Below are 249688 nucleotides of genomic sequence, written 5' to 3' on the forward strand. Positions count from 1 at the left end.
CTGTGTGCAGTGAACCACTAGGCAGAGACATCCAGCGCAGCCCCGCAGCGGCCAGCCCCGCGGCCCCACCGCCAGTGAGAACTTCACGCGTTTTCTAAGGAGCTTCTGTGTCAGCAGCAGCCTCCCAGGAGCAGCTCCAGGTTCTTCCTTTCTCCAGGCTCTTCGCAGGGCCGGACGGCTGACCTGTGCCTCCTAGACCGGCCCTGTCCCTCATGGGGCTCTACAACGTCCTTGCAGGCCACCCAGCTGCAACGTCAGCCAGGGCCCAGGCCTCCCCCCACGCACAGCAGAAACAGCAGCTGCCAAGGGGAAAGGGGCAGAGGCTTCACAGTACAGCTGGTCAAGCATACTGTAATTAGCATTAATGGCAAACAGTGCTGGAGGCCGAGGCAGGACAGACCTCGGGGGCGAAGGCACGCGCAGTCGCGTCCAGGCTGCCGGCTGCCTTACGGCCTTGCTGGTTTTGCCGTGGTCAAATCTCGTTTTGTTTCTGTTTCAGGTTAAAGCTGTCAGAAGAAACCTACAGCCCTCTTTTATTAGGCAGTTTTCCTAGCAGCACGATAGGCTCACCGGCTGGGCAGCCTAACGCGTTCGTCTGCAGCGCCGGCGCTGCTCTTACACCTACGCGAAACTGTTAGATCTTCCTCTGACACAGGCTGGAAATTATCTGCACGACCTCCGCAGGCCGTCGTGAACGCTGAGCCAGGCGGGCGAAGCGTGACATCCAGCGGTGGAACAGCCGCCGCCGCCGCGCCGCCGCCCCGGCCCAGCGTAACCTCTCCGTTATCCGAACTTCTGCAAAGTGAAACCCGTCCGGACAGCCCGTCAGGATTTGCCTCGCTCAGTGGAGCTGAGGCCGTTAAACAGAATAAACGTTACATTCATCATCATTAATGGAAGAAATTCCCAGTCACGTTTGTGACAATCTGTAGCCTCTTGAAATTATTTTCAAAACAAAGAGAATGAGCGTCTGGAATTCTCCCGGTGTGACTCGTTAAGGAAACAAATAGCCAATACTCTTCGAAACACAGAAAAAAATCTGTGTGAAAGCACGGACTGCGGCAAGGAGAAAGAGGCAATAGAGGTGGTATGAGAAGACAGCAAGGACTTCAAAAGCAAGGCAGTAAGAAACAAACCCGCACTGGTCTTGGAAATGTACTCCTTTCAACGTTTTAGAAAATACATTCATTTGTTCACCTTCATTCTGTTCCCTAGAAATCTTCCTCACAGCCATTTTCCTTCAAGATATTCTTACAGGTCACTGCTGTTTCTCAAGCAGTTCAGTCCCTGCCTCCTCCACCCTTCCAAGCAACATATTCCTAATGGAATCTATCCCCTGAACTTCATTTTTCTGTCTCCTTCCACCTATGTTGCAAGAAAAAAACAAACTCTTCTTTGTATGAAAACAGTGCAACCTTTTTCTACGCTAATTTACAAAAAGCGCGGGCTGTCGTATTTTCCGTACAGCCATACGTACCTGTTGACAAAGGTATCTCCTCAGTCTAAGCTACGGTACGCAGTCTGCGTCACTGCAGGCGCATCCTGCCCACGTCCGGGAGGCCGCAAGAGCTCTGCCACTGCAACGAAACAGCAAACATCGATACGTGCTGATGTTCAAAACCCTGCATATTTTCAATTACTTAGCATATCCAACAAACTGCCCACGTTCTGAAATGCATTAAAGACTCATGGGATAGACACTGAAGAATAATTTTGCAGTCCCCGCAGTTAAATGCATGATTTAAGGTGAAGGCTTAGTTCTTGAATTAGTGTATCATAGGTCCTAGGTGCTGTGTATATACACTAGGTTAAGCTAAATAGCTGGAAGTATCATTCCTGGAATATACTGAATGCTTTTCAGGACCATTTAAAAGAAAGGCTTTTCCAATGCTTTTAGGCATCTTGACAGAAGTTTGAAATCATTTTAACCATAATAGAAAACAATTTCCATAGTTCTCCATAATTCCTGAATTACTCATGGAATAACAAAGCTTTCCTATGACAACCAGCTACTGTTAACCCCCTGCCCCACTTCAAATTCTCTGTGCTTGACTTGTAAAGATCAGTTATTAGTGTTGAGTGAATATGGTTTTCTAACCTAAGGGTTATGATTTTCTCACCTTTTCCCAGGCACAAACTCTGGGTGCCACTACAAGAATCATTTATGTTTTTTACATTAAAATGGTCAAAGCTTGAAAGTACATTCCATTACTGGCTGAATAGCTTCAGTTCTAAAGCAAAGTTACATCAATGGACTCTGAACACTAAGACTCAGGAAATCAGTTCTTCAGCGTAGATATTAGCTGAACTGGGAAAAGAAACCACAGGGAGGGAACGTGCACTTTCTGCTCCAGAGAGCAGAAGCTGGAGGACAGACCCAGCTCATCCTCACTGCATGCAACAGTCACACACTGACATGCAGCAAGCACTGACCCCTCTCCTGTAAGGAGCATTAATCGAGTTCCTCTGGCCACAGCCTGAAAAAGGCTATACTTACAAACTATAGCAAAAGCCAACGTACTGTAGCTCCATGTGCATGGCTACTCTTATCTCTGCATAGTAATAGTAGGATACGTTAGATAAGACAATTGTAAACTGCCTTCACTGTTCTAATAAGGCCAAAAGCAGAGATTTAAATCATTTCATATAGCTTGCCCTGGTAACTGGGTAACTTTGCTGCAGTCCCATTTATAATGCAGTTATAGTGGCTTTGAGAAAGTAGCCTCAGAAAAATCACACATTCCCTTGTATAATTTTCCCTGTTCTAACATCATGCATGTCAAATGAATCATAAATAAATACATTTGTGTAGCAGCAGATCCCTCTGCCCCGATCCCAAGCCTATCACACTATAGGCTCTACTTCTGGCCATAGCTCGAGTGACAGAGCACCGTGTTGGTTAAGTGACCTGCCCCCAGGCAGCAGCCAGCTGTCAGAGCTGCCCCCGGGGCAAACCCGCCTGCTCGGAGCTGCCCCCGGGGCAAACCCGCCTGCTCGATGTTTGTCCAAACGCTCCACAGACTCCTCCTTCCCAGCAGAAGAGCCAGATGCCCAGACAGGATCTGAAGTCTCCAATTCATTGATTTTCGTCATAGTAGTAGACCAAACTATAAGTAAAGACACAGATACACACTGCGCACAAGACATTGCTTGGCTAAGTATTGACTTGGACCACCATAAGCTTTCAGAGCGCTCCCGTGCCAGGCTGAAAAAAGCTTTTCTTCCTGCCTGGATCCAGCAGCAGATGCGGGGAAATGGAGTACTCTGGATGACAGAATATCATTATATAGCCCTACCTTTTCTTAGCTATTGGCTATTCACATTTCACAGTTAGGCTTCACTTTTGCAGACTTCTGAAGACTTTATTTTTTGTGTGCAGCAGCTTTTAAAACCTCAGCAGGAGCCGAAGAGACTGAGGCTCAGCACTGAGACTGTAACTCCATCCTCACGTTGCTTTCCGCATTACAGGAATCACACGACTAAGACCAGCTTCAATGTTGCATTTCCTGTTGTTTGTCAGCTAAATGAGAGGCTTTACGTTAGATTTTAAAAAGACTTCCACACTTGGAAACAATAAACTTCATAAAATTCCAATCTCATACCAGTACATTACAAAACATATTTTAGACGGAGTAAAATGATTTTTTAAAAAATTAATTACATAAAAGCTTATTTGCAAATAAATATTATATTAATACAGGTTACATACAGGATACCTCAATCATTTAGAAGAAAGAAAGAGTCACATGTAGCTCAGGAGCTTAAATTTTCCTTGGGAAAAAACAAGTACTTTAGGAACCACTAACGTAACACAACTTTTCTTGTCTAGTTTTGTTGAGCTGACGCTTCCCACCCCACGGAGCCCTGCGAAGGGGCGCACGCACGCACCCCGGGTCACCCCACGGCCCCAGCCGGCCAGGGCCGCTACCGCCGTACCAGCCGGTCTCGTTCGGCGATGGGCCCCGGGTGCCGTGCCGGCCGCCCACCGCCTCCCGCTCCGGAGGGGACTCTCCTTAACAGGGCCTGGGGTGAAGGCGAAGGGGGGAGTTTTTTTAGGGGAAAAAACACCAGTCTGGAGAACATCAGCCACTCGCAGAGTGATCACACGTAAAAAAAGGTGACAAAACCCCTCCCGCTCTTCTCAGTTCTCAGCTGAACAGCGACCGACGCTTTTTCTTCCAACTCTGCCTTACGACTCTGGATTTGACGGCGGAGGGAGCCGGCGTTGGCGGGAGGCGCGCTGTACACCTCCGCCCTGACCCTCCTCGCCCTCGCGGGAGGAAGGAGACAAGCGACGCTCAGCCTGCTTCGCAAAAGTTTATTAGCAAATCAAAACAACAAATATATTTATCATTTCTGACAGTCGGTAGCATTGCCAGACACAAAACATTGGAATATTTCTCTTAATAGAAGTATAGGCATACGGATTTAAAAACACTATCACTAAAATAACAATAAAATTATTAATTTATTTCAATAAAAATATTTACTTTTTTCAGACTATCACTTCACTTATCTCCAGATTCCTTACTGGTCGAGAACAGCATACATAGATTTTTCTGCCCCACGACAGCAAATTCTCTGACGTACCGCTATTTCATTGAAGCGCGTTAGATCTCCTCTCCAACTTTCTCCCCCCCACCACCTTTAATTAATAAAAAGGGGCCTCTAGGCCGTTCTTCAGAGAGAGCTAATGAGGAGGAAGGAAAAGGCATCGCCCGGTTCTGTAAACAGTTTGATGAGCCTGTGCCCCCGGCCCGGCTCGTTCATCGGCGACCGAGTCGGCACGGCTGTCCTCGCCTGCCCGGGGCGAAACGAAGTCTACCCAAAGCATTGCGAGCCCGCACCGTCCTTGTTAAACGCCACCTCTGCGCCTTCTATTAGCAAAAAATACAAAAACGTGGGAACAAGTTTCTTACGGTTTCTACCCGGAGCTTACGGCTTCATCCTGGCTTGCACCCCCGTGTCTCCGCTTTTTTAATGCGTCCTGCTGTGCTCGATAATTGCTACGATTTTGCATAAGAAGAAAACACCTCTTCTCAGTGCCTGCACAATTCTGATGCAACAACCGCACAGCTACCTAACCGGGGCTGAATCTGCAGAAATGCTGTTTATGTACAGTGCTCTCAGTCTCCAATCTGGAGCTGCTGCTGCTTCAAAACTCCAGGAATTCTGCAAAATTTCACAGGCCCTAAACTTGTTCGGTTTTCCATAGCTTTGGGAATGGATGACATTGGGGCAAGGAAAGTAGAAATCAAAATTTGGTAGGTAAGCTGGGGAGCCAGTGATTATCCAAATATATTACTTTTAGCATTCTATTTATGAAAGATGCCCTCCAGACACTGAAAAATAGTTTTTCTCATTACTGTTCCCTCTTAGCATATATATTACTACAGCACTCTGTGTGAATTTAAGATTAAGAAAATAATTTTTCTTTTTTTACTACACTGTTTTAATACATATACAAAAAGCAGTTAGGTGAACAACATACTGAAAATTTGTTCTCTTGTCAACAGGAGAATGGTAAAAGCAATTCAAACTCGAATTATAACACAGAAAATTCTCATAATGTTAATTAAAAGATAAAGTAAAATATGAATATAGTGAAAAATATAAAGTGTATCAAATTCAAAATACATCCTGAATATGAGGGACAGCACTACTTAAAACCTGTAATAAGGCTGTATATAATTTATGAAAACCAAGGTTTAAACATCAGAATTGTTCCACTGAAGAAAGGGGAAATTCTATTTCCCTTGCCCTTCATAGTTAATTAAAGTATAATACACTACATGGAAGCCAAACAGATAATTCAGTTGGTCCCTGTGGTATGGATGCACAGTGCAAAAGGACCCCAATGTTCAGCAGTTCATGTCCAACTACCTCAACTGGAGAAGAAATTCAGGCCAGAATTTCAGAAAATGTGAAGAATCCCGTAACTCATAATGCTGTTCAAACAGTATAGTGCGGTTACACATAATTTTAAGCACATATGACCAGGTGCTTTGCGTTTGTAAAATATCCGTTATAGAAGAGAATGCAAAATCAGATTCCCAACACACTAAAATAAATACTAACACTTAGCAATTTAAATAAATCATAATCACTCACATACTTCCATTAACTTCAAAGCTTATTTAACCTTGTGGGAAGAGAGAACTGCATCGAGAGCAAGCAATTAAAAATGGCAGAAACATTGTTCCGTAAACACTTGGCCTGCTCTTGCTCTTTGACATTTGCTAAAGCGTTGTTTCTGCAAAGAAACGTCGCCGCCTAAGCCAAACACAGCGCTCTGCGACGCCACGCTGGTGCTGAGCCCGGGCAGCCGCTGCCACCGCTGCCGCACCCGGTGGTGCTAAAAGAGGAGCTGACCTCACCAATAAACCCTCGTATTGCTTAATGCTTCGCTAACAGTTGATCCAGGGAACGGGAAAGGGGCAAAAGAGAACTACCAAGAAAACGTCCGTTTGACAAAGATGCAAGGATATGTAGTTACTAAAAGCACGAAGCCTTTAAGCCTGGGAGCCGGGAAGGTTCAAGCCAGAGTCTCAGCCTGCTCGGAGGTGGGAAGAGCCAGTCTTAAATTGTCACAGCATCCCTGACTTAAAATGGACTTGAAAGAAAGGTAGGCTGGCTGATGATTCATCCCAAAGTCAGTATCCAGCTGCCTGTAGTGAGGTAAGGTTTACTAGAAGAACAAAAGCTATTAGTAAATTTAGATGGAGGATAAAATCTGCAGCTGTGTGGTTCGGACAACTCTCTGGTCAACCAAAATTACCTCATCATCATTAGGGAGAAAAAAAACAAGCTAACAAAATCTCCCACATTGTTAACCTAAGCAGCAGATTTGAATTAAAATCCTAATAAACAAAGGCTGTTTCTTGTTTTAATATAAATTAGTGAATGACAATAAACCTTAAACTAATCCATAATACTTAGCTAATCTGCTAATACCTACTACTCTCTTGGCCTCACTTGGATTCTTCCTCATACAAATTACACAGAAAGCTCAGAAATCACCTTTTAATTGAAAGTGAAGAGAAGTTCAGGCACCCCTTACCCCTTGACCAGGCACGTTTCATAGGCCATAGCAGCACAAGACACAGAATAAAAGGAAATTAAAGAAATAGTATCAAAATGCAGCGTCATATTTGCTGAAATATTCATTCTCTTGCTTCCGTAATTGCTATATCTAAATTCTCTCCTTCCTTCAACCTTTCAAGACCTCATTCACTCCCACTCCCCTACATGTCCTCTTCTCTTCTTTCCTCCTCACTGCTTTTCTTCTCACCTCCTTCCTTTTATGTCTCTTCCCTCAAATCCTGCTTTCTGCCTCTCAAATCCTACTTTCTGCCTCTCTCCTTCATTGCTACTTGCACATTTCCTTCCTTTTGTAGAAATACTCTCTCTTCAACTACATTTTTATCTCTGCCAAGCAAGGATACAAAGCTATAAATAAAAGTAGCTTATTTTAAGTTCTTTCTCAGTGAAGCTGGAAGCCAGGCAAATTTAACCTGGTGTTAATTTTCAGCACCAGTTCACACCTTCAGCTCTAAAATCAAAACCTTTTAAGGATCACCATGCAGCCAAACAAAATCGGTTCCTTTGTCAATGTATAGTTGTTTCTAGCAGGCTGCTTTGTGATATTTAATTTCTTAAATGGCAAAATAAATACAACCTTTTAACAACTAGAATATTATATCCCAAAGCAATAGCATAGCCTATACAATTTTTTTGTACCAGTTGAACAATACTGGTTTAGAAACTAATATAGTTAAAATGATGCAACTTCCTAGCACAAAGAAGTTTTATCAGTATCGAAGTGCTTATTTCCTCAATTTTGTTTGCAATCCCCTTGAATAAAACACAGATGTTTGCTGTTTAGGTTATATGTAAACAGCACCTGTTTGGGTTATGTGTAAACAGGGGTTAATGAGTCTTCAGTTTACTGACAATAGGTTAAATAATAACAAAGTCTAATAAAGACTGTTTCTTGATTGTGTGTGTGCGCTTGTGCCTCCATCTGTCCATCCATCCTGCTTTTGTAAAGCATCCCACTGTCACTCTAACAACGTTGTAGATGGGTGCAGGACAACCTCTGTAAGTCAATACAGAGTTTTCCTCTTTTTTTATTAAAAAAAAATACCCTGTGCCAACCCCATCCTCTCAGTTGCAAGAATCAGCTGTTCTCAAAATGGCAATGGCAGCTATGTCAGCTAGCCAACGATGATGGCCAGAGCAGAATTCTTACCAGAACAGAGAACAGCATGCTGTTAGGTCCATGAAATCAAGGTCATGACATGTAATGGCCCGGTGATTTTCTCTTAGATGACAGCAATAATAATTACTGCATAGAGCTAACAATACCTGTCAGATATCTGCCACCAAATATTTTATACTATTAACAAAAATAAAAATTGCATACCAAATTTCCTCAAGACTCGATAACAATTTCCTTGCCTGCAGTAATAATGCACACAGTCTTGATCATTGTGTGGAATCTGAGCTACGCTGCAGGAAAAGATCATCAGTAGGAACCCTATGTCCTGAGTGCAGTTGGTAAGTCAAATAAGTTGAAGCATGAGCAAAAAGCACAACATATAAAAGCACTCCAGTGCTGTCTGTGCTGTGGCATTTCCCCGGGAATTCAGATCCCCAATTTTATAAAATACTCAGTGGACATTTAATAATAATCTCCAGCTGTTGGTGTAGTTTGAGAAGTGAGAAGCATCATACCAAGGATTCAGACAGTAAGTCAAGGTCTGCTGTCAGGCAGCTTTTTTCAGCAAGGATGAAAGTTTCCTCTGCCTCTCGCCTGTGGAATTCCAATTACACTATGATATGCTGCTTCTCCTCTGGTGAGTGGTGTTTCTTTGTGAAAGATCCTCACCGTCACTTTCACAATGTCTCTGAAATAGAAAGGCCACAATGTTTCAGTCGCATAAATGAGACACCATGCTCCTAAATATGATGTTCAACTATTCTTAGTAAAATTAACAAAAATATCACAGTGATTCTTTGCAGAAGGCCACTCGCACTGCAGGGCTCCCCATCCTTCATCTCTCCGTCAGCCACAAGAGCAGTACAGACACTCTCCAAGACTGATGATTTCTCAGTGAGACAGCATGGTCACTGCTATGGTACCCAAAAACCATCTCCAGCCTCCATGCTGCTCCTTTTTATAACAACTGTGGCCAGCACCTCTATGGTTTACAGAATCACTTGCCTAACACTTCTGTTGCAATAGCACAACTCAAAATGCAGCATCCACAGCAAATGAGGGATGCTCTGGTTTTCCAGACAGCTGATCTCTGCTCAAAACCACTGCCGCCCTGTTAGTTTGTGTGCCTGTATGAGGACAGCAAAATTCACTCCCCAGTAAACTAGGTCCTTCCCTTCTCCTCAGTTGTGAAAAGTACCTACCAAACTTTCATCCTGTATTAGGACCTTTTTCACCAGCGAACGAGATAAGCGGTTGCAAAACGAGACAATACTGTAAGAAAGCTATGGAGAGAGGGAAGAATGAGAATTTGATAACACACTTGCAGTGCAGACATACCCAAACACATTTATCTACTGCATCTTACAATTTTACAGCACCTTGCCCTAGCTTGCCCCTGATCCCATCAGGCTAGGGAAGCCTAACGTGACTGCGATTAAAGGCCTGCTGTCATACCTTCCATCGCCTTCTGGCAAATTGTCTTTTGAAGTTTTCCAAGTTAACAACAGATTCTTGACGTACCAAAGCCTGTTGCTTGTCCACTGGCTGGAAGATAAGAAATGGCAAGTTTATTGCTTGGCTCCTTTTGGCACATAAAATACATTAGGTTCTTTTCTTTGTTGTTGTAGAGCTGACTGAAAATGATGCTGGAAAGGCTGTAGATTCATACACGTAAAAGCAGAAGGAAAAATTAAATCACTAATTTTAATCAAACTTCCCAAAATTGTCCGCAGTAAACATCTCCAGTTTGTCCATTCATCACACTTGGCCCCGTGTGCAGAACTGTTCTGAGGGCTCCACTGCTGCTCCTTTCTAGCTGTCTGTCCTGGCGCACTAAGGCACGTCCTGTGGCACAGACTTGACTCCAACCTCCACTTCTACGTACCCTTTCCATAACGATCCACACAGAAGCCAAAAAAAAAAAAAAAAAAAAAAAAAAAAGAAAAAAAAGCCTAGGAACAGCTTTTCCAGCCAAAGGACAGAATGAAGGACAGCCAAACAAAAGAGGGAGTTAACTAAGGAGATGCTAGAAGACATAAAGTGATGCTTCCACTTTGCAAAGTCATCGAAGTGCACATCTGCACCATTTTCTCTGGATTAAGATGTTGTCAGCTGGCATTTATTTATGTCTGTCTTTTTGAAAGGCCCTAGGAGAGCCGGGAAAAGGTTCCTCAGGGTTCTGACAGAAATGAGACGAGATGGAGTTGTTGTCAGCACATCAACACCTTTGCAGCCCACTGCTTCTCAGGGGGTTTACACATGTTGGTTAGAAATAAAGACAGAACAGAAACAAACCCAGTATCGTCACACTGCTAACGTCCCACACTACCTTCTAATTGCTCACAGACAGATTTCCACATTTTGTCCTTTATAAAGGTACTTCAGAATGAAGGATACATTAGAGCCCTTTCCTATATTCCAGTCTGAGGTTATTCATTTTACTCTAACATGTCTTTTCTGAATTGTTCTTTCATACCTTTTTCTATCAGTCTGATTTAATCATTATGGAAGGAAAGAAAAAAAAATGGTTCTGTGGTCAGAGACTTCAAAGATGCATAGATGAGCCTGAGGCATTCATTAGTTCAGATCTGACATGGAAAGCATGGAACACTAACGTGAATGTGAAAAACAGAATAACAGAGAGCCCTAGATGTACTCTACAACCAAAACAAGAAACTGTTATCAAACAGTAGCCCTCTTCCTGTGTCCCACAAGTTGGCAAGTAAAACCTTGAATGGTTATCCAAATCACAGGAAGGCTCAGGCAACCTGCAGCTGGGAGGAATCTGCTGCAGTCTAAGACTGACAGATGGCAAACAAAAGTAAAAGGTGGCCCAAGAAAAGTAGAACTGTAACCAGCTTTGGTCAGCACTGGATGTGCCAGGAAATATTACATTTTCATGGAACAGAATCAAGCAATGAATAAAAGCTTTTCTCAGAATTACTGAATGGTGAGGTTGGAAGGGACCTCTGCAGATTGCCTGGTCCAAATCCCCTGCTCAGGGCATCATCAGCTAGAGAAGGTTGTCCAAGACCATGCCCACTTTGAATATATCCAAGGATAAAAACTGCAGCAGGCAACCTGTTCCAGTGTTTGACCATCCTTAGAGTAAACAAGTTTTTTCTTATGCTTAATCTGAATTCTTGTTTTTCAATTTGTGCCCATTGCTTCTCATCCTGAGCATGGCTAAGGAGAGTCTGGCTCTGCCTTCTTTATTCCCTCCCATCAGGTATTCACACACATGGATAAGATCCCCCCCGGAAGGCCCTCTTTTCTCCAGGCTGAACAGTCCAGTGCTCTCAGCCTCTCCTTGTTATGTCAGATGCTCCAGTCTCTTAATCATGCTAGTGGCCCTTCCTCAGACCTGTCCCAGTATGTTTTGGTGAAGTCATCATAACAAAATAGGGGAATGTTAGCTGTGATTTAACATCAGTAATCAGGATACATGCCACATCATACTTAAAAAGACTCACCCAGGCTTTCTCCTTTAGCCATACCCAGAGTATGAGAGCACAAGATACTGATTCTCTGTCAGTAAATATAAGAGGAAAGAACTGCAATATTTGAGTACTAAGAAATGGAAAGAAAGAAAGATAGACCAGAATTCAGACACACGCCTAACAATTTTGGGTGCAAGTCTGGTGTCAAGGAGCAGATGTCCTGAAAGTCATGAAACACAGTCCTTCCCAAAATGAAGCACCTTTGAATTCCAAAACCACATCAAAATTTGCACAGATGAAACAACTGTATCTGACTAGTAATGAGATAAAAAACAAATGTGCTAATACAGATCTAGAAGAAGTGAGAAAAGAAAGGCTGAAAATCAGCCTTTCAAAGATTATGGAGTTTATGGGATTACAACTATCCCAGCAGTTCTGATTTGCTTATGTAGGTGGTGAATAATGCATAAATGTTTACACTGGACTGAAAAAGAACGCAAACAAGGCAGCCAATTAAAGAAGGAGTACCAAAGCAGAATGAAAAACACACCAGTGAGGATTAAACATCTTCTCAGAAAAATCATTGATAATGTTCATGAGACGACAAACTCACTCTTCTCCTCCAATGCTATGCTGGCCAACAGCCAGCACTGTTTGTTGGAAACCAACAGTGTAGAAAAAGTGCACAGTTGTGGAACATAACTTGTCAGAGGCCCTGCAGCATAGGTGTAGTACTCCTGTTGATGCACTCTATATATTTTACTTTAAGAAAAAAGTGAGAACACAGCAACGCACTGTGTTTTAAACAGGAGGTGCAGATTGAGATTCACCAAATACCTGATCAGTAGTAGCTAAGACCTCACATCTTTCCATTGTAGATTTTTAGAAAATGCTTTCGTTGCAAGAGCCAGATATACGTAGCTTGAAGATCTGTCATTAGCCAGTTACAGCCTGATTAACAGAGAGACAGCTCCACTCCAAATGGAAGTTCTTGGTTTTGAAATCCACATCACCACCGTGAAGATCCTTGAAATTTGGTGTATTACAAAGGAGGAATATTTCTCTAGCAGCATTTTACACCAAATCCAGCATGCTTACGTCATCAGAGGGCAAGAAAACAATTTAAATATGACAAATTGTGGGTGAGTATGATAAAAAGACCATAACTGTAGGAGAACATAGAATTGCCAATTCCAGTAATATTTTTCTTGGGAAATTAGGGGCAAATGCTGTCTTCGAATAAAGATGTGTGCAAATCCCTGAGGATGAAAAAGAAACAGGATCTCTTGCATTGCTTTGCTTCATATTATTTTCTAAAGATGGCCCAGCCTTGGAATTTCTGTAAGTGAATATCGAAAGTGAAATTCCATCTACAATAAAAAAAAACCCTGCATACATCTCAGTGAGTAGCAATTAAAGGAGTTACCAGTTACAAGCTGCCAGCCAGGTCTTTTTCTCATTTTGATGTATACATCATTTGTGCAAAACAGAACCTGGTATTTAGACATTAAATATCATTTTCTCATGCTGCAAACAGCTATCATGGTACAACAAAAAACACTAGTAGAAATCAATTCAAAGTGGAAAAAAATGGCACTGGTTAAATGTTAGCCATAAAATCATCACGAAAAATTTCTGAGTGCCCTTTCAGCAGCAGAGCCATCACTGAATCAAAATAGCTTGCTTTACAGCACTCTAGACTGCTAAAGACTGCCTCTCAATTTCTAAGTAGCTTGCAAAGCACTGACCTTGTGGTTTTTCTCGATCATCAGAACATCTTCTCAAAGCATCAGGTCCTTGGACTGAGTCACAGCAACACTAACCTCACCAGATACCCTCAGGAACAGACTGGGCTCATTTAATGTTCCTTCTCTATGTGTCAGTACATTTGTACACAAAGAAAATCTACATGAACAGAGGATGTGGGATCACAGCTGAGGGAAGGCAGAATTTCTTTCTTGAAAGGTTTTTGTACAGACATTGTCTCTTACCAAGCTTTAAATTACTTTTTAAGAACTGACCCCCCCCCCCACTAAAAACCTTGTGTTCTGGTTCCCCTGAACAGGAACCTGCATGACTTCTAGCTCAAAGGAACCTCCAGAAATGACAAATGAAGCATCTTAGGAGAATTCAAAATGGACATGAGTAAGATTGTCAAAATAATCCAAGTTACACTGGAGCCCAATTCTCCCCAAACGTCAACATCAGGTTGCTAGGGACATCTCGTGGCTAAGTTGCTTTGCCGCTTTTGAAACTTCACTTCTTGCGCAAGGTAAGATACCGCAGAGAGCACATCCAGCTTCCATCCCCCACCAAGCCCAATGACATGATTAACACCCACCACTGTTAAATAATTGTTTTCAGGACCCTGAATTTTCACTAGTCTCTGTGCCATTGTGAGGACGCAGCTGTTTTGGATCCACTGTACTCTACAAACTGGATGAGAGCGTGCTGTCATCTTTTATCTCAGAGTAGGAACCATTATTCTTATTGTAACAAACAACAATTCAATCTAGTTAGATGATTAATTTTCTGGAAAAGAAGAGTGGGCTCTTTCTGATGTATATCCAGAGCCCCTCCGGATGGCTTTGAGCACCAGTGCAGGGATGTCTGCCTTGTGGCTCATCGATTCTTGTAGCTGGTAACAGTCACCTTGCAGCACATGTACACAGTTAAGCAAAGGGGCTGTAAACCAGCTACAAAGCCTGGCCCAACATCTCTTTCCAGCACATAGATGCTTAATATCTCTTTTTTCATTCACTGCTTACACTGTCAGGGAGCCATTGCATCCTGCAAGAAGAACTATTTGAGTCCAAAAATGAGACAGGTACATCTAGGAATATAAATGCAGTATAATCAGGTGACTTCTTTGAAATACAAGACAGCAGGACATGATTCAGTTTTGGGCCAACTCTTTTACTTTCTAACACTTAAAAATCTTCACAACAAAAACACTGGTCTCAAATCCCACATGGTAGATTAAGTTAGTTGTTTGCTTTGTCGTCTTCATCATAGACCTCCAGTTTGCTTTCTATGATATTGCTTATCATCACTGACAAATTAATATTTGCACAGTGAAATTACATACACAGTTATTTGATGAGTTCATTACAAATTCAGTTTTGTCTTTTAAATAGAATTTCTTTGGTACAGGATAGGAAACATAATTGGATTTTAAACAAAAGGATTAATCAGTAGCTAACACCTGTTGATAGTAAAAGACTGACCCCTGCCTAACTGGCCTAAAAAGATCATCTTAACATTTTTTTTTTTTTTCATCAGCAGTTATTTTCATGGAGATTTTTTACAGTACTAAATGTTAAATTACTGCTTCATTTACCCTGTTTTACAGGACAGATTTAACCTTTGTAAGAAATTCTCTCATCTGCTCCGTAGAACTATCTGCAGCAGGTCTACATGGCTGTTTTCTTCACCCAGCCAAAGATGCTACCATGAGATTTTTACAGGTTTCCAGGCACATGATCTCCAGTCAGAATGGACTGGACTACTCTTCATTCCAATTTAATTACCTAGTAATCTCCAGCAGCTGCATATATGATGAAGTCAGTGCATATGCCTGTAAGGTTAAAAGTGCTCCATACCATCGTGATAATCTAGTTCCCTGTAAGTTCATACACGGAACATGGGAAAACAGCACTACAAACCACTAAGTTTATGGCTTGGTCAGTGGTTTGTGCCATGTATCAGAATTGCTATTTCAGTAGTAAGTGATGTTTTTATGTAGAAATTATGCACTGAGAATTTATTGCTGTACAATAAGGCAGACAGCAAAAACATGCAAACTCTGCACCTAATCTGATCTACCAACATTAATGATTTGATTCTGCCACATCAAGATTCATCCCTGCAAGGAATTCTTCACAGCAAGATCTATTTAACAGCTCCATTACCGATTCATTAATATCTTTGTTGAACACAGAGTCAAAGTTTCCATTCACACAGGTCTCATTTCCATTTTCCATTCGAAAACTACTCATTAAGTCCTGGATCCACTTCAGTTCCTCAGAAAGTTCTCGACTTAGAGACTCGTACTGACACTGCAGATCAGTGTATTTCCCAGTTATGCCTGTAAGACTGGTGCCTACAGTCTTGATATCATCTTGCAGATGTCTTTTCAGGGATTCAATTTTACGGTATTCATACTTCAGCTGAGACAGCTTGTGCCTCACACTTTCATTCTCCTCTTTATACCAAGCTTCCTTCTCATCATAAATGGAAACCAGAGCATTGATGTCCTCTTGTAAGGAATCATGGGACACAGCCAAAGCGCTGAAACCCCGTTCCATAAGTGAAATGTCTTCTACTACTTGGGCAAAGCGCTCAAAGTTGACATAGGTATTATTGGGAGGCATACTTGAATGACATTTTATGGTGTACTCCCTTAGCCGTTTAGTCTTCAACTGCGTGTTCTCAACTTTCTTGTTTTCTTGGACTTTTGTTTCTTCTTTCAGCTTCAGATAGAGGAACCAATATTACTGAACATTTACAAGACAGGGCAGTAATTCAAACTCTACACATCAAAGGATGCAGCCTGAATTTCCACAACACTGGGAGATTCTTTGCTCCCACAGATTTTTCTTCATGCATTAGATTAAAAGAAAATAAAAAACTAATGTGATGAGCAATGTGCAGTCATTCCAATGTGCTAAGTGTGAATAAAAGGTTCCAGTTCATTTTTATGTTATTTTTTTAGCAGTTAAAAGGCTCAAAACTATCAATCTTGAAAACACTCCACTTAATGCTTTCTGCAATGCAGAGCAAAAACTGGATTTCAAACATCCTCATTAGTCATGCTGAGATTAGCCAAATCTGTTTTCAGTAAGAGATTTATCCACAAAAGCAAGCAATGTTTAGGATGAAAAAAACCCATACACACACATAAATGCAAGCAAATCAACACACTTGGTACAACAACTGTATTTTTCCGCATTGGCTGCGGTCAACTTTCAAATCAAGAAAAGCACTACACCAAAGATGTGGTATATGTCCATGCAAATAGTGAAGGAGGATGGAAAAATGCAAAGCTCAATCTAATTTAGGATCCTGTATGTGCAACAAATGGCAAAGCTTTTCCCCCCTCTTTTTGAGAATTATGGTAGTAAAAGAAGTCATGATTAAGGTTTGTACAAATCCAAAGATTTAGTCAGACTCGACTGCTTTATTTTAAGTGAATTTTTCTGAGACTCCTAGAGGCTCTAAACATCTAGAGATCAATTTTCCATTTAACACACCAATAACAATGGGAACACTATCTTTGCTTTGCTCATGGATAAAAGCAAGATCTGCTTCTCTATTTGGTCTTACCGTTATCCATGGGTGAGACAGAGCTTCCTGAATTGTAAGCCGTTTCCTACAAAAAAATACAGATTTGAGTAAGAAATACCTTGTACACACGTCCACTGACCCAGACTTCTTCCAGGCTTTGTATGAACAATAAAGCATTCATCAAGATAATGCCAGAACTAGTTCTCAAAATCCAGAGTTACGTCTCTTGATAAGGCATGTTATTTGTGTGCAGTTCAGTAAAAACCTATCCTCCCTCTACTCAATTTTAATTCCTAAAGGCAGAGTCAAAATCTGCCTATTTTTGCATACCTCTCTATAAAAAAATGATAAAACATTGCTTTGTTTTATTTATTCTGCAAGCTTTGAGAATAAATACTTTCTATGCACCCTTAATCTCACCGTCTCTGAATCAAGGCATACAGTATTAATTACATCAAGTGTCTTTCAGAGTATGTTATTATATCAACCCTGGAGCTACCATATCCTGAAAGCAACATTTCTGAGTAGTTCAAACCTAATCCTCATGAACTGCTGCAGTTTGTGAACAGCACTCTCTATTAGCATTGACAATCAAAGGCAGAAGCCCAGCATTGTGCAGGGACTAGCTTTGAATATAGGAAAAATATCAATATTCCTGACATGACACTTCTGAAAAGGAGGTTGCTGGACCTGTGCAAACTTCTCATCAAACCCCCTCCTACTCCAACCTACTCTAAGGCTTGAGGCTTGCAGGCATCTTGGCTGAACAGCTTGCCTGTTTCTTCCTGACACTCCTAATATCTATTTTCTTCTCTAATGAAGCCATTAGAATGAACTACAATGGCCTCACTACCCTTCAGGAACAACAGGGCATGGGGAATGAGATGTTATTTCTGCATGCACTTTATTAAAAGCAAGAAAGAAACTTAATAAGATCTGTGATTCTCAGGAACTGGGAATAAAGTTCTACATACCTATCACACACGTTCTAGATGATCTTAGCAGAAGCAAACATAGTCCCCTATGAGGGCACACACAGACTTTTCCACCCTTGCAGTACTGGGGCCATATTTTGTAACCTCCTTGCAAGTAGTCCATGATAAGCTGTGAAGTACTGGAGTGACAGTTACCCAGAACTTGATATTTTGCACACTAGAGATTTTGTACACCATTTTCAGTCCTCCATCTACCCACTGTTATACTGGTTTGAGTCAGGGGAGAATTGAGTCCTGAAACTGAAATTTAACTGAGCAGATTTTGGTTGCAAGAGCTAGAAGTTGCTTCTCATTCTTCTATCTATTCTGACTGCAGTTCCAAAAGGAGAAAAAAAAAAACATTTCTCAGCAGCTCTACTCTCCAGCAAGCCTGGCTGCAGGGCTCTGCTCTGTGGAGCTTCACTTATGATGATGACCTGCAGCTCAGCAGTAACATAGTGGAGACGGGGAGAGAGTACACACACATGTGCATGCATGAATGTACACAGAGAGAGAGATCTCAACAAGCATCTAAGACTAACAGGGTTAGTCTTGGCCTGTATATTCTTAGTCACACATTTTAGCTGATACCTTCATAGGAGTTGTTAGAGAAGTGGAAAACAAACAAACAAATAAATAAAGCTTCTCAGTGTGAAAAACATGCAACCAGTTGAAAATACAGGTTATTATATACTTGCCATCATAGGCGGTATTACAGTATATTCAATATAACATATTCTTTCAGGAGTAACATGATCCAGACATGCTCCTCAGTAATGATCTACCTCTTTCAGCACCTCTCCTGCCCTCCCTTTCTGTCTGTTTAGAGCATAAACTTTCTGGGGATAGGGACTGAGTCTTCTTGCAGGGCCAAGTTTGAATGGGGTCTCTGTTTTGGTTAGGGCCTACATCTATCAAAAAATCACCAGAAATCAAATAGAAAAACAACAAGGACAGGAACCAAACCACAAATGCATAGCACAAATAGAAAGAAAAATAAAACAGAGGAAATATCCTGTGCATAGTAGCAGCTTGAGAACCACCAGCTGTGAGTGGTTTTTTTTTTTTTTTAAGATTTTTTTTAGTTCAATATTTATCTTTCTTCCTCCTACACTTGATTTCTTACCACGGACACATTAACTCCAAGATGGCAGAGCTTGGCTTCTAAGAAACAGCAAATAGCAACTATTTAAGCTTCAAATAGAAAGTCCACTGCAAAGGTGAGTGTCAGGTTTTGGCATACTCAGAGAATGCTGGCACAGAGCTATTTTTAGGGCTTCTGGATGCAGCAGTTCCCTAGGGGCGCAGCAGAACTTTGTCTCCTATCTTGATCTTGAATGACAATACACACCACAGTGAAAGCTTTGCAGATTACTCAGCAGGCTCCATTTCAGAGAGTTACATAAGAGGCAGAGGACTCTGAGTTTTCCCTTACCGTGTATCTTTCACCAGGAGTTTCCGGATAAAATCTTTTGCTAGGTCACTGGTATTGCTGAAAAATTCTTCATCAAATTCATAATTCACAGCTGTGATGTTGGCAAGCGTTTCCTGTTTAGTTTCTCCAAGGAAAGGCGATGCACCACTAAGCCTAAATAAGCCATAAAAAAAAGAATCAATGGGAAAAATAAACAGCAGAGGTCCTCTAATGCAACTACTACGGCTGCGTAATGTTCTCTCTGGACATTTGTGGATCTCTGTGATGGAGCAGCGAAGCCACTCGGGAAAAAAACAGGCCCAGTTTTGGCTCATTATACTTGTGCTTATGAGTCAGACTCATCCTGAAAGTCTCCAGTGCAGCAGTGATGTGTGCCCACACAGAGAGAAATGCAGAGGTTCTCCCACCCTCAGTGTCTCATGGAAGCCATCACCAATCAAAGTAGCAAAAGCTTCAGCTGAGGAGAGGCTCTGTCGCTGTGACCCACAAGCACTGCCAGATAAAAGCTTCTACCAAGTCAAGCAGATGAAATGGTGTATCTATAGATTTTCCTTGGGTAGGAGAAATCCTACTGCTTTTCTCCCTACAGATTTACTGACTTCTGGGCACAGTGGGTTCAGCCCAAAAGAGCTCCTCAGATGGAACCACAATGCAATATGCGATGGGGAAATCAGACGTGTGGCCTTGCCTCAAATGCTGTGGGAGAGGTAGGGGGAAACTTGGTTAAAATGAGCCCACAAACTAAGAAAGGGACTTCGGCTACAGTAAGCTCCAGCCGTTCCTGAACATTGCAAAATTTCATTCAACTGACACTCTGCTCCAGCTGCAAGGGTATAATGCAGACATCATCATAACAAAATGGCATTCAGCAGTCTTTATTTAGACAGATAAAGCTTTCATCCTGCTTTGCTTATCTCTCAACTGTGACTGATGTCCTTCATCTTGGATGACTATTTACCTTTGCTCCATAAAACTCCAGTTTCAGTGCAGACTCCTCCTGCCCTGCCATCCCTTTCCTCCCTCCCTCAGCCCACAGGAATGCTGACTTGCAAAGTCTGCTTTACAGGAAATGTTATTTTTACCACGGAAATTGATCTCATCCTTCTTTAAAACCTTCAGGTCTGCTATTATTCTTATCTACTGTGTCTAAGCTTTGATAACATAGCTTCAAGATGCAGCAGGCTCAAACTCTTGGGATGTAAACTGAGGGTTCAAATACTAAACTGCTTGCTTACGTGATCCTGATCAAAAGACCTTTTACCCTGTCTGTATTGCCATGTTGACTGGATATTTGGGGCTAAGCATAAAATTGGATGGGAGCCCCTTGGCCATTCAGCCCAGTCTCCAGCTGCCACAAGTGGGTCTTATCCACAGAACCACCACCTGAGTGCAGAAGCTGTTTCCTCTCCCCCCAGTCACACAAGGATGCAAGCTGCAGGCACAGCAAGGCACTGCGTAAGGTGCTTTCGGCTGTCTTTGACAAAGTAAATTCACCCCATAAGCCACAGTCAATCTCATTGCTTAACAGGTTTTACTTACTCTCCCTTGAGTGTTTGCTCCATTTCTGTTAACCACAGAGAAGTTCTGAGAACTGTCAAATGGAGGAGTCTCAAATCCTAACGTCTGACCTAAGCGGCTTTTGGCCTACCCTGACTCTGTGCCTGTAAACCTGTCTCTGCCCAACAGCAGGCCTCCGTGATAAAGGCTTCGTGCTCACAGTCCAACCCAGTGAATCACTCTTCCAGCTACTGGTTTAAGGACTTGTAAGCACTTTGATCTCTACACCTGATGATGGCATCCACTTGAACGCTACCATGTTTCCTGAAATATATATCTTTATACACACCCCAGTTATTCAGAATTCAGGATTCTTTGAAAAGCAATAAAATTAACAGGCAGTACTACTTAAGGCATAAAAATTTCTATTACATGCCATACCACCTAAGCAGACCCCGCCTCTCACAAAGAGCATGCTTTTTTTTTTCATGTTCTTTTTAGAGAGGATTACTTTTAAGCTTACTTACCATAATAATCTTTACTAGCCAACTAGGTAAAATAGATCTACGGTACTGGCTACAGTACAGATCCGTTCACTTCATTACTGTGCCTCCGGAACAGAACTCTACTGCAACAGAAAAAAACTCTTGAAAGTGCTTGGACATCCATGCCTCACTGTAATCACAGGGTAAGAACTCCAACCTGCTGTTCTTCAACTCCCAAGTGTTCTTCCCATCATTTATGAACATCCATAAATAGCAATTTACAGAGTTTAATGTTCTGTCAAGTACATGTGTCACTGATGACACAGACTGCTGATGTCTTTACCTGAGGTTGGGCTCATCCAGTATCTCCTGTATTTTTTCTGCACCACACAACAGAAGGGACTTCACTGCACTGAGACTGTTGGGCTCTAAGCTGTGGGCACTGCCTGAGGGTGGATGTAATTGCACTCTGTTTATTTTCCACACTGGGAAAGCAATCCCTCCCCTTTAAACCCCTTTACTTGTACTGAGCCCAGTGCTGCGTAATGCAAAATTCCCTCTAATAGTAGTGGGCACCTTCTCTAAGGTTGGCAGCATGTTAGCCCTGAGCAGCAGCAGAGCCCCGGGGCAGGAGCACCAGGGTGAGCCACTTCGTGGACCACCTTGGCCGCCCTTCTCTGATCCCATTTCTGCTTAAATTCCCCTTTTTGAATATGAGTGACCAGATTTATACCTAATCATCTAGACTGCTGCCTTCTACAAGCAAATTGCAACTTCCCTGCTTTCACCAGAAATACCTCACCTGGTAAATGTTAATACTACATTTTCTATTTCTACTGTCTCAACACAAAGGTGGCTTATAACCATCCTATGACCAACTAACAAATACTGCTGGGCTTTTCATTCTCTGTCATTTCTAGCTGATGAGCTCCCTAAGAAGCAGACATGCCCAGTGATGCCAGTGAGATTTGCTTTTTGACTGTCCATAATGCCCTCAGCTTCATTTACCTCTTTTCATTTAAATTTGAAAAGGCTGTAGAAGGTAATTTGCCCACTAGACAAGCCACCATCCACACCTTGTGTGCATCTCCTTTCTTACATGACTGAAGGGAAAGGCTGTGTTTTATAAACGCAATAGAGCTTTAGGAGCACTTCTACAGGAGAGAATCTACTATTGTACTTACAGTATGTAGGTGATGACTCCTATACTCCTAAAAAACAAAGGAGGAGACTAATTACAGGTGTTTTATATCACAGGTATTCTTTTTATGCATGCAACATGAAAAAGACAATAGCAACTGCTAGACTGGCAGAAGGGCCATGATTTTAGATGACTGCTAATATCTTTTTTGAAAAAAAGAATGGTGTTTCAGTGGAAAAAAATGTGACTTTTACATATAAATTCAAGTGATATGGATATTTGGGGTCAAATGTATAAAAATGTATTTTTATACATTTCTACTAAGGCAAGTTATTAGCTTTAGTCATTGTGCACAACAGAAATACAAATAATAGAAGAAAAGATATTTTATTTGGGGTGACCTCCTTCAGCTGCCTTCTCTGCAGATTAGATTAGTACGCAGGTCTGCTCTGCATGCAGTGTAAGGCTGTCACAGGCGTTGCAGGAACATGTTGTCTTTTAAGAGTGCTCAACTGCAGTGGGCAGTGGCACATTGTTAACTCTTTAATTGCCATCATTAATGGTTTTCACTGTAATTTGGCAAAAGTTAAATACTTATCTTTTTCTCATAAAGAATGCATAAAAACAGAAAGAACTGACAACTAACTACTGCATTTAAGGTGCTTTTTTCTTAATTCTTTGTGATAGAATATATTTTACTCAGAGTAAACTGGGAAAAACTAACAGTAGAGCCACATGCAAAAAGAAGCTAAAAACTTACCACATATCTGCAGCTAATCCAAGTGGTTCATAGTTTACTATTTCTGGAGCTGAAAGAGATATTTAATCAAACATCAGCAACTAAAGAAAAAAATAACTGTAGCAGGCTGAATGAGTGGCAGGTCAAGAATTACCTCTGTTGAGAGAGAGAGAGGGAGAGAGAAAGAGAGAGAGAAATAGGTATAGGAGCACTTGCTGTTTATAATTCTGATAGGAATCAAGTTCCAGGTGTCCGCAAGAGATCACACAGAGTAACATGGAGCATAATGCAACTCAAGAATAATTGTCAGGCAGCTATACGCTAACTACAGTACAAATCATGCCTGCAATAACAAATGACTTCACCTAACAAGGATACCATTATTCCTAAGAATCTAAGCTTTGTCCTGTTTTTTGTTTTGTTTTCAGAATGACATTTAACTGGTGCCACTAAAGCTAGTTTCTACCAGCCAGTTAGAAACAGCCCTCAGGCAAGAGATTGAAGTTACATGCCAACCTAGGTTGCTATCCACATTAAACCCTATTATCTTTAGGGAAACACCTTCTGGTTGAGAAACATCCCCATGTAAGTCTGCATGTAGGAGAAACGACCAAGGCGAGGTACTGCGATGAGAAAATGTGTCTGTGGCAGCGCTGAAACAGTATGAGTTCATGTAACAGTGTGCTTCACTGGAATATGATTTACAAAAAACAATCAAAAAAAACCCCAAACCCTCAAACTCCTAACTAAAAGGATAAAAAGGAGCAGGATTAACCAAAATCCAATCTAGGCAGACTAGAATTATGATCAGGAAGCAGCAAAGAGAGAACCAGGTGGAAAAATATAAGGGGTGTTGAAGGTTTTGTACTCAGCAGGTATGCAGTGGGAAGCAGTTTTATCTAGAAAGCAGTAACAGTGATATTCATGTAATTATGAACCCATGTACTCCAATGCAGAGAACTTACTGGCCTCAGACAACAGGTAGAAAATTAGAATTTATTCTGAAATTATGTGTCTCAATATTTATTTGGCAGCAAGCTACTCTCACAAGACCATCAGGTCTTGTTTATAGAAAGCATCTTTCTCCTGTTCCAGAAAAAGAATGTGACCCTCTAGATTTAGGTCACATTAATAAATAGGAGATAGAAACAGCTACTTCAGGAGATGAAAACTACTCCTATGCCTGGCTTCTTGATTTGGGAAAGGTGTCTCACCTTTCTCATGGAACTTGCAATACAAACCAAAGGAGCAGATCGCTCACTCACCTACAAATTCTGGAGTCCCAAAAATGTTTTTAAATTCAACACCATCTTCTATTTTGTGAGCCAGGCCAAAGTCAATAAGTTTGATGTGTGGAATAGGGATATTCTTGTCTAGAAGCATAATGTTTTCAGGCTAAAAAATAATAAAACATAGGTATTTGTTATTATAGTATCTTGGGAAAGTAACAGATCTAGGCCTAGAGTTCTCAGATCTTTCTTTCCTCACGTATACAACACTGTAAAACAAGAACATGCCTGTGCCTAACCATATACAATTCACTGTTTTGATGAAGGGATGACAGTTGTGAAAGGTGATGTTACTGAAAGGACAAGAACTGGAGAGCAGCAAAACAAATCTGTAAGCTTCAGGCCTAACAAAAGTAATACTTTCCTCTCATTATTGTCTTTATTATTATCCCATATAAAATCTCCCTCTCTCTATCTTCCCGTTAGCACTTCTAGGCTTATTTTGTTAGTGATAGCTGTTGCCAGGTTGCAGCCAAGATAACCTTGTTTTCACAGTGAGACAGAAGTTATTCACACAACTGTATGTACTTGCTTGACTTGACAGAATATGTCACTAGACCATTTGCTCAGCAGCATGGTGATATAACATGAAGTGAAAGCTTAGTATATCTTGTCCCCCCCCCTAAAACAGAAAATACACCCCTGTCCTGAAGGGTCTTCTTGGAAGGAGATGTCACACCCTGACACCTGCATTTGCCTGATTTCAGGATTTGCACCCCAGTAGGGGCAATCCTACCAACAGCTGATGGGCACTGGAAACAGAGCAAATACCTGGTGCAGAGACAGACTGCCACTGCTTGATCCCAGGGAGAGTTGCACCACTGAATATTTTGGCTGACAACAATCTTGCTGATGTATTCATAGAATTTATACCGAGAAACCTCACTATTTCTGCTCAGCTGCTCCTACTATGTTATCATTCTATTGGAAAATATCTCAGATATTAAAAAAAATATCTAGGGGATATATAGGGAAAAGCACTGAGCCGAAGTGCTTATTTGACCATGAGCCAGCAACGTGCCCTTGCGGCCAAGAAAGCCAATGGTCTCCTGGGGTGCATTAGGAAGAGTGTTGCCAGCAGGTCGAGGGAGGTGATCCTGCCCCTCTGCTCAGCCCTGGGGAGGCCTCATCTCAAGTACTGTGTTCAGTTCTGGGCTCCCCAGTACAAGAGAGACATGGAGCTACTGGAGAGAGTCCAGCGCAGGGCTACGAGGATGATCAGAGGGCTGGAGCACCTGCCCCGTGAGGAACGGCTGCGAGAGCTGGGCCTCTTCAGCCTGGAGGAGAGAAGACTGAGGGGGGATCTGATCGATGTGTAAAACACCTGAAGGGAGGGTGTCAGGGGGACGGGGACAAACTCTTTTCAGTTGTCCCGTGTGACAGGACAAGAGGCAACGGGCAGAAACTGAAGCACAGGAAGTTCCGCCTGACCGTGAGGGGGAATTTCTTCCCCGTGAGAGTGACAGAGCACTGGAGCAGGTTGCCCAGAGAGGTTGTGGAGTCTCCTTCTCTGGAGATCTTCAAGGCCTGCCTGGATGCAACCCTGTCTAACATGCTCTAGGTGACCCTGCTGAGCAGGGGGGGTTGGACTAAATGATCTCCAGAGGTCCCTTCCAACCTGACTGATCCTATGATTCTATGAAAGCCAGAGGAACTGTGAAATGAAAGCTAGCTTTTTTTTTTTTTTTTTTTTTTTTTTTATCACCACAGACTTTGACTCCACATTCTTTACCAGATATAACCTCCACTTCATAAACTTGGTTTTCCAACTAAATTTCTTAGACCTAGTTACCCCCTGCTGCTCCTCTGTTTCACAGATTTCAGAGTAATCTGTGGGTTCAATTTATCCCTTATGAAGAGCTTCAGTGCATTAATTTTTCATAGGTTAATCATAAGTCCAAGAGCAACAGTGAGAGATTTTAATTTGCTGCTGGCAGCTGCCTGGCCTCTTCGCAGCAGATCCTAATGTGCGAGCAGCTCCTGCTAATACACATGCTCATTCAGGCCTACACTGGGAAAGAGAGCATGTGAATAATTTATTGTCATAGCCATTGGACCAAGAATATTTCAGACTCAGACTAACAAGTCTGGTGTTCCTTCAGGGACCTAGGGCATACATGTTCACTCTAGATATATGATGTAAGCTTGTTTGGAGCAGATAGAATGGACTGAAATGGCAAAAAGTCATAGTCACTGCCTCTTGGACTGCTTTATTCCTCAAGTGTTATAGGTCAGTATAGCTCCACTGCAACCAATGGAGCCCTATCAAATGATGAGGTAATTATAAATCACCTCTCATCATCATCTCTCTACTGCTTAAAAATACATGCCTAGTTTAACATCAGGCTTCAAAATCAGTCAGATAAAATCAAGGAGAGTTATTTTGTGAACATGTTATAGAGTATTTGTCTTTCACTATCAAAGAAATGATTCTCTACTCCTCCTTTCTCATTTCTGATTTGTATTTTCTGTAACATCTTTATTGACCACCTGACATTATTGGCATTAATTATCAAAATTAGTAGCTAGAGATCACAGGCCGCTTTTCTAATACACAGTGAATAGCATTGGTCTTGAACTTCCAGATTCATATGGTAATTATAAAATCAAGTGTATATATCCTTGTACACATTCATATATTTTACATGCTTTTTCACATGCACCCCAAAGTGAATATTTGAAGGGTAGTTTGCTAGTCAGTTTGTTAGGTTAGATGCATTTTGTAACATTTGTAACAACTACATATATGACATTAATGTTGATTCAGCAAGAAGCCCTTTAAGACTATATTCAGCACACCTTTAGCACAAGGAATTAACATATATACCATGAAAATCTGGAAATAGTCTATCCACAGCAATTAATAATAAACTATCCTGGATTTAAAGTTAGGACAAGGAACATATGATATAGCACTACAGCTTCTTCCTTTTTCCTACAGTTTAAAACCTTCAAAAACTCTCTCCTCTGTTTTTATTCTGCTTTCTTTCTCCGAGGGCATGAGTGCATGTTAAACTTAATCCTGAAAGCAGTAATGTTTGAGGCAGCCATTCTGTAGCTGTGAGTCTGCTACTGAGAAAGTGCTTTCTTCTAGTCTCAAGAGTTTCATCCCCAAGAGTGACAGACTCCCAGCTTCAGAGAAGCATCTTCACCTAGGCAGGCCACAACCAAAAGCAGAGAGAGAGTCTCTTCTGTAGTATTTAGGCCAGTTCTACCGACACCAAAGACAAGGACGCAAGCTAGAGACATCACCTGATGAGATAGCAAGAGAGCTCTCTCATGCTTTCAAGGGCCTAAGTTGCTAAGAAAGCCAGAAGTCTTTCTGCTAATCAAGCTGCTGCGGCTGACACATGCCTCTCGTGTAATTCTCAACACTGTGGGGACTGGAAGGAGCTTGTAGCTGGCCCTGGCCCTCCACTCCCTTTCCCAGAAATGCACTGCTGTACATCAGCCTGAAAAAACAGTCTGCTTTGGATGATACCCTAAATGCAAACAATACTGTTATAAGCTGAAGGATGAAGACAAATTTCTTGTTCTTAGTAAATATGTAAGCCTATCCTAAAATTACACAGGCCTGATGAAGGAAATTGTCCTCCTCAGCTCTCAGAGCTGTCAAGTGCATTTAAAATGCTTTTTAACCATACCTATTGTTTTAGGTATGTTATCCCATGCAACTATTCAACAGACTGTAGAAGGTGTAGTCATTAAACAACGACAACAAAAACTCTAAGTCAGCATCTTTACCTTTAAATCAAAGTGAGCAATTTTATTGGAGTGAAGGTAATTCACACCATCCAAAATCTGCTTGATGAATCTGGTTGCTTCTTCTTCACTCAAAGACTCCTTCTGTGCCAAGAAGTCAAAAAGTTCTCCTCCAGACACCCTGCAAAACACACCAGGAAACTTCCGGTTACCTACTGCATTGTAAGGCATAAAACAAACATAAGCACAAAAACTGAAGTGGAAAAGAACCTCCAAACAGTTAGAAAAAGGCCACTCTTGCAGACAACCCAAGAGTTTTTTTGTTCTGGTCCTAGCTTTGCCAAAACTTCATTTTAACTTCAGTTTCCTTCCCTGTAAATTGAGAACTATCTTTCCCTAACTCAATGATGCTGCAAGGTTTGAATAATCAAGGATTATAATGGACCAAAAAGAGGTGTGGGGTCTGATGAATCCACAGACATACGTGTATTTCTCTATATATACTTTGATATTAACAACAAATTCAAATGTGATTCAACCGTTTAATTTCAAATTAGACAGAGGAAACAAAACAAGTTGTATTAACGTACTATTGTTAAAGAATTGCTTCTCTTCTTGGTTGCCATCAGTAACATGAGGCAATGAGATCTTCCAGCAGAATCTGGTTCCTTTCTAGAACAACCATTACAGTCTTCTACTGCAGACTCTTCCTGATATGTCTGACAGGAAAGCATTTATTTTGTGCTGAATTTTTATAAAAAGAGCAGATTACAGCAGCTTGGAAAGTAACTTAATATTGCCTTCCCAAATCAAGCAAGTGGAGGATTACTGTGTAAGTTACTATGCGTATTCACATAAAAGTTGAAAATCATTCCATATATATTCAGTGCTTTTCACTGCATTACACTTCTGTCGCCATTTTTATCTGTCTTATTGAGAGCTTCAGTGCTATTTCTTCTACTTATCCTGAAACAGGATGATCCAGATACTAAATTGGCCATCACTTGCAGTTTTGTTTTAACACTCACTTTTGTTGTTACCAGCTCCCCATTCAACTTTACTGTTGGGAGCACCCACAAAGCAGTTGTGTCAGGAAGGTCTCAGGGCTTCGATGTACCTTCATCTGGGCTCACCATTCACAGCACAAGGAGGATTTGTGGCATCCAAAGCTATTTTAGAAAACAAGTTTTTAGCCCTGTTGTCTGACAACACACCCAGCAAAAGAACTAGTAGGTTCAAATGCTTTAAGTTCACTGAATACTGACTCTGAGACAAGTCAGATCATGCCGTTCGGGCACTACAGTGGTCTTGTATGCAATGCCTCCTCTGAGCTCGGGCTCCTACACAACACTGCTGGTGACAAGACAGCGATTCCTTATTCTGCCTCTTTCAGAACAAACTTGTTATTAACAGCTACAAAAATTGCAAAGAGAAGTCATCTGCAAACAAGAAGCCAGAGATAAAAGCCACAGAGGCCTTGGACTCGTCTCCTGGCTTGCGCTGCTGCTGTGGGTGACAGTACACCTTGCTGTTCCAACGGCAGAGTGTTACCCAACACCTGCTGGTGTGGGCGTCATTTACCAGAGGCTTTTCACAGCACCTACACAGGCAGAAACTTTTAGGCAACATGAGGCAGGACACAAAGAATTTTCACCTGGGCAGAAGTCACCCAATACTTTAATTGTTATGATTAAATGGCCAGCAAACAAAAACAAACTTCACACGAATCAGGAATACAGCACAACTGCTGTCTCTGCCTTTGCTTTTCCTTCCTACTGCTCTCAGTTCCTCAGTCCCAGAGGTTCCTATTTGGTCTCCGATAAGGTTTTTAGGTGATACCAAGGGTCGCAGCAATGCCATCTCCCCTGCTAGACAGTTTTACTCTGGGCATTTCAGGAGGTGGGGACACACTCTCTTTTGATTTGGTTGATTTGAAAATGCTTGCATTTCAATGCTGCAATTCTTGCAGTTGACTGTAGCAAGCAGATAAGAAACCCGTGAGGAGAATTTGGTATTTCTTGGTGAAATCTGTGTACAAAGTGCAGGCAAGTCCCATTTCCCTGACGATCTCTATTCAAATTGCACTTAAGCAATCACTCCTGGCGAGGATATTGCCATGTCATCAGGAAGCCAGCCGCACTGGGATACTTTCTTGTACTCTTTCTGGAACTTAACCATATAGGAGCACTACTCGCTCTTTTCCTTTTGCCCTGTCAGACCTCCTCCTCCTTTGCTCACAGTTACTCACTGTAGACTCTTTGACCAGGACTAAGAACAAAAAAGTGCTCTCGTGGGCTAGACAGATGTCCTCCTGCCTGGAAGAGGCAGGCAATTTTCCCAAGGAGCACACTTTGCTGCACAAAGGAATCACAGAAAACTGTTTGCCTGCCCAGGCTGGAGGTGCTTACTCCTCCTTCCCTCTTGCCGCCCCTGCTAGTGGCCACCCTGACCAGCCAGGCTGGCTGCCCAGAGTACACTGGCACTGGCCACAGCTGCACCATCAGCAACATCCTGTGCAACCAGCTAAGCCTGAGGCAGCACTGAAGGAACTGTACAGCCTGCAAGCATGAAGATCACAGGTGCTTTACACACTAGCTCCTTTTTTGCCTCTTCACTCTAGTTCAAACTCCACTTGAATTGGGCTAGGCAGAAGGGACTTCCAAGGTACCGAATGCAACACAAGGAAACAAAGAAAAACAAGAAAAGACTAAGGGAGGCTGAAGTCTCTCCGTTACTTCATTAGCCAAGGACTCCCTCTCTTAGGGCATATGAGCACCTTATTCTCTGAAGGTCAGAGCTCAGCATACATTACAACCAACATGTTACTCCCAGGTCTCTTGTGGTGGAACCTAAGACATTCGCCTTTGCTGCAGAGATCTGAAAAGACTAATCTAAAGGAAAATTCAATGGCAGAAATGCAATGAGGTCACATCAACAAAGACTCAACTTTTAAAAATAGGTTTCAGTAAATTGTACTAAGAGCAGTAAACAGTTTAGTGCGGGATCATTATTATCCATGTTATGTTCCTGAACCCAGGGAAATCCCCAGGCAGAAGAGATTTAGCAATCCCAAAAGCCAATCCCAAAAGCCCACAAAAACACAGTTCAGCACTAACTCCTTTGCAATAAAACACTCACTACTTCACTACAGGTTACAGCATTTAAATATCCAGGCAAGTATGTTTTTTAAATCAGCACTACATGCAAAAGTGCATACATTTCTTTCTAGAAGGAATCTAGCCTAGGAAAAGGTCCCTCCCTGATTCCATCTCTTTCCCCTTTACCAGGTCATTTACTCCCACAGCAAAGGAAGAAGCAAGCAGACGAACGATGCCTTTGCTCTTCCTGCAGAGACCAGTAAGAGACAAAAGGCGTCGCTGCCCTACGTCCTGCAAACAGCTCTCTCTTACGTACATGAACCTGATGCCTATCAGCAGAGGCACCCGCGTCAATCAAATCCGCCTGGAGGCTGCTTTTGCTCAGGCAAAACAGCCTCAGGGCAGATCCCAAGACACAGAACAACAGCAAGGTCACAGAAGGCTGCTGGGAGCCCATCCCTGCACAAGGCGGACCAGGAAGGCCACGGACCTGCCAGACTGCACCTAAGAGCAATGGATTTGGCAATGCTCTTCCTGCTTTTGAATAGGAGAAACACACCTGTGGCTAAAGGGGAGGCAGTCTTGCCTGTATCAGCATAGTTTGGGTTTGGGAGAGGGTCAACGTTGTAGCCAGAGACTCTTTTAAACACCAGGGCAGCTTCTTCAACCGATCAAGAACACTAGCAATAGTCTTTTGATGCCAAAGTCCACTGTAGCTAATGATAAGATTAATTGGCAAGGTACCGTAATGCTCATTTTGACAAACGGCAGGGAGTATGAGACTCTGGTATCAGTCTCATCTTTTTACAGAGCGAATTTAATTATCTTTATTAGCAATTAACATCTTCCTCAATTCTTGTACTGCAGCAGCCTTAATCAGGTCAAAGCTCCATTGCACCCAGCCCTCTGTAAGGGCAAGAAGCTACAGCCAGCCCCCTTGCCCCCAACCCCCCCAAAAAAGCAGACAGTAGTGACACAGGAGGTTCTTTTAGCCCCATATAGCTGCTAGTCAGAAGTAGCAAGCTCCTTCCTGTCCTCCAGAGCCTGACTATGGAGAACAGCATTTGGCCATAAACATATACTTAAAAATTAACAGATGCTCATCATCACTCATATGCTATCAGCCAGCAGTCACAGTAAGCTCCAGGAATGCTCCCTGGCCTAAATGTTGGCTCCCCTGGAAAGCCAGTGGTTACCTAATCTCACTCAGGGATCAAAGCCTCATTGTCTGGACTCCCTACAGAAGGCTGGAGCAGGTGCCCTAGGGAACATATGGCGAATATAAATTCAGTTGAGGCACGTCTACATTTCCTGTTCTATAAACTCAGAAAAATGCACTATTTACTATGTATCTAAAAATTGCTAGTAAGTAAAAGACCTCATGGTGTCTCCTTGTTCACAGCCATGTAAACCCATGCCATGGATTCAGTGCCATGGACTGACAGGTAAAACATGTCATGTTCTGCAGAGCCTCTCTAAAACTCAGGCGTTTGAAATCAGGTGATATTGACTCTGCAAAAGAGCGGGACATAGCCCCCAAAAAGTCTAATGTGATGTCTCTCTTCTGTCACTATGTGGCAAACTTCACCCTACCTATGCCAGGATCATGCACCCTGACCAGCAAGGTTTGGTTTGTTGTAAGAATCACTTCCATTTCTGACTCTGTATGAACCAGAAATTCTGTATGAGTACGAGTATATGATTTTTCTCACTGCTTTGCACGACAGTGTTCAGGTTTCTCCTGGCTTTCAGATGTCAGTAGAAGACAGGACCCCACCATCCATGTTACCTTAGGAAAGCTGAGCCACACAAACACACATAGATATATACTTGAACATGGGCTAAAATAATTCTCATTCATTTCAACTCCTTTAGTTAGATCAACAGCACACTAGCACACACTGTGAACTGGGCAGAAAGAGATGTTTTGGACTTAAGTCCATAGGATCATCTATGCACACTGAGTCACTCATTTCTGCTGTAGTCCTGATCCTCAGCCAGGAAACACCTGGAATGGAAACAAGTCAAGTTCCAAGTCTCATACAAATTCATTATCTCAGGATGAGTTTGGATATAGCAAACCCAGTCACCTTGTGCTTTCATCTCATTTTCTTAAAAATTAAATAAATTTTTATCAAGAGATTTTTTTTTTAATTCAGTAATTGACAGTAGTCAGCTGCAAAGTTTTCTTGACATGACTCCAAAATTTACACATTGACAGTGATGCTATTAGATTGGGGGACATACAATGTTATGCAGCTCCAGATGCAATGCAGAGCAGAAAGTGATCTTTCTGTGGCCTCCTGGCGTGCTATGGGTCAAACCTAGTAGCCATCAGAAAGGCTGGCAAATAGAACTGAGAACAGAAAGCACAAACAGCAGCACCAAGCTGCTTACTTCTCCTCCAGCCTTCACGCTATGAAGAATTTTGCATCCCTGGGTGAGCAGGGGAGGCTGACGGAGATCACATGGCATAGCTAGAATGATGACAATTTTCTGTAGCATCTAACCTTTCAACTTACTGAGTCCATCCAACAGTCAGATCAGCTACTTATTCTAGTATCTTCCCCTTGGCCCTGAACACTGTAATAATCCTGAAGACTGCTGCGGCTGCTTTGTGTCCCCCTCTAGCCCAGCAAAAGCAGCTCCTCCGTGATCTCACGAAATCTCTATCTCTCCACTAGAAGCTAAAGTCGCAAAAACAGCAATAACTCCAAGTCGTTTTGAATGACATTGGGTTTCCAGGCCAGGAGGCAAAAATACTGTTTACACAGCATAGCTCTTTTGGTCAGGCTGGAGGGAGGTATTTCTTCTTTAAAAATTCACCTCCCCTCTTCACTCTCAGGGCTCTTCTACATCACATAATATCCTACTAAAATGAAGAAACCTCAACACACATACGTTAGTATTAGCACTGACTTTACCCACACATACCTTCAGACTAACATCATACCCCCTCTGGTTTTAAATTTCTTTAAACGGCACAAGGTGATCTGCATTACATAGCCAAATAAGCATGATGGTCATCCTGATCCAGCAGTCAGGCAGTGCAAGGGGTCACAAAGCCGGCACCAAGCTACAGCACTCCGCAGACCCCCTGGCAGGGAGATTCGCCTGTCAGCAGGACCCACAGAGTAAGGCTCTCCCCCGTGGTGCGGTGGAGCATGAGTGCAGTGAGCAGCGCACAGCTTACACTCCATAGCCCTTCCCTCCCACCTCGCTGCTGCTCATCCTCAATAGTCAAAGTTTGGGTGTTCAGACACCCCCCCCCCCAATCTCCTCTAAAAAGGAGATCAGTGAGATCTAATCAGTGAGAATGGCTGCAAATGTTTTAAGGGGCTTGAGGGCTGTACATGTGCTGGAAAGGAGGAAGAAAAAAAGGAATGGGGTTTTGGTAGACATTAGTGATTCCTCCACTGCAGCATGAGGAAGACTTGAGGTAATCTCTCCGCTCAGTAAACTTTACTTTCAAGCTAAGGACTGGCTCAGTAACAAAAGCCTCAGCTGATGCTAAGGGGCACTGTATCACTCAATTCTCCTGCCAAGGGCTGCGAGACCGGACAACGCAACTGTCCCATTTTCACAGCGCCTCCATGCTCCAGCAGCCTCAACTGCCCTTTCCTGTTCATTTATCTCATCCTGCCCCAGAGGCAGGAAGTCCCCTTACTCACAGCTCAAGGATGAGGACCACATCTGTCTTGTTCTCATAGATGTCGTGCAACTTGATGATGTTGGCATGCAGGACCTGCTGCAGAATAGTCACCTCCCGTTCAATTTCCTCACGTCTCACTCCGCGACGGCTGGCCCGACTCTGACGCTTTTTAATGAACTTTGCAGCATACTCCACACCAGTGCTTCTGTCTCGGCATTTCTTCACTATAGCAAACTGGCCACTGCAAGGACAAGATAATGATTTTCCCTTAGATCTTCCAAAACCAACTCAAAACTGAACAGGTGTGAACAAAAGAGAAGCTAGAGTTAAAACACGTAAACCACTGATGACAGTTCTTTCAAACAAAACTGATACAGACTTGCTGCTGTCCTAATTCAAGCACTTCCAGCTCAAGCAACAGTGAGGACTAAGAACATTTGGGTTATGTCTTAACATTTGCTTCAGTCAGTTCAAACACAAATGAGCTCACAGTCTACTCCAGTCAGAGTGAGTTTCATTCACTGCTCTCACATATTCCTTCCTCAATAGGAAGACCAGTATTTTCACCAGTATTCAATAAACTGTTATATACAAGAAATAAAGTACACAAAACTAATTTTTAATAATGTAGGCCATCTCAGAACCTTCTCCTACCTAATGGTTCCTTCAGGATTATTATTTATTATTTTATTTGCACGTCCACAACCAACAGCTTGTTAGTGCAGACCTGCACACAATGATGCACAGAGCACATAATCAGACAGGAGGTTGAATGTGAGCAAGTGGAGAAGCGTTACAGCAGCAAGAACAGTTGTGAAGAGAAACGACTCTATCAGCAGCCTGCTGAGGTGGGTGCTGAGTCTGATGGCAGGCTGCTGTTGACAGAAGCCCTGCAGCCGTAACTCTGCAATACGGCCTAGGAGAGTCTGAATGGAAGGAAAACTTGACCACTTTTGCTTGGACTCTAGTTCAAGGAGCTCATAGCCCACCTGAGGACATCTATAATCTCAAGCAGTAGGAACAGTCTGTTACCGCACTGAGGCTCCTCTGCTAGAAATCTAAGCTTATGGAGACTTACTGTCATTTATTTTTACTCTGCTAGATTTCAGGGGGAACTTGTCAAACTCTCTTTTGGCAGAGGGAAAGAAAAAGAAACGAGCCCAGAATTCACCTTGCAAATAGGCAGTGTATGTACTGTTATAAACATTACCATGGTGGTGAAGCACACCCTGTAACTGGAAACTTTAATTTATGGCTAATATCATGGGCTTCAGTTTGCCTTGCTTAAGGGTAAAATGCATCTTGTGATCACAAAGAGGTAAAAATCTGACAAGGCATATAGACAGAACAGGCCTGAGTATTTTTGGTTAAACAAAGTTTTACTAAAACTATTGCTTCACAAAAGTTGCTTTTGTTTCAGTATATTAATGAGAAACATGGAAACTTCAAGTCTACATATTCCCCATATCCTACCGAGCATTCTCCAGTCAGAAAAGGCTCAGATTATCAGTGAATATTTGACGGAACTGTACTTTTACAAAAACATGCAAAATCTTTCATTCTGTTTCCACTACAAAGCAGAAATAAAATTTGAATTTCTAGGAAGTTAGCTTGTTAGGAAGCCACAGATAACTCTAATAAATAGGGTGGGAAACATAACTCTGTTAGAAGAGCAGCATAGTCAAACAGCTACTCCTGCCTGGCAGCTGCAAAGTCGAAAACCATGTACCTAAGATCCTGTCAGCCAAAGGACAGTCTTAACTGCACCCTTGTCTCCTCAGACCTGTGATGACTCTCTGCTGATGTCCAACCACTTTTCAAATTGAAAAAATGAGGCAAAACATGCAGCCTTGCTTTCTGCTCTGAGATCTCACTCTGCAAGAACTGGCAGGCCTCCAAGCCCAGTATATATTCAAAGTTATTTCCTTACTCAGTGCATTATAGCCAGCTTGCAAGGAAAGGACTCATCTTACAGATAACTTTAACTACTGTGATTTTATCAGACAAGACCTCTTCATAAAAATCATAAACACATTAATTAGCACAATCACCCAGGACTACACTATAGATGCACTGAGCTACTATTGTTTTCGGTATTATGATATCCTTCACTGGCTTGGTGAGAGACACAAGTACAGCTGGAAGTTAAATTATGCAGCATACACAGCAATGATTCTCAGAACCTTAATAATATATAATGTACTTAGTGCTTCATGAATGCACATGGCTGGTTGGAGCCTGTCTTAAACCTGCAAAGGCAAAGAAATTCAAAATTAAGGCTATCACTTGGCACTTGCTAGCTCTCAAAAGCTGACACTCTACAACAGAGGTAATCTCTCATTTCAGACAGCTCTAACGATGCCAGACAGCTCAAAGGACTTCTTTTTGTTTTTCATTCTTAAAAACTTCTCAGGGAAGAGGAGGGAACGGATGGACCAAGTTTACTTATCCTTTTAGGAAGCTTTTAATTCATTAATCACACATGGAATCCAGACTGCAACCATTTGTCAAATCCATTAGTTCCTTAAGAGGCTATATTTCTGCTTCCCAATTTTGTCATTACATGCAAACCCCCAGAGAACTTAAAAGAGAATGAAATGCCTGCTACAAAACCCCCAAACTTGCCTTAAGCATCCTGCTAGAAGAGTTCAACCTGTAATGCTGACAGCAGTTTCTGTAAAACATCGTGGGCTTCTACTAGACACTCCAGTAATCTTTAAGGTTTTTTGTTTTTTAAGAAGCACAGCTTGCTTGATCCAGAGTTTCTAAAGAGGCCTGATAGTAGTGTTGCTGTATTTACTTCCTTGACTTCACTCTAGGGACATAAATTTTGCCAAAAAAGCTCCAGAAAATACTATCATTATTTCATGACTGTAGGTTACGGGAGCAAGCACACAGCTACTTTTGCATTTATTCTTAAAGATCAACAGTGCTCAAGATTCTGGAGATTTCTGTTTATTTAAGAACTTACAAAACCAGCAATGACACAGTATAGGAATTCCCTTCTTCCCCTTTGACATATTTACAGTCCGGACAGTTGCCCATCATGCTACCCTGTCCCTTATATTTTACTATTTCCCCTGCATGCGTGCCCACAAGCACACTCTGCCTGCTCCTGTCCTGGTCTTCATGCCATTCACTTTATCCCTTAAAACTGGCTTTTGCAGACAGTCTTTAATAAGCACAAGGAAAGACAGTTTGTGACTGAATAGAAGAGGGTGAAAGCCTCAAGGAAAACAACAGGTAAATGCACAATTTAGAGTTCTGAGGTAATTGTGCTACTTCCCATAACCCACTCTCACCCTTTTCTCCACTTCCCGGTGCAGAGCATGCCCATTTTGCCTGTGCTTATCCCCTAATTCCCAGGGTCTTTAATAAAGTATTGCAGGGGAATGCTAAGATACTTTCAAACAACCCTTTAAGACTGTCTTTTCACATGAGCAGCCCAAGGCTTTGCAAGGCACAGATGTATTGAAGAACACCAAGAAAAGGCTTAAAAATTCAGGAAGGGACAAGCAGGGAGAAAAGGCTTTGAACAAAAGTTAAAGTGACAGAATATTGCTCTGCTGTTCCATCAGACACGTGCACCCAAACGAAAAGCTCCTGCAGAGACCCATGCAACTATAGAGGATTCCACTGGTAATTTACAGTCAGACACTTCAGATCTTTTGTTAGCAACAATATTGCCTACAGACAAGAATCAAGTAACTGCATTTCTGAGCTTCCTAATGCAGATGCATTCAGGGCATAAGAATCAAACAGTGCCAGCTTCACAGAATTTACCATCCAGGCACAGCAGGAGGTAGGAGAGAGGAAAGCATGTCTCTGCCAGCTGAGACAACAGTAGTACGAAATTAAGCCATTTACTTAATTTCACATAAGGAGTCTGTGGCTGACTATAGACTTGAAACCAAATTTCACAGCTCAGATGTCCAAATTTCAGTTAAGTGTCTCTGCCAAAATTCATGTTTTCTAGTACATCAGTGAAACAAAGATGACTCGTACCCCAAATGGCAGTATTTACAGCACACATGAGACAAGCTCAGAGGCAGACACATCTTACCACTTTTTTTTTTCTTTTTTTAAAATTGAAGTTGTTCCCTTTCAAAATATTTTGGACAGCTGTACTACAGCCTCATCATAGATCAAAAATAGGCTGTCCTCAACTGTGGTAAAAGCTTAAGAGTATAAACAGCAGCAGCTGCAACCAGTCAGTTACTATATGATTATGTACATCACATTCATCCACCATTAATAATGAAAATCATCCTAGCAATGAAGACGACATTATTTGCATTGCTAATATCATCTAGGAGATCTGTCACTGAACAAGAACACAAAGAGACATAATGCTGGGTGGTTTTAGAGTCCATTTTTAGAAACATGCTTTAGATGAGCACAAGTTCAGCTTATTTTATCGTTGCGCAGTTCAGGAGAGGAGGCGGAAAGGATGCGGAGAAGTGAGAAACTGGGTATTCCAGAATAACCGGATAATTTCTCACTCTTTTTCAAAGTTTGTTTTTAATCTTGGTGCTGGGGGGTAACGCTCTGGGGCAGAATTTGACGCGAGTGAAGGGCAGAAGCGCAGACTGCCTGTTCGGGAGGCCTCGGTGCAGAACAGTGGCATTGTTATGGTGCACCAGAATGAAAAGAGCCTTTAAGGAGATCTAAGCACATGTCTGGCTTTATATCTATCCTCCTCTGATATTCCAGAAACATCACATTGCTGGCAGCTGTCGTGAAGTGCTGAAAATATGTAAACAAAAGGCTGAGATGACGGCGCCAGGTTGCCTGGCTCCAGCCAGGTTGCCAGCTGAGGAAGCAGAGTCTGTCATTTGAGAAGGGCAAACCATTTCTTCCCCGAACCCCAAACATATGTTCAGTTTGGGCTTATTCGGTTTGTGTTCTGTATTTATTTCATTCATTTAAAAAATTCTGTAAGAGGAAGAATTAAAGATTTTTTTTTTGTAGTTGCTAAACTTGAAATTTCCATAAGATAAATAGATATGTCAGAACATGTTGACTGGTACACTTGACCCTGAAATACAGTTTCGAGGAGTTCTTCGAAAAGTGAGTGAACTTGAAAAAGGAGGATAAAGCTGTGGCATTCTGCCAGGCAAGAGGCTACACTCAATTCCCCAGATGAACGTGGCCAATTTACTTTGGAAACAATTTGCAAGGGATTCTAGGCAGCTACCTCCAACTGATTTTACTGCTAATTAGGATCCTACACATACTTGATCTCAGTCTTTCTCTATATAATTTCCCAAGGTCTGTAAAATGCAGGTAGTACCACTGATAAAAGGAAATAAAATTACAAGTGGTAAGCATACAGCTGGATCTACATTTCATTTTTTGTCTCTAATCATCACTATAATTGTAATGATAATCACTCACATTTTTACTCACTAGGTGGTTTGGAAGAAGAATACATTACCAAGAGGAAAACTAAAATACAACCTAACTGCATCTCAGCCACTCTTTTAACTGTCTACCTGCACATGCAGATGACCACAAATGCAAAACAGTTTAACCCTCCCTTTGACAGGGCACCTGCAACTTCACTTGTGAACCTGCATATTTAGCTAGATTTCCTTTGATTTCCAGTTTGGGAGGAGATCGCAACTAGAGGCTGCTCAGCAACGCCAGCAGTATATAGCCAGGCCATAGGCAAGGAGCACCTGCACTCTACTGCACAGAGCAAAATATCAAAACAATGCAAAATTTCTCTTCTTTCTTTCTTTCTCTTTCTTTCTTTCTTTTTTTTTTTTTTTTTTTTTTTTAAGCTTGAATGATGCCATAAACGCCTATTAATCTTTTGGGGTTTTCTTCTTGATCTGCACAAGGTGCAGAAAGACGAAAGTCTCACCTTCCTCCTTCCATTGAAGAGGAACAGCAAACGGCCCTCCAAGGTATGCTAAGCCACAGCAACATGAACACGGTAATACTGCTGTGACACATTTGGTATTGCTGCATCAGAGTGAAAAGTTGGCTAATTCACAGTGAACACAAACAAGCTCTTTTAATGCAAATGGAGATGACCTTCCATGCTGCTGCTCCTCCCTCACATGTTTTGTTATTGCTTAGTATGTTTTAAGCAAGGTTACACTCAACCTCCTAGCGCTGTTCAGTTCTCGCTCCAACGTGCACCTCTCTAAAGATAGAAGCTGAGTTAAAGTAACTATGGCTGGTATGCCAGCCAGCTGGTTTCAACACAGTATAATCACATTCCAGACAAAGGGCCTTGAAGGAAACCTCACAAACCACAAGTCTTAAAGCCATACAAAACACAAAGGAAGACGACAAAAACTGGATATGATTGTGTAAAAACATGGATTTTTATGCTGAACTTCTTTATAAATTGATTTTCCAACAGAACATCCCCAAAAGAAAAAGAATCAGTAGCGTAATACAAGAACTTACATCACTTGATCATCAGAAACTGAAGACGGCCCCTTTCTTACAGATGTCAGTAAAAGTACAAGAAAACATCTGTTTAAATTAACTGATTTGCTCACTTTCCTTTTGAAAGCAAAGAACTAGGCTATACAGACAACAGCAAAACACTCAAGGCTTTCTACACAAGAACCCAGACAGTAGCAAGATAGACATACAATATTTATTCTTTCTTGAGAATTTAGGGATTGATGTGGATCAACAGGCAGGCATCATATAAATTTTGTTTAGTCCTAAAAAAATATAAACTACTTAGGATTTTCTACTTTTAGTAACTTCACTCCTGGAATTTTAGAGCAAGTGTTAAAATGCTTCTATCAGTTGTGAAATGCTTCAGATGCTCATCAGCTTTAAAATACTTCTGTCAGTTGCAGGACACAAATACTGTAGAGCTAGGCGAATAATATTTTAAAGGCAAAGTCTCAGTAACATAAGTATGGTTTCTCAGCCCCCACTAAGACTGGATCAAAACTCAGGCCTGCCTGTGATTCAGAACAGTATTCATTCCTGGCAAGGTCAAACACACAACGGAAAACTCAGGTTTATGAGTGATCCTGTTTAAACTGCTTCCTCTCCATATACTGAGGAAAAGCAGAAACATCGAGGTACCGAGCTCTACTTGCTCAGAAAGCTGGGATTGCCTCAGGCAGGTTATTTTATCTATCTGCCTTATAGTGACACTCTGTAAAAAGCCAGTCATATCCACATGACAGGGCTAGGAGGGTCTGACTTCTGTTTATATAAAATTCTGAACACGTACCTCTGACTAAAGGTTGTTTTCTTTAAAAGAGTAGGGTGAATGTCTTGCTCTCACAGCAGCCTTCCCTGCTGCCCTAAGTAGGGTCTATAAAGCTAAAAGCAAGATTAGAGCATAACAAGATACACAAGGTACCTTACCATAAAAACAACAGTCTACTGTGGGGAGGAGCTGTCGGGGAAACTCTGAAAAGCTCACTTTTTCAATGTAAGAAGTTTAAAATTTGAATAAAAACATGAAATTCACATTTGTATTTTTTCCTTATGTTTCAGACATCCAGTTGTGGGAATGCCAGCATATGAGCTTGCAGTAGTCTTAATAACATAAGCGTGGTCTGTCAGCCCTCACTATGACAAGATCAAACCTCAAGCCGGATTGTGATTCAGAACAGTATTACTGGCAATTTGCTATTACAAGCCCTACCCCGACATGGGCAAACTGATGTAATTCACACATGTGGTTGCCTGCGCCTACGAAGCCAAAGCATAACTTGCAGGGCTAATTTTAGGTTTTACTAGACATTGCAGAGTTTGCCAGGTGTTGGCTCTCTTTCTCTAATTGGGTGATAAAGTATGTTTGGTCCCTTGACAGCAAGAGAAAAAAGACACCCTATCCAGTGCCATATCTTCTCCACGCAAAGAGACAATATGATATCTTTAACCCTGAAAATAATGGTATCCATTTATCTTTACTGACAGTAACGATCGGTTAACTGTAAATACTGTACCTCATGGGCCAAGTCAGCTTCACCTTCTTTCAGTATCACACTGTCCATCCTCTGGTGAATAAGCATACAGCATCTTTTACTTTGCTTTTTGAGTAATCTAGAGGTATATCAACAGGAGAGTAAAAATCCTAAAAACGTATTATGAGATTGTCACATGTGCTTAGCATTCTCCTTGTGCAATTCCGAGTCAGTACGCACAAACGTAACCATAGAAAATAGCATCAGGCTGACCTGGGTGCAGAACTTCTTTTCTAGACACGAGAGGCTGCCTTTAGAGCCCAGACTTCACGGTTTATGTAGTTTCAGCAATCAAAGATCATTGATTATCAACTATAGCAGTTGTTTCTATGTAAACAGTTTTGTTAATTGTGACTTTTTTCCACTACTTGATTTAATTGGAGACTGAAAGCTTAGAAATTCTGCATCTTATTACTATTTCTTCTGGTCTTGATTTTTTTCTCTCTTTTTTCTTGAAAAAAGTAGGTTCCAATAATTTTATCCTTTAACAGTTATATTTGTTAGCTTTCACAGCAAAGCCCTTAGGAATTCTTGTTCAATACCTTTTTTAAAAAACCTCAAGCCTCTTAAGCTGTTGTCCTCCCAGATTTAAGTCTTTAGAGCAGGTTTTCCACTCACTCCATGGATTTCATTATGCTCACTCTTCTCTCCATTTCCTGATATTTTAGCAGACAGCTCAGCTCGCTGTCATTGAGCTGGTATGCTCTTTCGAAAGGAGAGGCAATAGATTCTGTTGATAACTCCCTCCACGAGCCATTTGTATGCTTTTGGAGCTCATTATGAAACAGCTCAACCAAAGGCCATGAAAGTATTTTCCTGGAAGCTTTTTGTATGAAGTCTGTGGTCACCGTCATAAAGAACTGAGAGCTTTCTGTAAATGGACTACAGCAATACTTTCTAGTATGTTTTATTCTTCATGAGTATAGACAGTATAGATTCAAACTAACTAGTGATTCCTGGCAATTCATAGTAAACTAAACCAGTATTTGCTATGGCAGAAGTTTACTCTAAGCAGTGAATACATGGTATGTCCAACTGCATAGCATTTACTAAGGAACTAGAGTATGATAGCTGAAACAGTGAAAAAGAAATCCTAGCATGGAAGAGTCACTGATGGAAAAGTATCTTCCTGTTCCTGTAAGGCTTTTTGGAACAAAACTCTCGCAGAAAAATCACAAACTTCAGTGTGTTTAATACAACTTCATAAGCAGCTTTAAAAATGAAATTCTCACAAATGTCACTATTTCCTGTGTTTGAGCTGCAAATAAAAAGTGAAAAAAAAGTAACAAAAGACAAACAAAACTGACTACCTCTCCTAGAGCAACTGTACAGAACCTAAACTGCAGCAGATGCTGGATTATGACAGAATGCTTTAAACCTTTTCTTGATAGAGTATTTTACAGGAATTTTGCCTGGTTACTAAAAAGTAGGTAAATCCTTCGTGTGTGTGAAAGATATACAAGTAAATCCAGCTCACAAAATACTATCGTTGTCTTTTGAACCCTTCAAGCAAGGTTATCACAGAAGTATCACTGGTTCTTACCACAGCCCTGTGAGGCAGATGGGAAGAAAACATTTATGTTACGACAAGTGACTGACGATTTCATTTTGGGTTTACTAAAGGCCTAGGCGACGTCAAGGTTGCATCTAACCAAGTCAGTTAATGTGACCGTGAGATGCGTCACCACACTACTAGTCTAACAATATGCAAGTTGTTAATCCTAACAGGATGCATTACTCTACACAGGGAAGGGGAAAAAAAATCAGCTGCCACTTTTAAATATACTGTGGCATTTTCACTAATAAGCCATGCTTTGACTAATCACTTGTATAATACCCCAGAATACAGTGACTTTTTTACATGTTAAGTTTTAATACTTAAGACAGGGAAGTGATGAGCACTTCTGGACATACGCTGCATCTGACAGCATCAGTGTCTCTAGCACTCCGAACCCACATCTCTTTACAGCTCATGCAAAGGAAACCCACGCTGGGCAGAACAGACTCAGTGTCCACTGCCAAAAGGGAGTCCCCAGCAGTGAAGAAATATGACCCAGGTAGAAGGATTTAGTTTACTGGAATGAGTACAGAGTAAGTAAAACCGCTTGAGATTCAAATCCAGATTTAATAGATCTCCTGTTTCTGAAAAACACTCTGACTTATTCGCAGCTATCGATCAAGTGTTATCTGCATTACAGCCAATTAATGCCTTAATCACCATTTGGGGTTATTAGCCCTGATTTACAAGAAACTATGCCACCTGCTGAATCACTACCAGCACTTTCTGAAGCTGTTACGTGATTTTCTGGAAGCCTCCCAGTCAGGCAGTGACAAGCAACGTGGTGCAGATCAGCTCCTGAGGCTGGAGGAGTAGAAAGGCCACAGTGATACAGCACTAGCCCAGCAATTCTGGCAAGTCCCTGACAGCCTGGCATGTTTTCTCTAATCTGAAGCACAAACAATAAAATGCGCATGATAAAAATTCTTCCGACTTATCGCACGTAGGTTTTAGATTGAATATCACTCTTGTAGTGGTAATGAACAGAGTCCAGAGACCTAGGGAAGGTCAAAGCTGACTCAAGCTTAGCAGGAACAGCCTATTTGATAAGCTGCTCCTGCTGCTGTGTAGAGCAACGCCCAGGCATACGTAACATATATGCAAAAGGTTAGCATCTTGTACCTTTGAGTTTAAAGGTACAAAGGTGTTTAAACTGCATTTGGAAAAAAGGCTTCTGGTTGCTCCTCAGACAGGCCAGTAACTCTAAACACACCAGCACTGCACAGAACAAGTCTCGCTGTTTGAATGATTTTATAGGTCTCTCCTCACCAAAGTGTCGCTGTATGTTATGCTCAGCTATTACACCAGGTTCCTAGTTCAAATGCACAGCTGTAGAGTTTTAAAAGTGGTTAACAGATGTTACCTGAGCTAGATTAATCCTCACCATCAGACAAGCATCTACAAGCCCAATTCCACATAAGACGCTAATAATTTGTCCAACGATTTATCCTTCCCAGCCCAGTGGTGAGCTACAGTATTTTCATTTTACTCACAGCTAACGTTTTTCATTCAAAAGCCTGGAGGGAATACCACACAGAGTGTATTTCCTCAGTAGTCCAAATTTCCATCAGCTTTCCTCTGCAATGGAAACTAAGAATTAGTTTTTCCTTTTCTTTTTTGGTGGGGAGGGGGAAAGGAAAAGAAACAGCAAAGCAAGGATTAGAATCAGGCTTGATCTTCAGTGGTTAAAGACATTCCTCTAAAGAATCTGAGCTTTCTGAACACTTCCACTGGGGCTGCTTAGCCTCAGTCATACTTTAAAGACAAACGTGGACTGAGCAGATACACTGAGATCATTTCCATCACTGAGCTGGGTTCTGCTAATAAGGAACTCGCTCAAAAAAGAAAGTGTGACTTTGTTATTAAGTACAAACCAAGGCTAGTTCTTCTCATTTACTGTAGCAGAGCAGTTTCATTACTTAAAAGAAAAAAGCCATAATTTTCTCTGTATTTTCTATAATAAAACACTAATTTCAGAAATAATTGAGAGAACACTGACAACTAGCAGGAGAATCTATTTAAAAAGGAAAAAAATGAGGATCAGTTTGCTGGAATGAGTATAAAAATCCAAAAGTAGTGACTGTATCAGATGGCTGATGAAAATCAGAGTTATGCTGACCAAGTACTAGATGCCAAAAATGTTTCAAGAGAAGATCCAATATATATCAAACATTTGACATATAATGTTATAGTAACAATAAATATTAACAGAGGTACTGGGTAGAAATCAATAAAGTTACATTTTGCATTGAAAGATCTGCTTTAAATACCTCTGTATGCGTTCCAGGAAAAAAAAATCTGAAGTTGTTCTTCCAATTTGAGAGAACTAACTCAAAGTACAAATGAAGAACAGAGCTAAAGCCTGATGTCTGGGAAAGCCCAGCACTAAATGATTTTTACAGTAAAAGAAAAAAAAAAACCCTCATGTGAAGATGTTACATGATATGTGTGAAGGGTAAACTTGCCAGCTGTAATCACACCCCTGTTTGCCACAGAGAGTCTGTCTAGCTGGACGACATTACTTTTTATCATAGATTTCCAAGTTCCTTCTCTATGAAGGATAGCTCACTTATCTCTGCTTTTTGTTTTCATTATGTAAGTAAATATTTATTAGTTACATTGTTAAAACAGTGATTATGTGCCAGGCCTCAAGGTCCCATTACCGATGGTAAAACGTTACTTTTGCTGTTGTTCTAAATTTCACCCAGAAAAAAGCTTTCCGTTATCTCAGTGAGCTCCTCTGATCCTCCACGCACGAGGAAGGGAGCAGGAACACGTAGCTGAAGATGGGGGCTCCAGGAGGCATGGTAGGCCACTGATGAAGGACTTTGCTTGCTTTAAACTAACCATGAAACCACACTCCAGATCAGAAGGGGCTAAGAAACTGGCTGCTGGATTATACCCGGAAAAAACAATAAACATCAAAATGATTAGCTTTTGCATTAAGACATTGTCTAAATCATCTGGAATTTCTTCCTGGCTTGGTTACATAGAATGCAAAAGGAAACAATTTCAACTGAAGTAAATGTTGAATTTATTTTCAGAACATGCATCTGTTTTGCTGTTCTTCAGTAGACTAGATATGTACAACATAACTTTCAGCCAGGATTGCAGGTCCCACTACAATGAAAGGACAGTAATGAAGGAAAGGCAGAGACTTCCTTGCCCAGAAACCTCTCTCTCTCGGGTTTTTCTCAGTTGAGCATGACACCGCAGAGCGCTGAGCTGTGCTGGGCAGGACATCGTCTCCAGATGCTGCAGTGCTGTCTAGCAGCACCCCGCAGGAGGACAGCTTTCTCAACAGGCATCATCACGAAACACTACCTTACAGGCTCAGTGATACTTCCTGCTCCAAGCCTGGACTCGGCATGCAACAGCGACAGTGCCCAGAAGGCACAAATGTCAACAGCTCTCTCTAGGCTGGTTGATGACACATTTCAGGGACAGATTAGTGACTCCATAGTACAAATTTTTATGAATTACACTGCACATCTCTGAAATGCCACTGCTTTTTCTGCACCTACCAAACAGTGTTTGCTAGTTCAATTAAGAAAGGCTCCTGCAAGGTTGCATGATAAATGCTTTTGTCCAGCCAGACAGAACAATCCATCCGAATCACAGCCAAATCCTGCGATGTTTTGTTTAAAGGCTATCCAGCAAGCTCTGCTGCTGCCAAGTGGTAGCAATTCTCCCTAGGAACTATACTACTGGCTCAGGGGACAGATCTTCCTTCTCTTGGCCCATTTTGGCTTCAGTCTAGGAGTTCCCATTCCTGGTTTCCTCTCCCTGTCAATTGCCTTGGCTCAAGAACAAGTGGTTATTTGACTTTCTGTGTACTCCCAAGGAAGTCTAGCTAGCCTTTGCTTCCTCATGTTTTTCAAGGAGTATCTCATCTTTTTGACATGTAGGTAGAGTGATTTGCTGCAAATATTCCTGCAATTGGCTTGCCCCAGGGTTTCTCTCAAAACAGGCGAAAATACGTTAGCAATTTCTTGTACTGAATTTTATCAAAATGAGTAATAGTTATATAAGAAACGATTTGCCATTACTTGAATAAAAGTGACATATAACAACATAAAATGACATTTGAGGATATCTGAAAACATTCTATGGAAAATAATTTTTGAAATTTCCATTTTTGATCAAGAACTTACAGAAGAAAGCTGAGTCTGCCAGAAAGCACAGTCTGATGTCTCCAAACAGTGATAGCATTAAATGCCTGGGAGGACTGTATAAAGTCCTCCCAAATTGTGTAATCTGCTATCTTTGGGAGAAAGGGAAGAAGGTCACGATCTTCTCCTAAGATGACCTCTGCAAGCCACAGTTACTTTACGCTGCATTGCATTCTAGCTGTTGCAAACTTCTAGTCTAACTAGTATACCTGAGGACTTTAAAAATTAATATTCATGAAACATATTCACCTTTTCTATTACTCTTCACAATAAGGACAAAAGGGCAAAGCCCATTAATAATCCACTCTCTCCCAGGACTGCAGAGCTATGAGAGCAAGCCCTCTTCTTTCCAAATCACAGCCAGCAGTGCCCTTGAGAACAGCAAATCAGTCAAGCAACTCAGAGCACATAAAGCACACATCTGACCCTACATCCTTTTCTCCTCTTTGGAAAGCAAAATGATCACCAGCATTTGTCCCACAACAAATGTAATGAAAACCACACAGATTTTCTGTTGTGGTCACATCTGTGTCTCCACATGCCTTTTTGCCATTGCAGTAAGGATCAGCAGTAACTCTTGGCTACAGATACAGTGGGAGATTAAACGAGAAACTCACATTAGCAAATGCAAGAGAAAGCAAACAATCAAACTGTATATCTAGCTTATGAGCTAAATCTCTGTATGTATACTCTTTGAAGGTGACATAGCTCTAACTTATATCATTTTTTTCCTAGGACGATAACACCCTGAAAAATTCAGAGCTGAGTTTTCAACTAGTACATACTAATTTACATTCTTAGGTCAGTTATGTTACTAAACTTACCCTTCTCCCCTCATAAATTTTGAAAAAGAAAATAATAATATTTCAACATTCTAACGGTAAGTTGTACTGAAGATCTCAAAAGAGTTAATTTTTTTTAAACACTGAAGTTTGCTGACTTGACCCAAGAGTCTCCTCTTCTTCTTAGGCCCCCTTTTAGCTATTGCTAAAGAACCTCAGTCCCCACAGACTTCAGATAAACAAACCGATTATATCTTGCAGGAAGTAACTTTAAAAGTACATACATCCTGGTAATATATTACCCTCTTTTGAGCAGAGACCATGCTAAATTCCCAAGTGTAGCTGCCAGAACAAGTACATAAGCAAATTCTTTTGTCTAATGCCACACACCTGGCTTGTTGTTCCCTGTATGTACTCTTTGGAGAAGTTAGGCAACAGAGGTGAAGCCTTGGAATAATTTGCAAAAGATTAAGGGAATGTGATGGAAGGTGCACGCAGGTTGGAGCAAGGCAGCTAGTTGGAGCACACAACTGCAGCTATGGAAACCTGCTCCCCTCTTCTGCAGGGTATTTTCTCATACTACTGACACAGGAATTTCCAGCATCCCTCTGAGTTGCTTCTAGTTCAGCAGTGATGCTGAGAATGATCTCATCGAAGAGTTTCCAAATGTGCCCTTGCTTCATATGATACAGCTGGATCTGAACAGCTTTCGCTCAGCTTGATTGCTGCACAGTGACAGGAGAGGTCTAACTTCATCACCAGACCCAGGCACATCTAAGCCTCACACAGGAGCACCTACAATACAAAAAAGGACCCCCCCCCCTTTCCGAAGCGCTGTGCAAAGACATTCAAATAAACTGGTGCTGCAACTGTATGGTGAAGTTCTGCATTTTATCTTCTGACTGAACCTCAGCTGGAACATGTATCAGCCCTGTATTAATGAAGAATCACAGACTCAGAAGTACGTGAACAGGACAGACATTTCACAGATACTGTTTAAAAATCTCCTTGTTTTGTGACTTATATTGCCAGAGTCACAATAAATGAGTCTTTTAATCTACCTGTTCCTGTCATCACTAACAATTTGTTGAAAACATACTGACAGTAATGAAAGGCACCTACAGGCTTCAAGGGTGTCAGTTAGCACTAGAAAAATTTCTTGTGTTCAAGTCACCACAACCTATCTAGCATGTAACATTACTTCCAACAAAGCAAGCAATCACTTGTCACAGGCCTTAAAGCAGTAGTTACTGCTCAGAGATACAAAGACATGATAACCTCATTTAACATGCAGTTGAAAAAGAGAGGTCTACAAAGCTCCTCACAAAATCTGAAAGTGAAAATAAAGCCAGCAAAGAAAGACAGTATGATATCATGCACATGGACATCCATAAAGTATTAACCCAAATGCGTGCACAACAAAGGAGCTATTCCAATCTTGCTGTCCACTTCTGAAATAATTACAGCGACTTTCTTGAAAAAATGTAACAAGCAGTAGAGGCCTCACAATTTACCTACTTCCTTCAGATCTTTCAGGGAATAGTTTTGCCTACAGATCTCAATAATAGATAGACTTGGATTTCTCATCTAATAGAAGTGTTATATGTAAAACGCTAGGAACTAGAATATGACTTTGTGGAGGAGTTTAATATCCCTTTCTCACGCAGGATATTATCTGCTCACACACACATCCATTGCTTTTACTGACTGACTAGAAATGCCTCTTCTGCTGAGAGTATGGCCATTTAGAAGGGCTGCATTTTCAGATTCCATGTCTGGGTGTAGCACAGGAGGTTAGTTGACAATCACAGTGCTACTGAGCAGAAGGCAAAAGATTTCTATACAACAAAGCAACAGACCTTTACTCACTTGTTTTCACTCATTTCTCACAGTATAATCTTTCCTCTTGCATATCTGCCCATCAAGAGCTCTGAACCACCTCCTGAGTTTAGAAAACACAGGCAGCTTTCAGACTGCTTCTAACCTTGCTCTGCTGTTGACCAACACAAGTTTGTAGAAGTAAATGTAACCCATGCTACTCCTCACTTCCACCTGACGTGGTGCTTTTCGCTCTCCTTCATCATTCCTGCAGGGAATCTACCAAAACCCTTTGTGGTGTAATCCAGTCTGAGGCTTTATTTTCATTCACACTGCAAAACAGTACTCTAAACATGATATCTATTTTGTTAATCCTTAAAAGCCCAGGCACAATACATCGCTGCAGCTAGCCCAGCTCCAGAATCATCTGACAGTTCAGTACCTTTCCTTCAGTCCACTTTGCTGGCAAGTCAGCTCCAGATTCTGCACCTGAAAACGGCCTCTTATTTCTCCAGCCTGGTTTGCAGACAAGCCATTTAGTGGCTCCCCTGGGCCACCTCATTCCTTTTTTCAGCTTGCCTCTTCACTGATCCTCTGGCTCCCAGACCCCTCTAGCACTATGATTACAACTCCATGGCTTAGAAGACACCCATAGGCAAAGTGTTCTGCTGGCATCTCCCTAGATATGTTTTCTTCCAGGACTTGAACGTCCACAGGTAATCTCCTCTCTAGTTCTTCATCTTCCCAGGGAAACGTCTGCAATTTGCTGTCAAAAATCTCGCTCAGAGCCCAGGTAACTGCCTCTTCCATGGAACTGCTGGACACCTTCAAACCATCTTTCCTAGTCCTTTCACCTCTAAACCCAGCCCATCAAATCTGGCACACATAGGGAGCAGCAGCCCCACTGCACAATGCTTGGGACCAGCCGTTCTCTGACACTGCTGTATGACAGGGAGCCAGGACGAGAGCGCTGCTGCAACCCCGCGAGCCTTTACCAGCCTGAGGCCCCTGAGTCAGATCCAAACAGCATGGGCCAGGCTTCCTCAGCTTGGTCCAGCTACATTTCTGCATTCAACCATCAGCTTGAAGAGGACAGAAGGGCTCATCATCTCAAAAGACACTGGATTTCCAAATGCAATTCAGGAACCAAAACAAAAACACACTACTCGCTATACAGTTTCTTATTTTAGCAATTTGATAGTTACAGTACATACTAGAGCCTCACTGTTTCAGTGAGGCACAGATATTAAAAAAAAAGAAAAGAAAAGAAAAAAGAAAAAAAAAGAAAGGAAAAAGAAAAAAGGGTACATTTTTCTTTTCCTGTTCTAGAGAGCTAGATGTACCACTTGGCCTCAATAACATCAATAGCTACAGTCTTGGTATCTTCATTCACACAACTTCCCTCCTCCATCCCCACATGCATGCAGTGCATTCATACACACATCCCACACAGTATTTCTTTAGTGTTCATTGCTGTCACATTGTCAGATTTTTACTTTCAGGCTGATATTCTCAGGACTGGAAGTTACTGGTTACCTGAAAGTAACCAGTTACGGAAAATTTAACAACAGAGCCTTTCCTGAGAGGGAAAAGAATGAAAAAATATAAACATTCCCCTTTATAAAGAAACAGTCTTGACAAATCTAGTGATGAAACAGCTGGGGGTGAAAAAGAAGATTTGGCAGGGAAACAGTTTCAATTGAAGTGTTTTAATGTAACCAAATTATCAGTCCTTGAAAAAGGGTAATTGCACATATACAGCCATTTATTAGAAGCAACTGCCAGATATTTGGTGAGAAGCCAGCATGTGTATAACCCTAATTTAGTGATTTACATATTAAAAAGAAAACCATCAGAGGGTTGAACACTGAATGGGAACAGTCTATCCTCACTCTGAGCACTGTGTGCTGCAAAGCAACTGGGGGAGGGCTGCCTTTTCCAGGCCATCAATCCAGCAGAGTGCTTAAGCAGGTGCTTATGGTTAAGCATGGTAATCGCCCACCAACTTCAACTACAATTAATATTTGTAGGTAAGCATTTATGAATTAAAAGCTATACACAGGCATTAACCAGTTCAGTGGAAATTTTGATCTGTGAATCTGCTCAGAAATACACACACAGTGTTTTGCAGGCAGATATGAACATGTCCATACTCCAAGCAGCTGGGCAGCACTGTCCAAAAAAACCAAGCCCAGCCAAAGAGCCATGTCTATGATCACGGCCATGGTACCACGACTTCCTGCTTCCTAGCTGCTTCAGAGAACAGACAGGTAAACTCAGTATAGTGCGTAGACACAGCTGATTTTTATCTACAAAAGACCACATAAATACACCTTTTGTTGTCCCAGTTGTAAGATGGGAAGCAGGAAAAACAGTTACTACAGTTAACCTAAAACAAAAATTTGGAAATGCATTTTTTGTAAAGCAATGTGTTTCTATTGTTTTATATTAATTTAGGTTATAATGCAGAGCATAGATAAGTCACTGTCATAAGATGCTGCAAACATCCCTACACACATCAGCTTTTAGAACAGTGCTGCTGTCATCTATACAAACCTACCTTCCTAGCTCTTCCCCAATCTCATAAACGTCCTCCACCTTCTGTTGCTTGAACGAAGCCATATTTGGATTCTTCATTGATGCACAAAGATGATGCAACTGGAATAGTAAGAAAGAATGACATTCATCACGACCTTCCAATTGACAAAGAATCAGTAAAACGTTTCTGATGTAACCACTTTGGCTCCTTTGCAGCTCATTCACAGCCAAAGCTACCACTGACCAAAGCATATATGGAATTGATTCAGTAGTCTCAGCTGAACAGTGATGGTCCAAACATGGAAAAAGGTGTGCGCCTTTAACCGCAGAGGGCTCCTGCTTCTCTCACCAAAGTACTTGGTCGCATAACACAGAACATATCTTTAAGCCTAAAAGTAAGGCATATGATTAAACAGGCTTAGGAACCTGAAGCATCTGCACTACAGCAAAAGAGAGCTACCAAGAGAATCAGCATTACAGGCTTCCTCATCAGAGTGTCAGCAGGCAGACCAAGAACCCGAAAGACCACAACACAGAACTTCCTCTTTCTCACTTGAGGCTCCATGTATGAAACACAGTGGTGAGACTGCAAAAGGAAGTTTGGACTACTGCTACAAAAAAAAACCACTGTGATTCTATCTCTAGGGTTTTCAGTGCAACATTTTTCATCACCCCTAGACATTTCAGATGAGAAAAACAGCAGCAGCATTTATTTATTGCACGATTTATTTACTTTCTGAGCATAATCATTGAAGGTGATAAAGTCTGTGAGGTCTGGAAGGACTAGCCTCATACTGGTGCACTTTAGGCTCAGGGAGCGCTTTATAGTGGTGCATAGTGACCACCAACAACTAAATGTGTCTTGAAGAGTGCTTTCTCCACAAAGCAGGTTATCCTATAAAACAGAGAGCCTTGCAAGATTTGCAAAGCAGAGAATGAGGCGGCTAGGGAAGAGGAGAGAGAACTTGCTTTTCTTACCAGAATCAGTGGATTCAATCCTAGAGATGTTCTGGCAGCAAGGATCATTTCTGGCTCCCAAAATGATGAGGCGGAAAGAGACTGAGAAAGAATTCACCATGACGTATACTTGTTCTCACACTTACTGTGCTTCCTGAACACTCATACTACCATGATATAGAAAGCAAGAAACAGTCAGGAGTAACAGCAGCCTTGTTCCAGATTTAGACTGCTGGCAGAAGACATAATAGAAATGAAGCAGCCTTCAATGCAGACCATCTAGCAAAATCCAGTGGATGTAACTCCTTTTCGAGACAGCAGAAAAATTCAGACCTGACATATGAGCTTAGTTACATGAAAAACTAGTTTTTGATTTTGTTTGTTTGCTTTTTTTTTAATTATGCCCAAGTTTAACACCCTCCATACCAATGAACCTCAAGTTTTCCACTCAGTATTTTTTTCCAGTTTTGGACAGCTGGTCCAGAAACTGCTGCTCTTGGAAAGGAAGATTGAAGGAATTATTCCTTGAGATACACCCCCACAGCAATGCACATTATGCTGAGTGCATTTTAACACAATAACCTGCTGACCAGTTTACAACACGTTTGGCGTTTCCTGTGCAGATAAGCACTAGAATTATCCCCAATGGCCCAAACAACAGACACTCTTGTAGATCAGAATGTGTAAAGTAGCTATAAAGCCTCTAACCTCCTAATAAAACCTAACTACATTAAGCCATATCGTTACTCCCAGGTACCTCAGAGCTACAGCAGCATTTCCACATTTTTCCGTATGATGCTTATTTCCTTATGAATCTTAGTCCCAATGGCTGCCTGCTGCAGACACACAGGGGATTTCCAAATTCTGTATCTCCAGAGAGCTCCTGCAATTTTTTAAATAGCAGCCTTTGACTTCTGACTTTGACACACCAGGGAAGTATATTTTAACAGCAAATAAAGCTCTATTTTGATCCTTTAGAAATAAGCTCAATTTAAACATTGCAAGAAAATACAGTTCTTTTGACAAATTAGCAGACTTGTTATAAAAAAGGATGAAGTACCAAAGAGCAATTGCAGGGCTTCTGCCAAGCTGAAATGCATGTACTTTTAAAGATTTTTCCATTCTCTAACATAACTATAAATCATAACTGGCAAGTAAATTGTACAAATCTAATTGACTTGTCAAAATGCACTCTATTTTTGTTATTGTATTCACTTCAGAAAATAGACTTGCTGATTTATTTTCCTCTTTTTTTTTTTTTTTTTTTTTTTTTTTTTTTTTTTTTAAGAAAAACATTGGCTTCTAACACATGGGAGACATGTTGCATATCAACGTAACTTCTTTCCAAATATGTTCCTTCCATTGCTGCAAAGGAAGATAAATAGTCTTCTAGTTCTTCTATATACAAATTTATAGCAAAACCTACATATTGTGACAGAAATGATTGGACTACTTCATCTCAAGCTGAAAGTCTACTGCATTAATACTCAGCCCGGTGTTAATTCTTTCATTCTTTCAAAAAGCAATGAGTGAAAGGGTATCAACAAAAAAATCAAACATCCTTCTGTTAAGTATTCAACACCAGTTACGTAATACAAGATGAAAAGCAGTGCCTGCTTCCATCTTCTAGTGACCTAATTTAGTGTCATTTAGTTATAGTTCTCACTCACCATACAAGTAACATCTCTTTGCAGCACATCCTTTTGGAATGCCATTTCCAAAGCACAGGGAGATAAGAGGGACTTTTAGATATTCATTTCCCTTCATGATGTACTCAAAAGGTAGGGAACTTCTGGTCCACGATGCAGATCCAGCCCACAGACTGTACTGCTCTGTACTCTTTCTCTCAAGATGGGAAAGACACGAGGCAGAAGAATTATTCTGGCAAGCCCTGTTCCTTCCCAAGGGATCTAGCGCCCCACTCCTGTCGGATGATGGGAAGTATTTGAGCTATGCATCTAAAACTGTGTCCTCTCCTACACAAAGGGTGTGCATCTGTACACCTCTCATGAGACAGGATGGTTCCTGTGACAGATGCATGTCATCATGTCGCATCACATGACCAAAACATATCTATTCCTGTCACATGTCAGAAGTTACTACTTGCACTTCATGACAGACATATTTCCAGTCACCTCACTGAGGAGAGGTAGGTACCACGTGCCCCTTGCAGCAGCTTTGGGGTCTCCTGTGGCATCTATCCAGTCTTCACCCGAGGTGTCCACAGCAGTTACCTGGCCAGAGGTGATGGTGTGTTAAGGGCTCTGGAAACTTTAGCAAAGGGTCTATTGCATTTTCATGAACAGATCTGTTCAAATCCTAGGTCTGAAATTTTGCAACGAGACAAATTTGCTTCCCCTTACCTCCCTTAACTGTGTTCCAGCTATGATCTCTTCTCATCCAGCTTCCTATGGAAAATAATGGAAACTGCAAAGATTGTGATGTTCAAGACTGGAATAACCGTAGCATTATAAGAACATACAGAAGGAATGAATACTCACATTGCTGTGGCTGGACTAGACTAATGACAGCAGCTTTTGTCCCTTCCGCTTTGTATCTCCATGCTTTGTCAGACATGTTCTAGATGATCCTTGCCTTTCCTACATTTTCAGATTTTTGCAACAGGGAGCTGGTAACTGTTCAGCTACTTCATTCATTATTTCCCCTTCTCCAAGCCTGGGATAAAAATGTCTCTCTTTTCCTCTCAGTGAAGAAAAACAACTCAAATTCTGCTTTGTAAGCAAATTGTTGTATCCCTCAATCAATCTTTCATAACTTCAAAAAAAGCTTATTGACCAGCTCTGGACAAGGCTTGCAACTACAGGCAATAAATGCCTTAGTATCATTAGCAAGAATTAGGATCTCTCTGAGAGCTTCTGACACTGTATTAAAACGATACAATTTTGTTTGCAGTTATTCAGAGCAGGGTTTTCCAAAGAGATGATGCAGACCCTGCTCAACACCTGCAGTCTTCAGAAAAAGCAAACTAAGGACAATACCAAGCCTTTCCAAAAAGCCAAAACCTTGCACTTATTCTGATTTGCAAAATTAAGTTTGGAGCCCATGCAAAAGTCAAAAAAAAAAAAAAAAATAAAAAGAAGGAAAATGTCCACATATTAAGAGACACTGCTGAGACTTGCCCAAAGACAGTAATTCCTCAAATTGACTGCTCCCTTCATCAGAATTCAAGGTACATGGCTATAAATAACATTAATGCAAACCACACCTAACAGAAAACCATTGTCCTAAGAGAGAGATGGACTGCCATTCAGAGGAGCGAGTTAAAAATAAATTGAGAATGGGGAACCACCCAAAGTATCTCTGAGAATAGAGCCAGTTTGCATTGGATTGACAAGTCTACTTGCCTCCCACCATCCTCCAAAGAACATGCCTATTTCTGTAGGTTCATAGAATCCACGTAATATTTTCTAAAAAATAACCAGACTAGCCCCCAAATCTTTTGCTAATCTTTCAACATTTTGTCCACAAAGGTCAAACAAGAAAGCCTACCCACGACACTGAGGAGCCATCCCGGCAATCCAAGCGCAGAGCCTCACGTCTGAGGACAAAACACAAACTGCTCCAAAGCGTTCAGACCCTCCTGTCAGATCTCTGCTGTGCTGGTATTTCCCATGTCTATCACTCCATATTATCTTACACTACCTTTCACTCTCATTACTTCTGCAGATATTTCTTCCTGGCTGTCACCCAGCAGCCACTCTAGCAGATGCCCAAAATAGATCACACACTTGATGATTCAAGACAATTGTCGTTAGCAAATACACAGCGTAAGGGAGATAAGATAACCAAAGATGACCTTCACGCTGTTAAAATTCATCTGAAATGAAAATGTCATTCACAGGCATAAACACAATGCTCCCCAGACACTATATACTGGTCTTAGAAAACCAAAATTACTTCACTTTGAAAGATTTGAACTGTGATGTTTTTGTTGGACTCCATTTGCAAGTATGGAGTACAACTATATCAAAGGAAGAATGAGCTTTAATTTTTTTCTTTAATCAGATGGTGATTTCCCTAAGCTGATCAGTGAAAGACGACTGAATTAGGGATTTGACTCATTCAGAAAAACAAGTTGCACATTCATGATCTGCAAAAATAGCAACAATCAACTTTTTTGATAAGCTATTTTTATATTAACACTTCTGGAGCACGTAACCAAACAATATTCCAATACAGTGATTTAGGACCACATAGGTCCTAGATTTAGGATCACATAAGGTCTGCACCAGAATTCATTAAAACAGGAAGATGGGGCAAATCAGCTTCACTGACTGTTTGATCAGACTAGAAATTTAAAATCAAAATAGTTACTGGTATCAGAAAGGCTTTTACAGTGAGTCAGAAGTTACATAGCTCCCTCAACAGCTACCAGGACCCCACAGCAAGCTTGGGGGAGGACGTAACCTTCTGAGTTCTCTCATAAAACATCCCAGGTCTTTCCCTCAGCTGTCACACACTGGGATCATCTCTTCTATCCCAGTCTCTTTGCTCTAGGATTCCTAGTGTTTAGTATTTAAATACGAAGGTCAGTATATTCATACTGACCATACTCAGCACTCATGCTACTTTGTTTTCATAAACCTACTTCACAGTGTAGCTCCATCTTTTGGCCCCCATATCTAAACTCCCTTTACCTAACATCCCAAATATCCTGAGATGGCAAAGTACCACTACTCCTATGCAAATAATTTATCTAAAGTCAAGTGACGAAGCTGTAGCAAAACCGAAACTGAATGCTAAACTCCCAGATTCCAGGTTTAGGCACTAGAAACATTTCCTGCCTAACCACTTCACATTCTTAAATTCGGTCATACCATCCATCAGCCCTATGAAATCTGTGTTTCCCAATATGATTTAATGCATGAATTTAAACAGACATATTTATGCCACCACAAACCCTGGGTGTAGAGGTTCCTATTCCATTACTGAAGTGCCTTTCTTAGTGCAGCTCGTGCTGTGTGGAAAGGAGATTAATCCAAGAAACCCACTCTGCGGAAGAGGCTCACAGAAGCCATCCTAAGGGGAGCAGAAAGTTAGGATTTCTCTCTTTAAGAAAAGGTTTCCCTATGTAGTTATTAGTCTGTCATCATCAAATTATTTGATGAGCAATGACCAGTCTGCACACACTGAATCCACGATAAATATCCACCCACCACCGAATGACAGAAGGATTATAGAAACTAGAGACGGGAGCAAAACTGTTGGATCATTTACCTCATCACCAGCTCAGGGTATTTTTTCCTTAGTGTATCTGCTCCAGCTGTTCAGCCAACCAGTTTCAAGTGACTGAGGTAACAGCTGAATAATCCCACTTTCTCAAGTACCTCTGATATGAGATCAGTCGCTGAACTCTGCCAACCCAGAAGCACTCCCTTAGGCACGTTTTTACGTTATAAAGCAACGGCTATGCTAAAGTAATGACCAAAACATACCTCAGAACTGACCAAAGTAATATAACTTCCCCTATGAACTGCTTTTCAGTATAAGAGAATAGCTACTACTTCGAATCGAATAGTTTTAGATTAATCTCTTGAAAGAAAGCAATTTTTATCCTCTGCTCGTAAATGAAAATAAAAAGAAACATTAAAGTACAGTTAGAAAGTTACATTAATTCCAGCAAGCCCTTAGTTTAACGTGAGGTTTTTCCTGTCAGAAAACAGCAGCAGAGTAACGCTTTTCCCGCCAGGAGACCGGGGCGGCCATCGGCTGGACGCCCGTCAGTGACACAAAACGCGCCGCCCGTCTCGGGAACCCAGTTCAACCTCGCGCTCGCGCCACGGAGCTGCCAGCCCGGCCCGGCTCCCACGGCACGCCGCTAGCTCCCGCGCTTACCCTGCGGCGGTCGCCTCCGCCTCGGGGGTCCCCGCGAGCTCGGCAGCTCACCGCCGCCGCCGCCGTAACCGATCCCCGGGCGAGGAGCTCAGCGCCAGCGCCTGGCAGGCGGCGAGGGGGAGCCCTGGCGCGGCCGCCCGCCGCCCCCGAGGCGCCGCCGAGGATTAGCGAGCCTGCCCAGAGCCAAGGCTGGCCCGGCAGCCCCCGGGCTTCTTTCGCACAGGTGGATCCCAGCTGTGCTGGAAGCTCGCCGACGCCTCAGAGCCGGTCCCCGCGGCAGAGGGCTGGAGCAAAGCTTTCCCCCGCACCGCGCGGCCACGCGCTCCGCGCCTGTCGCACCTCCGATCCCAGCGGCGCGGGCGTCGAGACGCCCGCCGAGCCCGAGGCGGGAGGCGGGAAGGAGCCCTCGGAGCACGCCGAGGCCACGCGGATCTGCAGGGCGACGCCGGTCCGCCGAGGGGACGCGAACCCGGGAGCTCGGGGCTGAAACGGCACCGCAACGCCGAGGGGGCAGCCGCGGGCCGCGGGACCGGCCGCGCTCGACCCTCCGCGCGGCCGGGAAGCGCGGGGGAGGGCGCGCACGGCGCCGCCGCCCGGCCCGGCCCGGCCCGGGGAGGAGCCGCCCCCGCCGCCGCCGCGCTCCGCGCGTTACCCGCCCCCCCCCCCCCCCTTCCCCGCCTTTTTGGGTGACAACTAGCCCAGGTGAAGCAAACAACGCACCTTGCCGCCTGCGCAACCGCAGCCCCACGGCCAGCCCGAAGCACCAGCTCCGCCCGGCAGGCAGCAGGGCCCCGAGCGGGCGCTGAGGCGGCCGCGCCGCGGGGAGCCGCCGAGCCGAGCCGAGCCGAGCCCCGCTGCGAGGGGCGCGCAGCGCTCCGCCGCGGCCGCGGGCAGGGCAGCGGCTGCCGTACGCGGCTCAAAGCAGACGGCGCGGACAGCAGTGCTCGTTTTTCCCTTCCGGGCAGCCCGCAGGGCAAACAACGCTCGCGCTTGGCCCGAGCCCCGCGGCGGCCGCACCGCGCGGAGACGGCGTCGCAGCCCTCCCCGGCCGAGGGAGCGAGCGCCTCGCACGCAGGGCTCGGCTTCCTCTGCTCCGGCACGGTCACGAGAGGAGAACCCTGCTGAAGAACGGCCAGGCAGAGACACTCGTCAGCTCCGCTATCCTTCACGAAAATGTCCATTTGGCTTATTCTGCGTTCGACACAGCGCAATACTGCGTGGTCTGAAACCTAGCATTAGCTAGGGGAAATCCCCCGCTTTCAAGAAACCACCATCATGGCAAAGTGGCACTGCTTTTCAGTCCCCAACGGCAATCCCAGAGCCCATTAATATTTACTGCCACAGCAAACACTTGCAATACTGTTTTTCAGGTTGCCCAAGACTGCGCCCTGCATCAGCTACCAGCAATTTTAAGTCCTTCGTTAGTTCACTCTCCTCTCAAAGACATACTCAAAACCTGTAAAGCTAGATTTTCTCCAACTTCATATGGCAGACTAATTGCAATAAATACTGTCCAGTCTCCTTAAACTTCTCCTGGGCTGGTTAATAACCAGCATTTGCTAATGAGGATGATGTGGGATCGTCCACATCTTAGAAATGGCATATAAATAGCAGGCTGCCTTCCCTTCCGGTTCTGTATACGCTTAAGGTAAAGCAAAGCTATGGCAAACTATCATACTTCTACAGACAGGCTGTTCCCATTGCAAAAACTTGCACAGGTGCAACAAATTTCAAAAAGTTTTATGTTGGGCAGGAGCCTAAAGGCAGTGCTTTTTATTATCATAGCTGAATCAGACTTGCTCCAAGCCAACAGGAGTGAACTGTGCCCTGCTAGCCTGGCCCAGCAGCGGTGTTCACAGCCCCGTCCCACCCACCTCTCCCGAGTCAGAGGAAAGCAGCTGCATCTGACATTGCACAGGGTGGAGGGCAGGAAATGGGAGCAATACTAAAGGTTTCAAAAGGCCAGTGGAAGAATTCAGAACTCATTAAAAGGGAAATAAAGATTTCATTCTTCACCTTTACTGCTACAATGTCATACGATCATATGACAGCCACACCAATGCTCCTCCTAGATTATCAGGGAGAGGTACACACAAGGAAGGCCACCTCTTGTGTTTGCTCCTAGCTACAGCGAAGGGGACAAAGTAGCATGGTTTATCCTGACAGACCACAACCACTTTTCAAATCAGAACAAGCTCACTACACCCCGAGTGGCACTGCTTTGAGTTTGATTTCTGCTGGTTCACCTTACAAAGTCTCCAGAACAAAACAAGGTTAAACTAAATCTTATTCCTGATATCTGTAAGCCAAAATACAGGTTCTATTTAAATAAGAGAAAATAAGACAAATTGCTCTTATATGATTAAGTCATTTAGAGGCCCTGAAAATATTTTAATGATCAGACTTCTCATGTTACTAGAACTGTATCTACTGTTTGACTGTTATGGATTGTATAAAAGCATGTAATTTTAACATCTTTGGCAATCAAGGCAAAACCTTTATGTGCATACAGTACACAAATAGGAAGGAAAACTTAAAGTTGGGTAGCTTTCAGAGCAGTCAGGGCAGCACAAGCAACCTGGTAACTCACTGAACTCTGAGAGCAAACATTGCTACTAGTGTGGCTAGCAGACACTGCAGTCTCCTTTAGGAAGTGATAAAGGAGGAAGCACATACCTTACGTTCCTAAGGGAAGTCTTAGGCTTAAATACTTACCAGAAAAATACCACCTGCATTTACAGAAATAGGTAAATCACCTGTTTCACAGTTCAATCACCAATCATGGTGCCTGAAGACATCACTTTAAGAGTCAGTTCATGAGTCCAAACCTGAAGTCTCATAGACAGCTCACTGTACAATGATGTAATTGTTTCATTCACACAAAACACATTTATAATGAAGGCAAGATGTAGTTAAAATTAAGAAATACTTGAACTAAGGCTACCAAACTCATGTTAACTATCCCAAGTATATGCATTAATTACTTTTTCACTTCTCTATAGTACCCCAGACTCACTAAGAGCAGAGAACAGATATTCTCTGCATATTCACAACCAGGGTATAGTCCTGAGGTCTGCTTTTTAACCTAATCTTGCTCAGTTTTGACAGGGCAGAGCTGCCCTTCAGTCAGATGAGCAACTGCATTGAAGCAAGGCTTCTGCAACATAGTATCATGACAAAGTATCACTAACTTCTCATCTTACCCCAAAAAAGAAAAGTTCAACCTCCAAGTCAGAGTACCTCCTTCCTCCGCATTATCCAAGTGAATATACTTCATGGCCTTCATCTGTGGAAATTCCTAAAGCCTCAACACTACTCAGATTCTGCTTCCAGTGAGGGCAAGGAGCTGCCCATACGGAAGCTATGTTTAGCACTTGAAAAAATCCCACAAAGTGAACACATGATGTACAGTAACAGCGCCAGTATAGGCTTCAGTGTGGACTCTACACCTCTCCCAGGCACTCAGAATGAGAAATGAGACTCTGGATGCTTGGCTTCACTTCAGAGTAGGCGAGCTGTTTACTGTTTTTCTAAGTAAATGCATTCTTAGAGATAAGGTATTTAATATACATGATCAGCTATATCCAATCATACTTACACACATCCTTGACGCAACTTCATTGAAAACAGACCTCTTGAGCTCAACAGTCACAAGGAAGAAATAGAAGCCTCAGCTGTTCTTTAACTATTAAGGCCCCAGCAGCTGTAAGGGCAACACAACCTAAATGATATGTCAAGTGTCCAAGAGAAGATACCACTCCCCATGCACTCCCATCTCCAGAACTTTTCTGTTTATTCCTTAGACTTACATTTTTCAGTATGCAGGACAGGAGGTTCTTAGGTCACAGAGTCTTGTTCTAATTGTTCTTTATCCTATTTTGTGATTCCTTTGAACAGTTTTCCAACTGTGCTAATACCTACACTTGTCCTGTAGCTCTGCTACAGCACGGCAAGCTGTTCATCTCTACTATGAAAGATCCACTTGGACAATTATAAATAGCCTCATTTACTTCCTCACAATTATTTAGCTGTCAAGTTTATATCTGAAGTAGTTAAGTACTCGATAGCCTCATTAAGAGCATCAAGCTAATCCAAGATATCAAATATATACATAGGTTTAAGTAGTCCATTCCCCATGAATGCTCATGAATATTATCTCCTCTTCCCTCCCCAAAGAAACTAAGGACACCAATAAGTTTACCCACTCAGCATCACCTGCATGCAACATGTCTATAGTCCTCATCTTCATGCTTCAAAACCAAATTTGTATATTTGTTTCTCTATAGACTTTCTCAAATCACAATCACCAACTTTACTAATGGTTTTTGTTTCGATGGCACCTGCAGTTATTTCCATCTGCTATAAAAAAAAAAAAAGAAGAATCATAGCAAGTTGTAATGCAAAGTAATAAACAATTTATTTTTCTTTACATCAGTCTTTAGCAAAAGAACATTGGTTACATTTAGTGATTCAAATTTCTTGTACCGCATATTACTGATTTATAACATGGCACTTAAGGGAAGATTCATTTAAACAGTTGCATTTTTTCTTGAAATAAAGTGACTAATTTTCCATTTCTCAGTTAACCATGACTAAATATACAACTCATTAGATTTAAGATCAGCCATTCATTCACTCTTGATGTCTTAGGGAAGAAACATCTTTCCTGTTCTGAAGTATCTTACCATGTTTACAAAGACTATGAGAAGGGGAGAATCTCTCACAGAAATCACATAAAAGGCAGAAATTCTTTCTATGTATTACATAGCTTGTAAAAAAAAAATCCAGTAACACTTAATACCATCTACAGACATATACAGGTAAAGCCGGAATACTGTGCAGTTTTAATAGCTAAACATGTAGTGCACCAGATTTCTGACTATTTAACAGAAAGTATTTTAAACAATAGATAGAAGTTTCATCAAAAAGTCATGCATAACTATGAGGATGAAGGAATATCCCGCAGGACGCAACTCAGTGGTTTGGTTTACGTAACATACATTGGGAGCCTTGCGTAAGAGATTCTTCATACATGTGCATAATCTTAATGTTAAAAAAAAGCCTAAAAATGTTCATTACAATACACAAAACTAAGAAACATTAAACAGTTATGATCAGCAATTTAAGGTTTTATTTGCATTGACAAGTCAATTTCCTAATAAGTGACAAATGTTAAACCCTCACCCACTGCTTTGGAAGGGTATCCCAGATGTGAATACTTGGTATTTACACAGTTTAGCTTTGCAGACCAAGTCACACTGTATTTTTGTTTGGCTTCATCCAGTTTAAATACTGCCTGTGTATCTTACATATTCTTAGCAAGAGTTATTATTCTTCCAATTTGCCAGATGAAGCATCACATGAAAACTAGCATTCATCCAAAAACTTTCATAACAGTAAGGCAAGCTTCTGCTGAAGTGGCTTCCTGCTATATTCATCTCAGTTTTGGTCTATGTAGACTTCTAGTGGTCAGAGGTAAGTCTTAGATGCCGGATCAATTTTTTTGACCTTTTAAGGCATCAGTAATGATGCTCAACAAAATGAAATCAGTGTGCTATGAATGCACGTAAAATATCATAAACTCATTTCACAACTGTAAGCTAACAAAATAGAAACATGAATTCCAAAAGCTTCCTACTATTCATGTACTAGATTCACATAGCATAAGAAACTTACTTTTACTGTACAACTGGGTTACAACATCTATGAGTCACAGTAACAAATCTAACCTTCAGCAGAATTGGAAAAAAAAAATGTAACATTTTAAGTCATGTTTTGTCAGCTAGCGAACTTCCCAAACAGTTGTCTCAAAGTTAATCTTCGCACTTAATGAATTCAGTGTGAAAACAGGGTCAGTTCAAAGGGAAGACTCAAAATAGCCCAATAATAGATTTGTAAAAACAGGGTAGGTACTTACTTCTCAATTATTCATCTTAACATTTCAACTTGCCACTGGAAGGAAGATCTTAAATGAAATCTCTTTCTAAGCTTAACACTTGAAAAAAGATGAAAACAAAAAAAGACTGAACATTACAGAATATAGTGATTTAGAGACCAGCTCTTTCAAAACAGACAGTATAACTAGAAAATTAGAAAAGCTGGTCCCATTTTTATATTCAAATACTAATTGTAAGTAAAAAAGGAATACAGTACATGCAATAATATGAAAAATCTACCTAATAATTCAAGTATGCAATCAACAGTAACAAGAGAATAGCAACCCCCTGGCGCACACTGCTTATAACAGACGAGATGGACACATTTTAGAAGACAAGTAACACAAATCCAGATCATATCATGTTTCCCTCACTAGTAAGGATTTGGCTTATTTGAAATTATGTTACATAGAAAGATGTATACATTAGGTATCAAAAGAAGTTCAGTAAATTACAGTATTTGCCTCACTTCAGTAAAGTATTTCCCTTCCAGACACACTGTCTTATGATAGGCTTAGAGAACATTACAAACATTCTCAAAGAAAAAAAGTGCTGTGAAACAGAAGCAGAATTTCTCCCCCCTTACATTCTTCTGAACAATTACATGCACATACATGACAAGAAATCCCACTTGTTCTTGAAACAAAAGAAAACAGATGGCATAGAAGATTCAGGTGCTTTATTCCTGATCAGTTTTCATTTTTGCCAATTAACAGCCCACCAAAAGTGAGATTTGCTATCTAGTATTTGAATATTAGTTTTACCATAATCCATCCAGAAACATCTAAAACAGACATTCTGAATGGCTGAAGAAAGAATACTGCAAGAGCCTAATCAGAGAACAGTCAGTTAAAAAAAAAAAAAAAGTCCCGTTTGAAAAACAGCTAGTAGCTGTTAAACAGCTACTAGCTATTAAAAAATAGCTAGTAACAAAGTGAGAAAGAATGGCCCTACAATCAGGTTTCCATAGTCAGAAACACTACAGCTACATGTCTCAAGTTTTTCCTTACACTCACTTGTACAATGTGCATTCAACACTCACAGCAAAGATGAGTACATTCCGAAAATATTGATTTTTTTTTCTTCCACAAAAGGATCTTAAGTTTTTGTGTATATGCTGTGGCCTTTAGGCTTGAGTCATTGCTAAATATTTAAGAATCCTAACTCTACCACTATTGTACAATGGTTATACATTCATGCAAAAGTTACTATGTTTCTTTTAAAAAGATCAAGACTTCATCCTATCTGAAACCCTAAATAGGTAGAAGCCCTGCAAATAAATTTTAACATGCCTTTAACATGTACACAACTAATTAGCTATTAAAACATGGCACTTCTGTGGCTAGTCCCATGCTCTGTAACAGCTGGGTTTTGGCTGCAGCTTCCCCTCCCGCTACTGCAATGTCTCAAAAAAAACCTGAATAGGGATAAAATTGACTGAATGATTTGACCTACAAATCCCTTCATATTAACTAGAATTTTTATCAACACAGCTGCCCAAATAAGCATAAATGATGTATATCATTGTTCCAGTATATACACTGAACATTCACATGACAAATAGCTACTTGAATATACATAAAGAATAAAACAAGCATTCTGATCCATGATGCATTTCATGTCACTTCAGGAAAAGGCAAAGGAATGCAAAAGTTCTGGTGCTTCATTCCATGCTTTCCTAGTTGTGACCTAAAGAACAGCTAATTTGAGGGCAACATGACAAAAACCATTTACTGAACCAACATGTAAATGAAAAATAAGTCCTGCCACATTCTGCCTGTGCTACAAAAAGTACAATTATTCAAAAAAATGCAGAACCTAGGCAATGGATGCAGTAAACAGTGATAACCTCCTTACTACCATTTCACAAATAGGCATAAAGAGTGTGCTACAGGAAAACAACTGGCAATTCAGCTGTTTGACTAAACTGAGATATTCATTTAAGTGCTCTATGTACAATTCAATGAACACAGTTGTAAACAGAAGTGTTTGGCCTCCATACAAAGCAGTATTTCTGAAAGTGCTGGGGTTTGGAAATCTGTCCTGCATATTTCCAAAAGCTACTAGTTTACATTCTGTTTGATAGGATTAATAAAGTGTATCGGAGGTTAACTCACTCAATGAGCTTTGGTCATGATCCCAAAGAAAAGTTTAAGTCAAGTACTTTCAACCATCCTCCTCATCATCACTAATAAGGTCTCTCTTTTCTATGCAGGTGTCTCGTTCCCGTAGGAAATCCTCACGAATGGCTTCAAGTTCAGTTAGTTCAAGACGCACTTTCTCCAGGTGATAGGTCCTCCTGTTCCTGATCTGACGTAGTGGGAAAGGATTCAGGTCTCCAAAAGCAATAGCAGTCAGTTTCCTGTAGGATTACACATTAGATGACAGACACTGGTGTCTGTAAAGTCACTTTTGAACTTCATCCACATTAACATTTATTACATAGCTGACACTTCTGACTTCTTTACATACCTGACATATCTCATACAAAGTTACCAAGATTTCAAGGAAGTTCTGTAGAGCAGTTTTAAGAGTTACTTCAAGTGACAATACTCTCAAACTCACTAGTTTGCAAAGCCATCTTAAAACTCTACATAGTGCTACAGCAATTAGAACCTTGACAACACTGAACAGAAGGTGCAAGCTTGACTGATCAGAGCTTCATTGGCTAGGCATCCAATTATCTGATTATAGATCAGATATTCCACTTCCTTCACATAATTCGTTGCTCATTCTATACCAAGACAGTTCTTCGCTATTCAAGATAATGAAGTGGTTCAGCAGGCCCAATAAAGCCTGGAATAATACAAGTATAAACAAGGATAGTACAGAATTGTGTAAGCCAAACCTTATGACATAGTTAGAAAGGTCAGGGATTCTGCTGGCTGAAGCATAAAGACCTCTGAGCTAGCGTCAGCTCAAGCTAGTCAGAGCACCCAGTAGAGACCATAAAAGCAGCCATAGCCCTTCTAGCATCATGCAGCGTAATGGCATCAACTATCACAACAATACACTTACTACCTGATCTGCCTGACTCAGTCCAAAGACCGAGGTAACTATCTCCAAAAAGTCAAGGGTAAGCCCAAGTGCTACACTTGGGCAGCAGTAGCTATAACTCAGGCCTTTGAGACCTAACACTCCTGTTTCTTGGCATGCAGCACCAGAAACCAAGGTAAGCATGTCACTTCTGCTGTCCTACACCCAAAACAAGAAATTACATACATTCCAGTTCTCCTATTACCTTTAGTAACCTATGCTAGTTTTATTATCCAACTGAACCCAAATATTAAGTTTGCTTTGGACAGCTTATTTTCTTTAAAGTAGGCTCTCCCTATATTTATCTTTTCAGGTAAACTAGAATTATTTCAAGTTATAAATAAGCAGAATATATTCCAACAGCTTCCCTACCTGTGCACAAGCGTGCTACGGAACACAAACTGCATCTGTAGAAAAACTTAACTAGATACACTGGCTATAGCATTCTACAACCCAGACTACAATTATGCACCTTTGTGCAGACCTTTCTCCATTAGAAAACTTAAAACTAGAATTCATATAAAACAACTTTCAATTCAGATGTTCACAAATTCCATTAAAAATTTTGATGTTTTCCTGTACAAGATGACTTATCCATATCAATAATAGATTTCACTCTGCACACTTCTACATTGGTCTAAGTTCTGATATCATAAAACTTGTACAAAAGCAGTGAGTGGAGCAAGAAAGCCGGTGGTCTGAACCACACCTTACTCTCCAATGGAAGATCACACAAATCAGGTCTGGCAGGCAAATCCAGATCCGCTGGGTGGCACTACACTACTACCCAACGTCTTTCTACACGAACTTTCAAAGTTCACGAACAACAATTTACAGACCAGTACGGAGCAAATTTTTATTGTAAACATCTTTGACGCACTGAATTCTGTCCTCACCTGAACTGTCACCATCTGGCAAAAGATATCTGATTAGTTGCAGGGTGGGGAGAGAACATTGTTAAATCTGTTAAAAGTGTTAAAAACAAAATGAGATCTCTTCTAGCAAGCTTGCCCCCTCCCTTCTCCCTAGCAATGGTAATCTTTAAAATAGGATACTTCAGCATCAGAAGTTCAGGCAGGAGACCTAATCATATGCTTTTGCATATTCGTCAAAGGAAAGAAAAGCCAAATCTGTAGCTCTAATGAAACATCTAAAAACCAACAAAATTCTGCTCAAATTAAGTGCAAGAACTTTTTTTTTTCCAATTCTATGCAATTTAGTTTCTTGGGGTATGTATGGCAAAATGAAAGTCACATTCAACAAAAAGCAAATATAAGCTACATTCTTAGGTATCAATATATCTCAGACTAAAAAAAAGTGGTGGCTTCATTCCCATATTCCTCTAGTGTATTCTTACCCCAAAACCAAGTACATACTTCTCTGTTCCTTCCAGATTTGGAATCATGGTCAGCATTTATTTTGGCCACAAACAGCTGAGTACAACAACTGTCCAGCATTTTTTCAAGTCAATGGGGGAAACGCTAAGATATCAAGGACCATACTACCCCCTCAGAGCCTTCAGTCGAGGAAGCAGAAGTTGTATCAAGATTTTTACCCTTTAAATTGGGTACAGAATAGTACCAGCAACAGACTAGAGCCAGAATAAGACCATTCAGTTTTAACTTGTATCCAGCCAAAACAAACACAGGAAGTGAAAATAATAAGTTGTTCTTGCTACAGGAGCCAAAATGTAAACCTAGGTCTGTATGGAGCTTATTACAGTAAAAGCGAACATCTCAAATTCCAGTATATTTTTAAATTTTAAACCAGTTGGTCTAAATATCTGTGCAAAATATATATTAGAATGATCCTGCTATGGCTTTTCTTTTTAATCTTGATATGTTGCTCTACAGTCTCGTAAACAGGATAACAGATTAACACTAAAACATTAGGCCTCAATTTACATAACCTGTACTTCCTTTGCAAAGTACTGAGGAATAAAAGGGTGTCTAACATGAAATATCTGCTTCAAAGCATGTTAAAAATCATGCTATATTTATGCAGTATTAGCCTAGATATTAGCAATTCATAAGATCCTAAATTCAGTGAGGGATAGCTAATGTCTAATACTTAAACTTGGGCTTGTTTTTGTTTTAAAGCATTTTATAACAAGTTGCATCCACAATATAGGGTGAGGCTTCTCATCTCCGGTTGGAATTCTGAAGTGCTACTACCATGATACAACTACTAAACAGCAATCTGGCCAAGTCGTCATAACCATTACTGAAAACTCACAACTGCGCTTTTATCAGTTTTGCTTTTGTTTCCTTTCATTTCTGTAGCATGAAACACAGTCATTCAAATAGTTTAAAGGAGCTGCTAGGTAAAGTTGGACTACTGATGAGAAATCTCAGGAATTATATTTTTTTATCTCTAGTTACTTAATGTCTAAATTAGTATCTAGATTTAAAAAAGCAGGCCACTTCCATATCCTACCACAAGTCTTTCAAATACATGTAAGTTTGAGTTACCCACCTAGCATCAAGTATAGTGCGCGTGAAGTATCGAAGGTACTTGAAGATAGACATTGAATCTTGCAGTTTTAAGATCTCTTCCTCTTTATATTTAAAAAGTGCCAGGGCAAATCGGAATATTACCTGATAAAATAATTTTTTAGTTAACAGAATACACCAATTCTCATTTTAATCTACTATAAACTCAAAGGAAAAAAAGAACTACTCTTCCCACAGCCCGCATTTAAGCTATCTAATCATATTCCCCTTTATCTCCATTCTCTGACACACTGCTCCTCCAACCTCCATCCCCCAAAAGCTGCCAAAAACTTCTGTTATAGTAACTCGCACAAGTTGTTCTATCCAGAATACGATCCTGAGTTTATACAGTATAAATTCTTTGAAGTTTGAGTGTCTACTTCTACCTTGTAGAACAAAGACAGCTGGCCCTGCTGAATGCATTACTGAAATTTTGAAAAAGAAATTAAGCTTTGCTTAATAATTAGCAAGTTGTACGTCAGTGCCTTGAACTTCCCCAACACACTGGGAACATTAGGGAACTGATGCTACAGGAATTTGACACCAGCTTGCCAATCAACTTGGGCAGGAGCTGGAGAGGCATTACTTTTCTTCCTGAAAAAGCTTTGGTGAGTTTTGACCCGTCAGTCTGTACCTGGCTACCTTTATAAACTATCTCGAGGTTAAGTGATTTGAAAACTCAAATACAGTGTCTTAGAATGCTCAGATGAGGCCAGCAATCTAGTTAATATACTATTTTTGTCTACTTATACTCCTCCTGTTCTCTCCAGGTCCACACATCTGCTTTTAATGTTATTAGGTTTGAATCCAATGACTTTCCTTGTCCTGCTGATTTTATTTCACTACAATTTCTTGAATGAGAAACACATGAAACAATCTACTCCCCCAGCAATTTGAGATAAGAGCCCAGAAAGTCATTGACTTTTGGACAGTTAAAATTTAAATATCTGTACAATGAAACAAATATTTGCTATAGAGACAAACTAAGTTTTAGCTCTTCAGGAATTTTTGCCTCCTTCAATTAAGCTTTCTTCTTTGTAACAGTATCTCTCATTCTAATACAATTTAATTGATGAACAAAACAGCTGCATGTAGAAGCAGACAGCAATATTTATAAATTTTTTGAAGACTGAAAATTTGATGGCAGGGAGGAAGAAAAATACTCAGCACTTAGAATTCTTCTGTGTTAACTCGAGCTAACTTGCACAACATAAAATGACAAGTGTTTTGGCTGGTTATTTATGCACATTTACTCCCTCTTTTCATAACAGTGATTTTAACTGACAGGGGTTTTGTGCAACCACCTTCCTCTACCCTGTACTTATTCACAGGGCAGCATCTTGTTACCAGATAACAGCTGGAAAAAGTTAGCTCATTCAGCTCACCTTTGGTCCCTCATATAGGAAGGAGTCCCATATTTTAAAAAGGATGTCGCTAACAACGCTGTCCACAAACACCACAAGAAACCAGTTGAAAGTTATAAGAGTATAGTCAACTTTGTACTGCTCAAAATGCGCATGCAGCCGTGGGAGTTTCTCACTCATTAAATCCTTGAATACACGTTGATCAACCTAGAGACACAAATATGACATTATTGCTCTTAAGTTTTCCAACACTTCAGCAGTTTCAAGGTAGGTCTGTTACCAGCTTGTAATCAATAGTTTTTTCAAGAGCTAGCAGTGAACCCGAGGACAGTCAAGTTAATATATCTAAGCTACACTCATCAACTCCTACACAAACACCAACATCCCAACGTGCACCTCCCTTGCTGCCACGACCTATAAGCCATTTAAAATGCCCCCTCGTGTCTAAGGGTCCCTCACAGACTCTGCTGCTGCCACACATCCCTACTGCTTTGCTGGCGCAGGAGCCCCATAGCAGGGAACAAGCTGGGGAAGCCCTGGAGGAAGGAGGAGCAGCACGTACCAGTGCATCAGCTGGAAACAGAGGAGCACTGCAGCATAAGCTGCTTGTGTCTCTGCAGAACGCATTTGCCCCCCGGCTCTCTCAAAGAGCCCTGATCTCCCCTTCGTTCTGCCCCTGCCCAGTTTTGAGGGAAGGAGGAGAATCAGGTCAGTTAATGTTGCGGAGCTGATTACTGAAGAGCAGTCAAGGGCCACAGCTCCCTGCCGACTGCAGATCGGGCCTTTCAATGCCACACCAGGGTCCCCGACCCGCTCAGAGTCCTGGGGCTTAGGGCTTGCCTCTGGCAGTTCCTCACATCTTACGCCATCCTTTTAGGATAAAGGCAATAATTTCCACTTATTTCAGAAAGGGCAGTTTACCAGTAAGTTTTAGAGCAAAAGTTTTAATTGGCTGCAGTTTACAGGGCCAGGTTTTGTTTTGGCATAGCACATACCTGTGATCCTAGCAGTGTCTTAGTATAATAATCACGCGGCATGAAGACTTCCACTATAGTTACTAGGCACCAGAAAGCATCTTCCTGTTCCAAATACAGAAGTGCAATTGCTACCAACCTGAAAATGGAGTTTATTTAGAGAAAAAAAAATTACAATATAACAAGATGTATCAAGAGTTATTACAATAGGACCTTTCTTTCTGTTCAGACACACATGGATTAATAATGACTACACAGCAAAACTATGAATGAAGTTCAAAATGAGATGAGATGGCTCCCAGCCAAGCCCTGTACTCTTACTCAGTTCAATAAGCAAGTATATAAAGGCAAAAGTAAAGTGATTTGCTGGAGACTGTTTTGCCAGCAACCCATGCAAAACAATTAAAAGTTTGCTAGCCTTCAATCTACTACTGTAAGCCCTGGACTTGTTTGTCTTTCCCTTATTGAAGGGAAGGAAAAAAAAAAAAAAAAAAAAGAGTGGCTCTGGCATTTCACACACAAAATTGTCATAAATTTAGAAAAAAAATCTTTTGCAGCAAGTTTACCTTATAAAGGTAAATCTAAATACCTAAAAATTTTTCAAAAAAGACCTTACTTTTTAAAATGAATTTACTAAGGTATAAAAAAAAATCAAGATTAAAGAACAACTAACTGCATTCCTGGTTCTCCATTTTCCAATGAGCACTATCAAAGAAAAAACAGAAACTATTGTACTGTCAATGATAGTTTGAATATGAAAGTTACCTCAAATGTATTCCTCAAAATAATCTTATTTTATTTCTGTATGCAAAAGGAGTTGTAATACCACAGAGTCCTGATACCACACAGCTTAAATTAAGCTTTTAGTGCCTGATAATCTTGTTAAGAGAACCAAAGCAAGGAATAAATATTTAATCTGATTGTAATTTCTGCAAATATACCCAAATTCTGAATTGTTTCTGGTGAAAACAAAACAAACCAAAAAAAAAAAAAAAAAGGTATCTTAGGCAAGAACGACACTGCTCAGGAAGTCCAAGTTCAATAAAAGCATTTCTGACACCTGATAATCAGAGGCATGTTGCTCCAAAATAGCAAATATTTTCTTCAGAGGTGTCTAGTGGCCAGAGACTGCATTAATGCTAAAAGCAAGTACTGTTTACCTACAGAACTACAAAATATAATCGCTCATGACAAGTAGTTAAAAAAAGAATACCTTGATTCTCACAGTACTCACTCCTTCTCTTCAAACTTAACTCCAAATTGTTTTATGTCTTGCAGAACCAAATAACTTCAATTCTGGTAGCTCCATATGTGTATTTCATCCCTTTGTCCCCAGTTATATTTTGATTTCTTATCTAGGCTCCTACTAAAGAGCTATCTAAACATTCCTAAATAACACCACCACCTCTGGGCTGACAATTCTAAAATGAAGTTTATTGCTCTTCCCTTATCTTTCATAATGAAATATTGAAAATGAGGATGAATCAATATCTTTAGGTGTAAACTAGAATTAATTTGTTTCCCCAACTCTACTTCCTCTATTGCCTTAACCCATGTAATATCTGAATCTGCTCCTTAAGAGACTTGTAATAGAATTATACCATATTCAGAAATAGGAAGGAAGGGAATGGAGAAGAGAATGAGGGATAGCATCTGCCCTTCTTCCCAGCAAGAGAAGCTTCCCTTTATATCAAAATTCCCTACTAATTTCTTTATTTTTCATTTCTGAATATTTCAGAAAGGCAGTTTGCAGGGATTTCTGCTTCTGGGCAAGGCTTATATAAAACAAAGCAGAGAAACTGAACACAAGAACAAGCTAAAAGCACCAACTCAATTTGAGAATGGTTCCTTTTGAAAAAAGCTTGGGGTAGGGAGAGTGGCTTTACCACTTCTCACTGCACCTTCTTTAATACACCCATCCCCTTCTGCAGGACAGATTTTAAATGATAAAGTTCCTCTGGTTCCAAAGGCTTATTCCTATTCTAGTGTGTAAATTTATGCAAAAAAGGACATCTGTGGAACCTCTTCACATGGACACTGAGAGGTGAGGGACTTAATATACCTGCTTCAGATAACGCCTTTCTGCATTTACAGATCTCAAAGTATTGAAACTATTACAGCAAATACCAATTGCAAGGCAGTACTTAAATTCTTAGCCTTGTAGCAAGATCTCTCAAATTTACTTTAACTCCAGTGTAATACATCCTGAAGAAAATAGAGATTTGTGGCCTTTACAGTACTAAAATCTTTGCTTATTTAAAAAAAACCTCCCACGCTAACAAATTCTCACACAAAAGCTGACATGAAGACAATTAAAAACCTACATTTTGAAATTATTTCACAAGAAATGTGTTTTCAATTCCAGTTCTTTTGTAAAGCTGTACTTAAGTTTCATTATCCCATTTTTTAAACATAAATATTTAAAGTTAGTTTCTTATTAAAAACTGCAAACATAAACCCATAGGGAAATTTGCTGGCTAGAATTATGATGTTCTATATATGTAATTTGAAAGGTTCATCAAATGTTTCTCTACATTATTACAACTCAAGATTTTTACTTTACAATTTACCTGTTCAGACCTTGGCAATATCCTATATCAGGATTTCTCCACGAAAACGCCAGCAATACATTTCGCAGCTTCTGGATCCCCTCAGATGTTGGTGAAGAATAATGTTTGTTGTTTGGCAAAGTTCTCAAGAGATCTAACTCAATTTGTTTAGATGCAGGATTTTGTTTTTCAAGAGCGTTTTGAAGCAAGGTTTGGAAATACCCAGGAACAGTGCTGTCCTTGAATTTTTTAACATGGAGATTGACACACCATTTCCACATCTTAGAACGATGTTCATGTGGAATTCCAGATCGTATAAGATTCTTTAGTTCTACACAGCGTATCATCTCTCTATTCATCATACTTGCCAGATAATTTTCCCATTTTACCCCTGTAGAGATCTCTCTATTTTCACTGAGAGAAAGAGATCTCAGGTCCAAAGCTCGTGATTTTGCTACAAGTTTTTCCTCATCATCATCCTCTGGGACTGTCTGAAATCCATATATATCATATTCGCTGTAAGAGAAAAAGAACGTAGAATCCTAAAAAGGTGTTCTGTAGTTCAACATTCTCAGGTTCCCAATCTAAAGTTACTTCAAATATTCCCCTAAAGCCACTCCCCAAAATTTTCAAGAAATTTTAACTACTTAACCTTTCTTCTATACCATATCTTAAGACTAAATCCATATTCAGAAAGATGGTCTTCAGTTCAAAGTATATCAGTGCACAGATTTTAAGTGACTTATCTAAGAACATGAAGTCAACTGCACTCATTTCTTCACTAGTTCAGCTTCAATATTTAATTCTAAATTTCATACTTTTACCTAAAAGAAATACTATATCTGCTCATAAGGCCTAAAGAAATTCATGATTACACTGTTATTCATTAATGGATATACACTAAAAAAAAATCTCAAATTCCAAAAATATATCTCCACTGCCTGTTTTCTAGTGCTAGAGCCTGGCCCATCAACATCTACTGGTGAAGATACATTGAACAGGAGTTCCTGAACAGCAGTACGTGATCTATCTCAGAGCCAGGTGCCATCTGCCAATGACAGTACTTGCTGCTTCTGCTACAGAAAATGATGCCCCTAAAAAATTGTACCATTTACCTTAAGATGTTTATATAAATACACACATATATACACAAATTTGTTTTAATAGAACTGAATTACCTGACCAGATGTGGTTTGAAAAATGCTTGTTCTGGTTGTTCACTAGTTTCTGCTTTCAAAGCATCTTCTAGTAGCTGTGTAATGACCTCACGAGTAGAGCTCTGCTCCTCAGAACAAACAGGAGTCTTCATTTCTTGAAGTAAGATCAAATACTTACTTTCTATCTGACACAGTTTCGCTTCCAAGCTAGTATACTGCAGAAAAGAATATAATATATAAGGCATTCAGAAACTCGGTTTCATAGAACACTTAAATTATGGCTCAATATATTTTTATCCAGTCTACAATGCTTAGAAATTTGAAGCCTAAGCTACCTTACTTTCCCACTTTTGCACCACTAGAAAACTACTAGTTAAATACTGATTTTATTGTACTACTGTAAAATTTTGCACGTAAAATACTTCTGAAACAAAACTGAGATGCTTGTTACTTTTTACAAAGTCTTTTCAGCTGAATAGTAGCCTAAAGACTTTGCCTTGTGTTTTTACACAAAAATACAATAATTTCACCATACAAAGTATAACTATACCATTTTGTGCTCTTAAAGTATCAGCTTTATTCTATGCACAGCTGAACACAAAAAACTTCATCTTAACTAAATATACAATGTCTAAATTACATAGGTGCAGATACCGACCAGTTACAGCATGCAATAATGATCACAGGTTTTTATGTCAAAAATATAGCCTTTAGACCTTATCATTAGGTACAGTTTCCAAAAAACAAAATAAACCCTACTAAACAATAGCTGCAGGTATCTTTCTTCAACTACAGGTGTAGTACATATGTACTTATGCATACTTCCCTTGCCCAAAGCAATCAAAATATTTACTATTAACTATGAAAACATGCCGCATTAGTCTGACCTTTGCCTGCCATTCTCTCTCTCTTGCTTCCGCATTCCTTCGTAGAGCAGAAAGTTCCAAAATCTCCTTATTTAAAAATTTATTCTGGGTCTTATAACCCTGAAGATTGTCCTGTGGATTAAAGAAAGCAAGCTGGATTTTTAATAAAAAAAATCTCACAAATAGTAAACACCTACCAGAGCAAGTATATCACAGAATACAGAGTAAACAGCTAACAGAACTGATTAAAAATATCAGGATCAAACTAAATGTGTCTCTGGTCTCCACATTAGGCAAGTAGACACGCCAGATACGAGTGCACAGTAGCGCTCTGGACAGAAGGCAGTGGCTTCCTGGTGGCTGCCGCCTGGAGGGACAGCCCTGCCAGGCTGCCCCGCACGGGAGAACAGCACATGCAGGAAACACTAGAGAAGCTGTGGTGCTACACCCTGGCCAGAAGCACAAAACAGGCAACACAAGGGGAAGCAGGACCAAATGCCCTTGGTTTTGGTTACCTTCACCATTCCTCATTTAGGGTACAAGTTTGACATGTCTCCATACAAGTCTTCCACAACAAGCTTCCCCAGTTAATCCACTAAGCCCTGAGCTACACATACCACCTCTGAAACTTGAGGTTGTGGGATGAAAGAAAGGTGGTACCCTCCCAACAACTACACTACTCTCTCACTCCACAGCATCTGTCATCTGCAGCTTCAGCTTTGTTCTGCCTTTTGCCAAGACTACTGATTTCCACAGTTTCAATTTTATTTTCTAAAACTTCGTAGGCTCAAATGTAGGAAAGAAAATTAGAAATATCTGGATATGTTTTAGTAAAGGATTCACTTGTATTCCAAATGACTGGATTGTAATCAGTTTGGAATACAACATTTATCCAATGAAGTTTATTTAAAACAAGAATTTAAGCAAAAGAGGTAGTTTCAAACTCCACTAAGACAACCTCTGATACATTCAACCAAGGTAGGTTAGAGGGAAAAATTGCATTGAGAGAGTCTGGAGTAACATTAGTAACAGAATATTATACTCCTATTTCCCTTTTCTCCTGAGATTTCCCCCTCCTCTTTTGTCATTCCACATGCTTTTTTCCTCACTTTTGAAATCCATGGTCTCCTTTTGGTTTTAAAGAAAACTTCCTGGTCGTTTTTCTCCACGCTTATGTTTTCCTCTTACCCTTACTTCTTTCCTGTTCCTTTGATTACTTCTCACATCACTTCTCCACACCAATGATTAAGTTACTGAAAGCATGATACACTGTACTATAGACGTACGGACCAGCTCAGAAGTCTAACAGTCCCATTTAGATTGCCACACAACAGGTTCAAAGTGTAGATTCCAAGCAGAGAAAGCCTCAGGTGATGAGTATCTTGGAGAAATGCTGTAGCGATCTCCCCAGACAGTATAGCAGACTAGAAAGTTTATAGGGAGCAGAGATTCCCCTATCCACCAAGACAGAGACATTGCTCTTACTTTTAGTCTGTCCAGTTCCTGTAGTTCCTTATTAATACAGGTAGCCATTGAGGAATTTACTGCTCCACTTTGGGAGGATGTATTGTCCTCGCATTCACTGAGTTGACGTGAGAGTTTCATGATCACCTCATCTTTAGCTTGAATAGTTTCCATCAACATACCCAACTGCTCATTGAGTTCTCCAACTTTACATTTCAGATTCTTTACTTCCTGCTGGAGACTGTCTTTTTCCAGATTTAACTTTTCAAGCTGATTGTTGAGACCCAAAATTTGGTCATCTTTTTGGTGCAACAGTTCTAACTTGTCTTTGGGAACCCCCTCACAAAGACGGCTTGCAAAATATTTATCATATTGGGAAGACCGGACTGTTTGCTGCAGAAGTCGCACAAGTTCCTGAGGAGAATAAAAACAGAGGGAGAGATTGAAGTGAAGAAAGTAGAAACCAGGAGATTTTATGGCTTTAAGAGACAGGCATTAGGTTAAAAACACTCTTACAATTCTTCCACTTTGTTTTCTGCTTTCTTATTAAAAAAGGACAAGTACCCTGGACCAAATATCCTGGACCATTGCAAATATTATTGGCTTGCATGAAAGATGTATGGTTTGCACAGGGGACTGTTGGCATACACATATAAAAAGCTGCTCTTAAGGCAGTTGCTTAGAGTAATAGCCTACCTGAATCCTTGCTAGTACAAGATCCTATTCTGACTTTCAACAAAATAAAAGTTTACTGTGTACAAAACCCAGGATAAGTCCTGAACTATTCCTCTACTGAGCATATCATCCAATATCCAATGAAGGCTGCAATTTGTAAAAAAGTTAAGATTAGTAAAGAAAAATACTGTAACAGGAAGGGTTTGCCTCAGCTCTACTAGAAGCTCTTTGAAAACCAAACTGCAAAAAAGCTACAAGATAATATTCCTTCAATTCCAAATCAACAACACTATGAAAGCAAGAAGAGCTTGCAAGAGATTGTTCACCTGTAACTCACTAATATGGATTAGTACCTTCCTCATTTCCCATGTTTGGTTACTGGTATAACACTGTCGGACCATAAGGAGGGTAAGTTCAACCCTAGAAAGATTTGCAAGACAGATCAGTGAAATGTTTTTGTTTTTGTTTTTTTTTTTTTTTTCTTCTTTGTGAATAGTGTTTGGACACTAACCAAGAAAGCAAGGAAAGAGATAGGAATAAGTTTTATGGAATTCCTGAGAACCTGAGGGTCCAAGGAGAAAAAAAGAACTATCCAGAAATTAGCAAAGATTTGAAAATTCTTAAAGACATGCCTTGAATGAGCCATATACCTTAAGACTGCTGCAAAGCAGTAACAAATTAGGACTCTCTACCCCAACAAGTTAAAAGGAATAGGAGAAAGTTGGAACTATATGCTCAAATACCAAGCTATCATCATCATCAGACATCTGAAGGACCCAATAGATTTTTGAGGGAAAGGCTGAGAAACTAGATATTCTTTTCCTTCATTGTGCTTTGACATTCTTCAGGTATTAGGTTAATGCCAGTTGGCTGAACTTTCATAATTACTAAGCAGCTGAATGATTTTGTGGTCATAGTTCAGTCATAACCAGGTGCTCTGATTATCAAAAATAGTATCACTCAGACTGATAAATGGCATGCCAGTAGTCATTAAGTTACCAAATTATCACCAACAGGAACTAGTCAAAGCAATAAATGCTAGAACTTGCCTGTAAGCAACAGCTGCAGAGTAGGTTATCAACTCCTATCTACTCTCTACTAAAATACAATATAAAATCTGTCTAGGTTGCCAGGAAAATATCCTACTGGTATGCTACCACCATGAATTTCAGTTTTAATGCAGTCCAATATCAAGTCAAAATATCTTCAGCTACCTGAAAGACATTTTTCTTTCTTTCTTTTTTTTTTTTTTTTTAAGCAGGAGAAGTAGCTGTAGAAGCAATGTTTCATTAGATCACAGTGAATATGGTGGACAGATTTCTCACAGAACCTGGCTCAGATATGCAAACATTATTCTTGAGATGATACCACTTAAACATGGGGCTTAAATTTATTTTTGCTTGCTCTTTGATAATTTCACACATTGGGAAATACAGTAGCAACTCCAAGTAAAACCTAACAACAAGCAGAAATACTTTGATTTTTATCTGAAAGTATTTAATAGATCTGAGCTAACAGATGGCATACAAGCACCAACACTATGAGGGCAAAACTACATCCATAGGCCTGCAGTTAGGTCTACCATTTATAAAACATGTCTGTGATGATGCACTTAATTAAAAGGGGGATAGAAGTTAGTGCCCATTCTTCTACCCTATCCACCAGATCACATAAAGGAAAAAAAATAGGATTTGAAAGTAGGAATTACAAATGGTGAAGACAGCTCTGATTACCTGCCAGGATCCTGGCAGACAACAAGAAAGTTAGCTTCAGAGACTGAACAAGATACATATATGCTAAAGAGTCTCTGAATATTACACAAATGAAAGCTCTGTGCACGGATCTAGTCTTCAAAGGATGCAAGACTTGGTTGTTGTTTCAAGCCTTTGGTTTTGAGAACAGAAGTTCATTTAGCACTATTTTACAAGAAATCACCATCTCTTAATTAAAATTAGATGGCTATAAAGGGTAAGAACACAATCCCCTGTCAGATCTGTTTGCATTTGTGCACCTTGCCTGAAGTGCTTAATTACCTTTTGGCTCGAAAGATCTTTCTTTAACTTTTCCAACTCTTCTTGCTGGCTTTGATATTTTAGCTGCAGTTCAGAAAATAGTTTGTTGCCATTACCAGTACACCACTCAGTTGGAGACGAGTCGCTGCTGTTCCGGTTTTTGCTTGATCCAATCATGTCTTTTAACGGGCGTCTTGATTTATGTGGAATGCGGCCAAAATCAAATGGAAAAGCTGAACTAGTCAGTCCTGTGTAAAACAATCTCTTCTAGTTCAATTCACTTCATAAAAAGGCATTTCAATACATTCAACCTTTCTCTAAAAAATATGCTCATCAAAATTAGATTCTTAGCAGTATTTAAATAGCCTAGTACAACAGTGTTAAACATGACGTATTTTTCCAAATCACTTCCTTTGGTGGGAAAAGTGTACAGCTCAAATAAGTCCCATGCCTGCCTCCATCCCTCAAAAGAGATTTACCTCGTAAGTGAATGGTTACGAAACAAAGCCCCTGATTAATAATATAGAACTTTACATTTCCCTACATAAAATTGAAGGCACCACGGCAAAGCATCTTTGTTAAGGAAAAGCTTTAAATAATTCATTAACTCAGTAGCCATTACAGCAAATATTTGATACCACAACATTTTGCTCTCTTGAGGCATTCAACGTAAAGTTTACCTCCATTCATGTAGCTATAGGAGTATATTTAAAGAGAAGAATGTTTTCTAACAGATTAAATCACTTGGACAGCTGAGGTGGTCTTAAGGAGCTGTAAACACATCTTCACAAGGTTACTGCAGACATTGATCAAATGTAAGAACCTGTTACAATGTATAGATGAGCTGCTACTGCTCAAGCATCCTCACCTTACTCCCTAGTTTAGAAGCAAGACACAGAATATTATATGAAGATTTTAAAGCACGAAGGCAATTCTACTTCAGTTGTTAGCTCTGAATAAAGGATAATCAAAAGCCCCAAGCCTTCCCTTTACCCTACAACTTTGTACTGCAAGTGAGAAAAATAAAATTAACATGCTCAGGGAACCCAAAACAATGGCTAAGAAGAGTTCTCACATATCCAGCTAGCCAGGGACTTTTAAGTTATTCCTTAGGCATTTGAAATTTAAAAGAATTTGCATTTGGTTTGTGAAGAAAGGATAAGTCCTTGCTTACTTCCTGGAGATGCACATATAGTATAATATGCTAAAGAAGAAAAGGTATAAAAGGCTCCCCTATCCTTCCCCTCAGTTCTACCTTTACTTCCTTCTGCCAGCTGCTTCCTTTTTTCTTCTAGGACCATTGAGTCCTCCAAGTCTTTTGGGGTTGGATCCAGCAATTCCCACTCTTCACTGGTATAAAATATGCTCTTGCGGTTTTCATTATTTCCTTTTCTTAAGGAGGACATTGAATTTCTGTAAAAAAAAAATATAGCAGTCAAAATGACAATCTCCATTCTTTATCCATTTTATAAAGGGGATTTCAAATCAACCACTGCAATCAAAAAAAAAGCAAACTAAAAATAAGCAAACACACACAAAATCAATACTATAAAAGCTCAAAGAAAAAGCATGTTCTCACAGCACATACAAGCACCTGCCATCAACTGTCTTGTGTTTCAAGAGACAGTAGAATTACTTGGCTCTAATAGAATATTAATATACCAAGAGACCCCTATGGTCTTTCATATCATTCTGTTTTATCTTTGTTTTGGCAGGGAGGAAAGAACGTAAGATTTAGAAGCAGTGTCTGTTTCTTGACCAGTTATTTTAGCTTAGAATTTTAGGATAAGTGCCAAGCATGAAACAGAACAGTATGCAGTCAAAATGCCTGTATGTTAGTGTGTCATGTCCTGGCTTAATATCAAACTTGGGATTATCCAAGAGACCTGCGGTAGCTGCAGAGCTGATGACAGACTCCTTAGCAATTTCCTTCTTAAGGTGGAGCACTGTCAATTATCTGCAAGAAAATTTCAGAGGTAACTGCTAAACTCCAACCAAATAGCTTTATAGAAAAAAACTTTTTTTTTCATGAGCAGAATCAGATTCACTCACCTAACATCCCCCAAGCCATCAAGTGACCAGGAATGTTCAAGTCCACACTTACGTGTGATCCAAAGCACATATCAGAGTAGCTCAGTGCTGTAAAGTCACTGTTCAGTTGGAGAAGATTCTACCACATAAACCCACATGAATCGATTGCCCATTTTAGACGTAAAGTTAGAAACAAACAGCTTTAGTATCTCGGCATTTTCTCCACAGTCTTTATAGATGGAGGCTCATTAAAACGCTTATTTTTCAGCCACACTGACTCTGCTTTTAATCTGCAAACCTTAAGCAGGAAGCAGCCCATGTAACATCTGTATAATCCTTTGATGACCCAACCCAGGCTTCCAGCTCCACAGAAGACCTAACATTGCATCAAAATGAACTATAGGCCAATCACTGCACAGTGCAAAGTTCCTATAGCTAGCCTGCTTTATTGATTAATTATTAAATAAAAGTTTAAAATCATCTTCAAGGTTGTTATTAAAACTATTTCAACAGTCAATCTGCAAACTTGGCAAAGATTGATTTATACAATATATTTAATCATCTAGCTTGTTTTGGTAAGCAAGATCACAATTTCTGTGATGCGCAAGAAGCCTTATTTCATTCATTAGCTCTCCCATTCAGATCAAATATAACTAGGTGATGACTAACATTTTCTAGAGCACCCCAAATGTATAAATATCATCTGGCACCTCTAAATCTCTCTGAGCTACTCTGAACAGTAGCTGATCTCTTACCACATGATCTTGCAATTTATCTGTTCTGCTCTTGAATAACTTCAATCTAAAAATCTGTCTGAGCACCACCTTTTAAAAACATCATATCCATTTCAAAGCTTGAAGAATCACAAAGAAAGTCAAAAGAACTGTAGAAAACATTCTTCCAAAAACTGTTGTTAAGCACATGCATTATCATAGCTGATGTTGAATTCTGTAAAGCTCTTGCATAGGACTTTTCAGTGCACTGAAGTGGCATGGCTTGTTTTCCATCAGATTAAAAATAGACAGCTGATTTTCTTAAAACAAAATTTTCCTAAGTACATTTTGCCAAATATAATTGGACAGACTATGTAAAATCTAAACATATGATCTACTGACTATCTTGTAAATTGTTTTGTTTTTAAATCTTATTGTGTGATCGTGCAACTTAAAGGTCATTACAGTTCAACATGTTTCAAAGTCTGTTCTGCATAAATGAACTTTGTCAGCTCCTTGTGTTTTTAAGAGGAAAAAAAATCAGGCTTAATTGTTTGTATATGTCAATTAGTGCTTGAAAACATTAAAAATGGAAAAAATGTTTCAGCTTTAACTACAGCAAATATACACAGATGTATTTTTCATTTATTTCCAGTTATTAGTTCGTTGTTATTACTAGGATGCAAATGCAGTTGTTACAGCAATAGCTTCTTTTCTGGTAAACACATCAAACAAATGTCAAAGAGCAAGGATGACACTTAAGGCATGTATTAGGTACTTAACAAACCTAAGCTCCCAGAAACGTAGAAAACTTCAGTTTTAGAAATGCCTTGGCTTATTCTCTAATAGTGGGATTAAAACTACTCATTATCCAATAGGATGCTGCAAGGAATAGTAAGGCACACACTCTAAAAAAGTGATCAGACAGAAATTGCAGCAAGTTATAGGAAAACAGAGGAGAACAATCGACCACTACAGTACTGCTGCACGTAATTACTATAGTAGAGTTTGTAGTACTTCAATGTTTTTTGCCATTAGTTTTTATGATCATAGTCCTATAATATGACATTTTAATTTTCAAGATAAACTATTATTTTTTTTTTTACTGATATGAAAATACTAATGATCTTTCCAGATTGTACATAGTGGTCCAATACAACTAACTAGACCTTTCTGGTACACACCCAAATAATACTGGTAAATTCATTAAAAGAGCACTTGTTAATGTATAAGTGACAGATGAGGTTATACATGCTCTAGCCCTCTGAGTAGCTGAGTAGAGAAATTAGAAGAAAAATCCACTTGTCCCTCTCAAACCTGTGCTGAAAAAAATTCATCTTTTTGGTGAAGATAGTATAGGCACTAGATGACTTAACTGCTACAGACTCAAGTCTCCAAGCAAATTCATCTCACTTGGTAGAAGCAGCTAAGTGTTCCTGTCCTGCTAGTTCACAACATGTGGAGGTAACACTAGTCCATAGCTTACAGAGACAGGTTACTGCAAGGCCTGTGCCAATGGTAATAAGCTCAGAGGTTCAAGCACTTTATCATGCAGCTAAATAACTCCTGAGAGAAGAGTAGACTGTTGTCCCATGCCCCAGTGACAAAAGATACAGCGAGAAAGTGCATAGCTGTCTGCATCACACTCTTCAAGTTATTAGCAGCTGACTCAGAAAACCCTCTCCAAATGACTTTTCAAAGACCCAGAAGTTTGAGCATAAGGGGCAATTCTGACACAGACACAATGCCCCACTGCCATCAGCCTGCACACAGTAATGCTTGCTTTAAAATTGAGAGCACACAGGGGCACTAGAGCACTTCATAGAAGAGTCCCAGATTTTTAAAAAGATCTGTTATTAGATATTACAAGTCTTATTCTTCCATGAACATTTTCAAATGTATGAACCATCATAGTTGAATATCTCCAAAAAGAGTGGAAGGTGAGAGGGAGACATTCAGCCTGAAAGAGCTTCATTGTGCGAAGCTTTCTCGTATTTATTCCCTGCAAGGACTCCAAGTCAGAGTCACAGCATTACAGAGAAGGTCCACTTCAAATGCTACACTACAGCATGAGCTGCCACCACCACCAGGAATGCTCTCCCTTTAACCAAAAGGGCTCCCCAATCCACAGCTCCACTGTTCGCTGCTCTGCTCAGTTACAGATCACACACAAACACACACATCAACCAGGCAACACTTACAAGCTTACTCTAACACTCCCCTTCCAGCTAGACTTTCCAAAAGCATATAATCTGCAATTCAGAAAAAAACAAAAAACAAAGATATAGATAAATTACAGTATACTTAGAAGAGCACCTCTGACTTTCTAGAACTATCTCTAGAAGAAACAGTTTCATGTAGTTTTTCTTGTCTAATGACCAAATTTAAGTTTCACTGAAGCAAAGCAGCTATGCAAAACTAAGACAACATACAGGGCTACCAGTTGAAACAGGACATGCAGTAATAGGATTCAGATGTTTCTTAATCCAGCCATAACCAATGCCTTTTCTAGAACTTAAATGGCACTCTACACAGCTGTCAAAAAAGAAACCCAAAAGAAAACAAAAAAATCCCAGCACCTTGTGACCTCTCAGATCTGTGCTTAACAGGAAAGCTTTAAAAGGAATCTGTTTAACTCAGCACTACTGATGAAACTGAACAACAACATTTTATTGGCAGCTCAGTAGGGATGTGGTCTAGTTACCAAAGCCACAGCTCTGCTTTGTGAACTGCTCTCTAATAGCACTGTAACATTCTCTGAGTAGAAGCGGAAGATCCATCAACGTGGAGAAAGCAAACTGTAAAAAATATTTAAAGAATGTAAAAAGGAAAGCTGAAAGCCAGGAGAATTGCTTCTTTTAAGCAATTAATTTTAAGAGTAAGCTCACTACAAGTATGGGAGCTAGATGTGGTTTTGCTGCTGTTCATAAAGGGTTGCCACACTTTGGTTTAGGAGTTCATACTACACCCACTTCAAATTGTACTGTACACTTTTGTGTTTTAAAGGAAGAACAATTTATATTGTTTCAGTTTCCATCACTAAAAATACTTCATGAACACTAAACACTAGGTCTCTATTAGAATGTCAGCAATTAGCAGTTTATTACACAGTGAAGGATACAAAAAGTACTGCCTCAATCAGCTAAGAATGCAATTGCCATTACAGTAACTCCTGACTCCCTGTTTGGGTTCAGAGAGCAAAGTCATTACTAGAAGTGCACTATAGGACCTGATTCTCCTTTTAAGTGATCAGCAATGCTACATAATAACTACGTTCAGCTATGCCCTTCAAATAAGCAATTACAGTAAAGGAACAATTTACTTGAAGAAATACAGGACAATGTACTGCTCCACCCCATTACACCCAGTTCTTGTTAAAAAGGTACCATATATACATGGCCTTCCCCAGACAGCAGTTTCTACCAGCAACTCCCGGTAGCCCTCGACTTACTTGATCTCAGTACTCCATTGCTTAAGGGAGAAATTGATGGTACTTGGCTGGACTGGTGCAGGCTGGGAGGCAGCTTGCTCCCCAACCAGGTCTGTAGGAGAAGTCTCCACAGCTAGAATATTTCTAGCTCTCTCTGCTGAAGCATTTTGACTCAGGATACTCAACTCTAAAAATAAAATAAATAAGAGGGAAAAAAAAACAAAAACACTCCAGTAAGTAGAAGAATAACATCATGTCAAATATACAATAATTCTTAAAGTTGTGTTACTATTAAGTCATTAGTCATGTACTTTATATAAAGGTTTTAAGTCACATCCTAACTTTACAAAACATTCTGTTCAAATGAATTTAAAAAAAAAAAAAAAAAAAAAAAGAACAAAGTACTTTCCCCAGCATCTCATTATGGCCACATTCTTCTGGTAACAGAACTCACCACAGCTCATGAACCATTAAGAATACAATTTACAATTTCAATTATCCAGTATTTGTTCATTAAGCTTAAGTGAGGAAAAAAACATAAATTAATGTAGATTAACTGTATTAATCCACAAAAAACCCTGCAAAACCAGCTCAGGTTTATCTGAATTCCAAGTCCAGAATAGTGCCACAAATACTATTAACACTGCTTACAGGGTATGCTTCATCCTAAAAGTTACTTAGTCACTTCTGCTGCAAGTCAATGAGCCTCATGGACCAGAGCCAGCTCTGTGCAAACCCAGCCTGGGCACTCCCTGAGCCAAGGACCTGAGCGAGGGCAGCGCAGACACCACAGAAAGCTATTGCCTCTGCAGGAGTTTATCAGCTCTGGTGAAGCTGAGCACAGCTAGAGCCAAATTAATCAAACTCTTGGGCACCTTAGCAAACCTACGAATTGGGCATGGGGCCACACAGATGGAGCACAGGCCCAGCACTGCACACGTGCTAGCAAAGCCACACAGGCCCACACGGAAAACTCCGCAGGAACCAGATCTTGGCAAACTGTCCTAATCCTGAGCCACAGGTAAAAGCCCAAAGGAACCAGCTGATCCAGCACAGAGCTGGCCAGGTCTCCAACACACAGCACTGTCCAGCATGTTCTGTAGTATCATCGTTAGCTCAGTTTACTCATTATCCTCAATATTTCTCCCCCCATACACAACCCCCTTCCCCCCCCCCCCCAAAAAAAAAAAAAAAAAAACACTTTTATAGAAGTGTCAAGCAGTCTATGGCTTTCCACAAACCCTCTGAACAGGGCAGAGCTGAAAACAAGTTCAACTAACTTTCAGGTTCTTCTCCATAAGGAGATTCAAAGTACTGAAGTGTATTAAACTTTAGAATTACTCTCAAAATTGATCTGGCAGTTATATTAAAGAATAACACATTGGAGGAATGTGTTACACTGAATACACTGAAGGAGTTTGACTTAAATGATTCTCTGTGCAATGGGAAAAACCTTGGAAGATCATAATATGCAGTTTAATTGCTGGAGAATCTTTCAGTCTTCATTTTGATGATTATTCAGTGCTAGCAGCGACATCATCTTTAAGCAAATCATACCCTCTAATTACTCTGCTCCTATTTATCTCATACTGAAGATCAGAAGTAAAAAGTCAAAGCATCATGTATAAAAGACAATTCACACTACAGATCAAATCCTCAAAAGGGCACCTTGAATAAAGAAATATATTCTGTTATCTTTCAAATACTAGAGAAAGGCATCATAATTTGTACTATGTTATGAACTGTGCAGATAACGCAAAGGTTTTTTAGCTGAACTAAATTTTACTTTGGGATCTTGGCTATTTGAGTTGAAAAAAATCAGTTAAGATATTTGATAGTACTAATTTTTGATAATATTCACTGTCTAAAAAAAGAAAGAAAACAATAGATTTCAATTAAAAAACTTTGGGCACCCAAAAGCAGACTGGAACACTAGCATTCTGCATTCAAACTTACCCCTCTTCCACCTGTACTTGACAACAGTGCAAAACCTCTTTACAGCATGGCCCAGATAAGAGCTATTGCTTAAGAGCCAAATTTAACAAGCACATTTCCGCTCGTATCAGACATGCTAATCGGTCTGGCTAGATCTTCTCACTTCCTGGCATTACTCATTCTCCATGATCCTCACCTTCCACAAGGAAGCTGAGAGAAACAAACAGCAACGAAGTACAAACAGACTTAGGTCCATGCCTACCCCTCTGATAGTTGGGCTAATATTAATCAAACCAAAACCAAATTTCTTTTATTGTGAGAAGAATTCATTGCACAGCAAACACTGCACACCGCCCAGAAAAGAAGTAGAGAAGTCACTTCTGACATCTTTTGACGTTAAAAAAAAAACCCAAAACTTTCCCATGAAACAAGAAAAAGGCAAGATTAAACAATGCCCCAACACACCTGCAAATACATTAGTTTACTTGTATTCTCTCCACCAAAGAGAATGTAGAGCAAAAAAATGAGGGTCATTTTGTTATCCAAATACATTTAGCATTAATTTTAAAGATCTTTTACAGCACCTAGAAGTTAGCAATGATTTCCTGAAGCGCCATATGTTTAATTCCTTCAAAATCTGACGAAAATAATGCCAGATAGATACTGCATCTAAGAAAATGGTGTGCTAGACGAAAGAGTTGCGTTTATCAATAACAACAATTACAAAAATTGCACACTATTTTACATAAGGATGCCATCTGTCCACACATACCACCTTCTTCAGTTTCTTCTGTTACCATTACTATTCCTAAAACACTACCAACAAGACACTTGTTCAAAGCTCCACTCAAGCAAGATATGTTTGAAGTTACAAATTATATTTTGTTCATTTATTGCTGCCCATCTAAGTTCTCATCCCTAACATAATGTAGTCAATGCACATCAGAAATTTTGATTTTATTATCCTCTTTCAGCATTTGTCCCTTTGGAGGAAAACTTAGTTATTTTTCTTCATGGTCATATCCCCATCAGATTTGAAAGCTGCATAAACCTTTGCAAAAACATAAAATTGCATGCTGGTTACAATGCAGAAAAAAGGTAACATCAAACCAAAAATTTAATGGAGTAAAATCATTGCACGGTCTGATTAGCCAAGCAACTGTGCTACGTAATAGAATTTTTGACAAGTATTAGCTTACGAAATGTAACTGTAACCATTAAAATGAATTATCTCCTTAGTACGTGGAAACCAGGATTACAAAATGTATTCAGCAATCATGAGAAAGCGCAATACGTCTACCTACAGTAGAAAAGAATATGGGTCACTCATGCACATATACTGACATTGTGGCATCACATTTTGCTACAGAGGTGGATAAATCAAGCATTGCTGCACAATGACAAGGCAGTATCCATTTGCCTTGATTGAAAGCATAACAGAAGTATAACTATATATATATAACTTGTGTAACAAAGATATTAGTATGCTACAGGTTCTGCTTTTTGACAGTTAAATATCACAAAATATAATAAACACGAGTTACCTGCAATAAATTGCTCATTAGACAAAAAAGTAAGCCTTATTTATGCTCTAAAACAGATTGTGATCCATGATGCTGATTTCTTGAAGACAGTTTTACAACTGCTTCAGAACAGTTTTCTAGAGCTCAAAGCAGCTCTTGTCATTCCGCAACATGGGAGATAACAGAGCTGATTTTATCGGCAAAAGTTTGAGAACAGCCTTGCTGGTGAAGCAGAGTCGCTCTGTTTTCCCCAGTACAAGCTGCACTTGCAACAACTTACTGGTTACAGTAGACAAGGCCAAGTTTTTGCCAAGTGTTAATATCCAGCACTGAGGAGTGCTTTTTGGAGGTACCAGGGAGCAGAGGTACCATGTATGCAGAGCAGCAGAAATAAAGTCAACATTTCAAAGAAAAGATGGTTTTCTGCAGCCACTAATATCCATATTCTTGGCAAGTGAACATACAAACAGCTTACATTTAACTTGTGGTGTTCCATTTAGCATCATCTCAAAAGCTAGAATGTGCACAGAATGAAACAAGGATGCAAACTCTCCTCTCTGACTGTGCTCTAGGTACCTGATATGTTATTTCTCAACTGATACAACAGAATATGTTTTGACACAAATTTCACCAGTGTTTCTGAAAGCATCAGCATACATACACAGACCCTAGTCACTTTGTCTGGCATCATCACCCTTGCCCTTCCCAACTTCCTGTACACTCTTCTCTGCTTCAGTGCTCCCTGTTTTAACATTTTAAAGTATCTGCTCTGGAAGAAAGAGCTTATTACATGACACTGAAGGCAAACAACAAACACAATAATCATCCTTCCATAATAATTCTGTGGAATGTATCCATCTAGTTAACAAATCCAGACATTTTTCTGTCTTTCTTGACTGCTGACTTTAAGAGACCTCTTAACTATCTGAGCACTGAATCTGTCTATTCAACATCTTGAAGTACAACAGCAATTATAATACAGATCAATATAATATTGTCAAAGGGAAAAAAAAATCCAAAACCACATTACACTTATGCAATACTTCCTTGCCAAAGATCAAAAATAGCATAATTTGTCACTAGCATGAAAGCATACAAGAATATTTCAATGCAAAGGAAAACACAAACAGGTAACTGACTTACCTATCATCTATTCCTTTTTTTCCTCCTTAAGTCATGCAATACGACTACCTGGAGGAATTATAGTTTTGTCTTCAAAAAAAAAAATTAATCAGACACCTACAACTAATTTAGAACATACAGTAGATTCTGCAATACAACTTGAACTAATGAAAATCAAACATAGGTCTGAAAAACATTAACTGAGTTCATTAAGTATAGTGCTAGGAATTAGCTGAACTGAGTGGGAGAAAAGCAACAAACTATTGAAGGTAGCAGTCTATCATAACAGAAACACTACACCATAGTTCTTGGATGTAACTAATGAGTATTAGTTCATGTAAGATTAACTGAAGTCAGGAATAACTACCTGCAATGCATATTTTGTGGTATGCTCTGCTGTCATCTTCTTGATAAAGTGTTTATTATTCTATGGAGAAGAAAAAAATCACTAACCCAAGACTGCACTTCACCAGGCTGAATGCGTAAGAGCTCTACTATTTGAGTGCCTGTTGCCTGTTTGTGATTCAAAACAAGCTTGGCTGTAAGCAACTAAATACAGAAGAAACATCCTTACCCATGTTTAAATGCAGAGGTCACCTGCAGCGCTCAGTTAGAAATCTGCTCTAAATACTGAAAAGTTTCCATTCTATGAAATGCACATCAGTCATGATGGCCCAGTACGTAAGGCTGCAGCTCACAGGTTAAGTGGGAAATGTAGCCTAAAAACCACATCTGCTTTCTTGTACTGCCAAAAGCAGCAGCACATGGCAATGCAGAAAACTGAAACAAGGAATTAATTCAAATTTTTTTGTGCTTTCAGTCAGATCAATTCCTGACCAGGGTTGCAGACATTTGGGCTACATCAAGCAAAGAGTGCAGGGCAGGAACAAGACCAACAGCAAGGGGAGGTCAGACCACTTTTCACAGCAGCCTCAACCTGAACTGTGACAAGAGAGACTTTGAGATATAAAACAGTCTCTCCACCATACCACACAAAGGCAAAATTTTTCCACGCAAATGTTAGCTTGTGGGGAATATGTATACATTATGAATTTATAACGAATTAGTAATGAATTGTTTTATTCTCAAGATCACCATTCCATAAACTTTCCTTTAAAGAGAATGATACAGTAAGAACCATCCTCTAAACAAATCCTCAAACCAAGAACATAAAGCACTGCCAGAAGAAAACACCAACCAAAGAGCTCCATATACAACACAGCTCATCTCTTAAAAAGGACAATTTCTTTATCATTAACTGACCTAACACACGTCCATACCCTCTGTATAATTTGCACCAAGTAGGAGGAAGGTCATACCTCAATCTTGTCTCTTCGTGATCTCTCAAGATGCACGTTAACTATGTCAAAAAAAAATAAATGGTAACTCAAGCTACAGTTTCGTAGCATCTGGGAGCCAACTTTGATACTCCAATACCTATAACCTGTGTTTTGGAAAGCTTACTTGTGCTGAAATACATAATGGAATCTGCAAAAGGACCAATTAACAACAGTGTTACAAGCTCTCCTCCTAGGAAAGGCTACTGTCTAAATAAAAAAGTCTACTTTGAGGTTCCAGGGTTTAAAGCAGTTCAAAAGAAAAAGATTCCCATGAGCTCAACATTAAGATGACTGATGTCAAACTCACTACCACTAGGTTATCCCTGCTAGGCACCATACTTCCAATGAAGCATTTAAATCCTTTCCATTGACAAGCCAGGGATGACTGCATATCAAACAGTATCTCTAACATCTGGAACCACTAGTGTAAAACCACTCTGAACAGGACTATTAACTAACAATTGTCTTTTCCCAAAGAGAAATATTCAAGACAGGATGCTTTAACTAACATCAAGATACTATTTTTACCTCTGTATCCAATCCTTCTTGTGGCTTTTTGCTGAACATACATTTTTAACACACTTTTTGGCTGAATGTGGTGACACATGGTTTACATAGCAGATAATAGCATAACAATTAAACATAGCTGCTAATGTAGCAGTTAAAAGAAAACAGAACAAGTTTTTAAACTTATTTCAAAATGTAGCTATCTTGTTACAAATGCATGATGAACCAATTTTTATTGATCCAAATTGGAAGTTGAGAAATGGCATAATTAAGAGTTGGCATCATAAAAATTTCAACTAAAAATCAATTCCAAGAAATTAAAATAATCATGTTGTATAAAGAATAATTTACTTGACTTCCATAGTAGTAAATCAGCTCCATTACAAAAACCCACAAAAGTTGTGCTAACCCTGGCACTTACTTGGCCCTACATTAAACCACCTCAGGAAGTTGTATTAGTCAAAAACTAACTGGGGCTGGAGGGGAGGGAGTTTCTTGCTAGCTTCGCTCCCTGCCCCAGTTCCAGGGAGCCAAGTTGAGCATCAGCAGCAGCGCTAGAGCAAGAGACAGAGCTGGGTGCTCTTCTGAGCAGAGGCCAGCCATCAAGCAGGCTGCTCTTGAATGAAAGACAAACTGGGTTAGAGGACACCACTACAGCATGGGATCTGAATACGGGAGGAGAAGACTGCTTAACATTTCCATTTTCACAGTATGAGCAAATGGAAATCAACAAAATATAAAGCCTTTTGATGAAATGTCTGACCTCAAGACTGTTTAAATTCAAGGGAGCTTCATTAACATGTCTAACTTGGCCCAGAACAAGATTACTTGTGCAGCCTTATTTATGGATAAGTGAAATAAGCAACCAACCTATTTCTGAAGTGATTCAGGAATAAAACAATTCAGAAGTGCCTGAGCAGTGTGGTCAAAAAGCAGTACATAACATATTGCTATATTTTCAACAACAGCAGTCTAAAATTACATTTTACTTGGCTGAAGATACTATGGAGGTTGAATTTCCCATGTGTAGTCTCACTGTAAGCAGTCTTCCACTTCTAAGAGGCAGAGAATATACATCAGAGACCCATGAGCCACACCATACTTTTTTCAAGAACAAACTATATTTTCATTCAGAAGATGAGATTCCCATCAAATCAACTGCCAGTAAGCTCCCATTAAAAATTGGAGTTTACATCCCAGGAAACCTAACATACTAAGCTTTTAAGATATTGTAATAACTAAAAGACAACTCACCTAATCTATGCTTTGCTACTTTAAAATCTGTTCATAAAACCACTGTTTCACTTCAATTTTTAATACCCGTCTAAAGAAATATCAGTTGGTTTCATAGGAGGCATAAGATACGAAGCTCAGATGTAAATGAAATTACACTTATGTCAAATAATGTTATCATCAACATATGCAAAGTTTGTTTACAGCTATTTGTTAACAAAATGAAATAAGAAAAACTTCCTCAGACTATACCTCCTACCTTGTTACTGCCTTGTATTGATAAGCTAATAATGACAGAACTGTCATTACTCAAATTTTCAACCTACCCGGGTTGTCTTTGGCAACAAGACCTTTGGAAAAGTCACTTGGTGTAGGAGAAGTTCGGCTGTCCCTTTTTGCTGCATCAAGGTTGTTACAATATTCCCACCTCTTCTGCTGAAGTTCCTGAAGCCAGTATGTCATATCCTGACGGGTCGCAGCCTAAAACAAAGAACCAGAACACTGAAGAGACCACTGCACCTCTTTGGCACATGCACACAGTAATTCCGAATGCAGTAAGAGGAAAATAGCACATGCACCTTTGCTGATCTGCTTGCTAATCACAACAAACCAAGAGTAACATACTTTAAAAGACGTAACTACCAATTTACTAAATGTACACAGTGCACCCAAATGCATCTCTGATTTTCCACAACAAATCCATTTTCTATTAAAAAGTCATATGCATTGTCTTCTTCAGTTTTACACTCACAGGCAAGAAAAAGCAGCAGTGGCATCTTATATTTTACATAAAGTGTTTAGTGAAGTAATTACATATCTGTATTAAAAAACTGAAGTCCCCATTGCTTAGCTACCAGCAGAAAATAGAAAATTAATAACGCATTGTAACCCCATATACTTTCATGATTACAATCTACATACTGTATTACTTTGATTCCATGAACCAACTAACTTCTACAGCAAGTAGGTATGTAAAACAAAAACAAAAAAAACACATTTATCTACAAGCCTACTACAGTCAATGTGAACTGGCAGTAGGCAAGCACGAATTTCAACTAATCTTCAAGTTTCAGGCAAAATCACAGCTGTAAGAATCATTTCGACTGTGTCGACTGACAATTCACAAATACCAACAAGAAGCTAGCTGACACTGCTGATGCACCTACACGCACAACGTACATTTTATTCCAACATACATCCTCAGCAGCCAAATCTACAAGCAGCACTAGGTCACTAGGTACTAGCGACTTTGTTAGCTGAGCAATAAAAAAAAATAATTAACACTCATGAAAAACAATGACCCATGACTCAATTTTATCCAGCACTAGTGTTCACTTCTAGTAAACTTAAGGCCTATATTCCCTTCAGATTTACACAGAGCCCTTGCCAAGCAAGGCTTTACTGCGGTCCAGCAGAAATCCATCGAGCACTCAAGAGGTTCCACGAGCTGCCATGGCTCTCTGCCCGGCAGCAACCACAACATAACTAGTAGCCAAGTCACATTACGCAATATGACTTAATTTCTGCCCATGATTAGCACAACTTGATGAGTCCTTTTCATAGTTCGTCCTGTTATCCTCTCCTCAACATTAAAAAAAAATCATTTTAATAGAGCTGCTTTTCGTTGGTGTTTAAACTCCTGACAGCATCTCGTCTGCTGAGCAGCATACATGCCCCCTCAGTTTAAGTGACATGATCATTGCACATCAGGTCAGTGAGTATGGTTATGGCCCTTCAATATAAAAAACAAACAGCAAAGCAGTACGGTATTAGCCCTCCCCATTTTAAGTCATTTCCCCATGAAGCATTTAATGTCCTGCTGCCATATCATACATATTGTCTTTCTTCCCTTTTCTTGGACATTTCCACTCTCTTTGATTAGTTTTGGCCGAGTTTTTACGTGGGCATCCTAATTACGTACTTCACACAGCAGGATGAAGTAGAGAGCATCCCAAGAACATCTGTAAGACAATTTTTGTGTAAACAAGTTAATCTTTCAAGATTGTTGTTTCACATGGGCATTTTTACACAGGTAGAATACTTAAGTTTTCCTCTTCCCCTACTTGTAAACAAAAGGCAAATCAAAAGCTATTACCTAGAAATTTTGATTCACTTTACCTGTCAGAGAAAGGAACTTTCCCATGTTTGCCCTCTTCTCATAGCTTATCTCCAAGTAGTTAACTACTGGCCAGCATTAGAGATGGGATCCTTAGTTAGATGCAGCATTGATCAGACTTGGCAAAGGGTCCTTATTTTCTGCTGTATGAAGCTACTGTATGGCTATTTAATAAGTACATACCTTGGCTAGTCACTGACATTTTAACGGAGATGTATTTGAGATAGTTTAAAAAAAAATAGCAGAGAGCAGCTGCTTTACTTGTTTTCTTGTTTTGAGCATTTCTTTTGCCTATAAAATTAACCAGTTAATGATTTTACACTAAAATATATATATCTTTATGACATTTGCCACTAAGACCAAACATATAAGCAGAATTATATCCATTAATTGCAACGGGACATTTTCACAACTGAGCAGATTCTGCTGTAAAACAAAGGAGAGCATTTATGTCTTAGAGGTGTTAAGGGACACAGACTTACACAAATACCCTCTGCACTGGTACAAGAATCATCGCACTCACAGATAGAAAAAAGTGCTGAGTGAACAAGAATCTAATGTATTTTTCAACTGATAAGTGATGGAAAGTGATCATCACTTACATGAAACCCTTCCCTTAACTTCTCTTACTAAGAGTGCTGCAGGAATTGTCACCTTCTGCAGCAAAGCTCACATGAATGAAAAGAATATTGGGGAGAAAATAACTACACAGTGATATCCTCTACCTGGACCAACTGGCAGTCCTTGTATGCCAAAATTAAACAATTTCAGAAAGAGTCCACAAAAAAGCCAACAAAGATGCCTGCCCTTTTGAAGCACCTCATGAGAATTTTTGCTATAATCCTTTTCTGTACACAGACAAACCCTTCCTCAAGCACGTCTATGAAGGGCAATGTCATCAGAAAGTTCACATTTCTTAAGATTTACTAATCTTGCTATGCTCAAACAGCAAATTGAGCCAGATGGCTTTCTTGGAGGGCAGCCCAGTCTTTAATTAAAATACTGTAACCACCAACCAGCAAAAGTTAGTATGATCAACTAAGGAAAAAAAAATCACCTTCACTACTGAGCTATCTTATAAGCCACCTTAGCCTTAACACCACTATTTAAGCTACTAGCACTGTGAAAGGCACACAAGCACCCCACTATTAACCGCTGGCATATCCTTTAATATTAAAGTAGTACATCATTTGGGGTAAATGTTTCAAATACCTAGTTTCTGCAAATTTGACATCTGAATATTTTCAAGGATCTGTGCCCCCAGAATTCGCACTCTCTGGAATTTTCACTACCTGGCCAAGAAATCCCTCAACCCTAATTCACCATTTTTCAGACAAAAGTCATCCACATATAAGTGACTAGACATACACCATTATGTGTGGATAGCATTTCTTAGTTTCAAAAGAAATTAATCCACACTACTATCCAACGTAAATGCTATTTTAAAAATAAATGAGAAATGACCTCTTTGTTCATTTATATATTCATTCTGCTAATTCTTTTCCACCTTCATGGTAGGCCTCCCTATGCAAATAGGAGCAAGTATTCACCTGACTATATTAACTTAACAGCATTCTGTGTGACAGAAAGTATTTACAGGATCAGGCCCTTTCTATGATAATATTCAGATTTCCGCAATCTGTCCATAATTCACGATATACATAGTTTCCCCTGCCTCTTTACTAAAACGTTAATATCAATCACATAAAAAGGGGTATAAAAGGCCTTTTACATACACTTCACTTCTTCTAACATGCTTTAACAGTTGGAAATGCATAGGAAAGCTACAGTCATGTAATTATCAGTTTGATTATCTGTATTTTTAAACCATGAACTATTTACTTTATCAGTAAAACGTTGTAAAAGCTACAGCATATTTTCCCTCTGAGATTGTCATCAAGCTGAGAAGAAACCCAAGTATATCAGAGTATCTTCAGTTTTCATTAAGTAACAAAGACTGAGCAATCCAGATGATGAAATCACTGCATTAACAAAAAATTGAAGCATTATGAAGAAATAATGCATTCCTGAACAGCTCCATCATTTCAGTCTCAAATTCCAGTTGCTTATTCCTCCCTGCTCTTCTCAACTTATAGTACTGAATGGGAAAGACCAGATCACGAGAACTGGAAATTCTGACAAGAAGCAAATTGAGGAATACAAGGCACGTGAGTTCAAGGGTAAAGGCTTCATTTGACTTGACTTTCTTCCTCGTGCTCAGTGTGCAATATTTTTTCATAGATTAAGTCACATTTGAGTTCAATGGTGGTCAAATCAGGCATTAGTATTTTAAAAAACTTGAATTAATTCTTATTCCTGTTCCTACATAATTTAGCTTAAAGACATTTTTATATGCCTTAAAGAACTAGGGTGTTGTGTTGGTCAATGTAGAAGAAAATTAATTCCAGCTCTGAAAGTCTTATCAGCTAGTAAATCATTCAGCCACAAAAGTACTGCAACATTTAGGGGCAATTGCATAGCTGCTGTAAGAATCACAACTTGGGAAGAAGGCATCACTAGAGAACATACAGGTTTTCTTTTTTTTTTTTTTTTTTTCCTGATAATTACTTAACTGGCACCTTTTCCTAGTCCCCATAAAGGATACTGGAATAGAGCTCCCATTCACACAGGTTCTTTCCTAGAGAATATAAGGAGAAATGAATACAAAGCACAAAGCATGAACAAATACAAATATAAAGGCAGAGCAGTGAGATCACAGGCTAAAAGATACAAAGAGAAACAGAAGAGAGGAAACCCCACGGGAAAGCTGCCTGCAGCTTACAGCTGTGCATCACTGCCCAGGCTGGGTCATACCCACACTAAATACACCTGAGCATGCTGCCAGTACTAGTTCACAGACAGCTTATTTGTTACACAGGTGGGAAATACTACCACCCACTATAACCCAAATCACAAAATACACATTTTCCAAAGGCCTTCCTGTTCAAAAACCCAAAGGCAACATGTTAATTACAAGTTCTCCCAGAGATTTCCACACAGAACCATTAGACACTAATTAAAAAAAGAAAAACCTACCCCAGTTACACCAAGCCTGAAATTTAACTTCTGTAAAAAAAATACAGAGTATAAAAGCTGCTACAGTGAAAGTAACGCAAACTTCGCCAACAGCTATGCTTAAAAAACACTTTTTTTTTTTTTTTTTTTTTTTTTTACAAATGACTGCATGTACAACTAGCTACATTGCTTTTCCTTTACCAAATACAGTTATTGCGACTCTCACATAAGCTTCCCCATCAGATAGCTCGGTTGCTCTTTAGTAAAGCACGCTAAGGATTAAGGATTCCTTATTTTGACGCCAACGCTCACAACCACGAACAGGGTATTCGAGGGCTGCGTGCTGTAATCCCGGCCCTCACTTTCACCGCTCGGACCTCCGCTGTCAAACGCGGATTTGGGGCAGGCCGTCCCCGCCCTCCGCTCGCGCCCCGCCGCCCCGGGGCCGCCGCCGCCCCGGGACGAGCGCTCCGCCGAGGCGGCGCCGCTCCCGGCCTACCTTGAGCACGGCCACGGCGCCGCCGGGGCTGTGCACCTCGAAGGCGGCGGCCTCGTCGCCCGCGGCGGCGGCGGCCTCGGGCTGGTGGTAGCTGAAGCAGGCGGCGGCGATGTCGAGGTGCCCCAGCGGCAGCGCCTCCTGCGGCCCCTTGAAGTAGTAGAGGTAGCAGCGGCGCGGGTCGAAGACGAACCAGCGGCTGCGGAAGCCGCGCAGGGGCCCCTTGCCCGACAGCTTCTGCAGGTAGCCGCACAGCTTGGGGGCGCCGCCGCCCGCCTGCTCCGCCGCCGCGCCGGGGCCGGGGCCCTCCGCGCCGCTCCCCGCCGCGCCCTCCTCCGCCTCCGGCATCGCCGCCGCGGACGCAGCCTCGCCCGCCGCCAGCAGCCGGGACGGGCCGGGCCGCCCGCGCGCCGCCTCACGGGACTTGTAGTGCCGCGGCGCGGCCCCGCCCCGCCCCGCCCGCCCGCGCAGGCGCAGCCGCGGCCCCGGCCCCGCCCCGCCCGCGCAGGCGCAGGCGCAGGCGCAGCCGCGGCGCCGGCCCCGGCCCCGGCCCCGGCCCCGGCCCCGGCCCCGGCCCGCCGCCGCGGGCCGCAGGCGGCCGCTCCGAGCGCTGCCCCGCGGGCGGGCTGGCCGCAGGCAGCCGGCAGGAGCTGCCACAAGAAATGTTACGTGATTTCTACTTGTTAGCGCAGAGCATGGCGATTTCCGTTAAACGTCCCTGGTGCTCTGCGTACAAATAGAGTCTGATGGGCCGCAGGCATCCAAACGCGAGAGGAAACAAACCCACGATTTATGATCGTCAACTCCTCGTTCTCCACATTAATGACAGCACAAAACATCTGCTGTCAGAACAACTGTTCCCGCGTCAGCAACGGTGTCTTCACTAAAGCTACGCTGTGCGTGAGCTTGGCTCATCTGACTGAGCTCTCTCCTGGTACGCACTTCCCTCCCTTTGGAGTTTGTCAAGGTACCTGGAAACCCTCGGTTCCCCAAAGCCTCTTCCTTTGTCCTCGTCTTTAAATCCCTTGATTACTTGCCCCACAGAAACTGGCTCGTCCGCCTGACAATGCTTTGGTTCAGTGCTCAGGCTCATGCCTGCGCCGTCCGCGGGCTCCGGTGCAAAGCTGACACGAGCCGTTGCAGGGCTCTTCAAGCGCCTCTCAGGGTGTCACCTGCTGATAAGGAAAGTGCCGAGTGAGGAAACAGCCAAGTTCTGACAGCAGAGAAACTCGAGCAGTTTGTCACAGAAACTGAGGCGCGGAAGTGTCTCTCCGGTCGCCTCTCAAGTGACCTGAGGCACAGTCCACTGCAAGACGCGATGCTGCAAACAGGCTAGGCCGTTCATTCCCCATCGTTCGCCAGAACGTGACTTACGGGGGGAAACCACTGAATCTCCTTCAAAGCTGCCCTTTGCTTCTCTCCTCCTCTAGACAGGATAAATGCCCCAGCTCCTGTCCCTCCTCTGTTGCATTATCTTATCAGTTTAGTTAAGTGCGGCCTTGTCCCACTGCGAGCTGAGCTGAGCACCCGTGACTCCCACGGGCTCTCAGTAACTGTGTCTCACAGCAGCTCACAGAATCAATGTCCAAACCTCAAAACTTTTACTGTCAGTACTTCTCTTTTTTAATTTGTTGGTCAGCTTCCTTACTTAAAACACTCCTACTTACTTCTCAAAGTAGGAGAACTTCAGAATCCCCTACTTTTAACAGTTGATTCATGTAAACAGAAAGCTCCTCATCTTGGGAAGACAAGTTCCTTATTTCATGTACATCCTTTTTCCACAAACATGATCCAGAAGTGGATTGATAAATGACAACACATAAAGGCTATGGTGCATACAAATGAAAAGAGTGCTTTTCCCTTTACCTGCTTCTTTCTTTCACGTTTTCATGCCTAGAATGCATAGATGATATAGGTGGCATTCTGTTGCTAGCAAATGTCTAGAAAATAAATATAAATAGCATGCCAAAGGATAAAGTTTCCCTCCTGCACAGAGGGGAGCTTTTGCATTGTAACTCATTAGGATAGTGTATTCGTCAAGTAAATTCACTCACACTGCAATGTGCATGATTGGCTGCCACTGGTTATACTCCCAAGAGAATCATAAAGCTTGACAGAAAAAGGAAAATATTTAAAACTTCCTTTCTCTGGCATGTTTTGCTTTCCTAAAAATTAACCAATATTTTTGTAACAGCATTTCTGGTTCAACAAGGTGATCTACTACACATAAAAATAAAGTTGTATTTACTCTGGAAAATTAAGAGACTGTTCTAATTCAATACAATTGTAATGTTTTTTTATCTTCTTATAAGTGTTCTCAGTGCTTGAATAAATTCTCATTTTAGTCGAAAAAAGCCAGAGTAAATGTGCAAGATAAGAGAGAGACTATTGGTAAATACAGAGGCACAGAGAGTACAGTTAATGCATATCCTAGGCTGATGCTGTCATGTTTACAGAAGTGCAGGAAATCACAGTAAATTACAAGCAGCACATCTGTACCTTGCTTTTGGTCAAAGTGAGAACATAGCTCCAAAATTAGAACGGTTAGAGTGTACATTGCTTCCTTTCACAGAAAGGAAAGCAAAAATGACTTGCTCTCTTGTTTGATATCTTCTGAGACATGGAGATTCAGTCAGAGGTGAAACTCAGAATTTTTCAGACTCTACACTAAACATCTACTCATTTTTGTTTTCCAGAAAAAAATGGAGCTTTAGTGAACTATCTTCCCTCTCCCACCAGTGTCAGGTCCAAATCCGTATGTTGAGACTATTCCATTTTAAAAATGTTTTGCAGGTGCTTGCATAAGTTCGTCAGTGATTGTCACTGCCAAGATAAACATTTTCACTCTGGTGGTCTGATAACGTATACTACTTCACATATAGCACAGCACCATATCATTTTGAAGACTGACTGATGGCCCTCCATGATTTAAATCCTTTGGAGGTCAGGAACCATAAACTTTCCTAAATCTTTTTTCACTATGGGAGACAAACAGGTAGAAAAAATCTCCAAATTACTGTTTGTGATGCAGTCTTACACATAATTCTTAATCTATATCACATCTCATTCTACAGTCCCCCAACTTTCAGTCACCATAATGTCCCTTACAAACATCATATTATTTCATTTCCAGAACAAATTCTTTCCTCATATACAAATAAATCAGCAAAAGAATTCTACGTTTTAACTGCTCAGCAATAGTATTTCATATACTTTTGGTTCTTTCAGCATTATTCTTAAAAGGAACACTAGATGGTGCTCCTATCCTTTTTCCACATTCTCCACTTGTCTTATGTTCTATTTTCAAAATGGAAAAAAAGATACCAGTTTTGAATAAACAGGAAAGCTTGCTTGTGATCTGTGATTCACTAGAAAAGATCTGATTTAATTTCAGTTAGATATCTCAAATAAAACCAGGTAAATATACAACAACATTAAATGCACTGCTTTTACTTTTTGTTACACTGCATCTTATCAAGAACTCTTCACTTTGAAAAAGCAACAACTACCCAGTTCACTGAAAGGCCGCATTGATTTCTAGTTACACATCTGTGATCTAACTTGTAAAAACATCCAGGCAAGTTGAAACCATGCAGAGAGGACAGATTCAAATTAAAGCCCTTATGAAAAGTAGGAAAAACTCACCAGTAGCAATGAAGTGGGCAATCAGCATGTATATAATAGTTGATTTGTCACCATTCATACAGATCCAGAGGGGCTACAGAGCTGCTGTAGAACTTGATGGGAATGCCAAAGAGGGTAAGCAGGTGAATTCAGAGTACTGTTGCAGAGGAGAAAACATGAATGGGCAAAAGATACAAACACAATGACGCATCATTATTTCAGCTGCTTACAGTGAAACTTGTTTCCATGTGTAATTTAGCCCTGCTTCTCAGTGGAGTATCCACAGCATATAGTGGAAATGGGTTTAATGTGTGACTTTTACTGTTACTTGTTTACTTGCTTGTGTTTAGGTCAGAGTGCGAATATTAAGGTGCAAATTGTACTACAGTTCTAGTGGGTTATATATTTGTCACTCCATCTCACCTTGCTGGATAAGGCTCTTTTGTAAATCTAAAAATATATAGTGATATGTTCATAACTGTTCTACTGTCCATCAGTGTTTTATGATACTACATCTCATTAATGTTAGAGATTTGCATTTTTTCCTATTAGAGTTTACATACTCCTTTTCCCAGATGCAGTGGCTGATGTGAAGATTTGCATGACCTGCCTGCACTGTCAGAGCTGACTCAGAACATTCTTCAGCTGAATAAAGCTTTTTAACCAGAAAATCTCATCTCCAAGTCAGTCTAAACAGCCATTTGAATTGACGTATCAGCTTTCATGTTTTCCAGAATGTCTTACAGAGTCTTCCTGTGGGATAGGTAGATATTTCCTCCATCTTACAGGAAAGAAAACTGGCACATGAAGAGGTTAGTTTTAGTGACATGACAAAGGCCATATACCAAATCATTAGCAAAATCCAAGATGTAATATCGTTGTGTGTTCTCACAATTTCCAAGCTACATATAACTAAACTAAGAGGAAGAAATTGTGAACTTGACTTCAGCTTTGTTTTATATTCCTCCAACCTTGAGCCAGTCCATTTTATTATTTAAACTGAGGCTATACCAGAGAATCATTTCAAGAATACCTTGGGCATAAGGAACTACTAACACCACAAAAACCACGGCAAGTAGAAAAGTAGTGCTGAAACTACAAATGTGCCTTATAACAATTTGATCATGTCCTCCACTGAAGAAAAGGTAATAGGATTCCTGTTACAGCAACTCCTGATAACACTGCCAGGTCACATCTGTGACCTTAAAGCTTTTAACTCTTCTCTCATCCAAGCTGTGCCCAAATATTGTCCTTGCAGTCTGCACATTAGGGGCTCAGCCAGCTTGCTCACCAGTCAGGGAGTGGCCTTTTTCCTGAATTTCTAACTAATTTCTTAGTGCACCATACTGTGACTGATACACTGTAACTTTTCACAATCAACAGCAGCCCTGAAACTGCATTTCTTCAGCATCTCCTGACCTTCCTTCATCTTACAGAAGGCATCTCGCTGTGAATCGCTTCCCTCCCTCCACTTAAACCCTAATAGAAACCTCTCCAAAGAGAGAACAATTCATAGTTGAGGCTTAATTCTGATGTGAGATAATGGCAGTCATGGCTGTGCTGAGTAACCTTCAGGATGTCATTCCAGCACACTTCCATGGGAACTGCAGCTAGTTACAAGCTCTGACAATCAAGCCTTCATTTGTATCTGCCTCAGGGAATGACTCAAAGTTAGCATATATCTATAACTTATATTTAAGCCTTGAAGATATTCACACACGTGAACTGTGTGCATACCGGGAATATCCACTGCTGTAATTCTCATCTAGACATGTACTTTTCTTATTTCTTATCGTTTTACTTTGATTTTGAATGTCCATCTCATACAAGGCTCAGATTCATCTCTATAATCTTTAGATATCTGACTGAGCCATAAAGCTGTAGTTGTGTGTTCAGCTGAATGCACACATGGAATGCATGTTGCAAGTCAAAGTCAGCTCACTCTAGCTTCCACCTAGCATCAATGGCAATACAACAGGTATTACTGGAGAGCAAAATTTCAGTGTTTAAATCTGAGTGGGATGAATAACCTAATGTGCTTTGGAGAGGAACTTTCCTTTTGGTGTGTACTGTGAAATGCTTACTTGAGTATTTTAAAAGGTACTTACAACAGTCATGCTCGCTCTTTCCAAATCAGTGTTCTTCAAATCCCTTTAATTCTTAACTTTGTCACAGGTCCATTCACCCCTTTTCAAAACAGGAAATAAAATATTCTAGTAAAGAGTAAATGCATTTGTCAAAGTGAATGGGACTGAAACTAAAAATGGTAAACTGAAAGACACTAAAATGTGTTTTAAATAAGAATCTATAATTGAACTGCTTGTCTAAAATATAGCCAAATTTAGCCAGACTATTTGGTCTAGAAACCAGGCTACATACGTCATAAAAATGATTTTGCAGGAAATTTATACTGCTATGTTTCTGCTCAGGACAAACATTATCAGAACAGCTTTTCCTGTGGTTTCCAGTTTGGGAACTTTGGCTTTGGATAAAGACCGGAAGCACATGAAAAATCTAGGAAATACATATTCAAGATTAAGTCACAACATTTAAATCTGGAGCCAGATTGACCTAATGTGCTTTCTAACTAAGGTAGATAACAAATAATAGTATCATCTCAGAAAACATAAGCCTCCCAATGAAAAAGAATATCCAGTGTAAAAGAGAATATATAATGTAATGTATTCTGCAAATGTATTAGTAGAAAGATGGGGGGGCTGATGAAAGGTGTAGATAGTAATGTACTACAGTGAGCTGGCAGTCACATTAGAGCTGTGAATTGCAGAAAAATGTTAGTACCGTTAAGCTTGAGCTCATCAGCCATACTGTAGAATCCACCTTAGCAGTAACTTTTATATAAACAAAGGAAGATAAAGCATCATTCAATCACAGTGTGCATGCATTTCCATTAAAAGAGTTTTGGCAAGCCCGAACTGATGCTTTGTCCTTATCACTTCCTGTTTTGTCCAATTTAGCAACACTTAGGGGTAAAAACAACAGACCATATCCTGTGATCTTTACTCTGTTCAAACTTCTCTTACAGGAAAATGTTTAAAGTTTAGAAATACTGTAAGTGATCTGCAAAGAAAAGGATTTTTATCTCCTGTATTTCTTTATGACAAACGATTAGAGTGATTTCTGTTAACCTGTTTACGTCTTCATTCTTTTTAATCTGATGTTAGATAAAATACAGTTTGTGTTTTTCTACTGCTAGAATACTAAAATACTGCTAGAAAATTCCTTGAACAAATTAATCTTAACTGAGATTGCAAGGACGTTAAACGTTTCAGAAGAAAACTCTTCTCTGACGTATTTGTTAGGAATCTTGAATTACAAAAAGACAATGAAGGATAAGCAGCAGATAGATACTTCGCAGGTATAAAACAGCGTCTCCTCAGTAAAGCCAACACATAGCATCAGACAGGGTAATGCCATGATGCTAATGAAAATTCCTCCTCCTTGCAATCTTTCAGGTTCCTGTTTCTTGTGATGTCTCAATTCAACTACCAATAGTTCTCCAGACTCACAGTTTTACAGTAAAACAAAAATTCAAAGTCCCTTTCTGACATGCAAAATAATAAGAGAAAGAGGAAATTCCTAACTCTCAAAAGCAAACTTCATTAGTGATTAAAAGTTCTGAAATTGCACTGACTAACTACTTTGGATAAGACTAGATTGTGTCTCAGTGTTTAGTTCTCTATATATAATAACAAAAACAATCTACACACAACTGTCACTGGGTTTTTTTCTGAAGGTGCTAAATTGTAGATACATGTTTGTATTGAAAACGTGCTAAATTGTAGATACATGTTTGTATTGAAAACCAGCATGATTTAGTTCATACTGGATTGCAGCCACGGAAGATATAACTATAAGAGCATGCATCTGCCAGACTTTCCCCCCTATAACCCTACTGCTACAGAAAGGAATTTTTTTGGTTACTGATTTTGATGATGGCAAAAATCAAGCCATAGCTCAGTAAGTTACCATCTGAGGGTGGACTATGTCTTCTTCATGTAACTTCTAGCATTTCCACAAGATTTTACTGGAAGATGGAACAGAACAATCCTGTGCTAAGTTAAAATATATATTAAAATATTTCCTAAGAAACTAAACAAAAAAAAATCATATGATTCAGTTTAGACTCCTGGGTTTGTGTTTTGGAACCTAGAACACACAAGAGAAATTCAGTTTGATTCTGTCAAAAAGAATATGAAAAGCAAGAGCCACCACCTCAACGTTAGTCTCTCTATAGAGCTATAAAGTTATTTTCCATGATCATTCCAAAGCTTAACATCTGAGAACTAGAGGCATTACAGGGGCTTTAAATATACAGACAAGTTGCGAAGGCTTGGTCCTTCTATGAGCAAGCAGGCACTGCCTAACATAAGTTCCATCGCATAGCTGCCCCGGATTAGTTTTCTCCTCTAGAAACCTTCTTTGCAGGACATGAGTTAGATTTGTAGCACGTTGCAGAGGTCTAGCAGATGGTTATACTGTACCATATGAAGGGATTAAATTAACCCCCTTTATGACTTCTCAGAGGTGAAACTGTTTCAGCCACAGCTCAAGCAGTCTTACAGATAACTTTCTTCTGGGGATGGATAGATTTGCTTGATTCATACCCCCCTCAGTTTTATTAGCAGGAGAATGAACTGCTTTCATTTTTTGCTGGTCACTGGCAGCTACAGTCCTGATTCATGACTGGCACTGCAGCACCCAATAGCTGTACAAAACAGGTGTAAAATGTTCCCTGCTCAGAATGGTGTTTGTCCTACCTGCATTGCTGGATTATAATGAGAAAATAAGACATGTAACAATGAAGAGTTGACCGTTATGTAACCATCTGTACAGCAAGATCCTCCAGGCTTGCTGAAGGACTCCTGCATCCTAGTTTGAAGAAATTACGTCTCCAGCGGCAGCAGATGGAGCACTGGCTACACGCAAGCCCTCGCTGCAGGTGCCCTGAAAGCTCCTCTCCTCCAGATGCTCTGTTGCAGCAAACAGCCCAGCACTCACAGGGGCAGAAACAAACATAAACTCTGCATCACCCTGTCCCTGCTGTTCTTCAGGAAGATGTTATTTCAGCGTTGGCTATTGACAAAATGATAGTGTAAATACTGCATGGCTTTGCAAAGGGCACAGATTTCAGACTAAGCTGTCAAGAACTGCCATGGAAATCTCTGTCCTAAGTTGTGGGTGCCAAAAATCAAGGTGTTATGAACCTTGTTTTTATGGAGCACCATCAACTTTGAATTAGCAAGGTAGTTGTGTATGCTTACCATCTTTGATTAACCATGACCTAGAATAGGCATTTAAAATTCCGGGGCTGCTTTTGAATATTTTGGGTACATTTTTATTTTCCTTTTTTAAATGCCAATAAAGCATTTACTGTTACAAGATCTCATCAGCTCTAAAAAAGCAACTGGAATCATTTGCATTTTTGTGAAATGGATGCAACCTCAAGTTTTTCGTTTCTATTCTTAAACCACTTGCAAATGAAAGAACAAAGGCATTTGGGCTCTTATGCAAAGTACAACTGGCTCTAGTCAATGAGAAATATTATTTCTTTTCATTTATAAAGAAGAGATGTGTTTTAAAGGTGTATAAAACAAACAACCCTCTCACTATTTTCACATGAGAATTGAAACTACAGAACTAGAAAGTTCAGCTTTACAAGACCACAGGAACTCTGACTGGTGTGGAGAGAGACATACTTAAATCCCCTTCTCTGGTTGCTTGTGAAGAGAAATCCATTTTCTTGGTGAAATATGTCACTAGGCAGTTTCCTGTAATTGTGTATTATGGAGCACATTTTACTAAACTGTTAGTTTAGTAAAGTTAGTGGGAGTTAGGCTGTGACATAACTATCTTGAGCTGAGCCCAAACCAGCTGACTGTAGATCCTAGAATTAGAGCTGAGAAACACTTTTCATCTGACATCATTTATTATTAAGAAATATAAATCTGATTTCTTACTGTGATGGAAGCCTTCTGTAAGAAGAGACATGGTCTGCTGCAGTTGGTCACAATGCAGTAAGATAGTAAACACTGCAAGTATTCAATCCTTTTCATGCAGTTTCGGCAAATAGATGAGAGTATCTGGTAAAGAAGTTTCCAGGTAAGGCTTTGTTTGGGAGTATGTGCTCCATAAGCTAATGACCATTTTGAGTATGCATCATATGACTTATAGGCTGGAATGGCATCTTCAGATGAAATACGTGCCTATATTTGCTGGCTTGATTAGCTAAGTAAGCTGTCTTCAGCAGTTTCTAAATCAATAGATGTATTTTGATTTCTCAGAGTTTCTTGTAGACTATTACGTGTCCCTTTAGTTGCACTTTTAATAGAAACACTAAAAAGTGATGTGAATTAAGTACTGCTTCATATAGCTCCAATGACCAGCCACAGAGTATTCACCAGTCCCATAAATCACTAGTGATCTGTTATACCTTTCATGAAATGCATGTGCATTGGCTTTCAAAATCATGTACTTCTCTTCTTGTCCATCTGTCCAGATGAGCCTTCACCCTTAAAGTTTCCCATTATTCAGGCTCTGTTTATCTGAAATAGCACTTTTCTCCTTCTCTGGAATATGCCATCAGCAAATGTCACACAAGCCTTTCATCTTCTTCTCTCTCCTCATAATAAAAAGGTGGTATTCCTGTGAAGGAGTCATTCGCCCCAAAACTGTTTCATTTCTGATGTGTAAAAGCATATAGCACTGGAAATTCTACCTAGGTTGTAAGACATATCTGACACTGAGAATGGTTGATAGGGTAAATGGTAAATTTTTAAAAGAAAAATAAAATATGACTGAGATTTGTTTTGAGAAACCCCTCTGGTTAGAATAAATACAACACATACTTGTTTGTAACACATTCCTTAAAAAATGTATCTTTCCCAGTATTTCATTCTTAATTAGACTTGAATCCAGATAAGATTTCATTGTCCAAGGGAAATCAAAGTTTCCTTTATTCTGCATAACTGCCCAGTAAGACCCCTTTGAGCAGACCTGAAGGTATCATTCCAAAGCACAGATTACCCAGACTTTCCTTCACACTTCTCAGCTCCCACTGAGGATGCTGAGCTCTGGCTTGGTCGCATCTGTCATTAGAATACATCTTCATAAAATAAGAGGAGAATAAATCAGCTGTGATGCAGCACAAGTAACTGCATACAAAACAGTCACTGCCACACTACGTACTCTGCATTGTAGAATAAATATTACACATAAATGTTAGAAAAAAAAAACCCAGAATTTTGACTACCATTTTTTCAGAATTTAGTCAGAATGGACCAGTCTTTTTTTTTTTTTGGCTAAATACTGCCTTTAAAAGCAAGTCTCATGTATTACATTCTTTTCTCTTCAGAAGAAAGATACGCACTCGATCATTTTTACAAAATATATTAGATAGTCAAATTATACAAAAGAACCTTTGCAGTTCGGTAGATTTTTACCTCCCTTTTCAGAATAACCATCAGTAATATTGCAGATCAATTATTGTAAGTTGAGAAGCAGTTAGTTACTTAATTTACTCAGGAGACCACGACTGTTTTGGAGAACAGCAAAGGTAAAAGAAATCTCTTCTGAGATTTTCATGGAATATTTAACAAATGCTCTATAACAGGCATTTTCTATTGTGAGGAGCAAGGGAGAAGATTTTGTCCTGTCCTTTTACAAGAAAAACAGCGAATATTTTTTGCTTGAAAAGCAATGACATTGAGTCTATTTCATTATCTTGCTAAAGAACAGGGCAGTGAGTACAGTAAGCAAATGAGATCACATGGCCAAGAACACAGATGGCAAGTGCAGTCTGTACAGCAGCACTGTTTTCACTTTTCCCTTCAACGGCTCCAGGTTCAACTTCACACCAGGATGGAGAGGAAAAAGCAGCAGTTACTTTTAGGAAAGGAAACAAGCTCAGAAATTGCAAACCAGTCCTCTGAGACACTAAAAGAAATAGTACTGAAGTGGTTTCTGGAGACACAGGCTGCAATAATATTAGAGAACGGTACTTTTCCTGAATGGTTCCACGGATTCATTACAAGAAAGTAAGGCTCTATATAAATATACTATGACTTGAAGTAGATTATATTAAAAATGTAGTTAAATTTCTCTGTCTTCTGCAAGTAAGAGAGATTTTATGATTGGATTTAGACTTTCCGTGAAAAAAAGAAATCTGCCCTGAAAGTCTGTGTGGTTTGGTACCTAGCAGGTGACATTCATATACAGACAAAGATGCATTAAAAAAATGTTACTGTGTTTCATCGCTTAAATGCCAGGACTTGATGTGTGCTCTAGAAAGGTAAGAGGACATGACTATACAATTTTTAGAAGCTTTTGTTGTATTATTCTTTTTTTTTAGTTAAGCAGGCTTAAGTTTTGGGCTATCATAATCAAAAAGTCAAATAATTTTAACTCGACTCAAAATGTAACAATCGGAGGCTTAAAAATTAAAATTCATTTGTAACAATCAGAGGCTTAAAAATTAAAATTCATTTTCATTGATAGCAAGAAACAAACAAAAAAAATAACTTGCATACAAAAAATGAATGGGAGGTCCACTGCTTTGTTCAGTTGTGTTTACTGAAGTGATAGAGTGGTGTTTCTAGGAATTTTGTTTTAGTGCATCAATAGAACTAGTTATATTTATTTAAGTGTAAATCATTCTTTTGTATAGGCAGACTGAAGACATGTTGAAAGACAGAGATGTTGGCTGTTTTTTGATCAGACTAAGTGACAGAGCTATTGGTTATATTCTCTCATACAGGTAAGGCTGTAGTGCACAGGAAACAAAAGCTTGCTGCTTCTTGGTTGGGAACAGTCATCATTTCTTTTCTGTACTTTGCTCTTTCTTTAAAGTATGCTGACCTTTTGATAGTGTTCGGTATTTTATGAGGAATAGGATCAAAACAACCTTCTGAGATTAAGCGCAGAAGATGCCTTATGCTTCCTCCAGTCTGTTATGGGGGAGAATTTCCACTCCTTTTCTCCTGCTCCAGCATCATACCAGCAAATGTCTTCTCCTGCTTAGACTCACCATGATTTCACATTGCTTTCCATCTTTAAGTCAGTGTTAAACATTACACTTTTGCCTTACCCAAATACATTGATAGCTCAGTAGCAGCTTCTGGAGGGGTGGTTTTCTGGCACATACGGTAAGTTTTCACTCAGGTTCATGGGGTCAAATTCAGAAGAAACATGCAAAATGGTGGTAGTGCAGTGGAACTGAGTCTACAGTATAGGTTGACAGAAATACATTAAGGTGTACAGAACTAACAAATGTGTTTCACTTCAAGGTCTTTTTTTATAAGAATATTTAAGAGGCAATGGTGTTTTTAAATGCAAAGGAGTCCACACAGACAAGATTTTCTTTATGCCTCTCAATGTATCAAGTCTCTAAAACTATATTCTTGGGACCTGATCTAACTTCCACAGTGGCTGAAACACAGATGGATTGCAGGCCTATAAAATGTGATGTGCGACTTCCATATAAAGAGAATTAAAAAGTACTGTGGGATGAATAAGATAGAAAGAAGCTATGGTCTCTTTACATTAAAGTGGCATAGAAAAAAGTTGCAGTTTGTAAACTGAACATACAGAGGAAGATGCAAACTTTTGGTTTTCATGCCTGACAATATGAGGAAGTGGTAGACAGTGGTTCAGAGACAACAGAACGGAAAGTAGTGGTCAGTGGCCCACAAGGGAAAGTTAGAAAAGGCAGAGAAAGGGGCATAACAGCATATCTTACCAGCAGGTGCTATCTCAGTTAAATTCTGTCTGGTTAGATTGTCTCAAGAACCACACTGAAATTAACTTGGAGTTTTGTCCAAATAAGATTTGCTGAATTTGTTCCTCTTTTTTTTTTTTTTTTTTTTTTTGTTACCTACAATTAATTTTTCATGTTCAGAATCATGTAAGAAACATGCCTTAGGGTTTTAGACTTCAAAGAATCACAGAATAGTTGAGGTTGGAAGGGACCTCTGGAGATCATCTAGTCCATCCCCCCTGCTCAAGCAGGGTCACACAGAGCACGTTAGACAGGGCTGCATGCAGGCAGGTTTTGAGTATCTCCAGAGAAGGAGACTCCACAGCCTCTCTGGGCAACCTGTTCCAGTGCTCGCCCCCATCACAGTAAAGAAGTTTTTCCTTATGTTCCAGATGGAACTTCCTATGTTTCAGTTTGTGCCTGTTGCCTCTTGTCCTATTGCTGGGCACCACTGAAAAGAGTCTGGCCACATCCTCTTTAAACCCTCCGTTCAGACACTCAGACATATTGATAAGATCCCTCCCCTGATCCCCAGTCTTCTCTCCTCCAGGCTGAACAGTCTCAGCTCTCACAGCCTTTCCTCACAGGAGAGATGCTCCAGTCCCTTAATCATCTTCGTAGCCCTTCGATGGACTCTCTCCAGTAGCTCCATGTCCCTCTTGTCCTGGGGAGCACCACACTGGACACAGTACTCCACATGTGGCCTCACCAGGGCTGAGTAGAGGGGCAGGATCACCTCCCTCGACCTGCTGGCAACACTCTTCCTAATGCACCCCAGGAGACCATTGGCTTTCTTGGCCACAAGGGCACATCGCTGGCTCATGGTCAACTTACTGTCCACCAGCACTCACAGGTCCTTCTCTGCAGAGCTGCTTTCCAGCAGGCCAGTCCCCAGCCTGTACTGGTGCATGGGGTTATTCCTCCCTACATGCAGGACTCTGCACTTGCCTTGCACTTTGTTGAACCTCATGAGGTTCCCTCTTCGCCATCTCTGCAGTCTGTCCAGGTCTCTCTGAACGGCAGCACAGCCCTCTGGGTTAACAGCCACTCCTTCAAATTTTGTATCATCTGCAAACTTGCTGAGGAGGCACTCTGCCCCTCCACCCAGGTCACTGATGAGTAAGCTGAACAAAACTGGACCCAATATTGACCCTTGGGGGACAATGCTAGCTACAGGCCTCCAACTAGACTCTGCGTCAATGATGACAACCCTCTGAGCTCTGCTATTTAGCCAGTTCTCAATCCTTCTCACTGTCCACTCATCTATCTTGCACTTCCTGAGCTTGCCTATGAGGATGTTACAGGAGAGTGTCAAGAGCCTCGCTGAAGTCAAGGTAGACAACATCCACTGCCCTCCCCTCATCTGCCCAGCCAGTCATCCCATTGTAGAAGACTATCAGGCTGGTTAGGCATGATTTCCCCTTTGTGAATCCATGCAGACTACTCTTGATCGCCTTCTAATCCTCAGATTCTTAAGACCAAAAAGAATAAAAAAAGATCCCTCCTACAGAAACCACAGCCAAAGTTGTAAGTGCCAATTTTGCAACTTAGTTAAAATGCTACAACACTTCCAACTACAAAACTGCTTCTAGATTATTAGTTTAATGAATCATTGCTGTAGATGTTTCCTATGTCATATTCATTTCAAGATTGGGTTTTATTGCTTTCATTTTTTTAACATGTGTATGTATGTGTGTACATTTGTGTATGCAAAACATTTGGGGAAGGAATAAGGGCAAAAGCATTTGCTCATATTAAAAAGTCTTAAAAACCATTACGTTGCAAAACTAAAACACCACCTTGCTTTGGAGCAAATAGCTGACACAAGCAAGGTAGGTACTGTTATGTTAAGTACTTGTCTTGTATAGGCCTGTGAACTTGAAAAGAGGCTGGATTTGGAAGGCCAATAGGAACAGGATAAGAGAAGAGCCAGGATGGGAAACATATGGGAGAGAAAAATATGAACATGCAAATAAGTCTATAATCATGACATCCTAAAATTAAGCTAATTTCTAATTTTCTATGTATTCCCAGTTGGGAAAAAATGCTAATAAAAATCAATATATGTATCTCACCCTTCTGTAACAATTCCACTGTGAGGGTAAGAGCTTACTATTACTATTTAATTGTTTTTGTTAAAATAGCAGAGATATACACTGCAAGATGTAAAAGATCAAATCTTGCTAATGATCAAAGCTGAAGGTCAATATGGTTTCATATGATGACAATTCTATCTTTAAAGATTTTCTAAAGCTATAAAAGTAGACTAGAATGAAAACACAACCACTACATAAAGAAAAGATTAAGTTTGTGAGTCTGCCTTTCAAGAGTTAGGAGGTTTCATATTTGACTGTACAGACACAAGGTAAAACCCTTTTATTCAAAAGCTTTTCTGCTTTGCTTGTTCAGACAAATGTGTTCTGAATCCAATTTACACTAAATTCTGAGTTGCCAAACTTGAAATGAGCATGCCAAACCAATCCAGGCTAATCTTAATCCAAGCTAAACTATGACTTGTATTACAGAGGGAGAGAGAGATGTCGGCATTTTGTCATCAAACACTTGAGTAATCACCAGTACGTTGTGTCTGGGGATACCTGCACTCATGAAAGTCTTGCAGAATTGATAAGCTATTACCAAACTTCCGTAATTGAGCCGTTTGGAGAAAGTCTTAAAACTGCCTATGCTAAGGTGGGTTAAGGACTTCAGAATTCAATTACTTGCTGATGAAATGGGACTGATTATACTAAAATATTTGTTTTGTTGCTTCGGCCTAGGCTAAAAAAAATACTATGCTGAAGAATGCTTCATCAGCGTCTTTGTGATTAATCATAGGAAGCAAAAGTACTTATAGCTCAGCATGGGATCCCGTTGCCAAGATAGATTAATAAAAATTATTTTTGAAATAAAACACAGTAAAGAATATTGCAACTATGATAAAGAATATTACAGATTAAGGCAAAATAAGCTGGCTAAATTGAAAATATGTAAGTTGCATGAGAAATTGATACTCATTTCAACAATGGATCTCATTTACTGCTTGTGAAGACTGCTGTTCATCTAGTCTCTAATTAATTCTTATAAGTTGTGCAGTATAGCCATGCTTTAGTTCAAACTATACTCCTTTCCATTCAATCACCAGTATCTCCAGTGCCTACAATGGAGTTGCTACAGAATGGCTCAGCTATGCCAGAAAGCAGAATTCAGCCCCTTACTGGAACTGTATTTTTATTAGTTGCACCTCTTATTTATAGCACAAATTAAAAGCACATATTCTTAATCTCTGTGCAACAAGATCCTGAAATATGCATTTCCCAAAAGACATGAAACCATGGACCAAAACTTAAACAGTAATTTTTATATCCTCTCAAGTATTATACTCCCCTACACTATTCCGAAGTATTAGACAGAAATGCTGTATGAAAGTGACAGCTTTCACAGACTGAACAACAGATTTCTACTTTTTTTTCCACAGACAGCTGACAAAAGTGTATATGATGACATCACTTGGGATCAGAAAAATAAACCAAACAATAAGGCAATAGCTTCCTTATTAACAAAGAAAATGTCAGATAACTCAACAGCTACAGTACCAGTGGGTGAGACCCAAAGCAATACTGATCACAGTGAGAAATTCCTAGATTTCTCTTCAAGATCAAAGAGAATATTTCAAGATCATTCACCAAAGGCTGAGGTAGGACTTACATAAAATGGAAATTTAATAACTGTTTCAAAAAACAAAATTTTTGTGTGCAATGTGTTGCAGTTACAATCCACCTACGCTGCATTCCAGACACAAGACTGTATGATATCAGCACTGAGTTAGAAATAAACCTGAGTTTCCACATTAGGTTGGGCAAAGGACTGAACTCGCTGTCTCAGTCCCCTCCATCTGTAAAGGGAGAATATTGACACTGACAGTGGCCTAAATCCCAGGGCTCTTGTGAGGACTTGCTAACGTCTGTGAAGTGCCCTGTAAAGGGCTGCTTGCTGTCAGCTGCACAGCTATGAAGAGGTGCACAAGCCTTATTCTAATATTCTGCTGAGGAAGAATTAAAATTTTGGGGCAAATAATCCTGTCTTTCAAGCAGGTTAATAGGAAATCAGTGACTCTGAAAGATGTAGTAATGACTGTGAACACAATATCAATTAGCTTGCAATGTGATTTATCACAGAAAATTACCCCATGAAATCTTGTGCTGCTTAAATTTAGGCCTCAGCATTAGAAGTGGTAACAGTGTTTCAATGGGTCTGCTGATTCCTAATCCAGGCTAGACTACTTGTTTCTATAGCTCTACATTATGCCTGTTTTTATATCCAAAATCCTTTGCAAATCCGCTGATACCACTTGGCACAAACCTGACAAAGAGCTACAAAGCAGTTGTTCCATTTCAGAGGTGGAAAACTGACTCCAAGCATCAGCACAGATCTTTTTATTGAAGATTTTAAAAATAGACCAGACAGCATCCCTATATGTATTTTCTTATATGAATGAGCTACATATTCTGAATTCTTTTGATACTCTCAGGCACCAGGTTTATCAATTAAACCATGACCCCCAGAGACCTAGTATGTGTTTGAACTGAATAAGGATGTAGTAAGGGCTGCAAGATTTATAAAGCACTTAACATTTCCTTTTCATTGCCTAGAGATAACTAAGATCAAATCTGACTCAAAGACTTTGTTAATATATTGCATTTAACATATGTGACTGATAAAAGATTAGTTCCTTCCTCCCTTCCTTCCCATGTCTTCAGGATTCTGACACAGCTCCACCACTGCCAGCGAGGAATAGCTTGCTCACATTTGAGACATTCAAGCATGACCTAGACAAACAAGACGACATTGTATACGCAGAGCTGAACAAACGCCTTCTAACTGATAGAGCCACCGCTCTGAAGACACACACTGACACTGAGAAACTCCTTGAAAATTTAGCCTGTTTATCAATCGATACTCACTGGAAACATGGCACAATGATAAGCACAGTTTATGCCATGACTAAGCAAACTGAACATACACATAGCAAAAATGCTGATCTTCTAAAGCCATCTCCTCCAGAAATTGTCTATGCGGAACTTCACCTGCAGCAACGCAAAAATCACTCATTTCTTCATGATCAGACTCTCGATTCCCCAGCTCTTCCTCTATCAAGTGCTCCAGAAACAAACCTAACATTAAACTCTCCTGCTTCTCTGCACTCTACACTCACTCCAAAGTTACCCAACAAAGCAAGATTCACCACAGCATCCCAAAGCTCAGAACAGCAACTTACCACCTATGAAACGTCTCCACACTTTAGTGAAGGCCTCAGAAAATCTGATGAGAAAGTCTCTTATGAATCACTGCCACACAGAACATACGGGCAGACTGAGAAGAGGAAATCTGGCTTTGATAACGTGAGCACTGTTTATGAGCAGATTCCTACTGGATGGTAAAAGTCTTTCAGCTGAGACCAGGCTTCAGAGAGAATTTGCAGTTCCTTCTTTAATGCAATCTATCATCACTTATAATCAATATCAACTAAGAAAAAAAAACTTCCATAACAGAGATCTATGCTGAAAATGCATATGAAAAGATCCCTAAGATTTTCTTCCAAGGCTCACATTCAAGGCCAGTTCCTGCAATACATAACATGAGGCAACTTCGTTGGATCTTGTAAAAGGAATAGAGTTAAAAATAAATAACAAAGTAGAGAACAGTTATCGTTTGCTTTAGAAAAAAGCAGTTGTCTGTTATTTGGAATCATCTGAATGAATACAAACCTGAGGTTTTTAATACAACAAGTATCTGCTGCAAGCCAAAAATCACTAGGTTTTTATGAGGAATTGGATCGTTTAGACGTAAAAATTCATGACAAAAGATCACAAAAACTATCCTTGATGCCTACAGCAAAAGGCAGTGTTTGATAAACAGAGTATTTCTTGAAATTTAACATATATGTAAACAATTTATTTATAATAAAAGATATATTAAAGAAATTAAACAAAGCAATGTTCTTACAGACTAAAGACAGTATGAATTTTGGGAGATCACCTTTTAGGCTGCTAAGTGTTTTCCCAAGGAAGAGCAGATGTTGGAAAGGCACGTGAGATTACAGTAGGCAATGTGCTAGTAACTGTACAACATGAGCAGTGCTGGAAAGATGTGGGCAGTTTGGAGGATAAATATAGGAAATGCATATTACACATTTTCCATTTCTCAGCATTGTGACTACATTAAAGAACATTTAAAAATCAACACCTGATAGAAATATAGCCAAATCACTGACTCTATGTTTGCTAGCTGTCACATATTAATACTATACATATGCAGGTGATCCAAAGCTTAGAGGCTTTTACTCAGTTGTCTAAACTCAGGCATTTAGTTCTGTCTGAGGTGCCATAGGGTATCCTCTGCAGCTTCCAGCTGCTGGTATGACAACCACATCTCACAACCTCTACTGTATCTGCCAGCCCCTTTCAGATGTCTCAGATATCCCATAGCCTCTCAAATTGCGATACAGTAAGATGTACATTTAGGCAACTAGATCAAGCCTATACTTTCAGTGACTTGCTGAATGTTTCTTTTTGCCTCCTTAATTATATTTTTCTTCTTTTTTTTTGTTGGTAGATGGACAAGCGAAGAAGATATTTTTTCACTGACAGGAAGAATAAATCATGAATATTTTCTTAATTTTATGGATCACACAAAGACATACAAGGACAAATTCATCCTTTTAATAATTTCACCAAGGAGAAAAAGAATATGCCTATTTTGACTATCAAAGTAAAGGCAGATTAAAAGCAAATATACCACTATTGCTGTTATCAGGAAAACAAAGTCTCAGTTGAGAAAACTCTCTCCATCTCAGTTTTCATTACCTCAAGCTACGCATTTTTAGGGCCAAATCTCAAGAATCCCAGAATGACCCAGAATCCCAAGCTCATCAGCATGGAACACATGGTGGTCGGGAAGAGCCGCACGTTTTGGAGAAGACAACAACCTTCAGTCTTCTGTGTTGGATTATTTCAAACTGTAAGAGGCGCAAGATACCTTTTATATGGATCAGCCGTATAACTTTCTTTTTCTCACTGTGTACAGCAATAATGGCAGCACTGCTTTTGTATTTTCTCTCTGGCACTGGCTACTTAAATGTTTTCAATACAGAAACAACAACATCAGTGAAAAACTACTGTTGAATCTACAGCCTTATAGACTATTCAACAGATTCTGTGTCCAACTAATGGAATATGTGAATTTTTACTTCTCCATCAATTTGACTGACCTTGTGTTGTTCTTCATAATCTTAGGCTGTAAACTCCTCTAAGGCAGGAACTGAGATTTTGTTCTGTCTTTGTGCAGAACCTACACAAAGAAATCCTGATGACGGGCTTAGAGTATAAATTATTACGGAAATGCTAATGGTATACTTACGTACTTGTTTACATTAAAGTAGTATTTATATGCAATGTGAAACATTGATAACGGGTTATTATAAAGATATTAAACCTTTTCAGTACTGTACTTTTCACTGTAAGTAAAATCTTTGGTTTTATTATAATCTTCCTTTTTGCATAGCGAAACTCAACTAGCTGAGTTCAGTTCTAAAATAATCTTGTGAGAATCAAAGAAGAATCAAGATCTTTGAACTTTGTTTGGATATTTATTTGAAATCTTCATTTGGATGTCTGGAAAACAGACAATCATTCATGCTTTTTCTCAGCTTAGAACTAAATGTATCATTTAAATGAGAAATAAATTATATATACTTTTTAAAATGTATTATCCTTCTTCTATAGATTCTTTAATGGTTTTATTTCACATATTTGCCGATCATGAGAAATAAAAAAAAAAATGGTTTTATTTCACATATTTGCCGATCATGAGAAATAAAAAAAAATGTTTTGCTTTTACCCATTAGATCCTGTTAGAATTCATATCCTCCAAGCACTCCCAACTGGTATTAGCAGGAGGAGTGTAACAAATCTAATGCTTTCTGAAAAGGTGTAACTGGTTTTGAATTCAAATATCAGAAATTTTTGCCAATGGTGCTTTTTGTCTTCAATACACTCAGCCTCACTAACAGTTTTTATAGCTGGCAAATACTGCAGCATATTTTTTGTGACTCTTCACTGGGCTTTATTTATTCATTTGTTTATTTTTTACATGGCACTCATTCTTGCTCTGAGCTTACCATCAGGCACCAAGTGATGAAAAAAGTTTTATCGAGACCACATACAGAACCACTTGTGGAAAACAATGAGTAACCTACCCCTGCACAATGCTAGGAGCACAGAAACCAGTGCAGGTGATCACAGAAAGACTGTACCAGTTAGAGAGATCTCCAAATGGCAGAATGCCAAAGCAAGCACTGGGACTCAGCAGCTCCCTGCAGCCACTACTAGGCATGACTTGTATTAAAAAAAAAAAAAAATTACTTAGGTGTCAGTCAATTTCATTATCTTTAGTGATAATATATGTATACTGGAAGCACAGATTAGAATAATTCTATGAACTTGCAAAGTTTTGCCAGTGACGTAACTGCCAGTGACCAAACTTTTGCCAGTCACATTAGCACATTATAGCTAGAAGTACTCTGGCACACATTCCCGGTTCCCTTTCAGTCACCTTACATTGAAATTCTAATGTGCAATATACAAGTTGAAAAGTAAGACCAGATTTACCTCTCCTTACAGCAGACAAAATGACAGTACTTAAAGAATTACTTCTTTGTAATGAAGAAAAGACTCCTCCTTCTCATAGTGTCTAGGCACTCTCCTATGTTCTTTGGAAGATTCTGAACGAACATTGTACATCTTGTCCCTTGTTCTGTAATGGACAAAATACAAATCTTGATAACAAAGACCTCTGAAGCCTCATGCAAATAAAAAAAGCTGTTTTAGTAATTTGGGTTCATATTTCATAACAATCTAACAAAATTTTTGACCAAAATATTTCATATTTTCTTGTGAATTTGGGAAAAGCTTTGTTAAAAAAGACAATACTCTGCACATTTGCAATTCAATTAGATTGAAGATAGAAACACGATGAAGAGGCTTTTGTGTTCTCCAGATCCCAAAGTAGTGGGAATATTCAAAAAAATGCTTCAATTCATTCTCTTCTGTTTACTTTTACTGACAATGCTCGTTCCAAGATCAATCAAACAAAACTTCCACTCTCTTTCTTAGTGGTTATTACCACTTGACTACAACTTTTTCTGTTTTTAAACAAGTACTTTCTTTACACTCTAAGTTTCCAGTTGAAATATGCAAAACAGTCAAATTATAGATCACTGATTATAAATCAAAGCTGATAACAGCAAAACCCCTTAGAATTTTATTCTAAGCCAGTAAAAAACATCAAAATGTTTTTTAGACAGGGGTCTAAATTAGTTAATTACAACAAGAAGAGAAACAAGAAGCATACAGCCACCATCACCACTATATTACAATTAAAAGAAGTATTAAAAAAGGATTGCATGAGATAGAAAGCAAATCCCACTCAAGACAAAGAAATCATCTGAAAATTTTGATTAAAATTTATCACCACAATTGTCTTTTCCTCCTGTCCCCATGATGACTTTCTAAGCTGAAAAGGATTTTAGAAATTGGCTGCCTCAGCAGTCGCAGAGGTGATTGAAGGTCCTACTTAGGGGCGGAAAAAAATTGTCAGTAAGTTGATAAGGGAAATGTCCTTGACTCTTTCTTCTGTGTACACTTAATCATTTTCCCCTTTGAAGCAGGAAATAAAATGGAGATTAGTAAGAATTAAAGGCCTAAAACTCAGTAAGAGTCGCATTTATTTGTAAATGATTAGATTCAATATCAGTAGATTAGCTGCCAATTCAAAAATTCTAACTGTTTTATATTTTAAATAAGGTAAATAGCAGAGGGAAAGGTAGGAAGTTTTTGTAGATTTTAAAACTCAGGCCATTCAGTCAAGTCCTGGGTTTTATCATATGATTCATAACCCTTTCAGTTTTGTTTTACTTAGCCAAGCAAGTAAAGATTTTTTAGCCTTTTCTCAAGTAATAGGCTTAATTTTCCCTGTTCACCTTAAATTTTCTTTTCACTGTAGTTCTTAAGGTTAATACAGTAGAAGAACGGTAGAAATATCATATGATCTGCCAGCTCTCTGATGAAGATAAGCAAAATAAGCAGAAATTAAGCAATAATCAGAATATACCATAAATACCTCAATAATTGATCTGCTTCTCGAACACAGCTGTACTTTCAATGAAAATCCACTGAATACAGTGGTCTTAATGTCTACAGCTGTGTAATCAGAACAAGCCCCAAATTTCCCAGCAAATCTGAAAGACAAAGCCAAACTTACTGAACTGCGTCAGTCCTTGACTATAAATACACGAGAGATTCATGAGTGAATCTTCATAGGAAACATTGCCGTTTTCAAATGGATATAAGAAATTCCAAGTTTATTCCTAAGGAAGGCTTAGTTGAAATATGAAGATACAACTTAAAATACTTACTCTGGCCTTACCAGAATTTATTTTACCAAACGCTTGCTCAGAATGTCTAGGGCAGAGGGAAGCCTGCAGCCTCCTCATGTACAAAAGGTACTCATCTCAAGAAAGCAAATGAGAGGCAATAATAGTTGAGTTCAGTGTACAGTTTTACAGGAAAAAAACAGTACAGTGAAACTCAGGCATCTCTGTTCTTTGTAAAACCTAAAACATTCTTGGTTTTGATCAGTAAAACCAGAAAACTCAAGCAAAACATGTTAAAGACAAAGATGAACTGAAATGGCTATGGATTCACAGTCTATTGCAATTTTCTGTGGTCTCAGGGCAAAATCCTGTTTCTTCCTTACTGTCATTCATATTTTAATAAGCTCATTGAAATCAATGGGATATATCAGAGGTAAAAGTGCTGTTTAGCACAAAGAGAATTGTACTGGATCTTCAGCTCAAAGAATTTAATAGTCTGGTGGCTGCCTCAATATAACAATATAACAATTTAACTTGGCATGGTTTAGCTAACTGCACACTTAAACAGGGAAGTTGGGATGAAGAAAAAAGTTTACCTTTATTGTGGAAAGAATTCTCTTCATTTATGAAGAAGGAACTAGATAAAGACTGTGCACAAAGCATGCACAGATTCTTCACTATCCCAAAGTGCCCCTCTGCGTGGTATTTACTGGTCACTGGAACCAATTCACTGTATAAGAGAAAACGTTCTGTTCACCACGACTCCAGCCTGGTTATTGGTTGGATATACAAATGCAGATCAGCAGGGAGGCCCTGCAGTCCAGAGGTTTTGAAAAAGATAATGATTCAAAAATTCCCTTGATGACTTATTAAAATATTACACTTGAAATTACAGTTATAGAGAGAATTAGAAGAAAAATTTAATAACAAAGGTTAATTTCTTGCTCAGAAGTGAACATAATTAAGCCTGAATTGGTCACAGAAAAGATGCTTGCAATAAAGTGATCCTGCAGAACACTGCAGAACTGTCAAATTTTAGTTTCACAAACTGTTTATAAATTATTCTTTCCAAATTTTATTTTATAGCAAAAGGCTTGATGCTCAGATCTGCTTTCACTTTTTTTTGCCAAGGTGCCTTGTGTGTCAAAGGAAACTTGGCTGAAACTGCAGAGTGCCACTTAGATTCCAGCTGAGCCTGAAAAATCCTTGCCCCCAGGAATGGAAGCTGTGTATTCACTTCTGCATTACCCAAATACAACCTGACTTACAAACTTCAACAAACTTCAAATTCATTAAAATTTCTCAAAGTTGGAGAACGTTGCCCATTACACAGACTTTGTTACGTAGGTTTCCTTTACTTCTCCTGGCCACTGTTATCAAACATTCCCCCTAACTCATCTACTGTAGAATCTGGACTATTTTCTTTCATTTTGCATATTATCTCGTATGGAATGAGGCAATAAAAATACTTGCAGCAAATCTGTTTTTCCATCTCTGACCGTGCTCACTTATCAATAGTTCTTCAGAAACAGAATAATTTATTATCTGCAGGCTTTGTTGTTTATTCATTTCATATGGCTGAATAAAACAAATTATTTAAGGACTGGATCCAAAGCCCACATACTGACCTGAGTGGGAGTCTTCCTGTTCTTCAGATCAGGCTCTCAAGGATATCTGGCTACTACAGAACTATTACAGGGAGAAAAACAAGCAACTCCAAGCAATTCAGGCTGGATCTTTTGCATTAAGTATGTAATTTTGTGAATTTCTTGGAAGAAGGAAAAGACCTCAAAATATGAAATAAGCTCTTCAGACTCCAATGATTCCCTCTTTGCATTCCATTATTTCAGCTATAGGAGAAAACTGGAAATGGAAAAATATTGAAAATGAGCCTTGTACAACTGAGTCATCCCATTAGGAACTTTTACTAGCAAATCTTGTAGAAAGCTGAAGTTTAAAGCAGTATAATAAGTGTGATCTGTGAAGTTATTAATGCTGTTGTTTTGGGGAATAGTGAACTTACAATAGGGAATTTATTTGTATTTCCTTATAATTTTTGTTCTTATCATTGAAAGAAAAATAGCCACTAAAATCACCAGAAAACAGAATAAAAATTTAAAATACATGAAGAGCCTTACTGGATTTCCCGGAGCTCAATTTGTTCCTGAGAATACATGCATTTATTAACCTATTTGTTTAGATAGAGCAACACAGTCTTTCAGTTTCAAAATATTCCTGCTGAGGGCATTCTCTCTGAATCTGCCATTTTTTGCAAGCGGAATCTTATACCTGCACAAAGTCCTACTAAAATTAGTTAGCATCCATTTTAACTAAAATTCCAATATTCTTTTTCTTCTTACAGTCTTACCAAGCCATAATGTCAAAGCTGAACAGCATCCTAAACAGAAGATAATTTCCTTCTGAAAGAAAAAAATCTGGTAAAAAACAATTTACTTTTAAGTGCTATTGAACTGAGTCAAATAGATTATTTTAAAAAGTAATTAGATTAATAATGATCAGTGTTAGTTTACTATCAATACTGCCTCCAGGGTTATGTCGGGAGTAGTCTGTAAACCTTGGACAACAGGTTTATTAAAAAGCTGTATCTGCCTTCCACAGTAGGAATCAGGCCAAATACTTTTTTGGACTGAACTGAGAACCATTTCCTGTCAAGTAAATACACATACCTGGTACCTGCTTTGTCACAGAGCTTTAGCTGAAGACCAGGCTTCATTTAACACTCTTTCAACAATCAGTTACCATTTTATATAGCTTGCTAGTCTATGTAAACAGATAGCAAGCCCCATCTGTGTTGAATTCTCTAAGCTGAGATTAGGTTCATAACACTGAGTCTTGCTCCTGGCAGGTTGCCCCACACACTGGTTTCACTTGAGAAAAGTTGCAGTTAAAAAGGAGAAGCCTGCACTTGTGCCCACAGCCCTGTAGCAGAGTTAAAACAATTTGGCCTATATTTTCAGGCACATACAACCTTAGCTTATACGTGCACGTAACTGGAAAGAATGTACATGTTAGGGTTTGTATCACCAGGCTCATGAACATGCATTCAATAACATGCATGCAAAGTTAATCGTGCATTTTAAAAACACCAGCATTAGAAGAAAGAAAAACAGTTTCCTACGTACAGGTCCCCATCTCTGTGATAGTTCTTTTATGTTACTGCATATATTCATATAAAAATACAAAACAGTCTTAGGAAAGACAATGGCATAGTAGAAGACTTTCAATTCCTCTTGCTTCTCTTGAACCTATTCAGTGAAGTATTTCACCCACAGTGGCTCATATAAGATCCTCTGAAACCTGCAGCTTATCAATAAAATAGATAAAATACTAACACAAGCTTATTCTTCAGAGCACTTCAGATTTAAGCTATTCTTAGAGGCATCCAGGCCAGGCAGATTCAGAGCTTTACTGACATTTCTAAAAGAACAAGGATGTTTGGAGCCAGACTTTTTTTGCACCTTTAAGTCATAGCACGTTACCAATAATAATTAGAAGAAACTCTGTCTCACGGTCTTTCCACTGAGTATATTTCTGAAAGGCACTTTAAAGTTCACGTATAAGATGAACCGTACATGTGGTTTAGCTTTTCCCCTTTCCCTTTGGACTGAGTTCTGACTGATGAGCCTTCACCAATTGTGAAATCTCGATGGGGATTGTCAAATCTGATCAACTCAATCTTTAGATTACAGGCACCGAGATTTTTTTTCCAAAAATATTTGATATAACTAGCACAGGCATGCAGAAGAGAAAGAGTATTATAGTAAGCAATATTTTTAGGTTACTTAGAAATTTAGAAAGGAACTCTATCAACATCTAAAGCTTCTGGCATGGGAAAGCTTCTCTCACTGATGTTAATGAGATCAAGAGTGTATATGTTGGCTGCTGTTATTACATGTGGATATTTGCCAGTCTCTGTCTAAGAAGAAACTTTGTTAGTCATGCTTGGGGCTTTCAGGTAGGCATTTTTTCATTCACGTAATACAAAGAAATAATAAGATTGTGTTTTTGATTAATTCATCGAGTTTAAAATTACCATCATTCAAACATCTTCCAATATACAATAAATTTTCAATAACTATTGTCATAACTTGTTAAGACACTAATGTAAGAATTAGGCTTCTCATTGCAACACTTGCCATCAAACTCCTTGCTCTTCCTATCAATACAGGAAAGCCAGAACCTTTCTACCACATTAACACCTGAGAACTGCACCCAACAAGAGGGGTTATTTTTCAAGGTGTTCTTCTTTTCTTTGTGTAGTTTACTTTGTATACACATGGGTTTGTGTCTCAAAAAGTTTACAACTAAAAAAAAAATGTTTTTTTTAATGAGTTCACAAATTCAAGTGTTAAATTTTACTTAGACTAGCTTCTTATTTGCAGACATACAAAATTTCATAGTGATAAAGCCCTTTTAGTCATAGTAGAGTTGTTCTTTCCACATAGACTATTATCAGCTATTAATTGTCCTGGATATTCATTACTCTCTTTGTTAATCTTTCACAATCAAATAGATAGTCTCTGCCAGAAACTCCTGTCAAGTTTAGCCTAAACTTTGAACTTAGTTAATTTCAGAACAACAAAGAAAAATCGTACTGCCCAAATGGCCAAGTCATCTTCTGTAATGAAAGACATAAAAGTGCTACATAAAGAATAATAAATGAAATTCCTGTGCTCTGATGGATTTAACAGTAGCCAAAGAAAAATAGACTGGTGACACATTCCTGCCTTAAATATGCCTATCTGCCAGTTAATAGATTCATCACTAATTACTTGCATTAGTTAAAGGCCATCCGTTCCAGTAAGCAATGTAGAATTTGTCCCTGTATCTCCTCCTTCCACTTACTAATGACCAGGATCTTGAGGCTTATGTCACAGATCTACTGCGATTCTTCTGTTCCAGCTGCAGACTGGAGAATCGTGCACATATGCCTTGCCTAAGATTAGAATAAATATGATGTTACTGTACCATTCTCCTGACCTAAAGCATACCTAAATAGTGACTTATGCAAGCCTGTAAAGCCCTTCCATTAAGCTTTTTGTAAAGTCGCACCTGGAAACAATCAAAGCTCTAAACACACAACATCTAGACATGAATTATATGATGGAGTAATGCAAACCCCTCATACAATTTTCATCAAAAGAGAGCTCAGTTCAATCCCAACATGTTTATGTGTCAAAAAATATGCATATATGAACTATCTAATTCCTTGGTGGCCACAGTTGGATTGTAAAACTGGATTTTATCTTCATTGTTTTGGCTAAACAGTGTATCAGCACAGGCAATACTGCAACTATGTGCAAAACAGATACAACAAGAATGGACTTATGTTTAAAGTATTTGGACCTGAACAAATCTTAACTGAGAAAACAGGAGGAAAAAGAATAATCTATACTGTAACTTAACAAAGCACTTGAAGCTGATGTAGCTTTTTATTGGTCTTGCAAATGAGACAGAGTCTAAAGAAAAGGGGCTATAGGCAATTTCATTTGGAGCTCAGACTGCTTAAGTTCTTTCAGAGACAAGAACTGCAGAACTTGCAGTTCAACAAAGGCACTTTCCTGTGTAATGCAAAACTCTTAATTCCACCAGGAACAGTCTCTTCCTTTTCCCCACCAGGGAATTTGATAGTCGCTCTGTGTCATTAACATCTCTGCAAGACACCCATAACTGCAAAATGATACAGAGAAAAAAGCAGAACATCTGTTCACTCTGCCCTTCACTTCTGTCTCAAACAAACATCTTTCTAAGGACATCAACAATCATAATTTTATTATATTTTAATGCCTTCCTCATCAAATTTCATTCCACTGTCTGTCCCAATTGAGGTGTATTGTGAAATGATATTACAAGCTTTTTCTAATCCTGCTGTTATTTCAACCCAAATTGACTTATTATGGTTCTCTGGTGCTGACAAGTATAACATTTCCCATTCTACAATTGTATTGGTACCCAAAACTCTATCTCTAGCTTACTTTCTGTTGTCTCAGAACATAATCTGAATCTACTGAGATCTCTAAAACAAGTTTTTCTTATTTTCTGCAGCAAAACTCCTATTTCCTTAACTTAAATTTTTTTTTTTTTTTTAGAATTTTGCTTGGATGTTTGCTGTAGTCAGTAAAAAACAGCAAATACTGGAACAGACTCATCTTACTAAAGGGAGATAATGTCACGTATGCGGCCTTCCATCAGTTTGACCTTAATTCAGTGAAAGATTTCTATTTAGAATAGTGCATTCAACATATATTGAACATTAAGTGAGTGCTTAAGCCTCACTGAAGAGGAAATAGATGGGTCATCATAAACTGAGATGTTTCAGAGCAATCAAACAGAAAACTGGTTAATAGAAAACATTACAGCAGATAATCTTCCATGCATCAGATAACACATACCTAAAATAATAAGCTGCCTTACCCATACTTGCACTTCGTCATTCATACCAATGCAACAAAAAGATTTGGATAACATGGATCACCTATGAAGCCTTCAGCTTAGTATGTGTCAGTGTTTTAAGGCAAACAAGATAGCATAATTCATAAACAATAAGATAGAAAAGAAAGAAAATATTCCATAAATCAGCAGTTTGCCATTATCTGGAGCAGTTGTGGCCACCATAATTCCAGAGAAGACATGACAAAAAATATCAGAATACCTAATGATCTGGAAAGACAGTAAAATTGAGCAGATAGTATTTACTGTCTATATAGTAAATAATCTATATCAGATAATATCTGATATAATAGCAGGTTGATTTTTTTCGTTTTATGAATTAATATGCTTGTAATTCTATCTGATGTTTACTCTCAGATATTACTGAGATGAACAATGTTACACAAGAAAAACTTGTAAGAACAGAACAGAATATCTGCATGAGAGAGAATCTGAAGTATTACAAAGCAGAAAAATCCTCATTTACTGGGTCACAACTCATATAGCATGTGTATTAAGAAAAAAAATTTATGTAAACAAATTATTCCATAAAATCATTGAGTTTTCATGCACCTATTTCAAAAACATTTAGTTTTGTCCATCGTAATACTTAATTTCATTAATTTGATCAAAAAGGAAACTTCTTGTATAATTATCTGCTCTTTTTAATCAGAACTGTTTTAAATAACAGTTTCCATCTTTTTGTGTGTGGCATCACATGGTACATGTTGCATCATGTATTTCCGGGAAAATGAAGTCGGCACATGAAATGATGTTATGGTGCCACCTTGTGACGGTGGCATATATAAGGATTTTTTTGTATATATATGTGTGCGTGTGTGTGTGTATGTGTATATATATACATACATATCTATAAAAATATATAAAACACATATAATAAGACAAAAATTAGCCCAGAGGAAAACATTGCTATGTGGTTGTTATAAATCACAAGTGATTGTTTGCTGTTTCAACTAACACTGAATATTCAGCATTTTAAGATTGCATTAAAATGGCAGGAGAGAGAACAAACAACTGCAGCAAAGGAACAACAGTGTTCCCCAACACAGATCCAATTACAGATACACGAGTTAATTCCACTTAAGTCAGCAGAGTTACTGAAGATAAATAGGGAAATAATGAAGATCAAATTTTGGCCTGCAGGCTGTTGTTGTGAATCCTGTGTTATGGTATTTCCTTAAAAGAATGTTAAATGAAAATGCATTTATAAACAACTTGGTTATTACTTACTTTTTGACACTGTTTTATTTGCTTATACCAGTTCCTTTTTGCCTCTAAAATACTTAAGAGTTTCTGTAAGTTAGAGACAGTACACGCTCACTTAGCTACTTTACTAGAAGCTTTAGACAATAATTTTTCTTTTTCTATGTCCCTTTTTGATGGCAAAGATAGAAATGTTCAATTACATTTAAGATAACTTCTTGCGATAACAAATGCCTATACTCTTGCTTTTAAGGTCAAAGTCAAACAGTTTTTAAATCTAAATCACTTCTACTGTTTCAGCTTTAAATTGCCTGAGAGTTCCCTTCCAATAAGTAAGCCTGATTAAAGAAACATTAGTGAATTAACAAGATCCTGCCAATATTCTTATAGCAGAAACAGACAGCTAGCTGTTGTTTTACCTCATAATATTATTTAAATTCAGAAGACATCCTACAGCACTCAATTCACTGAACACCTGCCATAACAGAAGTTTCAGTGGCAAGAAATCCAACCACACACAGCTAAGAAACTGCAAATACAAAGCTTATTTGGAAATCTACCCCTTAATTTTTGCCCTCATACGGTGTAATAACTTGCATACTACTAAGCAGGATTAATTTGTGCTGGATGCATTTTGAGTATGTATCTCTTCCAAACTCCAACAGATACTATATTGCTAAGGTTTTCATTAGAGGAGATGAACAATAAGCCAAAGAAATAAGAGTTAGGATAACTGCGTAAACTTGTATCTGCAGTATTCTGCGAGAGTTATCCTGTAATTGGGGATAAGAATACTCCTACGCAGGATTTTCTTTTTTGTATCTCTCCAGGATTAATCACCAGATTGCAAAAGCCCAAGCACCTCTTCACTGTTTCTGTGACAGGAGGAGGAGGTCAGGGAGGACCTAAGGAGACGCACAGGATACATTCCAAGGCAACCGAGGTCTTGCTCTCAGCAGGGATGATGACCTAACTGTAGAATGGCACACAATGTTAGGAAGAGAAGAACGAATTTTAGTCAACATAAACTTCAAAATACAGAAAAAGAACACTGATGAAGGGAATTGACCTATGAGATCCGCACCAGATCCTTTTTGTTTGAATAATCTGATACAGAATCTTGCAACTTGGTATTTTACCATGCATTAATAGTGACAGGAAGACATTTCTCAGTAGGGTTACAAGATTGAATTTGTGTCTTCAAAGAAATAAAAAAATACCAGATTATTCACTGAAAAGTCAGAAAATACTTTTAACACATTCTCTCTTAATGCCTATGTCTTCCAAACAGCTTGAATTAATCAATAGATCTGACTTAACCTGATTGAAATGAAAAACTATTGAGGCTTGAATTTCTTCTCACTCATTCAAAACTGACATCAAGATTGGCTTATGTTAGCTTTAACTTGGGCAAATAAAGAAAATAGAGAAAATACTAATTCCATTAACCAAATAGAAATCATAAGAGGAAGAATTAAAATACTGTAAATGTATCACTGACAAAAAATATCATCACTTTGACAATTACAAAACATTTTAGAAATAAATGTTATTTCCAACATATAAGTTTCATTTTCATTATGTTATCTTAGGGAATAACCCATCTTTTATACCTTGAATATACAAAATTTTCATTGACTCTCTTCATGTAAAACTCTATTCCTGCACAAATATTTCTTCTTGATGCATCCTCTGTAGATCTGAACAGCAAGCTACACTGCAAGCTTACCATAGTTCAGAGGTCCAGAGTAAATAAACATCATAATCCTTATAGAAATTATTAAAAAAATTCATTTCTCTACTTTAACAAGTATTTCAGTAAGAATAACATGTTTCAGCCTTTGAAAGATTTAACACCACCGTAACTAGAATAATGACTACAAAGGAAATTAACACAAGCTTAGCACAAAAATTCTCAGAGCAAGATAAAATCCATCAAAAGTTTTAATTGTGATGACTGATACAGAAGCCATGTAAGTGACAGAGCCCTTCTATTGACTGTTAGAACAGTAACATATGTATGATTGTCTTCAGGTCCCAGTACCTACTCAATACCGGAATTAAAAACAAAAAGACATAGCTGATTTCCAGCTGGAGAGAGAAGTAAAATACAGAGCTCCATTCATGCATTTTATGGGAAAGATTGCATAGCTGGTTTAGAAAGAAAAGGTCTTTTTTATGTCCTTAGTAGTAGTGCTGTGCTTCTTGAATTTCTTCATGGGTTATAGACAATCAAATTCTTTCATATAACATTATTAGCCCAGAGTACGAGAAAAAGGCAAGATCTCCTTTGAGCATAAGGAAACATTTTAAAGTTTCTTGGGAAGAAATGAATCATGTATGCAAATCATACACAAAAGGCAAATACTTCAAGTTTTGCAAGGATATGACAGTCCATAACATGTCCGTTGAAGGTAAGCACCAAACCCAGCAACTGCCATTTCAGTGACTGAAAGGGAAACCTGGGATGTGGTTGTCTTCAACACTGGGAACTTGATCTTGACAGCAGTTCTTTCACCTAAGATATATCCATGCAAGATCCCCAGCTATATAACACAGTGATAGAGGCATCTCATTATTTAAGGCCCTTGCTTTCTTTCAAATTCTATTGGAAAAAGTCACCAAAGTTAACCTTTCTGTCAATCTTGTTTCTTTTTTTTTTTTTTTTTTTTTTTTTTTTTTTTGCTTTTAGGAGCAGTATTAAATATTCATAAATATAAAAACTATGTGTAAATACCTTTAATAATATTCTGGTTCTGTCTGTTAAAAAAACCCCACAACCCAAGAACCAATCATCCTTGTCAGACTGCTTGGCCAGCAGTGGAGATAAAAATGTCACTGTTCCAAATGTCTTGCAGCTCAAATGATGCTTCTGACTCCTGGTGGACCAGAATTATTTCAGTACTTTTTGCTGAGTTCTAAGAAGCCATAATAGAGGACAACAGCCCCCAAAGTGCCTGAGATTCAGAAAGACCAGACTGGCAAGTCATTTCTGGCAACACTGGTTCACAGAAACATCTTCAGATTCTTATGTGGAAAGTACTGTAAAGGAAAAAAGAAATTAAGAGATAAACACATTCATCATGATGCAGAATATTTTCCTTACAGTACATAAAGGAAGGTGCTGGGTAATGAATCTGAAATTCTGTTCTATATTGTCCTTTATCCCAGTAAAAATGTTTCGGAAAAAGGTGAAGAAATCTGAAGCATATTTTCACTTACACTGAAGTATTTCAAGATGACATGCATTCCTAAATCTGTTAAAACTTTATTGCAGGAAGTACAACCAGTATTCCTGTAGAATGAATTAGTAAGTTCAAGTATCAAAGAATGAATCAATATTAGAATGATATAAGATGAACAGTGGCTATTTTGAAAATATATTTCTCATTTTGAAAGTTTTTACTTAACAGAAGCAGATCTAATACTTTAAATTGTGGATTTATTAGAAAGGTTATGATCTGTCAGAAGAGAAGACATTTTTAACTGAAAATCACAGTAGGGTTTTGGTAAAGATTTATTAATAAATTATTGCTAATTTGATAATAAGAACTACTCAATTACATTTGAAATCCAGCCATGCCATTCAACCTGCAAAATTCATGCAGTAGAGGGTTCCTTGTTCTAGTTTCAGAGCGCATCAGAACAACAATTCTTCATATAAAGTTAACTTCACATGAAATTACATTTGGAAGACTGTAAACTACTCCAAATGCAAGGATTCCTAATATCAAGGCATAGGCAGGTCCCGTTGAAAAGGATACAAAAGTTAATCCTCAGGCCTGTCCCAAGATGGAGAGTTTGATGGCAGAGTTCAGGGATTTGCTATTTCATCTGGAACTTATTACCATTTTGACAGATCACTGGTTGGTTGTGACTAGGACAGTCTGAACACTGATAATACAATATTTACTTGATAAAACTTCAAGAAAACTCCAGTGATTAAGGCCAGCACTTGCTCCAGCCATATGTCCTGGTTTCTGGCAGTAAGGCTCTTCTGGTCAGATATAGGCAGAGCATGAACAGAACCAGTGAGTGTACTCCTAAACTGAGACTTCATGTAGACTAACAACTACAGCAATTGCGATGGAATAATCTTGTAAGGCTTTCCTCTGACATCCTCCACAGAAAATTCCCCTGCTCAAGCAATGCTCCAAATGTCAGTGTTTGAAAAACAGTGAAGTTACATTGAAAGAAGTGCACTATAGTATTAACAAAAAAAAAAAAATCTTTCAGAGTATTACTGAAAGTCAGTATATTGGAAATTTGACTTTATTGTAACAATTTTTATCGAAGATCTTACAGTAACCATTCAATCAAAGACACTGGTGCTGCAAGAAGAAATGGATCCATTCACCAGTAGTCTTATCATTTCCTTGCCTCTTGTAATAATGATGAGCGGACATAGGATGATGAAACCACCATAAAAACAGCTAAGGTGACCTTCTGGTCTTTTAGCAGTAAAGTATCATGTCCGTACTTTCACCAAAAAAAAAAAAGCAGTGATTTAGATCAGAGTTTTCATAACTTCATTTTTCAGAGCGTCTTTAAACTTTATCAAAATTGAGTTCCAAGTGTTCCTCCAACATACAGTCCCTAGGTGCAAACTATTGGACTGTGAATTAGAAATTATAATTAAAAGGACTTCAATTCTGATTGCACATTGAGATGTATATCCATATATATACATGGGTGGTAAGGCTGGTTAAGTCAGAATGCTTCCTTGCAAAAAGGAAGATTTCATTAGTATGCCAACAAGAAAAAATATTGTGTCTAGAATCTTTTCATGTGTAAGACCAAATCCTGATCATTGGTATAAATACACAAATTCAGAGTTATTCTAAGACTATTAATATTTCTTTCATATAAAAGAATTTATTTCACATAATAATGAGATACTGACAACAGTAAACAAAAAAAAAAATACTATTTAGCATAGGAGAGAGGGTCTCAAACAAAGATCTAGTCTGACTAATTCAGATTACAAATTGGTAAATGGCTTCACTATTTATACCAAGCTAAACCTAGACACTGGGAATGGATAAAATATTGAGCCTTAAATCCTTCTTTAATAATAACATAAGCAAGAAGAATAGTTACTCCTTTTTTAGTTTGTATCACAATGGGTAGAATACAGACAAACCACTTACATTTGAAATTCTGAATGATCTCAGGTCTCATTCTCCAAGACGGTTAAACTCCATGGTTGGATAAGGCATTTATAGTTACTAGGGAACTGCAGAGCAAATCATCTCTCAAAAACATTTTAGGGAAATTCCTATTCTCTGAAAATGTTACCTCAGGGGTTCGATGCTGGAATAGTTCGAGTGAAACTGGTTTATTTATTGGGCATACAGCAGCATCATATGCTTCCCAGTTGCATTTTTGCTATGGAACAACATTTTGGGTTCCCGACCAAGTCAAATGAGGCACATAAACTTGTTTCTCTCACTAAATATCAAACTAAATACTACCTGATACCCTGTCTATCCTTTTTCTGTTTGCACTATGGTACAGGTAAACTGTATGACTTATTACTGTCATCAGTTTTCAGAAGAACTCCTGAGCATCTTTGCAGAATGAAAGAAGATAAGTTAAAGAGACTGTGTTGAAACGTCTCTTTCTATAGCCAATAATCTCAGTTCAACATCACGACAATTAGCAATGGAACAGTGTTCATAATGTATGAATCATATGCAATTTCTTTCCTGAATGAAATCAGAAGATACTCATTAGGTATCCTTGTATGCAAAACATGTAATTTAGATGCTCACACTGGAGGAAAACTTTACAGGTTGAAAGCATCTGAGAGGCTGAAAACTGTCAGAAATATTTCTGCACCATGAAATGATTGAATGGAATCAAAAAGTATATGAGATACATCCATAGAAAGCTCTCAACACTTGCAGGATAATCTCATCTGTCCTTGAAGAAACATCCAGCCTTCCGAAAATGACAGATTCTTGGAAAGAGTATATTCTGCAAGTATAGAAAGACTGTTTCATTAGGGACATGGACAGCATTAAAAAGCAGACTTTTCATAGCCTAGTTATGAATTATGACAAATCACAGCATACAAAAGCCAACATCAATGATGACTTCTGCACTAAAAAACAGTTTTGCATAGACTCTTACCAATTAAAGATATTTGAAACAAATTCTGAAATTCAGGAAAAAATGATTATATGACTTGGGTAGAAGCAATCATGACTTGATTACATTTTTAATACCCAGATTATAAATAAAGTCCAAATTATTCTGTAGGGACTTGTTTATGAATGCGAGCACATTTTAGTCATGATCCAGTTTTAAAAAGGGGAAAAAAACAACAAAACTCCACAAAAACAATCAAAAAACCACACTCCATCCAGATTCACTTAACTGGAAAACTAGATTTATGAGTAAGTTTTCTACAGAAGTAGAAAAATCTTCAGGTAAGTTTTTTGCATTTGTATCTAATAGTGTCATTTTGTCTTTTGAATATTGGATTAAGCTGAAACAAGCAGTAGAAAATACTCACAAAAAATGATTCCCTGCTACTTCTTTCCCTGCTGCCCTCAAGAAGCATCTCTTTCTAATTTTTTACTAGGTTTAATTTTAGTCCTTAGGATCTAAATAATCTGCATTTTGGGACAGGTCTAACAGGACTCACATTTCCTATGATGTCTCTTTTTTCACTTGAGCTGTAGGCAGGACTTCAATAAGGATGTCAGTTGTTCTGTGGGTGAAGACTCCTGAAGGTTTTGGAAACAGTGCACCTCCAGTGATGATGGCTTTTTGTTTAATCGGTTGTTTTACCATCTAGTTTTGGCAGCTCCCAGGTGTTATGAGTAACATGTTCTTCTCAAATTCCATTTGAAATCGTTTTAGTATGCTTCATCGTCAGGCCTTGAAATAAACTTAAACTTCCAGGATGATTTATAGAACAATTTCCCGTGGAAAACGTAACCAGTCTTGTAGAACAGAACACTTAGCTAGGGCTGGTTCAGAGCGCTAATACTTCCATTAAACTACAAGCACCTTCTTAATGATAAGAATTTTTAGTGAACTAGCAACTGTCACTATCATTTACACCTTACTGAATCTTCTGAGATAACAGCCAACATTGTACAGATCTTCAGCGCTGGTCAATGATTAGCAGAATTTTCTTTTAGTCTTTTTTTTTTAAAAAAAATCCTTAACAGCAGTAGTGCAAATCAAGGAACAGACTTTACTGCATCTTCATTTGTTTGACAGTAGTACAAACCTTGCAAAGGCTGTCTGTAGAAGATTAAACCCACACAGGATCTTTAAATAAAAGTTTGAGAAATAAATAATGAAATAAGGAAAAAAAATCAAAGTACTGTAGACAAACATCAGCTCATACAAGGTTAAAGTCTGGATCATGGTGCCAAAATTAATGTCTGCTGTATGTATTGAGTGTGAATTATAGTATGCCAGCTTTAAAAAGTCCAAATTGAGCTTATGTAGCAAGTGCTTCAAAAAAGTATTACACATTGTTATAGAAATCTTTCCTTTAAAGGTTTTCCATAAACAAGGTAAAGAAGATTACTCCTTAGTAATTTTATTTTATTTTATTAATAACGAGATTTTATAGTTGTATAGTTCCTATTATAAAAATTAACAGTGTTTGTCACAAGTCAGGTAAGCACTGTTCCCATGTTACAGAGTAAAAAGAGGACAAATGCTATATGGCTTAGCAGAGATCACCTGCTGAAGCAATGGTAATCAGGGATAAAACCAAAGTGCCTTGTATCCTAAGCTTCCTACCTATTCTAATGAGTTGAAGTAGCAGCTTTTGGTGGAATAAAAAGCTAAAGAAAATGATGAGAAAACTTTTATGGCCAATAAAAGTCAGATGAGGTCTGTAAATTAGTCAATATTTTCAAAAGGATCAGATACTAGGTGCCAATGTGGCATCCTAGAATAAGATGTTCAGAAATTTTGATTGTCCCTAGCTTCAGAACAACAAGACAAATTCTCTGAAAACTAGAACTGCCCAGTGTGTTGATTGCTCATTGGCAATCGTTCTCAAAAGCATCCGCTGCTTTTGTTCCTTGGTGTCTACCTTTCAGACCTGCCAAACATTTGAAGGCATAGGCATTCTTGAAATAAAAATCTGGAGTGCACCCAGATGGGTACAAAAAGTGGAGATAAACAAAATCAAATGAAATTATAGCTGTGTCTGCACATTAAGCAGTTGGTATTTTTATTCTGTATTTGCTGAAGATTTTCAAAAGGACAGTTTTATCGCTATGAAAACATGCTTTCATATCTCTTTAGAATATTAAGATAGTTCAGGCACAAGTTTATTGCTGGCATATAGGGTTGTTGATCCACTTTTAGGACACTTCCTGTGGTTTGCACGTTCTGCATTATTTTACACAGTAAAACTACACTGCCTATCTTGAATATGGCTGTATCCAGCTTATGATTATCACTTAGGAGGACCATTACAGCTAAAGACTTACAAGAGGTAAGAGAATCAAGAATCAGTAGCTGTAAATGGAGTGGAGATAAATTTAGGTTAAAAGGAAACATTGTTTCATTAAATGAATAGTTAGTATGTTTGAGACTGCTATTATATAATTGAAATCAATCAACAAGCAACCAGATTTTATGTTAGGAAAATGGAGGCAATACTTACATAAAATTGCTCTATCTTGTACTTCAGCATTATAAATACATGTATATATATGTGTGTATGTATATATGTATATATACACACACACACGTATGTATATATATGAGCCACTTTGCACTTGTAGATGCAACTTTAATACAATGATTTCTAATGGCAGTTTGTTAAAAAAAAAAAATAGGATTTTGTTATAACTTTAAAACTCAGTTTGAGCAAAGGACTCTATACATTTGCCCTGCTCTGCAAACAAGACAGGGTCCTGAGTTCCATGTACTGGAAAAGAAGCTAAAAGGCTGGAGTACTGGTTGTATCTACTCTCCAACTTAGCCTGGTGTACTCTGTCAAAGGAACAGCAGTCATTCCAATGGCTACCATGGCAAATATTCCTCTCTGCAGCTTTCTCAGAAAATAATTGGATTACACAGTATCCTCAGCTTGCAGTTCTCAGTCAGCAGTCTGTGCGCTTCTGCAGCACAGCAGTGAAGTCAGTCATAGCACAGGCAACCTCTGAAACTACAGCTTCTGCTGAGTCTTCTGGCCTGTCCTCAATTCTTCACATTTGATCTGAGCTCTCTACATGATTTGCAGGCACAGTGCAGCCTTCACTTGCTTAAACTCTACCTGACCCCAGCAGCTTCTAAATGGAGAATGATATAAAGAAAGTATTCTTAATCTAGAAATATATGTAAATGAAAAATTAGAGTACCTACTCAGCAGAGTTTCTCCGTAATGACAAAATGTATCTTGTTCTGAAAGAGTTTCAGCTAATACACTTGACTGCTCAAGGAATTCCTGATATGCTTCCAATGTATAAAATACATTCACATTTACTTTAGAGCATCTACTTGAGTTGATTCTTTGTCAATGAGACACTTCAGCTGATGCTTCCCAGGGTTCACAGGGACCAGATCCCCACACTTTATTAGCAGAATCATTTTGTTACAATATGTTTTTCCTCAGAGATTTCATTTATTGAAAAAATAACATCAACTTATCCTGTGTTCTGCAGGACCCTTAAAAGCTGTAAATCACCATTAGCATTAAGATTATGATTACAAATCTTGATCTATCTTAATTCTACCTTAATTTAAGCCTTATTTCCTATGGAAATAAAATTTATTCAATCACTCTGAGTTTTTTAATTGCCCTTCCCAGTAACTTCTGAACGGTTTGGCAGAATAGAACATCATTTGACAGAAAGATAATTAAGTTTCTACATTTCATGCAAACAGACAGCCGTGTAGAAAAAGAAAAAAAAAAAACTTATAAATGTTCCATCTGATAGAAAGCCTGCGAAGTATTTCCACACTTCATTAAGACACCAGAAAATCTACACAGATAAGACAGGACTAGCACTCTAACTGCAGCAAAAACTTGAATCAGAATTCCTCCTTAGATTTCAGCCAACTAATCAAGAGATAAATGTTTACAGCAATTAGCATCTACCGTTTCCAACACACTCCCTGAAAAAAATGTTATACTCTATAACTGCTCGCAGTCCTGATAATTCATAGATCATTCATCTTCCCAGATGTTAGAAATTGTCTGATATTATCGATTATCATTAGACAAACAGTGACACTACCAACTTTACAACTACGTATATGAACAAAGACTGGGAGAAAACCCCCCAACATTTTCAAGTTAGCAAAAAGCATTTACTATTAGATATAGACAACCTACACTACAGAGTTCAGCAAGTTTGGAGAGAAATGAGACCAAGGTTTTAGCTTCAGCCTGTTCTGCCAGTGGACTCTGGATCCAAATGTGAACTCCCAGCCTGGGACTATCTTACTTTGTTGGGTGGTTTAGCATAATTTCTTAAAGAGGATCTATCCTCGTATTACTTAACTAACAGTCTTAAGTTTTTGTCGAATTTTATTAACATATAAAAATGAAAATCTTTGTCATTTTCAAAAGGTCCTTTTAAATATGAAACACGCAAGAAAAATTCTACATTAAAATAACTGGGTTTTGTCTAGAGAGCATTAGGAAGAAACTCATCAATAAAAGAAATCAGTTATCAAAAAGAATAATCCAGATTAACTGCCAATCTGAGAAAAATTACAGTAATTAATTATTTTAATTGATTTTCTCCTGCCAGCATGAACTATACTGCTGAAATGGCCTCTAGCTTTCACCCTCTCAGGGCAAATGATCAATGTGCTTCCATGTATATTTGTAATATATAAGCAACATTTTATGCAAAATTAGATAATCCATATAACCTTGCCAACAAAGGTATACTTACTACATTAGATATTTTCCATTACAGGAGGAAAAAATGGAATTTAAACTAGCTATGACACTGAACAACTGAAATCTTGGGGAAAAAAAAAATTCTGACGCATAGTACATGTCCCTTGTCAGATAGCACAGATCCTCACTAAAGGTTTGAAAACAATAAAATTTTGAGCTCCTAGTAGATGAAAACATTTTCCTAAAGAAATTATACACATTGCAGAGAACATCAGAAGTCATATAGTTCAGTCTTCAAATTAGGAGAGAACTGGAATACATTCTAGAAAAGTAAACTGAGTTAGGATAAGAAATCATCCTCTGTCTCTCTGAGATAAGCACTTCACATACTTAGGTCAGCTGTTTCTTATATTACACTATACAGCGGATATCCTGAAACAGTACCCCAAAATATGCAAAAAGAGAATCTTTTAAAGATAATTCTAATACCTGAGAAAGTCTGGTGCTTTAGAAATCATGTTTTCAAAATCTGCAAATCCTAGTTTCCCATCACCATCCATATCAGCTTCTTCTATTACCTTCTCACAAACTAATGTGATTTCTTCTGCTGTTAGCTCTTCTCGGGTCAGCTTATTGAGGGTTTTTTCCAGGTCTGATTTACAAATGAAGTTATCTGTGTTAAAATCTAAATAGTAAAACAACCAATGAAAACATCACCAACAACTCAGATGCATTTACTTCAAACACGAAAGTGTACAAAAGAGTCGTTAACAAGCCCCCCTTAACTTTTAGCCTTATTCACTGAAATCTTAGGGAAAATAATAACATTGTCTGCACTTTATATAGTTTGCTTTTCCACAGTAGGATGTAAGCAAAGCATAGAGCTAACTTTAGAGAATTTCTAATTTTAACCAAAGATAGAGCATTCTCTCTCAAGTTCAAAATGCTTAGTCAATATATGCATTCTCTAGAAGCACTTAGCATTGAATTTTTCTAGCAAATTATATTATTAACATTTTAATATTTGCTTAGATTTCACAAGATAGGAACAGCTTAATAAAAAGCCTAAGAAATATGGAAAGCACTAGACAAGACACTTTTTTTTTAGTCTTTTTTTTTAGAGGTAGTATTAACAAACTCCTGCCTTTGTATTAAAAAATTAAAAAGAAACTGAAGGCATTTAGTGCTTTGTCAGATTGAGCTTTTGTTTTCAATGAAGCTAAAACTCCCAGACTCTTTAGGCTGCAGGGGAAGGAGAAAAAAAAAATAATATCTGCTCAGAATACATGAATCGCATCTCTAGTAGTACTATGGATTCGCTATGAATATGTATCATTCATTTTTTCCTTTTGTCTATATTTGCAGAAGCAACCTCAAAAACTACGTTTAACATGAAAGCGCTTTGATCACATTCTTCATAGTATAAAGCAGGCTAAAAATTAAACCAGTATCTTGTGGACTGGATCAGAATGAAGAGTTCAGTTCTTAAAGTAAGAAGGGCTCTTACTTGATTTTCTTTAAAAACAAAGCTGAGCATGTAACAAAAATTCTTCTTATACTGAATTTAACATAAATCAATAGAGCCATTTTGTTTTTGCATCCTAATACTTTACCATAGATCTTGAAGGCATAGATTGCTTTAAGCTCTCTGGGAGCCATTTCACTGAGAACAGAGAACATGTCCACAAAATCATTGAAGCTGAGGCTCCCTTCTCCATCTTCTGAAAAAGATTCAACAATCCTTTCCCTGAAAGGATTCTCCTGTGAAAAACAGAATTAAAAAAGTTATTTGATTTTTTTTAAAGTATTTGGAACATTAGTAAAACTGCCAACTCCCTGATCATAACTAAGAGTATTTAATTCCCTGGATGGCTCTCTGAACACAGCCTTTTGAAGGAAACTTTTTTCCCCTCTCCAAAACGCATCAGAAATACTAAATTTGCAAGCTCTGGCACAAAGTGTGAGTAGAACACACTGCAGTACAGTACCACTACTAGCTCAGTTCTTCTCAGCTTCATTGTTATTATTCTCTCTAAACTGGTGGTTGCCTCATTTCTGTTGTGTGGAACATCTGCTCCATTAACATTAGGTTAAAGTTACAAAGAACACGAAGATCATTTGCACGTAAATAACATAAATGGTCCCTGACAGGCTATCAGACTGACACAGTTAGGAGGATTAGGATATATTCTTCTGTATTTTCTTATGAAATATATCAATGTCTGTCATGTCCTACACACACCACTGTTTGCCAAATAATTTCTCTGAAAATATCAACCATAACACCATTTTATGGCATCTCTTTACTGCAAGGAAAGCTGTAACATTGACTCCAGTTTCAGAGCTTCCTTCTCTAGTTACTTGTGAAACATTATGCTCTGTTTGCCAATAGATAGTTTTGACCCATATAAACAAGAGAAACATCATTTCATTAAATGACAATTAAATCTTGGTATCCAAATTACTAGCAAGGTTGCCATGCTGATCACCTTCTCTGGCTTTCATTGCATGGCAAACATCGAAAACTCTACTCTTAAGGCACAAGTGCATTAATTTTCTTCTTCATCACAGCATGATCTTTTGCTTAAACAAAAATTACTATACATGTTGCTTTTATCTGGTTTTAAAGATATGAGCAGAGGCTGAACAAGGTGACTTGATCTCTGCTATTGATTGATCTGTTTGATCTCCATCTGTAGTTCTTTCTACTGTTCCTTGATAGAACATTAGTAGAAGCAGGAGATTTCCTCTTGCCACACAAAGACATGATGCCAAGGAAGCAGACAGCTATAAAGTTATAAAAAACAACATAATAAAGATCATAAGAACATAGGGCACACACACAAAACCACTGGCATTCATGAAGGACATAGAATCACATTCCAGTAGAGTCTTGTAGAAGGCTTTTTCATCTTCTCTGTTGTGCTTCAGCATCCATCTTCTCTTTCAACTGACTATAACTCCCAGCGTTTTAAGCAAAATCTCTTCTCCACAGGAGATGATCTGGAGATTCTATTCTAGCACCCTACAAATCCTTGATGACAACGCCACTCTGGATAAGACAGTTTTCTAAACCCACAAACGAACAGCTGACGAAAAAGCTGCTTTACTGCTTTGGAGTCCAAGACAAACATTTCTATCATAATTTTTTCCCTGTAGCTATATACAATAACAATGAATTTGAAGCTGCCTCTGTCAACCTAGCAAAATCAATTCTATTCAATTGAGTATGAATAACACACACAAACGTCATTCAGACAGTGAGTAGAATCTCACCAAACATATCTACAAACCTCATCTGAAGCCAAGAACACAGATTAGGATGAACTCCCATAACTGCAATCAGTTTGGTAGCTGCACATCATCTTGGTTATTTTTAATATGCAGTGATTTACTTAGCCTTATGCTGTGAAAACTTGAATTTCAATCATATATCCATTTCAGTTCAGTTCTATTTTTACTGAAGATTTAATAAACTAAGTAACAGGTTTTTTTAATACCACCCGATTATATTAAATAAAGTTTAAAATAAGATTTCCTAAAATAGCTGTATTTGAGAGGTAAAAGGCCAGAAAATGTTATTTTCAGTTAATCTGAACTTTCCTGACAATTGATACATAGTACATATCTGTTATTTGTAGAACACAGTATTTTCTGTATACTCCTGCAGGCTAAAAGTACAAGCAGCATGTACAAAGCAGAGCAACATGAACAGACTTTTTATATGTATATAAATATATAAAATATAATGTATGTATGTATGTATAGTATCCTTCACCTTAAAGGAACATAAAGTACCTTACAAGAGTCAGGCCACTTACCACTAATATGCAGCTGCCTCTGAAGTGAAATTTAACAACTGCTTAACAGTGTGCAGCAGCTTACAAGAACTGAAGATAAAGATACCCAACTGAAATCACAGGGGGAACTTGGAAGCATAATTGAACTCGTCACCCACATGGAAGTAACATTAAAGATGCATTTTGCTATAACCTGAAATAATAAAAACTTTGATATAGTTCTAAACTACTGAAAACTTCAAAGCAAAGGTACAAGTGAAAAAGGTAATGAACATGAGCAAACATGGACTGAGACTCTTTAAGAGTATTTTAAATAAAAATCTTGTGCCTAAGATCTCTGACTCATATTAAATAGTAGAATTCAACTGATTTACTGTGGTTGAGGATATAGCCTGGTAGAACTTGAATTCAAGGCAGATCCAGATTTTGTAAACCAAGTTCCTCTACAGAATTTCAGCTAAATTCCAGCATAAAAAAGACAGTTCAACTCCCTAGTAATATGATGGTCTTTGTGCTATGTTGAACATCTGCCCATTGGTCATATGCCGTATACTAAGTGGTCAGACAGGAGACTTTCAGCCTCAGTAAGCTGAAAGCCACATAAGTAGGCTCCTACTGTCTCCTTCATGTGGCAGTTGCATATTACAGGAGCATAGTGCACCACACCATTTTCAGCTCATTTTAACTTTTAAGGATCCTACTGAAACACACGTATAAAATATAACAGCACAATTGCTCTAAGAGGAATGTGGAGTGTGACTGTCCATACGGACACTGCTTCAGAGAGCATTCGCTTCCTGGAAAGCAGATCTCCTTTCTGCTTCAGGTAACTGATCAGATGTAGATTCACATTATAGATGACTCCCTGCAGTGTCTAGTTCCAGGATGCAGCTACACTGAAGGGGTCAGATACTCGGGTACAAGACCTAGAAAACTGAATTATCAAGACTGTCCCACACCTACATACATTTGGCAAATCATACTGCCAGGCAAATGTAAAAACAGACCCCTTGCAAACTGGGACTTTGAGATACTTTTTCTCAGAGCTATATAAGCCATTCATACCCCCAAAGAGTGTACCTGATTCTATAAGAGATTTCTATTTAACGGTATCATAGCACTCAGGATACGCTAGCTGTCTAAAGAGATGCTTTGGGCCTTGCCATTTGCACTCCCGAGCTACTTCCATAGTAGAAATTAGTTAGAGTCTGCCAAAAGGCAAATATCCAGATAATGACAAACCCTCTAAGTGTGCATGCCAGTCTTCTAAGAATTAGAGAGATTTGAGAAACAGATATTGGAAGTGTAATTTCCTGAGACATACAAGAATCAAAAAGTAGCCTTAATCAGAGCTTAGAGTACAATTGTGTCTCAGAAAAAGTCTCTTTTAGTGGGGATTTACTTCAATCCTTAGCTCTCTCCAACTCTTCTAGCTGAGGTATCGGCTAGCATTAAGGCTGTTTTAATGGCCAGGTGAAGTAGAGAGCACAGAGTCATAGGCTCAGATGACAATCCCTTAAGGTAGTCAATACCAAATTCAAATTCCACTGCAGAATTTAGTGACTGAAGTAATTCTACAATAGGGAACATTCCTAACATATCCACGGGTAGGGCATTAATGACCTCCTGGGCTGTGAGCTCAATATGCGAGCTTGACACACTGTTTAGGTGGAGACAAAAACAGGCCAAAGTAAAACCAAATTAAATATAGTATAGAATAAGGGAGTTCCTGAAATGAAAAGATGGCAGGCCTCAAAGAAGCAGCAGGCTCACAGCAGTCAAAGTCACAACATGAGTAACAACACTCCAGAATTAAACAGATGGCTGAAAGTCATTGTAAAGGCACATGCAATGATCCCTCGCATCATGTGCACCATACGAGCGGTGCAGCAGATGCGCCTCTATGGCTAAGGCTAAGGCTGGAAGTATCTGACTTGAGTGACGGGGCGTGAGCTTGTGGTACGAATACAGACACTCACTTAGTGGAAAACGATTGATTCTGTCGTTTCAATTTGTCAGTTTATCACCAAGTCAAAGCAGGATTTAGCTGGGCTGAAATGTATGAAAAAGGCCCACTTTTTTCTTCAAGGCACATAAGGAATATGCATGTCTATTAAACCCGTAATAAAGCCTTATCATAGTTATTAGGGAATGCTAAAATGTCAGACTAGAAAATATGTCATAAGAAAATTTTCCTTTCTGATTTCCAAAATGCTAAATTGCTTTCCTCTGAATAAACTTCAACAAAACTAAGTCTAATGGTAACAGTTGCAAGCTGACATGTTAAAGGTAGTGCAGTGTGACAGACAGGGCCTGCACAGATGTAAATATCCGTATCAGCAGAGAATATCAAAATGAAGACTTTCTGCATTACAAGAGTAAGTCATGAGCTCACTGACTGAATAAGCATATTGTACTTGCTTAAGATGAATTATCTATTTGACATACCAGAGGCCTTGAAAATGCAGTTAAGTCAACAATAAATTAAATGGACCGAAGCATACTTAAGTAACTCTTTGCCAAATGGATCTCTAAAACCTAAGTGAAAAGTAAAAATCTTTCTTCATATTGATTTCTTCCCTTTAACCTTCTCATATTATGTGTCTTCAGGCAGTATATCTGAGGTTTCCACAACAGAAAGTATTATCTTACCTTCACAGATACTTTTCACATCCTTTCTGTAATTTCATTACCTTTACTCTAAAGAACAGAGATTAGGGTTCCATCATCTTTAAGGGAAAAGTCATGGGGGAACGGATTAAAGAGAAAAATGATCCTGTTCCTCCCTAGATTGTTTCCCTTTAAGCATTACCTGTTTTAAAAAAGAATCCTTTTAAAACTGGACACCTATATTTGTCTTCTAAAAAGCCTTTTTCTGTTCTCTCACAATAAAAATGAGAGGGAAGACAGAAATAAAAGAATTGTTACAGCTGAAAATTCTGTTGTTTTGCAGGCTGCTGCTGTTGCAGAGGCTTGAGATAACCAGTCCTTCCTAAATGTGTGATGGATCTTTTTAACCATCACCTTTTCCACTTAGATAATTGCCTCTTTGCATCTTTGAATGTACTACGGCATATATTCTGATAGGTAGACCTGGAACATAATACTGTAAGCCATGCCCACTAGTTCACTTAGAATATGTAAACACAGGCACTCCTGCTGACACTGCAGTTAAATCCTGCTAATGTCATTTGTTATTTTTTCTTCTATTCTCTAGTTTCCATCACTGATCTAGCAAAGTACTGTGTTCTCCTTTTGCCCAACCCCTTCTGTAGTCATCCTGAAGCTTGCTGAATTAATTTAGAGCACTGTATCCTATTACTATGAGCTGACTGCACTTTGGAAATAAGAGGTTACAAGTAAAGCAGTAACGAGGACTCTCATTCCACAGAAATCTGGTGATCATATTCCCTTTTGTACCTGCACATAAGCCCCCACTGACATTAATGGAGGCATTCAAATGCCCACAGCAGTCTGCTTTGAAGACCTCTACATGTCAGGATCCTTCTAATGGTGTTTTTTGTTTTTTAATTAGGACATGGTCAGTACAGGGCACTGCTCAGAAACAAATCTTCCTCAAATTTAAGAAGCTGTTTCCAAGAAATAGAAATGGACCCTTGTTAGACAAACATTCAAACAGAAATGACTAAAATGCTCATTATCACACCTCCATACAGACCTCCATATAAACAGCTGGCACTTTGGAAGAAAAGTGTCAGAAATGCAACAGCAAATGATCTGCATTGGCCTTGGAGTAGACATGAGCACATTTCAAAAATAGTTCCATCAGCAAAACAAATTTTATCAGTATTTAGTTGATTCTAATCATTTCATCAAACCTTCTTTGCAGTGGCTATGTGGTGATAAATAAGGAAGCCCTGCACAAATACAGGTTCAGATATAGCTATACTGATATTTTTGTATATTCAAAGATGACCGTATCTATCTACGTATGCTTATTACAGTTCTTTTAACACTTCTAATGAGAAATGTAACAGCACTGAATTTCAGTTTTGGTAACTGTTGTAGATAGATGATCCAGGCTTAAGGCAGGTGGATGGACTGGATGACCTTTTGAGGTCCCTTTCATCTATAAGAGCCTAAAAAATGTAAACCAAAGTGTACTTTCAACAATTGCATCTAATCACAAAGTGGAAATGCAAGTCTGTACAGCAATGATCGCGGCTCTTTACTGAAGGCTGTACTATAGTCACAACAGCCAAATAACCGAAGATGTTGGTTGCATATAGAATTGCTAAACATAGAACATAATACCATATGATGGGAATAGAAAGCATTTTAAGAAAAACTGATTCACTAACTGCAGTGCGAAACCACACAAAATACTGGTAAAGGCCACCAGGCAGGTACAGATTTGGAGTTCAAAGGGGAGATAACAGCCCTCATTTATTATACTTTTAGAGTATATGGTTGACTGGGAGAGAACAAAAGCAGGAGTTTCAGAGAAGTCAGAAGAGTAGACCAAAAGGGGTCAGCCAAAGGTCCCATCATTACTAGGAACTTCTACAAGTATTTAGAGACAAGGAAATTGGGATGAGCTGCACAAGTAGATTAGCTGGGGGAAGATGATCAACTCGTTCTCTTAGCTGTCATGGTCCATTACATGGAAACCTTTGAAAGCGAGGACAGACCATGATTTGGCATCACTCTGCACCAAATTATTAAAATGAGTTCTAAAACTCCACCTACATAAAATTGTAGTATTTTTTTAAAAAATTTTGAACTGACTTACAGTTCAAAAATAAAACATGCATATTCATGTTTAAATTCACCATTGATCTCCAAAAATAGGGTGCTAACATTGGTTCTGAAATTTGTGGTCAATCTGCTGTTCCCTATGCGTCCTTTCTGTCTCCTGACTGATTCCTGCACGTGCTGGTCTTTCTGTTTCACCGGAGTAGGGATTTATGAACTGCCTTACTTCCCAGTGCACCTAGTGACAAGGCCTGTGAGGATCAATGAAGTTACTGCATGCGTCAAAAAGAGAAAGCAACAGACTGTAAAGTGCATGAAACAAAAATGGTTCCCCTTTAGAAAGTGCTTTTATGACCTACCCCTGACATAAAGACTGCTACACTACAGTAACCAGAGACAGGGCATACACCAGCCTAGAGAGTCTGACAATCAGGGGTGTATGCAGAGTGAAGGTGGCCACCCACCCCCTTCTAAAGATCGTATGCGATCACTGTGATCAGGTTGTATCCCCACCTCTAGCTATGTGGAGTTGCAAGTGAATATTTAAGTAAAAATCTTTTTCTTAAAAAAAAAAAAAAAAAAAAAAAAAAAAAAAAAAAAAAAAAAAAAGTCAAAACAAAAACAAAAAAACCCCACTCACCCCATCCTTCCCTGCACCCCAAACACACACACATAAAATCCCCACACCACTGATACACTAGAGCTTTGCCCGGATAACCAAAACACTCAAAATTAGAGAACAGAGACTGCAGTGAAATAAATGGAATAAATTAGCTCTGTTAACTTCAGTGTAATAGTGGACTTAATCTGCTTAAAGTATCGGACCCTTCTTTATTTAATTCTGATCTTAACTTTCAGTTTTCAAGAATCATGAATTACTGAATGAATCATTACAAATGACAATTGGTGGGCACCAGAAAACTTTCTTTCTCTGAAACACAGAAATGGCATTTAAATTTACCCTGTCTGAAAGTATTAATGCATAGGGTAAAGATCTCTCCTTATAGCAGCAGAATCTAATTTAGAAAAGTGCATTATTGATTCTATCCATTTGTCAGAATTTGCAGTGGTATTGAGCTCAACATTGCCAGTAACTAGAAATGTAATGTGTATATGAAAAAAGCCAGGTACATTGAAATTATCACTAATTTTATTAGAATTCAATAGACATTTAGTTTGCTTGTTTCTATTTTGAGACTCAAATGTTAGCTTTGTCTTCACCTTGATGAAAATTTACTGAAGGAATAAAATAATGATTTTTCTGGTGTAGTCTCAGCAAGTTTCAACAGCTAAGGACATGTTTTTCTTAGTGTATGAGCTAAAGTTAGTACTGTGATTTCTTAAAATGCAAATTCTTGGGGAAAGGACTATGTTTTTGTTTTATCTGTATAGGAAATAGCAAAACGCTCCATGGCCAAGATTGGTTCGGGTTTATGACCGAGAGCCAAGGTGACTTTTTGAAATATTTTGGTGTCAATTTTTTGAAAGGACTAAATCTCCCCCTGTTCCCTAGCTGACATTTTACTGGAAACAAGCTTAGTAGCTATTGAAGGCACTCTCTCTATGAACTGTTAGAACATCAGTTCCTGAAGTGTATGGTTTGACAGCAATATTTCAAATTTTTCACAACCTTATGAAACTTGAGAGGAAATTATTGCAAAATTTGACACTGAATTTTGTCATGCTATTTTCACAAAATCAAGTTCCATTTTCCTGAAGACATCTTCAAAAGCAGAGGCAGAAAGCCTCAGAAACTTTGTGCAGTATAAGAACAGTGGTTCTGATCCACTTTAAGGATACCTACAAAACTCTACTAAGTAGTCTATTACATATTACATAAATTTTCTAAGGTAGTGAGATAAGCTCTCGTATCTCTAAATCTAATCATTGTTCAATATAAAACTTCTGTTATACCCTCAGTTTAGAGACCACAAGTATCGTGCTGTCTTGTAACCATAATAGTTCTCTCTAAGGATCTCATAGAATGAGCTATTCCTTAATATAGGAACAGCACAAGTGAGGCCAAAAAGAATGTGTGTGATTATCTGTTCTTTCTCTCTTTTCCGAATTGAAGGTTGAAATCAGCCCGACTTTAATTTCTCACAAAGCAACCATCAGCCATCTGGCAGATGAACTCTTCAGAGGCAAGACAATCAAGCCAGAAAATTTCATATCCCATTACCAATATCCTCGAGATTTTGATTTGGTAATAACTTAAAACTTAAGGAGTACTGGTTCTCCACATTGTAAGTACCAGTACAAGTGCTTAAGACGCTATAGCATCGAACAAGGTGCAGGCATACCACATTTGAGAGATATAAAACTACTTACAGCAAAGGATGGATAACCATAAATCCAACATCCTGACCAATGTATTTTATTACAAAGACTAGAATTCACTGTCTCAGCATATGCAAAAATATCAGATGGTTGAACACAATCAGGGTACTTTAAGATACTCCCCACACTATATTCAGACTATACGTGAAGTACATTGCGTCTTATCCCCCCACCTGCTAAATGAGCTTATTAGTTTCATTTACTTTACATTCATACAGATAAAACTACTAGTAATTTTTGATATACTGTATCCCACACAACACTAATTTGCATTTTTATATACAGTTGCTCATCCAACAAGTAAATATCCATGTTTCAATATAAAGAAACTTCTTTGTTCTGTACTAGCTGTTAAGCATCAAATGACTAACCCAAAGAACTTCTGTGAGCAGGTCTTTTAATTAAATCATTTCAGAAATATCTCACTAGGGTATTAAGAACAAATTCAACCACTCTAGGGATTGCTGGGAACTGTCATAACTGTCAGCCCATCCAGCTCACGAGCCTAACTCTAATTAGGACCAGTGGCAGGTACAGAAGAAAGGAGAAAAAAAAAGAAGAAGAACTTACACAGTGATCCCTCCCTTAGTATATACTCAGAGGTTAGCATAATGAATAGTTTATGGACTTCCTGAGTTAGAGGTTACATCCAGATCATAAAACTTAATAGCAATCTGTGAAATTCTACTCTACAGAAGTACTTAAACCATTTTTGAAGACATGGTTTTCATGCCAGCAAATCTTGTGGCAGTTAAGTTCCACAATAGATTCATGGCTTATATCAACTGTCTGTCTGATAATTTCATTCAGTACCTCCTGTCCTTGTGAAAAGTAGCACATAATTGTTCTCTATTCACCTGTTTGCATCAGTCATCTAATCCCATAATCTGTAGGCAAAAAGAAAGTTTAGAGAAAGCTTTCCAACTTTTAGCTCCATTGAGTAACTTAACATCATACTCAAATAATCAGCCTCAGGAGCTACTTGGGCTTGCCTAAGCTAAGAACTTTTCTCAGGCTACTGATTTATATGCCTAATTATGTCTTAAACAATCTAATACTAGATAATTTGAGTATCTTGACTGCAATCTCCTTATTGGACTCAACCTGAAATACATGGTGTTTTTGAAAACTGTTGATCATTTTTCCCTCTTGTCTAATTTATTCATTTGTGTAGTAAGAAAATGTATATGGACATTCATGTTAAGTAAAATTTCTAGGAAATATTTATATGATGGTTGAACGGCTAACATATAATATGATATTTTATGCAAATCACAATGAAATGTAAAGAAATATAAAGAATGTAAAGAATATAAAGATCGGGGGATCTTTATACTGCCTATTTTAAAGTTCTGTAAATACTCCTCTGGATGTACTTTTTTTCCCTCAATTAATTACACTGGCACTTAATCTACACAGTCTCTTTCACAGACATTTCAACACTTCTCATATAATATTGCTGAAAAATAATGGTTTCTGGAATGCTTCTGGTATTTAAAGTGAATATATAGGTAATAAACATCGAATTACACTTCCTTCATACTCTGCTCTTACTACACACCAGAATAATTCATAATGGGATAAGACAAGAATTTTCTCTCTTTTTCTTTCTTCTTCTTTTTTTTTTTTTTTTTTTTTTTTTTTTTGGAACTATGGTATGGTACAAGATTTATTAGATGCCATACTTTTTATTATTAGAAGTGAGCTGGGAAGGTCAACCTCATGAGCTGCAGAGAGGGGAATTCCACACATAGCCCAGCAGCCAAGGAGACAGACTTGAAACACACATACAGCTGATAGAAAACACCCTGGAACTGGATTCTAGTTAGAGTTGGGTTATGTAGCTATAGGAGGTGACAGGCTGAATTACTATCAATCAGCTGATGAAAGAATCAGTTTTGTAAGTTCCAGGTGCAACTTATAACACAGGTTTTAATTCTGTGACTTTTTAAACAGTAGTGAGGTATACACTAACTATATTCTTAAATTATGCAATATTATTAAGAAAGGTGACCAGGTAAAATAGGTCTACCAAAATATTTAGCTATTAAAATCTTTAATAATTTAACATAGAAGTGCTACATGGATGACAATGGTATTTAGATAGAATTAATGATGCCTTAAGTTCTCCTCGCATTTTTTTAAATAAAATTTTTATAATTTTATAAAATTTTTCAATTTATTTTTTTTTACATATGTATTTTTGGAATTAAACCTGAAAGCTACTATATAACAGGGCCAGCTTATCATTAGAAATAATAATATACTAGGATTTTGCTACAGAAGCATGTCCTTATTGTAGAAAAACCCTAAAATAATTTCTCCCTTTCTTCAGAAATCCAAATTTCTAATCTGTATTGGAGGCATCTGGTAAACCACAGGGATGACTGAATGCTGAATATTTTTCAAAGATCTATTGCTTAATTAATTCCTGACTGTGTGAAAATATTTCCATTTCCGTAAAATGATGATCAAATACTTCTGCAGGAAGTGAAGTATGCTTCTTGTTCAGTATATGACATTGTCCATTTTTGGAAAAAAAAATATAGGCAGTACTTTAGCTATCCAGTTGTCAAGAGCCTTCTTTAGGTCAATGTGAAATGAAAGAAATTTGAAGTAGATTTCACATAAGAGCTCACAGAACTCCTAGTACTTTTAGTACCAGCTATTCAAACACGGATCCTACTGTCTTTGAAAGGATTTATAGAGCGAGAGAGTGGAAAGTTTGTTAAATACAATTTAATTTTTTGCACATTTTCTTTAACTTCTGAACCAATCCATCTCTGCAAGTGAGACATCTATACCTGAATATTTTCCTGTTTCTGTGGCTGGTTTTGCCCCTGAACAGTAATGCAAAGGCATGCCATTTTGCTTCACGGTACAAAAGTCACTTGGCAAAATCTCTGACAGGCAAGCTACAGAGCTTTAGCAAGATATAGTTTATAAGCAGTCAGAAGCAATACCTTTAGCTCAGGCATGTTTATTATAAGCTGCATAGGTAGTTTAACATCTGGATCTTTTGTATAGTCCATAGGCACAACATTTGGTGCCATTTCATGGTACCGGCCATGCAACCTGTAAACAAGCAGAAAAAAACATCCCCTTTAGATAACCAACACCATTCATATAATAATCAGATACAAACTTGTCTTGCAGATCTAATCACTGCTTTTAATGCACAAGTTGGAGCCCAAATTCCCATCTTTTTGAAGAAATAAAGCTTTGATGTAGTTTCCAGCATAACTGCTACTAACATCCATGCATAACTTCAGGTGCGCAACATGAGTACGTTACATTAATATGTTCACAGTGCCTGCACATAATACTTAATACCATATTGTTACATGTATGCAAGAGATAGGACTGGACCAACATACTAACACTGTGCAGATAACCCAGGGATCAGACCACAGTGCAAACTGTTGATCGGTCTATACAACACAAGAATGAAGCTCTTTAACAAGCCAGACAAAGACAGAGAATTTGAAAGTCTAATGATTGTGATGCTACAGACAAAGCATCCTGGAGAGACCTCACTGCTGAATGAAAACAAACATTTTTCCTCACTCTGCCTCCCTAACGTTGCAGATTTAGGCTTACAGTTCTAGCACTGGTTGCCATCAGCATACCGACCGTTTCCATTTCAGTTCCATTTCACATAGCTTTCCCCTTCCCTCCATTCTTGACTCAGCTTATTCATAAAGCCAGTATGTTTTAAAAGCAATATACAAGTGTTTTTCCCTAGAGATGCAAATCAGACATCCATAAAACCTCGTTTCACTCTTTAAATCTTGCTTATTATACCAAAAGTATTGTATCGTAGCTTGGGTAAGGGAGCTGGAGGAGGAGACAGAATGAAAACACACAGATGTTTCTAAAGGTTTAGAATTGAACACTAGCAAATCATATAGAAGTTGGCTCAGTTTCCTACATGACATGGGCTATGCTACTTCCAATTTTTCAATGAATTAACAAGTGTTAATTCTCTCCCACACCCCTTTATTCACTGCCTCCAAATATTCTTGTTTACATCTAGACAAAGGCATAGCCCAAAAGCCAAGAGAAAACAGACAAATATTAAAAAAAAAAAAAAAAAACTATCAAATCAAGTAGGAAGCAATTTTAAACACTGTCAGCACATTTATTCTCACTGGGACGCTTACTCAGATTAGGAACAGAGACATTCCCAGTAAAATGGATATCCAAGTCAAACTCACCTATGGATCTCAAATTTTGAGCAATCACACTCAAGCAACCTACAGACAAAATTGCCTGGGAAGCAAACTGCCTGACGCAATTCATACAGAGAGAGGTTAATTCTACTGATTTGCTAATTTCACTGAGTCTATTGATGTTTCATCTCTAGTGGCCAAGTATCTGCTACCAAAGACTCAGTCAAATAACAGAACACACAAAAAGACTGGAAGGAAGACTTACATCCTAGTATTCAGCAAAGGTTATTTGCAGAAAATTCTGCTTTCATAGGAATGCTGTATGTCAAATTAGTAATATTCATCTATATTTCATCAGCAAGAATCCTAGTACATTAAATATTACCTTCAGTTCCCATCCCAAAGATCACAGAGCCTGTAAAAAAAATAAACAGGCAGATACAAGAATACACCAATAATTTTTTACTTATGTAGTGGAAAAATAAAGTTAGGCTCATTTGATGCTAGTCTTGTACAGTAACATCCTCAATGCAGCAAAAAAAGGTTTAGCCAGTATGCATACTTTTATCTATCACAACATTCAGGGAACAATACTAAATCAAGTATTTAAAAGAGAGCATCTAATAAATTCTCTTACAGTCACCAACTTCCCAACAAAAAGAACAGCATCACTCAGACTCTTGACAAAATGCTGATGCAATGCTGGGTGTTGCTCTGAGAGGGCAGCTCAAACATTCTTAGAAAGGTGCGTGCTGCTTCTGTACTAGTTTTACTCAGTCCTTAAGTGCCAACATATACCAGACAAGCAGTTGGAATCAACTTTCTAAAGTCAACTCAGGCAGGCATGAGATACCCATAACCCTCCATTTTTACCTCTGCTTCCATATGCCACGTTTCTCTTTCCCTTCCTTCTATCCATTAAAACCCAAGCAATATTCCAAAAGACACACATAATATGTACTATGTTCTTTCCTGACACTATGCTTTTTTCATAAATTTTTAGGTTGCTATTTTGCTTTCAAGTAATGACAAATTTGCATATACAAATATCTTGAGGCTTCTACCTACAACTGGTGTCCAAGGCTCCTCCTGTAAGTCTATTTGGGAAAAACTGTTACAAAAAAATAAGTTAAAATATTATACAGGATATAGAATACTCTAGACAAAAATTGAGAATTTTCAGAGATGCAGCTGGTTAAACTCCAAAGACAGAGAATACCAACAAGCTGCCATCTTGTGCATCGTGATCATTAACACGTGAAAAATCAGCAAAATCACCAAAGGTCTTAATGCTAATGAATACCAGCAATCAGGGTAAGATTTCCTTAACATGGTTCAGCAGCTGTCTTCAGCATACTTTCTCTTACTTAATAATATCCATTAGTAAGGGCATTGTCAGGTATCTTATGATTTATCCAAGATACTGTGCCATTTGTCATATGGCTTCAGTTAACTACTTGAAGTTGCAATTTAGTTTCTATGAATCATGCAGGCAATAAGCCATAAAAAAAACCCTCTCTCAAAATGAAACCCTAGCTCTAAGAGATTCCACTGCATCCAGTAGGGCCAGAAGGAGGTCTCCAGTTGAAAAGATTAAAGGGTTAATGTATTTCACAATGCCATTTCACAGGAGATAAAAGTTCAAAAAAATGACCAGGAGTAAGTCTGTGGTTATAATTTATTATTAGAAAAAGAATGTATTGCCAGTATTTATTTCTGCTTTAATTAAGTTTCTTTCTTTAACTTGCCTAACAAAATAATAGAGGCTAATTTTATACTGTAGGAACCAGGAACAATTTTTCTTTTATTAGCAGTGATCAGTGATTAGCCAAAAAGCTACTGCTAATGTCACAAACACTACATAAAACATTGGAGGGCAGGAGGGCTCCTCAAAATTTATTGAATATCTCAATGTATTTAATACAGATGTATAACCTGCCACTCCTCTATAAAATACCATCTGCATGAAAAGGTAAGTTAGTTACTGTTCATAGGGAACTATCACCATCTGTATCCACTCATTGTCTTGCACCTTCTTCATAAACTGCTCAGGAGAGAAAGTGTAATTTTGTCCTGTTTTATGCACTGGCACAGGGCCTTCTTGTCTCTCATTGCGTCCCACGTACTACTTCTGCACATTAATAAACTATATTGGTCATTTTGTGATGCTTTCATTTGAAAAAAACAAATCCCATCACTTCACTACATATTTTTACTATTAAAAATAATGAGATTAACATGTTTTGAACAGTACAATATGAACAAAACAGTAATTCAGGAAGTAATACCTCTCCACCCCCCTTCATCTTGCCAGCTTTAGCTTTGGCAAACCTCAGTTTCCACAAGCACTGAGCTATTTCAGATTAACAGGGGTGAGGAAATTTCAAGAACAAAGGAAATATTTTACAGGCATCTCCTTCCTTAGCTCCTCTTTAGTTATGACTATGATGTATCACAAAGAACACATACAACGGAATATAAAGGAACACTTTTTGTCTGGATCTTAGGAAAATGCCCTTACACTGCACAGCAAAATGTTGTGCTATACAGGAAATTAAATATCCACTGTCCTAAGCACATTTCAGCTGCTGACCACAGCTTACCCTGACATTTCATAAATACTATGTAATTCAAGATGCAACAGCCATTTCCCACTCCACCAACTAATTTATCTATCCTAAGCAGTAATTGCATGATTCCCCTGAATGCAATGGAAAAATAGCTTAAAAGCATTTAAAGGAAAGCAAATTTCCAAATCAAATGTTCATCTGAGGAATTTTTTTAGGCTAGATTACTGAAATGGTATTCTAGTCTATGTGAAAACAAAACATTAGTCATTGGTATGGCTTGGTCATTGCAGGCAACATTTCAAAACACACTAGCTGGCACTGCCTGATTATTTACACTGCCAAGGTTTTCCTCTCTTTCCTTCCTCTAGTATTAAGCTTTTCTTATCTGTTTTTGCTGTCTCCTCTGACAGGACTATCAATACAGACACTGGTGTGACTCCTTGGGCATCTTAAAGGAGCCCTCCAAAGCACCTTTCAGAAGGCACTGAAAGAATTTGAACAAAATGATCCGTGTTTCATATTTTAATAGCCTGTTATATTAATCTAGCCTGTAAAATGCACACTATGTAATTTCTCTTAATTTCAACAAAAATCAGTGAGCAAGGCACTTGTTTGAAAAGTAAAAAAGATGAAGGTTAGTTACAATTTACATTGGGAACAGACATAAAACAAAAGTCTAAAAATACTGATGAAAGATACTTTTTACTGAAGTACAATCATTACATCTTAAAGGGAAGGAAGGTGTCTCTAGTACTATCCAAACCATTCCTCAGCAGGTTATTAAAATGATTAGGCTCTACCTACAAAACACTACCAGAGGACACAGAAAACCCATTCCTTTTGTTTGTTACCACAGATCATAAACAAAACTCGCTTCTATTTCCTCTCTGCAAAAGTTATAGCCAGAAACATAGAGCTGAACAACACATCTGCTTAATCTGCTCCCTTAATTTTTAGAATCAGAAGGGAAATGCATGCTTTTATGGGGAAGAAAGAACCACCGGAGCAAGAAAGCAACCACTACATACCTCTTTACCATGACAAATAGATACGTTCCTATCTGAACATGTTAATACATCTGTAAATTTGTATATTTGAGTTTTATTTGGAAACATCTACAAACAAGACCCTTTTTTATATTAAAAAAAAAGAAAAAAAACTTAACGTGCTTCTCAGCCAGTCCATTTAAAGGTAAGTCTTTCTTTCATCTCTGAAGAGAAGCAGAAAGGAGTCAACAAGCATTGATAACTATAGCTAGCCTTCTAAAAGACTGTCCCAGGCTCAACAGGATGCTGGAATTAGCTGGAATGCAGATGTGCAAATAAATGTGCAAGAAAATAACAGTAGATTTGACTGGACTGCTCAGATACCTTGTTCTCCTCCCACTCACCCCATGGAAAGACCAGGGAATTAGAAAAATAGGAAGGATTAAATAGAAGAAAGTATTCAAATACAGCAATGTAGTTATTCCTGATACACAACTACTAAGGAAGGGGCCTGAGATCCGGAAAGTATGACCCTACCTTCACTGAGTTTACCCAGGACAAACAGAGGTCTTTACTTGAGATCAAGATTCACATAAAATGCTAGGGAGGAGCATCAAAATTTAGACATGTAGCGGAAATCCAGGGTTTTGAGTTATGTCCCTTCCCTCTCTAACTGCTCTCATCTGGCTTCTCATCTCTGTAGTAGGATGCCTTTACTAAAAGGTATTTACTTATTCATTTTTACAGTTTTCTATGGAGTTTATCCTTGCATTAACTCATTAGCATTTTAGGTTTTGCAGCACAGCCTCATCACAGGTGGGAAGACTTCCAGCTTTTGTATATATATATTTATGGATACGTAGATAAAGAGATAAATACTTATTCTTCAAACTCAAAGATACCGACTGATTACTATATAAAGAAGGATCCAAACAAACAAATCACCTGCTCCAACCCTGTTGACAGGTCAAGTTCAAAATAACTGCTTTTCCTTACAATTATTACAACCAGGACAGTGCATGAATTAAAGATTTTCAGTAGTAGCTAACATAATAGCCTAATCTATTTCAATTCAAGCTTTAAATCACACCTGAGCAAACAGAGTTTAGACAGTATAATGCTACTGTGTACCAGAAGTGCATCACTTGTGTAGTTTGTAGCCTTGATGAGGTTGTGACTGTTCAGTTTCTCAAGACAGAAACAGCTGGGGTGGTGTAGAAATGATTGCATAAGGGCCGCTCAATTCTTGCACAAGGCACTTAGTGTCAAGTCTGAACTACGAGCACAGCCAAGGCCTTACTAAACCCCTGCCAACATTAAGCTTAAAAACTCACTATTATTCTTTAAGATACAGTCTATGCCACTCTACTCTGCTTTCTGACATATTGTTACAGACCAAGCTGTCATTTTCAATGGTTCACCAAAAGGAACTAGCTCTAGTTTACTTCTGACCTGCTTTTATGAACATCAGTCCACAAATATCCAAGGCTATAGTTTCTTTAAAAAGGGGGGTTCAGCAGTAATGCTAACAGGACCTCCTCATCCTTTTACCTCCAGTCACTTGCCTTACTCCAGAGAGCATTACCATTTTGGCTATATTAATGCACTGTTAGTAAGGACATCTGAAGCCCTGAATCAGTATCAAGGGGTCTTTTTTTTTTTGGGGGGGGGGGGGAGGGGGGGGGGGCAAGGGGGATCATGTTTAATCTAGATCAGCACAGTCCTAACAAACAGTTGTCCTGGCACTTGAAACTTATCTCCGTTTATTACATATGTCGAAGAACTTTACCAATTCTCGAAATCACTCAAAGATCTACCAGTGTGAGAGCTTTCCACCTGAATGGACTTCACACTAAAGCATCCAAATGAGCCTGTAGGAAGTGGCTGTGATCCAACTCCTGTGAACTAAATTGCAGCAATAAAATAGTCTTTCACAAACTTATATACGTAAGGACTCTACTACAGTATTTGTGATGGCCTTAGATGGCACTAGTAGGTAATATCACAATGAAAAATGCCACAAATGCAGCATTTCTCAAGTTTAGTTTCCGAAACTAATATACAATGTGTTGTGTGAGCTCCATCACCTTTTGTAAAGCAAAGAAAGAAAGAAAAAACAAACCAAACAAAACAACAACAAAACCAATAAAACATTTTTCCACTGAGTACAGCCAGAAAGTTCATCAGGGAAACTGTGCACTATTTTATGATAAACTCAGTATTTGATTGCCAGCCTCTGGGATGACTAGACTTTTGGGAAAACTGGCCAACAAATTACAGAGCTGCCTCAGCCTTTTGCAGAATTCTGAGTATGCCGCTAATCACATAGTGAAATACAATTTTTGCATTAGTTATAACAAAACTTCTGTTTACTTGAGTAAACTGCACTACACTGGATGAATAGTTACTTTGGAGAAGGGAACTGCACGCCTTTCTGATCAGTCATTCCGTAACACATGTAAGTGACCACTTACTGTATTTTAGAACCCTCCTGCCTTTACGCAATATATTCCTTCCACCAAGTTGTTATATCACAGTCATACTTGGAACAGCTACTTTGAACAGCACTGTGAGCCAGTTTCAGCAGTCTCCTCCCCTAAGCTGCACTGATTGTCACTGCATAGTAATAAATGTGATTGAGAGATGTCAGTGATCTGAGTGTATCAACAAAGGTTTGTGGCAAAGGTTCTCAAATTCCCTCTGTTCTTCGAGGAACAGAAAGCACTTCAGATGGTGACTTAACACATCAGAAAGTTACAACCTGGAGAGGAAAGGCTTTGTATCCTTAACATACATGCCCCTCAAAAGGAAGCAGATCTTAAAATAACCTAAAGCTTCTTTGGCTATTTGCCATGTTACAGAAGCATTTATGTCTTGTCAGGGCGGCAATGTGAGGTTTTGCAGTGCTGTCTAAACGCACAGAGTTTTGGAAAGGCTGCCATCATCATAGCACTCTATATATATTCACAAGCTCAGTGCCTGCAGCAAACCTCACTGCCTTGGCAGAAGTGTCTATAGAGCCTGCAGTGATATTTGCTTCATCAAAAAATCCTTCTCAATGCATGTAAATACATTTCCCTATTCCTGCATTTCTCTCTCCCTTGCTTGGATATCATGTTTATTCTGCATGGAGGAAGGAGAGGAAAAGTTGGTAGTGTTTACCAGTGTCTTTGCCCCCTAGAAAAGGGACAAGACCTTCTGATTGTGTCCTGTCCCCACAGATTTTGATATACATTTGAGCTTAACACATTATATCCAAGAATTAAGGGTGTGATTACATATCTGCTCAATCCAGTCTAATTCCAAACTACTGGAATTCTGTCCTTGCAGGAATTTCAGACCCAGCCACCCACTCACCTCCCTTGCACAAGCACTAACACTCAGGAAACTGTGCAGTGAGGTTCAGAAAACTCAACTGGTTGAAAACACAGAAGTTTCCAGCCATCTCCTTGACCTAACTCATGTAAATGCAGCAGGCAGTACTGTGCAAAGAAATAGGCGTATACTTCTTCTACTGAATTAATCAATTAAACCAATTAACAAATTGATAAAAAAGTTACAGAAAGGCAGAACAAGATTTGCTGCTGTAGGTAGCAAAAGCTGTTAAATGAACTAAGATGCTCATGCACTAAAAACAAAACAAAAAGCTATGTTCAGAAAACAAACCACGAACGTTACCTCCACAGCTTACTTTTTGTTTGCTAACCTTCATTTTCCCATTTGTGAGTAGACTCACAATGTTAAAGTAGGTGGGTTAGAGTTTGTACCCACTTCTCAGGGATGTAATAACCTGGAATCACAACAGTATTTGCTGGACATGGCTTGATTGGGACCTCCCCAAACTCAGAGCCTTCAGCTATACTTGTGCAGGTCTGAAAAGACTTAACAAAAATAACAAAAAAAAGATTTCTAAGTTTACACCACTGCAGTGATTTATTTATTTATTTATTTATTTTTGCTATTGAGCTTTGGGAGAAGGTCAAATTTTCCCCAAGGTCACCAGTGAGTGTGTTAAGACACTGAGAAGCTTGATATACCTAAATCACCACCATTAAATGCAGTGACAACACATTACAGCTGGCTGGGCTGCTTTTGTAATAAGAACTCTGCACTAAAGGAGTGCTGAAAACAAAGGATAAAAGCTGGTAATGGCTCATTGATTAGAAATAAGTAGAGGCTTTAAAGTGTCCTTTAGAACCCAATACATTATATGTCTCACCAACTCTGGCCCTGCCTTCCTAAATAAAAGGAAGGCACTCAAAATATATTATTGACTTTAACATTAGTCAAGATGATCCAAAGGACTAACTTATAGATTGGTCTGCATATTCACACACACACAAAAAAAAAAAAAAAAAAAAAAAAGGAGCAAAATGATTTAGCGAGAACAACGAAAGCCGGCAGTGAGCACTCATGGACAGTCCCACAAGGAGTTCATAAGAGTCATGGCATAACCTGACCAGAGGCTGACTGTACAAAATGCAATTAATTATGCCAGCAGCAGATCCAGACAGATAAGCACTGTGTTGCTGTTCACATTTTCACATATTTCTACAACCAAATTTAAAGATTTTTGTCCAGATGTAGGAATTACATAGAAGAGCTGGAGAAGTACTTGTAATATGCAGAGAACTGCAGACTTCAGAGACGAGCAGCAGCACTGGTCTGTCCACAGCCCCAGGAACAGATAGGTTTGAACAATCAGCCTTTCCGACTCCCCAGAGATAAAGGCGGCTACGAAAGATGTGACTGCATTCATCATGGGATTGCAGAGATTGTAGGAAAAAACACATGGTGCTGATGCAAAGATACAGATAGAAACTGATTTACAACTGAGCCTCAAAGGCCTCAAGCAAACTGTTGAAGTGCACATATTCTCCTGTCCTATAGCGCTAGCATTGTAGGTGGACAGATATGTTATCTGAGAGCTAGGGAACAGGTCCAGATAGGCTTACAGCCAGAAGTCTGCACACAAAAAAATTGCCACAGTTCAAAGTTTTTTTTTGTTTGTTTGGTTTTTTTTGGTTTTTTTGTTTTGATCTGAGGCTGAAAAGCTGAGTAGGGAGGGGTTTTCAAGACTCTTTGTAACTGATAAAGGAAGAATTCCTTTCAGGGTCTCAGATTTATGCCATACATTCACTAACCACTTTCTGCGGTTACAGTTAAGTGCTGCACGTGATAACTAAGGCATAAGTCTCCGTGCTGCAGCAATTCCTCAGTGAATTATTGTCTCTAAAGGTTGCAAGAGTTTAGAGCAGTCTGTTAGAGAAAGGGGTCTACCATATGCAGCTGAAATAAAATGATAAGAAACATTGGGCCATTTCTTAAGGTAGTAGCTAGGAAATCAGAAAGGAATTTGGACTAAAATTCACTACATTTTTCTCTAACAAAAGGGTAAAGAACAAAGAACAGTGAGAAATGCATGCTGAAGCTTAGGAATTGTGTTACATTTCCATTATTGGTTTGTCTTTCCCTTTATTTGTTTTCTAGTTGAAAATCTTCTTACTATGTGAATAAAATACAAAAAACTAACTGTACACAGAAATCATTTATAAAAAGGCAGCATATGATGACAAAAAAGTGGACAGAGGAGCATTCTGCTAACACTTATTTGATATGTCAAGTACTGTCTCATCTCTGCATTACAAAATGAAACAGTATAAACTAATTCAAGCCAATACTAAATAAATATTCTCCTAAATCACTTGCAGTATAATTAAAAACAAGCCCTGCAAAAGAAATGTCTTTCTTGGGGTAATTTATAGTAGTAAGTTTACTCTAAAAGTTCTAGTCATGCTTACAAAGGCTTATACCTATTAATATATAAATAACACTGCTATCCATAGAACTACATAAAGCATAGTAAGTATGGATAAAAGCCGTCTAAAGTATTTTTCCTTCCTTGAAGCATCATTGAAAAATCTGCTAACAGGCCTGTTATCTACTCATGATTCCACACAGATCAGCAGAGAAAGATTTTGTCTTCACCTAAGCCTGGCAAAACAGGCACAACCTGCTTATAAAAGAAATTATAAAGGAAAGCTTTACCACTGAAGGAAATGATAAAAAAAATTGTCTAGAAGTGGCTTTTTTCATTCATAGAGAATACACAACAAGAATAGAAACACAAGCACAAGAACAATCAATAGCGGCTTCAGATTATCCATTCTTCCTGTATGTTAGCTTCTGCACAAAATTTAGGAAGATTCCCAGGGCAATAAAAGTTGGATCAAATTGTATTCTCCTGTTAGAGGCCTTTTTTTCCCCAAAGCTGACAATGTGGGAATTTCCCCTTTCTGCATGTGATCCCCTGCACTGACCGAAAGGTAGGCTGCATTAGAGAATCTGGACCTGTGTTCTAACCTTTCCCTGCATCTGCATAGCAGCTTGCTCCAAAGGGAGGTGCAAGTCCCAAGCAGTTTGCTGTATTTGCTGCCATATAAGGAAGGATTTCCAGACACTTGGAGGGAACTACTGCTCATCTCCCAAGCTTAAGTCCCAGGCAGCTTTTGGCCAGAATTGCTCTTCTGCATCTCACCTTTCATCTCCTCAAAGACATGCCAAGCAACAGGCAGAGAAGAAAATGCCACAGAACTAGAACTTCCTTTCTACTAGATGGTTCAAAGATTTGTTGACTGCCAGGATGGTGCCCAGCTCTGTAATTTAGTGCCATATTCTTCCGACAGCTGTCTGGCTAGGCTAAGTCAGCCTCAAACTGTACAACTTAATTTACAGATTTTGTGATTTTTGTCTAGGACAGACATCCAGGAACATCTGTGCTTGAATGTTTGGGTATTTGCCAAATGTATTAGTCTAGAGGGAGAAAGAGAAACAGATAAGCTGGCTAGCAGATAAGCATTGTTAAAGGAGTAAAAGCTTGTCTGCTAGAAAATTAGATTTACAAAACTGAGCAAGAAAAATATTGCCTTATAGGGGACAACTTAACCATTTGTTTCCATCTATATTCACAGGAGAGGATGTTATGCAAACAGCTTCGTTGCTATGAATAAAGTGTTTTTCCAGCCTTTCTTCACAAGTCATGTTTTCTAAGCTACTTTTTCTTGTTTCTCTCTATTGGACCTTTTCCAGCATGACAAATCTTTTTTGACTGGTGATGCTCAGAACTGGACAGTCTATTCTTGCTCAGATCCTAACAGTGCTAACTAGAATGGAGGTCTGCATTTTATATACAATGATTAACACATCCAAGAATTAAATTTCCCTTTTTTACAACAGTACTGTACTTCTTTTACTTATATTCAGTTTGCTTAGATCAATTTATCCCTCCCCCAGTTCCCTAAGTACTGCTGCCAGTTACTTTGCATTCTGCTATGGCAAATGTTTTTCCTTTCTAAATACAGTTCTTAATGCTTGAACATAGCAATTTCCTGTTGCTGATTTTGGGACCATTTCTCTGATAATCAAGAATCATTTTAAAAAGCTAATCTTGATCTCCAGAGTGTCTGTAGCTTTCTTAAGCTCGGTGTTTCTCACACTTAAGAATTTTTGTAAGAATATTCACTGGTACTTTAGCCAAGAAATTAGATATACAACAGAGAACGGAAATGACAAAAAATACATATGGAAACATATCAAAAGTTTTATTAAAATAAAGGTACGTCACATCTCTTTCTTCTTTCTTATCCACAAGAGCAGTCACTCATAAAGGAATAAATTTGCTTTTACAAATTTACAATATTTTAAAACATACTGTCTTCCACTCCCAGATTATCAATCAGGAGAACAAGTCCACAACCCTTTTGACAGCATCCTGTAAACTGATTATAGAGCCAAAGTCTTGCATTCAGTTAGACTGAGCCAACATAATAGTTCAGTGGTCTTGAAATGGAAATTTTTGTTCTCCTTCCCTCCTTTACACTTGCATTGTCTCATTCTTTTGCCAGTTCTCACACTAATCTAATCCTTCAGAGAGCTGCTTTAGCTCATTAAATCAGCAAAAATGGCTTTTGTTGATTGAGCTTTTTGACAGGCTCCTTCTTCGTAGAGACAGATAAAATCAGTTAGCCCATTTCACATAAATGCAATCTCATGTTGTTTAACATCAGCTTAAATTGACCCAAATTGGAGCTGCCATATTCCCTTTTTCATCCCCATCTACACAACTGTGCCTGTTCCCTTGTCACCACAAGGTACTAATGCTCATGCAAATGGACCAGCCAAGCTGACTTCAGCCAAAAACTAATTACTTACTTTTGTTAAGGTTACTCCTCGGCTGGATCACATCACTGAACTACACAGCTGCACAAGGAATTCGGATCAGCCTAAGCAGCCTGCACCTCCTATGAAAATCACATGAAGCATTCCTATTCAACAACACCCAAAGATCTGAAAGCATTTTGCAGTGCAGAATGAAACACACCTCGCAGCCCTCCTGGGAAGCAGTTAAACAGCAAAACTCAGGTGCATGGGCACACAGAGTAAGTTTCCAGGGCCATACAGTAGTAACAGGGAGAAGTTTAGCCACAGCCTTGATAAAGGTATTGCACAATAGTACTGATGCAATCCTCTCTGAATGCTAAATGAGCAAGTGCTAATAAGGGGGTCACAACCTATTTTATTCCCATTCCCTTTATCTTCAGATATGCAAAAATACCTATTAATTCTACTCTATTCCTTAAGGGATTACACATACTCAAAGAGAGCCTATATACAATACATAAATGCTATCTGCCATATCATAAACTGATTATATAGAGAGCTTCTCAAAAAGCAGAAACATCACTCTGAAGCCAAGACAAGAGGAAATACAACAACTCCAAATGACTCTTCCTTCTCTCATGATTTTAGGCCTTGACAGAGCTACTACCTTGATTTTATTCTTCTACACACCCTTAATCAAGCATTAATATTTAGCTTTGTATACTATGCTTGTCAAATAGAGCATGCATTTTTTACCACTCACTAACCTCATCTCTTCCCCTAAACTTACCTGTTTTTCACAAGTCATATCCTCAGTTTGCACGGTTTCTCTTATACAGACTTGTTCTTGGCTTTTTTTGATACAGATAGTGCACAAAGTCATTCAAGCAAAGACTTCCTTACCTTCCATACACAAGCCATAAGGAGAAAAGTTTTTCTCAGCCTGACATAAAGCATGCAATTAGCTGTAAGTGCATACTTTGTTTTCCTCTCAGGAAATAGATTGTTTCCTTACAACTTCAGTTATGACATACAAGATTCATGAGGCTTTCACAGTACTCAAGCCGAGGTGCATTAAATATTTCTTATGGGAAGAAGCTCTACTGGAACCGCACAAAAAAGAACTATTGAACAAATCAACTACTCTTCCTCACTTGCACATCAGTACTCAAAAGCAGCTAATCTGAGCCTCTCTACTGGACTAAACGCTACTCTTCTGAACTGGATTATTCCTCTTTTTTTTCAGAAACTATAGTGTGGCCACACATGGAAGCGTACGATGCAATAAGAAAGCTAACAAACTTCCTATCAGCTCCTTTACACTCCACAGTTGTAGCTGCAAAGACTGCTGAATTCGAAATTGTTTAAACGGAGTGAAAAGTGGAGTTTAGAATATCCTCCTAGTGTAATAACATGGATGTGGTTACATGGATTTTTAGTCATTAGAGATTCTGGTAAAGAGAGGAAATGTATGCCATGAGCCATACTTGAAGCTTTTTTTTTTTTTTTTTTTTTTTTTTTAATCTACAGCAGGCCGTAGTAGGGACCTAGAAATTGGCTATTTCAGTTCACAGAAGCTTGAGAAATTGCAAGGCTAACGTATGAAGGTGATAGATACCTTAACAATGAATACTACCAGATACCTGTGCAATGTTGCAATTATAGAATTTAAAGCATATGACAGTTCCACTTTTAAGGACAGGAAATTAGAGTGGTAATTCATCCAAGGAGCTCAGCTGCTTCATAGGCAAGTGATGGTATTAAAAAAAAAAAAAAAAAAAAAAAAAAGGCACACAAAGAACTTTCAATTCTACAGCCACCATCCCACCCAAGACCACATCTCAAACTTTGAGTGGCAGAAGAATCTATTCCACAATTCAATGATGTTTCTTTTATCAGCAAGTCCTATGAATCACTGACCTCCTCTGCTCTGTATCATATTTGCCATGTAGGGAAAAAGACTGCAAAACATCCATCTGCAAGTGCAGTTTCAAATTACACAGTTTGGGGGGGAAAAAAAGACAGTGTTCTGTCCAGCTGTGTGGAACTTGTAGTACTATGCAATCTGCCTAAATCGAACAAGAAAAAAAGATTCATTCCTACTCAGGCATTCCTTTGTGCTGCCAACAGTCCTGGAGAACAAAGGATTTAAACAAGACTCTTATTCACTGAAATAAATTGTTACGTATTGCTAGCATTACCAAAGGTCCTATGCTCCATAAAATCTCAGTTTTTGAGTACAGCACATACCAAAAAATCAGTCTCAGACTTCTGTTATATAAGCAGCTGCTTTTAACTTTTCGTTAGCATCTGGCATTCCCCTTTAGCCATTATCTGTGCATATTTATTACTAATGTTTTATTAGGTCATCATATTTTTTATAGTGTAAGAAGCTGAATGCTGTTCTTCCTCACTGCAATTTTTCAAATTAGTAGCAGAAAAAGAAATAACACAGACCACTGATTTCTGCCGAGTTAATTATCCTTGGTAGAGCTGAATTTTAACCTCATCACTGTCTCAAGCAGACTGAATATTTTACTACACAAAGCTGTTTATGCCATTGGAATAATCACATAAATACTACACTTATTGAATATTATAGTATAAAATAATTTTAAAGACAATCACCTATTTCCATCATAACCAATACAAACTGACTTGAAGATTCTTGAAAATTAAGACAGCACTCTTACAGTACTATCTTATTTGTAACACTAGTGGGTGGTTCTACAGTATCCCATTAACTTACAAGCACCCTTCAGGGTGCATGCAGTTGCAATTTAAATGTTAAACACAAATATTACTCATGTGGCAAGGTCTATTCATCTTTCCAAAAATTAAGCACCTCTGTAAATGTCTGCACAGAATCTAAATGGATCTGATGGTTTTTCTCAAAATATTTATCTTCTGCAACAGTGCTATTCAGTATAAATCAGAAGCTGGTAAGCCCCATAAAAACCAAGAAAATCTGGAGGCAACATTAAAAAACTTCATGATTGTGATCATTTTCTCCTATAGCACTACAAGGGAGAGTCACACACAATGTTTGCACATGTATTTGGAAATGAATGTTTCTTAAAAAAAAGAAAGTAAAAGAGTATTTGATTTAGGTGTTGGGTTTGATTCCATTTATTTACTGTGCGTCTTATAAACCATAATTGAACAGGTAAATTTAATTTAGGCCATCTGAATGACTTAGTCATTCTGAGCTGTGCTAAGCACAATTGCAGACTAAACATTCACAAAGAAAAAGAAAAAACTTGGAGGAAAGGAGTTCATTATAAGCCCAAATTTATCTATACAACAAAAATGGATTAATTATTCTTATAAAGTGGTGCAAAAACATTTGCAAATTCACATAATTTTTTCCTGCGATTTTTTAGGATGTTTTCAAAAATTAACATTATACTCAAAGCCTTGATATCAGATTTCAACATAAGTTTTAAATATGCATCATGCATGAAGAAAAACTGAAGAACAATCTGATTTTTCACAAACAGCACTAACTGCTCTGTGAATCTTCCAGGATGCATGTAAAAGATTGGACATTTCTGTAGAACAGTATCACTTCATTTCAAGCAGTTTTTATCTGCTTGTAAAAGTTAACCACAAGAAACTTATTCTCTGAAAGTATTTTTATTCCACTGCAACCCAGAAAGAGAGAACATAAGTTGTTTACTCCTCAGTTCATGGCCAGCTTTTGCAGCACTGTAAATTCCTGTCTGCCTATCGTACAGTAACATTTTCGCACTTCTTGTCTTTAGAACATCTTTTCTTGAAAGCTGCAGTGTATTTTTCAAAATACACTTACTGTGTTCTATCAGTTGCACATGATCGTTCAAATTTATGGTTTTGAAATGATGTTATCCTGATAAGAAAAGGCTGCTTATTCAGATTTGGCAATTTACTAATTACAGTTTCTGGAGAAAAGTTTGTTTTCTTACTTTCTTTCTTTACCAGCTTTTTACAATCTAGTCCCTTCTCCTCCACACCAATGTTACATTCTTGCCATAAAATTAATTCATCTCAGAATTACTTTACATCATAATTTTTAAATTATGCCCCACATAATTGGCCCAAGCCTGTACTGTACATGTTCTGGACTTCTCATTTGTCCACAAGTTTTTCTTTAAGTGTATTTTGTAATGTATTTCTGTAAATGTATTTTCACTCTTTGTAGTGAAATCAACAATTCTTTCAGGCTACTGATTCTAATATTTCCCTGGAGATTACCCCTCATGAGAGAGAAGTGACTCCTAAGAGGAAGATAACATAGAATCACACTTGACAAATCACCTTTTCTGGAAGGAATCAAATTCTGGGTTAGGTGGAGTTCTCAACGTAAGTGGCAAAAGAAATCCAAACTCCTAAATCAAAATCCTTAATTCATAATTATTTCCCTCATAGCAACAGTACAAATACAAGTAATTTGCCGTTTAAAAGTTTTTTTTTTTTTTCAGTTTTTAAGTTTAAAAGGATTTTTAGAAACATAAGGCAGTTTATTTCATAAGCTGTATATATCAAGGTAGTCCTGTGAAATGGAAGTAGAGTATTTGCTGATTTTTAAAAGACTTAAAAGAAAACGGTCTGGTTTTGTACCATAAATTAAGACTAAATTATAGCAATATTTTTTCTATCTATATAATCCATATATCTGAGATTTGGTAGATATATTACTGAATTTTCACATGGACATCTTTTATCCAGTATCCAACTGTTGAGGCTAATAAAAGTACAGAAATATCACTGAATCACTTCTGACACTCCATACTACAAACTCTCCATTATTTTGGACCAAGGTTTGTCTTTCTCAGCCAATTGTGATAACAAATTCTGCTATTGTCAAAGTCTGTTCTTTAAGGAGAACTAACAGTCTTACAGCCCTGACAGGACATATAATGACTATGAATTTTTATTTGAGCTATATGACATTTTGTACGGTACAGTGAACACAAAATGACACCTCTTTACAGTTGCATGCATCTGAGTCTAATCTTACACTTGTTCATTCTTGCAAAATAACTGGCTTTATTTGGTTTCCTCACATAAGTCAGAAAGGGAATTTACACTCCGTCTACACAAATCATGAAGGAAAAATTAATGTAATTGACTTACCGAAGAATTTCTTTCCGAGTGAAGAATGTGCAATCCTGTTATAAAAGAAAATGTATTATTACGCTGTAGAAATATTAAAAATAATTACCAGAAATTACTTTTTAACCTTTTAGAAGGATATATAAGTCTAAACTCAGATCTGGCAGAAAAACTTTAAAGTTTCTATTTATGTATTGTCCAGTTTTGGCTCAGAAAATAATGTATGTTAGAAAATAACTGAAATGTGAAGTCTGCTAAGGACAAGATTATCATGCAAAAGATATTGGCAGGATGAAAATTCAGGAGGAAAAAAAAATAGTTTGCTGCAATACTTCTCTGCTGTGGGATGACCAGAACAGAAAAGAAACTAAAATCAGAAGTTACAGCCTAAACCTTAAATAAATGGATCTAGAATTCTATAAAAAAATGAACATATGTAGAAAAATGTCTTCTAACTTGGAACATTCCCCTTTTAAACAGATACAACTGTTTTAATAATAATAGCTAAGAAGTTACTAGTTAGTCTTTAACTCTCTATACTTACAACCACTTTGCACTATGGTCACTATGGTCTAGGCTGCAAACCTTCATGCATTAAAACTTGTACAAACCTCGATAAAAGTACAGTTCCTTCTCCAAACAGTATGTGAATTATTCAAATTTTTCTGTCACATAGAATTTGAAATAATTTACTGGAATGCAAAGTAGAAATAGATGAATGTGGAAGAAAAGCTCGTAAACATTCACTTGCATTCTGAATAGCTCTGTGGTTTGATTGCATTTACACTGTTTTAATTCACTCTTTTGATAATCTGGATTTTGCTAGGAAAATGACACTTCACAAAAGAATAATAATATGAGCAGTGGAATACTTCACACTTTGCATATTTCTGCCTTACTCACAAAACGAAGTGTACAGTTGTGAGGAATTATAAGTCGTTGCACTTCATTAATAGTAATATCCCCTGATCAACACTATCTTATCTAACATATTAAGGGCAAATTCTATCCTGCATCCACAACTAGAAACACTCTGGTGGCAATGCAATATTGGGTGATCAGTTTAGAACAGAGTTCAAGCCATAAGTTTGAAGAATATGTATCTTGTCGTGCAACTAGCAGCTGATGAGGGTATATACAGGGAACGAAGGATGGCACTATGGCCAAAACACAAATCTTGCTCATTATCCACTTCTCTCATAGGCCTAGATGATGAGGCAAGGCATCAGCCTAAGAATTAAGCCCACACTTTTTATCCTTTAACGTAAGTATATTTAAAGGGTATCATACTTTTAAAATCAACTATTGGCAAGATAACATCATCTGACTTAAGTGATACTTAGAGCACAAGCAGCTAATATGACTCCCGCAGTCCTGCTCTTCAGCCAGCTAGTGAAAAAGCATTTCATTGCTAGGCCGAGAATCATTCTGGCTAAATGCCCACTTCTTCCAGGAAGTGGAAAGCAAATGGTCACAGCTGGCTGAAGCAGTCAAGCAGCTTGTCTCAAGTATCCAAGTACACTATGAAACCTGCATGGTATCAATAATTGAGTTTGCTCACTCTTCTCCATATAAAGTGGCAGGAGAAGTAGCTTTTCCCCTAGTGTATTGTGTATCAGAATAGTGTTACAAGGCACAGGAGGAAGGCACCTCGTGAGCTGCTGACAATGATGTCACATTGTCTGGAACTGCACAAAGTGAAATAGGAGCCAGCTGGTTAAGTCTTCATTAATTCCAGCATGCTCAATACTTACGGTCAAACTGTCACCTAAGGATGCTTCATTTATTAACGAAAGGCGGGGCACTCTCACAAATAATTGTGATGCTCTCAGCAGCAAACATTCTGTAATTATAAAGGCTTGAGAAAATGGCAGACACTGTTACTTAACTAGAAAGCTTGTGAATCCTTTCTGAACATTGATCCTGACTGCAGTATTTCAATTATGCCTGCCAATTGCTTGGAATGTTATGTAAGGGAGGAAGGGTGTCAAAAAATTGACAGTGGTTTCACAGACCATTTGCAGAGATCTTAGGTGGTCAGAGCACCACAAATTATGTAACAGTGACCTAGCCTATCCTCTTAATCAAAGGCAAGATCATGCATACCACTTAAAAAATGCTTTGCCAGTAAGAGGCCTGTCAGATCTTGAATGGCAAATGTAAAAGCTATGCTACCTCCGAAAGGTAAGTCCAGCCATCTCTCTCTTGCCCTGGCTTCTTATTTCTGCCTCTTCCTTTACATAGACTTCACACAGCCATGTAGTATAACTGCATCAGAGAACTCTGGCTGAAAACTAACCTAACAGAAAATAATTCATTTTCAGTTTGGCTCAGTATATTGCCTCAATAATGCTAGTGCTGGTAAAAGAGAGGAAGCTAAAACAAGTATCTACTGACGGCAGGAAAGAGGTGTAGGATTGCCCTTTCTGTTAAAAGCACAGCCATAAGTTGGATTAAAGTCACCATGGAACAAGGGTCTAAATAACATAATTACATTTTGTAGTTGCTGGAACTCTAGCAATTTAATTCTGATTTAATTAAAGACTTTTAGCCAGAGAAACTCAGAGGTGAATCATCCAATTTTCTTCTAGCAACTTTCATTCATACAGAAAATGCAAAATGATAGACAATAAATAGTGAACCAACATGTTAGAATAGCTCTTTCATTGGGAAAGGTGAAATTGGTCCTGAAAAGCATCTATAGTTTATGCATATGATGCCATTGATCTTTCTTCAAGCCAGAAATTCAAATTTAACAGGAAAGAAATTTGAGTTTACTACAAAGTTAAAAAGTAATATGTCTATCCTGCTTGGTTATCAAAGTTGCTAGGAATTCCATCAGAAAAGCAGAACCTAAATATTCAACAGACAAATTTTGCCATAGTTTTCAAAATTTGTACTAACTTTCTGGCAAAAATTTATCCCAAGAATTGTGGCTTTTGATTTCTAATGCCATAAAATGGTCTGAAAAAACTATGTTCACTGGAGACCCCCCTCCCCCCCGACTCCCATGGATTTTAGGCTATTTAGAATCAAGGCCTTGCCTTGAAAGGTCACCTACTCCAGTCCCGCAGAAAACATATGTGCTCCTTTCAACATCAACTATCCCACTCAGTCTGTCCTTGTTCCCTTAATAATCAGCTTAGAGTTCTATAAAAAGGATCATTGCTGCCTTTTGGAGATAAGATGTCACTTAAACAAGGCTGCAAGCATCCTCCTTATGTCAACCAAAGACAGTGAGTATCGTAAAGCAAGTAAATTTCCCATTGATTTCAATGAGATCACAACCTCATATAATGGACTTGATTCTCAAATTTGGTATTTAGGTAGCTTAACTGTTTCTCCTCCTTCTTGAAACTACTCTGTAGTGAAGAGAGGAAAGTTAAGTAACTGGTGCTCTTAGGTTTATGCAAGGTTTTGCTCTTGAGGGTCTGTATGACCTTCTACAAGTAACCCAACATTGCTTATAAAGTAGGGTTTGTGGTCTCTGCTCTTAAAACTAACTTTATAAAACAGCACAACATACAGGCTGTTGAAAGTGTTTTGTAAAACCAGAGGTGATAACAGCCATGTTCTTTGAGCTGCTATATAAAGTGAATGGGGGTTTAGGACAAAAGAGCAACAGACTGAAACATCACGGTCTACTACCTCTTCCACCAGTCCATAAGACTTTGAAACTCCTAGATGGATTCTGTTTGCTGTTTCGTTCCATAACAACTTGGATGAAAAAAATACAAATAGAGATAACTGTGCTGAGAATGCTGATGCTTAATTTTACAGAAACATTAAGTGTACATACATAGCAGAATATGAGGTGTGATTTCAGACTCAGAGCATGCTGCAATTTGTTCTATGGGATTCATTGCCAATACTAGAGTGCAGCATGCAGTTTATGAATGGCAGTAGAGTCCACTGAATGAATCATCACCACCTACCAATATCAGGGGCAAATACTATCATGCATACAGTACAGTTTTCAAATAAAACTAAGTTCAGATAGATACAGGAAATACTTCTATACAGAAAGCAAGAGAAGAAAAACTGGAGGCCAAATAATAGAATGAGAAAATGGCAATAACACTAAAGCAGCAAGTGCTCAAAGCCATTGCAAAACAATACTGATTATATTCATTAAATGCATATTATTCCTCTAGGGCAATACATGTACAATTCTGTTTTTTATATGTATAGTTTCATAAGGGCAGGTTTGTTCTGATCCTGCAACAGATTCATCAGAAAGTTTTATAAATAAGGAAATAATGTAAAACAGTCCTAGCAATAAGAAATCATTCTGAATTAGAGAAATAGCCTCAAACAAGAAACAGCAAGCCACAGATAAAGTAAACCTATGACTAACAGGAATTCTGACACTGCCCTCAGTGCCAGACAGACTGGCTATATATTACTTATATAGCTAGATTTATATAGCTTATATATATATGCTTATATATATATATATTATATACTTATATAGCTATACAGTAATATACTTACAGCTGTATTATTGAGCAGCTTCTAAAAATGAGAAGTACTGAATACTGCAACATTTTGAACATTAACAACACTGGAATAAATTATTTCAGAGTTTGACTTGTAAAATCACAAATGGTCTTTTGCACAGCGCCAAGAGTTACACAATATGTATAAAAGTAGTTAACCAAAACATCATAAAAACATCATCCCATGAATCAATCAAGATCTGACCAAGTTAAAAGGTACTGTAGAGATGCAAAAGTTTTAATATGTAATATCTATAATTTATTTTATCTTCACCTGGTAACATTTTACAAATGCAATACTTTTCAACTGAACATCAAATATTGTACTAATGTACAAAGTTTCTATACAAATAAGATCGGTATAGAGCTGTTGTGCATGACATATAAGCTAGCATAGCTCTGAATCAGCAAGATATTTATGTATTCTGATCACTGTAAATACATAGTCTTACTTATTTCAAGTTAACACCTAAGTTGTGGAACTGCCTAAGTGCTTTGCTGAATCCAGATTCAAACAAGAAAAAAAAAATCCTGTCAGAATAAGTATCTGCCTTAATAATAGTACTGTTACACAGACTTATCTCTAAAAAATGACAGCTGTATCAGAGACTAAAAATATCAATGGAGATGTTAACATTCAAACTTTATTTGTAGATATATATATTTTAGAAATACACCCAGAGCCACTAAAATCCCCAGAGTTTCAGTAGACGAAATCTGCAGGTATAAAAAACAATTTACATTGTGATATGGAATGAAAACAGCTTACACTTTAACAAGGACCAAGGAAGAAGCAAACTGCTCTATCACTAGTACACTAGTATCTAATATAAAATATTTGTGGCCCAAATTCTGAGTTATATGTCTATGAAGAAAAGAAATTAGAATGAAATGAGAATCAAATTCTCATTATCCAAACAACCTCAGTAAAAGTAGTGACATTGCTTGCATGGTAAGGTAGTTTGCCCATACCACAAGCACAGCTTCTGTGCATTTCCTAATCAATATAAAGATGTTTCTCACTGAGAAATGTAGTGCACTGAGGCCAACATATGGTCCTGCCATTGCTTTATTATATGTCTTTATTCTTTACTGCTGCCAAGTACCTTCCTTTACACAACTTTATTCATCAAACTAAAATTCCTAGTTTGTTTTCTTTTCTTATTATGGAACTTGGCATCCAAAACTTGCAGACAACTTTTACAAGCTTACTTCTAAAATATTCTTGGATTATAATGAAATATATCTTTCTTGCAGATTAATATTTACCATTTCCCTAGCCAGAGCTTACAGACTTTGCATTTTATGCTTAAAAAAAACCCAAAAAACAGTCAAGTACTTCCCAGTACATGGGAAAGAGATATCCCTGATAGAATTAATTATCTTACAAGGTTAACTTCTTAAATGAAGTGAAAACTAGTGAGGAAACCAATTTTTGTAAAAGCCTACCTCCTTTAAATTTCCAAAACATTTTGCTAAACTTATGAGAATTTAAAGAATTGATAACAAGAACACTATCTTAACAGTTGTCAGATAAGACAAGGTGTAAGGCAATTTACAGCTTTAGAGTCTTTTCTTTAGTTAGTTTGCTTCTACTATTCCAAATTAAAAAAAAAAAAAAAAAAAGAGAGAGAGAGGTTTAATATAATCCAGTCTTATTATACATCTCTTTTATAAAACAGTTTCAACTAGCTACTCATCATCAGTCTTAAAGACTCTTTAAAACACTCATATATTTAAGAATGTTGAGGTCATCCTGTGGATGACCAAATTTATAATTATTTCATTTAAATGTAAACATTCAGCAAAAAGAGCAACTCACCAACATGACAGCTGTGTATATAAAAAGTTTATATGTGGACATTCCAGAAAAGTTTAGACAAGTAGGAGTATGTTATTTCATTAGTATGGTATCAGTGATCAGTAATGAATGTATATTAGCTCCTCATGTAGATAACTTTTCTGCAGCTTATTCTTTACTCTTGAAAACTAAAGCTATTTACACAGTATTTTATCATATTTTAAGCACATTAACTTCTCACTTTTCCATCTTCTGTTTACCTATCTCAAGTGTCCCCTTTGTAACAAACTCTTGAAACACCTTCTATAAAAAAAATGGGCTTCTCTACTGAAGTAGAGCGTTCAGATGCTATAAAGCCAGAGCATTTTTTGTTAAAAGGCAACAATAGCAAAAATTACAAGCAGGTATACAGTGGCCATAAATATATTAAAAAAAAAAGAAATCAGAAGAAGTCTAACCATCAGGGGAGTAAGGTTTTGAATAGCTTTCTAATAATAACTGTAATAATAGCTGTGGGAAGCCTAAAAGAAAGTCTAGTTTATAAACAAAATTAAATTGACTGTTTTGCCTGTGCCATACTGATACTACAGACTGAATAACCCTGGAAATTATTGTAAGGAATACAGTACCAACTTGCAGACATACAGATTAACAAAAAGTTGCCCACCCCTCATATGGGGGGGGGGGGGGGATTAAGCAAAGCTCCATTTTAAAAGCAATTAAAAACCACGTATGTACCGGTCTGCATATGGGGTTACTGATGTGTGCAACAGATGGTTACAAAGTGGTCCCTCGTACACTGTGTTTTATTTTGATTCATAGGTCCAGAGTTCAGAGGACCTGGCAACCTAGCTTTCCTGCGCACCTCTGAATATCCCATCTACTCTTTCAAGAAATTAAGTTTGTATTTCAAAATTACGAGTCCTTTATCCTATGTTCCTCTTTTCTGTTGTAAAAGAATTTCACAAGCTAGTAAACAGCATGTAAGAAGGTAGATTCAAAGTCAAACAGCACTGTACGTTACTGCGAAAAAGAGGCAAGGGTGAGATGCTTCCTCTTAGAAGGCAGTGGAGAGGCATGAGCTCTCTGGGGATGCACGTGGCTGGCTACAGTGGTAATCCCAGCATTCCTATCTTTAAAAGATCCAAAAGGTACACAGTAACTACTGGATCAGAGACAAATTATCATCTAAATACAGACCATATCTGGCTGCTTACTGCACAATGCTAACATTCCTTTCTGACAAATTCTAGAAATTAGTTAGTGTCCTGAAACATGTAATTTCACTGCACTTCTCACCATTACAGATGTCATTGGTCATCAAAAATTATCTAGCACTTGAAAATTCCAGCTATACAAATGAACTACATGTCCTCCTGTAACAGAGAAATCCCCTGGCCTGACTCAGTCCACTAGGCCTAACTCCTGCAAGGCTTTGAGATCAATTACCCAGCATTATGAAAGGCAGGGGCTGCAAAAGCCATTAGAGAAAGGCAATTTCTAGATGAAGAGTAGTGAATTAGGGATGACATTTCAGCTCTTGCATTTGCCAGTTTATGTCAAGAAGATAACATTAATTACATTTGGTTTTTGTTTTGTTTCACTGCAGTTGGGTCTCTGTTCTGTGTTCACTTTCATTGGTAGTAGGAAGACAGACATTTGGTGTTTTACAGATCTTTGATTTTCCTTCCCTACCAGGCATCCTCGCCTACCCAGCAATGATGCAAATATAGTTTTTTGAAACTTAGACTACAAAAGATATTACTATGGCAGACTGCTGGTTAGGGTGAAATGAGTGGCGGAGTAGAAATTAAAAAAGCACTATCTTCGTATTTCCTATAATGACCACAACCACAAGAATGCATATATCCCTGATATTAACAGAAATAGGAATTTAATAAGAACACTTCATTTCTGCCTTGTTTTCAACATGGGATACATTTTAAGCCCATATTCCTAGCTTGACTCTATACAGTTAACCATCAATGCCTGTGAAAAGCACAGGTTAGCAATAACTCCAAGGAAAATTTGTACCTAAAATTGTATTTTCTACTTCAAGGGCTTGACTCAAAGCTCAGGAAGATAAAGTTATTTACATTCGTGCGCACTGGATCTGTCTCTTTGTTATCATGAGATAAACTAAATGTTGATCTCCAGTACTGTTAATTCTGTCTATGTTTATCCATGTTTAAAAGAACATAGCAATGCAGCCAGCCCTGTCTGCATCTCATAATAGGTATTCAACTCCCTTCTCCTTTATCTTTCTTCTCTTTGATATATCCTCTCACTGTATTTTCAGAAACTTGTTCAAGATGCTCACAGCGCAGATAGCTCTCTGCAATTCATTTCAGTTAGATCTGCAGTGTGCTAAAACACTACTGAAAACTCAAAAATCCTAATTTTGAGGGTTATGAAAAAAATCAATTGATGTGATGTGAAGGAAAAAGAAGTACAAATAAGCTTGCCCTACACCTAAAATGCTTATTTCTTCTCTTGAAGTAAGAAAAAACTATTACCCAAGAGTGAATGCAAGCATGAAGGTACCTATTTTGGAATTACATGAAACATATTTCTCTGACTCATCCTTAGGACATGTGAAACTGGACATATCCTTTTTTTTCTATTGATAGCAAAGGCATCAGGGACAGAAAAATTAGGTTTTAAATATACTTTCTTCTTTACAAAGTGCTCAGTAGAAAGATTCTGCTAAAAAAAAACATACTTGTCAAGCTGGTCACAAACTTCAACCTGTTTCATATCCCACACATCAAGGATTTGACTCCCTTCTTTGTACAGAGAGGAAAGAATTAGATGGAATTTATTCAACAATCTGGTCTTAAAATGCAATTACAATTGCTGAGAAGTGACAATAGTGTGTATATATATACAGTTAATAAGGAAGGCTTTGTTTATATTTGAAAAAAACTAAACTAAGCATAAAAACCCACAAACATGTTTAGATTGCTCCTTTCTTCCCATAATGCAAACTAAGATATCTTACCTGGTAGGCATCTAGCTGTTCATCAGTAAATATCGTTTGCTTATTACCCATCTTAAATGAGGAATTCTTCCTCTATGCAAATGCATCCCATTGGAAGTTGCTGGATTCCTCTGTACTGCAGGCATTTAGAGCATGTACACTCCGTGAATGTGCTGAAAAAATCCCAAAGACTGCATTGAACTGCTTTTAATCGCACCTGTCCGATGAGGAAGGAAGCACTACTGGGGAATCTTTGCAAAGGTTGGACTTGACTGTGCCAGGATGGAAAGCGTTAAAATCACAAGCAGGTATCGCCCAGAAACAGTGATGCCACTCTCCCCCTTTCCTTTGTTTCTCTAACAGGCATACAGAGGTTTTATAACATAAAAAGGAGCAGCCAGTACCAGAAGAAACCAGCTCTCTACTGCCTCAGTGTCTCGCTCGCTTGATCACCCTGCGACTTCAGGGCACTCCCTCTGGGCACCTTCACATTTTAGAGAAGCTTTGCGTCACCAGATGGCGCTCGCTAGCGCAGTCGTATTCCAGCACACACACACACACACACTCATGCAAATCTGAAAATTAGAAGAGTAGGCTGTCAGAGCTAATGTTTCTGCAGTTGGTCTCCCTACCGGCTAGTCAGTCCTTGGGCCTGAGCTATAGCACGTGCCAAGATTAAATATAGCTGGATGGAGGCTGAAAGGGGCCACAGCACCTCCACAACATTACGTGGTGCTGCAGGGGCTCCACAGTATACGCTTACATCTACACTGTGGCTACATCCAGCCCCAGCTATCTAAGATATCAGTTCACTGATATCACAGATATCAGTATCACGCTCTCAGATCTATCAATGGATTTGAGTATTCCTTCTCACATACCATTAAAAAAAAAACAGGAAGATTAAGTTAAGTAGTTCAAACACAAGATAATCTGACCGATTTCAATTCAGACAAGCACAGCTGGAAAGAAAAAATGTTACCACAGCCTAAAGCAAAGGTACAGAAAGTACCACTAGAGGGCTCACAGTGTACTTTAAAGTAGTATCACTTGATTTTTTGTTTCCATGAAAATTGGGGTAAAAAAAGAAAAGAGCATGAGACAGAGAGACACACAGAGACCAAATGAACTCGGACACAAAACCATATTATCCAATATCTGCAGAAGGAAGAGCTCTTATTGCAACAGTAGGAAGAAGGCTGGATAAGCAAGGACAGGAATAAGGAGGAAAGACCTGTTATGAATAAGTTGCTTTTGATTGTTCATTTCCCATATACATGTACATAGCAAGGAGAAAGGGCTTATAAATATTTAATAAAATCCCTACTTTCTTTACCTACAGATCTGCCACTGGTCATTATTCCCTCATTAAATTGGTATGTTTAATAAAAAACATGCACAGAATTATCTTCTGCTTCCCCCTACAGTTTCTAATCATCCTAACCTAGTAATAGCATTGAATAATAAGTTGAATTTGCCTTGACACATAACAACAAAGAACAAACATTTAACAGTAGCACTGAAAGTAAATGTGTTGGACATGTAGCAAAAATACACTATGAATTGCTAAACCATAAAATGTTCTAAGAGACATTATTCAGACTGTAACAGTTAGAAATACAGATCAGATTAACTGCGAAGCAGTACTGCCTTGTGCTGCAAAACGCAATGTACCACCTAAGGTACAAAATAGTTTAAGAATGCATTCAATAAGGTTTATTAGCGATAAGCAAATATCAGAAATTTAACAGTGAAGTGAATAGATAATTCTAATGGAACTTATTTACATTATTTCGAAATATGAAGGAAGAAGCAAGAGTAATAAGGATAATATAAACTCTACCCAAATATCAGACAGTTGAATCCACTGTTTGTAGTGTGACCAAACTGATCTGTTTTTCCAGCCACTTGTGTTTTTTTTTTTTTTTTTTTTTTTTTTTTCCCAAGGTACAGTGGCATTAGATTCTTTTTATGGTCCAAAAGATCCTCCACAAGCAAAACAGGGGAGAAAAAAAAAAGAAAGAAAGAAAAAACAAAAAAACCACCCACCCACACTAAAATATACAGTATTTTCTTAAGACACTTAATGACTGTGGACAAAACTGAAAATGAAGGCATAATTATCTGGTTGTCTCAACAGAGGTATCCAACAGTTATGCCATTCAGACTTTGAGGATTCTTTTTGAAATCTGGTCCTTTCATTTAATTGTAATCTCTGTTTCTCCAAATAGAAACTACATGTGCATATTTTTAGAAGTCTTTGAGATCTATAGATAAAAGCACTAAACATCAATATGAACCCATAACCTAAAAAATACTGCCTGAAGAATTAGCCAAATTATTTAGAAGTAGACGATGAGGACCAGGAAAGATTCATTAAGTAAATTATGCCTGTTAGATACTGAAAGTTACCTTTTCCACTTGGTCCTATTCAGAGAATTATAATCAACTTTTAAAAGGAAAAAAGGACATGCAAATTGATAAAACTGTCTTTGTCCAAAAATAGTGTTTTCAGAATAAACAGAAAAAAGTAAACGAATACAGTCCTATAATAGTTTATAGGAAGAGATCTAAGAATTAAAATTGGGGAAAGCAGCTTGCTAAGGCAACTGTCTTTTCTATTGTTTAATACAATGTATTTGCTTATCAACAGCATCTTGCAAACCTCACATAGTACTCTATGAAACAAAAGAATAGTTACTGATACAAATACAGTTTACTTTGTTCACTGAAGAAATAAAACTGCTTCAAGAATTCCTTTTCTGGTACCTTTTAAATTGCTAGCAGCATTACTGATGCATAAGACGTAGCTTAAAAAAGGAAAAATGTTGTGTTTAGGTAAAGCTGAAGAAGTAATGATGAAACCCAACTGAAATAAAATAATCCAAGGCAGAATTCAGCTGGACCCAAGATCTAGTAGTTTAGTATTACTGAATGATGAGTGAGAATCTTAATAGCTGAGACTGTTTTTATACCTAAATCAAGAGACAAAGTAATACTTTTCAGATTTTTTCATAGTACCCATTTTAATTACAACAAAATACTCTAGAACTAAGAAAAGAGTACCACCCACTGAACTATTCTTGCAAAAACTTCACCAGGCTGCCTTTTATCTATTACATTATCCGACCCTTTTTGGAATATAAGGGATAACAGGACAGTAATCTGAGTTAGCATGATGTCAACTATTTAAGGACCTTGTTAAAAAGATTACGGAAGATTACTACTGGTGGAAACAGTTACAAATTACAGTTCAAAACATATGTGTAATGATGCATGATTATTTATGATGAACAATTAAGCTATAGATTTGAGGGGTTTTGGTGAATAAACTGTGTTCATAATTTGACTTTACAAATTACAAATTTACAAATTTATGAGCAGATCACATGGTTTTGAAGATGCTTAAATAGTGCAAATCAAAATCTCAGTGGATTCTTAAAAATTTTAGAGGTGTTCTTTTACTGCACTATTTGAATCAGAAAGTCTATAATGGCCCTTTTAAGACTAAGGGCACTCACAGTTCTGAAAGTTCTTGCATGTCCTCAGCTCTGAATGAGCTGCATCACTAGCTTTACTGGTTATGCTTAAAATTTAGCACATTTCATATCTATGAGCTGGTACTACTTAAATACCAAGGTAGCAACCGATTTTCATCAGACCGGACCAGTCCATAGTCAAATCATTTGTATGAAATAGCAGTCCTCATACAGCCACCTAATTCAAGTTGCCTGTCTATGCAAATTGGATTAAATATAAATGGTCAAATTATCTTTAATGCCATTATATGTAAGTGGATTGACACCAGGGATAGATCGGGCTCCCTATCTTTTAATCTCGTGGTTCTGTATACTTGACAATATTATTACAGTGAAAAGAGCGACATCTAACTTCTTCATTTCTTATCTGCTTTCATATTTCTGGCTGACACTTAAAATCTTAGAATAGCAAGCAACTGCAGCTAACATAGTTAAAAAATCCCCAAAAGAAAATATTAAGGTTGCTTATAGTTCTGAATCCCCTCCTCCTTTTTTTAAAAAAAAAAAAAAAAACAAACAATGCTAATTCATAGACAAGTGTTCTGGGGAAATCAGCAAGAAGGTAGAGAAAGTGAGACAAGCTTCCTGGTCTTGGACTTATGAAAAGAAAGGGTCCCACCTGCTTGAATGTTTGCCCTCAGGAGGTCCAGAAGCAAGCTCAAAGCTACCAAAGAAATTTTAAAACCCTTTCAAAGGGTTTTTTTTTTCTTGAATTCTGACTTCGCCTCTGTTATCTGAAAGCATATCTCTAACTCCACCATTCAGCATATGTTATTTGCCCCTAGCATAAGCAGCATGGTTTTCACTGACTGACAGATTTACATTAAGAACTCAAGTACAAAATCCATGTATTAGAAAAGACTGCACAAAGTCACACAGGTTATTTACATAATAGCCTGCTTTACTCTGTCTTAGATCAAGCCTCAAAGGAAAAGAAAATTTCTAAATTCTTTCACAGGCAGTTCTGGAAGTCTTGTTAATCATATCTTCTGTTCTAGGAATGTTAATGTTGCCTGAAATAAACTCAGATAAGATCAGATTTTCCTCAGAGGGAGTCTTCTGTCATTTAATATAGGAACCTCTTCACCATTAATAAGAAATTCTAGGTGTGGTCACGTGACTTTCTATTGAACTCTCCATTTCCAATTCACCTGCAGAGATTACCTGAGACTGAAACTTGTCATCTACTGGGGTAACAAAAATTAACTGTCTTACTCTAAAGAAATAAATAATAATTCTGCTGCTATCAGTTGCAGACAAAACCAAGGTCTGAGTCTTCTCTTTCATTAAGATCACTTTAAACCAACAATAACTTCAGGAAAAAATAATGCAGCAACGGTGCAGGGAAAAGTTTGTTATTCTCCATTTTGTTTACTTAGTCACACCTGGATATTACCCTGCTGTACAACAACTGACACAAAGGTGTCAGTTCCCATTTATCCCATCGTGCCTGGCTTTCCACTCTGCCATACCACTATTCTCTTACATATTCAGAATGTTTTGCTTTCATTCTAACGTAGAACAACTTATGTAGTAAACTAGGTAGAGCTAAAAGAACTGGTTGAAATTCTTGCTTTTGAAGAAAGTCTTCACCTTCCTATGGAATGGCACACAGTGCCATATATGGACAGAAAGTACACCGCTTCTTTGATTTTTTCTCTCCATATTCTGAAGAGTATTTTCAATTATTAAATAAAATTTAAAATACTATTTTTTAAAAAATAGAAGATTCAAACAGTGGTTGCTGAGGGTTCCTATACAATAGCTAGCTATTGTGATAGCTAGCTTGAGTACACTTTTGTGGTGCCTTTATTTCATTGTTATTTTGCTATCTTAAAACTTACATTGATATCTTGCTATAGTAACTGGGGTAAATTTAAAGACAGTGGTATAAGGCAAAAACTTCTTTCTATCTGTTTGTATCTATCAAAGATTAGTTTAATTTGCCAGTTTAGTGTTAAGCAATATTGATCTCTAACATAAGTTACTGCAAGAAATCAATACATTTTATGTACACAACAAGGTTATGACCTTAATGCTATCATTATCAGTCTTTCATCACACTTTATTGCATTTCTCTAAACCGTTTGCCAAATGGACTGATTTAAAGCTATCAACACACAGCATATATCTTGCAATCAAAGCCACAAATAAAGTTAAGTTTACAAAGGAGGGCAGTATATACACAACTGTCTATTTACAGGCTGTTATATATCATTATATAGTTAAGCAGTTACGGTTCATCTGTTTTAAAAGTTCTATTCATGGAACAGAAAATATGCTGTCAATCATGTACATCAGATTTCACATTTTATAGCAAGATCCCTGTCAGGTGCGATACCTTAACTCTCCTCCAAGTCTGCAATCTGACCCCAGTTGCAGTGACTTCTTTCCACAACCACAGTTCAGGCAGTGAAATAGTTGTAGCCGTGCAAAGTCTCCTGCTTTAAACTGTTGCTAGGAGTGGTTGCTAACCCTGGTAACGTTGCTGCAGTATATTAGTAGAGCTCTAAGTTTAATAACTTCCAACGGAAGAGGAGTACTACATTAAACTGCCCCTGTTTGGCCATGGCCTAAGTATTTCTTGTAAAAGGAATATCAAGCTACTGCGAGCAGAGGTCACTTCACCTCTGATGAGAGCATCTAGACAGGGCCTTACCAGCAATTAACATACATGTCAGAAAACACAAGAAAAGCAATATACTGATAGGCATGATTTTGAAAAGCATAGCACATATCAGCTTAACAGTTACAAAATCCTTTGATAAGCATCATGACAAAAGAAACAAGGAATTTAAGGAAAAAAATAAAAGAAGTATATACATCTCATGTAAAAAAAAAATACAGTAAGAACATTGAAAATTCATCATGTACATCGTGAAAGCATGACAGGTCAATCTGAGATGGGAAAAGACCTCAAAAAAGGAAAAAAGGAAAAAAGAAAGTAGGAGAGAGAAAAAAGTAGAGAAGAGGTCACAGAAGAGGTGGAAGGTAAAGATAACAAAACAAGAGAGAGATGTGTAAAGCATGATCAAGCACTGAACCAAAAAGTTATTTTATAGGAACATTTAGAACAGATACATAGAGGGCCAATTTGGATTTTAAAAACTAAAACACAAAAGCTGTTGTTAACAGGAAAGAATCAGTATCAAGAAAATTCTGCACACTTGCCACTGCAGACCTGATAGGCAATTCTTATCAGTTCAAAGCATTATTGATATATATATATATATATATATATATATATATATATATACACACACACACACACACAAGTACACATAAACAGCAGGAAAATTTGCAAATATGCTGTGGTGCCCAGTCAGGACAAAACTGAGTAAGTAAACCTCAGAAAAGAGGGGCTGCAGAAACTAAGCTCTATACTATTGATGAAGTAAACCAATCCTGAGAGCTTCTATTCATTTGCACTTTGAAGACATGATAAAACCAAATACTGAATCTTCATGCTGAGTTTTCAAGCACTACCAGAGGAAGGTAAGTGAAAGGGTTGTTAAGTATTCTGATAACATTGTTATCAAGCCTAGGTATAAAGTTATATTGAACCAAGACCCCAAATTTTATGATACTGAAAAAGTAAAATAAATCAAAGGTGCTTATTTAAAAGTTTTTTTGTGTCTTAAAATAGGGTCCTACACTTTCAGGATATACTATATTTTATATCACTCTTTGCAAGCAGACTTCCTTGGTCTTCTTTTTAAACCAAGACTGAGAATTCTCATTTATTCCTACAATTAGTTGTTTTGAGGACAAAGCAGTTGCCATAAACACAGAAAAAAATTGCCAGCAACAGTTATTTAGACAGTAAGCTAACCATATCAAAAGAGACAGTCTCTGCATCATACTCTCTAAACAGATGACACAGAAGATGAGAGTATTATCATAATTTTACAGGTGGAAAAAAATCATTTAAGTCAGATGAAGTGGTCATTCCCATGGGCCTGAGCTCAAGCTGCCTTAGCTCTAGTTCTACATTTTATTCCCCAAAACATCCCACACTATCCTCCCATCTATAAGCATATGGAAGAAAAAGCACTTTGTAACTGTTTTAGTTGGGATTTTAAGGCAGATGCCTCCACCTTCGCAGGGGCCGGCTGTCTCCTCCCTTGCCCCTCGCCATGCCTCAGGCCCAACACCACAGCCCTCCGGGACAGACGATCCTGCCAACCTTTAAAAAACAGCGACCTGAGCCTCTCACACCTGGGAAGTGAATGCAAATTTTAAAATGGTGAACTTCTGTAGCTTTGGTCTAGCTGTTTAAAGTGCACGTTTTCTCTGCTGCAAAAAATGCCTCACAGTTTTTTAAAATGAAAACTGACTTCTGATGTGAAAGTGCCAATCCCAGCAACCTAGGTTTTACGAAAATACCAAACGCCTCCCAACTGGAGACTGTCTGCAAAACCGCTCTCGGTTGCCATCACTTGGCTGTCACGATAAATACCACCTCGGACACCACGTTCAGGGCTCCCGACTTGCCTCCGTCCTCCTGGCGGCACCGTGCTGACCCCGGCCAGCCCCTCAGCACACCCGCGGGGGCTGCTCGGGCCCGGGGCGGGGAGGCTAGCCCTTAGCGGAGACCGGGGAAGGAGGCTGCCCGCTCCCCCCTCAGCGCGGCGCCTGAGGCGGCGGAGCGAGCGCGCGGCCGCCGCTAACGGCCGCGGCTAACGGTCGGGGGGGGGGGGGGGAGGGGGAGGGGTGCGGCACGCGGGCTCTTCGCCCTGGGGCGGGGCCCAAGGGGCTTCGGGGAGGGACTAAGGCGCCTCGGGGGCGGGGCCTAAGCGGCCGCGGGGCGGGGCCTGCGGCGCGCGCGGCGGGGTGGACGCCGGTTCCGGTCGCGAGCGCGCTCCGGTTTCCCCGCGTCGCAGCGGCTGGCAGCGCCATGGCGGCGGCCGCGTGGATGCCTACGGTAAGCGAGGGGGGACAGTCCGCCTCCCGCGGCCGCCTCGGGCCGGGCGCGCGCGCCTGGCCTCGGTGGCGGAGCGCGGCGGCCGTTAGCCCCAACGGCCGGAGGCGCCCGGGCCCGCCGCCCCCGGCGGCGCTGTGGAGGTCGTGCCGCCCTTCCCGGGCCGCGGGGCGGCGGCGCGCGGGCGCCTCGGCCGGGCGCGGGGGGAAATGGCGGTGGCGAAGGTCACGGCGGAAGGGCGCGGCGCGGCCCCGAGCCCGCGGCGCGGCGGGGAGGCCGGTCCGCGCCCGGCGCGCCGCGGCTGCTCCGGCGGCTGCCGCGGAGAGGCCTGTTGGCCTCGCGGGGCCTCCGCGGCTGGCAGCCGAGCAGGCGCCGCCGCTCCTCCGCGCTGCCGCGGGCGGCCCGCTCGCTGGTGCCCTTTGCCGCGCCCGGCCGGTGCGGGCGCAGGTCCCGCGCCGCGGCGGCTCGGCTCCAGCCGGGATAGCTGCGTGCGGATGGCGCGGGGCGCGGCAGGGGGGAAGAGGCGGGAGTCTGACTGTAGCTGGAAGATCGTCGAGTGTCCCGCCGTGGAGGCGGGACGCCCTCGGGAGAAGAGGGCGGCGGCGGGGAGCTGCGGCTTCTCCGCAGTCGGTTCCCTGCGGTGATGCGCGGAGGCCTCGCCCTTGGCGCTCTGTTAGGTCGGAGCTCCGGCTGAGGTGTCTGCTCCATTTTGCAGCTTTATGCCAAATCTGAACGTTCGTATTCAGATGTTAGAAAGGGTAATTCATTGACTGAACTATGTAGGTACTGATTTTTATTTCATGTGCGCTTCAACCACTCTTTCTAAATGGTCAGGCACACAGAAGGTGAACGGACAAAACTCACAGATGTAAAAGGTTTAAGAAGAAAATTCTCACCAATTTCGATGAAACAGAAGTCACGCTAACGCCAACTAGTCTTTAAAAGATTACCTAAAACGTGTAAACATGCTGTCCACGCAGCCGTTAATGAAATTTTCATGTTTGACTTCTCACTTAGTTTCTTACGAGTCTTAAGTTTCAGCACATTATTCAGCTAGCTAGAGTTATTGCAAGCTTATTTTAAATACGTATTATCTCAGGACTTAGATTGCTATGCAATAATTTCCCCTTATCCCCAGGCAAGATAAGAAATTATAGTGCACGCCAAACTGGCTGTCCCAGGTGTATCTCAGGCTAAGAATGTTACTGAGCAGCTTTACAAACCACAAATTATTCTGCTCTAAATTTTGTTTCAAACAGGTTTAAAAATCAAAATGAAAGTGATTTTTAAAACATAGAATTGGTTAAATGTTGATACCCTTTTAAATATCCATTTGTATAGTAAAATAATAATCTTTTTTTTGTTTATGTTTCTTACAGGTTTCTCGGTTGCTAGGTGCTTTCAAAAACCAAAAACAGGTGACCAGAAGTTTTGGTAGTGCTGTGAGTATAATAGTACCATTTTTTTCTTTTAAGAAGTTTCTCAAGAAAGGACCTCAGAAATTTACTTTAAGATTACTGCATTAATTTTTACATTCTCAAAAAATAAGGCCTAAGTAACAGAGCATATATGCTCTTAATGCCATGCTGGATTCATATTGGTTAACTACTGTCTTTGGGAATTGCATATTACATAGACAGTGATAAGCTAAGACAGGCAGTAGCAAAACATAGAAGTGGCTTGGAAACTTTTTACAAAATCTGGACATAAGACAGTTCTTCTGAAACTCATTTGGAAATGGGCAAGTTAGAAGAATTGTTGAGAAGCTTCTAATTTTTTTTCAGACTTTCCTGTAAGCACTAGTTTTACTTTAAATACTGCTGCTTTTAGTATACCTTGCATATAAAGATCTTCCTTTCCAAGGCCCTCTTTAATGTGTTTTAGTTGATGACTGTGTATTTTCTTGTAGATGTTTTACTTCCTTTAGCCGTGTGCTTAAAGCGCCCACATACCTGTTTTCACTGAAGATGGCCTTGAAAACTTCTCAGGCAGGTGCAGGGCTCACCACCACTGCATGCTCCCTTATGCCAGACTTAAGTTTGAGGAGAAACAGTGTTTTTTATTTGGAAGCTGGTAGAATAGTTACTGGAGAAGAGACACTGAAGTGTAGATCATGGCTTACACAGTACAAACGTATTTAGAATGTGTTTATACCACATTAACGTGCGTCTCCTCTGGCTCCCACATAGTCCTGCTGTGCTGCGAAGCAACTGGTGTGTAAGACAACACAAAACTATCTTGAAAGCATCAGTTATGTATTTACCATTGCTGTTGAGCTTTCAGTTCAGTTCTTTTATCTGAAGCTTCACATCTTTTGCTTTGCACAGTGAAACTCTGGCTCCAATTAGTTAAAAATCCATCATAAAATATCCATTGAAATTCTGAATACTTTGCATGGAGAAATTTGGAAACATTTCTTTAATTCTCATTTGGCTTTGTAAATAATGCTCTGAGCTGCCTGTTTTGTAGGTAATAAAGAGCTCCTACAGAAATGTTGGAAGTCTTTAGGCAAAACAAAGAGAGAGAGGGGCGCATAGAATTAACATAATAATCATCATTTTTTTTTAAACCAAAGTGGAGTAGTTTCTTACCCTGTTACCTAATGAGCCTGGGCTGTGCAGTCTTTCATCTGTTTGAGGATAATAAAAGACTGGGAAATTCTGCAGGCATTATGGAGAAAGAATAACTTGACATTGTTAAAAATGGGTCTGAGATTTTTAGGAAGTCACCTGAGAAGTTTAGATAAGCCTGAGACTTTAAGCTGAATGTAGATTTTCATAAATTTAACCTTCTCTAACATGAGTCAGTATCATTGGAGCTTGTTGATAATATTGGAGATACATGGGTAACAGATCTATAGCCAGATAATACTGATACCTCTCAAGTTTCCAAGAAGTAAGCCTGTTATTTCAAGGAGTACTGTGCGGGAACCTGACTTTGAGGTTAAACCTGTGTTTTGAAAATGAGTTCATAGTAGGCAGATTTTTAAACAATTCTTTTAAGACATTTTTAGCCTCCCTTGGGAAGTGGGCTGGTTATTCTTCCTTCTGTCCAGTACTGCTATTCTGTACAGTGATTTTTGGCAGCTGAAACTTTTTTTTTTATTATTATTCTAGCAGTTACTTTGTTCCTGCAGCACATGAAAATGATTTCTACATGTGACACACCATTCATTAGTTGTACTACTGCATTTTTTTTGACCTAGGTGCAAACAGTAACTTTAATCCCAGGAGATGGCATAGGACCTGAGATTTCTGCTGCTGTCATGAAGATCTTTGATGCTGCCAAAGTAAGTGCATATTCTTCTTACTGTGAGTGTTGTAAGTTTAGTTACAACAACAAGCCATAACTAGGTGCATTAACAGTGTTTTTCCCTTACCTTTCAAGCTATCAAGTCATGTTTAAGCTATCAAGATTTCTATTTGGCAACAGAGAAAGTCTGAAGCTTCAGAAAATAGAAGATAGGATGGCGTTATAAAGGCAGCATTTAAAACAGCTGGCAGAGGAATGGATGGTTGAGAGAAAATCCTATGTTTAATTTTTGGAAATATGAACTCAGTGTATCATGTGAAGTCATTTTGTTCGTGCAGTAATCTTGAGCAACTGAGAGACAGATGTTCTTTTAGCCATTGTGATTTCGCAGTGCAGATCAAAGCATGTGTGGAAGGACTAGCTTATTCTTAGAAACTTATCTGCAATTAGCCTCTTGTGCTGTCAAACACGTTCACTTCTGTGATATGCAAACTGGGTATGTCCAAGGACTGCTCTGGTACGAGGAATTCATCAGAACTTGCCAGGTTTCCTAGGAAGAAAATAAAGCTCTTCAGGAAAGAAATTTTTTAAATTGTTCCATATTATTAATGGTATCAAAGCATGTTTCCTATTTATTACAACTGTCCAGCTTAGATTTGGAAAAGGTGACGTTTTCTTTAATTACGCATAAAGCCTTAGAATGGTTTGGCTGTGGAGATGAATGGCGTGGAGGAGTAAAACCAAAGTTTGTATGCAAGTGCACATTTGTAAAACTTAATTAAATTAGTTCATTTTAAGGAGGCTCATCCAAGTATGTTATGCTTGGATTGATTCTGCTTATAAAGGCCCTTGTATCTTTTCCCATATGATCCTTCCTGATGAAGGAACAGGTGGCAGCCTGTCTCCAAACTGAAGATTCTTGTGCTGAATGCAAATTCAGGAAGCATTGTGGGTCCCTTGCAGATGCTCATTAGATAACAGATTTATCTGTATTATGTACCGTCTTATAGGTAGTTTGGATGGTCAATTTTGAATGAATTCACTTTTCAAGTGTATTTTGTCTCTTGAAAATACAATGAACTTGACAGCTATAATAGGCTGAAGTAAGTAGCGTGTATATGCAATTTTAATGATATCTCTTTATGTGATATACCTAGGGAAGCATCTTATGATATTCAGGTTTATGCTGGTATATTGCTCATACTATTCCATTTTCAATTATTTAATAACATTTTAAAAAGTTTTGTTTCTTTTCAAGTTCAAATATCTCATGCTTGGAGTTACTCACCAGAGGAAAAAATGTTTATGAAGTAAAATTCCTTAAGCACCTTTTTGTGTAGGGGAAGAAAAACTGGAAGCAAAAGTCAGGATATTGAAGTTAACATATGACAAATGTGTTTAGGCCCCTATTCAGTGGGAAGAGAGGAACGTTACAGCTATCCAAGGACCAGGAGGAAAGTGGATGATACCTCCTGATGCCAAAGAATCCATGGATAAAAACAAAATGGGATTAAAAGGTATTTTAAGAGTTAATATAAAGACATTAAATACTGTTGTTTGTATTGTGAGTCTGATTTAAAAGCCAAAGTCCTTCATCTCCACCACAATAAAATGGCTAAATTATAGGGACCAGTGTGTCAAATAGTCCTTTATTTAATCCATTAAAACAGTCCTTCATTTCAAGATCATAACTGTCATTGGTCTTTTAGGAAGTATGTTAAAGAAGGGAGCCTTAATAAATACTAACCTGTGGACCATATGCAGAAAGCATTTCCAGTGCTGCTCCATTTCCATACAGTAGTTATGCCATAATTATACTTCCAATGAGTAGTATCTTGCTTCAAATCTTTTACTAGTTTCCAGTGAAACCTTCTGTAAAAGCTCCTATTCCACGTGGATTAGGCATTTAAACAGTTGAGTAATATCAGTTTGTCATAGTCCTGATGGCACAAAGAATTCCCATGGCATTTCAGCGTAACAGTTCAGTAGGAATTTAGAGTTCTTCCAAGAGTACACAGAATTGTATCTGTAGTTTGAACTCTAAATTTACGGAGGGGCTTATCTTCTCTCTCGTTTTTTGGTTTTGTTTTTTTTTTTTGTTTGTTATTTGGTTGGTTTTGTTTTGCTTCTAGGGCCTTTAAAAACCCCAATTGCTGCAGGGCACCCATCAATGAATCTGCTTCTGCGCAAAACCTTTGACCTTTATGCGAATGTCCGCCCCTGTGTCTCAATTGAAGGATACAAAACCCCATACACAGATGTAAACATTGTCACAATTCGAGAGAACACAGAAGGCGAATACAGTGGAATTGAGCATGTGGTATGTTACTGGAAATGTTGTGTTTCCGGCAGAGTTTCTGTGTTCCATCAATGATAACTTTGCCTGTTTAAGTTGCCTAGCACTAAGAGGTTTTTTTTGTTAAGTCCTCTAGCAATAAAAGGTATTTTATTGTGAGATGCCTTGTAGAGACTACCCAACTCAGAATTCTGATGCTTTGTTGTCCCAAACATTCATACTACTGACTTTAAGCTTACGCTTTTACTAGCAATATAACTACTCTCTTTCAGATTGTTGATGGTGTTGTGCAAAGTATCAAGCTAATCACAGAAGAAGCAAGCAAGCGAATTGCAGAATTTGCTTTTGAGTACGCTAGAAATAATCAGAGAAGTCATGTTACTGCTGTGCACAAGGCAAATATTATGTACGTTGACCCTTCTTTTGAGAAAACAACAAACAGTAATATATTTTTAGTGGTAAATTCCTTCATTAATCTTCTGCAAATGTATAACTTCTGTTCCTGCTAGTGGGAGACTTCATAAGTAAAATGAGGAACACTGACGCGGTATCAGTAGGCCTGTAATTGTATACTAATGTTTTTATTACTAAGTGTGTTGTATTCTTGTGACTTTCTTCCCTAAATCCTGACTTTAAAAGTAATCTTAAACTAGGAAAATTAATTAAAAACTAAGCATAAAATTGGCTATTATCTTCCAAAGCACTTTGTAGTGAACTGAATCATATCATGTACTATTGTATGACACCACCTTTACTAACTCAGTAAGCCTTTAGTAAATAAATACAAATTGTTTTTGAGAATTACTGTATGCATATGTTAAGCTATTGATCCAAAAACATTTTAGGTGGGAATTTAAAAGGGGGGGCAGTGTGTCAAGTAGTTTTCTGCAAGCCTGAAACAGTCCTTCATTTCGAGACTGTAACTGTCATAGGTCTTCTAGGAAGTACGTTAAAGAAGGGAGCCTTTCTAAATACTAATCTGCAGACCACATGCAGAAAGCATTTCCAGTGCTGCTGATATAGAGTAGTTACACTCCCAATGAGTAGTGTCCTATTATTTAAAGGAATTTAAGGGCATTTAAAGGAATTTAAAGGCATTTAAAGGAATTTAAGAGGTATAACTTCTCTGACTGTAACATATTAAAAATACTATTTATATTTAACAGAATGGATTACTAATTAAGGGGTTCCAAATTATGTTTTTATGCTCTAGTATTTTTATTTAATCCTCTGTTGCATGCAGTTGTTTTTATCTTCAGTATTGCTTACTTTCAATAACTGTAATATTCTCATTAAATTGCAGGAGAATGTCTGATGGGCTTTTTTTGAGAAAATGCCGGGAGGCAGCGGAAAACTGTAAAGATATTAAATTTAATGAAATGTATCTGGATACTGTGTGTCTGAATGTAAGTATTTACCAGTTTTAACTGCAGTTATTTTTTAGCTTAAATTCTTAATCTTAATAAAACTATACTTCTTTCTAGATGGTTCAAGATCCATCACAATTTGATGTGCTTGTTATGCCAAATTTGTATGGTGACATCCTCAGGTATGAAAAGTTCAGTTTTAACTAACTCAGTATGTAAAAAACCTGTCAAGTTTCAAGACTGTTGTTCAGATTATATGCAGATTGAGTGCCTCCAGAGTTCAGATCTTTATAAATTGGAATCTAAATGGGAAGATGGCATTATTACACTGAGGGGAGCTACATGATGAGAATGTGCTGCTTACTACAGAAAGCTTCTGATGATGGGGACTATGAATGTTATTCACATCTCTTGGTGTTGGAGGGAGGGGAAAGGGAAACATCTCCAAATGCATGAATAATTTCATGGCTTAAATTGTAATAAAGAGCACTTAGTTAGACACCATTATTAGACTTTCTAATCTTAGATTGTATAAGGTGACTGTAGGATCATCATGTTTAGAGCCCTACAAGTCATACAGTTAAAGGATTCTGCATAGTGATTGATTGAAAAATCTAATGTATGATCACTTAATATCCTACCTGGCCTTGTTTTGTTTGTTTTTTCTTCATTAACACTAATATTTTAATACTTTCTTCTTAAATACTGGGAGTACTTGATGTCTTGAAGGCAACATCCATTAGTAGGTATTTTATATTCTGTAAAATGTTACGGAGTTTAAACTCAGTTAAACTCACTTAGTTTTACTAAGTAATATTTAATTATCTCTAAATTGAGTTCTTGCATATAATGAAACATTACTTTTCTTTGTATGACCAAGGAAAGATTGAGAAAATAGACTGAATCAGAATTATATTAAAAGCTAAGTGATGACTGATAAAATCTCTCCCAGACTCTAAATGAATATAGCTAATTATTCTGTTTTAGCTTATATTTAAAATAGTTCCAAGTTTTTCTGCTCATGAGTCAGACACTAACGTGTAGGCAATAAAATGGTATGATAGAACATGAGTGTTTTAAGAAAGATCCTTGTTTATTAGCGTGTTCAGCTTTGAGGGTACAGTATGATGACTGTTGGCATAGTGGGTTTGTCCTTCCCCTTGTTAATTTGTGAGGAAAACCCACTTATGGCATACTTGTGACTCCTGGATTGTTCAGTAAAGAGAGGGGGATAACTATTCTGGTATCTCTTGGAACATGCTCCTTAAGTTATATATCGTAATTTTTAATACTATTTATAATTTATGTCTCAGCAAAATTCTGGCACGTTTACAGAAGGACATTACATATGAAAAGTAGTTCTGTTGCATCTTCAGGAGAAGTAAGACTTTTGGATAGTTATAGGGAACTATGTTAGAATTTTTGCTAGCTTTTGAGGCTTCTGAAAGTTTTGAGTACCTGTTGTTATGCTTTATCTGTCCTGGTTTGGTCACCTTTATTCTAGAACTTTCTAGGATTTCCTTTTAGTTTAGTAAGCTCTCTTTTCTCCTGGTAGTTCTACTAACAACTTTGAAATGTTCCAATGGAGTACAAGTGGTTTAGAGTACCTGTTCTTTCCTCAGTGTAAGACTGGTAAGGTCTTAGATTGATAGGTCATTAGAAAAAATAAGCTCCTTATTATTGATGCAATGAAATGCATATAATAATGTGCAGAAATATTTTAATACCTTGCTGAGAGGCAATTGCACGTGGATCTTTTTTTTCCCCAGCGACTTATGTGCTGGATTGATTGGGGGTCTTGGAGTAACACCAAGTGGAAATATTGGTGCTAATGGAGTCGCAATTTTTGAATCGGTAAGTCTTCTTATGTGAGGTAAAATAGTAAAGACTATTTTATCTCAACTTTGGAGTTTAAAACTTGTCCCCCACCCATAACATGACTGTCACTTAACTAAGTTCTCCGTAAAACCTTTTTTTACTGTGGATGCTGAAACTTTACCTGGGGAGAGTAATTATATTATATATTACATGTAGCTTTCTCATGTGCTTCTGTGGACTGCTTTTCCCTTTTTTCCATAAAACAAACACCCTCTGTGAAATAGATTGAGAGCCACAACTGGGAGATACTAGGTGTCTGATTCCTGTTTCTACTGAAGCACATCAGGATGAACTAGTTCCTCTTTCTAATACCTTTGCATCAAATTGTTCTGCTCTTTTCTGTCTCCTTTCTATTACCTGTGCAGTGAAGTAAAGCCCATTTTAATATGTTCTGTGCATGACAAGTGGCTTAAAGCAATAAATTGCGTAAGGTATTTCAATCAACATATTGACTTCATAATAGATAGGCTCACTTTTATTTCTAGGTTCATGGAACTGCTCCAGACATTGCAGGAAAGGACCTGGCAAATCCAACTGCTCTTCTTCTGAGTGCCGTAATGATGTTGCGTCATATGGGACTGCACAAACACGCCACGAAAATTGAAACAGCTTGCTTTGATACAATTAAAGATGGAAAGGTAATACAGGGGTATACAAATACATACAATGAATTAGAATCATTCTGTCACAGCAAAAATTAACTTAGAACATCAAAACAAGACAGCAGATGCCCAGCTGTGCTGGCCTGAATCATGGGCAGTGCCACAGGAGCGGAGGAATGAGATTCCGCTCTCTCGGATAATAACAATTGTATTACCTGTGGTGGTGTCAGACATGCCCAGCTCAGCAATAGGGACACTCTGTAAAATTCCTTGTGTCTCAGTTACCCTTGTCTCGCATATCTACGGCGTTTGTTAAATCTAAAAGCTAGAACTGGATCTCTGTTGTTCAGGAAGGGAATTAGACGTTTAGAAAACCATAGTATTCGACTTGTAAAGTTTACAATATATAAAAAGTTTATATATTTAAATCTGGACCGTGAAGTGAAGGAAGCTTACTGGCCTTTAACAGGCTTGATCTCCCATCTGTTCTATAGCATCTCGCTCTTGAATGTAATATTTCTGCTCCTATTTTTCAGGTCAATTATTTTCTTTTTCTCTCCTAACTGTTTTGGCTTTTTGGGGGACTATGAAAGAATAGTTGAAGTCAAAACAACACTTTTTTTTTTTTTTTGTCTTGTGCCCTGAAGCTTGTTGTCTTGATGTAAATTTGTAGTCCTAATGTTATCAGTTCACTTATCCACTTTGAGTTCTACCTTATGAAAACATAGTTGGAAAGATCCTGAAGACTGTTGTTAAAGAGGATCAGCAGTTAGCCATGTTGGTGGAATTATTTGGAGCAGGAGCATAAGAAGCTGCTTTATCATTCAAAGCAACAAACATGCTTAAAGGAAAAGCTGTCATCATTTCATAAGTGGTCTGTTTGCAGCTATCATACTGTGTGTAGCAGCCAGTTTAAAAAAACAAAATCTAAACTTACAAGTGAATAAAGAGGTACTCCTGTAAAGTGCCCATTTACTGCTCTGGAAATGAAACCCTCCACCTGCAGGTCAGTAATTCTATGGAAGATAACACAGTGCAAGTTTTGTGACATGGTTACTTGTTTACTAATTGCTTAAAATATGACTGTTTTCAAAATGAAGAGAAACTTTTTAAATAAAAAAGCAAAATGCAGCTGAAACAATAACTTAAAAAAGTAACCCTTTACTGCCTTATATGCTTGTAACTTCTCTCTCCTTTTCCTACCTCCCCCATGCCATGTAAGAACTCTTATGTGTGCGTGTATCTTGTAAGGGGAAAAATGATCATTCCAGTATCAATAACACTCTGTGCTAACATACCTCCTGATGTTCATAGTCACTTTCTCTATATACTGTAGTTTTCACAGTTCTTGTTGATGAAAGCTGGAAGAGATGCAGAGAAACTCCTACTTGATGTGGTCCTTTTATTTAGTTTCCATATCCTATACGTAAAAGATAAAATTCTCTAGGCTATTCTCTAGGAATAGCCATGTTAAAAACTTTAATAATGTTGTTTCTTCCTTCAGGTCTTGACAAAAGACTTGGGAGGTAACGCGAAGTGTTCAGAATTCACAGAGGAGATCTGCCGCAGAGTACGGGACACAGACTAAACTTTGCTCATACTACTTGTAATAACTCCTGAAGGACACATCATACAAACTACACTATATGTAACTTGATATCCATATGCATATAGTTTGCGTATTCTTCAGAGATTAAACTTTTGAGTTAGGGCCTCTCCATTAATAAATATGGCCCAAAAGGCTACAAATGATGCTTGTGCCTGCTTTCAGTGGACTTTTCTAAGTGCTTTGTTGTATTTATTTGTTTCTATCTGGTGAACTTTTTATGTCCAAGTGAATTATTTTATTGTCATTGTAACTGTCTACCATTTTCCATTTCAATTAAACGGTTTTTACTTTACTGGAAGAAAAGCTGTGTAAATATAACGATAACAGAATTGGTAAATTGTAAAGGCACCTTAATGTTTAAAACCTAGTTTATTGGTCTCACTGAAATGTAAAAGATAAATAGGTTTTCAGCCTAACAATAGCACAAAATGATCTTTACAAAAAGAAACGGGTATAACATAATTTAAATAGCAATTTTGCGTTAAAAGCAATGAAGAAATACTTTTAAGTGCTCTGGCGATCCATGGAATACAACTTTGTTCTCCAAGGGTATAAAGAAATGAAAAATTCTAGAGACTTAGAAACCAGCTATAGATGAGAAATAATGTTGAAGTAAAATTATCTTTCAAAGCTAACTATCCAAATAATTCTTTTAAGTTTTCCTCTCTGAAACATACTTTAATGTACAGCAGAGTTCTCCTAATGAAGAGTAAGTTATACAAATTTATTTCTGGTATATATTGTGAGGAGGAAAGCATTAACTTTGCAAATCTATACAAAATACTTCATTCAGGATTCAGACTTCAGCTGAAATGCTTTTTGTATTCTACTTTGCTTTTATGCAGTCTGTTCAATGTGTCTTACTGTATTGGCTAAGAAGTATAGTCTAGAAACTCTGAATATAATGGACTAAACCTAAAGGGATTGAGAGAGATCAAAGGTTTGGCTCTAGTGCCAAGGTTCCAGAAGTACCTTTCATCCCTATTCCAGGGGCTCTGAGACTTAATGAGTGCAAAAGCAACCCCCCCCCCCCTTTTTATTCATATATGGGAGATAGAAACGTGTGTTATTCTTACCTGGATGTCTTAAGATACGCTTAGTACATCCTACAAGAAAATGCACATTTTAAAGTTCCTAGCTATAGGACAGGATTATCACTACTGCCAGAAATGGCTTCTTAGAGCTTAATTCCATTAATACGCATTACTCCACTTAGTTACTTTCTTTTAAGACTGTTTAGGCTGGTTGTTGCAGAAGTAAAATCCCCCCGACTTAATTTCATCTAGTGTCACTCTATAACATAAGCATCCCAACCTTGTGTACAGTTCAACAACATGTGTTAGGAAAGGGAAAAGAGCTTTTTTTGTGTGTGCACTCTGTGCTTGGACAATAGGGTAACATTTCCTTCTGTGGGATTCAAAAGATACAGTGATCTCAGAATTTTAGCTGAATTTGAATGCATATACTCTTGCTGCTGCTTCCTTTAGCTTATTCTAGTTAAAGAACTTCTGAGTTACTGTAACGCACAACATGGAAAAAAATAAAAGACTTTTCAAAGTCCTAGTTCTCGTTTTGGTTTTTATAATCCTAGGCTGATGTTTTTCTCTGATGCTTTGAGCTGATCGCAATAAGCTTTAAGTGTGTAAGTTGTATAGTGCTGCATGTTGGAACTTTCACAGAAAGTATCGGGTTTTTTGGTTTTGTTTCGGTCGAGAATAGTGGTTGTAGACTGCTTGTGTCAGCCACTACAACCCTGCCAAAGATCACTTACTAACAGCAGACTCTTTAGATAGCTTTTTATCAAGTATGCCCTTCACATACTATCACATGATTAATTAAAATTTTAGATAAAGAGGAAAAGCAGCTCACATTTGTCAGACTTACTACAATGTGAATATTGGAATATAAGAGTTGTGACACAGTGGTAAACTTGGATGCTTTCAAACACAACAGAAGGTGTAAACACACTTTTAAAGAAGCTTCTGTTTTAAATAACACTTTATGAAAGACTTCCTGTATTTTCTACTTTGTATCTTTTAGGGATCTATTCCTCTCAGCTTTCTTGATTTGTATGTTTTTTGGAGGAAAAAGTAATGTTTATTTCATCATGGATTTAAGAAATGAGTTGCTGCATTCAAAAAGTCTTTGAAGTCTAGCCACTGTAAAAGCAGAAAGAGGAGTGTTTTTAGGCTCTTAAATTTTATGTTAAGAGAACAAAAATATACACTTCGGGGAGGGGGAAATAGGCCTGCAGATCTTTTAATAATCAGCTTTATCACTGTGCAATAGCATTTTTAGTGAACAGTGCTGTTAACTACTGATCTACCAAAATACAACATGAGTACAGGCAGCCTTTTGCAGAGCAACAACAACAACAATTAGTGTAATCATTTTCCTTCTATTTCAGTCCAGATGAATGAATTAGTTATACCCACTTAACACAACTAATTAAGATGTTTAACTTTCTCCATTTAGGACCTAAAGGAAAATCAGTATTAGAAAATAGTCTGAATAGATACTTCTGTAGCAGAGTATAAACTATCAATCGGGGGAATATCAGGGGAATAACAAAATTAACAGCAGTTCTCAAGTGCATCAGTTCAATAGACTGCAAAACAGCACAAATCTTCCTTAATGCTACTGATTAGAAAATACTTTCTTTAGCTCATAGATCTATTTAATGCTTGGAAGAAATGCTTCTTACTCTTCATAGAAGGAGTCTACTTCATCTTTGTATTTCTCAAGCACAGTGAGCCGTTTTAACTTCATTGTTGGACCTTAAAAGAAGTTAGTCACAATAGCAGAAATTAGAACAAAAATTCCTACACATTGTGTTTTGGCTCATGATGTTCTTCCCAACAGGCTCTTCAGTATAGTATGTCTGTTACTCTCTAAGTGTAAGCATCTGCTGAAAGTGAGAAGCAAGTGTGAGACAAAAGGTTGTCTCCACATAAATGTGAGCAGGCAACTGCAGCTAAAACAAGGTGGTGACTGACTACTTCCACTGTCATTAAAAATAATTAAAAGGATGACTTTGGGGGAAGATTTGAATGAGCTGGAAATTGTTTAATAGGCGCTGATAAAGTAACGTGTTCTGCTTGGGGCTGTCTTACCAGGCTTTGTGTTTCACTACTGTTTAATGATCATTTTTCAGTATTGTTGCTGGAAGTTATTAAAACTGTAACGCATAAAGAGTTGACCAGAACTGGTTACTTAATTGCTCAATGCAATCTAAAATTTAATTATAGCTTGTGTTCATGTAGATGAACACAGATTTTTACTTTCATAGATACAGAGAAATCTCATGTTTCTGCAGTCGGTAACACATACTGCATAACTTCTCTCCTTTCACTCCAGTGGTGAAACCCACAGTGCGGTTTAGCTCAGCACTGCATGTATACCTCAAAATAAATCAGCAAATCTTACCTAGTTCTCCTCCAGAAATGGAAAAATCTCTTGGCAGGACTATCCATTTTTGAATACAATGAACTTTATTAGTTGCATTCATGTTGACTTTGTCGATTCCTTCCTGAATGGCCTGGTAGATAGCCCGGTCTCTCGTAGCTACAATCTCTGACACCGTAGTGGCTTTGCTGCCAGTCTTCTGGCAGAAGTCTCTAGCTTGCTCAGTAAGGATGTCAGTAGGATCAGACGTATCTGGATCCAGGACACTCTAAAATATGAAATGAACTGACTAATCAAATGATCTCTCTCACATGGTGGAACAAGTTTCCCTGATCAGGTCTTCCCTAATTAGTAAGAATCCGGAAGGCTCAGCTTCAGCATCTGAGCATACTGTAAACCTTGAAAAGCAGAAGCATCTACACGACAGCACTTTGTTTTTTTTCCACTTGGCTACCTAATGCAAATATTTTGGTTTACATGCAAGTGACATGAACACATTTAAGACATGTTCATGAATTAGGCTAAAAAGTCTTTTATAGACCTTGAATTTCTACCGTATTCCCAAGTTATTCCATAGTTATAGGAGTATATTTAGCACAATATTCAACTCTGGTGTAATGTAAACAATTTAAGTCAGAAGCATTTTTAAAGACAGGCTTTTAAAATTGAAATTTTAAATGGAATTGAAACACACATCATAGCAAAGCTATTAATTATCTTGTTCTACAGCCATCCTTCCAGTGCTATATATATAAAAAAAAAAAATGTAGAAAAACATTTCCATTAGAAAATCTATTTTTGTGTAAATGACCTCTCTTCTTCACTTTAGTAGATACAGACAGGAAGAGCCAATAAATGTTTTTGTAGTTACAACAGCTTCTCTTGTGCTCTCTCATAGAGACATGTCGTTGTTCCAACATTCTTAATAAAAATTCACATTTAAATAAAAAGTAGGTCTCGTTACATGTATAAGAGAAACAGCAATAAATGTGAGCAGCTTAGCAGGATTTCTAACCTTTTGAAGATTAGACAACCTTAGGCTGTACTTCCTACACAGTTTTTTTTCCTGTAACTAACGTCCTCCTATCTACTTTTCTGTCTTTTTACTAACAGTTCAAAACCTTTCTGATTTTGTTAGCTGCAGCTATATAATTCTGCTGAAATCAACAATAAAATGGTGTACCTTTAGGGTCAGCAACATTGACAAAAACTTCTTTTTATCTCCAATCACCATGGCATTACTAACAATTGGAAGTTCTTTTTTGACAGCATCTTCAATTGGAATTGGAGGCACGTTTTCACCTCCCGCTGTAATAATTAAATCTAGGCATAAAAAAGGCTATTAGTTGAATTCAAGTAAATTCAGAAGAACAGGTTAATGCCTGTATGGATCCAGTTTTCTTATTCTCATATGCAGAAATCAGTAGCTATCAGCAGGAACAAAGCCCATTAAGTTATTATTCTCTTAAAAACAACAACACTAGTATTTCTTGAGTACGTGCACTCCCAATGCATAGCACATTTGCTCCTATGTGTACACAACACAAATTCCATTACAATAACCTCCAGATCACCTTTACATAGTCCAGCAGCAGCTCAGTTATGTCTCAAGGCACTGTTATATAATCTGGGTGTTTTCCGTGAGCGGTGAGCTCCTCCAAATCAGCGCAGGATTCACTCCCCACCCTGGTGTTGCTAACTCACCTGAAAGCAAGCTGGTGCCTACCATGATTAATTCGTAAAGCCACCAAGAGGGGTCAGACAAACACAGATCACTACTGCAGGAAGGCTCACGCACGCAGCATGGAAAGAAGGCAGAGAGGAGTGTGAGGAGGGAGAAATCACCACCTAAGGGAGGAAGCAAGGGGGGGTGGTTCCTGCCCTATTTCTGACATGAACAGAATATAACGGCAAACTGGACTCTCAGTATTTTTGAGGTTTTTAACCAAAGGTAGTGGTACTTTATCAATAAAGGAATGTGCAGTTTTTTTGAATGCATCCGTTGTGAAGTATAATACATAAATTCATTGAAGTTATTGCACATTTTAATACTACCTTCTAAATAAGTTTCAACTGTTTCCTTTAAATAAATTAGCAACTTCTCAAATTTCCAGAAGTAATATGCTTCAGCAAACAACGCAGACAAATGGTGTTCCAGTCTTTCGGTAATAACATAGCCAGTTTCATACATCAAGGCTCAGGCTGGTACGTGATCCCCTTTCAGTGATGGGATCAAAGGTAATCATGAGAATACAGCGCACATGTTTGGGCTCTACTGCTCCACTGCGGCTACGAATACATACAACAACCAACCTATACTCAACCTTCTGGTACGAAATCAGCATCGATCTCACATCTGTAAGCTAGTTCTCTCCCTGGTCAATCCCCCACACACGCTGAGAAAGCACGGGTTCTCCTTCTAGAATGAGACTCAGGTCAAACCATAGATACAGTACACCCAGTAAAGTCAGGCGTGCGCCCAAACTTAAAGAGGTTTGTTTTTCCCTTTAGTTTCCCCTCTGTCTTAATCTAGCCAGGTCTTCTATCAAGCTCCACCACACTTTGTCTGAAATGTCAGTTTTTTCCCAGCTGACCAAGACCTGTGTACTCTTGTAACAACTTTTTCCATACCTCTACAAATATCCTCTGTAGGGATTTCTCTAGCTACACCTTTGTACTTTGCAGCTCTTCTCAATCTCACCTACCAATGAGCAACTTCTACTGTTTCATGCTTAATAAAGTGAGCCCTAGAAATCTAAGACTCAAAGAACCAAAGAAAGAAGTCCTGTTTCAGTCACTAGATGAGCTTTTTTTTTTTTTTTTTTTTTTTTTTTTTAACCATCTTCTACTAGATTTTACCCTACTTGGACTTGGATTTAAAACTTGAATGAAACTGGACTGATCATTATTTTATCCCAGATGGTCTACCTATCCTGTAATTTGGAGTAATTCTTATTAGTTCAGCAATCAGTGAAGATGTGAGTACAACACAAATGCTAGGACAGAATGAGACTAGGAGTTGCCAACCATGACACTAAAGAAAAATGAATCAGACAAGAAAGCAAATTAAAACCAAGATAGCTGTATTTGATGCAGGCTATTAATAGTATCTACCGAAGTCCTGATGCTTGACAGAACATTATGTTGTCCTGTGACAAATTCACTCATCCATGTTCTCTCCCTAGTGATTCATGTAAGATGACAGTTACTCAATTTTTAAATCTTCACGTAACATCTCAGCTGCAACATATCTCACTCTCTGAATACATACCTTGAAAAAGAGCTTCCAGGTAAGCAAGTGACCAGTCTTATTTGGGTGAAACTTTCAGAATCACAGAATGGTTGAGGTTGGAAGGGACCTCTGGAGATCATCTAGTCCATCCCCCTTTCTCAAGCAGGGTCACACAGAGCACGTTAGACAGGGCTGCATCCAGGCAGGTTTTGAGTATCTCCAGAGAAGGAGACTCCACAGCCTCTCTGGGCAACCTCTCCAGTGCTCGCCCCCATCACAGTAAAGAAGTTTTTCCTTATGTTCCAGATGGAACTTCCTATGTTTCAGTTTGTGCCTGTTGCCTCTTGTCCTATTGCTGGGCACCACTGAAAAGAGTCTGGCCACATCCTCTTTAAACCCTCCGTTCAGACACTCAGACATATTGATAAGATCCCTCCCCTGATCCCCAGTCTTCTCTCCTCCAGGCTGAACAGTCTCAGCTCTCACAGCCTTTCCTCACAGGAGAGATGCTCCAGTCCCTTAATCATCTTCGTAGCCCTTCGATGGACCGTCTCCAGTAGCTCCATGTCCCTCTTGTCCTGGGGAGCACCACACTGGACACAGTACTCCACATGTGGCCTCACCAGGGCTGAGTAGAGGGGCAGGATCACCTCCCTCCACCTGCTGGCAACACTCTTCCTAATGCACCCCAGGAGACCATTGGCCTTCCTGGCCACAAGGGCACATTGCTGGCTCATGGTCAGCTTACTGTCCACCAGCACTCACAGGTCCTTCTCTGCAGAGCTGCTTTCCAGCAGGCCAGTCCCCAGCCTGTACTGGTGCGTGGGGTTATTCCTCCCTACATGCAGGACTCTGCACTTGCCTTCATTGAACTTCATGAGGTTCCCTCCTGTGGTCTGTCCCGGTCTCTCTGAATGGCAGCACAGCCCTCTGGGGTAACAGCCACTCCTTCAAGTTTTGTATCATCTGCAAACTTGCTGAGGAGGCACTCTGCCCCTTCACCCAGGTCGCTGATGAAGAAGTTGAACAGGATGGGACCCAGTACTGAGCCCTGGGGGACGCCACTAGCCACAGGCCTCCAAACTTTAAGCTACCTACTATAATAACACCCAGCTATATTGTTCTAGCTTTAACTTACCCCTTCTGCTCTCAAATTTCAGTACCGGTCTCTGCAAACACATCTCCTAAAGGCATCAGAGGAACCCAGCTCTGACCTATAGGAATAGCTTCTATATAATGAAAGGATTGTCTTTAATTATTGTCTAAACATTTTAATGTTTAATTAATGTGTAATTAAGACAGTTTAGTAAGATTCAAAGGGATACTGGACAGTTTTATGGCTCACTAAAATTCCAGAAGGCGTATTACTCCTGTATTATTATTTTACACTACCGATTGCTGTTAATAATGAATAAAGGTTTGGAGGGGAGATGAAAAGCCTCACTGTAGGAATTAAATTAATTCTACTTATTAAAAACTAGAGGGAAACTTCTTCCTGAGAAGAGGTCACGCCATGGTTTCCTCAGAGGAAAGTTTATTTTTATTATTTAAATGCTGCTGGCATTAGACAAAATGCACTTAATTAGATGGGTCACACCTGACATACGACTAAGCAGTATTGAAGAGTTACCATAAACATAGAGTAAAGATTGCTTAATACCTTTAATTCTTCCAGTGACATAGAGGAAGCCATCTTTGTCTAGTTTTCCTAAATCTCCAGAATGCAGCCATCCATCTTCATCAAAGGCTTCTTTTGTTTTATCTTCCATATTTAAATAACCCATGAAAACAGTCCTTCCCCAGAAACAGATTTCTCCATTGCCTTCTGTATCTTCATTCACCAATTTTACTTTACAACCAGGTACTGGTTTACCACAGCTATGAGGGAACAGAGAGGAAAAAGAAAAAAAAAAAGAAAAAAAAAAAAAAAAAAGGAGCACAGAACTATCAAGCATCTCATCAGTTTTAAGGCTAAAATACTAAATCTCTGAGCCTACCAAAACATAAGTGACTGTAAATAAGACCCTGCTGTAACTGTTTGAAAGCTACAGAAATTATCTTACTAAGGTAAATGTGTTAGAATCTCTGGGCACTTTTTGGCTGTCTATCTTGTTCTGTGTTTCCTGGGTTTTTTCTTCCTCTATCTTGAGACATGAATTTTTGTTTTTTTATTTGTTTGCGGTCTCACATTTGAAAGTTATCCCATCCTGTGCCAAAGGCCCGAATATATGTCAGATTTAGTGAGTGTAGCTGCACATAGCGCTGTAGACCTCTTTGAGCGCCCTTAATTCGGCTTAGCATGCTATGGCAGCAATGTGTCCAGCTTCTGACCTGAAGGTTATTTTGCCTCCCGAAATCACTACAGAGTGGTAAGGCATTGAGAGAAAATAAAGTAGTAAGATCTTTACCGAACTCAGTAAATATTCTTCTCTGCAGATATGAAATATCCTGTGTAAAAAAACATTAAATTACCTGTGCTGCCTATAAATATATGGCCCAGATAGGCAGTGTGGGCCTGTGGTCTCACTCATCCCATAGGCCTCATACAAGGTGATGTTCAGACCCAAGAAGAAATTCAGTGTTTCTGCATTGAGAGGAGCAGCACCACAAAAGTGCTTCTGACAGCAAGAAAAACCCAGCGCATTGCGGATTTTTGCAAGCACCAAGTAGTCTGCTAACCTTGTCCAAAACAGCTTTAAATCACTGCAAATACAAAACACACAAAAGGAAGAAAAGTCAAGTCAGAATAAAATTTTAAATTTCCAAAACAAAATCAGACGCAAGTTTCCTTTAGAGATATATTTGCCATTTGTTTTGGGGTGTTGACGTAAGTTACATCAATAGGAATGAAGTCTTTCCACAATTGCAAACGAACTCCAGACACTTGAGCTGTTTGAATGTTGCAAATTCAGAAAGAATATAATAAAAACGTATTGTGCAAGACACAGCTTTTGTATTCCTGATTCTTTATCAGTTAAATATGTTCCTTCAAGAATGAATATCACGAAAGCTTGAGATTTGCACAACCTGTCTGAGAAGCTGAAAGGTCAGACAAGCAAACGAATACCAGTGCATGGTATCTTTTGAAATCCCATATACAGTCTCAAGAAGGGTGGAAGGGGATCTTTAACAGACATCTGGGTTTAAGAGCAGCCTGTGTTTGATAACTACATTCTCCTTCCATTGTATTTGCTGTGTTGCCAGGCCAAATTTTACCCATTTATCAGAGAGTCTTTCTCTGATGTTAGAGAGCTTAATACAAGAATATAGTTACTTTCAGCATGATTGAGATCTTGTTCATTTTAATACACACCTGCTTGAGCAGTTTAAGTTTCTCTCTAAGCTTACTGACATAGCCCATGAAAGCATTTTCTTCTTCATAAATCCCAACTGAGCAGAAGTATCCTTTAATTTCTCCATGATTTTCTCCCATACTCGGGGAACTCCCATATGAGACGTTGGCTGCACTTCTTTTAGTGTGCTGATCAAGCTGCCCTGTTAAAATCATATCAAATTATAGTAAAAAGTCCATGCTGGTGTTAAGAGGTTTGATGTTATAGTTTGCACCTTGCAATACTTGAATGTAGACCATCACCAAACATGTGAGATATAAACAAGGTCTGCTGAACTAGATACCTGTTTCAATCAGACAGCTGAACTAACGTGCTAGCCTTGACACACTGGGGGGAGTATGCATATGAGAAGAAAAAACCACAGATGGCATAGTTCCTTCTGCCTCCCTGTCTCCAAAATCTGCTTATACTTCTTTTGCGTTAGAGGCATTCTTTTCTGTCTTAATAGAAGCAGATCTGGACTATATATTTTACACCTACATTCAGAATATTGTGAATACAAATTTGAAATTAGCTGTTTAATTATGGAAGATACTGGAACTGAGATCCACTGGAGCATGGTTGTAGAAGTCATTTTTCAGCTTTATGAGGAGGCTGGTAAGATTCCAGTTTCCAGTACTCTCCTTTAATAGCAATTTAGAGACCATGACAGTAGAGAGGGACCAGCTTTCTAAACACAGTTCCAAAAACAGAAGCAAATGGAATCTAGAGAAGTAGAGCATGTATCTAATGGGATTTAGTTTTCCATAATTCTTACAATAACAGGTTTTCAACCTTCATCCTCTGCATGACTTTAAAGACTATAATCTATCTTTAGGATATTTTTTCAGAGGAAAAAAGTACAAACTTAATTGGGTGCAATGTGTGGCAGATACCTTTAAAGCATCCGGCTCAGCAAAGTAAACTTGCTCTCCCCACTTGATTCCTGTCCACAGGTCATATATCTGTGCAGCTATATGGCTGAGTGGGAGATAACTGACTATAGACTCCTGTTGGACCTCTGCAGGTTGCATACCTCCTGCTCTGCTGCAATGTGCTGATGTCCAAGTTATCTATTAAAAAAATAAATAAATAAAATAAAACATGTTGGATATTTTTCCCTTTTCACACCAACTAAGCAGCCAGACCAGCTATGACAACGTAACCATGAAGAACTGTGCTTACAGAAATTGCTGAGGACATCACAAGCATGTACTCCAGGCTGCCATTTCTCTAGCGCCTCTTGCTTAAAAGCAAGACAAATTAATCTAGCAGCAACAGAGATTTATAGATAATTTAAGAAAATGCACTCTTTCCTCGGCCTGACTGGCCTATAAACACTACAAAACTCCCCACTCCCTAGTGCCCCATAAACCTGGCACACTAACAAAGGCAACAATCTAGCAGGGCAGCCATGGGCTAGATAGATAAGGAAAAGATTCATCAACCTCCTATTTTGCAGCACTCCTACTATGCATGACTACCATCAAGATGATACTTTTCATTAGCTCTATGTCTGTACATTTACTTAAAAAGAAAAGTAAAATAGAAAAAAAAAAAAACACAAGCTCTCAGGGAGTTTAGCATCAACAACAGGCTCATTTTCTTTTATCGACTGCCACATGACTGAAAACAAATGACGAAGAGTAGCAACCACATCCTGCTCTTCTGAAAGTCACCACGAGATTAATGGTGGTAGCTCATGAGTAGTGAATGAAACCCTCCTTCTATGAGAGGAGCTCCACACATGAATAATGCTAAAGATTTGCTGTCTGACTTTTCAGTGAAATCGGATGATGTTTCCTTTGAGGTAAGTTTGTAATCCCCTTTTCTTGCTACATATTTCTCACTTAATCCCAGAAAATGCTGTTGCAGGATGCTAAATATGTGTATCTTCATTATCAGAACGTAACATATGGAGGACTCAGATAGATATGTGATTTTATGAGAAAAAAAATCTAGGTGCACAGAGAAAAAGGAAACAGTTCTTTCTCAGAGGAGTCTATAATCTAAACTGAGTAGTGCAGAACACAGACTATTGTTCAAGATGCACGGAGTGGATACAAATAATGTGTAATGCCTGCTATTGCAGCATATTATGTTAACGGGAGAGCCCATTTAGCCTAGGGAAAAAGATTTTCAAAGGAGGATTTTAAGAGCAATCCATTGTCAGGAAAGGCCGCTCCAATGTGGAGTCTCAGATGTGTGTTAGCTGGCAGCACCTGAAAAGCACCTATGGGAGAACGAAACAGAGTAGGCAGAACAGGGTATCTTTGAAATGCGGCTGTTTCGATTGCTTAGCCTCCAAAACCTTGCAACATGCAGGCAGGTTCTCCGCAAATCGGAGTGGGTGCATCAATGACTGACCCAGCACTGGTTTTGAACATGGACAGAGGGAAACATCTTTTGACTAAAGAAGGCAGAAGCACAGTTAGAGGCAAGGCATGTTTTCCACTGCTGCTCAACATAAAAATAGCCTGTGTGTGATCAGTAGCCAGGAATAGTTCGGCAGCTAACATGGAAATGACACCAGACTCCTTTGAGATGGAAGAGCATAGGATTTGCAATGTCAGATCAGTCTTTAAGTCTATCAAGTCCACTATGTCCTGCTTCCAGCTGCCACTGTGCTCAGCCCTACATTTGTGCAAATTACTCATCACAGTGTGCACGTCAGTAATAGACCACAACCTAAGACTAGCCCTTTCACAGACTGTCTGAATGTTCAGAAAGGCTCTGTATCACTTCCCACTCCTGCTCAGCCACTTAAAAATCAACTATTTTTACTAGTAGACCTCCATGGAAAGTCCAATTTCCAACTGACTTCACCTTCCTCTACCAACGGGAAGTTTTCTGTTCATAGCAATACAGCTTGCGCTACTCTGAGTGTCAGGACTACGAGATGCCTGAAAGTTTTATTATCCTTTGGTGACAGAGGTAGAAATCAAAGCCTAGGAACATAACAATGATAAAGTTAAATGGACAATTTTAATAGAATTTACAAAAGCTGTCAGTATCAGGTTGTTTTGATCGTAGCTGGCTGATGCACATGATTTTATCTTTTGTTTGTTTAAGATGACCTAATGAGGCCACCTATGTCAATTTATAGAATTTATATATTTCATCTCACAAACAAGCCAGTGAATCACAAAACATGTTCATAACATAAATGATATTCAATCTTGTGATGCACTTTCACATTATCAGAAATAGTTGACTGCATTTTGAATATTTCTTTTGTTTTTGCAACACGAATAGTGTATGACAAAGCATTTTAAGGCTCTAGGATGTATCGGCCATTTCAAAACACAGGAATAAATATCCTCATGCTTTGCTATTTCTATTATAAAGGGAGAATGTCAAGTACATACATTATCATGACTCAGCATGGCTCCTTTTGGCTTCCCAGTTGTTCCAGATGTGTATATTAGCACACAGCACTGATTTGGCTTTTGGGAGTTAATGATATCATCCAAAGTAGCATCAGTTATGTCATTTCCCAACTCCAGAAATTCTTCCATCTGGAACATGTAACAGAAATACAAGGTAACAGATGACTCTTTACATGTGGGAAAGATACAGTATCCCATTGGTCTAGAAAATGGCAGGAAAGTTAAGTAGGGTCTTGCTCTGAACATTTTTCCAACACAAGCTGCCCCCTCAGGTCAACAACATCTCGCCTGTGTAAGGAATATGATAAGCCTAATGTAGAGTTTTATGTGCAAGTCACTCTATGTGAATTGCATATAGAGTACGCAAAATTATGCTGCCACGAGTCTTTTTGGTGTCTATGAAGACAACAATAATACTAGTTCTTATTCAAGGTGGATACTATGGACATGTTCCACAGGCTAAAATTCTACTCCTATCTCACATTGTTAGAATGATTTTGATTGTTATTTAGAGGAGTCTGGATATACATTTTTTAAAATAAAAATGTTTGTGACACTTCATGTACAATTTCCTATCCACTATATATTTAAAGTGTGTGGATGAAAGCTTCTGCACAAAAGCATCATCATCTTGTGCGACGTGTGAACAACAGCCCAAATTCTCTGCTATTTAATAGCAAACAGAATGTATGATGCTGGTCACAACTTTCATTCAAATTTGCCTCACTCTGGAACAAGCTAAACCTTTTCTGACGCCAGCCTTTTGTGCAGTGCAAATTAGCCCCAGAAGAATGCTGAGTCTGATCCACTACGTTTTATTAGTTGCTCCCAGATACATCTATTGCACACACCTAGTATGGTGCTAAATGTGCCATTAAATCCCATTGATTTAATGTCTGTTACTGTTACCCATCACAGTTAATTGAAGGTAGAGTATAACTTTTTAAATCAAAGAAAGTCAATAGCCATAGAGTCAGTATCCCAACTAAAATCAGATGATTCATATTGTGCTACAGAACTATGAGAGGCAGCACCACCATTTTCCACATTTTTTTGGAGATATATCTAGGACACAGAGTGGTAAAGCGGCATGATGTAAGAAACAGCAGAGGTAAAATGAGAGCCTGTGCCTGAGGAGGAATTAATTCTTTCCTTCAGACCTGTTTCTGCCACTGCCAGTGTGTTTAGTCTCTGTAGCACCAGGCTCCCATTTTTAGGGCAAGGCTCTCCAAAGAGTCTTTTAATCACTGATAATCAGGTTTATATTTTCTTCTACCAAACCACATCTTTGGAAAGAGGGAGCGTACAGAGCATATCTCCATAGCGGGCAAAGGATTTGGATTTGTCACATCCTGCCCCTTCCCACAGACTGTAGCTGCATCAGTGTCACTGGCTGTTGGAAAGTGGAGCTGCACCGTATGTAAGTGTTTCTATATGACTTACCAGTTCCTCCTATACTCCCAACCCCACTCTCTTCTCATAGCAGAATGCATTAATCACTGTGCATCTGTTGCCTAGGCTTTGTTTACTTGAACAGCACCTGCAACAGATGATGTTTCCATTCCACAGAGTGTGAAAGGCACAAACTGTCACACCCACTACTGACTTTACATTCGCCCGCTAGAAACATGCACTGGGCAGAGAACTAGGGCTCTGTCCCTACTGCAGCAATTGCTCATTACCAGTCAATCGTATTTCAGCTGTTAACTGGCAACACAAAACTTTTATCATATGCCTGGTGTTTTGTGTGGTTTGTTTTACATGGACGCTAATGAACAATCATCACTGCCTTTGGTGACTCGATCTGATTCTTCCTTTAGACAATATAAACTATGGCAACTATCGGACACTCTCACAACTTCCCTTCTCCATGGAGAAAATGTGTCTGATCTGTCATTCAGCAGGGTGTTTCCAAACATGTTTCCAACAACACAATAAAATATTTACCTTGCATCACCCTCTCTTCTGAAGTTCTCAGGCACTTAGGTTTCAGTGACTGAATGTTGATCTGGAATTAATTGCTAGCACTTACACCTTATACTAAGAAGTATGTATAGTAAGATCGTCTCGCTATTACAATTTTCATTTTACTGTATTGACATGTAAAGCATACTATTCTTCAACAGGCACAGTACTGTAACAGTTACTGTTTACTGTAAACAATAAACCACTTACGAAATCCCAAGAAAAGACATGCTTAAAAAAAATGCTAATTTTTTTTTACTTGTGTACCTAGTAACACATCAGATAATCAAAGCTGAAAATATTTTTAAAGTATTTCTACATTGTTCACTCTTCATTTATTTATTTTTTTTCCTCAGTTGAAGTTTATTCAGCCTGGAAGTCCCACTGATAATTTGTATGTTACTTAAATAAAATGGTGATTTTGGTACTCATGATACATAACTATCTTCAATTATGCCTCAAAAAGAAACTCAAAAAATACTTGTTCTGAAAATTTGTTCTGCCTAAAGTCCTAATTTTAAAATTAAAGGGTGGACTTAAACCACTAAAAGATTCCTGATCCTGAATTTGTCCCATATTCTACTTTATTAATTACCATGTGGTACAAAGATCCCGCATACACTAACAAAACATCCTGTTCTTTATGCATCAGTAGTTATTTCTCTTTACCTGTTGCCTGCCACTAGAAATGCTTGGTACTGGACAGTGGACAACTTGTATTTTAAGTGGCCAGAAAGTATACATTCCCACTCCAACCCTGTGTTACATTAATCCAGTCAAGTAAAAGGAACAATAAGACAGTGAAGCAAGGTAGCTCTGAAAATTTCAAGTGTCAAACATTAAATACAGATAAATTAAATGGAAAATGATGAAGTTTTTGAATGTGTTTGCTGGAAGGCAGCAAACAGTATTCTAGCAGTTTGGCAGTATTTTGAATGGTAGCTATTCCACAGATTTAAAAAAGAATAGATGCTCATCAAAGAAATAATACCTATGAATTATAACTCTGTTCCAGCATTCACATACCGTATACAAATTGGGATGTCTCTCTGGCATGGAGTCCTTATATAGCACAACAGCTTTCAAATGTGGCAGACGATTCCAGATCTGTTGGATTTTTTAAAAACAAATTTGTAATAGATTATTCATCTCTTTGATCTTTTTTTTCCATTAAAATATGAGCCAAAATCTGTCAAAATTGGGTTGACGGTCATAAAAAAAACCTCCTGTTTCCATCCACTCTCAAATATTCTCCTCTAGAGTCACAATCAGCTGGCTCAAACAAAAAAAAAAAATTGAGGGGGCAAAAAAAAAAAAGGCGGTGGCGGGGGGAAAGATGTACAGTCTGCTCTAGAAAATCTATTTTCAGAGAAAAGAGTAGGAAATCCATTCTGGACAAAAATGGCTCCTCAGCTTCCCTTCTCGTCATGGGGCACATCAAGGAATGGTCTAGGTTAGGCTCCACGTTGGCCATAGCTACTGTGGCTACCATACACAGAGGACGTCTCAGAGGTTACGAGGCCTCAGCAAAAGGTGCTGTTAAGCTGCTAAAAAAAGTTCTGCCGTCTTAAAGAAAAGAAATCCATCTGCACATTGTAAGGATAAATAAGACCGTACGACTGCAAGGCTTACAGGCAGACAGCAATGGTGTCTACCTGTAAGGCAGCTGTTGCTTTCAGTAGCTCTTCCTCTGCCCAGCCTTCACAGAGCATTTGTGTCACTCAGCCTTGGGGGATACAGTGCCTCATGCATTTCATTTAATCACATTATGAAGTGATCAGTCTGCGCTAATATAAAAGCAGTGGCTGGATGGTAGTTATTATGGTAGCTATTACAATAGCTACAAGTAATATGTTATATTATTTTTGTCTTGGCTTCTTCCTGAAAAGATTTTCAAAAAACCACTCAGTTGAATATAGTGATGGTCAGAACTTTTTTTTTTTTTGAGGTAGAAATACGCATGAATCAAACTTCTGAATTCTTGCATGCTTTTTCTCTATATTTTGATGCCAGCACAGTTGACATTTAGTCACTGCTAATATAAGCAGACTGATTGATTGAAAATGTTTCCAGGATTCTTAAAAATCTCCCTTCCTCCAAATCACATATAAAACAAAACTACAGAATACAGCCAACCTGGTTCAGCCTAAAGCAAAAAATGTGCAACTCCTATGAAATACATCTGACAAAATCCACAGGTGTTTCCTCTCTAATAGAAACTTTTCTCTCCAGAAACCTCCATCAGGGAGGACCCCTGCTCAGCAAAGACTGCAAGGTTCTCTTAGTTTAATGGTTCTTCTTCAGCTATGGGCCTCCTTCAACATCTTCCTGAGAGAGACCCTTCTCCCAGCCCTAGTCACGGTAGCACAGGACACCCTCACCCAAGCCAGGCAACGGGAATCTTCCATCCAGCTGGTCTTTGGACCTGGCTCCTTGTGCACAACCCCCACTTGTAGCTGCTGTGATCACTCCCTTGATGAGCCACTTTCTTCCCCACTACAGTCTATTTCACTGCAAGCATCACGCTACCGAAGCGCAGTAACCTCACTGGACTTAAGAGTTAATGAGGTAAGCAGAAAAGATGGCACTTTAGAAAGGAGGTTCTAAGCTGTGAACATGGACATCCTTAATGTTTAAATGGAAGTCCTCTAGAAATCTGCATCATCCTAATCACTTCCAGTGAAGTGGACTGTGCTTATCCAAACAGCTGCATAATATCAAAGTGTGTGTGTTGAGGGGGGGAGAGTTGTGGGGTTTTTTGTTTGTTTGTTTTGAGGTAACTGTGCAGAGAATCGGCCACTGAACGCTATCCTGGTGAGGATCAGGGCTGCGAGTCTTACGCACTACAGAGAAGACAACTGCAAGTCACCATGTAACTCGAACATCAGATGCCAAATTTCTGCATAAGAAAACTGTCATGAAGAGCTCCATGATATAGGTAACAAATACAATACCTGGGACCAACATAGCATTGAGATAAGGGGAAATAATGACCTTTTCATAACCATCCAGCCACCTCATACCTGCATTATCTTGTCCAATTGTTTCTGATTTTCCACAACCATGATATTGGTTTTGCTGTCATGAGCAATGTAGTGGCAGGCCTCTGGAGAGTTGGTTGTATATATTCCTGTGACAATTCCTCTGTATCAAAAGAAGATTTTATATATATGTGTGTGTGTATTTGTATATATATATATATAAAAAATACACGTGTGTGCATATATAATATATATAATTATATATACCACACTTAGTATTCAAAAAGAGGATAATTAAGTTGAGGTGAGATGAAAGCTGAAGGAGTACGAGGATGCGGGAGTACACAGAAGCATAGCTATCACGCTTGTTCCAAATATTCTAATATATATGAATATCTAGTATAGCCACACTAGAGAAATTAATCACTGAATTTTATTCATTAGAAAATGCTGTAGGCTAGAAGGCAGGCCTTTAACTCACATGAGGCTACAGTAGGGTTACCTAAAGAAGTGGTAAAAAACATTTATATCCTCTTTCTGATGTTGATGAAGCTACATAGAGATAATCTGAATTTCACTGGCACAGGAACAACCTAAAAGTGAAATCCAAATTGTGCAAACATAGAAGGACAGAAGGAATAAGGCTAGTTAGTGCTTTATCTGTCACTTGCTCCACTTTGACGTATCTTGCTGTAGACAGGTATCACTGACAAAACCAGGAGGCTCTCGTCTGCTTCGCACATCTTCTACTGATAAAATACTGTTCAATAGCTTCTGTGAGACTGTTACATTTAGGCCAGCAGTAAAGAGGCTCAATCTGTGAGTGTCTGGAGTATTTCGAATATACTGAAAACTAAGATTCCAGTAAGTCATTGACCATGCTAATCAGCTGCAGCAGGACTTCCAGGATGTAACACCAAACACAATTTGCTACACTTCCAGACCTACCAAAAAGAAGAAGAAACCCCAAACTCCCATAAAAAAAAAACAAACCAGAAAGCTTACCCAGCAAAAACAGTTCCAACAGCTGAAATGAACCATTCTGGAGAATTAAATCCAAGGATTCCTACACTGTGGAATCGTTCAAGACCAAGCTTAAAAACAATAAGCATAAGGTCATGAAACATAGGCATGCTGGAGAGAAAGTAGCACAAAACACAGGCACATGCACACACTCCCTAGAAATTTTTGATTTATTTATTATTTTGGTATTGATAAAACATGTTTCCCACAGCTGTATGTATGTATCTGTAATAAAACCAGAATTTCTGTCAGAAATTCATATGATCTAAATTTTCCACTACTTCCTCCTGCCTGTTTGAGCTCTACCGTCCAAAAACATCTGAAAAAACAGAACTTTTCAATGTGAACAGGAGCATAATGACTATTAATCTTATTCTGAGTTCAGAATGTTTTCAAAATCGCCTTTATCTTGCCCAGTTCATGAGGGGATTGCCGTCTTTCACTTATTTTTCTTTTTTTAATCTTAAGGCCATACACTGAACTTTGTACCCATGCTCGAGTGACACAGAGTCACACGGCAGCTCTAGAGAGGCACTCAAGCTCCTTCGAGAGCAGCACTGTCTCTTCGACCAAAACGCTCAGCTTGTTTGCCAGGCCCGCGCAAATTAGAATTTGGCGCCTCGAACGTGCTCCTTTAGCTCCTCTGCATGATCTTTACCCTCAAAAACCATAAATGCATCACTACCCACATAAAAGAGCTGAAAGTCTAAGACGCTGCCCTGCCTTCACTTATCTGTCTTCAATGAAAGGAACACTCCTGTGCTCTCCATCTTGTCCACAAGGAACAGGAACATATTTTTTCTTTAAAAAAACCCACTTTCTAAACCATTATTTCTTTCTGAACAGCATCTAAGAAGCATAAAATGTAGAGGTCATGCAATCGCTACACTACAACTCTGATGACTGCTAGACTCACCATGTACAAACATTTCCATCACCTACTGCTTGTGCCACACTTTCTACTACTACACACTTTCTAACGGCTATTTGGGAACTCGCTACTTAGAGTGCTGAAAAATACAAATATAGCATACACATTTAATGAACTATAGCTATTCACTAATGAAATGTGTTAATATGTGAAAATATTTACGCCCCCTCTTAGTGGTTTAATCAATCATTAAAAAAAAAAAAAAAAAAAAAAAAAAAAACTAGGTAACTCAGGAGTACAAAGGCTGGTTGAATTGTCAGAGACCTTAAACCTTCCCTAAAGAGGAAACACTCCAGTACCACAACATTTTCTAAAATCAAGTCAAAGCTGTTAGATACTGGACTGCAGAATTGCTATTCTTGTTAACAAGGATGGAGGATCTGCCTGTTGCTCTTCTTTAAAAGTGAAAAATCAACAGTTAGTAGGAAAAATCTCTTAGCTATTTGGATTTTGAGAAGGTAGAAAGGGGAAAAAAATAAAATTTGTTCCGTTTTCTGTACCTACCTTTATGAAACTTTTGGCTGCTTTCCGGGACTGGCAATAATACTCTGAAAACGTGATCTTCTCCCACTTTCCATTCTTTTTGCTGGCCAAAGCATTAAGAGACCCGTATTTTTCTAGGCTCTCTTTGAACATCTGATGAACTGTTATTGGAGTCTGCGGACATGAATTATCTATTCTCAGTCTGATTCTGCCATCAGCAAAGGAAGTCCATAAAGATTCTGGAAATCAAAGCATTATCAAGACTTGTGAATCTCTGTGAGTGAAAAAGTACTGTGTGACCGTGCACCAAATGACAAGTGGACTGAATGCACAAGTAAGCGTACTTCTGGTGCTTCCCACCTGTTGAGTAAAGCACATCCCAATTCTATAACTTCATCAAAAATTCCACGTAGAAAGAGACATCTTCCATTCAACACACAAAACAAAACGTAAGAACTGGAGTGCCACTGCACAGAATTATGTTGATTTTGTGTTACAGGCACACTACCACCTTCTGAAGAATCGCAGTTTACCCATGCTCAGCCCAATGCAATCTTCTGTCCCATGAGTTAAGGAACAGCTGGAGAAGCAGAAACCTATGTGTCAACCGAAAACCTCTATCCCTGTTCAGCGTTCAGGCTCTTTTTGCCTGTCGGAGCCCCACCTTCCCCCTGCCCTCACAGCAATTCTCCAGCCCCAGCCCCTGTCCTCCCCTGCTTCCCACAGTTCTCTTCCTTGGTCGTCATCTCTCCTGTTCTAGTATACATCCACTGCCTGCTCCTGCCTTGCCCTGTTTCCAGGTCATCTTTTGCCTTCTTCAACTCCTACCTCCCTCACCCGAATTATCTTCCCACCATCTCCTTTTTTTGTATTTTTCCTCTTCTTTGACTAGTCACAACCAGGGAGCACCAGTAACGTCACTTTGCTCTCACCGCTGCTGCCAAGGACTGTAGCAGTCCCTGGCGTCCACAACAAACGCCTGCCTCAAAGACCCTATCTGGCTCTTGCAAGCCCTGCAAGTAGCAGGCTCTGTATAAATACGCTCTTCATAGAATTTAGGGGTTAGGAAGTTGGCAAAATCTAGCTGAATTTTCACAAGACAGACAAAAATCCACTGTTGAGTCGACTGCAAAATAGCTGCTTCCTATACTTCTGAACAAAATAGTACAGGAACATTCTAAGAACATGTTTTCCCTTAGATTTGTTTTCATAATTTGAGAAATTTTTTTTTATATTTTAGTATACAATTAATAGATTATCAGTATGATAATATCATTAATATTGGCCTTATTCATATAAATGTTAATGTTAAAATAATTATGCTAATATAATATTATTTATATTTAAATATATATTTAAATGTAAGTCATAAATATATATATTTAAATATATTAAAAACATTCTACACAGCTGGTGGAAAATTTCAGACAACTTAGGTTTGTCTGAAACATTTCCATTACATTAAGAGTAATGGAAAATATGTATTTTTGAAATTTTTGATACAAGTTTATAAGCACTATTACTGTCTTTTACTCACCTTTTGGAAAGAAAGAACTGTAAAAAAATGCTCAGCTAGTATCTATGCTGGCTGTTTGTAACTTAGTGGTTGGTAAAAGCAACTCTGAACTGTTTGGAAGTACAGCGTGCTTCACATCCCTCCCAACTGTTACTCCTCTGGTTGCCTCCTGCACTGCCTGGAAACCACCTCTCTGAGCACTTCTGCCAGTATGTGAACACGTCAGTCACACCCAGATCCATATGAGCTCTCGAGAACCCTCCCTCAAGTCAGGCTTGCAATCTGCACAGGTAACCAGAGCCACAGCAAGCTACTGTAAGTTCACAAAATTGTGTATAGAAAACTTCCTCTTGGAGTTAAAAAAAAAAAAAAAAAAAGTCTCATTATTTAATTGCATAGAAAAGCTCAGTCTTAATCTGCTGACAAAACACAGCTGCCATATAGAAAAATACCCAAACCAGTCTGGTTTGCTGCTTAATATTTTGTGAAACTACTTTTAAAAGTTTCACTGACCCCTCTAAGAATATTTTTGTAAACTGGCATGCAAACCCTAGAGTTGGGAAAGTGTTTTAGAAAATAACTAATTCAGCTTTCTGATACCCGTTTCCAGGCAAGGAGATAAAGATATTGGTGCAGAAAGTGAACTGAGCAGTCAAAGGTGCAACGTGGGTCAACAGCACAGCCCTAGATTGCTGTTCCTGGCTTGCACTATGTCCCGTTCACGTTCCTGACTTGCAGCGTGGCATTTGTTCTCCTGACCATTCTGACCAAAAGAAAATAATAATGAAAGCAGTAAACAAAAATAAAGCTGCTCAATCTCCATATACCTTCATTTTCTCACTTGCAAATTAGACATAATGACGTTCAAAACAAAGGTGTGGAGCTTTATCAGATTTTATTGTATTATTTTGAGGTCAGTGGTTGAATGGCCTAAGTCCAGACAGCTTAGAAAACAAGCAGCTACAGAGGACTCTAGGCGATGGACAGAGGGACTTCACCAAAGAATAAGCAGTGTTTGTGGCACCCCACAAACAAACATTTTAAAAGCAGGGAGGGCAAAGCAGGTGTTTCTGCACTGAGTGCCTACCCTTGGGTAGAAATGACAAGCGATGCCCCTGTCAGAGGTGAAAGGCACACTCCCTCCATGATCCAAATACTTATTTTCTGCATGGACATACCAAAGCCCACATGGAGAACTCTACATGATGTTCTGGCTTCTACAGGAACGAAGATGGGAGGTGCTGCAGGTGTGGGTAGGCAGAGGGCACTGAGTGCTCTACTGAAAACAAAAATCACACCATATGGAACTAAAAAGCGTTCTTGATCAGATGGCAAAGGTACTTCTTCAAAGGAACCGAGAACATTAGCAACATTCCTAGAATCACATTACAGAAGTTGTATAATTACAATCTTTCTTTTCACTGTGGACATACAATGCATAGTAAAACAGAGACTCTCCAAAGAGAAGTGCCAAAATGTCACACCATTAAAATATCTGTATACATAAACCAAAGAAGTATGTTAAAACTTGGCCTCAATTTTCTTTTACTTACGCATTTTTTTTCTGATTTCAGCAAAATATCTTTGATTTATACCAGAAAGACTAAGAACAGAATCAGTCTCTCAGAGACTCAATGAGTCACCTTAATGTTACACCATACATATAGAAAAGGAATACAAATTTTGACACTCATTCAGTGCCTGTACTTGCATGTATTTACATGTAGAAATTAAATCTGAAAAGAGTTCTAAAATCTAAAAAATAAGCCCCAAAAAATCAAATGGTTCTAACTATTTTTATAAAAACAGCAGAACGCGAATAACATTTTCTGCTGTTAACTAACAGAGGGACTTTGTGACACAGAAAGAGCCTGGGAAGCATGCCTAAATACTGAATTAAATGATTATGTATTTTAGGAAAAGCAAAAATCTGATCAAAATATTTTGTATTTCAGGCAAGATTTTTTGCAAATAAAGTGCAAATTTTCAACAAGGAACTTTCCCTGAGGAAAGAAAAAAAAAACTTAAAGACTGTTTACCAGTTAAAACACACTTTGAAAGAATGTTTTCAACCCATCTTTCAGAATTCAATTCTAAACTTGTGAGCCATTCACAACTGAATACAAATTTATAAAAGGGCATTTGTTACTCAAATATTTTCTACCAAACATGGAATAATACCCAACATAAACACATTGCACATTTTGCATTTTTATAAACTGAATGTTTTTAATACCTTTCCACAGTGCATAACTGAACAGTTGTGACATGACACAGATTTCTTCTCTCAGACTAGATACCAAAAAGCTGTTTTAAACAGACAAACAAATAGCAATTTTTTTTCACTTGAATAAGCAGTTTGGGCTGAAACTGCTGGACTTTTGGGATGTATGAGGGAGACCGTGTTCTGGTTAAAACACAAACAACAAAAACACTAACCTGGTAGTCCTTAAGGCTAGTCCACGAATGAAACCTCCTCTCTGTTCACTATTCCCTTGCAAGCGTTTTCATGACTGACAAAATGGATTTGGGAATGGAAATGAATTCTGATGTTTATGGAGGAACAACTCTGAGAGCCATACAAAACACAAAAGCACCAAGGTCACCTTCCAGATGGGTAAACAAACACACAGACTACAGATGGCCCTGCTGGGTGACCTGAGCAACTCCAAGTGACGCTCTGCAGATGTGCCCTGAGAAGCAGCAACTAAAACAGTAATTTAACTTCTGCCTGAAGCTGATTCAGTTGTAACTCACAAAACAGCATACTGATTACATGTCAGTTCTTGCAAAACACTGCTTTAATCTAATGACAAGAAAAGTATTCAGCTCTTTGCTGGAGGAGTTTCTTATGGACAGTGGACAGTCAACCTGAATTCCATAGCTATGATGTTGTGTCCTTCTGCTCACAATACATACAGCTCATTCTTCCTCTTACACTTTTTCTTTTCTTCAAGATATCTTTGTCATTAAACACTAAACTTACTACTGAAAGCTGGAGTTGAGTGCACACAGGCTTGAGTCTGAGCTTGACGTTGGTGTCAGATGTCCCCCTGTGCAGATCAACAGACTAAACCAAGAATTACAAAGATTGAGTTTCACATGAACCTGAATACATCAGCTAGAATACACATAGAGTGGAAAAATAAAAAAAGAGATAGATAGATAGAGAGAGAGAGAGAGAGAGAGAGAGAGAGAGAAACCAGCTTTCCTTGTTGCTTCTCTTGCATCAAGTTGGGGGGAAGGTTCTGCTATAATACCAGTTTTTCATACTAAAAAGTCTCCGGTAGCTTTTAAACTCCCAAACAGAAACGATTTCATGAATAGCTCATTTTTTTAATTAGTCCCAAAATCAGATTTTGTTGCATCTTTTCCAGCAGGAAAAAAAAAGGAAAATATACGAATGGCAAGAAAATATATTGTTCCACAGATACTAATGAGGACTAGAGAAACAAGAAATCCTCCAGAGAATGCCTCTACAAACTGACATGGAGGGAGTGGTGCGGTGCAGCAGAACACACAATTAAGTTTAAAACAAGCTTCATAACAATAGTGACACTGCTAAAATTGATTATGATGCACAAAAATGGAAGTGTGTGGAGGGTGTAATCAGGAACAAGTTACTCAGGAGGAAACACTGCTACATAAACATTGCCCAGGCATGCCAGTACAGAAAGAGAAAAGCCAAAACTCAATACCCAGAAAGCCTGACAGCAGGTCTTGCTAGTAAATATCAAGACAGCAGAGAACTTCCTACAGCAGAGTAAAACCAAATTAGAGACCACTTCAGCAAACAGAACAAACAAGTCCATGGGCCCAACAGAATATACCTGAAAGTACACTGAAAGATCAGGCCAGTATCACTGGGAGGCTCTTCTCCATCGTCTTTGAAAAGGCATGGCAATCTGGGCAGGTCCCTAGTGCCTGGACAAAGGCAAACATCGCCCTCATCCTCAAAAAGGTGAAGAAAGAGGATCCAGGAATTATAGGCCAATCAGACTCACCTCAATCCGTGGGAAGGTTATGAAATAAATCCTTCTGGAAACCATTTTTAGCTACAAGACAGTGACTAGGGCCAGCCAGCATGAATTTACCAAAATCCATGGGAAAATCATGCCCGACCATGAACTTGACTGCCTTCGATGATGAGATGACTGGCCCTGTAGAGGAGCTGAGAGCAGTGGGAGAAGGGACAGCAGTCTTTTCCAGGGTCTCCCATAGCATACCTGAAGGAAGCCTAAGGAGGTTAGGACCAGATGGTTGGACTACTGGCAGAGTAATTAGCCTCAAAAAATAGTGATCAACATTCCTAAGTCTAGCTAGCAGCCACTTACAGTGACATTCCTTAGCGGTCAGTCCTGGAAACTGTACTGCTCAACAACTTCATTAACCACTTGGACAATGGAATGCGTCCTCACTAGCTTCAAAGATGACACCAAACTGGGGGAACTGGTCAACACACTGAAGGGCTGTCATTCAGATGGATCTCATCAAACTGGAGGAATGGCTGACATAAACCTCAAAATTCAACAAAGGTGAATGGTAAGTCCTGCACTGGGGTAAGATAACCCCATGCAATAGTGCACACTGGATACTGGTTGTCTCAGCAGAAAAGGGGCTGGGAGTCCTGGTGCAGAACCAGTTGAACATGAGTCAGCAGTAAGTCCCTGTGAATATAAAGGTTAATCGCATACTGGGCTGCAAGGTCATAGCCAACAGATAATGGGAAGTGATTATTTCCTCCTGCTCAGCACTCATGAGGCCATGTTTGGAGCAGCGTACAGTTTTCAAAGCCCTAGTGTAACAGCAATCCTAACAAGTCCAGATGAGGGACATCCAGATAGTCAGGAGACTGTAGCACATCACATATGAGGAGCAGCTGAAGAAGCTGGGTCTGTTTATCCTGGAGAAGTGAAAACAAAGTACAAGGGGGAAGCTAAATGCAGTCTGCCACTGACTGAAGGAGGACTTGGTTTGACACCAAGACAGAGTTGGAGTCCTCCTAGAGGCACACAGTGAAAAGAAAAGAAGCAACAGGCACAAGCAGCAGTAAGTAAAATTCCTACTAGACAAAGAAAAAAGGTCACAATGACAGTGTTAAGCACAGGGACATGGACTGAGAAGTTGGGAATCTCCATCCTTGGAGGTCTTCAAAACTTAGCTGAACAAGGCCATGAGCAAGCTGATCCAACTCTGAAGACAGTCCTGCTATCAGCAGGAAGTCCAGACCAGTTACCCTCCAGAGGTCTTTTCCAAGCTGTATTATTTTGTGATTCCATTAGTATAAACCCAGCATACAGGAGTTCTCATTTAACTTACACTGGCTTTAAGCCAATACAAGCTTGCTGTCAACAGCAAGGCTACTCTGGATTTATATATGCATTAGGAAAACCAAAATATGGCCTGGTTCCACAGGAATGAGATTCTGCAAATTGTGGAAAATAATAGGGAAAAAAATCCAAACAATCTGAATTTCTCTTTGGACATATTTACTCCTGAGGTTGCAAAATATACCAGTCATAAAATGAAACAGTTCTCTATAAATAGAGAATATCAGAATCTCTTTTTCTCTAAGCAGACAACCAAACATTGAGCCTCCCTCCTTCTCAAAAGACTTCATTATCTAATCACTAGGCCATTTCTATAAATATCCCAAGTCTTTGACATTCAGTCCTCACTTTGCACTCAGCATCCGTACAGCTGTGTGATGTTTCCAAGTCAAACATTGCCTCTTATTTAAATGGATAACAAGTGGTGCACAGATTCCAAGAGCCAAATAAAAGACCAAGACTAACTTAAATTTTAAGATCCTGATTCACCAACTTAGAAACATACCTAAACTCAAATAAAGGGATCGCTTAATTAAAATAAATGGGGTGTGACTTGTGTTCGCAGGAAAATTGAGGGAACTGCTGGAAGGGCTTCTGCCCTCAGTTGTCCACCCCACCTTTCTTCCAGAGCTGTGACTACCATTGCAGGAGTGCCTGAACGGCATGTGCATTCCTTCCCAAGCACTGTGCTTTACAGCCCACCGTATTATTGTGAACTGCAGCCAGCAGCAACCTCTGCGAAAGAAGCAGGGTGAATAGCTGTCCCAGATAAATTGTCTTATAAAAATAGGTCAGAGTCTTCACAGACATACTCTTGTGCACACAGGCAAGCACTCTGGGGAATCACAGCCTCAGTAATGATTTATATATGCAACATGTGTCAAATAGCTCAATAAAATACTCTGAAATTTTAAAACCAGAGTTAGTTATCACCTTCAGCCATTCAGATTAATCTCTGTCTTTACTGAAAAAAAGCAAATGGCCAGTAGTTCACTCCCTGGAGAATACGAAACCTACTGTGCATCAAAGAATTGCTTAGGTATATCTGTGTATGTGTATATATGTACACATACGTTTATGTATAAAGTGTGCATATGGGATTCCTACAGAGCTCTGTCATTTTGTCATCTTACAAGACCTACTCGCAGTCACTGCTCCAATTGACTCATAGTGCAAATATACCTTGTTTAAACAAGCATATTTAGATACCAGTAGTAGTCTCATCAAGGCAACACGGAGCTCCCTCAACGCTGCAAACCTTCCAAAGAAGCAGTGAATGTTCTGCCAGAAAACCTGCTTTAAGCTGCACGGTAGTACAGCAGCACAGCTAGCTTAATTTACCATTGTCTTTGTTGGTTTAAAGTTACAGTTGTAATTACAACATCAGACTTGGTAAGATTTTTAAGGGATCAGGCTATTTTTCACTTTTATCTAGGAATCTTCTCAAATACAGACAAAGGCTGGGAGGTACTACTGAATTCATGCAAGTTCACAAAAAGCTCCTGAAAATTTTTCAGTTGCCCCGGTAAGCTTCAATTAAATTTTATTTTTGACTGCTCCTTCTTATCTCAGTCCTTAAAAATTGTCAGTCAGAATTTGCAAGAATATACAAAGATTACATTAACAAATTCTGAAAACAGTTTGAATGTTCAAAGATCATCTTTCATATGCTTACCTGTTGGCTCTTTGCCTTCATCTTGGGTCTTCTCAAAATGAACACGTAAATCTTTAGAGACAGTCTGTGCATCTGTAAATGTTCTAAAAGAAAAGATACCTATCAAAAACTTATCAAGCAACGCTAGTAGGATCCACTGCAATCAGCATACAAGATATCCCAAAAATACAAAAATTAAGTAAGTAACAAGAAATACAAAAAGGAGAAAAATAGACACCTCAGAGGAACAAAGAGTATTTTGCCTCTTGGTTGCAAGCTCCAGTACAACCAGGCTAGACAGCAAAATGCCTTCAGTCAGCAAGAATCACATTATTATTCAGTGGAGTTTGGATTTAGCATAATGGAATAGATGAAGACACTAATTTTGAGTCTCAACAAAGAGGCCATGAACTGCACAAGCAAAAAGAACAAATGACAGATCTCAACCTTAACTATCCTACCTGTGTATTAATATCATGGTACCTGCAAACTTGCACAGTTGATAACATGTGGAAGATTTTTGTTTTGTTTTGTTTTTTGTTTTTGTTTTAGGAACAGAAAGGAAGGAGATTTAGTTCCAAATAATGAGATGATATTTCTCAAAACTTTGCAAAACCAACAGATTTTCGTTATCACATGGAGGAAATCAATCCTACTGGATGAACTTTGCTAGGCAAAGTTGAATGCACAGATAATACAAACTCGAAACACAAAGTCCATAATGTAACAGACTACAAAGGATTGTATGAGCAAGAAATCAAAACCATCACTAAGCATTTGGAAAGAACTAGTTGCATAAAGCAACCAGATTGCTTTCATTGAGAGCAATCACTACAGTTTGCTAAAACACATAACGCTATTTATGAAAGTCCTTGCATATTAAAAAATCATATGATACAGCAAACTGCATAATTTTTAATAACTAGCCACAGTTAATACCAATAGCCTGAACACACGGAAAGAAACCTTTCTCCTTCCATTAGAGGCTTCAGCATGCAGCTTTTTTTTTAATTTAGCTGACTTCATTTAATAGATCAAGGGGAAGGGGTGGGAAACAGTCTTCACAGGCCAAGAACAAGTTTGGATCATCTTCTTTCCCTCTGAACAGGTACAACAGAAGAATCCTGAGGGAAACTGAAGAAGCCTTTCCCTTCTACAGTGTGATAAATTAACTCAAAATGTGTGTGTGTGTGGGGGGGGAAATCCAGATAACGCCCCTCCCAGCTGCCACATAAATAATAAGCAACTAGCAACTTCAAAAGCAGTTTTTCACACAGCCCAGAGTCAGAATTTCAAACGTTATTTTGTATCTTGTATTACAACGCTATTTTGTTGAGTAGCTACACATGGGACATGCCTGAAAATTTTTGTCATTCACAATGAAATCACACTCTAAGAAAACTTTAACCATGCTAGATCACTTATAAAACAATTTGGCACATGATAATGTATGCTCTGAAGAACTAAAGTCTGCAGAATCAGATATAAAACGTGGACAAGAAAGTAGCACATCAGGGAAAACTGAAGGACACGTTAAGCTCTCTTCACCCATCAGAAGTGACGATCCCAGTTCACCTCCTCCCTCGCTACCACCACGCTACAGTCTCCAGTGTCTCAGAGCAGAGGTACCAGCGGTGAAAGCAGCAGCAGGAGAACGAGAAAACGAGGCGGCTTTGTTAGCCGCCTGGACTGTGAGGCTTCTTCCTCGCTCGCCATTATGTCCCACAGGACGCTTCACAGAACGTGAAAGGACTTGTCCGACAAGCAGAGAGGCAGCTACGTAAATACAGCCACCGGCAGGGTGGAAGCGGGCGAGGATGAAAAATTGAGCAACTTAAGTAGAGGGGGATTAGACTATAGCATTCTGAAAGGTAAACCTGTGTTTGATGTAAGGGAAAACAGTGACTTCACGAAGCAAGACTGCCCAGTGAGAATGACAGACTAGGAAGACGCATTCAGGAATAAAAATAAAATAACTCATAAAACATGCGTTTGACTGTAATCTCAAAACACTTAACAGTTCCAATACTTATTGAATTAATTCATATTTGAAAGAAAAATTACATCTGATGTTCCAAAATATGTACATCCAGTGCAAGCTTTTCCTTTAAATATCTGTTGAATACTACACCTTTGAATTTTTTTTTATAGAACAAAACGTCTTAGTCAAGAAATAACTGAAGGTTACTCTTGCAGAAAACAGATACCAAAAAAGTTTTCAGAAGAACACAAATCTGATCAGTAGTGTATCAGAAACACCTTTAAGATGACGAAAACTTCTAATAATCATTAACAATTTTTCCCTGATTAAAATTTGTTTAGTTTGCTTAATTCTGATCTGTCTGGTATAATATTCTGCTTGGCTTTGCGTTATGTTCCCTTAATAATATCAATACAGTAGAAAAAAAAAAGAAATCAACAAGTTTAAGCTCATGGACTCACTCCAGTAATGCTTCAACATGCGAATGTTGCATGAGGAGCTCTCTGCATCTAAGATCTTCAGTATTAAAGTTAGTAACACCACACGCAGACTAACTGTTACCTGCCTCTAGGAACTAAATAGACAATTTGAGAGGTTTTCTTTTTTTTTCTCCTGAAAGTGCAATTAAGAAATATTCTCCTTCCCTTCACCACTTGTGTGTACCCAGAACCATCACCTGCTGAGTGAAATAATGTTTTTAACGTAGTTTGTTTCTTCCAGCTTTTGTAAGATACTAGGTAAAGAGCAATGGAAGATTATGTTTCCTGTAACTGTTCAAATAAATCTGAACAGAGCAGTTTTGTGGCACTGCTCGACTCAAGAGCTTGCAAAGCACAATGCACCAAGGAGAAAATGCACCATAAAAATATGGTTTGATGGTGAGATGCACCATCAAAACCAAAATGCTCTGGAAATCTGGACTTTGACTGCCCAAGTTATTGTTAAGGCTGAGACTCTGCAGAATTTATTTATTGTTGCTAGTAGACGGACAGCCATTCCCAAATCCAATTACCAATTTAAAAGGGGATTTTCTGCATCTGATTTTTGTTTAAAGTATAAATCCCAAAGATAATACACAAAAAACTCTACAAAGATCACACCAAGAATTTTAAAGTGGGAGTCTCTTCAGCAGGCCAATTGGAACAAATTACACAGTGCTGACCAGTGATAACCAAATCAAATGTACTTCTGTAAAGCTCCTGTAACAGGAATGTTTTTTGAATGGCTCAATATATCCTGACATAATTTGATATTTAAGTTCAAGGTACCACTCTATCAAGCCAGACCTTATTTGCTGCCTGAACGACAGACACACACACACACACACACCCAAGACACAGGCAGACCATACCCAAGCTGACCAGCTTGGACCATCTGGAGATCTAGGGTAAATCCCAAACTAGCACAAGTCACTTGCAGCTACCACCACTACTCAGTGCCACAGAAATGGTATTTCATACTGTTGCTGTTCTCACACGCCAGGCTACAGAGCAAGACTTCAAACAATCTCTGTAGCACGTTACTGGGGGCAAGTTTCTCTGCCTCCTCTGTCTACCCTCCCGGACTGTCACAGCTCTAGCTAGCTTCAACCCTGTGACCCAGCGCAAGGAATGAATATGCAACTCATGTTATAAGGGTAAAATCATGCAAGTGATGCAACTGACAGACTGCTTTGGAGTCCTTACTGCTACTGATGATTCACTAAAGGAAAAGCATCCGACCTGAGCGTGCTGGCACAATTACAAAAAAGAAGTTTTAAACTGAGTGTATTTGATGAACTCAAAGGAATACAGCACCACTTCTTACAGAAACAATAGAAACTTAATGTAAGATCTAAATCTCACTACTTTTATTGTTATGAAATGGCAGTACTCATTTTCTGAATTTTAAACATTAGAAAAATTGTTTCTTCTGCTACCATAATGATATCAAGTGCCTGATTAATGGCACTACTTACTGTGACAGTCATTTGCAGAAATATTTAATTTCAAGGGATTCTGACAATGGTCTTTAACTTCCATATGCTCTAGATTTCCTTTCTCCGTAACTGAAATTTCTGAGTACATCTCATATCCCAGGTATTAAGTTAATAACCTGATTATTTCTATGGAGATCAAAAATATATTGCGAAAATTCTCTCTTCAATAATAGAATATATAAAATAGAATACATAGAAGACTATCATGTATAATTAAGTTAAAATCTTATCTCTCAAACTTAAAGACTATGTGCTTTCTGTTGTAGGGTTCGATACATTTGGCCTTAATTCTGCAGAGCACTTCATAAGACTGCACTAAAGGCATACGAACACTATTATACAGAAGTCATATTATCATGAGATTTAAGGGGAAATTGTTAAACTCATTGTGTACAGTAACAAATGAAACCTCTTATTCTTCCCATTCTCCTGTTCTCTGTCACTATCTTGCAACTTCTGTAGTTCTGTAAATACTAAATTTCTAACAATAGACCCTCTATAGTGACTATTAGAAGTTAAAAAAATTAAGCAGCTTTCTATAAACTTTAAAAAATACATGCAGTTTCTCAAATGATAATTATATACACTACGTACACTGTTAGTAAGTTATTCACTACCACTGTTTAAATTTCAGGATATTTAGTCACAATCCTTTAAATACAAACACCAGTGCAAAGTACCAACATCTGAAAATGACATTCATAACTGCCCACAAAAAAAGGTTTGAATAAGCAATTTCCTACAGCTAAACTGTCCGGAGTTCAGACTGTGCATTCATCCAGTGTCCACTGCTGTCGCTTCCAGACTCACCCTCTTTGGACTCAAGGTTACCACCTCCTCCTCCTTTTTCTGGTATTTCTAACACAGTGTCTTTTCCCACCACACTCTGTCTCGACTCTTACCTCACTCCTAGGTAATGTCATACTATATGGGCTCTGTGTGAAGAAATTAATTTTATTCGGTTTTAGTTTATGGGAAATGTTCTCTGTTGAAGACACTGCATTCATTTGTTATCAAAGAAATCAAGATTAACATAATACTTGATTTTAAACAAATGAACAATGCATTTAAGGTGCAGAGTTAAGGCTAGATGGTCAACTATAATATTGCAGTTCCTGCCTGCTTAGCTTCAAGCTTTATTATAAGCGATTGCAGGATTTTTGTTCTCCCTTTCTTCCTCTCAAACTAAATTATTCTGCAGTTTGGCTAAGACAAAGAACATGAGCTAATAACAAGGAATCTCTTGATTATAGCGTCTTCTGAGCACACACAATTCCTCTGCCACTTACGTGCTTTTTTCCAAAAGTGGTTTTTGCAGCTCCTCCTGGGAATGCTCTCGCAGCACTGCCTGCAGACTCACTGGTCCTCAGGAAGGCTCACTTGTATTTTGCACACACTGTGATCCAAAGCAGCATAGCTCCTTACTCTGCTCAACTGCTTCTCTACATCTCATTCACAAGCAGCTCACCAAGCTGCTTTAGAGTCTCCATCTTATAATTAAACCCTTCTCTCTGGTTGCTTTGCCCAAGTATTTTGTAATATGCATGTATTTACCTTAATGAGCAACTTGTGCAGATCCTTATTTGTCCAAGTACTTCTTTGTCAAACAAATATTTCTGTTGCCTTAGGTTTTCAAATGATTAATATCAAATGATTAAATACAAATCTTATTTAATTCACAAAAATGAGACTACACTGGAAAACATGCAGTTTTTTTGTCAAGGTAGAACTTCTTAATTTTGTTTTCATTTTTCTTTGCTTGCTTCTTCTGCGGACAACTTGATGAATTTTATCTCTTAAGCAAATGAGCAAGCCTTGTGAGTTGAGCGCTCAATAATAAAGCAGGTGGAGAAAAACCCTTCATCCAATCAACGTGCATTTTTGGCTTCCTCATTCTTTGTGACCAGTGTCACAAAAAAAAAATTTCTGTTTTCTGTCAATGGCAATGTTGGATTTTTTCCTAAGCTTTTGTTACATGTTCTCCAGGACACCTTAGCAATATACATTCCACTAACATTAATCCACATTAGAGTTGCTTTTGGTGGTACAATTTAGGTGTACATCTGCACATTCCAAAGTACTTTTCATTGGGTGGTAAATATTTTCAACAGCTCACCATGGCATTTTAAAACAAGATGTAATCCTTAAGTAATCATTTGACAATTATTTTGGCAGCAAAAAGCAAGGGGTTAAATTACCTATGAGGACCTCTGAAAACTTTAATGATCTTGACACTCTGCCCAGAAACTTTGGAAACAAATCATCATCTGGATCCTAGTCCTGAGTAATTCTTCTTCCCCAATTCCCCATGCATCTTGCAAGTGCTGAATCTGGTATTTTAAAAGAGACGTCTAGGAGAGGATGAAGGGGGAGAGCAACAAAATAAATTTAGAAACACGAATCTGTCCTAGAATTCTAGACAGTGAAGTCACTCTGACTTAAATCAGTACAAGAACATAGTTCCAAAGCGTCGATAGCTCATCAGCTAAATAGAAACCAACACTCACAAAACAGGTAAGTAGCAAACATGACATCTCCAGACCGTAAGAAGCTGGGAATGGCTACAATAGACATTTTAATGATGCTTCTCCTTTTCCACTATATGGGGGGGAGGGGGGAAAGGAAGATAATGAGACATATCAGTAAAATCCTGATTTTGTATTAAGTGCAAAACTCTTCTTCCTTCCTACTTTCTTCTTCTTTCCTCCTTCTGGTAAGGTAAATAGTCCTAAGAGGTCCTCCCCTCTCAGTACTTCTTACTTTACAGGGGCATTTCTGTCTACTCTAACCAGTCTCCTTATTTACTAATTACTCCCCTTTTTAATTTAGGGCAATATTATAGCATATTCCTTATTGGTTCTATTTAAAATTTCCCTGTTCATTGTCCTCAAAGAATAGGTTAGACTCAGTCTTTAATTAGTTTTCTTGCCCTTATGAGATTCAAAAAGAGGGCCACATATCAGCAGAGGTATGTGCCTACTCTCACAAAAAGGATCAGCTGGCAAGCAATTTGCTTTCAGAGAGTACACTAAACTAGTTTCTCAAATTACTAATGCAACTTTTCCCCATACAAATGTATATTTAAAAATAACACAAAAGCTTAATAAAGAACAAAGTACTAAAGCTAACAGCTGAGATCTATTTCAGTATATGCCATTGTTGGCACACAAGCCCCAGTAAAGCTTATCTTTATTTACAAAGAGTAAAGCTCCAATCTGTCTTTTTTTTCTTTTACTTTTGTTATGATTAAATACCTTCAAGAATTAGGCCATTTTGTTCGGTGAGCAAATGAGTTTTACAGATAGTTGAGAACTATGTGGGTGAATGGGAAGAAATGAACAATATATCTGTGTTTTTAAGCAAAAAGGCTCTATTCAGCAGTTGGAGCGTACTACAACCCTTCGCTGACCTTGGTACAGATTTTCTTGCTCTGTTCTGACCTACACAGCAAACATCCAGTCCTGAAGCTGAAATATTCTAGTAACTGCCTCTATATGCCTATTTGCAGGGAATGCAATAAAGTTAGGTCATACAGAACTCATTATTTCCTCTCTCTTTCATTTCTGAGGTCACACTGATTTGATTTCAACCTTATAAAAGACCTTTTTTCCCTCTGTCCATTTGCTAGAATCTTATTTTCTTTGTCGTTCTACCTGCAATCGCTCTTCCAGCATACAAAGTATATATATAAAATATGCTACCTAACCTCAAACCATTCCAGGTGGACAACACTGACACGACAACAAATACGCACTGACGCTTTCAAAAATAGTAACAAAGAAGTATTTATTCCAAAAACTTGAATGCATCAATAGTATTTGAAGTTCAACTCCTTCTCATATGCTTTCAATAGAAAATCAGAAAAAGCATATGCTAAACACCTTTTTAAAACAAAACGCAGGAAGCTTGAACTACAGCAGTAACTTAAAGACACTGCAAAAAAATGTGTTTTTTTAAATTCTCTTTCAGTAACTTTTTTAGAATAAAAATCTGGAAACCTTTTTCTGCTTAAGCATGTCTCAAGTAGAACAATACATTGACTAAAATAAAGGTGTGATCACTAATTTACCAAAATCATAACTATCATGAATCAATGTATGTCTATACTGATCAAAGTTATAAATTGTGTTTTATTATTTTTTTGGCAAATTAAACAAAAATGACCATTCTAGTTTTAGCTACTTTAAGACTCCAGAAGCAAAAAAACCAACCAAATACTTTTGAAGACTTTTAAAACTTTTTTATTTTCCATAAAATGTTAATCTATAGTTAGCTCCTAAGGGCAGTGTGGGCTTATCCATGATAACGAAGTCCAGGGTAGAAGAAAACATAATGATGAAAATGGACCCAATAAACCATTTACTTGAGAGGGTCAGGCAAAATGTCTAATTAATACAACATGCAAGTTGTTACCTAAACAAATACAAAGTCAGATTTAACTTAACAGAAAAGTAAGTACCTACCTGCTATGGTAATTCAGTCTGTGGGGATGGATAATAAGTACTCAACAATATTGACAAACTAAGAAAGTGTTTCCCATGAGATTTGTTCCTCTATTTTTAAAATACATCTTTCCAAAGACTTTAGAAAGAGAGATCTTTCTGTAACAGAAGAAACCATTCCACTGATGGAGTAATAGGACAAAAAAGGAAGTTTTTTTTTTCCCTTCCGTGCTGCCTAAGACAGGGCAGCCAAAAAGGTTTATCTTACTCTTGGAAAAGTAACAGAACTCCTACTCCTCTAAAATAAATTCTTTTAAAATTAAGGTTTTTTTCTTGAATTCATTCTAGAAAAGAGACTTGTGATCTAAAATAAACGAACCTCTACCGAGAGTCCGTGGAAGGCATTTACCTTTTCTCCCCACCCTCTGCTGTACAAGATGGGTCGGGTGCTTGTTTAAATTTTGTTGCCTTTGATGGGAAGAAGATGCTCAACCACTTGACTAAGGGAAACACAAATCATCAGCTAAGGAAGAGAGATCAAATTTCATAGCTGCAACCAGGGTAATTTTGAAAGCCCACATTCAAAGTGTATTATATGAGAGATAATATATGCAAAGTAACTGACATTGATCTTTAGAGTCTTAAGTGTCACTCTTAGCACCAGAGACACATGAATGGATGGCACAGAACTGTGACTCTCTTTTTCTGGACTACATGAACTTTGCTATTTTCAGATGTTTGAGAGTTCTTGCAATCTCACCACATGCTAGAAAAGTCATTAGTCATTTAATTTACTCAAGTGTAAGTGTTTAGAAGCTTACCAGTGCTTCCAGTTGGGGATTTTCAGCTAGAATTCCATGTATTTTCTAAGCTATAAGCAGCTGAACCACAGGAGCTAAACATATCTCTGTTAAACTGCTATACACAAACCTCTGCAGAGTCCATTTCGGGGACTATGAACGTCTGTGCTATAAAATGAACACCATGCAATTAGACATATGCAAGTAGGATGCAAATAACATAGCCCATATGGAATAATGCTATTAGAAGTACAGCAATACTGTAAGTTAGAATAGAATGAATGAATTTAGACTCTTTACAATTTTCTTTCATTCTAGCCTCAATAAAGCACACTTCTTACTCTGTATTGTACAGTAAAGTTGGGATTAGACAGAAGAGGTTTCTGGGAAATTGGGTGGTAGTAGAAGAATTTAAGTTGTGAAAAACTGGTAAGTTAGTTTGTTAATATAAATACTTACGCTACTTTACCTGGTTTCATAGCTTTCTGTAACGTTCATTGCATTTTCATCTTGTAATTTTTTCATGAGGATCCCTCCACTGTTAGGCATGCTGACAAACTCGCTAAAGCTGTTCACAAATATGCTGAAGAACTGTGTGAGTTGGGCATAAATAAGCGACTTAGACAACTGAAGAAACCAACAATAACTGGTTATTTGTTCAAAAAAAGACGTAATACAAGAGGAGGAGACTACAACTACAAAAGCTATTTCTCTCCAATTTTAACATGCTTGAAATGTCACAGTGCCCATGAGCTGCTTACTGTTGAACTTTCTTTTTAATTCAGTTTTCTTTAATTATCCATGAGAAGAATTTTAATGAGTTTACAATGCTTTAAGATGCAAATCTTCCTTTTTGCCAAGATTTCTAGTGAATTAGTTCACAGAAGTTGAAGCTATTCTGCTTTTCTTAACTCTAGTTTCAAAAGAGAGCTTTTTTTCTTTTTTTTTTTTTAAGAAAATGCACATTAATTACATCAGGAAAATGCCTTCAAGTCAGTGATACCAATGCAACTCAGTATGGCCAAGCACTCACTTTGCTAGTGTCCCAACTACTAGCACTTCATCCAATTATACTCACTAAACTTGGCCTATTATATATTGAGTTTCTACAGATGACTAAGCTACTTCCCAGGATGTATGTAAGCCTAGTTTAGCCACTTAAGCTATTTCTATGCCTAGTAAATGAAATACATTCACGGAACGGCTCAAACCACCCACTGTGAATACTTTCCCTGGGACAGCGCTGGTCTGTGCCAACTGGCATTTTCCTGCACAGTGCCCAGGGATACAGGGGATAACCCAGGCCAGGGTCTGTTCCTGGGAGACTAAGTTAATCACTACGCTGTTTGAAGGAGGAAGAGCAGGATACAAGCTGTACCACGCCACTTGGCCTCAGGGCCAGAAAACATGCTCTAGACTGTTTTACTTAGTGTTATAAACATAGTCACAGTAAATAGATTAATGTAGGATTAGTAAACGTCAGTTTAATCTATTTTTCTATAAAAATTTGTATTTTATTCCAAAGTATATTGCACTATATGCAATTGCTTGATTCTTTATAATACAATCTGAAATGGAAGTGGTATGAATAAAAGTCATACTGTAAAAAACAAAAAGTTCTGCACTGAATTTGTCAGTGTAGCTTTGGTACACCACTTCTACGAGTTTTAAGTAATAAATCCTAGCAAGTGAGGCTAACTTACGCAGTATTCAGCAAGGAAAACTGCACCTTCAGATGATTTTACAAGTTGCCCTTACAGGATGCTATTAGCATGCTCACTTTCTTTCACGCCTGCATCTATCTGAATGCTGCTTACATGGGACTGCATTAGACTGAATTTTTGCCGTGAGACAGGCTGCTCTTTCCAGTTATAGGTGAACATTTCTGGGCTTTGACAAGCTCATAAAGCTACGAGGGTAGTTTTAACAGATGAGTAAAGCCCACGTACTGCTTATGTCCTTTGCTGTACAATTATGATTGGTACCTTCGAGAATTAGTGACTGATGCTTTGTGTTAAAGACACTGTCACCACAAACTTGCACCGTCACAAGATCCCAAACAGCAATATTACACATGCCAAAACAAAGCTATGTTGTTGCTATGGTCAGTAACCAACTGAACTGCAATGCAGAGCTCAGCCTCAGTGTGGGCGGAGCGTACAGCACCCCTTCATGCTCAGACAGGACATCTCGGGTTTAAATCACATTGCTGCTACGGCAACACAAACTACACAGAGCTGTGCGCTCCCTCATTTCTTCACTCGTAAGGCACGAGTGTTTAAGCTTTGCCATGAAACCTACACTTCTTTAAAATGGATGCTGAAAGTATGCCGATTCTGGATACTCCTAGCTGTTCATCGCGTTTAATTCAAGCAGGTTGTTGATTTCCATCACAAAACAAAAACCATATCCAACAACTCAGTTACTGACACGTATTTTTAAATCCTTTAATTGGCAACAAACATGCCAATGTAAAACAGTGTTTTCTGTTACAAGTGTGACATTAAACTGTCAGTCCTACTTTTACTCTTGACTTCCAGCAGCCAGCCTTAAAAAACCAAGCAAAATGTCCACCATCTCTACAGTTTCTACTTCAAAGATTTTATGACACTTCTTCATAAAAATGACACCACTTCTCATCTCTTTTAGGTATTTCAAATCAGTCCTCTCAAAGTCTGGCAGTTTTTCAGCTTGCTACTAACACCAGCTCTATCTGCTATGTTCCTGAATGGCTATTATTTGCCTTTACTGTGATTACAAGTAACTTTTACACAAAATATTTTTTTCTTTTAGTTTCTTATAAAATTAAACTCTAAATTTTGGTCTCTAAAATGTTTACGCTAAAATAAAAATGTAACCAACCTAGTGCTTACTCTTGAACTAGAACAGTTTTCAGAGTTCAAGCAAATTTCTAAACAATTAAATCAACTAATGACAAACACAGATAGTTCTTCAAAGATCATTTTGGCTGTGCCTCCATTAAGTCTTACTGAACAAATGAGTCTCAAAGCATATCTTAAAAATCAACAAATTTGTGCTAAATTGGGACAAGCAGCAGATGAGAGTAGATTCCAAAAGAAAAAGCCCCAACCCATGCCTATTTAAACTCACACACACACTCTTTATGAAGAAATTCAGATAAAGAAGTGCAACTTCTACCCCAGTTTTGAAAGTGTCACCCCATACTTTCAAAACTGAAGAGAATCTCTACCCTTCCTCAATCAACCTATCGAGGCTTAAAGAGAACAACTATTTCTTGTATATTTTTCAGGAGAAACACAGTTCATGACACAAAACTCACTTTCCTATCTACAAGTATAACCAGCTGCGCATATTAGTATTTCAAGTAAATTTTCAGTAGCAAACTCCCTTTAAAAATGTTTTCCCTCATTGGTCATGCCACAGCAACAGGAGTTTCACTGTGCTTCTAGGAATAGTAAACTCTGCTTTCCAGGGAACTGTTTCACAATAATATACAGAAAAAAATCGGATCAATTCTAATCAATGAAGTCAGAAAAACAACACAAAAATTTGCACAAAGCTCCTTGGGTCTGAGTGCCAACAACAAAAGCATCCTAGATTTTGAACTTCTTTCCAAAAAGACCCAGGGGTGCTGCAAGAAACTGCAGCAGCAATTCAGCAAATTGTGCTCTTATGTCTTGGTCTCCAAGATGCTGCTTGCAGTAACAGCCTTGCAGTTTGGAAGGCAATACTTATGAGAGATGGTATACGGTCAGATAAAAGAAGAAAATACAGATAAAGAGATTTATTTAAGAGCATTTAATACGGTAGAGATTAAAAGATAAATGCACATGGGTTGCAGCATGTAAAGATGCTGTATGTGCCATAGGCCAGGTGGGAGGCAGCGTTTCTTTTGCGCTAGCAGCGAGAATATCCATTTTAGAGCCGAACGCAGAGTCCTCTGGTGGTTAAATGAAACTGGCAGTAGGAACTAAGTATTCCCCACTCCCAGCCCAGGCCTGCCTACCTGCAAAGAACACAGCTTCTCTGCTTGTTTTTCTGTTTACACCTATATGCAAATTTGCTACTTCAGGAGTAAAAAGTAAGGAGATGATTCAGAATATTATAAGGCTTCAGGAGGGAAAGAAGAGTAAAGATCAGCTGGTCATCTGAGAAACAGGTAAGCAACTGCAGATTAGGAGCAACCACAGCCTTTAAGAGGCAAGCTGTGTAGCAAAAGAAACATAAATTGGGCACGTACACACCCTATCATTGGGTTAGCCAGGTAGATAAAGCAACCAGTGCTGTAACTGCTGAACAGCATGTCTGCATGTTCAAGGAATGTATTACATTTATCACTAATCATGAGAGGTCACATGTAGTTGAATCAGCTATTGAGGAATCTTCTTCTCTGTTACATAAATACAGTACTGGTAAATAGAAAAAAATTTGCTCTGGAGAGCTACAGTAGTATCCTATTCCCCTCAGGTATGAGGATGATGGTAGTTCTCAGACTGGAGGGACGCAGGAGGTGCAAATGATGATGAAAAGGAGACTGATGAACTGGTAACTCGTGTATTTAATCTAAAACACTATTACCTTACCACTTACTTACTTACCACTTATTTACTTACCACTTTTCCCACTAATTCTTTAAATAAATAAGGAGCTGGGCATCCCAAATGGAATGCAAGACTAAAAAAATAAGTATCTGATACTGAAGACAAAGCTGTAGGTAAATACAACCCGATGGCTCTCTGATAAAATAAAAGGAAAATAAACAAAGCAAGAGACTCGATCCTCTTCAGCAAAGACACATACCAGGAAATTTTTTGGCAGAGTACTTTCCAACAGCTGTTACTAGTAAGAAACTACAACTCTACGTTTATGTTTACACACATATATATATACGTATATATACACACACGCGCACATGCTTATATGAGGATTTCTACTCACAGAAATGATGCATTGGCTCTTTACAATTATTTTAAATTGACCTTTGAAACTCAGCTCTCAGTGAATTTCTTTGCACTTAAAAACGCTCTTACCTGCTAAAATATTCAGCTGCAGTAAAGCTATTAAAAGATTTATCATTTATTCTTAAATAGGAATATTATCTCCAGGAATGAGGCATTAAAGCTTATTTTAAGGTGAAGACCATCAATAGAATAAACTGATATTTCCTCAAGAAAGTACATGCTTCTAAATCTATAAATTAACAAGTTACATTCTAGCATTATCTTATACAAAACAACCTCTACATTTCCTTGTCAATGTAATTTCATAATTGCAAAATATTTATGTATTTTGCTGATAGTTATGCTTGCAAAAAATTGTACCTACCTACACTTTTTTAGAGTATGAACTGTTCGTTTCATTGATATTTTGTTTTTTTCTGTGGATTTGCTCCCCTTTGGCAAGTCTACAAACCTAACATAAGCTTAAGTACATAAAGGATAGCAGTACATAAAGATCAGATTGCGTGAATTAGGGCTTCTGATAATATTTATTTGAAATACAGTAAGAAATCATTATTTTGTCTCTTGATCTTCAAATTTTAAGAATTTTGCATTCATAGGAGTCCACATTAGGGATCAATTTTTTTTTTTTTTTTAATGGTCTTTTTAACTTTCTAGTTCTGCTGTAACTTGGGTGGCAAAAATCATTTTTTTCCCTTGAATTAAAAAAGCTTACAAGCATTTCTACTAGTCTAAAATTTGAAAAAAGCCTGTTCTTACTTCATAGATTTTCTGTATATCGCATTTTTCAGCCGCGAT

The 249688-nt window shown here is 38.7% G+C and overlaps 5 protein-coding genes and 1 long non-coding RNA gene across 18 annotated transcripts; 2 read left to right on the forward strand and 4 right to left on the reverse strand.

Annotated features, from left to right (window-relative positions):
• Positions 1 to 14556: 14556 nt before the first annotated feature.
• Positions 14557 to 61397, reverse strand: DAPK2 (death associated protein kinase 2). 10 transcript variants are annotated; one of them, XM_062583766.1, is made up of 14 exons: positions 58253 to 58299; positions 57244 to 57342; positions 57106 to 57169; positions 54764 to 54844; positions 54030 to 54174; positions 53808 to 53905; positions 34979 to 35200; positions 28252 to 28390; positions 24484 to 24613; positions 23240 to 23288; positions 22523 to 22549; positions 19357 to 19509; positions 16987 to 17032; positions 14557 to 16133 (listed from the first exon to the last, which is right to left on the reverse strand). In XM_062583766.1, the coding sequence occupies exons 6-14, from the start codon at positions 53882 to 53884 to the stop codon at positions 15492 to 15494; spliced, it is 1485 nt and encodes a 494-aa protein (XP_062439750.1). In that variant the 5' UTR covers positions 53885 to 53905; positions 54030 to 54174; positions 54764 to 54844; positions 57106 to 57169; positions 57244 to 57342; positions 58253 to 58299; the 3' UTR covers positions 14557 to 15491. The 10 variants fall into 10 exon arrangements, with proteins under 10 accessions (XP_062439750.1, XP_062439747.1, XP_062439746.1 ...); XM_062583763.1 differs by lacking the exon at positions 54030 to 54174 and having other exon boundaries at positions 57106 to 57150; XM_062583762.1 differs by lacking the exon at positions 54030 to 54174.
• A 3635-nt stretch (positions 61398 to 65032) lies between these two features.
• Positions 65033 to 102978, reverse strand: TBC1D2B (TBC1 domain family member 2B). 4 transcript variants are annotated; one of them, XM_062583754.1, is made up of 14 exons: positions 102588 to 102978; positions 97284 to 97437; positions 89319 to 89484; positions 84379 to 84536; positions 83145 to 83371; positions 80458 to 80850; positions 78994 to 79104; positions 78128 to 78321; positions 76971 to 77465; positions 74422 to 74539; positions 73448 to 73633; positions 72046 to 72167; positions 68652 to 68896; positions 65033 to 66593 (listed from the first exon to the last, which is right to left on the reverse strand). In XM_062583754.1, the coding sequence occupies exons 1-13, from the start codon at positions 102930 to 102932 to the stop codon at positions 68701 to 68703; spliced, it is 2865 nt and encodes a 954-aa protein (XP_062439738.1). In that variant the 5' UTR covers positions 102933 to 102978; the 3' UTR covers positions 65033 to 66593; positions 68652 to 68700. The 4 variants fall into 4 exon arrangements, with proteins under 4 accessions (XP_062439738.1, XP_062439737.1, XP_062439739.1 ...); XM_062583753.1 differs by having other exon boundaries at positions 65033 to 68896; XM_062583755.1 differs by lacking the exons at positions 65033 to 66593; positions 72046 to 72167 and having other exon boundaries at positions 68699 to 68896.
• Positions 102979 to 103170: 192 nt separating this feature from the next.
• LOC134144609 (uncharacterized) lies at positions 103171 to 106879 on the forward strand. The gene is made up of 2 exons (XR_009959431.1): positions 103171 to 103551; positions 106784 to 106879. It is a non-coding gene; the product is annotated as an uncharacterized LOC134144609 (long non-coding RNA).
• A 29936-nt stretch (positions 106880 to 136815) lies between these two features.
• CIB2 (calcium and integrin binding family member 2) lies at positions 136816 to 186113 on the reverse strand. The gene is made up of 6 exons (XM_062584039.1): positions 186063 to 186113; positions 176783 to 176817; positions 158743 to 158854; positions 146537 to 146684; positions 145413 to 145608; positions 136816 to 137125 (listed from the first exon to the last, which is right to left on the reverse strand). Exons 1-6 carry the CDS (start codon positions 186111 to 186113, stop codon positions 137104 to 137106), a joined length of 564 nt encoding a protein of 187 aa, XP_062440023.1. The 3' UTR covers positions 136816 to 137103.
• An 8278-nt stretch (positions 186114 to 194391) lies between these two features.
• On the forward strand, positions 194392 to 207068 carry IDH3A (isocitrate dehydrogenase (NAD(+)) 3 catalytic subunit alpha). Its single transcript, XM_062583618.1, has 11 exons — positions 194392 to 194504; positions 195881 to 195943; positions 197707 to 197790; positions 199156 to 199270; positions 199886 to 200073; positions 200322 to 200455; positions 201353 to 201455; positions 201534 to 201598; positions 203186 to 203270; positions 203780 to 203932; positions 205401 to 207068. The coding sequence occupies exons 1-11, from the start codon at positions 194478 to 194480 to the stop codon at positions 205482 to 205484; spliced, it is 1101 nt and encodes a 366-aa protein (XP_062439602.1). The 5' UTR covers positions 194392 to 194477; the 3' UTR covers positions 205485 to 207068.
• Positions 207069 to 207691: 623 nt separating this feature from the next.
• ACSBG1 (acyl-CoA synthetase bubblegum family member 1) lies at positions 207692 to 236462 on the reverse strand. Its single transcript, XM_062584040.1, has 14 exons — positions 236376 to 236462; positions 234768 to 234903; positions 226268 to 226485; positions 224815 to 224903; positions 223852 to 223972; positions 221855 to 221935; positions 218843 to 218992; positions 216371 to 216547; positions 215456 to 215637; positions 214615 to 214845; positions 213803 to 214020; positions 210094 to 210233; positions 208932 to 209178; positions 207692 to 208282 (listed from the first exon to the last, which is right to left on the reverse strand). Exons 1-14 carry the CDS (start codon positions 236460 to 236462, stop codon positions 208206 to 208208), a joined length of 2154 nt encoding a protein of 717 aa, XP_062440024.1. The 3' UTR covers positions 207692 to 208205.
• Positions 236463 to 249688: the final 13226 nt, after the last annotated feature.

This window comes from Rhea pennata, chromosome 10 (assembly GCF_028389875.1).
Source record: "Rhea pennata isolate bPtePen1 chromosome 10, bPtePen1.pri, whole genome shotgun sequence".
NCBI lineage: Eukaryota > Metazoa > Chordata > Aves > Rheiformes > Rheidae > Rhea > Rhea pennata.

Coding starts and splice junctions, on each gene's coding strand:
- DAPK2 (XM_062583761.1), bottom strand. CDS start 55,526: ATGTGGAAATGCTGCTGTAGCTCTGAG. Junction 53,906..54,763: donor GATTGAATCCACTGATTCTG/GTAAGAAAAGCA, acceptor TTACTATTCCAG/TTGCATCATCTTTGTGCATC. Junction 16,134..16,986: donor TGTCTCACCCATGGATAACG/GTAAGACCAAAT, acceptor CTCTATCTGAAG/CTGAAAGAAGAAACAAAAGT.
- TBC1D2B (XM_062583754.1), bottom strand. CDS start 102,932: ATGCCGGAGGCGGAGGAGGGCGCGGCGGGGAGCGGCGCGGAGGGCCCC. Junction 89,485..97,283: donor TGTTGCCAAAGACAACCCGG/GTAGGTTGAAAA, acceptor TTTTATTTTTAG/AGTTGAGTATCCTGAGTCAA. Junction 80,851..83,144: donor AAGATCTTTCGAGCCAAAAG/GTAATTAAGCAC, acceptor TATTCTCCTCAG/GAACTTGTGCGACTTCTGCA.
- CIB2 (XM_062584039.1), bottom strand. CDS start 186,113: ATGGGTAATAAGCAAACGATATTTACTGATGAACAGCTAGATGCCTAC. Junction 158,855..176,782: donor ACTCGGAAAGAAATTCTTCG/GTAAGTCAATTA, acceptor GCTTGTTTACAG/GTTGCATGGCCGGTACCATG. Junction 146,685..158,742: donor TAAACATGCCTGAGCTAAAG/GTATTGCTTCTG, acceptor TGTTTTTCACAG/GAGAATCCTTTCAGGGAAAG.
- IDH3A (XM_062583618.1), top strand. CDS start 194,478: ATGGCGGCGGCCGCGTGGATGCCTACG. Junction 200,456..201,352: donor GTGCACAAGGCAAATATTAT/GTACGTTGACCC, acceptor ATTAAATTGCAG/GAGAATGTCTGATGGGCTTT. Junction 201,456..201,533: donor TGGATACTGTGTGTCTGAAT/GTAAGTATTTAC, acceptor ACTTCTTTCTAG/ATGGTTCAAGATCCATCACA.
- ACSBG1 (XM_062584040.1), bottom strand. CDS start 236,462: ATGGCGAGCGAGGAAGAAGCCTCACAGTCCAGGCGGCTAACAAAGCCG. Junction 214,021..214,614: donor TATATTTATAGGCAGCACAG/GTAATTTAATGT, acceptor GTTCCCTCATAG/CTGTGGTAAACCAGTACCTG. Junction 210,234..213,802: donor TGTCACTGGAAGAATTAAAG/GTATTAAGCAAT, acceptor TTTTATGCCTAG/ATTTAATTATTACAGCGGGA.